Source organism: Lontra canadensis, unplaced genomic scaffold (assembly GCF_010015895.1).
Source record: "Lontra canadensis isolate GAN:19392208 unplaced genomic scaffold, GSC_riverotter_1.0 scaffold35, whole genome shotgun sequence".
NCBI classification, from domain to species: Eukaryota; Metazoa; Chordata; class Mammalia; order Carnivora; family Mustelidae; genus Lontra; species Lontra canadensis.
This window is the reverse complement of record NW_022631029.1, coordinates 10,545,142-10,827,179: the sequence shown is the minus strand read 5'-3', so window position 1 is coordinate 10,827,179 and position 282,038 is coordinate 10,545,142. Positions and strand designations below refer to the sequence as shown.

The following is a 282,038-nucleotide window of genomic DNA, read 5'->3' as shown; positions in this document are numbered from 1 at the left end:
AGAGCTTACTTTCTAGGGGGAGAAGACAGAGAGTAGTCAAGGAAGCACGAAAGGATTTCTGAGATGAGGGGCACCTGGGTGGAGTGGGTTAAGCCTCTGCCTTCGGCTGAGGGCCTGATCTCAGGGTCCTGGGATAGAGCCCCACATCGGGCTTCTTGCTCAGCGGGGAGTCTGCTTCTCCCTCTCTCCCTGCCCTTTAACCCTCCCCCTCATTGTGCTCTAATAAAATCTTAAAAAAAAAAAAAAAATCCTGAGACGAGAGGGCTAATTATGGAGAAGATGATCGAAGGGGAAAATGCGGGTGAGGGATGGAAACAGGACAGGATGTACATGGCTGGGGGTGCAGGGATCCGGAGAGGCCTCCAAGGAGGTGAGCTGAGAGCTGCGATGAGAAGAGAAAGGAGGAGCCGCCACTTGGCAGGCCGGGAGGACAGCGTCCGGACAGGAAGTGCCGGGTGAGCCAGGGCGCTAAGGCAGGATGGAGCTTGGTGTGTGCCGTGCGTAGAGAGAAGGCCCGTGTGGCGGGAGGGAAGAAGGGGATGAGGCCGGAGAAGCGGGCAGAACCCTAAGTCATGTGGTCCCTTGGCCACAGAAGGAGCCTGTATTTTATTTTGGCTGCTGTGGAAAGGTAGGGAGGCTGGGGGGAGAGTTGTGTTCATTTTGTCATTTTGAAAATTTTCGTGGAGGTATCATTTACGTGAAGTAAAATGCACACGACTCCAGTGTGAAGTTTGACTGTTGGCACATGTACGTGTCTTGGGGGCTTTAAGTGGAGCAGTGGGTGGTAGGATTTTATTGGCATTTTGAGACCTCCACCAGCAGCCATGTGGTGGATGGATGGACAGACGGACGAATAAATGGACGGATAGTTGTGCCTTACCTCATGAACAGGGTGACTCTGAGCGGGACGCTTTGCCGTGAAGAGCCGTTGCAGGTGGCCACGGAAGTGCATCCTCTGCAGGCTCGGCCGGGGAAGAGGTGGGGAGGTGGGGGGCAGGTGTCAAGCCGGAAGTCCACAGTCAGTCCCAGGCGGGCTCTCCCCGGCTCATGCCTGCGGGTTCTGCGTTCCCTAGTGGCTTCTGCTCAGACAGCCTGCTTGTTGAGGGTAGTGAGCAAACACAGCCTTCTCTCTGGCAGGGTCAGTGTCAGCCCTGTGATCAAAAGGGCAGTGGTATTGGCCCGTGGGGTGTGATTTCTGTGGGGCAACTGGAAAGGTCTCTCTCCAAAGATAGCTTTTCCATCAACCTTTTTTGGCACTGAACTTCCACCATTAAAATGTTTTGATTTTAGAAACAAGTGTTGGTGAGGATGTGGAGAGAGGGGAACCATCTTGCCCTGTTGGTGGGAATGCAGACCGGTGCAGCTGCTGCGGAAAACAGTATGGAGTTGCCTCATAAAGTTAGAAATAGAACTACCCTGTGTTCCAGCAATCCCACTTCTTGGTATTTACCCAAAGAATACAAAAATACTATCTCAGAGGGAGACATGCACCCCAGTGTTTACAACAGCGTTATCTACAGTAGCCAAATTATGCAAACAACCCAAGTGTTCCTTGACTGATGAATGGATTAAGAAGTGGTGCGCGCGCGCGTGCACACACACACACACACACACACACACTGGAATATTACTCGGCCACGGAAATGAATGAAATCTTGCCACTTGCAACAACATGAATGGAGCCAGAGAATATTACACTAAGCAAAATAAGTTAGAGAAAGACAAATACCACATGACTTTCACTCATAGGTGGGATTTAAGAAACAAGTAAAGGGAAGAAAAGAGAGAAACCAGGAAACAGACTCCTAACTACAGAGAACCAGCAGAGGGTTACCAGAGGGGAGGAGGGAGAGGTCAAACAGGTGGTGGGGATGAAGGAGGGCTTGTGATGAGCACCCGGAGCTGTATGGACGTGCTGAGTCACTATATTATACACCTGAAACTGGTATTACATTCTGTTCCCTAACTGGAATTTAAATCAAACACTTTCAAAATACACCATTTCAAAAAATAATAAGATGTCTGGATTTTGAGTGTGTGAAGCCATCAGGGGCACTGTCTTGTTAGGAAGGTGGGAAGTTAGGAAGGTGGCTTGGGGACCGAGAAAGACCCGGGGCCTGGGGCATTCTGTCCTGGTGAACAGGCCCAAGCAAGGGACTGGCACAAAGGCCGGGATGGCAGGCGTGCTGAAAGGTGCTGAATCCCGCGGTGCCTGTCAGCCTACCCACATGGGCAGCGGCCCCGACCTGCTCCCCCTTCTGGATCACCCTCTGGGGACAGGTGTCTCATCTCATGGTGTTTCTTGAATCAGTGCCACGTCGGTTCTTTTCTCTTCCTAACTCCGAGTGATTAAGGAAGAAATTCTGCATGTCCAGACTTGATTTCACAGTGGGTCTCCTCCTCTCATCCACGGAGAACAGTATGAGGCAGAGCAGGAGCCAGCTGTGTCCTGCCAGGGGTCTTCTGAGCCCTCCCAGTTGGTCGTGGGCACCCGTCCTACCGGTCCTTTGGTGTTTCTGCACTGTGCATCCTGCCCTGGGGGTGGCGAGGTGGGCGTTCGAGGCTCGCCTGCCCCCGGGCCGCTGCCGCCTAGGGCACACCCAGCCACCCAGCCTGGCTCACGCCTGTCACTGCTGCTATGCGCTCACCTCTCGGAGCCCCCGCATTTGGGGAATTCTCTGAGCCACCAGTGACCTGGCCTTATTCTGGTCCCACCTGGGAGGCGCAGGCCAGAAGGAAGGTGCTCTAGCAACCTGCGGGCTTGGTTGTTTTCCGATGGTTACGTGTTAGGTAACTGTTCTTCAGTTTCCAAACTGGTTACAGTGATTCACAACGTAAGAGGAGGGATGCACAGATTACCCTCAGCTGTGTGCTCCTGCTTTGAGCCCGAGGATCGCTTCTTCCTCCAGCCATAAGAGTCGTGGGTAAGAGTCCTGCTGAAATGTGCCCAGTCCTTGCTGAGTGCGCTCACCTGTTGTTAATCCTCGCAGGAGGGGCTGCTCGGATTCCTTCCGTTGTCGTGAGGAGCCGAGTAAGGCCCAGAGAGGTTAAACAACTTCCCTTGGACCCACAGTCTGTGTTGCCGCGAAGGCTGGGACCAGAGGTGGCACTCCATGCTCGAAGCTGTGGCCGTCTCTGACCCAAGTGTTCCTCCAGTGTGTTCTGCTCCGAAGTTAAGTGCCCGCTTCCTTCCAGGTGCAGGGCCATGAGGAAGACAAGGTCTCTTTCCACTTCCCTAACTAGCGGTCTGGTGGGAGAGACAGAGCCTCAGGATTGACGTGAAATGTTCTCCCGGAGGCATGCGGAGGAGCATGCATGGGAGACCTTAGGGACCCAGGCGGAGGGGTGTTTAGCTTCACTGCTGAGGGAGCAGTCTTGGAGCATTGTGAACTGAGTCTGCAGGGGTGCCCGAGAGTTCAGCATGGGGCCCTCCCAAGCCACAGTGACCGTGCGAGTGACAGGACCGGGACAGAAGGTGCCAGGCCATGGGGAGGGCCCAGCGGCCAGCCCAGAAAGCCCGAACTGTGTTCCCTGAGGAAGGGGAAGACGGGTACGCATGGAAAGGCCTGACCAGGGGGCGTCATGCTCAGTTCCTTCCAGCTCGGGAGTGCGAGGGCTTACGGGGAAGAACACTGGAGTCAGGAGGCCCTGATCTTCTGCCCTTCTGGAACCTTTGTCGCCTTTGGGCTAGGCTTCCTCAGGACAGTGGGGAAAACGTGGGCTTTGCAGTCAGACATCGATGCGGCTCTTCTGACCTTTGGGGCCTCAAGGCAGACCCTTTGGCCTTACCTGTAAAATGAGAATGGTCCCTTTCGAGGTTGTCATAAAGGTTAGAATCCTTGAAGTACCTGTAATAAGTTCCCAGTGACAGTGGCCACAGCTGCAGCTGCTTTTCTCCCCATAGTGACCCTCCAAAGTAGACAGTTCAGAAAAGTTACACCCAGAAAAGTGACTTGCTTAAAATAATATTTTTGATAAAGCAGAGACTAGATTTCAAGCTGACACCAGCTCGACTGCCTTTAGTTCCTTGCCCTAAGAATCACTGGCCCTTCATGTCTCCTTGGAAAAGGGGCTTCACATACTGCCCAGCTGGAAGTTACCCGTGGCCACCTCCAGCTGCAAGGGCGTCTGGGGCTGTGGTCTGTCAGCTGTACAGCTAAGTCCTTAGGAAGGAAGAAGGGGGTACGTGAGCTTCGGGGAGGCAACCAGCAGTCTACCTCCGTGGTTTTCTGGGACCTTTCCCTGCCCTAAAACCTTCTAGGTTTTTCCTACTACTATCGAGCACTGAGGAGGTCAGGGGAGGTGCGGAAACATTTTCCTTGATTGCTGGTTCTATCAGAGGGTGGATTTGCTCATCGCCCCCTTCCCCTAGACTGTTTCGGTCCTTTTTGACACCGGGGCCCTGGGCTTATAGAACCGGTAGGGCATGGCTTAGGGTCACTGCCAGGGCCAGCTGGAGGAAGAGGCTGGCTCAGGTGGCTTGATTTCATCCCAGGCCCACGTCACAACCTGGTGACCCTGCACAGATCACCCCCTCACCACCATTGTCTCCACTCTACACTGAGGGGGTTAGACTCCCTTCTCTCGCACTGCACCTGGCATGGACCAGATAGCTCTCTGAAAGTGTGTGGTTTCATCTCAAAACAGTTGTGCTTTTTTATGACTTGTTTCCAAGTAGGACTGCATGGTAATTGTTCCCCTTCCAACCCCGGTGGGGTTTTTTGTTTTGTTTTTAAGATCTTATTTTTAAGCAATCTCTAATACCCAAGACGGGGCTTGGCTCAAACTCACAGCCCCAAGATCAAGAGTCTCCTTCTCCACCGACTAAGCCAGCCAGGCGCCCCCATTGACCACCACCCCTGTGATTAACACCACCTCTTATGTCTTCCTCCTTGTGACATGACAGGAAATGCCTGTATGTAAAACTCAGCTGTCTTCTGTCGTGCAGCAAGCCTGTGGGAGCGCCAGCAGGCCAGGCTCTGAAAGGGAGAATGAAGTTGGGGGTGCCTGGCCCCCACCCTGTAGATGCGGGCTTGGAGAGGTGTGCAAAACCAAGCGACAGCTTCATGTGGGCCATCAGTGACATGGCTGCTGGTGTGGGACCGACAGGTAGAATCAGATAAGCCATCACTGCCTTCCTGTGGTGTGGCGCAAATAGTGCAGAACTTCCAGAAGTTCTAGAAGAGTGAGAGCTGTGCTTTGTACTGTCTGGGGAAGCTGTGAGCCAAAAGCACGTGTGACAAAGGTGGTAGGTGGTGGCGAGCCCCGCGGGCGCCTGGGCACCCATGTGCCCCAGTTAGTACACTCTGCTGGGTTTGCTCCTGCTCCATGCTGACAAGGGTGGGGGGAAGTAGGCAACCACGTGCATTGTGACAACCCCCAGAGAGTGGTGTGGTGAAGTCAGCTGCATGTGTGTAACCTTTATCCTCCACTAGAAGTTCACCCACACCGGCACAGATGCCACATGGCAGAGACAGTGCGTGGTGCATGGCCACGCCGTGGGAGACCACAGAGCCTCTAACAACAGAGGTGGGGGCACGTGTACAGTAGGTGAGTCAGGAAAGGGGGGTGTTCAGTGAGAGCAGCAAGGGTCCTGCAGAGTGTGCGACCGTCTGTCTCTCTTGAAAGGGATCTCTATCCCTCTTTGGATTCACCTGGTGTGTCCCTGGAAGGCCACACAAGATCTGGGTGACTGGCTGGCTCTGAGCAGGGAAGCAAGGCCTGGGATTCCAGATGGAAGGGAGACTCCACTGAGTATGCGTGTACTGTTCAAAAGAAATTTTTTTTAAATAAGAAAAAGAAAAGAAATGCTTTATTAGTTTACGAGGGATGCCATACAAATGGTCACAGACTTCTTGGCTTAACACAGCAGAAATTCTCTCTGTTCTGGAAGCCCGAAGTCCAGAATCCAGCTGTTGGCTGGGCCACACTCCCTCCAGCGGGGCTGGGGGTGAATCCTTCCCCATCTCTTCCTCTTCAGGGGTTCCCTGGCTTGGGGCTGCAAGACTCCTCCGTCTGCCTCTGGCTTTACAAGGCCTTCTCCTTCCCCTGTGCCTTCTACTCTCTTCGAGGACACTTGCAATTAGATTTAGGGCCCACCTCATTAATCCAGGATGATCTTGTCTCAAGTTCTTTAACTTAATCGCACCTGCAAAGACTTTTTTTCCAGATAAGATCACATCCATGGGGTTGGGGGAGGGTCAGGATTTGGACGTATCTTTTTGGAGACCACCATTCAACCCACTACAATTGTGAGCCAGATTTAGGGGAAACACTCCACTGTGTGCTGCTTTCAGTAGGCCCATCTTAAGTATAATGTTGAAAAAAAAAAAAGGGATTAAAAAGAATATACCATCCAAACACTAACCAAAAGAATGCACTCTGAATTTTATATACTCTCCATATGTTCATCTCTTCTAAAAGATGTATTTTAATTCAAAAATGCCTAAGATTAGGATAGAAGAGAGCAGTGTTTTAAGACAAGTGAAATGATGCGCAGAGTAATGGATGGAAAGTTCGCCAAGGGTGAAGACTGGGCTGTAGCAGCGTCTGATGCTGTGTCCCCAGCACTGCTGGTGCTTGGGGTGGGTGGAAGGAAGCACAGGTCGGTGGCCACGGCCATTGGAGAGCCTGTGGCTGGGAGGCCTGTTAGGAGGCAGTCACCATAGTGCAGGAAGGCAACCCTGAGGCCCGAACTGGTTTGGTGGTAGAAGTGGGACCCAACTGCAGAGTTGGCAGGGGAGAGCCTCAGTTGAGTGGGGGAGGAGAGTAAGGAGCCCCAGAAGGGAGGAAGGACGCTTCCATTCTACCAACCAAGCAGTGGTGAGGCCGGGCAGGACTAGGGCTGAAGGCTGGGATGGGAGGAGGCTGGAGAGCCCACAGCAGAGAAGCTGGGAAGAAGGGGAGCCTGTGGAGAGAGGACAGAACCATGGGGAGGCAGAAGAGAGACACAGAGGAGCACTCAGAGCGTGGGGGAGTCAGCCTGGGGAGGACAGCAGGGTCAGGGAATCCTGGGCCCCTGTGGAGAGGTGAGGTTGCAGATGGAAGACCCAAGGTCACACACTTCTCAGAGACCCAGACACCCGTGCCAGGCCTCGGGAGAGCAGACACTGAGAGGAGGAACGGGAAGGCAGGGTCCAGGTCAGGGACTGCTGAGTGCAGGTCGTGATCCCGAGCACGAGTTCTGTGCTAGCCCCTTCCACTTGTTTCTTCTCATTTAATCCTGATGCCCTCCAAAGCCCATCGGCTAGACAGTAGCAGAGACAGGACTCAAAGCCTCACCTGTCTGGCTCTTGACCTCGCCTCCTTTTCAGGAATGATGGGACCCTGTGCTTGTCTTAGGACACATGCATACACAGAGTACCTGCTTCAGAGCCCACCATAGCCTGGAGGTGGTGGTGCAGTGTCACTTAGGGACTGGAAGAGGGTCTGGGGGTCAGGTGTCAGGGCCCACTGAGTGCCACACACCCTGACAGCCCCTACCCCGGCCCCACTCTCCATCCTCCACTCGGCTCTTGTTCTTCCTTTTCCTACCTCGAGCCTGGGATTCTGGGTCTGGTGTCCTGCCTTCAGAGACCTGACCTACACTTTGAGTTGTGCCCTCTGCCCCAGCCTTCTGCCTCAGGCTGCGCGGTGGCTCTGTGGGAAGGGGTGGGTTGCACTGCTTTGGCCTCTGGCTCCCTCTGAGTTCTCTGCGTCCTGCAGAAGCAGAGATGAGCTGTCCTCGAGCTGCGCCTGAGCCCCTCTCTGCATCGCTTCCAGGCTCCTGTGGGGAGCAGACTTGCTTCCGGGGCCTGGGTGCCTTGGCTCACCATCCGTGAGGGACCCGGGGGCAGCTCTTATTTCTCGTGCACAAATGTCTTGAGTCTTTCAGTTTACCACCCCGCTCCCCCCAGGACCACCCCAAAACCAAACAGATGCACAGAACTGTGTCAGTCCCCACCTCCGGAGCCTTTCCGGACGCACAGCCACCTCCACTGTGTCAGCAAGTCCTGTCGGCTCACAGCCGAAGGTACAGGCTCCTGCCTCCGCTCACTCACCCCCTCTTGCCACCACCTGGGCTGGGCACCCACTCACCCATGGTTACTGTGGTGGCCTGATCTGCCTCCCACCGTGGTGCCCTCAGGCCACTCTCCACCAGCAGCTGTGGGTCACAGCGCCCTGTCCCGTGGCTGCCTCCAGGTCACCCTGGCCATGAGGCCTAGGCGATCAGACCTCAGGCCCACATTCCTGCTGCTCACAGGCCCAGCCCTCTGCTTGAGGGCGCTTCCACAGCCGCCTGTGACTCTCGCCCCTCTCCTTCTGGTTTGGCTCACCTTCCAGACCTCCTGATCAGCAAACCCGCTTCCCAGACCTCTCTCCTTTCCTGTTCTAGTGTCACTGTTGCCCCATCCCAAGAATGCAAGGAAGGCAAGGATTTTTTCTCTTTCGTCCCCTGAACGCAGCCTGTCACAGCACAGGCCCCTTGGTACAGCACAACTGCGTGGGTGAACAAAGTTTCCCGAGTTTTCCTGACATGTTAGATCTTGAGGAGCTCTTTAAATGTTTCTTCTGTGTTTAATTAAAAAATAAAAAGATTTTAGATGCTGAAATATTCTGAGGAGAGGGGATGGCAGATGGAGAGGAAGAAGGCAGGAGTCACACTCCTCTGTTTAAGGAGAATCTGAATGCGTCCTGAATCCCATCTGAGGCGCTCCTGTGTGAGGCCACACCCCAAGCACGGACCAGCACCCACACACAGCCTTCCCCCTTCTTATCCCAGAACCGTGACCCACCCTGCATCCCCCATGTCCCACTTTGCCATCTTAGCACAGGTCTCTGACACAGGTTGTCTTTTGTTTGTAACTCTGAAGTAAAAGCCATGTGAAAATAGAAGAATGTTTAAAACCATTCAGAATGATACAGAAGGTCTACTCCCCTGAACCCTAATTCCTTTCATCAAAGGCAGTCCTTAGTAATAGCCACGTATCCTTTTAGGGAAGAAACACATGCATAACACCAACATAAATATTTATTTATCCTTTAAAAATGGATATGAACCCAAAAAATGGGTATGAGCGGAATCATGGGAGGCATATTATTAATGTAACAGTCCATGTGGATGACCTGTTGTTTCCAGTGACAGCCTAATGTTGCATCATACCGTGGTGTGTGTCCCCAACCCCACAACGACAGACACTCGTTTCCCTCTGGGTTGTTCGGGCAATCTTATAGTGCAGAGCCCTGTACGTCTTGGCACGTGTTTCAGTAATGCCTGTAGAACACATCCCTGGCAGTGCCTTGCAGGTTAGAGGGACCTGGGCACTGAGAACTTTGACTGACATTGCCAGATGGACCTCCAAATGGCTATACTCATGCGTGCGTTTTACGGTATGTTTTCCTCCCAACTTTTTATTTCAAAAAAATGTTAAATCTGCAGGAAAGTCCAACTAGTCATTTAACGAATACTCAAATATCCTTCATCCAGGTTTTCCCATTATTACATTGCCGCCTGTGCCCGTGTGCTAGGGCTGACATAAAGTACCATGCACTGGGTGGCTGGAAGTCCCAGGTCAAGGTGTGGGCAGGGTTGGATTCTTCTGGGTCCTTTCTCCCTCGGCTTGCAGATGGCCCCTTCTCAGGGGGTCCTCACATGGTGGCCCATGCCTCTCTGTGGGTCCTAATCTCTGCTTATAAGGACATGAGCCCTACTGGATTAGGACCCACCCGTGTGACCTCATTTTACCTTAATTACCTCTTTTAAGACTGTCTCCAACTACAGCCACATTCTGAGGTCCTGGGGGTTAGGACCTCAACATGTGAATTGGGGGAGTGGGGACATGATTTGGCCCACATTTGCTTCTCCTTATATGTTTTGGGTCGTATTAGTATAAGTAACAGGTGTATTATATAATAGCTGATACTGTGTTTATTACTTCTAACGTATTACACGACCTGTCATGCAGTTACTTCATATAACTGTAATGCATGTCATGTCATTTTTTTCTGTAAACCGGTTGCAGGGGAGCTACAGCCATTCTGGTACTTCAGCATGTGTCTCCTCAGAAGGAGGACGTTCTCCTCGGGTTGTGTTGATCTCATATTGATGGGGACAGAGTCCCCTGAGGCAGAAGCACAAATGTGCATGACGTGGCTCTGGTCCTAACTGGGGGCTTTCCCTCCAGAGGGTTTAGTCCAGGTGCATTCTGCTCTGTGTCTCCTTCCCGACAGCCCGGGGAGACGTGCGTACTCGTGGGGCAGCGGCCCCTGCCTCTCAGAACCATCTGGGTGAGCAGAACCTCTTGGCCCCACCCCCAGGTCCTTCCACGTGGTTGGTATTTCGGTTCTATGATGAATCAACAGAGTCCCAGTGCTCCTTACAGCTCCTCCTGTTTTTTTGGTCGCTCAAAATGACTGAACCCAAGACCTGTTCGGTTTCTGTGAGCAAACAGCCCTCGCTTTGCAAACTGCAGGAGGCTTATGTTCATTTAGAGAAGTAGGCTGGATCGATCTGGGCACCACCGGGGTCTCCCTCCCTGTCTCCTCCTCCTCCTCCTCCTGCACCCTCATGGGCAGCTCGGGGCTCTGCCAGAAGTCGGTTCTCGCCTCCTGCCCATAGGAAGGCGACATCCTCTGTGGGCTTGCATCTGTGCGTCCCTTCCTTGGTACTTGTGTGAGGGGCCGGTTTTCGTGGGTAGACTTGTGGAGACAGTCTGCTGGGGTCGTGTCTACGCACCCGAGGTGAAGGTGTGCGTCTCGGCAGCCCTCTGCCATATGAGGTTGGCCTGTGGCTGAAGGAGCACCCCACCCCTACTGGTTGTTCTGTAGTGGGGTGCACCCCTGCCTGGTGCCGGGGCTCAGCCGGCATTTTCTCCAGCCCCAGGAACCCACCTTCTACACGATTCAGAGCCATTTGTCTAAAACACACTTCCAGCCGTGTCTTTGATTCTGCCTACCACTCTGTCCCAGCTTTCCCTTCCCTACACAGTTCATTCCACACTCCTTAGCCTGGTATTCAAGACCTTCCGTCACGTGGCTCCTGCTCGGTTTGTCTGCCATGTTATGTCCCTGTCCCTGTGAGCTCGCGGTGTGTGCTCTGTCCCCTCCCCCCGGGGCCGCCTCTCCTGGCCAGTGTCCTTCCAGGCAGCCAGGGGTGGTCCTCCTTCCCTTGTGCCCTCACCCCGCCTCAGACATACCTGTCCTCTGGCACTTGCCTCACTAGATGGTTACGCGCCTGCCCTCCTGCCAGACACCTGCCTTTGTGTCCTCAGTGCCCGGCTTGGAGTGGGCACCCAGTGACTGTTTGGGCGGGGTGGGTGGGGGGCTGAATGGATTTGTCACTGGGTGTGGAGCATATCCTGAAGCTGGAAGTAGCTGCCTTCCACTTTGTGGTCTCCAGGCCCTCTCTGAGAGAACCTCGTGACAGAGGAGAAGAAAACACAGCTCTCCACATCCTGTGAGGCGTCGTTCTTCCTCAATGTCCAGTTCTGACAAGGCTGTGCTGGTCTCCCGCAGCGCAGGGCCTCTGTGACCTTCACGGCTTAGTGTCCATTGTCACATGTCAAAAGAGCAAGGACCTTGACTTAGAGTGTCAGCCCCGAGTGTGCTGGTAACCCTCCTTGTATGCATTTTGCTTTGTTGTCGCTGTGGCAAGCCGCTGAATGTGTGTGTTTTTTTCCAGTCAAGCGCTTCAGAGAACCAAAGCACGAGAGACGGCCGTGGAGGATATGGTGCGTATGTACATATGAACACCTTCCTAGAATGCCATTGACTCTTTGGGGTTTGCAGGGGGAGGGGGGTGGGCAATGGGAGCAATTCTGCATCACATAAAGTCTTGGAATCCCTTAGCTGGAGTAATCATCTCAGGAACTACGTCTAATACAAAAGACTTCTAGAAGTTCCTCTAGGTAACGTCAGGCTCTGCCTTTATTCTGTCATCACACAGCTGCCCAATTTTAGGAAAGAGAGGTTGGGACAGATAGGTCAGTATATGCAGCGAGCTCCTTTAATTATGTCTCCGTGTTGTTAGGTCATGAGAAATCCTTGGGTTCTGTAGTCTGTATGTGTGAGCAGAACATTCTCTGAATCTGGAGACAGTCAGATACACCATGGAAATGCTCCTCTCCCCAAAACTTGTCTTTCCTGGTCCTAGGATGACCCCGTGGTAGCAATTTGTCCTTCATTAAAGGGTGGTAGAACTTCGGATACCGCCTTCAAAGACAGAACTCCAGAAAGAAGGGCACAGCCAGCTCTTCAGAGCAACGTGACGTCCGCTAGAAGCAGACTCTCTTGGGCTGCCTTAGGTTTGCAGCTGTGCTAACAGAACAGTCATTTTGCCCTGCAGAGAAGACTCCAGATAAGTCAGTGTGTGAAAGGGCCTTGACAGCAGCGGGAGCATACGCTTGATTGATCCTCAGAGCCTTACTTGTGAATGTTGATCAGTCTTGTTTTTATTTTCCCCCATTGGTTTCTCTCAAATCTGGGTATCTAGCTTAGGCCGGGGGACCTGGGGAGGGTCTGGAATTGGGGTACTCTGTGGGGCACACATTGCCTTTGGGGGACTTCTGCTTTGCCAGTATTTTAGGAAATGATTTTCAAGCTTCAGTCATAGGGTTGCTTTGGATAATCGTTAAGGTCCGTTCAGTCCTAAGACCCCATGGCTGCTGTCCAGTGCCTGTGTGCCCCTTCATGACCCCCTTCAGTGGCCCGGCCCAGCCCTCGGTGCCTAGCCCAGGAGGCCAGGAGACTTGGCCCCAGTCTAGAGGTTCCTCGGCCACAGACTGCCGCGGTCTCCAGGTGTTCGTGGCAGAGGAGAAACCAAAGGCCCCGTCTGGACGGGTCAGTGGGTGCCCCCAGAGCACCCTTGTTTTCTTCTCTTTTGAAACTCCGGCCATCTGGTCCAAGGGTTGGCAGACTACGGCCCACGGGCCCAGTGTGGCCCACTGTCCATTTTCCTAATGAAGTGTTACGGGAACAGCGGGCTCTGCGGCCGCTTTCACATGGGGTGGCAGGAGGACCAGCGGCCGACCTCTTCAAGAGAGTCTTTAAAGACTCTCCAACCCTTTACAGAGGGAGGTTGCCCGCCCCACGTAGCACAGTGCATACACCGCAGCAGCCGGAATCTCTGGGGCTTCATCTGCGGGGCTGGACCTGCGCGTCCTGTTGGCCTTGCGCAGATGGACTTCCGCTCAGAGGGACGTCGAGCGGGACCTCTTTAAAACAGAGGCGCCCTGGACCTCATCAAAAGCCGGGATCCAGCATTTCATTTTGAAGTGACCAAAAAGTGAAAAAATAAACACACCTATTTTAAGTATGTGTTTAACGTATTTAAGTATGTGTTCTAAATCTGCGGCCTCTTAGGGAGTTCAGATGCGGTTTTCCTGAAGGTTTTGAAAGGCCGCCGAGTTCGTGCTGACGCCTCAGAAAGAGGCCCCTAATGAAGGGAAGGTTGGGAGCTCCCCGGTGGCTTTCTTCTTGTTTCAGACTTCTCATTTTCCCCAGATTGGGTATAACCCTCCTGTCAGGATGGTAACAAGTGCTGGTCCTGTTTTGTACAGGTTTTTAGACACTTCTAAACAAGCCATAGGAATGCTGTTCATCCACTTTGCCAATGTGTACCTAGCAGATCTCACTGAAGAGGACCCTTGCTCACTGTAAGTGGCCCGTATCCGAGGAGAAACGTCACCCACCTGCCCGCCGAAAATGCAGACTGGCCTTGCTTTCAGCCACCAGCCGTGTTCCCTCTAGCTTGGGTAGGGGGCAGCCCCCACTTTGTTTTCTGTGCTCCCCTGAGAGACACCCCCCGCCCCGTCTGTGCTGCCTGTGGGTTCACACACACAGCTGCCAGCTGGCTGTCCTCACTGCGTTGACTCCCTGCTTACCTGAGTTCTGGCCCTTGGCGTTCTAGTAATCCTTACGTCTCCCGGTAGGGAGTGGCCCCTGGTGGGGCAGCGTAGTGCCCTGAAGGAGTATCTCTGCTAGAATAAGACCCACGGGGGGCTTCTCTGTGGTGCCAGCTGCTTGGGGTCAGAGCCACCGTGGATCATCATTGACCTCTTGGACCTGAACACCAAGGGTGGTTCTGGCTCATAACGGTGCCTCTCTTAGCCGAGGGAGTGGGAAAAGAGACTCCCCTACCCTGTCCCAGCTCCGTCTCCTTCCTTCCAAGGCTCAGACTTGTTCCTCCCGTCATGCTGTGCTGGAGGCCTTCCACCCCACCAGCTGTCTCCTGCCTCCATGCCTTTGCTCACGCTGCCCTCTGCCTGGAGACCCCCACTGCTGTCCTGCCCCGCCTTCGAGAGACCAGGGCGGAGAGCTGGGGAGTCCCTTGCCAAGAGGCTTCGTGTATGTTTAAGATCATTTGGACTGGAAGATTCTTTTCAAGCCTCCTTTTTTGGTGACTGCAGATTTAGTCCAGGGTGAGATTCCAGCAGGAAGCTATGAAGTCTCCCTGCCTAGAGTCTCTCTGAGACCTGGAAAGGCTATGATCTGTTTGGACGTTTGGGTGCATTCCCAAAGTAGGTGACTGGAAAGGTAATCCTCCCGCAGGGGGTTGGTTAGGAGATGGTTGTCCTTCCAGCTCCTGAGCCCCCAGCAGGCTGGAGTCATCCTCTGGTGAATGGTCTTGATGTTGCTGTCCGGGAGAGCCCACGAGGCAGCGGCTGACACTGGAGGCACTAAGGTTACTCCTCGTGCAGTGTCGACTGCGTGCCTCTCCCCTGCAGCACCTCCACTGGCCGTCTGCAAAATGAAGACGATACGGCTGTAAGAAGGACATTGACAAACTGAATCACAGCCAGGAGGGAGAAGGGGCTGTTGACAACTCTCAAGTGCTCCGCCTGGAGGAGGAAGGGCCCAAGGTGGAGCTTGGTATGGTGAAGGCACTTGACTAAGAGGCCAGACCGAGCCCCACTTGGCTCTCCTGGCCTGTGTCCCACCAGATCCCCAGGATTCCTGGGCAGGTTTCAGGACTTGTTGAGTGTAAGCGCCACAGGGGACCACAGGGTCGCTGCTCAGTGAGGGAGTTAACAGTTCAGTTGGAGGATGTTGTTGTAAGTTAGGAAAGGTGTGAGAGCCCAGCAGCAGGCAGTGTTTGGGCAGTGGAAGGCGCCCAGGTCCTGGGATCTGTTCCAGGTCCTGCCATCCTGGCTCTGCCCTGTGACTTTTCACAAATTGGGGACAGGTTGGGCCGGGCGGGCCTTGAGGCATCTTGGGAAGCTGCAGACCGGAAGGGAGGCCAGCTTCAGCTCCGGGAGACCAGAAACGTACAGAGGGGGACGAGCTGCCCCTGTGGGTGCAGGGGTCCCGTGGGCTGGGCGCTCTGCTCCTTGCTCCGTCCAGATACTTTGGAAGGAAGTTAAGCATTTGTGACATCCAGGGTTCTGGGACTCTGAGGGGCCAGGATTCAAACCACACATTGGTCTAGCACCTACTACATGGGAGGCATTGTTCACGCTTACTGACTCATTCGATCCGATAACAGCCCTACAGTTTAGATACTTTGGTTATCCTCGTTTTACAGCCTGAGGAACTGAGGCACAGAGAAAGCACGGAACTTAAATTCACATGGACGAGTAGTGATGGAGCTGGGATCTGAAGCCAGCCTGTCCCCCGGCCTCATATGTGTTGGGTAGACTGTAGGGAGCATTCCGTCTTTCGTCACAGGGCCTGGCGTCCAATAGGCGTAAATGTTTGGGGAGGGAATGAATGAACCAACACATGTCTGTCACGAGTTCTTGTGACTTTCAGGGCGAGCCTCAGATGTGAGAACCATTTGAAACCAGTTAGGTGTAAGCATCTGAGAGCAGTTTAGTCTGGGGCCAGCTGGGAGCCTGGAGAAGTCGCCTTTGACTCAGCTGCTCTGCCTTGGTCTCTGGTCTGAGAGTGACCCCTTGTGATGTTAACTAGGAAGGGCAGGCGGAGACATGCGGTCCGCCCTTCTGGTTTTCTGGCCACGCTTGGGCCCCCGTGGTGAGCCCCCTCCAGAGTCAGCGTGTGCCCAGCCCCAGAGCCTCGGTCTCTAGGTGGGGGCTCAGAGTCTGCATGAAATATCTCCGGCCTCGGCAATGGGAAAGCACCACAGTTGGTCTGTGGCATCTGGAACTACTTGGAGAGCTTTCCGAGCCACTTGGCATCCCAGGGGGCCGGTACCTGACCCAGTGGTTGCCTGTCTCCTGCTTTGTCTGGAGCGCTGGCACCTGTGGTCAGGGTGCCTGGCAAGATCCGGGTACAGGGCCCTTGAGGAGGGCCTCTACTTAGTGAGGGAGGAAGTGTGTGTCGGGCACATGGAAACAGACCGTACAAGAACACAGGATCATGGTGGGAGAGCTCTTCTGACCCTACTCTCCTGTCAGCCTGCCTTTTCCATGGGAGTGAAGCTCTCAATAGAAATACACTTGCTTCCGTGGCAGGCTCTGAAACATGGGGATGAGAGAGGGGCCTGTGGCCTTGCCCTCTTTGGTCTAAAAAACCCCAGAAGCCACGTCCTGAACCGCCGTGGAGCAGTAGCACTAGCTCAGGGTCGTGCATGTGAACAGCGTCAAGGTGCAGATTTCTTTTAATGAATTAAGTTCTGTTTCCCTATTGACGTCCTTGCTGTTTCTAGGCACTCTGTCCTGGGTCAAGTCTTTCCTTGGTGGGAGTGTTAGGGGTCTTTCAAGTTTCTCTTTCCCTTATCTACTCCTCCCTCGAGTTCTTTGACCCCGATGAGTGTCGGATGCTATCATGGGGAGGCTTCACTGGGGCTCCTGGAAGTGAACCCCGGAGACTTGCATGGGCCCCCCCCAGAACAGGCCAAAGTGCTGGGACTTCAGGCTTGAAGTCGGTCTTGGTAAGCACCCAGGGCTGGGCTCAGGGGCCCTTGCTGCCTGGGTGGTGCTTCCTGATGGCGCTACTGTGTGCTGTCCTCCCAGGTACCTCATCAACTTCCTCCTGGACGCCACCGTGGGCATGCTGCTCATCTACGTGGGGGTGCGCGCCGTCAGCGTCTTGGTGGAGTGGCAGCAGTGGGAGTCCTTGCGATTTGGCGAATATGGTAATGTGGCATGGACACTGGATGGGGGTGTGGAGGGGGCCTTCGGGGGGGCAGGGGTGGCACTCTCCTCCTCGCCCCAGTCAGCTCTCCAGGCTGGTGGATTGGAAGCTTCCGGAGCTGGTGGCTGTATCCTCTGGTCGGGGGGCTGGTTCTGGGGCCTGAACACCATCGCCCTGCTAGTGTGAGTGCACTTCACTGCCACTCCGTGGCAGGAGCCAGGAGACCCTAGACACGGGGAGGGGCCCAGCTCTGGCCTCTTCCACCAGAGGGCACCGGTGGCCCCACCTGCAGGCCGTGAGGCCACCTCACCCTGCTGGGCTTCTCACCCAGCGCACAGGACCCGCCCACCTCGTTAGAGAAATGGGAGGTGGCCCTCTTCTGCGGCGGCGGCGTGTCTTTGCCTGTCCTGTCATTGGGCCATCTCGCTACAGGGCTATCCATCCCCCACCCCACGGCCAAGTCACCTTACTGTCTCCTAACTGGAGGCTGGCCTCCCACCAGCATTGGGTGTGTGCTGTCACCAGGAACCCCAGGTCCGTCCTCACTCACAGGTGAGCCTTAAAACAGGTGACCTGTGGCTGCTGGCTCATCTTTGAGCCCCTCCCCTCTCCTCAGACCCCCAGGACAAGGGCCTGCTTAGGAAGCTGCCCTCACACTCTCTGAGGACAGATACATTTCCCAGAGAAGCGTGGCGGTAGCCTCCACGGGGCTGTGGTGAGATGCCTTCCTCAGGCCTTGCCACACCCTGGGCACTCAGGCCCCGGAGTTAAGGGGCAATGACAGGTCTCTCACACCTTCACGCCTGGCCCCTGATGTCTGGGAGCAAGAGCTCCTGGTCTCAGTGAGAACAGCATCAGTGGGGCCTCAGCCACCTAGGGACACACAGGACAAGAAGGAAGGAATTCTGGATCTCCACTCTCCTTTCATAGTTACCCCTTCTGCGGAGTTCCTGGCGCAGCTTCAGGGCCACTCACTCCTAGATGACTGAAGCCTCATAAGGCACTAACGAGTAGAAGGGGAGCCGATCCGTGGGGCCGACTATATGAGAGCCTTGGATATTTCTAGAAATCTTAAGTCATTGTTTTTCTCTATTGAGGGGAGATGAACTCAGGGGAGGGCTTTTCTTAGCCCTGTTACTTGATGCCTGATGAGTCACGGACTTAAGATAGTGTGTGACACACGGCGTACGCTCCTGTGGCTCGATGGAAGTCTTCTGAGAAGCCCCGAGTCATGATCCCTCTGCTTGGAGGACACCTGTGGACCACAGCGTCATCCTCACTTATAGGCTAGGTACCCAGAGGAGTTAAGTGACTCCGGAAGCCAGCGCACAGCTGGGGGTGGGCATGGTCTCATCTGCCACTGCCTCCAAGATCAGAGCTGCTCACTGCTTGCTGTTGAGATCTATCCTGGAAGGCTGCTCTCAACTCAGCTGTAGTGACCAGCACTGCGGAGAGCCACCACAGCCAGTCACGTGCCACTCAATGACACCCCCCCACACACACAACCCTGACTACCCGCCAGAGGGAGAGCAGGTCCGGTCTTAGAGCACCACCCATTCCCACCCTCGTCTTCCCAGAGCCTTCAAACCAGGGTGTCTCCAGATGACCATCCTGAGTCCTCCCTCCCCGGGCTGAGGGAGGACGGTGCACGTCCTCTTAACCTGATTTCTATTTCTACCTGTATTCTTGTGTCCTGTCACTGCTACAAGAAGTTTCCACAAAACTAGTGGCTTCCGACAGCAGGTGTCTCACAGCAGGTGTCTCACGTTACAACTGTGTAGTAAGGCATCCCACCTGGCTCACCCTGGCTAAAGTCAAGGTGTGGGCCGGACTGCTTCCTTCTGGAGCCTCTAGAGGGGGCATCCATGTCCTGGCAGTCTGCCGCTCCTAAGAGGCTGGACCGCCCTCCCTGCTTGTGGCCCCCTGTCCCCTGAGGCAGCGGGTAAGGCTCCTCTCCGATGGCATCCTGCTCTCCTTCCAGATCTTGTTCCAGTGCCCGTGTGAGTGCGCCGGGCCCCCCAGATACTGCAGGATGCTGTCCCATCTTAAGAGGCAGCTGGTTAGCAGCCGTACTTGCCCTGGGCCATGAGACTTACCATAGTCCCAGGTCCCTGGGACTCAAGTGTGGATGTGTCTGTGGGGCCACATTTCACCTGCCACACCTGTTAACTGGCCCGTCTTCTTGAGGCAATATTTCCATGTCGGCCCCATAGTTCTCTTCTCAGCTAAGTGAAGAAGAGGGCTTTGTTTTTTAGGTGCTTCCTTTGTCTTTAGAGGAGAGGCTGAACTTGCCGACAAGCACATGGGACTTGGGGAATAAGTCACACAGCCCTGAGGGGGAAGACAAAATCCATGTGATAGGTGTGCTTGCGGTTTTATGACCAGGTAGCATTTCCCACAGCAGACACTCGGAAGGCAGGTCTGTGTCCCATGGGCACCAGTGGTCTGTGGGCTTTGCTGTCTGGCCCTGTCCTGATGCTCCCTTCCTGAAGCCTTGGGAGACAGACGGGTTCTGTCCATTTGTGCCCTATCCCTGCGATTTCTCCTGAGGAATTTGTTCAACAAACACAACACCCGTCTACCTGAGATTGTCCAGGACATGTCAATAATGCCTGGCATGTCTGTCCGTGAACAGTGAGACAGTGGGGAGCGTCTGGGAGGCTCTCCAAGGAGCAAAGCAGACCAGCACATGTGCTCATTCCAGCCGGGGCTCCTGGTGGTCTGGACGTGGAGGAGGAGGAGAGTGTGGGAACGCATTTACAGAGGACTTTCCCTTTTCTTACCATGTTTTTTAGCTGTCCTTTTAAAGCATGTAAATGAAGACGCAACCGTGGCCGAGCTATGGCGCTGACACTTAACAGTGTGGGGGCAATGCGGGGTTCGGGGCGTCTGTCCCTCTCTGTCAGTCACTGCAAGCTTATGGGCACAAGGAACGAGCACATTTTCTTTGACATGAAGTGTGGCCCCTTAGTCTGCTGACTTGAAACGCACTGGTCCCTGTTCAGAGATGTTTCCTACTAGTGCTTTCTGTTGGTCTCTGATCTTAATGATTTTTGACAAATATTTTGATTTGTTACTTCTGAGAACTTTTCTCAGTAAGGCCACGTAGTTGACTGAAGGGATTCTAGCACTGCATTAAAAATCTAGCTGGAGGGATTGTGCTTCTGAAGTGGTTTTTTGGCTCAGATGTGTCTAATACCAGAAGTGAAAGTAGGGCAAGCTTAGCAGCAGCCCCGGTGGCTCTCTGCATGCTTTCAGCACCCTTCTCCTGAGGTTTTCCAGAAAAGGGAATGGCCTGGTGTGGTGTCCATTACAGCTGTGCGAAGGCATTCATGTGTGCTCCCACAGCGTCCCGATGGCAGGCTCTGGCCAGGCTGGGCCTGCTCCGGCACCCGTGCCTGGATGGGGATGGCTGCAGAAACCTTCCATTGCACGGTGGAACCAGAGCCCTCTCTCTGGGGGCAAGTTCTCGCCTCACAGCCTAGACAGGGGCCTTTGCCTCCCCTGAAGTGCTGCCCTCCACCCCTCTTCTGGCCAGTGGTGCTCAGGCAACCCCAGCAGAGCGTCCAGAGCCGGCTCCGGCTGCCTCCCACCATCCCCTGGCTCTTCCCTAGGTCTCCCACTTAAGCATGTGTGGCTCCCTAGGGGCCCATCCCATGAGTTCTGCCTGTCCCCAAGGATATAGATCTGTCCCTGGGGCTGGTCCTCCACGCTTCCTCTAGTCTTTTCTGAAACATTCTGGAGGCCCTCCAGGACCTGCGTGTACCCCAGCGTGGACTGTTGCCTTTCTCCATTTCTCAAGTACAGTGACGGATGGGTCACAGATGGACCTTTGTCACAGCCCCACGCACAGCCCCTTCCTCCTGCCTCTCTGCCTCCACTTTCCTTCCCTGTCCCCAGTGCAGCTGTTTTGGGCTACCTCATAGAGAGAGAATCAGGATTCCTCCAGTCCAAGTTCTGCTTTCAGGGCTGAGGGCAGCAGGAGCAGCCGGGGCGACAGGCTCAGGGCAGCAGACCAGCAAAAGGGAGGTTTGCTGCCTCTGTAGTCACAAACATCAGGCAGTCCACGGGTGGAGGAAAGGATGGATAACACCACAGTCACTGGAAAAATCAACAACAGATAATAATAGCAGTCTTCCTTCACACAGCTCTGCCCGTGGACAAAAAGAGCCAGCTCTCTGAGCCCTGACAGTGAGCACTTACTAACTTTGGTCTCCTTAATTATATCCTAGAATCTCTTAAAAGAAACCCCACTCTGGTATCTCCAAATTAGGAATTCTGTGATTTTGTCTAAAACACCTGCATGTGTCTGGTGGGGCTGAAGTGATTCCTGGTGCTTTGGGGGCTCGTGAAGTGGCTTTAGAGCCAGGGTCTGGGGTGGGCTGGGGAGCCCGAGGGCTCCTAGGAGCTGTGGGCATGGGGCGGGGACATGGGCTTGGGTCCTGGCGTCCGGGCCCCGCGTGACTGCGCACCTGCTGTCCCTGCAGGAGACCCTCTGCAGTGCGGAGCCTGGGTTGGGCAGTGTGCTCTTTACATCGTGATCATGATTTTTGAAAAGTCTGTCGTCTTCATCGTTCTCCTCATACTTCAGTGGAAAAAGGTTTGCTTCTTGTCCATTCTTTAGCAGCTCCTTGGGCCGCCAAGCAAGACAGTACTTGTTCCCCTACCACCCACACGCCCCAACCTTATTGGAAAACCAAGTCTTTTCTTTCTTTTCCTTCTCCCTCACCCCCACCTCCACTAACTCGGTCTGGCTTGCCTGTCGGGAGCAGGAACTTGTTTTTTCACTTAGCATCCATCTGCTTGAATAGTGCAAGTGCCTGCCCTCGATTAAGCTTTGCGATACATGGGCGCCCGGGTGGCTCAGTGGGTTAAAGCCTCTACCTTCGGCTCAGGTCATGATCCCAGGGTCCTGGGTTCGAGCTCTGCATTGGGCTCTCTGCTCAGCAGGAAACCTGCTTCCCTTCCTCTCTCTGCCTCCTCTCTGCCTACCTGTGATCTCTGTCAAATAAATAAATAAGATCTTAAAAAAAAAAAAAAAAAAACCAACTTTGCGATATAGAAGACCAGTGGGGACGAGCATCCCTGCCCTCGGGCTGCTTCCTGGCTGAGACAGTCTACAAGCCTCACTACTGTAACTATCGGGAAGGTGTCTCTCCACTTGCACATGTCCTCCACACTTTTCTTGGCCAGTGGTTTAATCAAGACTCTGGGGGCTGAAGAAAACGGCTGCTCACAGGCTGTTCCCAGGGTTCCCTCAGCCCTGCCCTCTGGCCCTGGTGCTGGGCCCTGCACTGCCCAAGTCCCCCACATGGCCGCATGGAACCGGCTGAAGAGTCTTCGAGTAGCTCAGAACTTGGCCTTCCTTTGTTTTTGTTGTTGTCGTGTGTGTGTGTTTTTTGTTTTGTTTTTTTTTTTTAAAGATTTTACTGATTTATTTGAGAGAAAGCAGGAGCACAAGAGGGAGAGGGACAAGCAGGCTCCCTGCTGCCCTGAGATCATGACCTGAGCTGAAGGCTGACGCATAACTGACTAAGCCACCCAGGTGCCCCTCCTTTGGTTTTATTTGTGTCTGAATTTTATTTTTCAAGAAAATAAACCAAGGCTTTTCAGAGCTTTTATCCTTCAGGAGGTGGTTGGGGTGTAGGATTTCTGCTAGAAAATGGTCTGGTCCCTCACTGCTAGTGTCTGTAATGGGCATCCACCGACCTCATTCTCTCCAACACCCCGAAGCCCCACCACCGCTACCCTCTGCGCTGCCTGGTGGGTGGGCCCTGCCCTGCTTGGTGGTTGTAAGCCTATTACGCTTCCCAGGTCCGTGGCACTAGGAAGGCGGCTAAAACCCTAACTGCTGCAGGTGTTCTCCCCTCCCGGGGATCTGCCCCTTGTCAGCATTCCCACCTGGGGACTGACCATGCAGCCCTAACCATGAGGCACTGTTCCCATCAGGGATCCAGGGGAGTGTCATCTGAGCCAAGCCACCCTTCTCAGGGCCTCATGGATGATGTGTGCTGCTGCCCCGCTACCCCTAGGCCCCTTCTATGTGGTCTCTCCCTACCTCACGGAGTCTGCTTCTCTTTACAGGTGGCCCTGTTGAACCCCATTGAAAACCCAGACCTGAAACTGGCCATCGTCATGCTGATCGTCCCCTTCTTTGTCAATGTCAGTGCCATGTTGCATTTTATCCCCACGTACTCCCTGCCCTCCAGTGTCCTGTTCACAGTTCTGAGTCTGACAGAGAAAGCCCCTTACAGCCCTCAGGCCTCTCCCCACCCCAGACCTGGAAATGGCAGGATTGCTTCCTCAGCAGGCAGATCCCTCCTCTAGGCTCCCCGTGCAAGGGGGAGGGTCCTGAGAACTTTGTCTTGCCCTCCCTGCCGGGGACTTCCCGCCGAGGAGGCCCTCCGCATGCACAGCGAGCAGCTTGTAGATCGGGATGTTCGGAATCCAGCCCATCTCATCCCTGACCCCAGAGCTCCAAGAGAGACTCATAAGCATGCTGGCTAGAAGTTAGAAAATGGAAGGAACAAGAAAGTCACGTGGGGCTGACAGTCGTGGCAGAGTGCGCAGGCCAGCCTCTCAGCCCACAGTAGGAACCTGCAAACCTCTCCAGTGGCTAGTCCCCAGCGGTTACCAGCACTCAGGGTGAAGAGGACTAGGTTTTTCTTGCTGGTTCTCCGATAAGAAAGCAGAAGCAAAGGATGTGGAGGGTGGGAATCTCTTTGTAAGCTTGTGAGAGAGCTGGGGGACTGGAAGAGGCTTTTCTTCGCCTTGTTCTGGACATCGTAATCAGGAGCAGGCGGGGAGGTTGGCAATGGGGATCTGCTGTACTTTGACAAATGCCTTATCCCAGAGTAAAATGCACGTTTCCTCCCCACAGGCTTTGATGTTTTGGGTAGTGGACAATTTCCTCATGAGGAAGGGGAGGACGAAAGCTAAACTAGAAGAAAGGGGAGCCAACCAGGACTCGAGGAACGGGAGCAAGGTCCGCTATCGAAGGGCCGCGTCCCACGAAGAGTCAGAGTCTGAGGTAGGGCCATGCCCTCATGCCACAGCCCATCCCAGTGGGGTCTCTGGCCTCTGCTGCATCTGGTCTTCCCAGCCCTGGCCAGGGGGAGGAAGAAGAGGCTGACTGCTCCATCCAGCAGGGAGGCATCCATTCCTGCATCCCCTGGCCTTCCCACGGCAGGGAGGTGGAGTGCCCGATGGGGTGGCGGGAGCTCATCCCCGACAGTCGGGACCTCCGCCAGTGGAGGAAGACAGGGAAGAGGGGGGCTGCCTTGTTCCAGGGAAGCTGGCAAGGACTCTCATGGGCCTGATAGTTGACCTTCAAGCCTTAAGGTGTTTCAGTCCCTGCCTACCACTACAGACCAGCAGAAGTGTTGGCTAAGCCCACTAGAAACTTCTAAAACATAGGGGTAGCTAGACCTTCCCAGGAACCTCCCCTGCCCTTATTGTCAGGTTTCCTAAGTTCAAAGGTTGGACTTTCGGGGAGACTGGTGGTCATCAACAGAAGCACGGAGGCAGAGTGATGCTCCTGGGTGGCCTGCCCACTGCGTGCTGCGGGGTGAGGCCAGGGCCGTCTCCTGAGAGGCCTCGTCAGCTTTCTCGGTGTGTGCAGCTCTGCAGTGAGGGTGGGGCGGCAGAAATGGCTGAGGCAGAAATGGCTGAGGTACTGTCTTCCCTGAGAGACCTTCAGACTGGATGAGGTGAAGGTGAGTGTCTGAATAGGTCCTTCTCACACGGTGTGATCCTTCTGATACTGAGGCGCTCACAAAGCCCTGTGAGGACCTTGGAATGGTCTGTTTGATTCCCGGGGGCCTCCTGGGGGGAGTTTGGAAAGCTGACTGGAGGAGCAGGACAGAGGGTAAGCCCATATCTTCTCTAGCTGTCCCCAGGATCTGGCACGGGGTCCATCCTGTCGTAATGAACATTAGATGAGTGGCAACACTACAGGCAGAAGCAATCACTCAGGAGAGGTTGTGGGGTCACGTGGCGTGGCCTCTGGGTCACGTGGAAGCCCTCATGGCCAGAGCAGTGTGTTTCCCGTAGGAAAGGACGGAGTGACACGGAATGAGGTACAGGCAAAGGGCTCAGCCAGACGGGCAAGGTGCCTCGTGATGCGGCCATGCCTGGACGGGTGGCAGGAAGCCAGAGAGGTTTAACCAGGGACCCCCCAGGGGAGTGGTCCGGGGAGAGGTGACAACAGCCGTCCCCTCCCTGGGAGAGAAGGAGCTCATGGTGCACTGTCCCTGGGCTTCCCAGTGCTCAGAGGCTTGAGGAGCCCGCAAGCAGCATGGCAGATGGGCAGGAAGGGTCTGTGTTGGCCCCGGGTGCCCTTGCCCCACGGCCAAGTCCTTCCCGACACTGAGAAAAGCGCAGGGCTCCCGTTCGTCTGCACAAGTTGCAGAGTTGGTTCAAAGCAGCTGATCTGAACGTGGCCTGGCTTGTGTGTGCTCCACAGAGGTTCTCTTCTCCTCTGGAAAGGGACTTTTCAGTTTGCTTTTGCTGTCTGTAGGGTACCTTCCAGGACCTGGGACGCCCTGTGTCCAGATTGGGCTTGTTTACCAGGATGACCTCAGAGTGGGGGTCCTTGCTGAGTTTGCTCTGACTGGGGTTCCATCCCAGCTGGAGGTTGGCTGGAGAAGCTAGGGGTGGGCACGTCCACTCAGCGCTGGCTTCAGGAGCCCATGACTACACTAAGAGTAAGCGACATCTGGGGTGGTCCCACTCTGTAAAGGAGCCTCCCTGTCACCCTCCCCTAAAGAAACCTGAGACCCCAGGCCTTCTAGATGGGTGAGACCCCAGTGCCAGGGTGCAGGGAGGGCAGAGGAAGAAGGCCCCGCCGGTGGTGACTCAGGTCGTGTCTGTCCCCCACCCCAGATCCTGATCTCCGCCGACGACGAGATGGAGGAGTCTGATGCGGAGGAGGACCTGCGCCGACTGACCCCCCTGAAGCCTGCGAAGAAAAAGAAGCACCGCTTCGGGCTGCCGGTCTGACACGCTCCTGTGCTGGGGTCAGGCGTGGGGCCCCCCCCTCGGGTCAGCAGGTGGTCACTGCGCAGTGTCTTTCCTTCCCTCCTCTCTGCCCCTCCTCTTCTACCTCCACTCCTCTCGCTGTCTCCGCCCGCTCCCAGACTGCTGTGACTTGCCAAAGGGAGGCCGGGCCAGCGCTGAGGGGCTCCAGGCAGCCGGAGGTCCCCACTCAGTTGCACTACAAACACTGACCAAATATGCAAGTGAGGCGTTCTGTGTGTCTGTCATTGTCCCAGACGGTGTTGCGAGGGACCCAGAAGCCCCGTCCTGTGTCTGGCTGGGTGGCATTGAAGAGGAAAACTGACGCACACATAGACTGGGTAGAGCCTTTCCCCAAGGCTCGGGGAGCGTGAGGATGTAACACATTTTGGGCTAAAAGTCACTCATTGACCAAGCTGGAACCGCAATGCTTTCTTACTCCAAATGGCTTTGTAACTACTGATTTCTAAAGCCGGTTTTATGAGCTGTCACAGTGTTAATGTTTTTTGAGTATGTGTTTATTTCCTACGGGACTAATGGGCAAAAACATAGATTTTTAAGTCTTCCGTATGCTGTTGACTTTTATATTTTTAAGTTATATTTTCATACTATTGTATTTAAAAACTCTTTTTAATCCCCCAAAGAAATGGGTTTGTCTGCCTTTCATGGGATGTGAACTAGTGGGAAGAAAAAGTTGGGAGTTTTTTTATTTGGGATATTTTTAGGTAATCTGAGATGAGGTGAGGTCAGTGGTCCCAGCAGGAAGGGAGAGGAGCCCTTGTCTGAAAGGAATGAAACCAGTGGGTCTGTAAAGGCCTCTCCGGGGACAAGTGGGTCCAGCCGCTTGGCCTTCTGCTGGCAGGTTAGAGGTCTGAGTTAAACGTGACCAAGAGAAGAGCCTAGAGGTCTGTGTCCAGAGAACTGAAACCATAGAGGCCACCCCTGTGAGTTCCCTGCCTCTCTTCAGTCTCCACAGCTGAAGTTTAAAATTCAGTCTGAGCCTCCTTGCCTCCCAGTGCGAGGTGGAGCCTTTGCAACCAGCTGCTGGACCAGCCCTAGTAACCTCCTCTCAGGCTGCCCTATGTCTGTCATTCTTGGTGTTGTCCCCCTGTTGAGCACAACGGTCTGAGGAACGCCTGCCTGAGCCAGTGATCTTGTTTCTCATGGCCTCGGAGCAGCAGGGCAGCTGGAGAGGGGGCGGGTCGATGTGTGGGAGCTCACTGTCCGCGTCCGCAGGCAGGGTGGATGCTTTGAGGCCCAGGTCCCCTCCCTGGGGAGTGGCCCTCACTCCTCAGCATGGCCACAGGCCTCCACAGCTCTGGAAGGGTGCTGACCACAGTGGTCCAGGTCGGCCTGAGTACTCGCCCTGCTGTGGGAGCAGCACGGTGGGGCAGCCAGTGTTCCATCGTGGCCCTGAGGCAGCCACAGAAGTTGAGGAATGGAAAACTGCACCACTAAGGTGCAAGCTAGAAGGGAGGCAAGTACAGGGAGGCCACCTGGCCCAGAACCTTCCTTTTAGACCTACGCACAAATGTGCCGCCCTTAAGTAGATTGGGTCTGAATTGTGGTGTGGGAGCCAGGCCACTGTGCTCTGGGCCTGCCTTCCCCCAGGAACCAGAGACCTGAAAGGGATTGGGCCCTGTCGTGGCCCTGGGTGGCCGCTCTGTGAGTGTAGGTGTCTGCAGCGGGAGACAAGGCGGCGTGTCAGACGAGAGGCCATGACTGCTTATGCCCTCACTTAGGCTCTTCACCCCGCCCACCCCCAGCCATAGTGGACTGTCCCTCCTGGAGAATAGGTGCTGGGGAAGGCCAGAACGGACACTGTGCCTGCTACGTGTCAGCCCCTCGTGGCGTTGCTGGCTCTCCCTACCTTTTCCCCCGTCTCATTTTGTATGAACAGCCTGTGCCCGCCGCTGTCCCCGTACCTTCCTGAGCTCCGAGTCAGCAGTGCTTTCAGTCTTGAGCTCCAGGCACAGTGGTGGGGGAACCCACAGCCTCTGGAAGGTGGAAAGTAGGCTTTGTACAGGCCTCAGACAATCTGCTCATCTCAAGGCCTGTCCCAGTGCCTGCAGGGCAGGGGTTTGGGGAGCAAAGTGGTGGCTAGTGAGGGCTGGTTTTCCCTTGGATCCTGAATTTCAGTAAGGGCTTTAGTCTCTGAGCCACTGTCATAGAGCTGACCAGGGGATGGGTCTCTAATCATAGAAAGCCATGTGGTGTGTGGGACCGGACAGCGTGGCCTCGCTGGTTTAGCTGTCCCTTCTCTTGTGCTGTGTGTGTGTGTGTGTGTGTGTGTGTGTGTGTGTATGCGCAGGCACACGCATATACACACAGAGTTTGTATTCCCTGGAGTGTTTCCTGCAATCACTGGGAGTTTTTCTGTGTTGCATTGTCGCAAGAGACCAGATGCAGAGGGCCATGGTCAGAACGTTCTCCTGAGCTGTCCTTCTCTGGGATGAGCCTCCTTACCACCTGCCCCGAGGTGCCTTACTCAGTACAGCTCTTTACCCAGCCACAGGGCAAGTGTCAGTGCTTGAGAAACCACGGGACGCCAACCGGATACTGTGTGCCATCTGTCTGATCAGTGCAGATGTGGACCTTGGCCAAGGCACCCCTGATGGAAGCTTGTAAGTCAGGGTCATGAACGAGTTTCTCGTACCTAATGGAAATAACCTGGTGAGATAGAAACTATCACGTCTGAATGGAAGGAATCGTTGTTGGCCTTATTTCCTTTCGCTGTCAGTGGGATGTTGACAGTGGCAAGGGGGGGATGTTGGTGAGATCTTGGGCGGCAGTGGCTTCTAGGTCTGCTCAGAAGACCTTCAAGGTAGAGGCCTGTGGCCCATCAGTTAGCGCTCAGGCACACTGGTGGCCTCCTGCCTAAGCTCTAACTCATGCCCCTTCCTAGCAACTGCAAGTCCTAGGCGAATGTTGACCACTCATGCCTTTAAAGGGAAACCTAGAAGGGCTCAGATTCTAGGCAGTCTAGTCCTGTAGGCTGCAGCCCAGAGTCCCCATCGGAAGGCTGCCCAGGAGCCCACTCTGCCCTCCAGAGAGCAACATGCTGGTCTTTTTGCAGCAGGCCAACATAGACGCTCTGGAACTTCTCATTGGCCAAAGCAGCCACCTTGTAGAGTTGGCTTTTAGAAGTCGCACACACTTCTGACCGGGAGAGGAGACCTCTCTGTTCTCCCCTGTGAAGCACTGGCAGCTCTGAAGGACTTTGCTCTCTGCGAGGGACTTCCGGTCCGATGGCCGTCAGTACCTTGAGCTCCTGGCTGGGGGGGTGAGCTGTCTCATTTGGTCTCTCTTTCTCATGATGTTTATTAGAACTCAGAACTGTGTGAGCAAACCATGGCCTATTTCCACTGCCCTTCCGGTGGGGGTGTTTCAGCAGTGGTGTTAAGATTCACAGAAACACATTTTTGAAATGAAAGGGAAGATGATGTACTTACATTGTAAAATGGTTTACAATAAAGTTTCACATCTTAATACAGTTTTTTTGTTTTTGTTTTTGTTTTTAAAGAAACCATCACTTGTGGTTGTTGGTTGTATGGTCTTTGGAGTTGAAACAGCTTAGTGGGGTCAAGAAAATTTCCCCAGTGAGTTAAAAGACTGTCCCCAGGGGTGCCCGGGTGGCTCAGTTGGTTAAGCTTCTGCCTTCGGCTCAGGTTGTGATTTTGGGGTCTTGGAATTGGGATCAAGCCCTGCGTTGGGCTCCGTGCTAAGGAGGGAGTCTCGTTCCCCCCTCTGCCTCCTCCCACTCGTGCTTTCTCTCTCCCGGTCTCAAATAAGTAAAATAAAATAATCTTTAAAAAGAAGACAAGGACAACGACAACTCGCCCCAGGAAACCAAGTGTGAATGAACTACATCACCTGGTGACAGACACAGGAGCCAGAATCTGCCATAGGACAAAGCCAAACATACTCTAGCCTTTCCCAAGTCCCCACTAATGCCAGTAAAAGGAACTTAACCTCCCCCTGAGGAGCAAGTGGTGCTGTGGGGATGAGCTGTGAGCAGTGAACAGCCCACATCCTTGTCCCTGGAGCTGCAGGGCTGGAAGGCAGGTGCCTCCCTGTACAGAGCCCACCGTGGGGGCGGTGCCAAAGCCCTCCCAGGCCAGGCTTGCCCTCGGCTCCGCGTGGCCTTGTTCGCAGGCCTGGGTCCGTGGCCCTGGCTGGCAGAAGGCATTCCTCGTGTCAGCACTTGTCTCAGATGGAGCTGGCAGTCCTCACACTGGCCTGCTGGAGCTTAGAGTGGGATTGGAGATATTACCGCAGTGGAGTGGCATTCAGGATAACCAAATGTCAGTGCCCGGTGGGGTTCCGTCTGCTTGAAGCCTCCAAAGACAAAAATAATCTCCCATCACAAACTGACAAGGAGCTCAGGGGTGGCTGGCACCCCCCACCCCCTCTACTCCACGCTCACCCCAGGTGGAGAGTCCTGTCCTGCACCACGAGGGTCTCCCCTCCAAGGATGGGCAATGAGGAACTGGCAGCCAAGTGACCATCAGGGGACACCTTGGACTCATCCCTCTCTCCACAGCTCAGAGCCTGGAATGGGCTCGGATGTCACCCACCCTCTTTCAGCAACCTGAATGTCCTCAGGCCAGGCACCTTTGGGTGACCTCATACGGTCAGAGGCTCTGTGTCTTTTTTGCCTGCGCTCACCAGTGCCCTGACCAAAAAACGGATTTGTTCCTGGTCCTTCCAGGGCGCTTGCCCCCTGCTCAGTCCCTTTGCGGAACCTACCCTGGGAGCCAGACAGAGGACAGGAACTACAGCAAACAGACGGAGCAGCTCCCCAGGCTCTCCTCAGCCACAGCTGCTCCCCCGTGAACCATGGGGGGCTGTGCGTGCCAAGAGCACACGCTCCCGGGTGTCAGACACGGGACGCTTCTGCCCTGCTGGCCAGGGATGGCAAGTCTCCCTCCTCTGGAATCCAGGGAGGGGTGGAATTGAAGGAAAAACAAGCTCAGAGCGGCCCAGCCTGGCGCAGGGCCCTCACTTCCCTTGGGGACGCCCAGTGCATGGGGATGGATGGTCCCAGGCGGACGGCTTACACGTTCCAAGATCTGGGTTCATCGATACCCCTGTTGCTCACTGCCAGGCCCGGCCCCTCCTGCCGGCGTAGAGCAGCTGTTCCCAAGGGCACAGGGTCTCCCCAGCCACCTGCTCTCACCAGGGCCGCAGCCCCCAGGCAGCAGTGCCCAGCCAGCCCCTCTCATCTCCAAGAATAAACTCTGAAGCTAGAGGCTGCGTGGACCTGAATCATCGGGAAGCCCATTGAGGAGGGGAGTGGCTTTCCTGGACAGGCCCGGGAACTATATATAAGCCCCAGAGGGCTGGTGCAGCTCCCATCTTCCAGTGGTTTCTGCCTCTGCCGGACGAGCACCTTTGCAGCAGCTCTCACACAGGACGCACCATGTCCCAGGTAGGAGGGCCCGGCACAGGCTGTGCTGGTGTCCAGGCAGGGGCAGGGCTGGGAACCTGGACGCTGTCCTCTCTGACAGATGTGTCCTGAGCTGAATCCAGGTGTAAACAGGAATCTCCGCAGCCCCTGAAAGGCCAAGGCCCAGCGAGGGCAACCCCGGACCCCAGCTTGCCGACAAACCCCTATTTATCTCGGGTTCGGTGATACTGCCTGGTTGGCCCAGAGGGTAGAGACGACACGTAGGATACTTCAGGTCTCTGTGTATGCTTTTGTGTGTGAAGAAGCTGACTGCATGACTCGTCCGTAGCCGTGTGTGTGTGTGTGTGTGTGTGTGTGTGTGTGCATACACGTGACGCTGGATCCGTAGGCACACAATTCTGTCCGGGCATCTCCCCAGTAGGACTGATCTCTGCATGGGGGGGTAAGGGGGGCAGCGTGTTGCCCCAGGAGCCCAGCCCAGACTCAGGGACCAGGGATTCCCTGCACCTGTCCCCGGGGCTTAGAAAGGAGTGAGGTGTCAGACTTGTGGGCGCCTGGGGTTGACAGGATAAGCACAGTCTTAATATCCCTAGTACTGGAGGGACGGAGTGGCAGGCTAAGTGGAGGGTCCTCCTTGCTGCTTGCTCCATGGGTAGGGACTCACTTCAGACTGCCCTCATGGGCATCTGATTCTCTATTCGCACCCTCAGAACTCTCAAGGTAAAGGCAGGTAGTTAGGGGGAGAGGAAGGCAATCCCTAAGAGAGCCCTTGCACCCAGTGAGCAGGTCTTAGAATTCACCCCTTGAAACTCCACCTGGAAACCAGTGCCTTTCCCATTGGCCCTTTGTGTCCAGGCCTGAGCACCTGTCCAGGCAGGCGGACAGTGTGAGGCCACAGCACCCACAGTCCTCAAGCTCCCAGTCTGTGGGAGAAGGACACACTTGGGGTGGGGGTGGAGTACAGCTGGAAAGGCTGCCCGCAAGAGGACTGGAGCCTTCAACTGGCTTGAGCTCGGTGACCAGGTGACCAGTGAAGAGGCATCTCAGGGCCAAGGCACAGAGGTGGGAAGGGGCTTTCAGCCTCAAGGCCTGGGGGTGTAAGACTCTGGCTTCTCCAAGGCTGGTGCACAGGAGACCCCCATCAAGAAGAAGCGCCCCCCGGTGAAGGAGGAAGATCTGAAGGGGGCCCGTGGGAACCTAGCCAAGAACCAGGAGATCAAGTCCAAGACCTACCAGGTCATGCGGGAGTGTGGTGAGTGTCCTCCCGGGCCATGGGGGTGGGGGGCATGGATGGCTGTCAGTGGAGGGGAGGGATGGGGTGAGGGGTCCCAGGGTCGTTTCCTGAACTCGGGGGGGCACCCCCCCCCCCCATGTCCCCCCCCCCCCCCCCCCTCCCCCCCCCCCCCCCCCCCACAGAACTAGCCGGCTCCACCGCCCCGTCCGTATTCAGTGGCAGCCGAACCGGCACCGAGACCGTCTTCGAGAAGCCCAAAGCCGGACCTGCCAAGAGTGTCTTCGGCTAAGACGTGTGCACCATTCCTCTCACTGCTGCCAACTCCCCACACAGGAGAATTTTCCCAAAACCTTTTTATGCCAGAATGCACCTTCTCACCTGCTGCCTGTGGGATGGCCACCTGCCCCTCACAGCGCTGACCCCGCGGCCCAGGGAGCCAGCCACTCTGCACCAGTGCCCAGGGAGCACCAATAAAGCGCATGCCCACGTGGCCCCAGCATTTGGAGGCTGATAGTTGGTCACTGGCCACGGCCACCAAGTGTAGGGGAGGGGCAGGCGGGTTAGGGTGGGGGCATGTTCTGTACCCTTCATGGGCTTTTGGGAGGTTCCAGAGGATAAGGCAGGTGCTACTATGGCTACTGCCACACACTAGAAAAAGCCTTGGAGTGGAGACCTGGTGCTGAGCTCCCGTGTGACTTCAAACCAGCCTCTCCCTTTCTGAGCCTCGGTTTCCCCTCCTGTCTGACAAGGACCACAGGAGCACTGCTTGGAGTGAATGAAGCAGGCGGGGGCCCAAGGCTTACCCCTTCCCCTTGCCTTCCACAGAAACCATTGAGATACTTCCAAGGACTCCAAGGCTCTGCTGGACCAGGGACCTCAAAGCCCCTTCCCCCGGCACCCCTGTTTGCACTGCCCCCTTGCCAGCTCATACCTCTCAAAGGCAAAGCCAGATCGAGGCCCCTCTCTGGCCAGTGGTCGTCCACCTCCTGAGCTATTCTCCCACACTCGGGGTGAGCCTCCACATTGCCACTCCCACAGCTCTGCCTACAACATGGGAATTCCAGGCCCTTGGCTCACAGGGCCTCAGTGTCCCCTGTGTGCACAGAGCTGTCAGATCCGGGGACTGCTGAGGCCCATCCTCCGTGACGGCAAAACCACGGGCAGCCCCGGGCTGGACCGGCAGAGCCGGGCCTTGAGGCACCTGACTCCAGGCTGCTGCCTGCAGGGAAGCCAGCCGGTCCCCTGGGCAGGTCCGGCTGGCTGCTCAGAGCCTTTCCCACGTTCCCAGCCAGCCCAGCCTCCTTAAATAGCTGTTTCTAGGCTGGGCCTGTGCTGTGTGCCCCAAGGAGCAGACCTCCTGGGAGACAGGGCCTGGGCCTGCCCACTGTGCTCCTTGGGGAGGCTCCTTTCAGATTGCCAGAGGGGTGTGAAGCCCCATATGACCCCAGCCATATTCAGAGCCGAAGGGCCAGCAGCACAGATGTGCACAGAGAGGCTGCAGGTGTGCTAAGGAAGGGGAAGCAGCCCAAGACACAGCGCTGGAGTCCCTACTGCCCTTTCTCCAGGGCTGGATGCTGCCGGCCCTGGTCGAGGGGACCCCCTGGAAGCCGGTCACCACCTCAGAACCTTGTGTGGGCCCCAGCATGGCTGCTCCACTCCACCCCACCCCCGCACCCCAACCAGTGTCACCAAGCCGTCCTCCTCCCCCAACCCAGGGTTTGGCACCTGGCCGTACTGCTGAAGCAACCAGCCTGACCCGTGGCCAGACTCAGGAGCTGGGCTTTCCCAGAACCACCAGGGACACCAGCACCAGCTGTATCCCGACACTCAATATTTATTCACTTCATTGCTATTCGTTACAAAAGCATTTCAAGTTTATTAAAGGATAATTGAAAAAGTTACCGGTAATCCTACCCCAGGCCCTCCGGTACACTCCCACGGGTCTGGGCTCAGGACAGCGGCACCGCCTGGGTGTGCGGATGGCTCGGCATTCTCACGCAAGCTGTGACCTGTGGGCTCCCTCGGCATGACTGACCCCCTACGGCTGCCCCGCAAGGGGTCTGTTCCTTGCTTTCCTCTCAATAAATTCCCTGGAGGGAGACCTCTGGGCCACAAAGTGCAGGAGTATTTATGGCTCTCAATTTGTATTGGCAAAGTGTGGATCTCATTCTGAGGGCCTTGCTGGAGTTGAACCAAGAGCCCTAGGTAGATTAATGGGGCCCGACAGCAGCCTGGGACCTAAGGGCAGAGAAGGGGACTCCTGGGCTCAGCCCCTCTCACCCCAGAAACGAGAGGTCTCCGTCCTGCCCTGGCCCCAGCAGATCTTGCCCCCGGTCAGACACCCCAGTGCCTTCTCAGTACCTTAAGGGCCCCCGCACTGCCCAGTCACATGGAGCTGACCTCCAGGCTGCCTTCCTCTGGGGAGCCATTCCCTAGCCCCCCCCATTCTGGCCCATCCGTTTCTCCCAGGCTGGGCATATGGAGAGCAGGCTGGTTCATTGTTTTATCTCCCAGATCTAGGAAGCCTGCTGGTGAAAGGGTTGGTGCGAGGGTTTGGTAGTGGCCTGGGATGATTCTGTATCTTTCAGAAGGAGTGCCATACCCAGTTCCCACCTGAGCCTACCTCTCCTTGGTACGTGTTCCTGTCCCCAGCCAAGGTCCACGGGACATTCAGTTTGCTTAGCCGAGGCTACTGCCGTTTTTGGCTTGGAGATCCCAACTTCCCAGAAGCCGCCCCCAGAGGGGCGGGACAGCGAGCATATTACTAATTCACTCCCCACATCCTCTCAAGTTCAGAAGCCACCTGCCAGGCACCAGAGCCAAAATGAAGACTTCGGGCCCCGGCTGCACCCGTGGCATCGCACTGGTGCTGCTCTCGCTGCTGGCTGCCCTCTGCACGACCACCGCTCAAAAGGTAATGGGTGTCTGGGTGCCAGAGCACGAGTGCTGTGGGCTGATGAACAAGGAGAGCCTCCGCGTGTGCAAGCATGTGTGGACAAGGGAGCGTGGATCGAGTGTGTGCAAAGATGTGGTGCCGACCATCCCCAGGCACTAACCTAGGGCTGTATGGCTGCTCTCCCGTTGAACAGCAGGGAGACCCTATTTCCATTTTGCAAGGAGGCGCTGTAGCCCAGCCAGCTACTGCTGGGGCAGTGCGCGCGGTGGGTGAGAACGGGCTTCATGAGCCCCGCTCTCCCTCTACCTGGCTGAGTGGCCGCGAAGGAGTTATTTATGCTCTCTGTGTCTGTTTCCTCATCTGTAAAATGGTAAAAAGAAAAGCTATTCAGAGCTTTGTTGTGAAGATCAGACCTGTAATATCCAGAAAGAACTCTGTACAGGGCCTGCCACCGAGCGGACACCCTACAAGCTACCCAGCCAGTCACGTGCCTCGGTGCTAAGCCACGCGTGCACCTGAACACTCCATGTGCAGAGAGCAGGTGTGCAAGGCCGCAGGTGTGCCCAGGTCCTTCCTGGGGAACTGCAGACCTGGAGGGGAAGAGTGTGGGCCCAGGGAGGGTCCAGGGCTGCAGGGTGAAGGGAGCAAAGAGGAAGGCTCCTAGGGGTTAGAGACTGGGTCCTCGTCTCCTCCAAGCCCTCCCAGCTTCTATAAGCACCTGGTGGGAGACAGGCAAGAGCTGCGTTTCCCAGTTTCCATGGAGGCTGAGGTCACCAGATATCACAGAACTTGTTCATTACTCTTTCATGGGCAGAGCTAAGATCAAATGTGAAGCTGCCTGACCCCGCTAGGGTCCCCTCCCCGAGGAGGAAGTGAGAGTCACCTCCCAGACACACTGGGGCTCAGGCTCCAGCAACACAGCCCTGAAGGGTGAGGGACAGGGCACACAGCTCCCTCTGCCATGAGGCCGGTGTTCACATGTGCAATGCCTCCTGGGGTTTGGCCAGAGGCGTGGCCAGTGGTTCAGTCGGGGTTGGGGACCAAGGGCAGGGCCCCCTCCACGAGTGTTGTCTCAAGCTGGAGTGGCATAGAAAGCATCCCACCCCTCCCCTTCGCTGGTGCAGAATGACATCGATGTCTACAGCCTCACCGTGGACTCCAAGGTCTCATCCAGATTTGCCCACACAGTCATCACCAGCAGGGTGGTCAACAGGGCCGATATCATGCAGGAGGCTACATTCCAGGTGGAGCTGCCCAAGAGAGCCTTCATCACCAACTTCTCCATGTAGGTGCCCCCCTGCCCTCCTCCCTGCCACCCTCCCCAACCCAGCGCCATGTCGCCATCTTTCCTGGTGACACCCTGTCAGGAAGAGTGACCCTCTTCCTGATGTGAGATGAGCCAGAATGGACGCCTCAGGCGTGTGTGCTCTGCCTGTAGGCAATACGAGGAACCAGAGGCTTAACCCAGGAACTCCATGCGTTCTCAGAGATGTTCCATCCCTCCGTCCTCCAACCGTCCCTCCTGCCATCAGTCCCACCTCCCTTGCTCTCTCCCTGCATCCCTCTCTCCCTCCCTCCCTGCCTCCCGTCATCCATCCCATCATCCATCTTTCCATTTATGCTTCCCACCCACCTGCCCAGTTGACGGATGGAGCACCACAGCTTCTTGGTGTGTTCGCCTCTGAAGAGTACAGAGTTGGAGCATCCTGAGGCCAGGCCCAGGCAGGAGGGAGTCACAAAAGACAGAGTCCAGCTCAGAATACAACTTCCTAACTCCTGAGCTGCCCCACAGTGGGGCAATGCCTCGAGGAGGGGGATCTCTGTCACAGGAAGTTCTAAGAAAGGCTCATCCCCTCCCTCCCACCGGGGACACTGCAGAGGGTGTGTCTCCTCTGGACCAGAGGCTGAAATAGGGAGCCCATGGAGTTTCTGTGGACTCTGTGGCTCAGGGCTGACCCTCACCTTGTCCTCTACCATCTTCCCTCACCCTTCCTGACTCTTTTGCAATGTTTGCTGAGTGCAGGAGAACCCTCCCTGTCTGTCCCTGGCCTCACAGGAGAGGCAGGGATTGAAGGCCGGCTAGAGAGACGCTGATCCCAGAAACTCAGGGAGGGCGCTGAATGGTGCTGAGAGCAAGCTTCTCCCAGCCAGGGTTCCCAAACTACCCTGAGACCTCTGAAAAGCTGCAGTGGGGCCTGGGTCACTGTGGTCGGCTTCTCCCTCACTCCCTGCCACCCTGTCAGCAGCCCTTGCTTCTCCCGACCCTGGAGCCAGGCCTACAGTGGGAGCGCAGCTGGGTACTCCCAGCTTCCCACTGGAGGGCCAAGGCCAGCAGGTGACCAGCTTCCGGGCACATGGCCTATGCTGAGAGCCCTGGGCCGGCAACCCCCTCTGGGTCCAGATGGTGTTGCTGCAGCAGATGGGGAAGCAGGGGGCAAGATGTCCTGTGCTCTGACCTGGTGGGGAGTCCCAGCTGGGCATCTGGGAGGAGGAGCCCTGTGGCCCACTCAGCAGCCCTGGCCCAGAGTTAAATTATGACCAGGAAGGTCAGGAAGGTGGGGAGGAGGGACACTGGGTCTTAATGCCCTGGTGACAGGCGCCCTGCCCGTCCCTGCATGCTCTTACCCTTTCACACGACCCCAGGTGGGGCAGGCAAAGGTTTGTGGACACACCCCAGCTCACCTCACCAGGACAGTCTGGAGCCATTCTCCTTCCAGAGGAAAAGTCCTGGCAGGTCTTTCTAGTCCCTAAGAACAGCCATTAGGATTGTGTCCACACCCCTGGGGGTCTCATCCACCAATTGTCAAAAACCTACTTCCCCAGAGGCCATCCTCTGTGCAGGGGGCCCTGCGCTGTGCCAGCAGGAAACGGGGACAGCTGCAAGGGAGAGGGAGCAGAGCCTTTCCGACCGGCATTTCCCACTGGGCTGGGAGCCCGGCACCCCCCCCGTCTCCTCCGTCTGCCCCACACAGCCACACACAAGGCTGGGCACACGTCCGCCCCATAAAGTGCTTGCTGGTGACCGACCAGTTCCTCTGGGAGCAGGCTGTGAGGTAGACCAGGCAAGCCAGAACGTGGGGCCAGACTGCAAGGGTGGAGGCCAGGATTTATTTACCTCCATCCCGCCTCCTCTACAACCTCCTCCGAGGTCTGTTCAGTAAATGTAAGTATACCAATATGGCAAGCCTGATAGCTTGCAGAGGCCCGCTGCCCTCATCCGGGGCCCTAACAGACCCTTGTATACAGTAAGTACATAATGAATGGGTGGCTGGGCGCCTGGGTGGCTCAGTCGGTTAAACGCCTACCTTCGGCCCAGGTCATATGCCCGGGGTCCTGGGATCGAGTCCTGCGGCTGGCTCCCTGCTCAGGGGGGGCCTCCTTCTCCCTTTGCCTCTGCTGTGCTCTCTCTCTTTCTCTGTGCCAAATAAATAAATCTTTGAAAGGAAGAAAGAAAAACAGGTAGGCTCAGGCAAAGACAGGAGTCAATCTGTTAAGAGGCATGCCAAGTCCAGAGAGGCTCCCTGGAAGAGGTGGGATTGGAGTGGGCATCTCCTGTCAGGCCCTCCATGACTCCCATTGTCCTGCCCCAGGATCATCGAAGGTGTGACCTACCCAGGGAATATCAAGGAGAAGGCTGCAGCCCAGGAGCAGTACAGCGAGGCTGTGGCCAGAGGAGAGAGTGCTGGCCTCGTCAAGTGAGCCAAAGATGGAGGCGGGAGGGACCCCAGGGGTTTGGCACAAAGGCTGCCCTTACCTTCAGCCCTGTACACCCTCTCCAGCCCCCTGCCTGGCCTGGAGGGGCAGACCTGATGCTCTCCTCCCGCAGGGCCACCGGAAGAAAGACAGAGCAGTTCCAGGTGTCAGTCAGTGTGGCTCCGTCTGCCAAGGTCACCTTCGAGCTGGTGTATGAGGAGCTGCTCAAGCGGCATCTGGGAGCGTATGAGCTGCTGCTGAAAGTCCAGCCTCAGCAGCTGGTCAAGCACCTGCAGGTACTGGCACTGCCTGCTCCCGAGGGACCTCTAGGAAGACACGTGCTCTGCTGAGGGCAGCCATCCTTCCCCTCTGCGTCCTGTGAGGCCCAGCCCCAACTCCCCACTGACCCAGTGATCCCCACTTCTTGCCTCCAGATGGACATTCATATCTTCGAGCCTCAAGGTATCAGCTTTCTGGAGACAGAGAGCACCTTCATGACCAACGAACTGGTAGACGCCCTCACCGTCTCACAGAACAAGACCAAGGTGGGCCTGCCACGATTGTCAGGCAAGGGTCCCAGGGGCCTGTTGTCAGGCCAGCCTTATGGGTGTGTCCAAAGAGCAGGACAAGTGGGCAGACTCTGAGCTGGAGGGACTTTGGAGGTCTGTGTCCATACTGGTATTTGGCAGAGGTGGAGGACAAGGCCTAAAGAAGGCTGCTGGGTGCTGGTGTGAAGTCCAAGATGGAGGAGAAGGCCATGAGGAGGAGCCAGAGTGAGGCCCCCACAGCAGGGAGGGGCCAACAGCTGGATCCTGCACAACCTGAGCCCAGCCTCTGCTCACACGGCTCCCACTTCTCTGTATGGAGGCAGTCTCTCAAACAGCTTGGCCTCAGAGAATGTTCCCTGGACTGTGGCCCAAGACAGCATCCTAGAATTCTTGCTTCAGAGGGGTTGTGGGTGACCATGAGGATCCTCCCAACTCCAGCCTCTCCCTCCCCAGGCTCACATCCAATTCAAGCCCACGCTCTCCCAGCAAAAGTCATCAGGGCAGCAGGACACAGTCCTGAATGGCAACTTCATCGTCCGCTACGATGTGAACAGGACCGTCTCTGGCGGCTCCATTCAGGTGTGTGGTGAGCTTTAAGGTGAGAGTAGGACAACCAGAAAAGGGCCTGAGCTTGCATTCTCTAGAAAGAAAGGCAGAATAACCGCCCCTACTTATCAGGGTGAACCAGTGGCAGGACAGACTGAAAACAAGTAATTTTATTATGCTGTCTCTGAAATAGTTTTCTTTTGGAGGCACAAAAGTTTCACCTCTGCTAGAGAGATGCCTGCAGGATTTCCCTTATTGCCTTGTCTACCAGGAGGCTCACAGTTCAGTTTTATACTCAATGGCAGTAGCTTCTTTCACACAAGTCTCTGGCATCATTGTGCTTTCCCTTTTCATCTTTATTGGACCTTGTTTTAAAGTCTTTACTCTTTTGATGGATTTCAGGGTAATTATGTCTAAACTTTTTAAGGTAAGTTGCCTCAAATACTAAAACAGATAGGTGATGAGGTGGGAGTACAGTTGTAGTGGGCCATGTGTGAGCAGGGGAGGTAGGGGAGGGGCTAGACTGAGCCGTCGAAGATGGTGAAGACTTGGGGAGGACAGCAGTGGGACACAGAAAGAGGGGGCTGCATGTAGAGAGGAGCCCAAGGATTAGGATGAGAAGGCTGCTTCCGGGGCAGGGCAGGCTGCATGCAGCTCTTTTTACCTGGGTTTGTTTCACTGTGATCACAGATCGAGGGTGGCTACTTTGTGCACTACTTTGCCCCCGAGGGCCTACCCACGATACCCAAGAATGTGATCTTCGTCATTGACAAAAGCGGCTCCATGAGGGGCAGGAAGATCCAGCAGGTGGGTCCCCCTGGCTCAGGGCATGGCCCTGGAAACTCACACAGGCCTCACACCATTAGCTCTGGTCCAGGAGGCACTCTCCTTCCTCCATCTTCCTGGATAGGGGGCACCCAGGGGTTGAGATTGGCCAGAGTGTAGGCAGGGTCTGTCCCTAGAGCATTGACCATGGGAGCCCAGGGATGCTCCCCAAGTCCACTTGAGCCCCAGAGAGGCCCTACTCAGACACCCTCCTGAGTCTCCCACCCCCCTGCCCAGACCCGGGAAGCCTTAATCAAGATCCTGGATGACCTCAGCCCCAACGACCAGTTCAATCTTGTCAGCTTCAGCGGGGATGCAACCCAGTGGAAGCCCTCACTGTTGCCGGCCTCAGCTGAGAACGTGAACCAGGCCAGGAGCTACGCGACCGGAATCCAAGCCCGAGGAGGTGAGCACCTCTGGGCCCCTGCCACGTAGGGGGCTTCCAGAGCAGCAAGCCCAGCCTGGGGAGCTGGGCTGGAAGCTGCCACCCTGAGAGTACGTGCCCCCCAGGGACCAACATCAAGGACGCGATGCTGATGGCCGTGCAGCTGTTGGACAGTGCCAACCAGCAGGAACTGCTGCTGGAGGGGAGTGTGTCCCTCATCATCCTGCTCACCGATGGCGACCCCACCGTGGGTGAGGGCACCGCCAGCAACTCCAGGGCACACAACCCTGGGGGCGCGGACAGCTGTGCCGTGGGACCCCAGGCAGGGGTGTGGGGGGGCGTATCTGAGACCCCTCTGGCTCTGTGATTCCAGAAAGATCTTTGAACAAATCACTGTTTCCTCACTCCCCCTTCTCAACCCTCTGGGTCCAGGGGAGACCAACCCTGCAAGGATCCAGAAGAATGTGAAGGAAGCTGTAGGTGGCCAGTACAGCATCTTCTCCCTGGGCTTTGGCTTTGACGTCAGCTATGCCTTCCTGGAGAAGCTGGCTCTAGACAATGGCGGCCTGGCTCGGCGCATCTATGAGGACTCGGACTCTGCCCTGCAGCTCCAGGTGCCAGAGGGCCCCGGCGGGCTGCATGGGTGAGGCAGGCAGAGCCCAGTCCAGCACTCGTGACACTGCCCCCCGCCGCCTTGCAGGACTTCTACCAAGAAGTGGCCAACCCATTGCTGACAGCGGTGACCTTCGAGTACCCCAGCAACGCCGTGGAGGACGTCTCGCAGGACAACTTCCGACTGCTCTTCAAAGGCTCTGAGATTGTCGTGGCCGGGAAGATCCGGGACCAGAGCCCTGATGTGCTCTCAGCCAAAGTCAAGGGGAAGATGGTGAGTGTGGCCAGCCACTCTGCAGGGGAGGGCCGCCGGGGCAGGCAGTCAGAGGGGCTGGCTTCCAACCCTAGCCCAGCTGGGCTCCAGCCACCGGCCTTGCACAAGTCCCACGGTGCTCTCGGCTGCTTAGAGGGGACACCCAGCCGTCCGTCTGCGTTGCTGCTGGTCCTGAGAGCACCAGGGGCTTGGCACGCCCTCCTGCCCTCGCACCGGCGCTCGGAGGTTGCATTCGGGCAGGGGCAACTGCTCCCATTTTGCAGACGAGCAGGCTGAGATCCAGACAGGGCAGGCAACTTGCCTAGGGCCCCAATGTAGCCAGGTCAAGAGCCCGGGTCCCCACGCGGTGCCCCAACTCTGCCCACCTTTCCTGCCTCTGCCACGGGAAACCTTCTCATTCCACGGGGAGAAACAGCATCTGCTCCGTGCTAAGTCCTCCAGGCCCTACAGATCCTGTCGTCCCAGGAAAGGCAGTGCAGGGAAATCATCACACAAACAGGGAGCTACAGGTGGGGAGGTTGCCAACAGGAGAAACTCAAGGACTCAGGGGAGCAGCCCTGGGAACCCAAACCTGATCTGGGAATCAGGGGGAGCTACCTACCTCAGCTCAGGAGGCCCAGCTGAGGCTGAAGGACGAGTGGGAGACAATAGAGATGTGGAATGGTAGAGGAACATTCTGGGCTTGCATGGCAAGCAGGCAGCCTGTGTGGGAAGAACAGCAGGTGGGTGAGTCAGGGGACACAGAGGGGGTGGCGGGGAGCGGGGTGGGGGAGGCAGGGCGGGGGGGCAAGGCCTTGCCTTGGAGGAAGTAGCCAAGTATTGTGATGGGTGTCGCCTGCCCTGTGGCCCACCTGTCTGGGTTCAAACCCAGCTCTGCCACCTCCCAGAGGTGAGGCCAGGGGCAGATCATTTAACCTTCCTATGCCTCAGTTTCCTTAGGTGTGAAAATCAGAATAGATCAGTCACCCTACCCACCTTGTAAGGCTGCTGTGGGGATTAATGTCTGGCCCCAGTTTAAACACTCCATTCACGTTAGCTGCTAAAATAACCTGAAGGGCAGGGGTTCCCAAAGTGCAGAACTCAGGGTAACTCAGGGGAGTTTATAAACATGTCTTTTTTTCAGTAGTTGTGTATTTATTTTTTTTTTAAAGATTTTATTTATTTATTTGATAGAAGACACAGCAAGAGAGGGAACACAAGCAGGGGGAGTGGGAAAGGGAGAAGCAGGCTTCCTGCTGAGCAGGGAGCCCTATGCGGGGTTCCATCCCAGGACCCTGGGATCATGACCTGAGCCGAAGGCAGCGGCTTAATGACTGAGCCACCCAGACATCCTTGTGTATGTATTTTAATGTGTCCCCTGCAAAATAGAACTTGAACGCCAGGCCTAAGATTTTTGCAGGTGTGATTTTTTGGGACAAAGCCAGATAAATAGTATTCATCTATTTAAAGTTCATTTAAGGAAAACGATCAAACAAATTGCTGTGTGTGTGGACAGGGCGAAATTCATGTAGGTGGCCTATGTGACACGGTTTTGGGAAACGAGGCTGTGGGTGAGATGGAGAAGGTGGTCCCAGCAGGGGTAGTGGGATTTGATCCATGATAAGGTCTTCAGCTGTTGTTTGGAGCAGTGGTGAGAGAGAGCAGGTTTCCTCTGTCCCTGGACCCCACTTCCCAGACTGCGGGCAGGGCAGCCCAACAGCAGGAGGCCCGGCCCTGAGGAAGGAAGCAGCAGTCTCCCAGAGCTTGGCACCCGCTGTATTGCCACATCCCATCACACCCAGCTCCAGCAGAGGGCCCCAGCTTGGGCAGGGGACAGCTGGTTGGGGGGCCCCGAGGCCTATCAGGGCCGTGACACCTGAGTTCTCTTCTCAACTCTGCCTCTAACTGTCAGAGAAGGCTCTTCTCTCTTGGTCCCGAGTCTCCATCTTTGGGGTGAGTGTGGAGTGCCTGTGGGGCCCCTTTCTGTCCCCCACACTGCAGTTGCACGTCCTTCCTGCTGCTGTTTCTACCCTGGCCTGGGGTTTGGATCCCATTCTCATTTCCCTTTCTCTGGAAGGGTCGGTCTGACCTGAGCTCCTGGCTCTGGGCCTACCATGTCGGCCTTGGCAAGGCCCTCACTGCTCCTGCCTGGGCTGGGCCTCTCTTTCCAGCACATGCAGAACATCACCTTCCAAACGGAGTCCAGTGTGGTGGAGCAGGAGAAGGAGTTCCAGAGCCCCAAGTACATCTTCCACAGCTTCATGGAGAGACTCTGGGCATACCTGACCATCCAGCAACTGCTGGAGAAAATGTGGGTGGCCTGTACCCTTGAGGGCCCGCTGGGGCCACCACACACAGCCCCAGCACCTTCCCAAGCTTTCCCCTGGGGTGGGGGACAGCTGCGACTGGCACGGGGTATCTCCCGGGCATAGAGAGAGGCAGTGGTGGCATTGTGGGTGAGCTCTAGGCTCTCCCAGGTGGAACCTCCCAGAAGGGTCTGGAAGGGAGGGAGACTCTAACCCGGCATCTGGAGAGGATGCGCTGAGCCTCTGATGTCCCCCGCCTGCAGGGTTTCAGCGTCCAATGCTGAGAAGCAGGCCCTCGAGACCCAAGCTCTGAACTTGTCACTCCACTACTGCTTTGTCACTCCTCTCACATCCATGGTGGTCACCAAACCTGAAGGCAAAGGACAGTCTGAAGTTGCTGAGAAGCCTATGGAAATCGGTAGGTGTGAGAGTAGGACCCCAGCCTTCTCGGCAACACAGGTCTGACTCGGCATTCTCCAGAGCCTTTCCCCGCTCGTCCCCACCAAGTCCCTGACCTAGCCACCCCTAATCGCCCAGGAGCCTCAGGACACTGCTCCCATTTCACAGATGAGAAAGCTGAGGCCAGGTCTGCTGACCCCGGAGTTCCCTGCACCTATTCAGTGCTGGGGTTGGGAAACAGGGTTAAACAGAAGCACTTCAAACTTGTCGAAAGCATCCTAACAGCGTTATTTCCTTTTCTGTCTCTTTTTGTTTTCTCCAGAAAACAAACACAAGAACTTCCACTCTGGTAAGGGCCTAATTCCCTCAAAGGCTGGGCTGGGGGGCAGTCGGCTGACACAGAGCTCAGCCATGCTGCCAGGAGAGGGTGTTGTCTGCCACTCACACCCTGTCCTGGGCACTTAGGGACACAATCCCTGGTCAGCGAGGGACCCCGGAAAGGTATAACCAAGAAGCAAACCCAGGTCCCTCTGATTTCCAGGTTATCCACTCCCTAGATTTCCTACTGCAGGAAACAGAAGGTCCAGAATAACAGGTGGCAAAGGAGGAAAGGGGAAGGGGTGGGGGAGATTAACAGGACCTTGACCCCAGGCCACAGACTGGGTTCTGCCCTGGTTGTTGGGGGCGTGACTTGCCTGGCTCCCTTGGCTGGCTGGTGGGGCTGGGACTCAGGTCATGATATCTGATCAGGAGGCATCTATGCAGACTCTGTCCTCACGGAAACAAGAGGCTATAGAGGACAAGGTGGTTTGAGTCGGGGGCGGGGGATGGGGGCTCATATCCCAGGGGCAGGGTGGGGGTTGCTCAAGAAGGGTCCATCATTCCCATGCTGAATTACTCATGGCCATGGGGAGTTAGCTCCCAGAGTGATTAATGTGGTGAGGGGAGGACCATCTGCCCTTTCCTCATCCCTCTCCTGGCCTGAGTCCCTGAGCCCTGGCTGCGGGGAGCCATGATACTGCTTGAGAGAAGGCTGCATGTGTCAACTTTTCCAAAGCTGGAACTACCAGGAAGAGACCTAGTGACCTAGGGAGAGCCGGACCACCAGGACCTCCTGACGTGCCTCATTATTATCCACTCTACCAGATTGCTGGAGAATCACTGCTACCGGACACGTTGTTAGGTTAGCCACTTTCTGACCTTCTGAGGGTCTAATTTCTTCAAGATGATCATTGAACATGGCCATAGAGTTGGAGAGGTAAAGCACACAGGACAGGGCGGGGCACAAGCCAGGGAGAGCTGCTGTGGGGCATGACATGATGTAATGTGTCCTTTATTTTCACGGAATTGGATTCATTACACTCTGGAGTCTGGCTCAGGATGGAACCTTCTAGAAAGGGAAGTCTTCCTCCCTTTCAAAGCCAGCAGTGGACCCTTGAGCTGTTTCTGATCTCCAGGTCTGGACTCAAAAACAGCACTGAGCCAGGCTAGACCTCCTCTCCATTTTCCCTGAGAGCATGCTCTCCTATTTGCAAATCCCATGGCAAAGGCTCTTCTAAGTACTGCATAGGTGTGGCAGGGGTTGCGGGGCTGGGTAGGGGGCGGGCAGCCGAGATGATGGCTGGGGGTTGCGTGCTGATTGCTCTCAGTCCTGACTGCCCTCTTCCTTTCTGTTTCCGGCTGGCCCTGCCCTGATGCCTGCTTTGGCACCGTCAGCCCCCTCCATTCCTGATGGAGCATTCCGGAGTGTGGATTTAAGAGCCAGAGATACCTTCCTGTCCAGAGTCCCTGCAGTAGCTTCTGGCCCTGTGACAGGGAGACTCTGGGAGAGGAAAGCCTCGGGTCGCTCTACAGACTTGCCACGTGGGTTCCCCAGTGTTGAGGTTGAGAGAGTGCCCTGGCTACATATACCCATGTCTCTGTCCCTCCCCCTCCCCCATTCTCTGGGAAGGGGCTCCCTAAACCTAGACTTTTCCTTCTTTCAGAGCCACCCAAGACAACCTCACTCCCAGGTAAGTTGCCAGCCTCCCTCAGGCCTGGGCCCCCCTTGTCCTTGTCTCCCAGCCTTCTCTACCTACTCTAGAACAATAGCTGCTGTCCCAGCCCCCATCCAGGCACCACCCGTCATCTTGACGCTGCCCGGACAGAGCGTGGACCGTCTCTGTGTGGACATCAAGCACTCTCAGGGGCCGATGAACCTGCTCTCAGACCCTGAGCAAGGTGAGAGAGGCACATCCCGTCATCCACCCAGAGAGGCCCAAACACCTCTCACTCCCGACTTACTACCCCAGACACACAGATGGGAAACCCACTTGTGGAGACACACACCCTGCCCCATGCAGGCCTGTCCCAGATCCCGGCACTGCCACACCCCTGAGCACCACCTACACAGGTCTGGGTGGCCTGGGCACTCCAGGATGATGAGATGTGGACTTGCCCCTCAGGCCATGCCATACTTTGGGGGTGGGGAGACAGACTCGGGCACAGATGAGCTCCATGGCCTTGAGTCAGTGCCCAGAGCGACATGGAAGCAAACCCAGAGGAGGGGACCAGAGCTATTGGGAATGCGGGGGTGGAGGGGCAGGGGTGGCTACACAGGGTCATAGAGGAGTGACTGGGCCTTGGCAGACAAGTAGGGGTCCACTAGGCAGAGGAAGGGGAGGCAGAAGCAGAGCGCTAGAGGGTGCTGGTGGGACTGTGGAGGGTGTGGAGGTGGTAAACTGAGTGTTGGGTCGGATACCAGGAGGCCCAGTGCTCGGGGATGCCCTACGCTCACCTGCAGAGCCGGCCAGAGTCCATTAGCACAGACAGATCCCTTGTTCCTCCCACGCCCACACAGTCTGCCCCTCCTGCCGCCTGGCCTGTAGTCTGTTTGCTCACAGAGGAGGCGAGGGCACCACCCCTTTCCATCTTGCCCTTGGCCATGGTGCCTCTTCAGGCCAAGCACGCCCCAGGGGCGTTAGGAACATTTGTGGATTTCCGACACCATTTCTTTTCTCAAAGGCCCGTCTGAAGCTGGCCATCACTGAGGATTCAGGGGTCCTTGCACAGCCATCTGAAATCAAGGGATGAGGGGAGAGACTGTGGGAACTAGCCCTCGGTGGGAGGGAGTGTGGGAGAGAGGGAGGCAGGGAGGTCAGCTGGTGAGAAGGGGTCTGGCTGTACCTCCCGCTCAGGCCAGTGCCCAGCTGGGGTCATGGTCTTGACCTCTCTGCCCCCGGCTCTCTCAGGGATTGAGGTGACTGCCCAGTACAAGACAGAAAAGGCCCAGTTCTTGTGGATCAAGGTGACCTTCAAGAACCCCGAGCTGCAGGTTTGCGCCTTCTCTGAGCACGTGGTGGTGACCCGGAATCGAAGAAACTCTGCCTACAAGTGGAAGGAGACGCTGTTCTCAGTGATACCTGGGTACGTCCGGCCTGGGTACGTCTGGCCACATGAGTAAGCTGGGGACAGTGTCAACAGGTGACCTGAGCCCACCAGCCTGCGGACGGGGTTGGCTGGGCATGAGTCTTCTGCAGCGAGCTGTGCCCGCAGGTAGAGCAGAGATGCCGAGCGCTCCAGGGGGCATTGAGCGGCTAGGCTGGGGCCTGGCTGGCCTCATACCAACCCAGGCCACCGTCCTAGGCGAGGCATGGTGTGGTTTGGAGCTAGCTCTGCTGCTAATCCTGTGTGACCCTGGGCAGGCTGCTCACCCGCTCTGAGCCTGTTTCCTCACCCATCACCAGAGATAATCACCCAGCCCTGAGTCAGAAGATCCAGTGAGAGGACGTGGTCCCAGAGCACTTTGCCCCTTAGACAGCGCGGTGCCCACGGGGTGCTGTGGAAGGCAGTGCTGTCAGTGTGGCGAGGTAATGACAATAATGAGGAGCTGGAGAGCACTGTCCCCCAGGGGAGCTTAGGAACGTCATCCTGAGCATGCTCCTGGCTCACCATCAAACCCTGGGCTGCTGGTGGGTAATACAAGTGGATGGCGACCTCTTCTGGGTGAAGCTGTCCCACCGCAAAGCCTTCCAGAGGCAGCTCTCCAGCTCTGGGGGTGCTGGGAGTGGGGCAGAGAAGCCTGACCCTCTTTGAGCCGTGCCCTGCCATCCCCCAGCCTGAACCAGGCACAGAGAGCCTTGCCCGCTGCCCTCTCCCTGCCCCACAGCAGACACTGGTTTCCACTTGACAAATGAGCGTGTGCCTAGAAAATCCAAGGGCTTCACCTGAAAACCGCCCCGTTTCGTAAGAGATCTTAGTTTCTGTTTATCTGATAAACGCACAGAGAATGACAGCATTTCTGTGCCTCGGACATACATGCTAGAAGATAGAATAAAGAATTCCTATCACCGGCAGTGAGGAAAAGTACAAATATTTTCACGAGGTACAAAAGATACACATAGGGAAAACAGACCACATTATGTACGTTGCCTCGAGGACAGTGTCAGTTTAGGGCAATTCCATTTAAAATAAACTCAGAGTAAAAAAAAATAATAATAATGATAAAATAAAATAAAATAAACTCAGAGTAACAGCAGGACCCTATTCAACATGCTTAAAAGAATCTAACATTCCTAAGGAAACAAAAAAGTAAGAATTTCAAAGTTTATCGTAAGTAAAAAAAAGGACAGGCTGGAACAAAAAGGGTCTTGCTCTTCTAGACCCAAATGTCACTGATCCTCCGAAGAAAGTGGCAGTGGCCATAAGAGCAAAAGGTACTGAGTAAATATACCAACACCCAGCGAAATCCCATTAGACTAACTTATGAGAAACCAAATCTAAGAGAACCAGGGAGGGAAAGGAGCTGTTGTTTTATCTGATAAAGTTAACATCGGTCCCAGTTTACCACCAGGAGAGGGAAGCCCGCGAGACTGAAGGATCTTGGCCCCGGAGGCCACAGTAGGAATTCCTGAGGACAAGAGGGGAACCTCTGCCAGCTCCCAGCCCGACTGCTCAGGACCCCGGGTTTCCCCACAGCCTCAAGATGACCATGGACAAGGCGGGGCTCCTGCTTCTCAGCAGCCCAGACAGAGTGACCATCGGCCTGCTACCCTGGGACGGCCCTGGGGAGGGGCTCCGGCTTCTTCTGCGGGATACAGACCGCTTCTCCAGCGGTGTTGGCGGGGTCCTCGGTATGCTGCCCATGGCTCTACTGCCCTCAGGAGCCACTTCTGCTGTGAACAGGCAGTGTCCTCCCCCTCTGTGTGTCTCCCAGCCTCTCTCTCTCTGTCCTTATTCCTTTCTGACCCGCCCTTTGTATCCCAGGCCAGTTTTACCAGGACGTGGTCTGGGGGCCGCCAACAGCGGCCAATGACAGCCAGCGAACACTGACAGTTGGCGACCTTGAGTACACTGCCACCAGGTGACTCTGTGCAAGCAGGCTGCTGAGCCTGGCCAGGGGTGGGGGCCAGGAGGCTGGGAGCTGGGCCCCTATTCCTCTGTCCTTGCCTGGCCAATAGAGACAGGGCAAAGGCTGATGCTTTAAAAAAGTCTGACCCAGCTCTCAGCGACCCCAAAAATGACAGAGAACACCCCAGTCCAGAGATCACTCGGGTGAGGGTGGGGGGGGGCAGTAGGAAACTCCTCCCAAAGTGTCAGAGCCCCGGACCCCAAGGACCACACACAGCTGCGTCCACTTGGGTGACCGGCCTTGCCAGCGGGTACTGGCGGAAATCTTAAGGGCCCTGAGAATCTTCACCCTCGCCGTTCCTAACCCTAGTTATCTCTGTCTCTTCCCATCACACCTGAGATTTGCTGACCATCTGTCTTTCTGTCTGTCCGTTTTTCCATCCCAGGTTGCTCAAACTGGATTACCAAGAGGGGTCCCCAGGAACAGAGATTTCCTGCTGGTCTGTGGAGCTGTAGTTATGGAGGGGTCAAGCGTACCCCCCAATCCCCCCGGAGGTGTACAGAGGACAGCCACCCTGTGACCGGAGGGTGGCCTGTGGGGCCTGGGCTGCGATGGGGAGGATATTTTTGACTCATTACAAATAAAGACCGGTGCCATAAGCCCAGGCGATGAGCATCTCTGTTTGCCTCTGGCTAAATCCCACATTTGAATTAGAATCTTAGAATCTTCTACCATGAGCCCCTCAAAGGCCTGTGACCAGTAAGCCCCACGGCAAACTTTCAGCGCAGTCTCTTCATTTTACAAGCAGAGGAGCTACGATTTTGAGATTCAGCCACTCGTTTAAAATCTTGCCCTGCGCTGTGCGTTATACACAGCTAAGGAGTTATGAAACACCACATCGAACACTAACGAGGCACTCTGTGTTGGCTAGTTGAATTTAAATAAGTATAAATAAAGTAAAATAAAGTATTGCTCCAGCACCCAGCTGGGGATCTAGGAGAGGAGAACATACTCTGGGAACAAAGGTTTAGTCTTAAGCCTTATGGTCACTCAATCTGTGGAAACCGGTTTTGACCAGAAAAAAAAAAAAAGAAGTGTGTAAGAAGTTCTGGTTAGAAACGTATGTCCCCAGGTGGGCACAGACTGGGCAGAAATTCTTTAGAGGCCAACTCCCTGAGGTTCTCAGCAAGCTCCGGGGCCCCTTGGTGACAGGGTTTGTGTGACACAGTCTGATTTCCACCCCTGTGCTCAGGCTCAGGCCTGTCTGCTCACTGCCCTGTTGAGAGGCCGGTCCCGGCAGAGATGATACAGAGGGGAGGCCCCGGCCCCAGGAAGGAAGCCAGGGTCTGCCCCCAGGAGCCTCTAGTCTCATGGGGGTGCTCCCGGATCCCAGGCTGCCCGGGGTCTGCTCTGCCATCCATGCCCCGGGGTTAGGCACCCCAGAGAGGGCTCCAACCCCTGCATAGGCAAAGCATACTTAAACAACCATTGACATGACTCTCCCCACTTCTTCAAAAATGACACACGTCTTTGGCTTACAGATAAAAAGCATCAAGAGAACAACAACAACAACAAAAAAACCCAGGAGGCTGAAATCAAAGAGGAGAGGCAGGCAGGGGAGAGAGTTGGATCAGAGGCACCAGGGCCGGGCAGGGAGCCACAGAACCCCGCGTGCACTCTGGGCGCCCTGGCAGCCGGGGTGAAGCAGGAAACGAGCTCGGCAGCTCACTGGGAGGAAGCAAACTAGATCACCAGGGAAAACGTTCTTTTCTCAGCTGTAGGGCTTCACAGAATGTTTGCAGAGTGACTCTTGCTAGAAGGGTCAGCGGAGAGGCCAGTGGGAGGGGTCTCCAGCAGCAGGGGACCCTCCACCACCCTGCTCTCTCCCCATCCAGCCTGGTCGGCGGGCCAGGGTCACGGGTTGAATCACCTTGTGAAGGGGCTCAGGCCAGCGCCCTGAGAGAAGGGAGCAGCTTCAGGGGTTCTGCTCGACTTGCTGTGGCGCTAGTGCTAACATCCCGCAATGAGACGTGTGCCCGCCCCAAGCTCCCCACTCTGGGACCCTTCCGCCTGGGCTGGGCTGTGGAACTGGCACACGAGCAGAGGGGTCATGGGTGACTTTCTGGCCCAGTGTTCTCTGTGAGCAGTTGAAGGGAGCTCCGTGCCCTTCGCTGTTTTGTTCCCTGAGTGCTTTCCAGCTCCTCACTTAGGCCAGCCCCTGGGCCAGGAGCGGCAGGTACACTGGGTACCACAGGAGACACGGTGTCTATTGATAGAGATGCCGCCCAGAGACCAAAGAGCCCACGGGGAGACATTTTCTCCAACCTGGGGAATATCAGGGAAGGCTTCCTGGAAGTGGCATGGTTGGGGTTGCATTTTGAAGAATAAAGAGAGATTAGCCCAGTGGAAATGGAGGGCACGGACACTAGGCCTAGAGCCAGAACGCTGTGCATTGAATTCAGGGAAGGTGGAGGAGAGCAGTGCCACGGGGTCAGGTGGAAGTGGATGCTGGAGAGGTGGAGAAGCTGGACCCGCCCAGCCCTGGCTGTGTGCACCTCGCCATGGAGTATGGCTTCTCTCCTGAAAGCTGGGGGAGGCATCAGAAGCTATAAGCAGGGACAGGCATAGCCAGGGTGATGTGGGACTGGGAAGAGGACACAGTCCACCAGATTTTTGCCTGCATGGAGGGCCTCCCAGACTGTGTATTGGGGGAAAGGGGCAGAATTGTGCCTGGGGACCTCCTCCTGCCTTTCTCCCCACTCACTGGGGCTGGGGGGCTCGCTGGGGTATGGGACAAAGAGAGGCGCCTCAAGAGGATCAGAAACATCATGATCCTGATGTCTTCCCACCCTCTGGCAAGCTCTTTCTCCCCATTTTACAGGTGTGAAAACTGACTGGTTTAAAGTTACGTGTTCCTCAGTCCACCTGAGACCAAATGGGTGGCAGGGCCTGGCCGCATATGTATTCTCCTGGACCGGCCTTCCCAGGACCCTCCTCCTGGCCCCCAGGTCCTGGGGAACCCTGTTCTGGCTCAGGCAGATGAGCTCCTGGAGTGGGAGGTAGGGGAACGTCCTGGTGACCTATTGTCAGATCCCACCCCCACCCCCGTTGGCATTTGTGGCAATTCCCAGCCTAAGCCCGCCTTTTCCAGGAGGTTGTGGCTGTGCTCTGCTGTCGAGCAAAGCTGCCCGCAGCTTCCTACCCTGGGTGCCCTCCGCACACTGTGCCCAGAGCCCCTCGGGCAGAGAGAACAGCAAAGCCAAAGGATCCGGGGCAGGAGGGGTTAGGTTTGCAGAACTGGAAGCCATCTGTGTGACTGGAACCCCAAAAGTGAGGGAACCACCTGGTGTGTGTGGTTGGTGATGGGAGAGAGACCATAGGTAGGACTTTGGCCTTTGTCCCAAGATCAGTGGGTGGGAAGTATTATTTAGAGGGTTTTAGGCAGAGACTGACAGTCAGTTCTGCTCTACAAAATCAATTTGTGGAAGAAGGGAGACCCAGGAAGGGGTGTTGCAGTTGTCCTGGTGGGAGGGGGTTGTCCTGACTGAGAGCCCTCAGAGCCCCACCTCTGGGACTCTCTGTCTGACTCCTGGCACCCCCAGGACTCACTGTGGGGGTGGAGCAGGTGGTGACCATGAGTGGTGATTGAAGATCGAAGGGATTCCCAGCCTAGCTGCCAGTGAACGTGGGGCACCCATGCAAAGAGGAACCGGGTTACTGGGGGCTGTGTGCCCCCAGATTCTGGCCCAGAATCAGAATGCTGGGTTTATCTGCTGGCTGGTTGGCTGGATGGTTAGCTAGTGGGTGGGGGTTGGCTGGTGGATGCATGAGGGCGGGTGAGTAGCTAGTATGCGGGGTGGCTAATGGATGGTGGGGGACTGGCCGGCTAGTGGATGGGTGAGGGGTGTGGATAGCTAGTGGATGGGGGCTAGCTGGTGGATGGTGGGGGTGGCTGGCTAGATAGTGGGAAGATGGAGGGATAAATGACATCCGTCATGAGCTGTTGGCTCTGTCTGCTCCAGAGCACTCTGCTTCCTCATCATAGAAAGATCTTCGGACCTGGGGGGCCTGATAGGAGCCACTGAGCCATGACCCCCGACTTTCCTTATTACCCTCCTGCACTCTGGGAAGCACTCAACCCTTCTCGACTTCTCAGAGCTCTTTTTGCACCAGAGTCAGTTCTTGGTTTTTTCCTTCCCAAACCGTCAGACATTTGGCTCCCCAAAGCACCATCCCAACCCACCCCATCTTTCACCGGCATCAGAGGAGAGGCCCAGAGATTTACTTTTCTAGCCCCCCAGCCCCTCCTTGGAGCCACCTCGGGGCCTAATGGTCTGTTTCTGGAGCAGGGACTCACAGAGGCATGCAGAGGCTGGTGGCAGCGTCCCCTTGGGCTTTATTGTCACAGCCCTCCCTCGGGCCCTGCTCTGGGCTGGTTCCCAATGCCAGGCGAACTGGGCCAGCCGTCTCAGCGGGACGGGAGCTGGCACGTCTGCTCAGAACAGCTTGGGGATGATGTAGTCACTGTGGACACCATCAATCAGCCCTTCCCCGTTGTTGTGGACAAACCAGCAGGCGACCTTGGTGCCGACGCTGACATCCTTCCTGTAGTCTTTCTGGGATCCCCTGGGAAAAAGGAAAGAGACACTGTGATGCAGTGTGGACCAGACAGCTGCTAGGCTCGTGGACTTCAAGCAGGAAAAGGGTGTGAATTTGCTCATTCTAAGACTCTAGAACTCTTTGGACAAGAAGGAAATCAAATGATTAGCTCCTTCTAGGGAGCTGAGTTTGGCCTTTTCCTGATTAGGAGGGGCCTAGAGGGGGGTCAGGATCCTGGAGAGAAACGAGGGTAGGTGCCCCACAGGAGACAAGAGCCTGCCAGACCCGCGGGTGTGGGCAGAGAAGGCTCTCCAGAGGAGTCCCGTCACCTGGTGACCGTCAGCTGATGGTTCTTCACCACCATGGTGGCGTCTGGCTTTGTGGGGTCAGAGCCTGGGTGGATGTCAGACACTTCAAAGTCAAAGGGATGGAAGAATTGTCCTGGGAACAAAAAACATTCATACTGTCGGCCCCTGCACACTGTGAGCCCCTGCCAGCACCAGAGGGAACATGGCCCCAGCCTTCCGGGGTTGACGCAAAGGCTGACAGGGTGTCGGATGCTGGGTCTGGAGTGACTGGGACAATCTTTCCTGGGGCGTCTCCCCTCTGCCATGTGTCCTGAACAATCTGAAGCTCGAACATTCCATACCCAGAAGTCCATGCGTCTGTGCCGACATCCGGTGACTGTCCACCACGTAGAAACCCAGAAAGTCCTGGTGTACAGGATGCTTCTTCCACACCTGGTGCAGGATGACCACAAAAGTAACCCCATCTCCGAAGGAGACCACCATGTTCTTCTTCCTGTTGATTGTCACGGACAGCCTAGGAGAGAAGAGGAGCTCAGCAGGTGGGACCGGTGGTGGCCATGACACTGGGCATCTGCGTCCAGGGTGTCTCGGGAGGGCCTTTTCTGCACACGGCACCCAAGGGCACACAAACTCTGGAAACTATCTCAGAGGCACTGGAGAGCAGGTGCCTCATGTGTGTTGACTCTGCGCTGTACTAGGAGATGGCTCATCCTTTTTCCCCCATAAGTAGGAACAGGGCTGTCCAGGGAGTCTGGAGACCAGGGATTGAGCCTCAGCTCAGCCACTGGCTTCCTGTGTGACCTGGGGTAGCTTCCGCCCCTCTCAGAGCTTCGCCGGGAGTGACAGCCCTGTCCCGCCCACTAGGCTCTGGGTGACTTGAGGAGAGAGGCTGAGCAGTCTGAGAAGGTTCCGGTTAACGAGCTCAGCGAGAGAAGGAGAAAATGGGGATTAGTGTGTATTCGGTGTGTAGGTCCAACTAATGCTTACATCCGCACAGCCCTTCCCTCGAGATCTGTCCTGTGAACCGGCCAGCTACCGTACCTGGCTGAGGCCATGCGGTCACCCTTCCCTGGGCAGGGGCTGAGCTCTGAGGCCACTGGTCTCACCTGTGACCCCTGCGGATCTTCTGGGATCCCTCAAAGGCTCCTCAGGCCCTTGGCCTGAAGTGCTCCTCAGAGACCCGATGGGAGGCCTTACCCATCCTGTGAGATTGTGACCGTGTCCAGCCAGCTGAAGGTGCTCTGTGCAGCTCCATTCCATAGGGTGACCTTCTCTGGTGTCACCTCCATCCGGAAGTCCATGTGAGCGCTGGCAATGCCCAGTTTGCCAAAGTAAGTCTTTCTGGTCTTGGGGTCAGAGTTGCCTCCCTTATCGCCAATGATCTGCCCGTTAACTGTGAGGCCTGCCGGAGGGACGGGGCAGTGAGGGACCAGTGAGACCTTCTGAGTCCTCCAGACAGCATTGCTGAGGGGGAACGGCATGGGGTCCCCAAAGTGAGACCAGGCCTTCAGAGCCAGCCCTCTCTGGTCTGGACACTCCTGGGTTACACTGGTGGCCGAGGGCCCACGCTGCAGACTTGACCCATCTGGACCAGGAGTGGAGTTCAGAGAAAAACTATCTCCCAGACACGGGCTGCCCCCGAGCACCCTCAACCCTGACCATCTCTCCAACACAGTGAGGTCCTTGGTGAGACTGTGGCTCCGGACAGCCCCCTCACGGTGTAAGCTACACATAAAGAGGACGCCTTATGGGCAGAGTGAGGCACTGGCCACAGCCGCAGCCCCAGCCCCCACCTGTGACAGGGTCCTGAATGAGACGCAGCACCGTGCCTGGGTCTTCATCGATGTTGAAGCAGATGGCGTCGTCTTTCTGCGGGACTTGGATGATGAAGTGGGGGTCCCCGTCCACTGAAGGCGCATCAGAGAAAGGACTGGATCACAGTTCCAGGAGGAACCTCCCCTCCCATCTTGGCCCCAGTGGGTAGACTCCTAACAGGTAGGAGTTGCTGGGCCCTAGGGCCTGGGTCTCACCCCAGGAGGAGCAGGGAGCACTCACCGTAGTAGTAAGGTGTCTGAGGAGGTTGGTAGCTGGCTGTGGATGCAGAGGGAGAGAGGCTGAGCTAAACAAACAGGCCGGGGAGAGGCGCCAGGACCCCCAACCAGGGTTTGGTTCGGCCCCTCCCCTTCCTGCTTCCCTAGGCTCTCAAACCACCCCCATCTCCTCAGGCCCCCAACCATCTGCCTGTTCCAGAGAGCTGACTCACAAAGACTCCAGAAGGAAATATGACACAGGGCCAGTCTCTGGGCAGTGCCCTCTGGGCGGGATGGGGGGTTCAGGAGGGGCAGGGGCTGTGGCCACGGGCCTGTACTCACTCAGGTAAGCCATGGAGCGCGCCACTGAGGAAGGAGACCAAAGGGCAGTTGTGAGTGGGGTCAGAGGGTGCCCTCTCCCCTAGCCCCATGCCTCTGCCTGTCCTAGGGCCACAAGTCTCCAGTGGAACCCCAACCCTGATAGGTGGAGGATTGGGATGTGATTCCTAAGGTAGGCTTTAGAAATGGGAGCATGCCCAGGGAACTCCTTTCGAGGACCGGTGGAAATACGGCTGTAATTTCTAGGTTGAGGCAGAATGTGACATGGCTAAAATGTAAGCCATGAGATCGTCTGCTTCTCTGTCATGAACAATGTTCACAGCAGAAGCCATCCCGCACCCCTGAAGTCCCTCTCCCCAGAAGCTCACAGCTGTCTGTTGTCCTTCATACTGAACCCCTCCCCGTCTATGCACATTCTTGTGTCCATGTCTGCCCACCAGTGACTGCCTCTGACAGCCCCGTGCTAAAGGCAGAGCAGGTAGCCAGGCCAGAGGCACTGCTCGGATGACAATGTCTGTCAATGGCAGTGGAGCTGGCAGGTGGGGGCTGGGAGGCCCTGCCTGGTGGGGGAGGGTGGCTTGCTGGGGTCGAGGATGCGATTTGATAAAGAGAGAATGCTGTGAATCCCGGTGAGGGGCCTGGGCTGAAGTCCCAGCTTGGCCACCTGCTTACTAAGTCCTCTAACTAATAGACTTAGGCTCTCCATGCCTCGGTTTCCTCGCTATAAAATGGGAACCACGAGAGGACTCCTTTAGAGGATCGCTGTGGAATCAATGGAATGTCAGTGCCTGACGTGAGAATTGGCTCATTTCTGCAGCTCACGGAAAGCGCTCGTGCTGATTGTCCCTCACTAGTCGGGGAAAGCCACCTCCAAACTGCCCACGAGGACCTGCTGAGGCTCAGAGAGGGCAGAGCCCAGACTGCAGTGACTCTTGGGTTGGCAACAGCACTGGGACCTGGGTGCAGGTGTCCTAAGGGCCCCTCCCTGGCCTCGGCGCTTGGAAAGGCCTCCTTGGTTCTCTCTTGTCCCCATCCTGGGATACCCACCCAGCCGCTGGTAGAAGCTCACCTTCTGTGTCCACAGGTCCTGTGAGGGAGAAAGGGGAGAAATGTGTTAAGATCCACAGACTCCTGGTGTCAACCCCAGTGCTACCAACTTGCTGCCCGTCCACCCCGCCCCAGGCTGTGGGCCTCCCAGCAGACAACTCCTCCCCACCCCCAAGGGCATATCGCCTGGAGCCAGGAGCTCCTGGAGTCCAGGGGCCTGGCCTGGACCAGATCTTTGCTTCCTGTGTCTCCCCCGGCCAAACCCCCATCCCCACTCCCAGGTACAGGGTGCTTAGGAGTCCCCTCTTGGAGTCTGCTTGAGCAGGCCTGTCAAGCCTCCAGCACTCAAGGCCTTTTCCTTTCACAATCCCCAGGCACGTGCTCTGGGCCCAACTTTCAAGCTGGAAGTTGTTCCTGCCTAACTGAGCACCTCCATGCTGCAGCCAAAGCCTCTTTCTTTGAAATCACCCTGGGCAAGGTGTCCCTTGACTCATATCCCTTTAGAGATGCAGAGGCCTCTCTGTTCACCCCCCACGCACTGTCCATGCTGATGGCTTCACTCCCTCCACAACACCCTCCCCAAACCTCAGCCATGTTTCCTTCTACGCCCCTGGACCTGCCCTTCTGGAGCAAGGCTGGGTCTCGCCAGCCTGGCTTGTTCCTCTTCTAGGCACCCAAGGCCCCGGGTCTGGAAGGCCTGCGAGTTCTGGCCTGTACTCTCCATGCCCACCTTCTCCAGGCTTGTCAGCGATGGCAGTCTGGTCTTCATTGTCCTCGGGCTTGGTCACCACCATGGAGGTCAGTGGAGTCACAAAGTGGTACTTGAGGGACAGGTCCAGGGCCTGGGCAGTGAGGTTCTCCTTCTCCTCGCCATGGGCATTCTTGCTGTGGGGAGGGACAGGAGTGTCAGCCGGAGAAGAGTTCCCTGCCTGACCTCCTCTGCTCTGGCTCCCAGAACCAGGCCAAGAGCCCCAGAGACAGCCCAGGAGTGCCTTTTCCCAGGGTAGAACCCTCGAGTGCTCAGAAAAGACTGGTTCACCAGCTCCTTGGGACAGACGGACAGCCTGTGTCTGAGGCCAGGCCTCAGTTTCTCCACTATAAGATAGAAGAGGCTTGACATGGCATTACAATAATCACTCATGACAGTGGCCCTGTGCTGAGTGCTCAGCCCATCCCAGCCCCTGCTCCAGGGACTTTATAGGCCCATACCCCCCAAAAGGAAGGCTGACAGTGCTCTCCTATGGGCCCAAGCTCCGCCTTCTGGGGGCTGAGGGCAAGGTCCCAGCCTTCAGTTGTGTTCAGCCTCCCTATCCTTGTGGGCCCACACTGGCTGTGGGCTACAGGGTGCTGAGGCCAGATGTCAGGCTGGGCTCTGTCCTGGGGAAACCATCCCGTGAGGCTGGGCTGAGAAGAGGGGAAGGCAGCTGGGACAGCACGTGGAGGGGCACATCCCGGGGAGTGGCTGCGGCTTCTTCCTCTTGGGCTCCCCCAGAGCACAGCCAGCACAGGGGCAAGCACAGGTAGGGTGTGGGGTAGTGTCAAGGACGCAGGGGTGGGGTCTGGCTATCGAGGGGTTATTGAAATCACCGCTTCTCCAGCAGCTGCTCAATGGTGAGGTAGGCCCAGAGCCGCTCGATGTAGTTCCCAAAAATGTAGTCCTGCTCCTTCAGAGCCTTTTCCATTTCCTTCATGTCCACCTCCTCTGTGAAGGTCAGATCATTGATGGCCTGAGGTGGGAGTGAGAGGAGGCCAGAGGCTTGAGGGCTGGAGGCCTGGACTATGTGGCCCCATTTCGAGGGCTACCACTGCTGGACCATCAGCCGGGAGGCCAGAGCCCCTTCGGTGCTGATCCCCCGTCCACAGCACACATTCTGGCCCTGGCCCAGCTCACCCCATGGCCCTTAACGTCTGCCTTAAAGTTGTTCATGTCCTTGTCCAGCAGGCGCCCAGCCACCACAATCTCAGAGCCGTCGTAGAAGTGCTGGTAAGCATTCTGGGTGAGGTCCTGGATGGCGTTCTCAGGGTACTCTACCTCCACGCCTGTCAGCAGCGGGTTGGCCACCTCCTCATAGAAACCCTGGAGTCCAGAAGGGGGACCTGGTCATCTCAGGTCAAAGGGTGGGCATGGAGAGGACAGGCTGGGCAGGTGCCCCCTGCTGCCTCCCCAGGTGTCGATCCCCCAGGCTGAGCCAGTTCCGGGTCCTGATCTCCACTTCCTTGTGGCCCTGACTGTGCCCTTCAGTTTGTGGGAGACTCCCCAAACCCCTCCAGTCCCCCCTCCCCTCAACTAGGAAGAGCCTGGGAAGAACAGAGGGTAAGCACAGAGTTCTTGGCACATAGAAAGTACTTGAGAAATTTTTGCTGGAAAGAAAGTAAGAAAGAGAAAGCTAAGGAGGAGAAGCTGAGAAGAGAAGGTGACATGGGCGTGTGCACAAGGGTTAAGAGAGATGAGGCGAAGGCATGAGGGGTTGGTCTACTGCAGAGGTGTAGACACGGGGGAGGATAGGGTCGGCAGACTTAGCAAATGAAAATACAGGACGGGCCATTGAATTTGAATGTCAGGTAGACAGCAAATTCAGTTTAGGTGGAAGTATGTCTGTCAGGGGATGAATTGCATATCCCCAAAGTCCGTATGTTAAGATCCTTCGCCGCAGGATCTCAAGATGTAACCTTTTTTGGGATTAGGGAGGTTACAGAGGTAATCGAGTTAAAATGAGACCTTTGAGGGGTGCCTGGGTGGCTCAGTGGGTTGAGGCCTCTGCCTTCGGCTCAGGTCATGATCTCAGGGTCCTGGGATGGAGCCCCACATCAGGCTCTCTGCTCAGGAGCCTGCTTCCCTTCCTCTCTCTCTGCCTGCCTCTCTGCCTTCTTGTGATCTCTCTCTGTCAAATAAGTAAATAAAATATTTTAAAAAATAAAATAAAAGTTTAAAAAAATGCCTTTGGAGCAGGTCCCAGTCAATATATCTGGTGTCCTTCTGAACAGGGAGCAATTCGGATCCAGAGACAGACACCCACGCAGGGCCGATGATGTGGAGGGACAGGGAGAAGGTGGCCATCCATGAGCCAAGGAGAGACGCCTGGAGCAGACCCTGCTTCACAACCCCCGGAGGGGAGCAGCCCTGCTCACACCTGGATCTCGGACTTGTAGCCTCTAGAACATCGACGCAGTCCCTTTCTGTGGTGGGAGCCCTCCCAGTCTCTGGTACCTTGTTGTAGCAGCCGAGCAAATATACAGCACGCCAGGCCGCCCTGAGGGCATGCTTACACTACAGAATTGTTCAGTTTATAGGACATTCATATTCGACCCCTTATTTCGTTTGACCATCCCACGGAGGAAGCAAGTCTATTCTGTGTAGCCCGAGGACAAAATCAACCACCACTGATGGCTAAGAGGTAGCGAGAGGTCCATGTGAGCCCAAGAGGAGACACATTCTAACAAGTAAATGTGTCACTCGGTGGAACAGCTGCCTGAAGAGGTAATGAGCTCCCCGACCCTGGAGGTGTGCAAGACAAGGCATACCTGCAACTGCAGGTTGGCATCGGAATCCTCATAAATGCGCCGGGCCAGCCCATGGTTCTCCAGAGCCATGCTCTCCAGGAAGTTGTAATTCAGATTGTTGCCAAAGCCCAGGTTATACAAAGGGAACTTGCCCCTAATGGCATTGCGTACATTCTCTTGGATTTTTTCAGGTCTGCTTTCCCCTGCAGGAGAAAGGGGTGTTCTCACTCCAGCCATAGCCCAGCAGCGAGCTGGCTCAGCTCTGTCTGGAGGTATCAGACTCCTGTCCACGCAGAGCTGGTGGGGTCACGGCCACGAGCCCGTGTCGGGGCAAGGGGGTAGTCCTCAGCAGGGGGAGACAGGACACCACCTTTGAAGGGCTCCCGGGCCACTGGGAGAGCCACCCAAGATCTCGCCACACGCCGGCTCCGGAGCCGCCTGCCTCACCAATGTTGGCGTCCCCATCCGTCAGCATGATGACAATGGAGGTGCTCCTCTCTGGGACTCTGTGCTCCTCCCGGGCCTTGTTCAGCATGCTGATGGCCCGCAGTAGCGCATCGTTGATGTTAGTCACTGGCACACAGACACAGACAGCGCCGTGAGAGAGTGTCCTCGGGGAACCAAGGTGGAGGAAGTCGGGACAGCAGACCCCACTCTTGGACCCCAAGGTGCCGTTGGCCAGTGCATGGCGGTGTTCAGTAGGTATTGACTGAGTGACCCAGTGAGTGGTGGCTGAATGACTCACTCTTTCAATGGGGATGAAAGGACCAGCCTCATGGGGCTGCCGGAAAGTAGGTGTGAAAGCAGTTTGGGAAACTGTCAGATGGACTCCCAGACCCGCTCCCTGGGAGGAGAGGGGAGCCGTAGTGACGTCACTTGTCATTCTCCCTAAGACAGCCCAGGATGAAGGCTGTCCGTGGTGTCATCTTGCTGGGACTAGCAGGGTGCCAGCATCACAGGTTAGAGAAAGGAAGAGGGGGCTCCCCAAGCCCACAGAGAAGACACCCCACTATCAAGCCTGAGACCCACCCCTGCTCCAGCTAGTCTCTGCAGGGCTTAGCCCAGTGGAGTCTCCGGCCCAAGGCACGAAGGAGGCGGATGGCTGAGGCCAAGGGGCGCGGCAGGATGCATCCGCTCTTCCCTCCCATCTTACTTCCTCGATCGTGAATATTCTTCACAAATGTCCTAGCCTCCTCGATGTTCTCGGGAGTGGCTTGAACTAAGTTGTCTTTCCAGGTGGTCACATCCCCACTGAACAGAATGAAGTTCAGGTAGTCCTCCTGCTTCATATCTTCCAGGATCTTGAGGAGGGCATCCTTGGTCTGGGAAGGAGAGAGAGCGGCAGACAAGAGGCTGGGAGGGAGCGGCCGGTGGCCAGCCAGCTGTCTGTCCTCCCAGCCCGGCTGGCGCGGGGGCCTGGGCTCTTTGCCACGCTCTGTGCCCTTTCTTTAAATCCTGTCTGTCCCCTCCTTCCTCTTAAGACGGGAAACATCAGCTCTGTTCCCTCACAGACAACTCTGTCCCCCGCCGACCCACAGTGAAGCAAATACCTGTTCCATTTTTCGACCGTGCATGGAGCCGCTGACGTCGATGACGAAGACCACGCTCTTGGGCACCACCGGCAGGCCTTGAGGTGCAAAGAAGTGCACGAAGTAGCCGTTGACTATCTGGGAAGGGGAGAGAGAGACAGGAGGCCACGTGCCCTTGGCGACCCTTGCGAACAGAGCCCAGTCATTTACCAGCTCCAGAAAACAACGGTCCTTGCACATATCCACCATGGGGTGCCGCACGAAGGCTCCGGACCGTCTGTCATCCCCAGGCCGTGCAGGAAACTTGGCCTTGGGCTGAGGACTGCGGATCTGGGCACGAGATGCCACTACAGCCCCTCCTGTGACGGCCCCCACCGCCTCGGGGGGACAGAGGACCAGCCAGCCCAGCGGGTCTGCCAGGCAGCTACCTGCACGTTGGCTGGGGACTCCCTGTTCACGTCGTAGGTGATGATAAAATCCCCGTTGATCAGGGAGTCTGAGCAGGTTGGGCACGAACGCTGCTGGTCCATGCTGGGCTTGAAGGACACGTGGCCCTGGGGGAGGCAACAGAGGGCCTCGCTCAGCTTGGCCAGGGCCTGTGGACCTTGTGCTTCCCTGGGGAGAGAGACAGAGCCCCCACAGGAGGAGCCCAAAGGCGGCGGCTGGGGAGGGGGGCGGCGCCTGGGCGGTCCAGCTGCCATCCAGAATGCTTTGGCCTTCCTGAGCACGTCGCGGGGAGATGGGGGGCCCAGGGCGAACTCACTGCCCTGCAGAAACCACCAGCCCTCCCAGCACATGCTCCTCAGGCATTGACCAGGAATTCCTGAATTCCTGAATAAGGTTTGTTATTCAGGTGACATTTATTTATCCACTGCCCATGATGAAAAAGGCCCCTGGAATGGCTGAGGTTCTTGGGAACCGGAGCCAACCATCAGCACCAAGAGATTCCCTTTCATCTGTCACCCCTCAGGGCAGTCAGCAGATCTAAATGACGCCCTCTGGCCTCAGTGTCCTTATCTGTAACATAGACAATAAATTGCACCGCCTACTTCCCAAGGTAAAATGAGACTGGGCCTTATGAATGATTCCCCCGTCCCCCATCCTCAAGGCAGCTGGGACCCCAGATCACAGCAGCACTAGCGCTGGCCTCCAGCACCCTCACCCCCGACCTGGGGCCAGGGAGAAGTGATGGCAGTGAGTATTCCCCCCTCCCCTTCTCAGCCAAGCCCTGGGCTTCACGCTTATCCCTTAAGTGTCAGGGTTCTTGCCCCTGCCCTCCCCCCAGGCCTGAGAACACCACCTTTTTCCCAGAGAAGGACTTGGTGAGGGCGCTGCCCAGGAGGTCATTGGTGATGAACGAGGCCTCAGCATCCAGCGAGCTGATGCCCTGGGGCTCGTAGATGTCTGCCTTGATCTGGAACGTGCAAGAGTAGGAGGGGTCACTCGGCGACAGCGCAGAGAGAGGCCAGCCTCCAGGACAAGGCCAAGGGGATGGAGAGGGTCAGTGAGGGAGCAGGGACAGCCTCCCAATAACTCCTAATGGCTAAGCCTCGTGTCTCCCACCAAGAAAAGGACCTCGAAGGCTTGTAGACAGCTCGGTGACCCCAAGTCTCTTGCACCACCTGCCATTTAGTGCCCTGCACTCTAGCACTAAGGCATCTCCTTTGGCTTTCAGCTCGGACGCTTCTCAGCCTTGGTGGGACTGGACCTCTGCGTTCTCGACCCTGCTCAGTGCTCTGTCCCAGCGCCCTTCCCTGCAGCCCACCCCCATCCCCGCACACCTGCACGTTTACCCTTGTCCTTTCAGCACCGTCTGCAGGGTGGTTGATTACCTCAAAGTGCTTGACCAGCTGCTTGGGCTGGACCTTAAGGAACATCTCATATTTGCCCTTGTGCCTCTTCAGCAGCTCCTCGTAGGTTAGCTCGAAGGTGACCTTGCTGCCCGCCGCCACGTTGACGGAGACTGTGAATTTCTCCAGCTTCCTCCCAGAGGCCCTGAATGGGGTGTAAAAATCACCCTGCAGACTGCACCAGCCCGCCTGCCTGGGCCCTTGGCTCAAGTCCAGCCCCATGGGGAGACCCTCCCCTCTCTGAGACTTGCTTGCCCCCACTTCCAAGTAGGATAATGTCGTAAGCATCACGGGCACATTTTGCTATGATCATGAAAGAGTAACAATACCAAGAACCTGGGCCACTGTTGTCTGCATCTCTGAGAGCCCCTGCAGCCCACACACTCTTTCCAAGGCCGGGGTGCGGGGGGACCCTCTTACTTGACCAAGCCGGCTGTCTTGCCCTGGGACACAGCCTTTTCATACTGCTTCTTGGCAACTTCCTTCTCCTTGACATTCCCGGGGTAGGTAACACCGTCGATGGTCCTACAAGGAAGGAGAGTTGGGGGTTCAGGCTGAGCCAGACTCCCCACCCCCCCAACCCCCAGCCTGGAGCCAGCAGCCATGGCGACACCCACAAGGTGAAGTTGGTGATGAAGGCCGTCTTGGGCAGCTCCACGTCAAAGGACACCTCCTTGGCCGTGTCTGCACGGTTGACTGCTCTGGTGGTGACAACATTGTGAGCAAATCGGGAGGTCACCTTGCAGCTGATCTTGGTGCTGTAGACCTCGATGCCATTGACGACCTGCAGGAGGGGACAGTGATCGGCCTCTGGGAAATCAGGCCTTCAGCCTGGCTGGTCCTCCCAGGCTCCCCCTGCAGAACCCAGAGCCCCTGTCTGGTAAGTAGCTCCTCCAGTTTCCCAGGCACTGTGACTGAAACCCGGGCGGCCTCCTCCATCTTTGCATTCAATCGGCCACCTTGGTTCTGGAATGTTCTGTCCTTTCTAACACCTCTCTCCCCCTCGGAGACCAGGGGCTCCTTGGCCGGCAGGGGCCTTGTCTGATTCAGCCTTTGTCTCTCCTTGTTCCCTGGCCCCACAGGCTCCTTAACTCAGTCTGCCTTGGAGCTCAGCACCAAGAAGCCACTCAGGGAAGGGTTTTGCACCATGAGAAGGAACTTGAGGATGGTATTGCATGTGTTGGTGCCCAGAAGAAGAGGAGGGGGAGGGGGAAGAATAGGGCAAGGGGGAGGGGGAGGAGGAGTGGGGGAGGGAGAGTCAAGTCTGACCCTGTCCCTGTCGATCTCCCACTTAAAGAGAGGAGGGAGAGGGGGAGGAGGGGGAAGGGGGACAGGGAGAGGGAGGGCACTTGCTCTGCCTCCTTAATTCTGGATCTGTGTACATGCAGCTAGTTGTAGCCAGGGAGGTCTTATAAAAATCCAAGCCTGACCCTGTCTCCCACTTAAACCCTCTTATGCTCCCCATCACCCTCAAGACAGTTGTCCCCATGGCTCCAAGGTCCTCCAGGCAGGTCCTGTCTCTGATTGTCTGTGCTCCAGCCACCCCGTGTCTCTGGCCCTGGCGCACCTGTACCAGCTCTTCCTGCCCACCTCCACTTGGAAAGAAATCGCGTTCACATGCACCCCAGCCCTCCTCCTCTCCTTTGGTAATTGCTTGATTCTGTCCCCAGACGGGCACTAATTTCCCATGCCAAGGGGACTGTGTGGGGAGGGCCTTCGTGTCTCAACACCTTCTCTCCAGTGGGGCTGGTGGACTGAGGGAAAGTCTAGGGAGACGTCTGTCTCGAGCAGGATGTGAAGATGCTTCATGAGGCTGTGCGTCCCCTCATGAGGCTGTGTGTCCCCTGCATACAGGGCCTGGTACCATCAAGTGCTGGGTAAGTGTTTACAGGAGGCAGGGCCGGCGGAAGAGCAGTCCTGGGTTGTTTCCAGGAGGTCCACGAGCATGCTTTTGTGGCACTGTTTCCCAGGGATCTTGAGTCGCATGGGGTCTGCCAGGGCAGGGGGCTGGGAGCTGTCTGCCGACTGGGAGGGACCTTTTATTACGGCCCACCCCTTCTGCTATTGGGCAACCAGCTCCATTCTGCCCCGCCACACCCCACCCCATGCCTGGTGAAAGTTCTCACCCCTTCCGGGAGGCTCCGTTTCTGCAACAACAAAGACAAACACGGGAATCAGTCCAAGGCCAAGGCCACTATGACCTGGGAGCAGGCTCTGCATTGAGGCCAGGGTTCAGCAGTCATCTCCCACACACATACCTCTTGAGGGGCCTCTGGACATAGGACCCTCCCAGAGCCACTTCAGAGTAGGAAGGGCTCTGAGTAGATGGGGAAACCGAGGCCCAGGTAGGGCAGGTCTCCAGGTTTTCCAGGGGAACAGGGCTGGGAGAACCAAACCAGCTATCTCCCTACCCCACATATTCTGACTCACCCTGCCTTTCTCTGGATCTTGAGGCCCTGAGGCCTCCTCTCTGAGGACCCCCACCACCACTGCATCTCCACGAGGCTCAGCTCAGCCCTTCCTGGAGTCCTCTGTGCTTGTCTCAGGTGTGGACCAGCACAGCCCCTCAGTGAGGTGAGCCCTTTCTGCTGCTTGCCCATTTGATAGGTGGGGAAACGGAGGCCAAGGGAGATTTAAGAGCCCAATACCCAGCCTTGTCCCCTACAGCTCACTGCCTAGCCTCCTGCCTCCTCCTCTCCCCGCATAGAGGACGGTCCATCCTGTTGCTTCTGCCCATGTGACAGGCTCAGATGGCAAAGATGGGACAGACTTACCCCCAGGGGCCGGGAGGGGATTCTTGGGAAGCCAGAGGCCGCCAGGCCAGAGAGCAGGGCCAAGATGAGGCAGGGCCTCCATGCAGACGCCATCACTGAGCACGCAGGCCCAGCCTGCACTCCTTATATGGTGAGCCTGGTGTTTTCCGAGTGGGGTCAGTGACCTGCAGTGTCAGGCGGGAAGAGCGGGAGGTGGGGGGCTCCCTGGGGAACTGGGGCGTGGGCGGAGTAACAGGCCTTGGATCCGCCTGTGCCAAGGGGGCCCACAGGGATTGTCAACAGTCAACAGCGTTGGGACATGGAGGCACCAGGGGGAAAGAGACCACTGCGTGTTGGCTTGTGGGTCCGGGGCTCCCTGGGTGTGGGCTCACAGGGTGTGGAGTCACACTGAAAGTCAATGGCGTCTCAGTACTGTTGCCTGTTACCTGCACCGCTGACATGGCCTTAGGGCTGGCCTCCTGGAAACAAGCCCCCAGCCTTCTCCAGGCCCATAGCCCTGAGGCTCCGACCACCGTGGCCACACCCCTTGCTCATTACACTTCTTGGGTTCTTGCGCTCGAGGGACAGGACAAAGCCCAGGTCCTGGGCTCCAGCCCTCCCTGTGATCTGGCTCCAGCCTGCTTTTCCGAACGCATTCTTCCCCCACTGATGAGCCTACCCCTTCTCGGCACCTCACACCTCCCTTCCTGCCAGCTCTATGTCCTGCCTCCAGAAGCCTTCATGCTTTCTAGCTGAAACGTCATCCAGCTGACCCTAGACGGCCCTGCTTCAGGCTCCCGGTCCCCAAGGACCTGCTCCATCACTACCTTTCGTGGAGGCTTGCATGTTTGGATCTGATCGTCCCCCTGGACTCTGAGCTCCTGGAGGGCCAGGCCATGTCACACATTCATCCCTGTGTTCCAAGGGCCTGGCCAGGGACGCAGTGGCCCTCACCTCCTGGAGAGCCCTTCCCCGAAGGGTCTCCAGGGAGGCTGGAGCTCTGGCTTCCGGGACAATGGGAGCTTCAGAGGCAGAGCCCAGGCCTCTCCTGGGCTACCCGAGGGCCCTGCCTGCCCCCAGACCTTCCAGAGTGGTGGCCATGGGCTGGACATACACAGGCTCTTCTGAGCAAAGTGGCCCAGGGACCCTCCCACGGGGCGACCACTGAATGGTGTTGAGGAGGCTGCCTGAGCTACGTGATGGTATCCTGTGGGCTCAGCCAAAAGCTCCACACTCAACTATGACTTGTACAGAGAGAGTTGACTACTGGGAGCAGAGAGAGAGTGAGAAGGTGGAAAGACGACTCCATGAGGGAGCAGAAGCCATGAGGAAGAAGGGGACCTGTGGTTGGCAGTGACAGGAGCCACAGAAGCAATGACAGAGAGTTGCTGACTCGACAGGAGGATGTGGGACCAAATGAAGCAAGCTGGAGGGGCCACCACCCATGTGGCACGCCAGCTGGGGTGCCCATGCTCCCCAGGCCTCCAGAATCCTTACATGGCCCTGTGGCCAGCTGGAGCCCCGCTCAGGGCCTGGCGGGGACCCGTGCCCCACTGCTGACCCCCGGGAGCAGAGAGAAGACCCCTCTCAGAGCTGCGCCACCCAGCCCTGCAGCCCGGCCACCAGGTTCCTGGTTCCCACGACAGCTCATTCATGTGGTCCTTTTCAGTGCCCATGGTCACCAACCACGGGGTGATGGGGGATTGTGGCAGAATAGTTGTCCGACCAGCATTGTCCAGTGGTTGCTTGGGTCCCCGTGGCCACCTACGGAGCTTCCCCAGCCCTCAGAGGACTTCCGAGGCAGCTCAGTAGGCACTGGAGGGGACAGCTGGGCACTTGGAGAGACCCAGAGTCACACGCAGAGCTGAGAATTAGATGGAGTCCAAGAGCTCTTCAGGCTCACTGCTTTTCCACTCTTCAGGAAGGCTTTCTTCAGGCTGGTGACCAGCCGTCTGGCTGCTTCTGCCTTGAGAAGCCCTGGAGGCTCCCGAAGGCACTTGGTCTCTGAAACACCGTTGGCCACCGCCCGCCCCCAAGGGCTCTGTGTTCCCTGGACCTGGGGCAGCCCTGGAGCTCAGCATTTGTGGGATTGATGTGGGGCTTCGTGGACTTCCATTGCCGTGGGAACTGGATGGAAAGCCAGCAGAGAAAAAGTAGATACCTTCGGAAAGGAGAGGCCCACCAACCTCCACCCGAGGGCCAGCGGCTCCCCGAGGTACAGACAGCTTCATCTCCCTGCATCCTGTGTCACTGCACTTTAACGGGGCCCGGAGGGGGAGCCCAGGGAAGGAGCCCTGCAGGGATCATTCCAGGCCTCAGCATGAGGATCCGGTGGGCCACCGTTGCTAGCTCCCTGAAATCAGCGCTTCTAGGGGGTGGTCATCTCTGCATTTGGGAAATATCCCGGCTCCCCCAGCTGGAATTGCAAACCCACAGCTGGAAATGGGGCTGAGGGGGAAGGCCTGCGGAGACCCTATGCCCACTGGCTGTAGCATCCAGCTCCCAGCAGGGCTTCTCTGGGACTCGAGATCCCCATCGATCTCATATGCTCCTCTCATATGCTCATTTTAAGTGATGCTTTGGAATACCCAGAACCAAATCCCAGCAGGCTGGGATCTGCTGCCCAGACTGACAAGAGGATCCACATGGGGGGTTAGGCACACAGAGGCTGACACCAGACAGCATGGGTTCAAATCCCAGCTCTGGCATTTATGAGTGATTTTGGACAAATCACTGAACCTCTGCTTTTTCAGCTGTAAATCGGCCTGAAACAAGTATCAGTGGGAACGTACACTTAGTTAATTCCATGAATACACAGAACAGTGCCCGTAGAAGCTGCCAGTGTCCTGGGAGGGGAGCTGGGTGCAGGGGGCACTCCAGGCACTCCGCTGGCTCGGGGTTGGGCAGCTGCTGTGAACAGGGTGGGGTGGGGCCGAGTTGGTGGAGGCCCCCTCGTGGCCTCCAGGTCTGCCGTGACCCGAGGCCCCTGAGAGGCAGTATCTCGGGTGGCCTCCCGGCCACCCTCCTTCCCAAAAAACAGCCAGCCCGGGTTAGACATAGCCTCTCTTTAATGAAAATCATGGGGACTTTGTCACAGTGGGTCAGCTTGACCAGGGAGGTGTGACACGGGAAGCAAGTCAGATGCTGTCCTCCGCTGCCATGGTCCTAAGAAAGGACAGGTGTTCTGGCGGGGGGGTCAGAAGATGTCAGGGACGATATAGTCTGTGTAAATGCCGTCGATCAGCCCTGCCCCGTTGTTGTGGACGAACCAGCAGGTCACCTCAGCCCCATGCCGGGGGTCCTTGCTGTAGTCTTTTTGCAAGCCCCTGAGGAGATATTAAAAGCTGGCGTTGCCTTTTGGAGGCAGCAGGGCTGCACCCCCACCCCCAGAAGCCCATCCACCTGTGACACCTGGAGCCCCAACCGATGATGAGGATGCCAAGGGCAGAGGTACTGGGAGAGCAGTCCGCTTACCTGGTGACCGTCAGTTGGTGGCTTTTTACCACCATGGTGGCATCTGTCTTTGTGGGGTCGGAGCCTGGGTGGGGGTCAGACACTTTATAATCCAAGGGGTGGAAGAATTGTCCTGGAAAGGCACATTGGAGCAGCAGTTACCACAGAGGCCCTCGTATGCAGCAGGTGCGCACTGGAGGGTCAGAGAGCTGCCGAAATGTTTTTCCTTGAGGGCGTGACTATGTCTCATATATTTTGGCATTGAAAGCCACCTTTTGTTCACCTGTTCTGCGAATCAGACCTCTCCCTGTTCGCCCCCAGGCCCACTGAAGCTTTGGTTTCCCCTTGTGTTTGATCACAGGCTTTCTGAGGGACAAGACCTTTGCCGGGACGAGCCCTCTTTGGAGCTCTGAGCCTCGACGGCCAAGGTGCAGGAGGACCTTCCCTGGTGCTCAGCCGCAAGTCTGACCCATGGCAAGCCCACAGGCTGCCGCCGCGCACCCCCAGCTCTGCCTGCTGGGCCGGTCATACCCAGCAGCCCATGGGTCCGTGCTGACATCCGGTGACTATCCAGCACATAGAAGCCCAGGAAGTCCTGGTGGACGGCACTCCCCTTCCACACCCGGTGCAGGACGACCTCAAAAGTGCCTCCATCTTCCACAGACACCACGAGGTTCCTCCTCCTGTTGATGGTCACTACTACCCTGCAGGGCCGGGCGACCATGAGGGAAGGTGCAGCTAGATGGCACCCCTCTCCATTCAGCTGCCCTCATCCTCCTGGATCCAGCTTTCGAGAGCTCCCTTATCCCCTTATCCCTTATCCCCGATGGAGGGGTGTTACCTGCTACAATCTCTTTCTCACATGCTGCTATGGGGGGGTGGGGGAGGCAGGGCTTATAGTGTGCTAGGCCCTGTGCCAAGCCCTCCACACAAGCTGCATCATTCATTTCTCACTCAGATCCTGTGAGGCTCAGAGAGGGTAAGGAATTTGCCCAGGGTCACACAGCTGGTAAGCAGTAAAGCCGGGACTTGGACTCCAGCCTGTCTAATATCAAAGTCTGTGTTCTTTGCCTGCCACTCATCGTCTGTGTCCTCCACACTGGACTCTGCCCACTTCCTCCTATAGCTCTGCTGCTGAGCGTCAGCTCTGGCACTTGGCAGAGTTTGGTGGATGAATGAGTGGAAGAAAGAACAAGCACGACCCAAGGCACATTAAGACAGGTGCTGAAAGAGAAGCCCAGTGAACTCTGGAGTTTAGCAGAGAAGAGACAGGTGGGTTTCAGGGAATAGGTGGCCTTTGTGCTGGGCCCAGCAGGTGAGTTGGCTTGGTTTGGTGGCAATGGGAACGGACTGCAGGACAAGAGCGCCATGGAAGCCTAGGCATGCAGGCAGCTGGGCCTGGAGCACAGGTCTGGAAATGGAGGGAAATGGACGGGATCGTCCATAGAATCCCACATGTCTGCCCAGCCCACACCGGAGGTCAGGTGGTTGTCATTCACTGACTTGACTCAGGGGACAAGGGCCTGGCAAGCTCAGGCACCTGAGCTGGCTCTGGGCCTTCCTGCCTTATCCCTCCCCACCCCTACTCTGGCCCCCCTACCCAGGCCCTGGCCCCAGCTTGGTTACTCGTGTTGCCGCAGGGAAGCCTGGTCCCTCCAGGAGAACACAGGCCCACCCGAGCCAGGATTCAGCGTAATGTTGTGAGGAGTCACTTCCAGCTGAAAGCCAGTCGCGGGGTTCGCAATCCCCAGCCGTCCGAAGTAGGTGCCCTCTTGCTGCCCCGGGCTGCTGGCCTTGTTGCCAATGAGCTGCCCATTCACTGAGAAGCCTGCAGTGGGGTGAGGAGCCATCCAGGTCAGGGAGGGCCCAGCTCTCGATAGACACCTGCCACCCTGCCTTTGCTCATGCCATGCCTCCCTCCTGGGAGATACCCGCACTCCACCTGTGCCACACTGGCTTCGAGGGTCTCACCTCCCAAGGGGTTAGCGGAGGCCACACAGCACCTCTCCCCGCCCCTCTCCTCCCACCACACTAACTACCTGATACTTGGTCCTTGCTTCTGGGACATGCTGGAGATCCTGCCTCCCTGAGGACAGAACTTGTGTCTGTCCTTCCTCTATGGCCCTAATCCCTGACTCAGGAGCAGGTCCCAGAGGCCTCCTATGACCTGAGCAGTCCCAAAGCTCCCTCCTTGTCCTCACAACCCCAACACAGCATGTTCTGAAACTGTCATCTGAGAATTTGTTCACCTGTCTCTCTTCACTAAGCTGCACAACAGCAAGGACTTTGGCTGAGCCCCTCCTGCACCTGTAGGCCATAGGAAGTGCTCAGCAAACCCTTGCAGATGGCCTGACCAGAGGGAGGGAGAGAGAGTGGCCCCACAGATGGACAGGGAGTCATTCCCACCGCCTGAGCTCTGCTAGGGGATGCGCTCTGAGGCTCCAGCCGGGAGGCAGGACAGGATCACTATGTAACTTGCAGAACTAGGTACAAAATGCGAGGGGCTCCTTGTTCAAAAAAATATTAAGAATTTCAAGACAGCTAGAGCAGAGTATTAAACTGTGTGTGGGCCCTCCTAAGCATAGGGTCCTATGTGCCTGCGTGGGTTACACGTCCATGAAGCAGGTGTCATCGAGGGCTCAGGCAGGCAGATGCGAGAGAAGGAGGCAGATTGGATTGAGCCCAGCCAGGGGACTGTGGGACACAGTCTGTGGGATGTGGAGGCCACAGCCTGTCTTGTTCGCGGCTGCACACTGAGGGTGGAGGTGTCCGGGTGCCACCCTGTCTGACAGAGGGAGTGATGTCCCCCATACCTGTGTCTGGGTCCTGCACCAGGCTGAGGACCACACCGGGCTCCTCATTGATATTGAAGCACAGAGTATCCTCTTTCTGAGGCACGTGGATGAGGAAGTGAGGATCAGTGTCCACTGGGGGCATAGCATGGAGTCCATTAGATTGGGCATTGGGCAGGTGGGCTGGGGCCCGCTGGGAGAGCAAGACAGGGGTGTCCCTCAGACCCTCCCCAGGACTCACCTCCAGTCACTTGATCTGGCAACTGCTGAAAGTTGGAACTGGATCGAGTCGGAGAAGGCTGCAAAGCCGACAGCACGAACGCTGGGGAGTGAATGGCATTTAGGAGGACGGTACCCTGCTTTCCTGGGGCTGCTGGCTCCTCTTCCCAGGGCCCGCCACCCAGGCAGCAGGCCTGAAGCCACACAGCAGGAGTAGCCCCTGAGTCCCTGATGCCTCCAGGTGTGCTGACCCCCAGTCTGTCTCCTTCCATGGGGACCTAGTGGGGCCGGTGGCACAAGAGGTCACCAGGCCCAGTCAGGGGGCCATTCTGAGGGACCCAGTGAAAGGCAGTGAGGAAACCTTCGGCTGTCTGTCATTTCCTCCTCAGGCAAGTAGGGGCACACAGCCTGAGGGACTGCACGTGGGGAGGAGAGAGGTAGAGACGTATGTCGGCGGGATGCGGTCACTTACTCTTTCTGTGTCCCAGCATCTCTGTAGAGGGCAATGACAGAGGACGGCATCACCCTCACCACCCCACCTGAGAGGCACACACCTCGTTCACCAAGGTCAGTCTGGGCCCAGAGGCCAATCAGTCCTCAGCCAACCCTCCTCCCCTGGGCACCCTGCCCCCCATCCGGGCCCCCTCGGCAGACACAGGCTCACGGAGGCCCGGATGGAAGCTGCGCAAGGGCTCCCCAGGCACAAAGGGCAGCAGCTAGTTTGTGGTGAAGGGGAGAGGGGATGCGGGGCAGGGAGCCCGCGCCTGGGGGCTGGAGCACGAGCTGCTTGGCCGGCCACCGGAAACCCCTTCTGAAAACCAACATGTTTTGAAACTCACCCAACGGCAGAGAATCTGGAAGGAAGAGAAGGGGAAGAGAATTAAAGCCCAGGAGGTTTTCGACCCTCAGAAGCCTCAGCGCTCCCCATGGCAGAGCACATACCCTCTGGGGGCTTGTCAATGATGGGCTCCAGGCCGTCCTCGTCGGTCATGCCCCTGATGGTCATGGAGGTCAGCGGGGTCACGAACTGGTAAGCCAGCGACATCTGCAGGGCCTTGGCTGTCACGTCGGCCTTCTCCTTCCCCTCTAACTTCATCCTGAGAGACACACAGACCCGCTCCAAGCCCCGCAGCCTGGACAACAGCAGATTTGCGCTGCCTGGCCCTTTTTTGCTCATTTGCTCACTCATTCACTCATTCAGCAAACATGTGTGGGGCACCTGCAGGGCACCTGTCCCGTGGCTGCCTCCAAGAGCCTCATGATTTAAAGCCCTCACACCAGGAAAACCTGGAGATGTGGCAGGGCTGGGGGACGTGCCTCAGAAAGACACAGGGAATGGAACTGCTGTGTGATTCTGGGCAAGTGGTCTAGCTCCTCTGGACCTCAGCGTGCTCATCTGTGAAATGGAGACAACGAGGAAACTGGCCTGCAGGTTGTGGGGATGACCCGAGCGTGTGTGGACACCATGGCCCCACGGAGAGGGCAGCTTCCCTCCTGCCCGGCCGTGCGGCTGGGGCAAACCGTGTCCCACCCACACTGTTGACTAACCGGTTGGTGTTAACCTGGTGAGCAAAGCCAAAGGCCGGTCCGTCTGACCTGCTCCCAGCCTCAGAGGCCCAGGAGCGTGCCTTCTCTGTTCACCCCACTGGTCCAGAGGCCCTGGTGTCCACCCTGCACCGCATGGGTCCTACCGCTTGGCCAGCAGCTCCTGGATGGTCAGGTAGGCCCAGAGGCGTTCGACGTGGTTCTCCAGCATGTGGCCACGCTCCTGGAGCAGTCTCTTCATCTCCTCCTCATCCACCAGGCAGGTCGTCTTGAACTCTTGGCCCTCCTGAGGGTCGCGATGGGGTGGGGGGGCTGAGCACCGTGGAGGAGCACAGCCACTGGCCGGCACCGCTCCGGGCTTCCAGGGGCCCCACTGTGCCCGGTCTCTGTGCTCTGTACCCCGCACCCGCCCGGCCTGAGACTGCTCTCTTCCCCCTCACTCGGCCCTTGATCCCACAAACGTTTGCTGAGCACTCTCAGAGCCGGGAGAGCTGGCCTCGGCTCTGGGGATCCCAGGGAAGGGAGGGGCAGGCCCTGCCCTCCTCAAGTCACTCTCTCTGGGGCTGCCAGCAAGCAGCTAGCTATTTCCACCACATTCCACTCCTCCTAAGGCCCACCACGCCCCCGCACACAAATGCTCCTCTCTTCCAAGCCGCGGTAGCTGGGATTCCCTCACTGAGGGTATCCCGTGCACCGGGCCCCACGCAAACAGTGCAGGGATTCTTTCATTCTTTCCACCCAGCTCTCCAGGACAGTATTCCCCTGCACTACAGAGAGGGAAACTGAGGCCTGGAGAGCTGGACCTGTTCGCTCAAGGTCACCCAGCTGGTGAGAGTGGAGCCAGGATGCAGCTCAGCTTTTCTGACTCAGAGTCCTGATTCTGAACCCTCGACCACACAGCGAGGTGTCAATCCACACCCTGCGGTCAGGGTCTGGGCCTCACGCATCTGTAAGACAACCTCCGCCCCCCCACCGGTGGTGTGTGTGCGCACACACGTGCACACACACACACACACACACACACACAGGCACACAAGGCACTGTGGCACAAAGCTGGGTGCACAGGAAGTGTTCAGGAAAAGGCTGGCCTCTTGTTCTCTCATGCCTGGGGGGAAATGATGTAAGGAGTAACAGGTGATGATTAGGTCAAGGCACTATACCTAATCAAGGCCATTTTGGTTCCATTGCAGCCCATCCCCGGGCTGCTTGCATGTGGGAATGTTCAGGCCTTGGGGAGAAGGGGGCGGTGTGGTGCCTGGGGTAAGGGGAATGGGGTGGAGAACAGGTGTGGATTTGGAACCTCTGGGTGCTGCCTGACCTCTCCCCAGTCCGCAGCCCACCATTTACCCCATGGGCCAGCACATCAGCCTTGAAACTGCCCAGTTTGTTGTCAGCAATGCGTCCCGCCACCATGATCTCCGAGCCTTCGTAGTATTGTTTATGGCGGTGCTGGGTCACGGCTGAGACAGTGTCCTGGGGGTAAAGCAGCTCCACGTCCACCAGGAGGGGGTTGGCTACCTGGTCATAGAAACCCTGCAGGCAGAGGTGGGGCACAACCTCAGAGCTGATGGGCCACCCTGGGCACCCCATGGGGAAACCCGCTCACCAGGTGGGGTGTTGGGATCCCTGTTCTGCAGACAGAATTGCAGGCTCATAGGAGTTAAGGAACCAGTTTCAGGTCCTACAGCTGACTCAAACCGCATTCTAGAGCTTTATCTGCTCCTCTGGGTGGTTGGGCAAAAGGCTACCAAGGCCGGGCTCCCCATAGCCCGCCGTTGGTGCTACGTTGTGGGGTGAAGGGGGAGGGAGGAGACCTGCAGTTGCTGGGTGGCGTCATGGTCCTCATGAATTCTCTGGGCCCGTCCATTGTTTTCCATGGACATGACCTCCAGGAAGTTGAAGTCCAAGTTGTGGCCAAAGCCCAAGTTGTAGAGCGGGAACTTGCCCCGGATGGCGTTGCGGACGTTCTTGAGGATTTGGGAACGGTCCGTCACCCCTGCAGCCACACACCCAGGCAGGGCCAGGATACGGACTCACAAGCACGTAGGGCACAAGGGGCCTTTGGGGCACACTCAAACCTATCTCAGACCCCCACCTCTCTCCTGTCCCCACCAGCATCTTGAGGCAATGTCTTCCACAGGCTCAGTGGGTGATTACGATAGCTCCTGATGGCCCCTCGGGAACATGCCCATCTATATGGATCCATCCTAAGCAGACAGGATTCTGTTCTAACCCCCCCCAGAAGGCCCTGCCACCCTTCCCACCCTTGTTCTACCTACTCTGCACGTGCCTGATGTTCTCAGGCAGACTCTGCCATTGTACATACTTGTATTTTGTTTTTGTTTTTGTTTTGCTCAAGCTGCTCGCTCTGCCAGACCTTCCCTCCTGCTTCCCTTCTCCTCCTTCCAGCCTGAGCTCACAGGTTACCTCCTCCAGGCAGTCTCACTGGGACCCTGCCTGGGCCACATGTCCCTGATCCTATAGCCTCCTGACACCGTGTTCTTTCAAGACCCTCAGCAGAACAGCTGCTCCTGGGTCTGCCACCCCAGTGGATCCTGTGCTCCTTGAGGACAGAGGAGAATCCTGTTCTCTCAGTATCTCTTCTTGGTCCCTAGTCCCATGCTTGGCACACCATCGGTGCTGAATACATAGTTCGTTAAACTCAACCTGGGAATCCTGCCTGTTGTCCTGGGATCTGCTTAACCTTGTGTCATACAGGTACTTCCCCCAATTGCCAGCTCAGCAGAGTAATATGCCTTGTAAGTCCTGCAGACTTTATGGGCTGAACTCTGTCTTAAGATCAGGGCTTGGCTTCTCCTGGAGCCATTCTTCACCCCCTACAACATCTCCAGTAGCGGGATTTTCAAGCACAGCTTGAATGTCTTCGGTAACAAAGAGATCACCACCTCCCAACACGGGCCTTGAGGTGCTTACCCTCTGTGGGCTCGCCATCTGTCAGCATGATGAGGACTGAGGCATGGTTGTTGAGTTCGGGGAGGCTCCTGTGAGCTTGGTTCAAGATCTCGATTCCCTGAAGCAAACCTCCATTCAGGTTTGTGGCTGCAAAGGAAGGAAAGCAGGCCAGTGTATGCCCTCATTCCAAGGGGACAGAGGGGACGCCAGAGTGACTCAAGACCCCTGCACTTACCCCCAGCCAGGTAGAAGCTCCGCACGAATTCTTGAGCTGCTCGCAGATTGGCGGGGGAAGCTGGCACCAGTGAGCCCTTCCATGATTGCACTTCAGACCCAAAGAGAACCAGGTCGAAATAGTCCCCTGGCCGCATGTCCCCCAGGATTTTAAGGAGCGCTTCCTTGGTCTGTAATGACAGGACGGTCGGTGGAGGGACATGGCTCCATGAGAGTGTCCCCTGTCAATTCCAGGTATGCATTTGAGAGATCCACAGGGCAGAGGGACACAGTGGACAAATGGGAAGGGACGGGCAGGACAGCCAGGTGGTGCCAGGGGAGGTCTGTCCTCCGGGGGTGGATGAGCGGACAGAGAAGACAAGGGGATTCCGTGTGGGGAGAAGAAACGACCGGGAGCTCGAAGGGGGCAGAATCAAGGAAGAATTTCTAAAACTCTGCCAGTGGAGCTGCGGCTCTCAGAGCACTGTGGGCAGTGGGCTGTCCCTGCTGCCAGACACCTCCCTGGGGACAGCCATGATTGCCCTGGCACGTTAAGTGTACCCTCCCATCACTAGACCCATGAGCCCATGGGCATCCCACTGTACTACTGAGGAGCAGGGGCTCCTCCCGTCATGGTGGTACAATGAGGACATGGCTGATGCCTGAGCCCCTGACTGCTGGGATTTCCTGTCAAATCACCCCGTCTCTGACCAGGAGCAGAAATCCCCAGCCCAGGCTCTGGCGACAGCACCATCATGGGCTGAGTGCTGGGGCTGGAGAAGCTGCTGCTCGGGGAACTGCTTCAAGTCACCGTTTACCTGTTTCAGTTTCTGGCCTTCCATGGAGGTGCTGATGTCAATCACAAAAACCACGTTCTTCTTCAGGTTCGTCAGGTTTTGGGGAGCAAAGAAGTGGGCAAAATGGTTGTTGGCAACCTGGAACACGAGGAGACAAGTGAAGCTCTTGTCACAAACACCCCCGCCTGGTCTCTGAGTCTCGGGCCGGAAGCTTCAGGCTCACCAGGAGGTCACACAGTTGGTCTCGATTGACATCGTAGGTCACCTTGAAGTCCCCATTCAGCATGGACGTGGAGCACGTCGGGCAGGACTGCTGCTGACCCACAGTAGGGCGGAAGAGAACGTGACCCTGGAATGGTGGAGGGCGTGCGGCATTACTAATTCCTGATTCGTGGGGCTGCCATCTGGATGCTCGCAGAGACACCATAAAGGGCGTGCATGCGCACGTGAGTGTGTGTGCGTGTGTGTGTGTGTTGCGTGGGCATAGAAATGAGTCTGGCGGGCCCTTCCCCCTGCTGAGAGCACACGCCTATAAGGTAGTAGGAGAGAAGACCTGTTTCTTTGCGTATATGCTTCTGAATCATTGGGCTTTTCTACAAGTGTCGCCACTTTGGGCACAAAATAATAGCAGTATGAGAACAAGAGACATCCGTCAACCCAAAACTGTGGAGTGAAAAAGCAAGGCTATGACACTGTGCTGGAAAACAGAGCCCCCATCCCCCACCACCTCCTTCTGGTGGACAAAGAGCAGAGGCTGGGAGGAAGGACCCAGGGAGAAAGCTGGAAGCTAAGGTCTGGTTTGACTTGGTGTCAGTGCTCAGGGAATGGTTTTTACTCAATAATTTTTTTTTCTTCTCTCTCTTTTTTAAAAAAGATTTTATTTATTTATTTAACAGAGAGAGAGAGAGAAAGAGAGAGAGCACAAGCATGGGGAGCAGCAGGCAGAGGGAGGGGAAGAAGCAGGCTCCCGCTGAACAAGGAGGCCAAAGCAAGGCTTGACCCCAGGACACTGGGATCATGTCCTGAGCCAAAGGCAGACATTTAACTGACTGAGCCACTCAATACTTTTCTAGACTTGTAACTTTCTACTTTTTCTTTAAATGCTTTTTAATTTTTACTTTTCATTTATTTGCTTGTTATAAAACTAAGATATACTCATCAAAAACCCCCTCCAAAACTTGAAAAGGATGGTTAGGAAGACACCGACCTACCCCTTGGTCCCCTACTAAAAGCAAGCATGTTTGCTAACACTCTAGGTGTCCTACTTTGTTTAAAAAAGAACCCCTCCAAAACTGCAAGAAACATTTCCTTCATATAAGTTATGATGGAGTCACTACCAAAGGGAGGTGGGAACTGGAGGGTTTGTTCCTGGCTCCATTTGAGGGCAAATTAGGAAGCAGGGCACCAGCTGGGTATCACCCACCCATAAGCCACACTCTGCCAGGACCTGGGAAAGGGGCAAGCAGGGGACTTCAGGAGTTTCTGCAAATGGGAGGTTTGTGACAAGTGGTTAAGTGGCGAGGTAGACCAAAGGCCTTCCCAAGCTGAGGTCTGTTTCCTAGAGCCCTGGAGCTTGCGATCCTAACTGTGACAGCATCTGAGATTCCTTCGTGTGCCCTATATTTCCCTGAATGCTTTCGCATGGGTGTGACACAGCAAAGAGGAAACTGAGGTTCAAGCAAGTCAGCGGCTCACCCCAGACCATGCAAACCAGCGTGGGCGTGTCCCCAGCCTCGGCACGCAGGCTTTTGTTAAGTTGCTCTGAGAACAAGAGCTATGAGTTCCCTGGTACACCAACCACAAAACGCCTACGTCCCTCACTAGGGACAGGGCAGCCTGCGGCCCCTGCCTGGTTCCCAGGCTAAGCCTGGCTGAGAAGTCCCAAGGGCCCACCACCACTCCCAGCCATCCCACACACCTGTTTCCCTGAGAAGGATTTCTTGATGAGTTGGCTTTCTAGGTCCTTGGGGAGGAAGGAGGCCTGGGCATCCAGCTTGCTGATCCCCTGAGGCTCAAAGAGGTCCACGTCGATCTGCGTCATTGAAGTCCTCAGGCTCCATTGAGGCCACCATCAAGACTCAGTCAAGAGCCAACCTGTGTCCTGGCTACCCACTGTGTGTGGTACCCACTTAGCCCTTAGCACAGGGCCTGGCATGTCATAGGCACTCCAAAAATAGAGGCCAAATGAAGGTCCTGGGTCCCTCAACTCGGCCACTACTGAGCTGCCAGGAACAATCACGGCCCCTTCGGCTGCCCAGGGCTTTCTGGTCTACCAACTCCCGGGATGTTCAATATGTCTCATGATCCTTGTGGCACCTCTGGGACATGCAGAAAGCCCCATTTAACAGATGAGCGAACCAAGACTCAGGAAGAGGAGGTTGAGAGCTCCCTGCCCACAAAGAGCCCACTAGAACCTACCCAAGGAAGTCAGTCCCCTTCCTGCATGCTCAGTCCTGGGATGGCACATGGTGTGCCCTGAGCCAGGACTCGGAGCCATGGTGAGAGAGAGGAAGGAGCCCTGCTCCCAAGACGGCTCCCCTGTAAATGGTCACCTGTAGTCTACCTCGAAATGATGCACCAGCTGCTTGGGTTTGACTTTGATGACAATTTCATACTGCTTGAGTTTCCTCTTCAGCACCTCCTCGTAGGTCAGCCGAAACGTGGCCTTGCTCCGGGGCCCAATGTTGAGGTGGATGGTGAATTGCTCCATTGTTCTCCCTGAGGCCCTGGACATATGGCCATCGGCCACAACAGAGAGACAAATCGTGAGTGACACGTGGGTCCTTGTCACCTAAAGCTTGGCCCTCAGAATCAACTTCTCTTACACTCATGCTACTCCCGGTTTTCCTAGCCCTTCACCCTTGTCTTAGCTGGGTGGTCAGGGTCAAGGTCAGGGCCCAAGGACAGGGACCCCTTCTCCCAGAGGCTGGTCTGGGAGGTAGCCAGGTCAGCACCAGCCCTGTCTGGTACACCCGTACTGGCATTTGAGTTCAGGCAGTTTGCTCACTTCCGATCAGCCTGGGGCTGTTCCCCAGCCAAGGCCACATTACAGCTCTCAGGTCCATCCTTGCTGGGGAGGGTGGCACCAGAACTCACCTGACAAGGCCGGCATTCTCTCCGGAGACAGCAGCTTTCCGGTACTGCTTCCATGCGGACACTTTGTCCTTTATGTCCCCGATGAATGCGTTTCCATTTGATGTGCTACAGGGAGGAAGAAGCCCTCAGGGGAAGTGCCCCTGGCCCCAACCACTCAGGTCCTTCATACTGGAGGTGTTCCCAACCCAGCCCTGGAGAAGGCCCTGTCCTGGTGAGCACTGGTGGGAGGAACCCCCTGCCACCTCTCGAGGTTTCCATGGCAGTGAGGATCCAACAGGAGATCTTGGGTGCAGGCCTTTGCTGCTTGGGCCCTATGTTGAAAACATATTGTCAGAGGCCCCACTTTGTTCTCCAAGATGGGAGCCCAGAACAGACACAAGTGGCTTGCCCATCCTCTCTGCGCTGGAGCTGGACTATGGTCTTTCCGGAAAGAAGGAGGAGGTCAGCACTGTCCAGCCACCGGAGCCATGGCTTGGGGCTGGGGCTGGTGAATGGACAGCTCTGGGTGTGGGAGTCAGGCAGGGCACGCACATGGCAAAGTCACTGATGAAGGCTGTCTTGGGGATTTCCACTTCGAAGGCCACTTCCTTGGCTTCATCGGCATTGTTGACCACTTGGCTGGTGATGACATAGTGGGCGAAGCGAGAGGTGACTTTGCAGTTGACTTTCAAACTCCGGATGGTCACGCCATCGACGGCCTAGAGTGGAAGTGAGGGGGCTGTGGCTGGGAACGGGGAGGGGGGGCCTCTGAACCATGGGGGACTCCCGTTGTATGGGGGCTCAGCACCCAGCTCAGAGGCCAGGCACCCAAAGAACAGACCGGACCTCCCAGAAAGACCCACTCTATCCTCTGCCGGAGACCCTGCAGTGAGGCGTGCAAGCCCCCATTTCTGGGAAATGGAGTCCCTCTGCCCAGAGCGCTGATAGGAGGGCACCCCCTGCAGGATGGGGGGCAAACAGGCTGCAATATGCACCCCCCCACACACCCCTTTGCAGAGAATCTCACTCACTGTGTCCACAGTCTGTCGCTTCTGTAAAACAAAACCGGGACAAAGGTAAGTGGGAACGTGTAGGGGACCACAGCTTATCTGCTAAGGAGTGGGAATGGGACACAGTCTGGGTCCTCTACCCCTCGGCCTCACCTCCCCCTCACTGCTTGGACATTACCTCTCTAGGCAGTGGTGGTCAAGGTGGCTGCGGGTGGCTGCGGGTGGCCCCGGGCCCTGGGGTGAGGGTCTTGTGTCGCTCCTGGGCCCATTCTGGCCTGTTTCTGGCCTTGAGGGATTTACCCACATACCTTGCTGACTTTGGGCCTGCCTGTGGGTGAACCCTGAGTGGGCATGGCCTGCAGGACGAGGAGGGAGGCCAGGTACACGCACAGTAGCGCCCGCAGCCCCATGGTGCCGTCCATGGTCTCGAGGCTCCTGCTGCCTCGTCCCTTTGCTCAGACCGTTAATCAATAAAGTGCTGGATAAACATGGATTAAACATTAGACAAGGTGAAGGCAAATATCACAATCAGGGGGATCAAAATTTAGCAGTAAAATCGTTCTCCTTGTGGGGGATTCCCGGCTGCGTAAACTCCTGACCAGCCTCAGATGGAGCCCCTTTGGACGGAGCCGCTCTCTGCTGGCAGGAATGGCAAAGCCCCAGATGGCCCATCTAAAGCCTGGGTCTGGCACAGGCAACACCAGGGACATGGTGACATGCGTCAAGAAGCCACAGTTCAAAGTGGACTTCCGAAGTTCATTAGGTGTTACTTTCAAAGTTCTTCAAGCATCAGCAACCTTTTCACAGTCACAGTCTGGCCGGGGTGGCAGATGGTGGAGTTTACCAAGTGTCCGCCCACGCCCATTGCTCTAGCCGTGCCAGCCCTTGGGCTGGTTCTGCCAGAGGCCGTCTGGCCAGTCCCGGAGATGCGTAATGGGCAACCCGTGCTTTAGGACAGTTTCTTCATCCCTCTGCACCTTCGCATCTGGATTTGGAAAGAATAGAAATGAGCCTCATTGCTCCTCCTCCTGGGCAGGGACAGGGAGGCAAAGAGGAATACTGTGTTTTCGTAATGGAGGGCTAAGTATGTGCTACGCATTGATCTAAGCCCTTTGCTGTCTCATTTTATCCTCGTGGTGTCCCTGGGATATTGGTCTCACAGCAGGTGACAGGATAGGTCTTCAAACCCAGATCTTTCAGACTCCAAAGCCCAAGCCTAACATGTAATGACAGAAAAGCCCTCTGCATTATTAGCAAGAAAGGAGACACAGAGTTGAAAACCCCAGGGACCTCTTTTGGACTTTCAGTTTCTTAAGTTTTCTGCCCGAGCCCTCTTTGTCTGCCATGAGCCACAGTACACAGGGCAGATATGGCCCTGGTCAATCACCTCCGTGGCCCTGGTTGGGATGTGCTGGCTGCCATGACCCTGATGGGGCGAGGGGGCCCCAGAGGCCACTTTGATCTCTGTTTGCTTGTCTCGGACTTTGTCTCTCAGAACAGCTTCTGGGAAAAAGTTTATCATTCCCAGGCCGGAATGACCTTCTGGTCTGTTTTCTGGCCTTCATGGAAGATGAGATGGATCAACATGGAATTGCCTTTGAGGTTTGGTTGATTTCCTGCACGGGTATCAACGGAGTCCTTGGGGGGCTGGGCATGGTGCCAGGCGCCAGGACACAGTGATGAGCGCAAGTACCTTGTTGTGTTCAGTGAGCTGGTGCATTGGGAAAAAGAGCCAGAGGACTCAAAGGAAGCTCAGTGAGGGTCAGGGGTGTCAGAAACTAAGAGCAGCACGAAGGAGCTGTAGTAATCTAGAAGAGGCAGAGCTCACTCCCACTGGGCTTAGGGGAAGGTTCCTAGAGGAGGAGCCTGGGAGATGGAGCAGCCCTTGGACAGGGAGAGGAAGAAGGACAGGGAGAGAAAATGGGTGGGTAGGTGTGGAGCATCCTTGGGGAAAGTGCGGTTGTCTGCATCCTGGAAGCTGGACCTGATGAAGAGAGTGGCGAAGGAGGCTCGGAATTGGTTTGGGGTCAGCCTGGCACAGAGGTCTGAAAGGGGCCCATCTTTGGTGGAAAACGTTAAAGATCTTTTGAGCAGGGGTGTGGGAAGATCGAGATTGGACTGTTGGGAGATGGGTAGCACCAAACTTGGTCCATAGAAGGTTCAAGAACTACATTTGTGTGGCTTGTGGGGAGGAGAGAGGGTATGGGGAGAGCTGGTAGTGACTAGCGCCTGACCAGCTTCTCGACGTCTTCTGTGTCCTACCTCAGATACTGCTCCCAACTGCCCCCATGAGATGGATACCATTACTGCTCCCATGTCACAGAAGACGAGGAGAGGCTGCTCCCCCTGTGGATGAGGAAGGTGGTAGATGGGTGGATAGAAAGCTGGTGCAGTTTGGAAGATCGCACCGGAGGGCCTGAGAGGGGGGCTGTGCTGCTGGTGCAAACGAATGGCACTCAGGACAGAGGACAGCTCAGACGGCTCGGAGCTCCGCCCATACAGAGAAATGCTGGCGTGATTTGCTCAGAGCCTCTCCATCTGATACGGCCAAACTGAACTCATGACTTTCTCTCCCCAACTTGCACTCCACCACCAAGCCTGGTCTTCTCCTCTTGTTGTCCACCCCAGTGAAGACCACCACCGTCCATCCAGGCATCCACGCCAGAAAGGTGGGTGGCATTCTACGTGGCTTATGCCCCTAGATTCCCTGCCCCTCACCCCTCTCTAAATATCTTCCTAATCCATTCACTTCTTTCCAAATCCCTAGTCGCCACCGAGTCTAAGCCATCCTCATCTCTCATCTACATGGCTGCTCCCCCTACCTCCACCCTCCTCCTACATCGTGCTCTCCAGCGGCAGCCAGAGCCATCATTTAAAAAAGGTTGATCCGCTTGAGACCTGTCCCTGTCTTACACATTTCCAGGTCCTGAGTGGTCTGGCTCCTGCTGACCCCTCCATCTCACTCAGCCATGCCTGCCCCCCTTGGGTCTCAACTTCAGCCACACAGACTTTTTTCCGATCTGTATAGGTAGGTGCTCTTTCATTCATTCATTTGTCAGCCCCCCTTCGTCATCCATTCACACCTGCTGTGTGCCACGCCCATGTCAGCTGCTGGGGTTGGGGTCTTGAAGTAGACAGGGCTGGCCCAGTGCTGAGTTCACCCTGAACCGCAGAGATGAAGTCACAAAATAAGTCCATTGAGCCTTACCATATGGTGCTCCCTTCACCTGAAAAAAGTTTTCCTGCAAACTTCAGTTCAAGGAATGGTTGCTCGGGACAACCTCCCCTGGATGCCCAGGCTGGGGCTGGTGATCTTTCAGCATGACACTGATCTCAGTTGGCAAGGTTAACACATTAGCATTCTTCATTGATTAATGATCACCTCTCTCTTCAACTGTAAGCCCTACGGGGGAAGGACTTTGTCTTATTCATTCATTCATTCCCCTAGTGCCTCTAGGGGAGGGCACTAGCCTTGTACTATGCAGGCTCACACTAAATGATAGGTTTAAAGAAGAGTAAGTTGCAGGAGGTAAAAAGCAGGGAGCAAAGTACCAAACCTTGGAGAAACTCAAACCTGAGGGAATCATGAGAAGTCAAAAGAAGAGGAGTAGACAGGAGGAGCAGGAGAACCAGAATTAAGTTGTAGAAACCAAGAAAGGAGAGGACTCACCAGAGGGGCAGGGCTACCGAGGGGAAGAGGGATGGATGGAGACTAAAAATGCATCTAGGGAATCTGAGTCATTTTCCAGGAAGCTCTCTTGATGGCATGTGGGGCCAAGTAACTACAGGGGTTTTAGAAGTAGCGAGCCATAAGCGTTCTAGAATGTTGTTTTGAGTGTTGACCAATGAAAGACAAAATTGCAACCTGCAAAACAAAATATGTGTGTTTATTTGGGGTGTTAGGGATTGCAATCTGGGAGACACAGGTTCCACCAAAACAAAAAACAAGCTCTGGAGAGACAAAGGAATTGAGAGTTTTTAATGAAGAAAGAGGCCATTTACATCAGTTGTTTTGAACAGAATGTGATCATTGCTGGTATAGCTTTAGTTGTACTAATCTATATGTGATTGATTGTCAGGGCTAGTGTTAGGCAGAAAGTCCATTTATGTCCCTTTTGCCATGTAGCTGATGCCTTGGCTTTTAGCTGAGTTCAGCAAAACTTCTGAGAATTTGAGACAGAAAACATGAATAAGCTCCATTTCCTCAACCACCTCAATGTCCTCCTGGCTCCATTTTAAAGAACCCTGTTAGCAATGCTGACTGCAATTTATTCTCTCTGTTAGCATGAGTTTCTTAACCTCCCAGAGACTCAGTTTCCTTAACTGTAAAATGAGGATGACAATAGTACCAGCTTCACAGGGTTGATGTAAGGATTAAAGAAACTAATGTAGGGGCACCTGGGTGGCTCAGTGGGTTAAAACTTTGGCTCAGGTCATGATCCCAGGGTCCTGGGATCAAGCCCCACATCGGGCTCTCTGCTCGGCAGGGAGCCTGCTTCCCCCTCTTTCTCTCTACCTGCCTTTCTGCCGACTTGTGATCTCTGTCAAATAAGTAAATAAAATCTTTTTTTTTAAAAAAGAAAGAAACTAATGTACTTGTCTCTAAGAGGGGAATGGGGATTAACTGGGAAAAAACATGTATTAACTTTCTGGGGGCAATAGTATTATTAAAAAAGAAACAACAAGCCCCAGATAGAGACATATCCCTCCTCACCCAGCCCCCCAACAGCAAACCAAGACTTAATTACAGTTTCAAACAACCCAAGAATGTGACCTTCTAACAGTCAATCTGAAATTTCCTGATCAGCACTAGTGAGAAAATCTGTACAATTAAAAATGCTGCCATTCTCTTCCCCACAAAAAAAGATGCCCAAGCCTGAAACTTTCAGTAATAACTAAAAGTTATTTCTTCTCTCTCTCTTTTTTCAGTAATAATTTCCTTGCCTTGCTTTCCTTCCAGTAAAAACTTTCCATTTTGAACAACTCCTTAGAGTATCTCTCTACTTGCTAGCCAGGATGCTGCCGGATTCATGAATCACTTAATAAAGTCGATTAGATCTTCAAATTTACTTGGTTGAATTTCTGTTCTTTAACATTTCCATTCTCAACAGGGGCGATATTGCCCCCAACTGGGCAAAAATTGGTTCTTGGATGTAGACAAATCTTGTATTTCAAAGGGATGGATTTCAGATCCTTGAGAAAGACGCACCTGGGTCCTGGAGATACACACCTATCTATCTAGTAGGGACATTGGAAGGATTTACAATTGTGAGGTCTTTTAGGTAAATGCTCTAGGAGAGGGAAGGGAAATGTCATTTGGATCAAACGATGAACTCTTTTGGGAACTTTGAGCTTTCACACATGGGTCTTTTAAGGAGAGACCTCCTATGGACACTGCCTTAATACCTTAAGCTGTTAAAAATCAAGCAAGAATTCAGTCAAGTCATAGTGCAGGGGGTTGGACGGTTAGGAGAGTACTCTGTATTTCTTAATGCACAAGCTGAAGCTTTTAGGGGTGAAGTGTAGTGGTATGCGGATTGCTAGATGCATACGTTAACCATTGTGTGATAAAGCCAATATAACACATGCTACTTGTAGACGCTAGTCGGTCATCCCTCGATTAGAATGGGAGCCTCAGGAGGAGAGGGACTTTGTCGGTCTGGCACATGGTAGGAGGTTAATAAAGTTATTTGTAAAATGTAAAATTTGTAAAATGACGAATATTACCAAAGCGCTGAGATCAAGTACGTGCTCAATACATGGAAGCTTCCACTATTTCATTGTTCCCGGCAACCCGGAAGTTCTCGACGGTGGAACTGAGGCAGAAGGTGCGCGCCCTAAATCCAGCGGAGTCGCTCTGGCCCCCCTGAGCCCGAGCTCTATGGCGGGTCCTCCTGGATGGCGGAACCACTCTGGCCGCGCAGCGCTTCGGCTCTGTGGTGGATGCTTCCGGTCCGTGGGAGCATGCGCGGGACTACGCTAGCCGGGATCGCTATGGCAGCGGCGTCGCTGTGGGCCCAGCCTCCGAGCTCGCGTCTGGGCCAGACAGTCTCAGCAGCCGCCAGCACCGCGGCCTCTTGGGCATGAGCGGGGTCTCCCGCCGCGGCCCGCGACCCTGGCCGCCGCTGCCGCCGCATCCCAGCTTTGGGCGGGCGCCGGGAACATGCCCCTGGCCGCCTACTGCTACCTTCGGGTCGTGGGCAGGGGCAGCTACGGGGAGGTGACGCTCGTGAGGCACCGGCGGGACGGCAGGCAGGTCGGCGGGGTTGGGGCCCGGCAGGGGGTGGAGGGCAGGTAGCGATATGCTGAGGCCGCCGTCCAAAGGCTGGGCTGCGGGTGGTCTGAAGGGGACTCACCTCGGATGTCACTTCAGGGAAACCGTCCCATGCCACCAAGACTAGGCCAGGCCTTACCGTAATACGCGTCCCTAACTCCCTGTAGTTCTCCTTGGTATTGTTACCCTTGATCTACATACCTTCTCGGCTCTTGACAACTCTGTCAGGTCATCCATTTCCACAATCTAACGCAGCGCCTGGCAGGTATTACTCTTTGGATGAAGGGCCGCGTACATCCGACCCGGAGACTATGGGACCCACTTAAAACCCATCACCTTCCCGCCAGACCTTTCACGGTCCCCATTTCTGCGAGTAGCACCACCAGCCGTCCAGTTGCCCAAACCGGACACACCCAAGGGTCATTCTTGACACACACCACTGCCCCCATTCATCTGTCCACTAAGCCAGCAGGCCTCCTCTCTCTCCACTGGTATCACTGCAGTCCAGGACATCATCATCGTCAGCTGAGCTGGGGCGATGGCCTCCACGGATCCTCCCGGCCGCCTGGCTCGCTCTTCAATCCATCACTTTCATTGCCACCTCAGTGATCCTTCTAAAACTTACAGCTAATGTTGTCACTCCTGTGTTTAAAGCCCTTTATCCCATGACCCTCAGGATGACGAGCCAGTTCTTTAAAATGGTTTTTGAGTAGGGTGACCATATAATGTATCGCACCAACTGGGACAGTTTCGAAACTGAAAGGAGGTGCTATTAATAATTACACCAGGACAGTGGCAGTGCCCCACGTAAGCTGAAAAGAGATGTCCCAAGTATAAGGCCCGCTATCCTATTCTGCCTGATGTCAGGTGCTGGTAGCTCTGCCTAGAGCACAAGCTCAGGCATAAGAGATTTATTCAACAGCAGTAAGGGGATGAGATGGGAGTGTCAATGAATTTTTGAGTGGAGGATGGAATATTGATGGTAGTAAGAGTCCCTCACACTTGAGCAGTAGTTTATATTTTACAAAACACATTTATATATATATGCTTTTGATTAACAGGATTGCATAGACTGTTCATTGGTCATGAGCAATGTAATTAGGTGTTAAGGGATATTGATTTTTTTTAAGTGGGAATAATTTTGTTTTAGATTTTATTTATTATTTATTTGACACAGAGAGTTGTATGTTAACATGGACTCATTTTTTAGCCATTAATGAAATGGTAAAATGCAGGTGGAAAGTATAATAAATTCTTTGTGATCCTCTAGCCTGTTGTAAGTCTAATCTGTTGAAAATATCAGTAAATTATAATTTACAAATCTTTACAAATTCCAAGTCTTACAAAAGACTTACACACCTTTTCCCCAGTTTTGTGCTTTGTGAATAACAAAATGAATAGGCTATCTGACAGGCTCCAGGAGGGTGGTTTTGAGGACAGTCAGGAGAACCCTTAAATATTCTGAACGTATAAAACTGTATGCTTATTTGCACATTGTAAAATCACGTGTTTTCACTGTAGTATGTCATCAAAAAGCTGAACCTCCGAAATGCCTCCAGCCGAGAGCGACGAGCTGCTGAACAGGAAGCTCAGCTCTTGTCTCAGTTGAAGCACCCTAATATTGTCACCTACAAGGAGTCGTGGGAGGGAGGTGACGGTCTGCTGTACATCGTCATGGGCTTTTGCGAAGGAGGTGATCTGTACCGAAAGCTCAAAGAACAGAAGGGGCAGCTTCTGCCTGAGAGTCAGGTGGTGGAATGGTTTGTTCAGATTGCCATGGCTCTGCAGGTACTGTCCAGACACAGCATTCCACTTGCTCCAGGGTGACGGGGATGGCAAGTGGATTTTAGGAAAATCCTTCCCCAAAGCTTACATGAAAAAAATGTATTTTTAAAAAAAACCCATTTATGAAGTGGATCTAGGCCCTCTCGCTATAGCATTAGAGTGTTTCTGAATGAATGATGTCTATATTGAAGTAGATGTGGATTTCAGTTTGCAAGGGATGCCAGTTCTCTGTTCATTTATTTATACCAAAATCAATTCTAAGGGTCCTGAGTTGACAAAGCAAAAAATGACCATGTCTGTTATCAACTGGTCAGCTGTGTCTTACTGGAAGGTGGTTGGGCTAATTAACATGCTTGAACTGTGGGGATATGGGCTTTAACTCCACTGTGGCAGAGTGAGTGGAAATACAAAACATGTCTGTGTTTGAATATACACATATTCAAATGTGAGACTGTTTGTGGAATACCACTCTGGAACTGGGCAGACTTGTCCAGAATGGATTGACCTTGTGCAAATTTTAAGATATGCTGTCTGACTGTTGGTGGGAATGCAAGCTGGTGCAGCCACTCTGGAAAACAGGGTGGAGGTTCCTCAAAAAGTTGAAAACAGAGCTACCCTATGACCCAGCAATTGCACTATTGAGTATTTACTCTAAAGATACAAATGTAGTGATCTGAAGGGGCATGTGCACCCGAATGTTTATAGCAATGTTTATAGCAGCCATGTCTGCAATAGCCAAACTATGGAAGGAACCTAGATGTCCATCAACAGATGAATGGATAAAGAAGATGTGATGTATATATATACAATGGAATACTATGCAGCCATCAAAAGAAACGAAATCTTGCCATTTGCAACGATGTGGATGGAACTAGAGGGTATTATGCTGAGCGAAATAAGTCAATCAGAAAGAATTATCATATGATCTCTCTGATATGAGGAATTTGAGAGTCAGGGTGGGGGTTGTGGGGGTAGGGAAGGAAAAAAGGAAACAAGATGGGATTGGAAGGGAGACAAACCATAAGAGAGTATTAATCTCACAAAACAAACTGGGGATTGCTGGGGATGGGGGGTATAGGGATAGGGTGGCTGGGTTATGGACACTGGGGAGGGTATGTGCTGTGGTGAGTGCTGTGAACTGTAAGCTTGACAATTCACAGACCTGTACTCCTGGGGCAAATAATACATTATATGTTAATAAAAATAATTTCAAAAAATATATGCTGACTAAATAAAAGTGATCTTGTTATAGTTGGAAATATTATTAAGCTCCAGACTTCATGAATCTGAGGGGACTGTGCATGTGACTCTGTACAAGTTGTCTTCCTCCCTTCAGGGGGAGTTTGTAAGTGTATTTTTAACTGGATCCATTTAATGCTAAATGGTGAAATTGTCAAGGTACCAAGCAACAGTTGTGAAGGATACTGGTGCAAATTAATGCATGGAACTAAATTTCTTGCTTTGGAAAGTTGTAAATCCCACTTTTTATTTAGAGATGATAGAACAGTAGTGTTTTGATATTTAGATGACTGAGATGCTTTCACTTGTGCAATTGTTGATGTTGTGTAAGAAGTCAAGAATAAGTAAGTAGAGAAGTGTTTTTATGTTTAATGAAGTTTTATTTCTCTCCTCAGTATTTACATGAAAAACACATCCTTCACCGAGATCTGAAAACTCAAAATGTCTTCCTAACAAGAACAAACATCATCAAAGTGGGTGACCTAGGAATTGCTCGAGTGTTAGAGAACCACTGTGACATGGCTAGCACCCTCATTGGCACACCCTACTACATGAGCCCCGAATTGTTTTCAAACAAACCTTACAACTATAAGGTAGGGTTGAATTGCATATGCCAGCTCACCCTGTCTCTAGGACAGTATAACTTCAGAACCCATCAGATAGAAAGTCAGAGGGATTCTCTGTGAATTGGCTTAAGAGAAATGTTTTCTGTTTCTTGTTTTTTCTTGAGATTATTTATTTATTTATTTGAGAGAGAGTGCGCGCGTGAGAGCGAGAACCAGCATGGGGAGAGGGAGAAGCAGGCTCCAGCTGAGCAGGGGGCCCGATGTGGGGCTCAATCCCAGGACTCTGGGATCGTGACCTGAGCTGAAGGCAGATGTTAACTGCCTGGGCCACCCAGGTGCCCTGAAAATGTTTTTTGTTTTGTTTTCAGAGGAAAAATGGCATAGGCATTCTGACATTTGATTATTTCCTATTTTTCTTTTCTAGTCTGATGTTTGGGCACTGGGATGCTGTGTTTATGAAATGGCCACCCTGAAGCATGCTTTCAATGCAAAAGACATGAATTCTTTAGTTTATCGGATTATTGAAGGAAAGGTAAAGACTATTCTGAAATTAATTGTTTTTAATATTTTAAGCAAGATTAATTTAATGCAGCTTTGTAAGTAGCTCTTGGCAAAAATGATTCATCCTTGATGTCAGGTAGATAGGTAAGAATGTAAGCTCCTTCCATGGGGAAGGTTGAACTAGAAAGAGAAGGGATTGATCGTATTTCAATATTAATTTGTAAAGGTGGCTTAATGGTTCTGAAAAATTGGCTTTTTGAAAACCATCGCCTTTTAACCACAGGATGTTCAGGTGCCCTGAGAGGATATTGGTAGCTTCCCCTGAGCCACTATGGTTAAATGAGCCCCATCTAAAAGGAGTCCGCTTTGGGCAAAGTACCCATTCCATTCCCAGCTTGTTCAGTACCTGGTGATTGGAAGACACTTTGCAATGATGTAAAATAATAATAATGATGATGATGATGATAAGTCTACTCTTTGAGGGTGATGCTCCTTTGATAATCACAATTACAAGTAGCCCGTTAAGAGCTACACAAAGCAATGTGCATGGTAGAGACACCAGAGCAACCACGTGTATATGTTACTTCCATGAGGCTAGCTGTCCTCTGCAGTGTTAGGCATCCACACGCCATTAAATTTCAAAGCTGTAAACTACGTACTGATTTTAATATGCCAAGACTCATTTTCTTAATTTCAAAATATTGAAAAACACAAAAAAAGTTAAATGTACCCATAATTCTACTACTTAAGACTCAAACAAGAAAGGAGTAAATTCCCCTCTTTTTAAAATTCTTTTCTCCCCTCTGGAGATCGCCATTGCTAGGAATTTCGTGCGTATCCTTCCTAGTGTTTTCCTGTCTGTATATATATATATCAGTCTGGGTGTATATATGCACATATACACACAGGTGCTTTTAAAGAGTAACTGAGATGGAATCAGGCAGTACGTATTAGTATACAGCTTGATTTTTTTGCTTAATATACATGGGACATCTTTGTAGTTTGCTAGCTGTCATATTTTTTAAGAAGCTGCCTAGCATTTTATTAGAAGGCTGTACCGTGGGCTATGCTATAGGTAGACATTTAAGTTGTTCCCAGTCATTTACTACTGCAAGAACAAGGCTGCAGTGAATATCCTGGTACATAAGTCTTTAGGAACTCGTGGTCTTATTTCTGAAGGAGACAGTCCTCAAATGGAACTGCTGGTTTGAAGGATCTGCTTTTACAGTCTCACAACTTGCTGCTACAACCAGGACATTAGCAAGATTGCTGTGTGCTGGCTCTTTTCTGGTTCTGTGTATAATGACTTTAAAGAGATATTGGGAAATGTCTACTTTTTCCTTATACTTTGCTTCACAAGACCAGAGTCGTAATTGTGATATTATTTCTCTTTGTAGCTGCCACCAATGCCAAAAGATTGTAGCCCAGAGCTGGCAGAACTGATAAGAACAATGCTGAGCAAAAGGCCTGAAGAAAGACCCTCCGTGAGGAGCATCCTGAGGCAGCCTTACGTAAAGCGCCAGATCTCTCTGTTTCTGGAGGCCACAAAGGCGTAAGATGCTTCCTTGCAAATAGATGGCTAAATAGTTGAATAAAAGAAGGTAGCTTCTAATTATACATTTATAAAAAAATTTTTAAACATTATAAAAAGTAAAAAAAAAAAAAGGTAGCTTCTGTAATTCTCATATGAGAATTAATGGTAAAGTTTTATTTATTTATTTATTCTGAGAGAGAGAGAAGGGAGGAGGGGAGAGGAAGAGGGAGAGAAAACCTGAAGCAGGCTCCATACCCAGTGCAGAACCCGACATGGGGCTCGATCTCATGACCCTGAAGTCATGACCTGAGCTGGAATCAAGAGTCAGATGCTTAACCGATTGAGCCACCCAGGCTCCCCCATGGTGAGTTTTTTTAAAACATGGAGGAAAGGGGCACCTGGGTGGCTCAGTGGGTTAAAGCCTCTGCCTTCAGCTAAGGTCATGATCTCAGGGTCCTGGGATCGAGCCCCACATCGGGCTCTCTGCTCAGCAGGGAGCTTGCTTCCCCTCCTTCTCTCTTTGCCTGCCTCTCTGCCTGTTTGTAATCTCTGTCAAATAAACAAATAAAAATCTTAAAAAAAAAAAACACATGAAGGAAAATTGCACGATTAGGGCATGTTTGAAGTTTATGTAATTGGTAAAATCAGGAATCTAGAAAACCAGCTAGAGAATCACTTTAACATTCCTCAGAGGGTTCCAAGACACATTAAGTATGATTGTTTCAAAAGGATATATGTTTTAGAAAGCACATGAAAATGAATTATCTAGGAAGCCTGTTATATGTTATGTACTATGTGAGAGTCACATTTAAAAATCAAGTGCTCAAATTTCTGAGAGCTTCCCTAAGTTTCCCTCTTCACTCATAGTTCTCAAAAGTTTATTTCTTTGACTTGCAGGGGTTACCTTCACTAAACAGCTCTTCCATGATCTAAGAGTGACGCAGTCTCTGCCTTGTGACATGTTAGATTTAAGAGTAATACTAGACAGGCCGCAGGGGATAAAGATAAATCATCTTTTTATTTACACCATCTGTAGTTTGCACCAAGCAGACCTTTGGCCTCCTACAGCCTCGGTCTCATGCTTCTCTTAAATTCTCCAGAGGGTAAGTTAGCTCAGTTGTAGAAACGTCACACTAAAGGAGTTGGGAATATTAATCCTGTACTCTTTTATTCTGTAAGTTCAGGCTGAGCACACCCATCATTCTTGCTGTCAAACTTGGCAAAGCAGTTGTGATATAATTACAAACATGCGAAACTTGAAAATTATGCTGGTTCTTCTGTACATGAGGTAATTTCTCATTGGTTTTTCATGGTGGAATAATCTTGTATTTACAGACAAGTTGCAGAGATTGTACGGAGAGTTTCTGTACACCCCTCCCCCAGCTGCTCCTATCATAGACATCTTACATTACCATGGTGCGTTTGTCAGAACCAAGAAAACAACATCAGTACCTGACTGTTGACTAAACTCCAGACTTTACTTGGCTCTCACCGGTATTTCTACTAATGGCCTTTTTCTCTTCTAGGGTCCAATCCAGGATACCACATTGCATTTAGTCCTCCTTAATAAACCAAGTCTCTCACTTTCTTGGTTTTTCATGACCTTGATTGGTTTTGAGGAGTACTAGTCAAGTGTTTTACAGAACGCCCCCTGGTTTTTAGAAAACTATTTTCTCTTAAGTGGAACAGTTTTTATAATACACACATGCATTTCCCAGATATGTAAAAACTTCTCATCTTCACTATACTGATAATAATTTTTTTCTTTTCTTCCTCATAAAGAAAAACCTCCAAAAGTAATATTAAAAATGGTGACTCTAAATCAAAGCTTACTGCTGCAGTGGTCTCTGGAAATGCTGAATCGAGTCATAAAGCCGTTTCCCTCCAGCCACACTCTTCTGAGGGCTCCAAGACATATGGAATGGTATGTATTTTAAAAACCGTTAAAGCGATAGGTTATTTAAGCAGGTTGTATGACATGATGTTAGCCATTTTGTAGTGAACCATTCGTTGTGTTTAGTGCCTTCCCAGTGTTGTGCAGCCATCACCTCTATCTTGTTCCAAAACATTCCACGTCACCGCGAAAGGAAACCCCAGACCCGTTAAGTAATCATACTCATTGTCTCCTCCACCCGACCTCTGGAAACCACCAAAGTGTATTCTGTCTCTGGGGGTTTGCCTGTTCTGAGTATTTCATGTAAAAAGAATCATAGTATGTGACCTTTCATGTCTGGCTGCTTTCACTGAGCAGGACATTTTGGAGGTAGCATGTGTCAGTTCTCTATCTGTTTTTATTTCTGAGTAATACTCCACTGTATGTATGCACCACAGTTTGCTTTTCCATTTGTTCTTTGGTGGATATTGAGTTATTTCCACCTTCTGGCTGTTGGTATGAAAATTTGGGTACAAGTCTTTGGGTCCCTGTTTTCAGTTCTTTTGGGATATATACCTAGGAGTGGAATTGCTGGGTCATGTGGTAGTTCTCTGTTTACTTTCTGAGGAACCAAAATACTGCTTTCCAGAGTGGTTGCATTTTACTTTCCCACCAGCTAATGCACAAGAGCTCTGGTTTCTCTATAATCTCACCAATTTTGTCATTTTCTACTTTTCTGATTCTAGGCATCCTGCTGGATATAAAGCGGTATCTCGTGTAGTTTTGACTTGCGTTTCCCCAATGACTAACGACATAGCATCTTCCCACAAACTTCTTGGCCATTTGTATTCCTTCTCTGGAGAAATGTCTTTTAAGCACTTTGGCCATTTTTTAGTTGGGTTTTTTATATTTTTTGTCATTTAGTTCTAAGAGTTCTTTCTATAATCTGGAGAGTAGATCCTTATCAGATACATGATTTACAAATATTTCTTCTCATGCTGTAGGTTGACTTGTCACTTTCTTGATAACGTCCTTTTATGCACAAAAGCTTTTAATTTTGATGAAGCCCAAATTATCTGTTTTTTCTTACGTTGCTTATGCTTTTGGTGTCATATCTAAGAATTCCTTGCCAATTCCAAGTTCATGATGATGTATGCCTGTGTTTTTTTCTAGGCGTTTTATAATTTCAGCTCATACTTACGTAGTTGATTCATTTTTAAATTTTAAAATTGATTCATTTTAAAAATTAAAAATGAATTTAAAAATTCATTTTAAAAATTAATCTTTTTTAATTTTTAAGAATTTGCTTAAAAATATTTATTTATTTTGGAGAGAGAGAGAGCATGAGCAGTAGGGACAGAGGGAGAGAGAATCTCAAGCAGGCTCCACACTGAGTGCAGAGCCTTATGCATGGCTCAGCCCCACAACCCTGAGATCACAACCTAAGCTAAAACCATGAGTCAGATGCTTAACCAACTGTACCACCGAGGTGCCCCAGAGCTTGCCATTTTGAGCCACCTCTAAGCCTACAATTTAGTGGCCTTAAATACACTCACAATATTGTGCAACCATCACCAGTATCTCCCAAAACCCTTTCATCATTCCAAGTAAACTCTGTACTCATTAAGCAATAGTTCCCCATTCCTCCTGTTCCCAGGCCCTGGTAACCTCTAATCTACTTTCTGTCTCTATAAGTTTGCCGGTTCTAGATGAGTGGAATCATGCAGTATGTCCTTTTGTGTCTGGCTTATTTTATTTAGCATGTTTTTAAGGTTCATCCATGTTGTAACATGTATCAGTACTCCATTCCTTTATATGGCTGAGTAATATTTCATTGTTATGTGTATATCATATTTTGTGTATCCCTTCATCTGCTAATGGACATTTAGGTCATTTCCACCTTTTACCCAGTGTGAATAATGTTGCTGTAAATCATTGGTGAGCAATTACCTGTTTGAGTCCCTACTTTCAGTTCTTAGGGATATTTACCTAGGAGTGAGATTGCCAGATCATATGGTGATTCTGTGTTTAACTTTCTGAGGAACCTGCTGTACCTTTTTTGAGTTGATTTTGTATGATGTGAGGAGTGCTATAATAAGTTGGAAGCATATTTTCACTCAGGGTGAAGACAAATGTTTGTCCCAGGAGAAACCCATAGTCATTGCCCCCTTGAAGACACCAGCAAGTCTGAAAGGCCACACCTGCACACCAGATGTGAGCAATACCTCAGAATCATTAGCCACAATCAGTAAAGTGAATATTGACATCTTACCTGCAGAAAGAAGGGATTCCCTGAGCGCCGGCTTAGTTCGGGAGAATCAGCCAAGACACTTAGATGCTGTTCATGAGCTAGAAGGTAACCGCAGTATTTCTCAAGTGAAGGAGAAGCTGCAGGATGGCACTAAGCCCAGTCCTCAACCCGGAAACCTGACTCCCGCATGGTCCTCTGACGATGTCACTGGGGAAAGGAATGACCCAGTGAGACCTCTGCAGCCCCTCAACAAAGACCAGAAGCCGAAAGACCAGGTGAGTGATATGCATGAGGTGCCGGTTTCAGAAAGAAAATGGAAAGTGCAGTTACAAAGATATGAGTTATGTTGTTCCTCGGGTTCTATTTGGCATTTTAGGAAAATCAGTTAGTCTGTGTGCCATTTTAAACATTATAGAAACCAAAGGATAGGACCCGCAGGATTCTTAGACACCTTGTGTCCCCCCATAGGGTATCTGGTAGAAGCATGCTATTTTTATGTTTTCTCCCATTTCTTTGTCACTCTTCCTTAGGCTTCCACATGGAAGGGTAGTTCCACCAAGTAGGTAACATCACATTTCTTCTTGCACTTGGAAAGTTAGTGCTTGATCTTACTTCTTAAGGAATAAAAAAAAAGTATTTTATGTGTTGGAACCAAAGGGGAAGGAAGAAAAGAAAAGGAAAGGAGCAAAGGGATTTTGATACTAAGAGATTATTCTGAGTAAATTTAAAGGTTAACTTTTTTACTTGAACTTAGAAAGAAGCATAAGTTAGACGAAATATGGCAGTAGCTGAGGATTAGAGAGAAAGCCAGAACATTTAGTGACCTTTTCATTTTTATATGTAAAATATTCTAAAAATATATTTAAGATGTATATTTTAACTATTTTTATAATCTATGCTAAAATATTTAAATTTGATATATTAAACATAACTTTATATTTGATATCTCTATATAAGACATATAAAAACTATTTTATACAAATATATTCAAAAAATTTTTTAAGGTTTTATTTATTTGAGAGAGAGCACACACAAGCAGGGGGAGCAGCAGGCAGAGGGAGAAGCAGCAGCAGGCTCCCCGCTGAGTAGGGAGCCAGACATGGGGCTCGGTCCTAGGACCCTGGTATCATGGCCTGAGCCAAAGTCAGGCGCTTAACCAGCTGAGCCACCTATATTCAAATGTTTTAAATGTTTTAAATAAGTTTTTGTTCTATATTCAAATGTTTCAATGTTTTAAATAAGTTTTTGTTCTTATGGAAAAGTCAAAGTAAAGCCATTGGATTGAAGTCTTAAACTTTCTTTGGACACTGGAATTCTTAGTACTTTGTGGATAAAACTATGTGTGTGCTGCTTGTTCTGCTTGGCTCTCAAATTACATTCAGATTCACTTCTTTCCTTTTTTTCTGTTTATTTTTCTATTTTTTAAAATACCGATTCAGTGGTTTTCGGTGTATTTGTAGGGTTGTACAGTCATCACGTCTAATTCCAGAACATTTCCATAACTTAAAGAGAAACCCCATACCCACTAACAATAGCCCATTGCTCCTTGCCCCCAGCCCCTGGCAACCATTGTCTGTATGGATTTGCCTGTTCCACACGTCATGTACAGGCTTACCTCAGAGAAACTGCAGTTTCAAATCCAGGTCACCACTCTAGAGCGGATATTGCAATAAAGGTTATCAAATTTAATTTTTGGTTTCCCAGTGCACGTAAAAGTTACGTTAAGGCTATAGCCTAACCACTGTCTGAGCTTTCAGCACATCAGGATCTGTGTGCTGCTGGAGGGTCTTGCCCTGAGGTCGATTGTTGCCGATTGATCAGGGTGGTGGTTGCTGAAGGCTGTGGGGGCTGAGGCAATTTCTTTCAACAGGACGACAGTGAAGTTTGCTGCATCTGTTGACGCTTCCTTTTACTTAAACACTTAGAAGCCATTGTAGCATTATTAGTTGGCCTAATTTTAATATTGTGTCTCAAGGAATGAGAAGGCCTGAGGAGACGTGGAGAGATGGGGAACAGCCAGTCAGTAGAGCGTCAGAACACACGCGTTTGTCAATTAAGTTCTCCATCTTTTATGGACAATTTGTGGTTCTCCCAAACAATTACAATAGTAACATCAGCCATCACTGGTTACAGATCACCATGACAAATGCAGTACTACCGAAAATGTTTGAAACATTGTGAGAAGTACTAAAATGTGACACTGAGACGTAAAGTCAGCAGATGCTGTTGGAAAAATGGCACTGATAGACTTGCTCGTTGCAGGGTTGCCACAAACTTTTCCATTTGTAAAAAACAAACAAACAAACAAACAAACACACAATTGTCTGTGAAGCATAATAAAGTGGAGCACAGTAAAATGAGGTATGCCTGTGAAGAGAATCATGAAATTTGTGGCCTTTTGTGGCAGCTTCTTTTACTTAGCATGATGTTTTCAGGGTTTACTCATGTTGTAGCATCTACCAGTATTGCATTCCTTTTACATTTTTTTTTACTTTTTTTAAGGAATTTTTTTTTTTTTTTGAAGATTTTATTTATTAGAGAGCAAGAGAGAACATGAACGGAGGGAGGGGTAGAGGGCAAAGCAGACTTTCCGCTGAATAGGGAGCCTGATGCAGGACTCGATCCCAGGACCCTGGGATCCTGACTTGAGCTGAAGGCAGACGCTAAACTGTCTGAGCTCCCCAGGCACCCCTGCATTCCTTCTTAAATTGCCAAATAAATTCACTGTATGTGTACACCATATTTTATTTACCCATTCTTCAGTTAGTGAACATTTGGGTTGTTTTCACTTTTTAGTCACTATGGATAATGCTGTTACGAACATTCTTTTTGTTGTTGTTGTTCCTGTTATGAACATTCTTATACTAGCTTGTGTGTGGACATGTTTTCAGTTCTCTTGGATATATACTCTATGATTGGAATTGCTGGGTCATATGGTAACTCTATGTTTAACTTTTTGAGGAACTCTAGGACTGTTTTCCAAAGCAACTACATCATTTTACTTCCCAACGATATGTGAGAGTTGCAATTTCTCCACATCCTCACCAGTACTTCCTATTTTCTGGTTTTTTGATTCTAGCTATCCTAATGAGTGTGAAATGTATCTTACTTTGGTTTGGATTTGCGTTCCCTGATGACTAATGATGTTGAGCACCTTTTCATGTGCTTATTGGCCATTTGTATACCTGCTTTGAAGAAATATCTATTCAGATCCTTTTTCCCCCCTAAGATTTTATGTATGTATTTATTTGAAAGGGAGAGTGTGTAGGCTGGGGGAGGAGCAGAAGGAGAGAGAGAGAGAATCTCAAGCTGACTCCATGTGGAGCATGGGACTCCATCTCATGACCCTGCGATCATGACCTGAGCCAAAATCAAGAGTTGGCTGCCTAATCGACTGAGCTACCCAGGTACCCCAGAAAATAAGTTTTTTTTTTTTTTAAATGTAAATCGATGGGGTGTCTCAGTGGCTCAGTGGATTAAGCCTCTGCCTTCAGCTCAGGTCATGATCTCAGGGTCCTGGGATCGAGCCCCACATCAGGCTCTCTGCTGAGCAGGGAGCCTGCTTCCCCTCTTTCTCTGTCAGCCTCTCTGCCTACTTGTGATCTCTCTCTGTGTCAAATAAATAAATAAAATCTTTTAAAAAAATGTAAATAAAAAAAGTAAAAAATATCAGTAGTCTCAGGTTAATAACAATCTGAGTAATTTAATTAAACTAATTATTTAGTTGGGGGGGGCGCCTGGGTGGCTCAGATGGTTAGGTGTCTGCCTTTGGTTTGGGTCATGATCTCCAGGTCCTGGGGTTGGGCTCCTGGCTCAGTAGGGGTCTGCTTCTCCCTCTCCCTTTGCCTCTCCCTCTGTTCATGCTGTCTTTGTCTGTATCTCTTTGTCTCAAATGAATAAAGGTCTTTATTTAATCTTCATTAAATATCTTTTTAAAATCTTTGAAAATATATGTAATTATTTATTTGGAGTCACCTGTGTGGTGCAGTTTGTTAAGTGTCCAGCTCTTGGTTTTGGCTCAGGTTGAGATGTCAGTTGTAAGTTGGAGCCCTGCCTCAGGCTCTACACTGAGCCTGGAGCCTGCTTGGGATTCTCTGCCCCTCCTGTTCATTCCCCACACCCCCCATTCTGTCTGTCTCTCTAAAATAAATTTAAAAATCTTTTTAAAAAAGTAAGTACTTATTTTTATTTGGGAGAAGAGAAAAAAAGCCAGAATATGTGGGTAACTGACGTCAGCACTTTGTTTTTGCCCGTCAGCCCTGCAAATGAGCACGCATTTTGAGAAAGACATTCCTCCTTCTCATTTCCAGTTATAATTTTATAATAGTTTGGCCATTTGGAAGTTCAAAAGACTATTTCATTATTCTGGGTTTTTTTGTTTGTTTGTTTCATTTTATTATTTTTAAGGATCAAGTTCCTGATGAATGTGTTACAGAAAAACCAGACAGAACCCAACCGGGTTTAAAGCCACAGAGCTCCGGCTCTGAGCCTTCCCTTTCTCGACAGCGACGACAGAAGAAAAGAGAACAGCCTGAGCACAGTGGGGAAGAGAGACAGGCCAGCAGAGAGCTCTGTGGAGTAAGTCATTGTTCTGCGGCTTGGGAAATAGACTTCATTTAGAAGGAAAGAAATGCAGGGAGCATGTGGAGGGGGTGGCAATGGGGAGATGCAAACTATTAGTTTTCAAATCTCAGTGAGTTAGAAACAGAGTAAAGATTTTATCTTCCCCAGCAAAAATGGACAGGTCCTCTTGAGGGTTAAGGGAACAAGCTAACAAGAGTAGATCTCTGATCCCTCCTGTGTTACACCGATGAAAAGTTTCTCCCTCTACATAAAATCCTGTCGACACCTCCTTTTTTGAAGTGACTTTCACGAGCACCCTCTCTGAAAGCTTCTTAGATGGTCATTCACTTTTGGCAGAGTTTCTTTTCAATAAACCTCAATGTTTTGAAGTTTTTGAGAACAAACCATTAACAAATACAGAGGAGGCTTAATGGTGGGGGAACTTTGGAGGTGGCTGTATAGGAAATTGATAATTTCCCACTTCCTCCTTTTTTAATTATTTAAATTCCAGGAGTCTGCTCCTCAACTTTTGCCTTCTCTTCCCATTGTTGGAAAAATGGATGTCACATTAACACAAAAAGATGCTGAAAACCAAAGAGGAGTGGCCATTGGGTCTGCTGCAAGCTGTTTGAGGAGCAGGGAGGTGTCTTCATCAAAGGTTTGCGGGAGTGTATATTGGATTTTTTCCCAACCTTATAAAACTTTTTGGTTGTAAAAATCCTGCATATGTTGTGAAGTTTTATATTAAAACATCTTAGCCGGGGCACCTGGGTGGCTCAGTCGGTTGGGTATCTGCCTTCAGGTCAGGTTGTGTTCCCAGGGTCCTGGGATTGAGCCCTGAGTTGGGCTTCCTGCTCAGTGGGGAGCCTGCTTCTTTTCTCCCTCTGCGTGCTGCTCCCCCTGCTTATGCGAACTCTCTCTCTGTCAAATAAATAAAATCCTCAAAACAAAACAAAACACCTTAACCCCACTTTTTGCCCAACAGCTTAGAGGACAAATTTGTGATTCTCAGCAGAAGCTTTTATTGAAATGGATGGAATCTATAGTTCCAGGGATGGTCACTTCCACTTAATTAAGGAAACTAAGTACATTCTGAATGTGAGAAATGCAAAATTTTCCATTTGCCCTTCCGAAAATGAGTACTTCCCAGAAATGGGGCTTGTGATCATTCCTAGCTAGTAGTTGTGACCGTGATATGAATTGGTTTCAAGCAGATACTCCTTTAAAGACCTGTGCAGGGCCTGTCCTGTAGTGCTAGATGAGACATCAGACATTGCAGCTGTTATAAAAATAGTGAGTAGGAGTGAAAGTAACTTACTCTCTTTAAAAGGATCGACCATTATCAGCAAGAGAGAGGAGACGACTAAAGCAGTCACAGGAAGGGGTGTTTCCCTCAGGTAAAGCTTTCTCTTTCCTTCATCTATCGGAGGTTGTTGGTTTGGCTTATGGATATAACATTGGTTTTGACTGTGAGGTGTGAGGAATTTTTAGCATCAGTGATCCATGGGGGAAATTTTTGAAGATTTTTTGGAAAATCTTGGAAGATTTTTTGGAAGAATTTTTGAAATTTCTTGGGCCTTTGAAAAGAATCAGCATAGGTTGTTGGGTCTGGAACTTGTGTATCAGAGGAAGAGGATAGTAAAAAGAGATCAAGAGAGCTTTGAGTGGCATGAACTCCTGAGAGATTTCAGACAGGAAATGGAGTGAGTGTTTAATGTGTTTCTGTGTTCAGATTCTGCTGGTCAGGAAGCGCTGTCTTCTCAGGAACAGAGGAACAAAGCTGGGAGAATGGTGTTGCCCTGGGTCAAAGGCCGTGATCATTCTTACTACTATAAAGACAGTACTAGCAGACTCTATTTATTAAATGCTGACTCTGTCTCAAGCATTATGGGAAGCACTTTAAGAGCATTATCTCATTTCCTGTTTATGGTAACTCTCAAAGGTAGGCAGCATTGTCTGCATTTTGCAGCTGAGGAAGCTGAGGCTTGGAGAGGTTACATAACTTGACCAGGGTCACAGTGCTGGTGGACCTAGAACTATGGTTTAAATTGAGGTGTCAGACACTGGAGTAATGATGCATATGCTGAGTTACCTCTAGGCTGGCACTTGCTGTAAAGCCCTCTTCTGAGGCCAGCCCACCACAAACAACTGCTGGGGGTGCCCGCTTTTTCAGGCCCTTCAGTGAAGAGAGCTTCTCTGAGTGCATCAGGGCCAGGGAAACCACAAGAAGAAGGCCAGCATGCCCCTGCCCGATGGTTGTCTCCTGACTGCACTGTGGCTCAGGTATGTTACACAGTCCCCTGGAAAAGGGGGAGGGGTCTGCATCTGGCAAGCCTAATACAGTAAACCTCATAAATGCCAGCTCCATTGATTTCTGGGACAGCACTGCCTGAAGTTACACTTTTTCACTCCTGATAAGGAAAAGAACTGGTGAATAATAACTAAAAAGGTTATTTTTGCTCCATTAAAGGAATGAGTTTTTAGGTGCTCTTATAAGCAGTTGGTAGCTTAGTTATTATCTTTTTTAGGCAGTCTTTACAGCAGGACTTCCCAAGGGTTCCACTAGGTAACATTTTGCTTATAATGCTGTGCAATGAATATACCCGCCTGCCTGGCCAAATTTAAGTCTCATTTGCTTATCTTTGCCCAGTTTCCTGTTTGTGTGAGTTCCTCGCCTAGGGAGGATGCAGGGGCAGCATCTAGTGGCTGAATGGGTAGTTGCAAGGTTTCCAACCCATGTTCATTTGCTGTCTAATGATACCCAGGGAATAACTATCCATTTTTCTGTATTGCAGTTTCTGACATTATTTCTAGGAACATATAATTATTTTAAAAAGATAGAAACTTCCTGCTCTTGCAAATAAGGAAGATTTGTTGCTTTAACAGTATTCTCTGAGTGAGTTGCTTCACTAATCAAGATACTCCTCTCTATTTTCCAGAGTTGTAAGGTTTGCATGTAATTAAATCAAGCAATCCTTTAAGGTATTTTAACAAAGAGTATCAGTTATAAGCAAACTGAGGCTGCTTTTATTGAGGTGGCATTTTATCTAGCCTAAAATTCCTTAGGTTACTAGCCCTCTGCCTAGGAGTGGAGTACCAGAACTCTTCATGTGCTGTCTTCTGGAAAGGACATTTTTTCATAGCTGAGACTTCCCAGAGCCTTGTAAAACTTTACCTTCATGTTCTTCAGGGTTCACTTGTGAACTTTATGGGTGAATTGGGACATTGTTTAGGTAAAGTAACTTCAACTTTTAGATCATTAGTTTCTTCGGTTAAATTGGACCCAGGTGCACATGGTATCTAGACATTGCATGTAAGAATGTTGTGTATATTATGTTCTGGTTGTGTTGTCATGTGGAATTCTGTTTTTCCAAACATTAAAGGAAAGGAAACTCATCCACTGTCTGTCTGAGGATGAATTAAGTTCTTCTACAAGTTCAACTGATAAGTCAGATGGGGATTCCAAGGAACGGTAAGGTTCTTATTTTCTATCTCTTTTCATAAACAATTTCTGCTTTGATTAGTCTTAAACGTGTATTCAGACCTGTAGTGCTCTCATTAATAACATTATAAATGGGTTTTGGTACATGTTAGAGCTAAAACTAATGAACACATCTCTTCTAATGAAAACATCTGATTTCATTCAGAATTCTTACGGAATATCTTCTTAGATCTATGGTTTATAGTTTCATCAGATTTGCAAAAATTTTCACTATTACTTTTTGGAATTTTTTTGGACTCCCTCTTGCCTTCTAGAGGATTTTAAGTACATATATATTAGATTGTTTAAAGTTGTCCTATAGCTCACTGATGGCGTTCATGTTTTTTAGACTTCTTTTCTGTTTCATTTTTCATAGATTCTACTGCCATTTCTTTGGGTTCACTAATATTTTCTTTTACAGCATCTAGTGTGCTTATCCTATCTCATGTATTCAACACAGTGTATTTTTTAATTTCCAGGAGTTCTATTTGGGCCTTTTTGTAACTTCCGTGCCTCTCCTTAATATGTTAATGCATTCTTCTACCTTGGAAATGTGGAATATATTTATAATAACCACTTTAATGCCCTTATCTACAAATTCTATCACTAGTATCACTCTTGGGTCTGTTTCTATTACCTGATTTTTTTTCCTCTTCATAAATGTGTTTTATTTTCCTGCTTCCTTTCATGTCTGATATTTTTGAATGGATGCCAGACATTGTCAATTTTATCTCATTGGGGGCTGAGATATTTTTTGTATTGCTTTAAATATTCTTTTTTTTTTTAAGATTTTATTTTTATTTATTTGACAGAGATCACAAGTAGGCAGAGAGGCAGGCAGAGAGAGAGGAGGAAGCAGGCTCCTCGCTGAGCAGAGAGCCCGATGTGGGGCTTAATCCCAGGACCCTGGGATCGTGACCTGAGCTGAAGGCAGAGGCTTTAACCCACTGAGCCACCCTGGCGCCCCATGCTTTAAATATTCTTAAACTTTGTACTTAAAAATAGTTGGGGGGGCACCTGGGTGGCTCAGTGGGTTAAAGCCTCTGCTTTCGGCTCAGGTCCTGGGATCGAGCCCCACATCAGGCTCTCTGCTCAGCAGGGAGCCTGCTTCCCTCTCTCTATGCCTGCCTCTCTGCCTGCTTGTGATCTCTGTCTGTCAAATAAATTTAAAAAAAAATAGTTGGCAGAATTTATACATAGAACCTGGGGCTACTTTCTGGTCTCTCTTTTCTAAGATTTCACTCTCACTTTCTAATGGCTATGGTTGTCTTGAACTCTGTCCTTCGGTTTTGCAGGCCAGAAAGATTGGGTTTTCTGTTATATTTTAGCGGCCTATGGCCTGCCCTTGGGCTCTAAGATGTTGATGCCCCTCCAGAACCTGCCTACAGGTTTTGTACATTCTCCATTGTCTTCACATCCTAGATTTTTGTATTTTGTTGAGTTTATACTTATTAATGGAAGTGTCTCTGTAATAGCTTACTTAGTTATTTAGAAGAAGAGCTTCCTAAATGTCTTTTATCTAATTTTTTAATGAAAAATTCTCATAAAGCCAATGAAATCACAGGGGAGTGGGGAATTATTATTTTTTCCCCCAGGAAAGGTCATACAAATGAAATGAGTGACTTGGTGCAGTTGATGACTCAAACCCTAAAATTGGAGTCTAAAGAGAGCTATGAAGATCTCCTGGTTCCAGAACCAGTGTCAGAATTTAAACTTCATCGGAAGTACCGGGATACGCTGATACTTCATGGGAAAGTTGCAGAAGAAGCTGAGGATCTTCATTTTAAAGAGCTACCTTCTGGTGATCAGTTTATTCTTTTACAACAAACTGGAGAGCATGCTTTTTGGAGAAATGTGTCACACCAAGAATATAATGCTCCCAAAATTTTTTTCTTTTTTATTATTTTATTGTTTGGATAGCTTGATAAAAGGCATATCTTGTTTTATGCAGCAAGTTGTGTTCCTGAAAAGCTGCATTCTTTAAATAAATATAAATGCATATTTGGATTTTTCATGTGGCTCTTCCTGAAATTAGATAATTGTGAATTTTAGATTTAGGAGGTGGTAATGAAGCATGAGGCATAAGTTCATATATACATTTGCCATCATTAAAAATACATGAAGTTATTAAATCCAACTCTTGTCAAAGTGAAAAGAATCTTAAAATGACAACATTTAAAAAAAAAAAACTTCATGCTGCAGTGGTGAAAGTATTTATTTTTTCCTGTTTTTGTTAATTGCTTTTTAGCTGTCATGCCAGGTTCTGAAAAAATCAGAAGAATAGTTGAAGTTTTGAGAGCTGATGTAATCCAGGGCCTGGGGATTCAGCTTTTAGAACAGGTGTATGATCTTTTGGAAGAAGAGGATGAATTGGAGAGAGAGGTGAGTGTCCCATTAGCTGTATCAGCTGCTTAAGCTATGGAATTCTTTTTTTTTTTTTTTAAAGATTTTTATTTATTTTTTTATTTGACAGAGATCATAAGTAGGCAGAGAGGCAGGCAGAGAGAGAGAGAAGCAGGCTCCCCACTGAGCAGAGAGCCTGATACAGGGCTCAATCCCAGGACCCTGAGATCATGACCTGAGCCAAAGGCAGAGGCTTAACCCACTGAGCCACCCAGGCACCCCACTATGGAATTCTTTTTAACAGACTTTTGAAATATAATTAACATACTGTACATTTCACCCATTTAAAGTATGTTGACAGAGTTGTACAGCCATTACCCCAACCAATGATAGAACATTTAATACTCCCAGAAGAGACTCTGTACTCATCGCTCTCCGTTGTCCACCAAGTCCTCTACCCTTAAGCAACCACGGATATTTTGATGTCTGTAGATCTGCCTGTTCTGGACATTTCATTTAAATGAACTCATACAAAACCTGTGGTCTTTTGTGATTGACTTCTTGCAGTTAGCATAATGTTTTCAAGATTCATCCGTGTTGTAGCATACATCACATTCTTCATTGTTTTATATGGTCAGATAATATTCCATCATATGGCCGTACCACATCTTGTTTATCTGTTCTCTTGATTGTACCTGTGCTTCTGAGACCACTGCTCTTCCTGTTCTCCCAGGGTTAGTTCCTAATTGGGTCATTTGCATTACATCGCACCTGCCTTATGGAAACTTTCAGAGTAGTGCCTGAACAAACATTTTTTGACTAGGGTTATACTTCAGAAATATTTTATTTCTAGTTTTTTGGTGATAATAATAGCAACAACAGTAAAGCCTTAAATTCCTGGAAATACAGTTGGTTCTCCACCAGTTTGTTTTTTTTTTTTTAAGAAGATTTTATTTACTTGACAGAGATACAGAGGGAACACAAGCAGGGGGAGTGGGAGAGGGAGAAGCAGGCTTTCTGCTGGGCAGGGAGCCCAGTGCAGGGCTCGATCCCAGAACCCTGGGATCATGACCTGAGCAGAAGGTAGATGCTTAATGACTGAGCCACTCAGGTGCCCTATTTTTATTGTTTTTGTTACGTTGTCTTATTTTATTCAGATACCAGTCTAAAAACACATGGTCCAAGAACGCTCAAACCAAGTATAGATAGATGTTAAAGACTGGTCTTTAAACATCATAGCCAGTGATGTCACACTTGCCTATGATCTCACCAACATAAAACTACATCCACACCTCAGTGGCCTCCAAACCATTCAGCGGATCTTCCTTAACTGTGAGTTGTTGGAAGCTAATAGTTTGAACACTCTTGGTTATTTTTTTCCAGCTCTGAATAGCTGTAAGACTCTCAGCAGTGATTGGTTGAAAGAACCAGCTCACCCTTGGCATACTGCCAAAATGTGGCCAAAGCTTTGAGTAAGTTGCTGTGGTGCTGGGGCCTTCCTGCAAGGTTATGGACAAACTGAGCCATGTTCCAGGTTGGAAAGTCTGTTATCCTGGATGGCTGCTGAATATCACTTCTCTAGCGTTTTAATAATAAATGGTATCTAAGTGTTGTTTTAATTTTTTATTTTAAAATGATTTTAGGGGCGCCTGGGTGGCTCGGTGGGTTAAGCCTCTGCCTTCGGTTCAGATCATGGTCTTAGGGTCCTGGGATCGAGACCTGCATTGGGCTCTCTGCTCAGCGGGGAGCCTGCTTCCCTCTCTCTCTCTGCCTACTTGTGATCTCTCTCTCTCTGTCAAATAAATAAAATCTTTTAAAATAAAATAAAATAATTTTAGACTAATACAAAGCTGCAGAAAGAGTATAAAGAAGTCCTCAATGTTCCTCATCTGTATTTCCTGATATTACTATTCTGCCACTTTTGCTTCATTATTCTCTTCTCCATATGTATAATTATTTTTCTATCCATTTGTGAGAATGTCCACCCCCAGAATTCTTCAGTGTATTTCCTAAAAACAAGAATATATCCTTATGTGGGTGCCTGGGTGGCTCCGTTGGCTGGGTGTCTTGATTTTGGCTCAGGTCATGATCTCAGGGTTTTGGGATCAAGCCCTGCATCGGGCTCTACACTGAGTGCAGAGTCTGCTTGGGATTCTCTCTCGAAAATAAGTAAGTAAGTAAGTAAGTAAATAAATAAATAAATAGAGTGTGTCCTTATATAACTACAGCTCAGTGATCAAATTCAGAAAATTAACATAAACACAATACCATTATCAGGGTGCCTGGGTGGCTCAGTCAGTTAAGCATCTGCCTTTGGCTCAAGTCGTGATCCCGGGGTCCTGGGATTGAGCCCCACTTCAGGCTTTCTGCTCAGCTGGGAGTCTGCTCCTCTCTCTGTCCCTATCCTCCACTTGTGCTTTCTTTCTGTCTAAAATAAATATATAAAATCTAAAAAAAATTTTTTTAAAGTATTATACCATTATCTAATTTACAGACCTTACTTAAATTTCACTAATTGTCATGCTGATATCCTTTATAGCAAAAGAAAAAAATCTTTCTGTTCTAGGATTCAGTAGATTCAATTCAATCAGGTTGAATGAAATAAGGATTACTGTTTTTAATAGGTTTATTAAGATATTCATATACCATGCAATTCACCCATTTTAAGTGTACAGTTCAGTGGTTTTTTAATATATTCACGAATATATATTTGCTATCACCACAGTCAGTATTAAATATGTTCGTCTCCTTAAAAAGAAACCTTGTACTTCTAGCTATTGGCCCTCTATCTTCTCCTTTCAGTTCTAAAGAACCAGTAATCTGCCTTTTCTATATAAATTTACCTATTCTGGACCTTTCATTTAATAGAATGGTATAAAATATGTAGTCTTTTGTGACTAGCTTCTTTCACTTAGCATAATGTCTTCAAGGTTCATCTGTATGGGAGCGTGTATCAGTATTTCATTCCTTTTTATGGGTGAACAGTATTCTGTTGTGTGGCTATGCCACACACTATGTTGTTCAATCTCTTCGTCCGTTGATGGACATTTGGGTTGTTTCCACCTTTTGCCTGTTGTGACTAAGTTTGGTATAAACATTGGTATACAAGCTCCTGTGTGGATTCAGTTCCCTTGGGTGTATAAGAGTGGAATTGTTGGGTCGTATGGTAATTCTACATTTAAATGTTGGAGGAACTCCCAGATGGCTCTCCAAAGCAGCTGCACCATTTTACATTTCTACCAGCAGCGTAAGAGGGTTCCGATTTCTCCACATCCTAGTCAACAATTACTATTATCTTTTTGTTTATAGCCATCCTACCAGGTATGAAGTATTCATTGTGATTTTGATTTGCATTTCGCAGATGACTAATGATGTTGAGTATCTTTTCATGTACTACTTTCCATTTGTATATTTTCTTGGGAGATATGTCTACTCAAGATTTTTGCCGATTTTTAAATCGAGTTATTTATATTTTAATGAGTTATGGAATTCTCTGTATATTCTAGATAGAAGTCTTATTAGCAAATATATGATTTGTAAATATTTTTCCCATTCTGTGGGAGTGGTAGAATGTCTTTTTACCCCCCCGCCCCACCAACCTTTTTTTTAAAAGGCCTGAAATCCTCACCTTTATTTCTTGGCTGGCCTCAATGGGAGTGGGTGGTTGGGGTGAATCCTGTTGGTCTGCGAGCAGGTCCAGGTTCTCCCTGTGGGTGCTGGGGTGCTTGGGGCCAGCTTCTCCTTTGTAGGCCCCCACCTTTGGGATGCAATGGGTTTAGGCAGGGCCTTGCCCCCTGAATTTCTCCAGCTCTACCTTCAGCAGTTCGTTCACCTCAGGTGGAAAGTGCAGCCACTGTTCCACTTCCTCTTCTTTTTACTTCCTTGATAGTGTTCTTTGAAGCATAAAAATTTTCAGTTTTGATGAACTCCAGTTTATTTTTCTTTTGCTACTTGTGTTTTTGGTGTCATCGAAGAATCCCTTGCTGAATCCAAGATCATTTAGGTATACCTGTAGATTTTTCTCTATAAAACTATAAAAGTTTATAGCTTTAGTCTGTACATTTAGGTCTTTGATGTATTTGAGTTAATTTTTGTATATGGTTTAGAGTAAAGGTCCACCTTCATTCTTACGTATGTGGCTATCCCGTTGTCTGACTCATTTGTTGGAAAGACTATTCTGTCACTTTGTAAAAAAAAAAAAAGTTGACCATATACACATCTGTTAATTTTTAGACTCTCAGTACTGTTTCTTTAATCCGTGTTTGTCCTTATGCTAGTCCTATACTGTTTTGTTAACTGTTGCTTTGTAGTAAGTTTTGAAATCAAGGTAGATGAGTCCTCCAACATGGTTATTTTTCAGAATTGTTTGGCTATTCTGGGTCCCTTACAGTTCTCTGAATTTTAGATTTGCTTGTCAATTTCTTCAAAGAAGCCAGCTGGGCTTCTTATAGAGATTGCATGGAATCTGCTGATTAATTTGTGTATTACCTTCTTAATAAAATTAAGTCTTTTGATTCATGAACGTGAGGCAATTTTCCATTTATTTAGATCTTAAGTTTCTTTAAACAATGTTTTGCAGTTTTCAGAGTCTAAGTTTCGTACCCCTCTTATCAAATTTATTCCTGAGTATTTTATTCTTTTTGATGCTATTGGAATTTTTTTTTGATTCTGTTGGAATTTTATATATTCATTTGGGATTGTTTCCTGAAAATGCATAGAAATAAATTTGATTTTGAAAATCTTGACCTTGTGTCCTGCAACCTTGCTAAGCTTATTTACTGGGTTTAATATCCTTTTTTTTTTTTTTTGGTGGTGATGGACTCCTTGGAATTTTCTCTGTATAATATCAAGTCATCTATGAAGAGAGTTAGTTTTACTTTCTAGTCTGGATACCTTTTACTTCTTTTCTTGCGTATTGCCCTGGCTAGAAGCTCCAGTACAGTGTTGAGTGGACTGGTGCAAGTGGACATCCTTGACTTGTTTCTGATCTAAGAGGGAAAGCATCCAGTCTTTCACTATTAGTTGACTGTGGGTTTTTATAGACACCCTTTATCAGCTTGAAGAAGTTTCCTTCTTTTTCTGGTTTGTTGAGTGTTTTTTTAAATCACAGAAAGCTGTTGGGTTTGTCAGATGCTTTCTATTTTGATGATTATATGGCTTTTGTATTTAATTCTGTTGACAGGGTGTGTTACCTTAATTGATTTTGGGATGTTAAACCATCCTTGCATTCCTGTAATAAACCTCCCTTGGTTATGTTGTATACTACTACTTGTATGACTTTGGAGTCATGTTTCTTATATTTTGTTGTAGATTCTTTTGTCCATATTCTTACAAGATAATCTAGTTTTCTGTGATGTCTTTGGTTGTGTTATTGGGGTATAATGGGTTCATAGAATGAGTTGGGGAGTGTTCCCTAATCTTCTATTTTTTTGGACGAGTTAGTGAATAATTGGTATTAAGTCTTTAAATGTTTGATATAATTCACCAATGAAGGTATCTGGGCCTGGGCTTCTCTTTGTGGATAGTTTCTTGATTATGAATTTAGTGTCTTGTTATACTCAGATTGTCTAATCTTCTGTTTCTAATTTTGTGTCTTACTAAGAATTTGTCCGTTTCTTAGCGTGTAATTATAATAGCAATCCCTTTAAATCTTTTTTATTTCTGTTAAGGTTGGTTATTTAGGAGTGTGCTGTTTAACTTCCACATATTTTTGTTTCCCCAATTTCATTCTGTTATTTATTTCTAATGCATTTTATTGTGGTTGGAGAACATACTAATTATTTTTATCCTTTTAAATTTAAGGAGCTTTGTTTTATGGTCTAGCATATGGTCTAACCTGGAAAATTTCCATATGTGCTTGAGAAGAATATTTATATTCAACTCTTGTTGTGGGGAGTATATTTTAGATGTCTGTTAGTTCTTGTTTGTTTATAGTATTGACCAAATGGCTTATTTCCTTGTTGATGTTCTGCCTGGTTGTTTTTCCCATTACTGACAGTGGAGTCCTTTGTCTCCATCGATGTCATTGATGTCTCCAACTACTGTTGAATTTCCTCCTCCATTTCTATCAATTTTTGCTTTCGTATTTTGGTGCTTTGATTAGGTATATATATGTATTTTTTGATTAGGTATTATATATTTATACTTGTTATATCTTTCTGATGAATTGACTTTTATCATAAGATTTTCCTCTTTATCTCTAGTAACATGTTTTTGTTTGAAAGTCTGTTTTAGCTGATATTAGTATAGCCACTTAAGCTTTCTTTTTTTTTTCTACTTAAGCTTTCTTATGGTTGCTGATTGCATGGTATATCTTTTTCTGTCCTTTTACTTTCAGTCTGTTTGTACCTTTGATCTATTATGTGTTTCATGTAAATACTATATATGGTTGGATCTTGTTTTCTTATACACCCTAACATTCTGTCTTTTGATTAGATTGTTTAATTCATTCACATTTAATGTTAGTACTGATACAGTTGGATTTATGTCTGCATTTTACTTTTTGTTTTGTATATGTCTCATTTTTTTTTGTTCCTGTATTTCTACTTTACTGCTTTCTTTTGCATTAAGTGAAAATTTTCTAATATAGCATTTTAACTTCCTAAATAATTTTTTTCCTGTATATTTTCCTTTCCTTTCCTTTTTTTAGTGGTTGCTCTAAGGCTTATCATATACATCTTAAATTATCAGAATCAACTTCAGCTTTATACTCACTTAATTCCAGTAAGACATAGAAGTGTTATTTCTATTCCCTTTTTCCCTTTATTCTGACATCATTTTATATATCATACATGCCATATTAATGTTACAAAACCAACACTATCTTTCTATAATTATTTCTTTATATGATTTTATGTCTCTTGAAGTTGAAAGAGAGGAGAGGAAAGTATATGTTTGTAATTTTTTCTATAGTAACCTTGTTATTTATTAATTTTTGTGTCTCTTCATTTATTCCTGTGGATTCAAGTTACCATCTGGAGTCATTTCCTTAGCCTAATACAGCTTTGCTGCAACTCACCTCTTTTGTGGTGTTATTGGCAAATAGATTACATTTCTATATGTTAAAGGCTCAACAATAAATGATACACTCTTTTTAAAAATTGTTTTAAAAAATTAATCATTTTAAAACGTTAAGTTGTTTAATTTGTGTTATAAACTTGTTGCTTATTTAATTGTAGTAAAATGCACATACTTTCAGATTTACCGCTTTAACCATTTTTAAGTGGTTCAATGGCATTAAGTATTTACCATTGTAACAACATCACTATCTCTAATCTGAATTTATACCAGTTTATGTTCAGTTATGTTCAATAAGATAAAAAACTCTGCTGCTTTAAAGCTCTGTATCCAGCCTTTTCGGTTACTGATGTTACAAAATTACATCTTTATATATTGTGTGAATCCAAAAACATAAACTAGGGGTGCCTGGGTGGGTCAGTTGTTAAGCGTCTGCCTTTGGCTCAGATCATGATCCCAGCGTCCTGGGATCAAGGCCCATATCAGGCTCCCTGCTCAGCGGGGAGCCTACTTCTCCCTCTCCAGCTCCCCCATACTTGTGTTCCCTCTCTTGCTTTGTCATAAATAAAATCTTAAAAAACAAAAACAACATAAACTAGTAATTGGCCTTTTTAGTGCATTGGTCTCTTTAATTTTGTAGGAAACAAAGTTACAATAGTGCTAACTTTGAGACATAATTTTTTGAATGTATCTCTCAATACATGTAGAAAACAAAAGTGGAATTACACACTGCTGCTACATAATACTAGCTTTGATAACTGCTCACATATCACCTTTACTGAGATCCTCATTTCTTCATACAGCTTTGTGGTACTGTCTGGTATCCTTTCATTTCAACTTAACAGGACTCCCTGTAGTAGTTTTGTAGACTGGGTCTGGTGGTAACATTCTTCATCTTTTATTTATCTAGTAATATCTCAAGTTTTCGCTCACCTTTTCCCCTCGGTTTTATTGAGATATAACTGATATATAACATTGTTTAAGGTGTACAACCTAATGATTTTTGTGTTTATTGTGAAATGGTTACCACAGTAAGTTTGGTTAACATCCATCACCTCTCATAGTTATAACATTTTTTTCCTTGTAATGAGAACTTTTAAGATCTACTCTTAGCAACTTTCAAATGTATCATGAGGTATTGTTAACTGTAGTCAGCATGCTATACAGTTAGTTACATTCCCCAGAATTTATTTACCTCATAACTAAAGTCTGTACCTTTTGACACCTTTACCCATTTCCCTCACCACCCCCACCCCACCTCTGGCAGCCACCAGTCTGTTCTCTGTTCAGTCTTTTCAGATTCTGCATAAGTGAGACCATGCAGTACTTGTCTTTCTCTGTTTGACTTATTTCACTTAGAATAATGCCTTCAAGATCCATCTGTTTTTGGAAATGCCAGTATTTCTTTTTCTTGCTCACTTTTGAAGGACATTTTTGCCAGATAAAGGATTCTTGGTTGACATTTTTTCTTTCTTCCTGCCTTCCTTCTTTTCCTTCTTTCACTTTGAAAATACTACCCAGTCGCCTTCTGGCCTCCAAAATTTCTGAGAGAAATCTGCTGATAATCATATTGGAGATCCCTTATAGGTGAGGAGTTACCTCTTTCTTGCTGCTTTCAAGATTTTCCCTTTCTCTTCAGCTTTCAACAGCTTGATTATAATGTGTCTGGGTAGGAACTGTTAGTTTCAGCCTACTTAAGAATTCATTGAGCTTCTTGGATGTTTATATTCATGTCTTTCTTCAAACTTGGTGCATTTTGCCTATTTCCTCAAATCTCTCTTTCTCTTTCTTCCCCTTTGGGACTCCCACTGGGCATATATAGTGGTCTCTTTAAATCCCCCGTTAACTTGCTGAAGGGGGAGGGGTTTGTAACTGTGTCAGTGAGGACTGCAACAATGGTTGGTGGCTTCTGTGTGTACGCCTCTCTGATCAGAAGCAGCAGTCATCTGTCAGTACACAGAGCCCCAGTATTTGGAGGCAAGGTTCTCATTGCCTTCTCTGGCCCCACAAGCTGTGTGCTGCCTGCTCCAGGAACATCTGCACAGCTGCCTGCCCCCCGGGCTCCCCCACCCTCAGGACCTGAAATTAACCACAGTTTAACCTCCAAGCCTTCCCCCAGAAACTGCAAGCCTTGAGTAGACTGCAGAGTTCCAAAATAGTTACATTAGGCATTCTGCAGCACAGTTTTTGTCCATGTGAGATGTAGTCCTGGTCCTCCTCTGTCATCTTTCATATATATTGTCTTATATATTTACTTTTAAAATCAGTTCAGAGAAGGGGCACCTGGCTGGTTCATCAGAAGAGTATGTGACTCTTGATCTCAGGGTCGTGAGTTCAAGCCCCACATTGGGTATAGAGATTACTTAAGTATTTTTTAAAAAATAATTTCAGTGAATGGGGCGCCTGGGTGGCTCAATGGGTTAAAGCCTCTGCCTTCGGCTCAGGTCATGATCCCAGGGTTCTGGGATCAAGCCCCACAGCGGGCTCTCTGCTCAGCAGGGAGCCTGCTTCCCTCTCTCTCTCTCTCTCTGCCTGCCTCTCTGCCTACTTGTGATTTCTGTCAAATAAATAAATAAAATCTTTAAAAAAAATCATTTCAGTGAAGAAAGGAGAAACAATATGCATTTATATTGGGTTTTATTTGTATTTATTATCAGACTTCCCACTGAGCATAATTACTCTCAGGTATAATCTGAAACTGGCCCCTGAAGGAGGAGGGCAGGGAGAGAGGGAAGGAAGAGGCAAACACTCCAGATTGGTAGGTGGTAGTTCTAATAAGCAAGGGAACTCACATATGAGGATTGGTGTAGGCAGCCACAAGATGAGTAGATCTCCACACCCACCTGCCAAATCTCAAAAGTTCCTATATTATATATGTAGTATATATACATATGTTATATTAACTGGGTTCAATCACATATGCTGTCCAGATGGTCTCAACACCACATCATAATCTGAAGGCTTTGTCCTTGGAGCATCCTTTGGGAGTGGGGAAGGCAAATGGAATGCCAAGGACAGGAGGGGACAGGGAACCTCCAGCTGCCAGAGTCAGGCTCACAGGTGAACCAGAGGTAACATCCTCTTCATAACCTCCTCCGAAAGCAGTGCTTTTTGTGTTTCCAAGTAAATTGAAATTGTTGCCTGGGGTCTCTTACTTTCAGCTTGCTGAACTTCCTTTAGTAGTTTTATAAAGTTGTCTGCTAGCCACAAATTATGTTTTTGTTTGTCTGGGAATGTCTTTACTTCACCTTTATTTTTGAAAGGTAGTTTTACTTACAATGGGATTCTTGTTTGACAGTTTTTTTCCTCCAGTACTTTGAATATATTATTCCACTGCCCCTTACTCTCTGTTTATGTTAGCTGTTAATGTTATTACTTATCCCATATAAGTGGTGTCATTTTTCTCTTGCTTTCATGATTGTCTCTTTGTCTTTTGACACTTTCTTTTTTTTTTTTTTTTTTTGAGCTATTATTTATTTATTTGACAGACAGAGGTCACACGTAGGCAGAGTGGCAGGCAGAGAGAGGAGGAAGCAGGCTCCCCGGCTGAGCAGAGAGCCTGATGCGGGGCAGGACCCTGGGATCTCAACCTGAGCTGAAGGCAGAGGCTTTAACCCCCTGAGCCACCCAGGCGCCCCTTGACACTTACTTTCACGTGTCTGTGTGTGGATCTCTTGTGTAGATTAATGTTTTTCAGCACATTCGGAAGTTGTCAGCTATTATTTCTCTAAATGATTTTTCTGCTCTTTTCTCTCTCATCCTTCTAATGGTCCCTTTACATTTGTAGTTGGTGTGTTTAATGATGTCCCACATTTTTTTTTAAACATTTATTTTAGAGAGAGAGCGTGAGCTGGGGTAGGAGCAGAGGGAGAGGGAGAGAGAGAGAGAAGCAGACTTCCCACTGAGCATGGAGCCCAACATGGGCCTTGATCTCACAATCCAGAGATCATGACTTGAGCCGAAATCAAGAGTCCAACGCTTAACCTACTGAGCCAGCCGGGTGCCCCAATGATGTTCCACATTTCTAAGACAATGTTCACTTTTCTTCATTTTCTTTTCTCTCTGTTCCTTGGCTTACATAATCTTTATTGATCTATCCCCAGCCCACTTACTTTTCTTTCTGCCAGATTAAATATACTGCTGAGCCCCTCGGGTGAATTTTTCATTTGTTGTTGTGCTTTTCCTCTCCAGAATTTCCATTTAGTCTTCTTATAATTTCTCTATATCACTATTCTCAGTTTGATGTGACATTCCCCTCATACCTTCCTTTATTTCTTTAATTATGGTTTTCTTTAGTTCTCTGAATGGGTTTATAATGATGTCTTTGCCTATTAACTCCAGCATCTTGTTACTCTGACAGGTAGTGCCTCTCTTGCCTGCCTTCTTTCCCAGTGTATGTGTCAGACTCCTGAAAACTGGACATTTCAGAAAATATATTGTTACAAGTCTCGCTACTGGCCTCCCCAGGGAGGGGGGTTGCTATTATTATTTGCTTCTTTAATGATTGGCTGGATTTTTTAGTGATGTCTATTTTATCCCTTCTTCCTGTCCCCACAGTGTAAGTCTGATGTTGCTCCTTAGTTGGCGAGGCCTTGGTTGTGTCCATAGCCACCTTAGAATGACAGTGGGTTTGGCAGAGCTCTTTCGCCTCTCCTTTGCCCTTACTTCACTCAGCTGTTAAGGTTTCTTAGTTGCCAGTTGATGGCTCTCGTTTCCAACAGGGCCTTGGGTCATATATTGCTCCATAGACTGATCCAGCAAAATCTGGGCTCCTTTGAAGGGATGGTTCCCAGGGTCAGTGTTTGAAATATGTTTTGACTCCAGGGGGCTTCTCCCAGCTTCCTAGTTGTCTCCATCAAAGTAGGTGGCCCACAGTTTAGCCTATGTAGCCGTGAATCTGTCAGTCTCTTCCTAGTTGCCATTCACCACTACTTCCCGTTTTTGGGAGCACTTGTAGGCTTGAATTTCTCCACTCTGTTCTAAATGAGGTCAGTTCATTAAGGAAACGATTCGGTGCTGTTTTAGGTCTTCTCACCCCAGGCAAGATCCTGAGCATAGCTGGGAGTAAATACAGTAGCATCCTTGTATCTGAGTGATACCCCTCCTTTAGAAGCTCAGTGCGGGTGAGGGCCCTCTCATCTTCTTGGCATGCTTCACCCAGCATGGAGTCTTCACATTATGGTCTGGGGCAAAGGTGACTGGGGCCCCAGTATTTTTATCGGCCCTGCTCTCAAGGTACAGCCTCCATCTTTTAAGTCCAACCTGGTATACAAATTTCTACCTCTTGGCTGCACTTTATCAAAACTTATCCTTAACAACAGATACTGGGGGCAGGATAAGATATGCTGCTGTTCTGCCCCTCCCAGGAAGATTGCCTTTGGACTAGGAGCTGCTGGAAAGGGAGCCCTGTGTTGTTGGCTTCGGCCTGGTGTGGAGTTTAAGTCTCACTGAGCTGGGACCGGGGAGGGAGGCAGTTGGTCTTAGTTCAGATACCACCCACTCTCACTGCTCTTAGTAGCTTTTAGTAGATCTTTTTTGGGGGGGAAAGTGTCTTTATTTGGTATGTACGCTATCAGGACGACTTCAAGAGACTTTAAATGGTAAGTTTTAAAAATGATTTTCACCTGGGGCACCTGACTCTTGGTTTTGGCTCAGGTCATGATCTCAGGGTTGTGAGATTGAGCCCTGTTGTCAAACTCGGCACACAGAGGGGAGTCTGCTTGAGATTCTCTCTCTCCCTCTCCCACATGCTATCTCTCTCTCTCTCTCAAAAAAAAAATAAATAAATAAATAAATAATAATAAAAGTAACAATAATTTTCACCAGTTTCACTGAAGAGGGGTCTTCAGAACTCCCCAGGCTATCATGCTAGATAGATCCAATTGGGATTACATTTTATGTTTGTTAGATCTCATTTAACTTGGGACAGTTAGGACATTTTTGACGACTATAGGCCATGTGTTTTATAAAATGACCCTCGGTTTGGACTTGTTTGATGTTTTCTCATGAATAGAGTCAGATTACGCATTTTCAGCAGGAATACCACAAAAGTGATATTGTGTCCTTCTCTGTGCACTGACTGGATCAGGAGATGTGTGACATCTGTTTAACACATTATCAGGTGTTATTTTAGTTCAGGCATATACTGAGTATCACATAGTATATTTTTTTGGTTATTAGATTGAAATTTCTGTTGTTTGTATTTTTGTGAATGCCTTTGCTGAATTATCTGTGGGATTTTGTTGTTTTATCAATTCTAATATTCTAATATTGTTGTGTTTTACTAAGAGCTCTTTGTATTAATGATATTAATTTGGGGGGATGTATGTTGCAAATTTTCCCCAGTGTAGTGTTTGCTCTTAATTTCTTATGACTGTAGTTTTTGATAACTTGAAGCTTAAAATTTTTTAAGAAATTATAGTTATTTTCCCATATGATTTCTACCTCTGGGGTCATACTTAGAAAAGCCCCCCCCCCCCGCCTTTTTAAAGCTGTTCTTCTAAGATTACAGATCTTTTCTTCTACTACATACTGATTTTCTTTTTATGTTTCCCAAATAGGTACGTTTGCAGGAGCACATGGGTGAAAAATATACAACCTACGGTGTGAAAGCTCGCCAGTTGAAATTTTTTGAAGAAAATGTGAATTTTTGAAAATTTAATCTGCCAGAACTAAAGACCTATTTTTAAAGGTTTTTGGCTTAAACAGAAACCTGTAATAATGGCTGGAGGCCATTCTCTTTTGGAATGAAGCAATGTCACAAAGAAAGAGAAAACCTTTGGCTATTTTACTCTCTTGATGAGGAAAATCTATTACAAGATGTCTGGTTACTGTTTACTGAGCCTTAAACCACCAACTTTATACTTAGAACTTATTTTTTTAAGGTACTAATTAGCTTGATTACAGGGCCATAAAATTAGATTGGAAGTTTTGTATTGTACTATTGTGATAAATGCATAGAAGTAAATATGTCATAGTGATACTAATTGTCAATGTTAATAATTTCAGGTAGTAGTTGATAAATTATTTTTTTAAGTCAATTCATGATTCTGGGAGTAGATTTTGAATATGAATATGAAGTTGTACCTACTGTTTGAGCAACGGAATTCCTTTTTTATATATTGATGGATGTTTAGCCTTTTATTTTCATTTAATATGAACTTCATTTACGGTATATAAGAACTGAAACTAAGAAATATTTTGGCTTTGTCAATCAATGTTTTTGTATACTGGTCTTTTTTTAAGAGTAATATTTTCATTGGTGAAAACATTTGCTAAAACACTAATTCCCTTTCCAGTTAAGCAATTTGTAAGTGAGGTCCAGCTCCTTTTAGTTATGTTGGGACATATTTATCTCCTGAAGTTTTGTCTTCTTGTACATCAAATTATTTGTTGTCTTTAAATGTATGACTATATATCACATATTTTATTAGTTGTTTAATAAGGGGTAATTCCCATGTGGGAAATAAATTGTTTTTATAAAAGTCTTGATTAGTAAATTTTCACTTCTATATTCAAGGGTCTTTAAAAATGAATACTATTCCAGAAATGTTTTCACTTTTTATAATTAAAAATGTTACCTGACCTTTTTTGAAAATTACACATAAAATACTCTAATGAAATGTTCCCTTTCCAGTCACTGAACAAGACTTTTAGTTTTACTGTATGCCAGGAGCTGTGGATATAGTGGTGAGTGAGTAAAACACAATACTCCCACTCTCACAGTGCTCATGGTCTGGTTTCTGAGACCTCTTAGCTTGACTTTGAAGGGTTTGTTAGAACTCAATGGTAAAGCCACCTAGTCTTAGTCCCATTTTGGAGGTAAATCTTTGGCAAACTGGATCTTCCCTGAACTATTCACCTTTTCTTGAATGTTTTATGAATCTACATCTTTCTGGAGAGACATCAGTTTTACTTAAGTTTTCTCACTTGTGGCCATAATGTACATATTATTTTCTTAGAATTGAAAAATTCTCCCCCCATGTTATTATTCCCATTCTGTATATTTTTATTTTGCTTAAACATTCATTCAGTTTTCATCCTAATATCTTTGGATATTCTGTGGTTTTTCTGTCTTGAGTGCTTAATCATTTTTAATCTTCTATCATTATAAAACACCTTTAACAGCATGCATTTTCTTCTCAATATAACTTTGGCCACATTTCAGACTTTGTTATTATTTTGATATTAATTTTTAAATAGTCAGTAATTCTTGTTTTGATTTTCTCTTTAAGAAGTGTTCCTGAGGGATGCCTGGGTGGCTCAGTCAGTTAACCGTCTGCTTTAGTTCAGGTTTATGATCCCGGGGTCCCCGACAGTGTCCCGCATTGGGCTCCTTGCTCAGTGGGAGCCTGCTTCACCCTCTGCCTGCTGCTCCCCATTCTTATGTGTGCTAACAAATAAATCTTAAAGAAAAAAAAAGTAGTGTTCCTTAACTTCCATATACAAACGTTCCCTGGCTATCTAAAAGTAGAGCATTCCTGTGAAACCTTTGGTAAGCTGAAACAGTGAAAAGCAAAGAGTATCCCCCATTTTCTGAAAGTTCGTGACATGCCACTTTGCTTTTATGCAAGACCTACAGTAATACCTGTTTTTGCTAACTGAAAGAAATTTGAAGAGGATTTTCACTTTTATGAAAAAAGCCATCACTATAGAAATGTAAGATTTTTGTAAAAGTGAAGTGGCATGAAACGAGCTTTCAGAAAGCAGGGGATACCTATGTTTTGAAAGCCAAGAAAATGTTATCTCCTTGCTTCAACTGCATTGCAGTGTTACCGAATATGATCTGCCCAACTTTAATTTCTTGGAATTGTTTTCCCTGTCACTCAGTAGATGATCCATTATTGTAATAACCCTATGGGCATTTAATACAGGTGAATTCTGTTACACACAGACAGAATCACTTGCCTTTATATATTATTCAAATCTATTTATAAGACCTGATCAATAGAGTATTGTAATGATGGAAATGTTCTCTATCTGCATCGTGATAAGGTAGCCAGTGGTCATATATGGCTTTTAAGCTCTCAAAATGTGGCTAGTTGGAGGAGCTCAATCTTTTAGTTTTAATTTAAACAGACACATAGGACTAATGGCACCATATTGGATAGGGCAGCTCTGAATGATTCACTCAGTTAAGTATTTACTGAGCACCTACAAAGTGTCACAAACTCTTATTATAGGTACTACACAAACAGCAAAGAGAGTAATGAGATCCCTGTTCCCCTGAAGCTTACATTCTGGGTGGGGCCAAGGAAAAAATATATAATGTGGGGTATGTTAGTGCATATAGAATAATGAGGCATACCACTTTTTTTTTTTTCCATACCACTTTGGTTTGATAGGTCAGCAGATGCTTCCTTATAGTCACATTTGAATAGAGACCTGAATGAAAGGAAAGAACAAGTCCTGTGTATCTGAGGGAACGTGTTTCAAGTATAGAGAACAAGTGCCGAAGTCTTCGTTTGATCGCTGGTCCACCTGATATACCCAAATCTGAAAGGTAGTGTTGTTCTGCCAAGAGTGTAGCTTTGCCAAACTCTTATGTATGTAACGTTCTTTCTTTATAAGATTTCACATCATATTTAATACCTAATGGTTTCTTTTTAAGGTTTTATTTACTTATTTGACAGAAAAATCACAAGTAGGCAGAGAGGCAGGCAGAGAGAGAGGAGGAAGCAGGCTCCCTGCTAAGCAGAGAGCCGGATGCGGGACTCAATCCCAGGACCCTGAGATCATGACCTGAGCTGAAGGCAGAGGCTTAACCCACTGAGCCACCCAGGCGCCCCAATACCTAATGATTCTTAACAGTGACATCTTCACAGCTATGAAGTGTTCTTTTTCCCCATTTAATGCCTTCTGATGTTAAGTATATGACTTTCTCACTATTACCTCTCCTTTCTGCCTGCATCTGCCTAATATATCCTTGTTCCTGTTTTCAACCTTTGGGTGTCATCATGAAAACGTAAGGTAACTTGATGTTTAATGCTTTTTGGCAGTCCCCCCCCCCTTTTTTTTAAGATTTTATTTCTTTATTTGATAGAGATCACAAGTAGGCAGAGAGGCAGGCAGAGAGAGAGGAAAGGAAGCAAGCTCCCTGCTGAGCAGACAGCCCGATGTGGGGCTCAATCCCAGGACCCTGGGATCATGACCTGAGCCAAACACAGAGGCTTTAACCCACTGAGCCACCCAGGCACACCTGGCAGTTCCTTTTTAATCACATTTATTACTCTTAATAATATGCTCAGTCTTATTTCTGCTGTCTTTTTTTTTTTAAACTTCCTGACTTTTGCCATATATTAAGGTCTTTGCTCGTTTTTTAAACTTACATTTTATTAAGTCTTCTTTACTCCTATGGAGAAATAGAATATTATCTATAAAAATCCTCCCACTCCCTTCCCACACACAAAACCTTTAAGAATGTTTTTCTCTTCAGGCCTCTGGAAAATTAAAAAAGAATAGGTTTCTACTTTGGTCCACCTCAAGTAAAGCATGGATTGAATTTTTTCTGCTTAACAAAAGCCTAATTTTAGTGGTACCCAAATATTACCTTCCCACAAATTTACATTAAATTTTTTCATAGGTGCTTACTGTCAAGAAAGACATCTTTTAGGAACTTTCAGCTACAGGAAATAGAAATGATGCTCTGAGAACCACAAACTTCTAACTTTGGCTTTTACTCATAGGTTTGCTTACAGAGCAATGAACAAAAGACTCTTTAGACACAGACTTGCACTGAGTTTTAATTGCAAACATTAAAACAATTTAACCACTCATAGTGAACTATAAAACTTTGACAGTTAAATTGTACTTTCATTTAAGAGGCATTTATTCATCATTTTGGTAGACCTGAAAGAAACTTTGCATACTTGTGTTTCCTGTTCTCATTTCAGAAGAATATTATGAAGAGGAGGTCTGAAGTATTTATAAATCAAAAGCCAGCTGAGCTGGAAGTGAACTATAAGGAAAACAAAATCTACACACAGCTATGCCAAAAGAGCAGCAGTGGGTTTTAGCTCATGTTTTGAGTATGAAAACTGAGCTGCTCTCAAGCAAAAGGAAAGCCGGTGCAAGAGTAAAGCTAAATCATGAAAAGCCTAATTAGTTATTTTTAGCATGCCTCTTAATTTTCCTTTCCCCTGGTTTCTTGTCTTCTGAGCCTGAGTCTTGAACAGGTAACCACTTGAGGGGGTGCCGGCGGTAAATGGGCCATGGAGGAAGTGTCAACTGAGCCAGAACAGAGAAAATCCATCAATATTAAGCATTAAAAGTTTGAAAGAGCATTAGGTATAATGCCTGGTCCCCAAATACCTCCTATGCAAAGGGTAAAAACAGCAGCAGCAAGACGGACATTCCAATGAAAACGAGGTACCTCTGCCCAGACAACGTAATTTTAAGAATTGGGTACAACCCTCTCCATTTACACATAAGGCTTTAAGAGGTAAAAGGTGAGGCGGGAGCATTGTGAAGACTATAGGGAATCCCTGCTAGCTCTGACTTTAAGATTACTAATTGGAGCAGCTGCCATTAGAAAGGAGCTGTGTCCTTTTATATGCAGCTTTATCTCACACTTTTTGGCATTCTACTTTTCCAGTGACAGCAAGGTGAAACACTGATGGCAAAAGTAGGTTTCGGAACGTTGGTGCCGGTTCCCACTGCTAGGTCCAACCAAACCGGGTAACCAAGTTCAGAACGCTTCACACGCCACTAACATCCCAACACCCACAAACTTCTTACCAAACACGAAAAAGCAAATCCGGCCATAACTATATAGACAGTCCACCCGAACTGTTCAGCCACGTACCCGTAGATAAATCCAACTATCTGAAACAAACGAAGTGTATTAATTGCAATCAAGCTGGTTAGGGGAGAAGGAGGAAAAGGATACTGCGCAAAACCAATACTTACTGCAGAAAAAATAATAATTCCCTGAAACATCTGTTCGGCTAGCTTCTGGCCCTTGTAATCCTAGGGGTGAAGAAGAGCAAAGCGGGAATTGGTTCCACCACGGAAAGAGGCACGGTTCCTGGCCTGGCCTCCCAGCTTTGGCACCGGCCAACCCCAACGTCAGGGGCCTCCCCACAAACTGGGCAAGGAATGAAATTCTGGGTTTCCTGGGGGAAACGGAAGCATCCTAGCAGAGCACGGACAGGGGGCTCCTCCTGGAGGTAGAGAGATGGGGACCCGGGAAGCACAATTCAGGAAAGAGATGGCAAGGCAGCCATCCGAGCCAGGAACCGCGCCACACACGGTTGGTGCAGCGGCGGAGCTGCGTGCGGGGGTCTTGGGGCCAAGCCCTCACCATTTGTGTGGGCAGCGAGCTCAGATGCTCCAACATGACTGGCTCAGAAGGCTGGCAGCCGGGCGAGGGCAGCCGGGACTCGGGGATCGCACACGCCGTATCCGATACCACGGGCAGCTCCGGGGGCCCACGGAGCCGAGCAGTGGGATGGCCGCGGCCCCGGAAGCGGATGTTTCCCACAGACCCGAACGGCCCGAGGCCCCGCCCCGCGCCATCACCAGGCCACCTGCGCTTTCGGAGCCCGCGGTAGCCCGGCGCCCTATCCTCGAGGGCTGAGGTGGTGACGGCCGAGAGGAGGCATCGCGCGCCCGGAAAGGTTCGCTGTCAGTGCTGTCGGGTGCCCGGAGCCGCGGCCCCAGCCCGACAAACTGCTCTCCCTGGCACCACCTCGGCGCAACGGCTGCCGGCGCGCCCCTTGTCTCCATGGCGACCGGCCTTTCCCGGCGAGGACCCCAGCGGCGGGGCTGCCCGGCGGCGCCTGTTCGGCGCCACGCTCCCGCGGTCGGAGTGGCGCGCCGGCTGCGGGTGGGCGGAGTGCGCTGCGGCCGCGGAGCTAGCGGGCGGGTGGGCTCAGTCGCGAGTGCGGGGAGGCCGGCGGCCCGGCGGCGAACTGGGCCCCCGGGCCTGCGGCGCGGGCGCTGAGCTGGCGGGGCGGGCCGCGGCGCGCACGGTGGCTCCTCCTCCTCCGGCTGCAGGTAAGGGCGGCCGCGGGGAGCGTCCGAAGAGAACGGCTTGGCTGCACCCTAACAGAGCTGGGTGGGGTGTCTCTGGGCCTGGGGGGAGCTTCCGGAGCGTCTCACCACTCCCGTCGTCCCTAAGCGTAAGGGGGCCCTAATGACTCTTAGAATTTAGAGGGGACTACCTCGGACCACATCCTCGAGAGAAAGGGTATCCCCTTGAAAAGGGGATCCGCCCTCGGCCTTCCCTGCAGGAGAATGGAGAGATACTCCCACCCGGAGAGTCTCTAAGTTGGCGGTGCGGCGTGCTCGCCGGCTGCATCGGGCCCTCCCAGTAGAGACCCATCAAGGGTTCGCTCTGCCTCTCTCTCAGGGCTGGTGTTTACCTCCCAAACTTAGGCTCTCCCTTGTCGCTGTGAGCGAGGTGGGGTGCCTAGGTTTCGGAGAGAAACCGCCCTGCGAATCCCGGGCCTCTGGCCTCTCTGCTGTGTTGCGTGTCGGGAGTCACAGACGGTGGGATTCTCAGCACTCCTGGGACTGCCGCCCTTATCCACACATTCGGCACATTCACGGTACCTTTTTCTGGGCCACGCAGTGGGCCTAGGATATTGCCGTGACCAACACCAGGCCCTAGCCTTCCTAGAGCCCAGAGTGTGTCAGGGGAGACAATGGCATCACCCCAGGAATAAGTGACAGCAGGATTTATTCTGGGATAGGGAGGCCTGGGGGGTGTGGGAGCTCAGGGCACGTGCAGCCGAATGTGGGGTTTGGGAGAGTCTCCTGTGAGTCCTGAAAACCAAGTAGCAGCTAGCCAGATGAAGAGGTAGGAGAAAGTGGATATATCCTTAGTGCCTTTCCAGATCTTTCAGCCTGACAGAGACTTAATAGACTTTCTATTGTATGTAGAAATAGACCTATCCCTCCCCCGCCTCTTAAAGTTTTATTTATTTAAGCAGGGTTTACACCTAACATAGGCCTTGAACTCACAACCTGGAGATAGTCACTGGCTTCTGAAACTGAAGCCAGCCGGTCACCCTGTGTTATCCCTTTTTAAACGCACTTCACAGTGTGGCATTTGCTGTAAAGGCTTTACGTTGTTGGAGCTATAAGATATGATGGGAAAAGGAAATTACCTGTCAGGTTCCATTGGAGAGAGCTCTTTTGTTGGAATCCATGCTGGTCCTTATATTGAAATGTATTTTCATGACTTATCAAAGGTGGTGTTCCCTTTCTGCACTGAGAACCCCCATAGCTCCTAATTACAAGACTGTTCAACAAATACCACATGCCGAATACCAGTCATGGTTTTCCGGTGGTGAGGCTTCATCAGTAAACACTTTCAGTGCTGTTTCTGTTCTCATAGAGCTCACCTTCTAGTCTGGGCGCACAGAAATAAAAAAGCAAACGAGATAATGGAGGGGCTGTGGTGAACTTTACTGATGGCCTCTGAGGGGATGGATAAGGTGACAGAAAGATGGCCTTGGTCTTTGGTGACCTCAACGAGATCAGTTTGAATGGAACCCTAGGACAGAAGTCTGGCTGGAGAGGAGAGGGAGTGGAGGGAGAGATGAAATTTTTCCAAGCTTTTAGAGGAAGGGAGCAGAGAAATGGGTCTGTGGATCAACTGGCGTGTGGGGAATGGTGTCTTTTGCTTTTTTTTTTTTTTAAATTAACTGGAAGATTGAAGAGCATGATAGGCTGATGGGTTTGGTCCAGCAGAGAGGGAGGGTTTGCTGAAGCTGCACCAAGGACACAGAAGTTAAGTTACAGAGAGTCCGTGGAACGGTCTCTCATAGGGCTACATATTAACAAGAGGGAAAGTGGAAACGTATGCACAGCTGCTGAGAACGTGGGGACTAATGCAGGGACGAGCCAATTTAAAAAAAAATGGTGTTCTTTCTCCTTAAGCTTTCTTCACCCGTATTTCTGGATATGCCTGTCCTGGCTGTATGCGTGTGTGCATGTTTTGTGAGTGATTTGGGAATGTGGAGGTTTTATTTGTAATTTCTAAACAAACAAACAGAAAAAGAATTTCCATAGGGAAAATTGAATATGGCTGATCACGTTCACAGCTGTGTCCTTCTAGAAAAATACAGCCACTGTTAGACATGCCAGGGTCCGTCTGTGAAGTTTTGAAAAATCTTTCTAACGGTGTCAGTGAATTTCACTACAAAGAATTGCACCGGGAAAGGAAGTGCGGATCAGACGTGCTCATAATAATTGGCATTTTGCATATAGATAACTGTAGAAGAGTTTTCAAGGCAAGTGGTTTCTGCGCTGCTGATCTCCTTAACTACATCAAGTACCTGCTAGGATTGTGGGTTTTTTGTGTCTTGCTAACTGGAATAGCACAGATACATACATCTCTCAGTCCACATACTATCTGTTAAGTAACAGTTACTTGACATTGTTGAGCTAAAACACTGTCTCTTGTACCATTAAATAAATGACGTTTATACAAGTGAGGTCGTTTTTTCCAGTCTTGGTGGAAATTGGCTCCAAGCAGCAGATGCTACAGTTTTGTCTAAGCAGCTCCTGGTCAGCCAGTTTCTGGAGGAAAGGCTCAGCTTACAGTGTGATAGAGGCGCACTGCTCAGGGTATATAATGATGTGTGTTCTTTAGAGAAGTTCATTGGTATAATGTACGTTATATGTAGCGCTCCGAAAGAAATGAGAGAGGGAAAGAGTGTGTGTGTATTTTTTATTATTCTTTGGGAGTCTGAATTATTTTCTCCCAAATTTGTAGTGTGATTGATAATCCCCAGTTTTTAAAACAATCCTTCAATATATTTCTCTTTTTTTCAAAGGCCTTGAGAAATCAACGTCTGATAGGCACAAACTTCTACAGTGAAATTAATTCAGACTTACTTTGATTTTAGAAATATGCTATAATTCAAAGTGCTTTTTGAAGTTAATAGCCTTATGTAAATGTTAGGTACTCCCATGGGGGAGAATGAAGTAGCAAAGGGTAAAGGTCTTAGGGGTAAGATCATAGTATCCTGGATGCATAAAATCTTTTAAGGAAACATTATCCATAGATGATGTAGAAATCTGATAATTTAATTTAGTTGCACACATATTTTCATTTCCACTGAATTATGATTGTGATTATTTTACAATTCACCTTTTTTTTTTAAGATTTTATTTATTTATTTGACAGAGAGAGATCCCAAGTAGACAGAGGCAGGCAGAGAGAGAGGTAGAAGCAAGACCCCTGATGAGCAGGGATCCTGATGCGGGGCTCGATCCCAGGACCCCAGGATCATGACCTGAGGCATGGCTTCAGGTTAAGGCAGAGGCTTAACCCACTGAGCCACCCAGGTGCCCCATTTTTGTTTATGTTGTTTGAGCTGTGGGGCTCAAACTCACAAACCCTAGATCAAGAGTCCCATGCTCTACTGACTGAGACAGCCAGGTGCCCCTATTATTATTTTAAGATTTTATTTATTTATTTGACAGAGCACAAGCAGGGGGAGCAGCAGGCAGAGGACGAGGGAGAAGCAGGCTTCCCACCAAGCAGGGTGCCCGATGCAGGGCTCCATTCCAGAGTCCTGGGATCATGACCTGAGCTGGAGGCAGATGCTTAATTGACTGAGCCACCCAGGTGCCTCTCTCTGTTATAGTTTTAAATGATTTTGGAAAATGTTTTTCTCTTTAATTCCAATTAAAACTGGGTGGGATACAACTCAGAACAAGGACGTTTTGTACCTTTGAGGCTGACCTCAGGTTAATTGATTATAGATAACTCAGTCCATCTCTTATTTAACTAGGAATTTTGAGTAGAAATTCATTTGGAAAACATTTTCATCGTGGTTAGACACCCAAGTATTCCTTTTGGTAGAATTTATTTTGGTTTTCATCTGCTGACATTTACATACATACATACATACATACATTTACATACATACATACAAGGGTATCTGTTTCTCCCAAGTTATTTGCAAGTATTTTATTATCATGACTACTATATAAAATTCAGATCTCAATTTGGGTTCTTGGAAACTGTTAATTCAAAATGAGTTTCTGGCAGAAAATACTGTATGTTTCTACCTGAATAAAAGTGTTGAGGCATTTTGATGGTAATTCTCATGTACCTGCTGACTTTGGGGGCTTGTTTTTGTCTTATAGGGTTAAGAACTAATATTTATATAAGACAGAAGAAAAAGATGTCCTTCCGTAAAGGTATGCTCTTTGTACAAATTACGTTGTTTTTATAGCTGCTCAAAAGGTAAAGAGATTAATGCAGGCTTTTCCTGTGTTTCAGTAAACATCATCATCCTGGTCCTGGCTGTTGCTCTCTTCTTACTGGTTTTGCATCATAACTTCCTTGGCCTGAGCAGTTTGCTAAGGAACGAGGCTTCAGGTATGGGAGCCCTTACTAGTGCTGTGGCATCTGTTGAGGGCCCGGAGTTCCCTGTATCCCGGCATCCCAAGTTACGTCACTAGGCTAAAGGGAAAGAAAGTTTTCTTGTCCTTACAGAAGCTGTTAGGCTCTGGGAAAGGGAGTGGAGGTACTCATTGTGCTCCTGCAGCCTCGCCCTGACCCCTTCTACCAGTCATGTGGAGGTTTGTTACGGGTTTGATAAGGGTAGATCCTTTTCACCACATCAGAGGCCTTAGGGCATGTCACAGGGGGCTTCAGAGGTGGGGACAGGTGAGTGACGCTCCTCTTTGATGCCTGCCCTGTTTACTAGTGTCAGTGTGGTCACTTGCCTTCATCTGTTACTTTTCTTTAACCTGTGGAAGAGTGTCACTGGGACTAAGCACAAAACCATCAAGCCTCCCAACTGATTGAAAAACCACTTTACTGTATAATTCTGTTGTCAGTTCTTTTAAATTAGTCGTTCACACTGCTCCTGCTTTGGTACTGAGGGATGTTTGAGGCTTCAGGATGTTTGTCAAAAATCACTTTGGGGTTGCCGCACCCTGTAGTTGACCACAACAAGAAAAGACTGATAGCTTTCCCTGACCTTCACTGAGTGCTCCGATAGCGTGTTTTGTAACATGGTATGTTTACATATATACATATTATATGTACATAAAGGAATGTATGTTCTGGTGGGAACATTTATAAAAATGAAAAAAGCAGTCAGGCTCCATGAGAATAATTTGTTCACTCCTTTATCTCACGTGCATATAGATGATGGTGGTACACAGGAGGTGCTCAGTAAATTTTCATTGAATACATGATTTCATTACCTAGGGAGAACTGTCTTTAAAAGTTTGGCATAGTACCTTCCTGGGTTTTTCTTCCTGTTTATATATTTTTTCTATTATGAGATTATGCACTCTATAAACTGCACATGACAGGTTTTCCATGTGATTGTATCTGAAGCAAGTCACCATGGTGGTAGGTACCTTTTTTTTTTTTTTTAAGATTTTATTTATTTATTTATTTATTTGTCAGAGCGAGCAAGAGTTTGCGCACAAGTAGGCAGAGAGGCAGGCAGAGAGAGAAGCAGGCTCCTTGCTGAGCAGAGAGCCCGAATGGGACTTGATCCCAGGACCTCCGGATCACGACCTGAGCTGAAGGCGGTGGCTTAACTGACTGAACCACCCAGGCATCCCCAGATACTCCTCATATATAATTTTAATGCCATGTAGTTTGTCTCCACAGGAAAAAGTCTTGGTATATTGACTCAGACTTTTTCTGATGGCACCTTCACAAAAACTTGTTACATAGAGCACACAAGTGAATCATGAGTACTTGCTTATTGTCTGCCCTTTATCTTGGCGGAGATTCGTCTGCTTTATTCATGGCTACAACCCCAGTGCCTAGGTACTGCCTTCCATATATTAGGTGTTCAGCGAATGTAAATGAATGTATATTACAAAAGGCTAAAAAGAACCCTTACAGAACAGTACTTAGAGTTGCTGTGTGTGATGCAGTCTGATACGTTCCTAATTCTGTGTCAATTCAGGAACTGTTTTCCTACTCAAATTCTGATTGTGACACACTAAACTGATTTCATGCCTATTTATGGGACATAATTCATAGTTTGAAAAACAACTGTTTAGTCTGTTTCTAGGCTTTCACAATTATAAACAAACTTGTGACTTCTGATTAACTTCTCAGATTTTATCCTTAAGAGACGACAAGGGGAATTACTGGCTCAGAGGCCATGTACCTGTTTGAGGTTTGCTTATTTATACAAGTAATCTCAGCCCCTGATGTGGAGATAGAATTCACGACCATGAGATCAAGAGTCATACAGTTTCCCCGACTGAGCCAGCCAGGCACCCCCCATTTAAGTTTCTTTATTTTTTTTTAATATTTTTATTATTTATTTGACAGAGATTACAAGTAGGCAGAGAAGCAGGCAGAGAGAGAGAGAGGAGGAAGCAGGCTTCCCACCGAGCAGAGAGCCCGATGCGGGGCTCAATCCCAGGACCCTGAGATCATGACCTGAGGCGAAGGCAGAGGCTTTAACCCACTGAGCCACCCAGGCACCCCCCCATTTAAGGTTCTTGATACAAATTGCTAAAATACATTCTAGGAAGATTCTGTTGTATTCCCACCAGTAGTGTATCAGAATTCAGTCCACCAATTTTTTTTTTTTTTTTTTTTAATGCTTCTGCTTTTCCAAAAGCCTTGTTACACATAGGAAAAAGTTTCTGGGCCATCTGCCTCACATTGCAATGAGGGGAGAATGAGGTAAGTATAGTCCTCATCTTACCTCTTTTCATGTCTTGGGCTCTCTATTCAAAATCTCATGAGACTGTTTGTATCACAATACCTTCCTTGTGTGTGTTCTTTGCAGATTCAGGAATTGTGGGGTTTCAGCCCATAGACTTTGTCCCAAGTGTTCCCCGACAAGCTGTAGACGGGAGACAAGAGGAGATTCCTGTGGTCATTGCTGCATCTGAAGATAGGCTTGGGGGGGCCATTGCAGCTATAAACAGCATTCAGCACAACACTCGCTCCAATGTGATGTTCTACCTCGTTACACTCAATGGTACAGCAGACCATCTCCGGTGAGCTCTGCTTGCCTGATGATTCTGCTTCTGGAGGATGCTCTAGGACAGGCCAGCTGCCAATCCAGGAAGTTTTTTTTCTATATGTATATACTTTTTCTATACAGCTGGGATTATGCCACATCAGAACTGCACATGACATGTTTTTCCATGTGATTGTATCATAAACATTTCCGCATTGTAGGAGAAACAATACAAGGAATTTGTGCCAAGATGTAAATCAGCTGTGCCATATACATTGTTGACTCAGGCTGATACCATTTGGTAATGAGTTTCTTGGTGAAAGATGCAATATGTTAATTTACATCCTGTTACAATTTCCTTATTTCATGGACATACCCTGAGTAGTCTAGAGTGGGATGGGACGGGGGAGCAATGGCAAGGTGGTGTGGTGAAGTGAGCGGACACAGAATCTGGATCCTGGCCCAGAGTGATCGGGGAACATTTATTTAACCCCTTAGAGCCCATTTCCACATCTCTAAGTGTGGGGTGAAAATACCCAACTTAATGAGAAAATATATAAAAAACACAATATTTTTATAAAAAAATATATAAAATAACAATCATTCAGTAAATGTTCCTTACTACAATTGCTGTAACTAATCATAGAATCCTAAGCTGATTAACAAAAACTCACCTAGGTCTTAAAAATGCTCTGAATTCAGATTTATGAAATTTAGTCAAAGAAACATCTTGTCTAACAGGTTAACAGTTGTCAAAGTTCTTTTTTTTTTTTTTCTTTCTTTCTTTTTAAGATTTTATTTGACAGAGAGCACAGGTAGGTAGAGTGGCAGGCAGAGAGGGAGGGAGGAGCAGACTCCCCACTGAGTGGGGAGCCGGAAGCAGAGATCAATCCCAGGACCCTGGGATCATAACCTCAGCTGAAGGCAGCTGCTTAACAACTGAGCCACTCAGGTGCCCCAGTTGCCGAAGTTCTGAAACATTCCTGTCCTTGTGGCTTTCTACATGGTTCATGTTTAGTTGAGAAAATTGTGATGACTTTTTTCCCCTATATTTTAAAAACTCCAAACCCATCTAAAATGTAGAAACAAACACTACATTAGAATAGCTACAGAAAGAATGTGCAGTACCTACCTTAGAGAATATAGACTTTTCTTAGAGACAATACCTTAGACTTGGAAGAATTAGTCATTACAGTGAATTAATGAGTCTATAAAAATGGGGTGATTCCCACTTTGTTGATAATTAGCTTTCACTGCCATCATATTCTGACTTTTTTTCATGTATGTGGGGAGACAAGAGTTGGACCACATGTGGTAATGGGGTGTTCTCAACTCCACAGGGAGTTTAGTGATCGAAAGTGTCAGCCCATTGGGGGCTCTACCCATCACCACAGAATCTTGGTTCAGGCAGGGACGTGGGTGGGCATCCCCTCACTGCTGGTGAAGAAACCAAGGTTTGCATAAGTGAAGGGGCTATAAGACACCTATCTGGTCACCAGGGTTCCTCTTACGTTGTGCCCTTGGAAGGCACAGAGAAGGCTGTAGTCTTGGGGACATGGTTATATAAAACTGAAATTTGGTGCTTTATTTTCATCAGGTCCTGGCTCAGAAGCAGTACCTTGAAAAGCATCAGGTACAAAATTGTGACTTTTGACACTAAACTTTTGGAAGGGAAAGTAAAGGAGGATCCTGACCAGGGGGAATCCGTAAAACCAGTGAGTTCTCTGCATCCTTGTTTGTACTTGGGAGTTTAGTTGACTCTAAAACAACACAGGTTTGAAGTACAGGAGTCCACTTACATGCAGATTTTTTCAATATGGATTTTTTGGATACAGTACTGTAAATGTTTTTTCTGATTTTAACATTTTTTCTAGCTTACATTATTGCAATGCAGTATATAATTCATGTAACACAAAATATGTTGACTGTTTATATTCTAGGTAAATTTCTAGTCCATAGTAGGTTATCAGGTTTTGGGGGAGTGACGTTTTATGTGGATTTTTGACTGTCCAGGGTGCCATTATCCCTAAACCCTGCATTGTTCAAGGGTCAGCTATATTAGAAAAGGACTGGAATGCCCGAGTAACTGGGTGCACTGCAAGTTGCTCCCTGGGGGGCCCAGGTGGGGTGGTTCATGAGCCCTTCTGCTGTCTCTTGCATGGGCACAAGCAGCATTCTGGGAATTTCTAATAAACGCACAGCCACTGACAAATCTTATGCCAATGCCTCTTTCCTTTTTATTTCCCAGTTAACCTTTGCTAGGTTCTACTTGCCAATTCTGGTTCCCAGTGCAAAGAAGGCCATTTATATGGATGATGATGTAATTGTGCAAGGTACCAAAGATTGTCACCATTGGTGCTTTTCTTGTCCAGAGTGTGGGCGGTTGTGGTTGTTTTAGTATCCTCTAAAAGGTCATCCTAATTGGGAGGAGCGGGCATCTTTTTTTTTTTTTTCCTCAAGATTGTATTTATTTATTTGACAGAGATCACAAGTAGGAGAGAGGCAGGCAGAGACAGAGAAAGGGGGAAGCAGGCTAGATCCCAGGACCCTGAGATCATGACCTGAGCTGAAGGCATAGACTCAACCCACTGAGCCACCCAGGCGCCCCGAGGAGTGGGCATCTTGAGGCAACTTAAAGCGTAAATCTTAACAACAAAGAAGTGTAAACCTTAAATTCTGTCTATTTCAGGGGACATTCTTGCCCTTTTTAATACACCACTGAAGCCAGGACACGCAGCTGCATTTTCAGAAGATTGTGACTCCGCCTCTACCAAAGTTATCGTCCGCGGAGCAGGGAACCAAGTGAGTTACTTATTGGGGATCTTGTTCAGACACTTCCACGCTCTCTAATGCGGGGTTATGGGGGGGAAGCGGCAAAGCCAGGGAGCTTTCCTTTTTGCTGTTTTACATTCCTCAGTTCATCCCAGAACTCAAGGCTGCTTTCCTATGGCTTGATCAGTGAACATGACAACCTAATTCTCCTTCAATATCTGGCTTAGTATGTTTATTCTGGGTTCCTACGCTAACTTGGAATCTGAGATGTCAACTTGCTTTCCTTTACATGGAACCCTCTGCTGATAATACAAGTAGTTAAATAAGCGGGTTTTTTCTTTACTATTAGTTATATATCTGTTCTGTTTGAAGCAGTAAACATACTATATATCCCATCTGTGTTTTAGTACAATTACATCGGCTATCTGGACTATAAAAAGGAAAGAATTCGTAAACTTTCCATGAAAGCCAGCACCTGCTCATTTAATCCTGGAGTTTTTGTTGCAAACCTGACAGAATGGAGAAAACAGAATATAACTAACCAGCTGGAAAAATGGATGAAACTCAATGTAGAGTAAGTAGATAGCTGACCACCCTGTGAAGACCCTTATTTCAACTCTGGGGGAGTCTTAACGACTAATTTGTCGGGATTCTCCACTAACACCTTCCATTTGTTCTCTTTCCCAAGAGAGGGGCTGTACAGCAGAACGCTGGCTGGCAGCATCACCACACCCCCTCTGCTGATCGTATTTTATCAACAGCACTCTACCATCGACCCCATGTGGAACGTCCGCCACCTTGGTAAGTCGAAAAAATCCACCAAAAGTCCTAAGCTAATAAGGAATTAATTGAAGGACTATTCTCAGGGACGGGATATATCTAGTTTCCTTTAAGTTTTCTCCAGTTTGATGTAGCATTCTTATTTCTGACTAATACTAGTACCATCATTTGGCTCTTTTTCTCTCAATGTAAGGTTCCAGTGCTGGAAAACGATATTCACCCCAATTTGTAAAGGCTGCCAAGTTACTCCATTGGAATGGTCACTTTAAGCCATGGGGAAGAACTGCTTCCTATTCTGATGTCTGGGAAAAATGGTATATTCCAGACCCAACAGGCAAATTCAGCCTGATCCGAAGACATATGGAGATCTCAAATATAAAATAAAATGTAATTTATGCTATAAACATTTCTCAGGAAATCCTAGAAGACAGTATGTGTGGGAAGTAACAGTTCCAAGGCTTCCAAGCCAATCTGCGGCAACCCATGGAAAAAAGGACATTTCAGCTGGGTAAAGAGAACAGACTACCCTGGCTAACAGACCATAAATGTTTCCCATCTGCCTTACCAAGTGTTTGCTTACTACCATGCTGAATGACCAGAGGTGAATGGATGACAGGGATGGTACAGCTAATTCAACACTGCTGCTTGGTTTTAATTTTGTAACCTTAACCTGTGGTCTGAGCTGTTAATAAAGTGAAACCTACATTTTTCAATAGGTATCTTGATTTTTTGCTTCCAGATAATTAATTATGCTTCTATTCACTCACTATATAAGAGGGAAGTTCTTTTTTTTTTTTTTTTAAAGATTTTATTTATTTATTTGACAGACAGAGATCACAAGTAGGCAGAGAGGCAGGCAGAGAGAGAAAGGAGGAAGCAGGCTCCCTGCTGAGCAGAGAGCCCGATGCGGGGCTCGATCCCAGGACCCTGGGATCATGACCTGAGCCGAAGGCAGAGGCTTTAACCCACTGAGCCACCCAGGCGCCCTGAGGGAAGTTCTCTTCTTATAGAACTTAGACACTTTTTTAATTGCCATATTTTAAAGAATGTATGATACATATTTACAAAATTTATAGTTTACATCATACTGTAAAACAAACTGGTCCATCACACACAATATAACAGCTTAGCAGTCTGTTCAAAACGCTAAGAAGCCACCTTATGAAAAGACTCTTATACGTAGTCTGTACTGAAGTCGTAAGCATCATCTTCCTCTTCAGTCATTTTATCTGAGATGTAAGATAGTGCTGACTCATCTATATTAGAGAAAAGATATTTTAAGAAAATAGGCAAGTTGATACCATGCTGCTTTGCTAGTAAACCCCTCCACCCAAGCTGCCCCACCTGCTTGAGACTCTTCAGGCAGTGCCTCCCAGGCCTCTTCTGCCCCACACACGTCTGAGCTCTTTTCCTGTGGGACAAAGAGAAATAGTAGGAGATTAGTAACCCTTGTCTGCCATTAATCCAAGGGATTGCGTATCTGGAAAAAACCCAGAAGGTAACACATCATGGGATGCACAAAATTGAGACTAATGATTACAAGCCTTAAACACCTAAATCTTAAGGAGTTGGGTTTTTTTTGTTGTTGTTTTTTGTTTTTTTTGTAATCTATTACGTACTGTTTAATTTCTCCCTTCAGCCCCTTCCCATTTGTTAGACATTATAATGCTAGAAAACTTCCTTCAGTTTAAGCAACTCAGGCAACATACTTACAGCAGCTTCTTCAACACTGTCCTGGTCACTGTAGTCCTCCCCCTCCTCCTGCTGCTGCTTCTCTTTCTGTTTTGGCAGTTCTTCGGGTATGTCCTTTTCCTCAATTATTCCATTTGTCAGACCCGAAGACTGGAAAAGGATGCTACTGGCTAAACGAGGGCCCCTGATAGCTAGGGAAGGAACACAGTGCTCACGTAAATAGAGGAGACCTTTACTGGCCTGTCAGCCAGTGAAGACTGTAAACACAAAACTTACTATGTATGCTGTGTGCATTGTTCTTTTCCAGTTCTTCCAGATTAAGGCCCTGTATCATGCTGGTTGCAACGCCCTCATTAATATGTGGAGAAGGAGTCCAGGATGTAGGGGGATGGCAATAGTAAGCCAAGGAGGCACTGGTATTAAACACAAGGTTTGTCAAAAATCAGTTACTTCATTCCATGTGATCCTCAAAATGCCAAAAGAAAGAAGTCTTACCCTGTCCACTCGGACCACATCAGTTTGGCAGCACCCTCTAAATGTGGGCTTCCACCTTTTCGGTGCAGTCCTCTTCTCTGAGCAAGTGATGTAAAAAATTCCAGAGGATTCTTAAAATCTGGAACAGTAAATTTCAGTATCACCTTTAAAAAAGGAAGAAAAACTGAAAATGTCATTCATCTGATAGAGTGTAAAAAAAAAATCTTGAAAATCCTCTACTTAAAATGCTTATGATGAAAAAGAGCGCAACGGAAAGGGGGGGGGGTTCTTCTACCTGTCGAGCATCGGCCTGGGACAAGATGGCGCTAGCAGCCTCCACCGGTTTCACCACTTCAATACTTGCTGGACTTCGCAGAGCAAGTGCGCTGGCAGAGTTCAGTGGAGACACAATGAAACTTGGACTGTCTAGGACGGTGATTTGTTTGTCCAGGCTGACAACCTGCATGCACCTGGAACAAGAGGGATAGTAACTGACGGGAGCACTGGTTTCCCTGGAGGATGAGAGACAACACGAAGCTCAGGGTTGGATTGAACAAACTCAGCACAGTCTGTCAGATCCGGTTCCTCATCATCTGCTTCATGTTTATCGGAAACTTTAACAGTGCTCCTCCCCTACCGATGACAAACACAATGGTACAGCTTACATGCTGACCTCACACACTGTCTGCTCTGCCATGAAAATTTCCCCTCCACCTGGCTGACTGCAATTCAGAGTTGGGGTCAAGCATCCCTTCTTCTGAGGCAGTTTCCCCTTCTCTCAATCTACTTGTTTGTCTTTCAAACTAGATGGGAGCTATTCCACGCTAATCAGTTCTTCCCTAAGTCTAGCACTGACTTATCCCTGCTCCTTTCACTGACATCTCTAAAGAAAAAAATAGAAAATGGTCTTCCTTGAGCTATCTAAAACAAAATAATATTTACTCATCTATAATGAAATATCACAATTCTGGAAGAACTCACTTTACCTTGTAAGCCCCATGGATACACCAACATTACATATCCGTTCTTGTTTTAAGCTATTGATGATGCTGCTTTTCCCCACGTTTGGGAAACCTACAAATGGGAAATCCACAGGAAAAGAGGGATTATGTATTGGTAATTATAACATTTCCATTGCCTTAGTTTGGGTTTGCCTGATGTTTGCAGCAAGATCAGAGTTGGATCTGAGTGTCTTCACTTAAACACTAAGACCAATCTTAGCATCTTCATTTCTTGCACATGTAATCAGAGCAGGAAAAGATGATTAATTCAAACAAACCAGCTTTCAGAAGCCAAACTCCTACAGTGCATAGCACTGAAATATGCAGCAATTAAAATTTTTTTGTGTTCGGTGATGTGGGCAAGAAGCTAATGTTTGAACAAGCCCTTTACTGAGCACCAACCCAATACACTGTTAACATGAGTAAAACCTTGGCAAGTAAGAGATAAGAACTGAAACTCACCAATTACTCCGACCTGAATGGCTTTGCCATAAGCTTCCTGAAAACCTCTGAGAAGCTTCCAAAGGCCATCTTTTCCAACACAGACTTCGCTTTTGAATGGAGCTCTCTTCCTTACCTTCAAATGCTAAAATTCCATGTAATTAACTTAACTACTTCTGATACCCCACCAAATAAAACCCAAGCAATCTGGCTCCAGAGCCCAGCTATTAAAATCACTACACTATTATCTTTCAGATTATCTCTGGATGAAATCAGAGTTGGATCTTATGAGTTCTCATTTTTTAATCAAGATTTTGTATACTCATCATATTTCAGCCATCCAAAATCTGAAAGAACCATACTTCCCACCACAGACCGAAAAGAGTACCTTGATTATCTTGCCCTTGTCCTTCAGATTTGTTGAGGCTCTGAACACCACTGTTGGTAATTCCTTCTTCAAATAATTTAGCCAGTTCTCCAAATTCTCCTTTGGTACCAAATCTAATAGGGATTAGAAATAAAACACACCCCCCAATTTGGTCATTCTGTTGACATGAATACGCACTATCTGATAAACTTTGGATTTTACTCTTGTCTCTTCACAGTTTTTTTCAGAAGGATTTAAGTGGAAGATGGGAAGAGGGTAAACTCCCTACCATGCTGTCCTTACCTTAACCGAGTTCAGTATCTACACCTCAGTACTTCTTCGATTCCCTTCTGCATCACTCACCCTTCAGAATTAAGTCAACCTATAGATTATGACCCTACTAACTTAACTCTAGAATTATGTTTCCAGAATGTACTCTCAGGTAATTACCTGAGCGTTTACAGTTAATTACCCGAAAGTGACCAACCGTAACTATGGATGGCATTCTGGGTTTTCCTGGCCCAGATGCTCAAACCAGTACTTCCTAAGTGCACTTCATATCGTCATATATGGACATTACGCAGATGTGGGGAATATAGCAAACTACCATCACTTCCTATGTCCAGTACATCGCACAGTAAGCTAAGTAGAGAAACTCAGACTCTTAAATAAGACAAGATGGTAAGTACTAAATGGCCAAAAAAACAAAACCAGTAGAAACCTATTATCGCTTATAGAAAATACCTCCATCCCACTGCCCAGCACTGTCTTTAGCAACAAGACCATATGCACTGGCTTTATTGAGGTCAGAGTTGGATCTTATCAGTCTTCAGTGAAAGTAAGACTGGTCACATGTTTTCCTCATACCTCACTAGTGCACTGGTACATAAAAGGCATCCCCTTTTGCTCACCTGATTTATTTAATACAAGTACCAGCTTCTTCTGTCCACCCTGGATAATGGCCTCTTCTACCTGGGGACACCTGCAACCAAGAGGATCTCTGGCATCCAACACCTCCAGCACAACATCTGAGGCTTCAATCACCTGGCAAGGCAGAAACTATCAGAGGAGGATTCCTTGCTCTGGCAACACCCTCCATACAAGTATACGGGCATCTTCCACTTCGCACCAGGGTGAGCTCAGAGTTGGGTCTTACATTTTCACTTTGGCATGAAGAATGTTAGCATGTTCATCCTTTCTCACAGCAAAGTAAAATACAGGTTTGCTTGGCAGCCTCTGGTCTCCCATGAAAGTGGATTTGAAAAGTGGAAAATATAACCCTCTAATACTGAATTATGTAGTTTGACAGGCCCCACTGGCCTGCCAGGAGCTGCTGAGCAGCAATCATGGTCTAGTCACAGGGAAGTAACCTTGGGAAAATGGGTATTGGGAATGGGAGTTCTAACCCCTGACTTCCTTCACTTGGGTTTCAACAGAGTATTTTTTCCACACTGCTTGCTGGAACGTATTTTCCTCTATTTTAAAAACCACACTATCAACATGTTACTTTAACACAAAATAACATTTTTGTAAATCATGCTTATAGGGAACTGTTCCTGTGCAAAAATTTTTAACCTTAAGAATGTTTCCTTTAGCTAAACAAAAAAGGCCCTAATCAGAATAAACCACAATAAATAAACAAACAAACTAAAAAGCAGGAGAACTCGGGTGCCTGAGTGGCTCGGTCAGTTAAACATCTGCCTTTGGCTCAGGTCATGATCTCAGGGTCTTGGGATCGAGCCCCCGATGCACCCTACTACTAGGGCTCCCTGCTCAGCAGGGAACCTGCTTCTCCTTCTCCCTCTGTCCCTTGCTTGCCTCCCCATTCTCTCTCTCAACCTTTACAAAAACAAAACAAAACAAAACAAAACAGGATAAGTCAACTTGCTGAAGGATTCATCTAGCTCAAGTGAACTCCACTTCCACACTTATAGGGCTGGTGTCAGAAAAAGAACGACTCTAGTATTCTCAACCTCACTACCATTTTTAGACACTAACCTAGACTAAAATACCTTTTTAAGTTCCTGACAATACAACTTCTTCGGATTTTGTTTGCCGGACTTGGGTTTGTCCTTAGCTTTGCCCTGCCCGAATTCCTGCAAGATAAAGACAAGGGAAAAAGTACACAAAATTAGCACTTCAGGTACAACCTGATTCTCTATCTTCCATGGCTAATTAGGGGCGCTGCAAGTGGTATTTCTTTTAGTAAGAGTTGGAACTGTCTTTCTGTTCAAGAGGCACAGCCGCCCCTGCCCTAGGTATGTGTTTTTACTTCTACGTCAGAACTCTCATTCACAAAGACACTTAATCGTACCTCTTTCACAGGTTCCAAGTTAGATGGCTTAACACCAGGGTTAGTTTCAAGTTTTCTTTTCTTTTCCTGTTCCTTCTGCCTGTCAAGTCTCTGCTGCTGTTTTAGTTCTTCAAGCTGTGTCCAAGCCGTAAGAGAAATGGGTGAGTCCAAGCAACCTGGTGTTATTTTATTTTGAAAAGCTACACATACCCACACATCACTTGGTCAAAGTTTGAATTAACATCTTACTCGTTGTTTCCTTAGCTCAGCTTCCCGAAGAAGAGACTCTTTAAAGGGAGCACTGTTTGGAATTCCTGGGTCTTTTCTAGGCTTTTTGCGACCCCGTTTTTTAGCCTCCTTCCTCAATTTTCGATGGTGCTCTCGAACCTATTATAAAAATTCTTATCAGTATCTGGCTAAACTTGGTTATACCTATAAGATAACCTAGAAAAGTTAAACTGTAACAACACAAAGAACATACGTACTTATGTATAAAGCAGCAAAAACATGTCATCAGGAGACTCTCTGCAGACATTAACATCTTGATCAGAGTTTACAGACTTATCACCAAGTTACTGCACTTTCCTACAGCTATACTCCTGATGTCTAAGATTGTGCCCACACACAGTCTATTTAACTTCAAATTCATGAGGTGAAATCTTATTAATCCAAACCTCCTAGTGGAGAAGAGGTGGGACAAAAATGAGTTTAGCATTATATTTAATGTAGCTCTTTCAAGCACAAGGCTTACCTTTTTTTGGATTTTATACCGCTTATGGCAGGTCATGCGTTTACTTGCTTTCTTTAACTCTACAAAGAAACCCATCACAAAACGATTAGACACAAGTGATCTGTTTTCGTTTTTAGTGACAGTGCTGGGGTGGGGGTGGGGTCGTCACATCACTTTTCCTATTTAGCAATTAATCAACTCTCAAACCTAATTTAAGAATCATATGTGGTGGATAGTAAATATAGGCCATTCTAAAACCTCCAACAATTTGACTCAGTATATCTGGCACAGAGCCCAGCTTCCTTACTCCCTCTCTTCTTCCCACAGTAGACTAAAATCACACTCAGGACCATGTGACCCCAAAGGGCAGGCACTTTTTTTTTTTTAAGATTATTTATTTATTTATTTAACAGAGATCACAAGTAGGCAGAGAGGCAGGCAGAGAGAAAGGGGAAAGCAGGCTCCCTGCTGAGCAGAGAGCCCAATGTGGGGCTGGATCCCAGGACCCCGAGATCATGACCTCAGCAGAAAGCAGAGGCTTAACCCACTGAGCCACCCGGGCACCCCTAGCACACACCATGAATCACAAGTTAGGACAGAACAGTGGATTTCAGAAGTGGCTCTCAGACCTGGCCAGTGCCAGACTGAACATGGCCCAAGAGAGGAAAATCCTGGGCTGCAACTGGCTCAGACACTGTTTAGGCAGGAGACCCAGGCCTCATCTTCACTTTGTTTTCTTTAAGGGTTTTATTTATCTGGGCGCCTTGGGTGGCTCAGTCGGTTAAGCGTCCGCCTTCGGCTCAGGTCATGACCCCAGGATGCTGGGATGAGTTCCCCATCCGGCTCCTTGCTCACCGCGGAGCCTGCTTCTCCCTGTCCCAGCTTGTACTCTCTCTGTCTTCGTCAAAAACTCCCTCCCTTTATTTTATTTATTTGACAGAGAACAAGAGGCGGAAGGTAAGGGGCAGAGGGAGAAGCAGACTCCGCGCTGAGCAGGGAGTCCACACAAGGCTGGATCTCAGGACTCCGGATCATGACCCGAGCCAAAGGAAGACGCTTAACAGGCTAAACAACCCAGGCGCCTCAGTGATCCTCACTTTTGTCTACCTTTCGTAAAACAGGCCGGCGGTCAGCGTGGGACCTTCCGACCCTCGCTTCTACTGGCGACCAGCACTACGGCCTATACGGAGGCTCCCCCATTCCCACAGAAGAACGCCCCGGTGGTTCGTTGACCATCAGAGACAGAGGCCCCTCAACACCCGTTCCCCGACCCGACTCACTCGGTCGCTTCATTCTGGTAGCGATAAGGACAGTGCCGGCAGTGACTGTAGAGGCAGCAGCAGCAACCTGCGTCCCACACAGCCACGTGTAAATTGCGGCCAAGCTCGAGCGCCACGCACTGACGCTATTGCCGTAAAGAGCGCCGCCGCCCGCTCGCGTGCGCGCGCACGCAGTGTCGTGCGGATCCGGGTTCGCTTGGCGGCCGCGGGACTGGTTTTGCGGCGGCACCGGGAGGGGTGAGGGCGGTGAGGGCGGCGGGTGCTGGAGCGACGGCAGCGGCCGCAGCCGGAGGAGCAATAGCAGCAGCCGTGGCGGCCACGGGGCGGGGCGCGGCGGTCGGTGACCGCGGCCGGGGCTGCAGGCGGCGGAGCGGCTGGGTAAGGCCGGGCCCGGGGCGGGCGGGGCCGCTCCTTCTCGGCCGGCTGCCGGGCCTTTGTGTGGGCCCGGGCGGGCGGGAGCAGCGGCGGAGGCCCCGCCCCGGCCGTGGGGACGCGCCGGTCGGGCCGGGCGCACGGGGCGGGGCACGGCGGCGGGCGGTGGGCGTCGGGACGGCCAGGCAGCCTGCCGCACCTGCCGGCCGGGACAAAGGCGCGCTACGGCCCGGAAACTCCCCGCTCCCTCTTTCCCGCCCCTGCGGCTGGCCGAGCACTCGTCGCGGGCAGCTTCAAAGCTGTCAACGTTTCCCTTAGTCCCGAACCAGTGACAGGTCCGGGAAGTCTTTCATTTCTTCCGCAGGTCAGGGCCTCCTTTATTTTGTTGTTTCTTGACGGTTCGGACTCAAACTCAACTAGTTAAGAAATTTGTTTTAATTTTTTATTTTTTTACATTTTCTAGATGACTGTGTTCAGACGGAATGTTTTTATCAATGGGACTTGTATTTATAGTAGAAGCTAGATATTTAAGCATCTTCTCTTTTTGCACACCACAAAAAAAATCGATGTTTTAAAACTGTACGTTTCCTAGTTTTTAATAATTTCTCACCTCTTAAGATTTTTTTCTGAAAGAAGCGTAGTTTTGTTGTGATAGAGCTGATATTGATGATTTAAATAAGATTGGCAAAATGTAGAAGAAATACTGAAAAACAATTGGCAAATACACAGTGTAGCAGATACAGAAATTATTGCTATGGCTGTAGAACATATGTTGGAATAAAACATTCTTACTAACTTATATTCCAAAAAACTAGGACTCCTCTAAAAATGATTTTGAAGTGATGTTTATCCATTAAGAGGAGTATGATTTTGCTTTTTTGTTTATTAACAGATCGCCGGTATTTTAAGATTCGAAGGAAGATAGGAAAGTATCTTTTGAAAAAGTCTTTCCAATTTAAATCAGTAACAAAAATGTGCATGGATAAATGGAAAGGCCTTGATCACTTTCTTTGGCTTTGGGTGTACAAAGTACTTCAAATATTAATATTCTACCCCAAACCTCAAGATTAGTAAATTGTGGTATATATACGATAGGCTATTATCAAGCCATTAAACATCATGGGGAGGAATGTTGATTTGGAAGAATCCTAAGTTAAAACACAACTTGTGAAATAATACATATGGCTTAACACTTTTGCTTAAAAAATAGGCAACTAAGGCATAGAATAAATACAAAAAGCTGTGGATGCCAATGTTAAGGTTTTTTTCTTTTTCTAGAAAGAAGAATTATGTTTTTTTTCCCCTTCAAATCCTGTTTTTCAAGATTTTTGTTCTAAGCATGTCTTACAGTATTGAGTATCACAAGAAATACAGGAGAGTATGATAAGTTTTTATACTGTCAAAATATACCATGTGGGTATAATGAGTCAATATTTTCCCAGTTGCACATTTTAAAATTATTCATTAGTGTCCACTGTAATTTATTGGTTGTCAGACTTTTGGACATGTGACTGTAATCATTGCCATTTTAAAACTTGTATTTTAGCTCCAGAATCTATTTCCTCTTGATGGGAAAAGACTTGCTAAAGGGATGCTCACAGTCCTTTTAAACCACACAAACTTTTTTTAATGCCCCACTTATGTGTTTATTAAAAAGGTAAATTGACCATTCATACTGTACCAGATACAATTCTATAAGCCAGAGCTACAAAAATGAATAAAGTGCTATTCCTTTTCCCAGGGAGTAGTTAATCCTAGAGTTGAAATTTCTTTGTTGTGCTTTGAAGTTTCAAAGTGATTTCATGTACATTTCACAACCCCAATAATCTAAGGCAGATATGCACACCTGACTGTTCTCATTTTAGAAGTGAAGAAACAGCTCTGAGAGGTTGTGACTCAAGCAACATCAAACAGATCATTCGAAGTGGAGGACTTGGGACTCACATTCTGGTCTTCGGAGCTCAAGTCCTATTGCTTCTCCCACCTACCTGGCCACATCGCCTTTATTGCCAGACTTTCAAAATGCATTTAAAAACATGTCCTTCGGATAAGAAAATAATTGAAAATTATCCTTAAGTTGCATCTTTTTCTTGTTTTACCAAAGAAAGTTAATGATTTCAGGAGTTTGGGTTATTGTGTGCTCTAAACTGGTATATATACAGCAACAATTTACAGTTTTTTGTCGTTTGCTTTTCAGTGGATTATTTCTGAAAATAATTTTTGTTCACCTGCCAAAATGACTGAAGACTTTGTTTTTAATTTCTTTAAATTTGTGTGTGGTGTCTTTCCAACGCCAATAGGACTTTTGGAAAGAAATGTCTTTCTCTGAATTTTTTTTAGAGAGGGTGGAGTTTTCCAGACTCTGTTCACATGAGCCATTCTTGGTTTGTTCCAGCTTGCCAACACTCGGTGTCACATGTGAGCCTTCCACATGTGTTCACTCTCCATTCCAGCTCTGTGATTGAACTCTGCTCTTACTGACTAGGGGGCATTTGGGCAGGCATGCTTCATTCCTGGAATTGACAGTCATTCCATGTGAGTAAAGGGGAATCCCAGTGAGCCATCTTTAAGCATATGAAAAGCATTTGGTTTTAAAATGGAAAGAAATGTCAGGTACTGTTAGTGCCTGAGCCTTTCAGCAGTTTGGCACAAGAGAACCGATACAGCTGTTTTCTCCAGTTCTCTTGTCTTTCTGTAGCAGTTCTACTTGAATGTTTTCTATCTACTCGTACTCATTTTTACTCCTTCTGACCTTTCTTTTTTATTTTCCCTTTCTCTGCCTTGTTCTTCTCTTTCAGTTTTGAATATATTAACACTGCATCAGCACTTCTAAAGCCCTGCCTTCTCCCACTGGCTTCACTTGGCCTTCAGACATAATGAGGAGACTGGCTTTTCGAGGAGCTGGTTGTGCTCTGGTAAAGCTGGTAAATTACTGATCATCTACACCTTTTCTCTTTTCTGTCCTTCCTTGCCTCTTCCCTTCCACTTTTCTTAAGTTTTGTTATCCTTTCCATAAAGTTTCCCTTGTCATGTTCATCAGATTCACTTGTGTCCTTGTCATAGCTTGTTTACCAAGGTCCTTCGTTTCTTCATCTTAATGAACTGAGACCAGTTTATCAGCCTTTTATGAAACAAAATAGAATCAACAACACTTGGCTGTCCTTGGCTTAAGCCCTTTGAACCTTTTAGCTGTAGCTAATTGCAAACTAACGTACTGTATAACCAAAGCGAGAGGAAGGAGTACTGTCATGGTAGGCGGTTTTTAAATACCATGTGGACCATAGTTCAGAGGAAGAGATAGGAGACTCCTCTTGTTTCTTAGTTGGTTACCAGAATGTTCTATTTGTTGGTTTGTTTTGCTCCTCCTTTGTGTTCCCTGGAGATCCCTAGTTTTTCTCTCCATGCCCACCAACAATCCATTCTTTCAGCTGCTGGTGTCTTAGTTTACCGACATTGAACGTTAATGAGCGAAACTGGAATCAGTTTTTTCTTTTAGTTTTGGAGACAGACCTTTGAAATCACAGTATACTATTTGATACTGTTGTTAAATTGTATGAGCATTATAGGACCTTCTCAGGTATATACCCTTGCCCTCTAGCTGTGGCAGATCATTTCAATTGTTGCGTTTTTTGTGTTACAGTCAAATGTTTACATTTGTAAAGTTGTGTTAACATTAGATACTAGACATCCTCCCTGACAGCAAATATTGATGTGTTTCTGGAAGGCCAACTAGGATCTAAAAGTTCCCCTCTGAGGTACTATTCCAGATCATCTGCTGAAACTTAAAGCTATGATTTCAGAATTCATGGGGATAGAATACCTCATATAACTGAAAAGGAGGTCAGTCTGATTGACAGAAAAGTTTCAAAATGGCTTTACTACTTTGACATAGGTATGGTAAGTCACATTAAGTATTTTCCAGGGATATATTTTGTGGCCTTCTTTAATGAATGGAGTGTGTTAATTTTAGAATTCATCTAAAATGCTAGAAGGTTAATTGTCCTCTGTCCCCTACACTTTGGCACTACTCCTTTGCCTCAGGCACTGATTACTATTTTTTTCCACATCATGACCCATCTGGAAAATGATCAGAGTTGTTAGACACACTGGGGATAAGAGATGAAGCTGTTGACCCCAGAGGGGACTGCCTTGGGGCTTCTGTCCCTGGCTGCCTCAGGGGCTGAGGGATCAGTACCTCCACGCTGGTGTACCCTTACATGTAGATTGTCAAAGTCCAGTGAGGAGTAAATTTGGGACCAGACGCGATTGGGTCATTCAAATGTGGTGACATACGATGGGTATACTTTTATTGAATTTGCCCCATCTGAGTTAAAAGTGTAGCATTCTGGTAAGTGAAGGGGCTGAAGCAACAAGGTCCAGAACTTCCACTGAAAAAACTGACAGTTAAGTTTCCTTACAACAGTTAAAATATCCTCCTAAGTGAGCCAGAATCTGGGTGGCAAGTGCCTAGCTGAGGGCTTGGTGGCAGTGTCTAAATTTAAGTATAAGAACATGGCCAATTATTCTTATAGAAGAAATTGGATTCCATGGGTTCCAAGAGAAGACGAGCTACTTCCCCATCCAGTAGTGTCAGCGGGGACTTTGATGACGGGCACCATTCTGTATCCACACCAGGTCCAAGCAGGAAAAGGAGGAGACTTTCCAATCTTCCAACTGTAGATCCTGTGAGTAACTCGCATCACACAGTTTCTTCCTGCTTTTCCTACTATTTCTTTAATGATAAGCAGTTAAGATGCAAGGCCTCACCACTTCTTTTTCCTCTGGCTTAATAGTCTTAATCTTTCTTTTATGGACTATTTAGCCAATAGTCTTAATAGTTATAATTTAATATTAAGAAATAATGGTGGGTGGAGGGTGGGTGAAATAGTTGAAGGGGATAAAGAGGTACAAACTTGCAGTTATAAAATAAATAAGTCAGGAGCGTCTGGGTGGCTCAGTGGGTTAAAGCCTCTGCCTTCAGCTCAGGTCATGATCCCAGGGTCCTGGGATCGAGCCCCACATGGTGCTCTCTGCTCAGCAGAGAGCCTGCTTCCCTTCCTCTCTCTCTGCCTGCCTCTCTGCCTACTTGTGATCTCTATCAAATAAATAAATAAAATCTTCTAAAAAAATAAATAAAAATAAATAAATAAATAAATAAGTCACAGATAAAAAGTACAGCATAAATAATATAGTCAACAATGTTGTAATAACATTATATGGTGACAGATAGGGATTATACTTACTGTGGTGGGCATTGAACAATGTATAGTATTCTTGAATCACTGTTGTACACCTGAAACTAATATAATATTGTATGTCAGTTATACATTAATAATACTTTTTTATTTAAAATTTTCATTTATTTTAGACTGAGAGTGAGCGAGTTCGGGCAGGGGAGCACGAGGGGGAGGGAGAGGGACAAGGAGACTCCACACTGAGCATGTGGATTCTGACTTAGGGCTCAGTCCCACAACCATGAGATCGTGACTTGAGCCGAAACCAAGCATTGGACACCCAAGCGACTGAGCCACCCTGGCGCCCCCCAGTAATGCATTTTAAAAATAAAATAAATATTTAAGAACTCTCAGAAAAAGTAATTACTCAGAATGTATTTAGAATAAGAAATTTGCATAAAGTTATTTCTATTTTGATGAAAAGGTGTTTCTGTTTGATGAAAAAGTGTAATCTGCTGAAGCACGTAATTCTAGTTAAAAATAACCAAAGGACTTAGAATTCTACAGATTGGAGAATGGTAGACAGTGTAATAGAAATATGAATAAAAAGTTTTTTCTAGGGGCGCCTGGTGGCTCAGTGGGTTGCGCCTCTGCCTTTGGCTCAGGTCATGATCTCAGGGTCCTGGGATCGAGCCCTGAATCAGGCTCTCTGCTCAGCGGGGAGCCTGCTTCCTCACCCCCCCAACTTGTGCGTGCGCGCGCTTTCTCTCTCTCTCTGTCGAATAAATAAATCTTCTAAAAAAATTTTTTTTCTAGTTTTACTGAGATGTAGTTGACATCTAAAACCGTGTAAGTTCAAGGTGTACACTATAATGATTTGATCTATATATATTATGACATGAAGCCACAATTAGTTTCATATCCATCTTCACCTATAGAGGATCCCCCCAAAAAATGTTTTCTTTATAATGAGAACTTTTTTTTTTAAGATTTTATTTATTTATTTAACAGAGAGAGAGAGATCACAAGTAGGCAGAGAGGCAGGCGGGGGGACAAGCCAATTTTTCACATGGAGCCTAGATTTAGTGTGGCAGAAGCAGAATGTAAACAGATGGACAAATAGATAATAAAGTACCCTCAGCTAATGATAAATGCTAAGAAAAAAAAAAGTTTGGGTGAATCAGGCTGCTCGGGCCCAAACCTTGAGGGGTTTCTCTGTAATGGGAAGGCACTGGCCCTACACAGAACTGGAAAAGGGTGTTCCAGGCAGAGGGACCCAGTGCAGAGGTGCTGGGTCAGGAATGGGTTTATTGTGTGATTAGAGAAAGGTGGTCAAGAGGAAGAAGGAGACTGGCAAAGTCTGCCCAGTTGCAATTTTATGTTTCAGCTTGACTGGGCTAAGGGATGCCCAGATGTAGTTACTCTGCATTCTTCATGGTCAATGTTAGGAGTTTAGATTTTATTCTCTCAGTAGTAAGAAGCTCCTCTTTTGAATGACTTTAACCAAGAGAGTGATATGAACTGATTTAGATTAAGAGAACAAAACAATCACAAGTAGTATAAATCTGATGAGATACCAAGATGTTTAATCACTTAAATTGTTTTTTAAGTTTTATTTATTTAAGTAATCTGTATCCAGTGTGGGGCTTGAACTCATGACCCTGAGATCTAGAGTCAGATGCTCTTCTGACTGAGCTAGCCAGGCACCCCTAAGCAGTTAAATTATTCAAATAAGGAAGTATTGTCAGCATATTTCAGACTTGGGTTCCTGTGGGAAACTGGGGGATTTGTCCATTTTCTTCTCTACTTGCCTTTTATGGATATGTTTTTATTAAGGATGATCCTTATACCTACACTGGCTTTCTGTTCATTTCTGATGATTTTTTTTTTCTGGTGATTGTTTTTTTTTGTTTTGTTTTTTGTTTTTTGTTTTTTCACTTTTCCCATGTATAGATTGCTGTATGCCATGAGCTGTACAATACCATCCGAGACTATAAGGATGAGCAGGGCAGGCTCCTCTGTGAGCTCTTCATTAGGGCACCAAAACGAAGGTGAGTTGGAAGGTGAGTGGGAGGGATTTGGTCCTGGGTCCATGTGTACAGCATTTTGTAATAGAGTTCTCTGCTGGAAGGAATGGCTTAAAGGATACTGGGGTCTATATTTTAGTTTTGTCAAGATGTAGTGAAGCTTTTTTTTTTTAATTTTTTTATTGTGAAATATGGCATAAAATTGATACATTTTATATTTTTAAGTGTACAGATCATTAAGGGTTTATTCATATTGTTATATAACAGATCTCCAAAACTTTTTAAAATTGCAGAATTGAAATTCTGTACCCATTATAGTACTCTATATTCCTTTCCTCCTGCCGCCAACCCCTGGCAGTCACCATTACACCTCCTGTTACTCTAAATTTTACTACATCCAGGGTCTTATGTAAATGGAATCATACTGTGGTTGTCTTTTGTGACTACTTCTTTCACTTAGCGTAATGGTTTCAGTGGTCTCCATGTTGTAGCATATGACAGGATTTCCTTCCTTTTTAAGGCTGAATGATATTCCATTGTATGGATATACTATCTTTATTTATTTACGCATCCATTGATAAAACACTTGAGTTGCTTTTACCTCTTGGCTCTTGTGAGGAATACTGCGGTAAACACAGGCATATAAATACCTCTTTGATGCTGCTTTCAGTTCTTTTGGATATATACCCAGAAGTGGCATTGCTGGATCTGATAGTAATTCAATTTTTAATTTTTTGAGGAACGACCATACTGTTTTCCATTTCACTGCACCATTTTACATTCCCACCAGCGGTGTACAAGGGTTCCAGTTTCTCCACATCCTTGCCAAACTTGTAGTTTTGTAGTAAGTTTTGAAATCAGAAAATATGAGTCCTCGTGATAGTTAATTTTATTAAGCCCAGCTTGACTGGGCTAAGGGATGCCCAGATATCTGTGTTTATAAGGCTGTCTCTGAAAGAGATGAGCATCTGGATAGGAGACTAAGTAAAGAAGATGGCATTAACCAGTGCAGTTGGGTACCATCCAATCCCCCGAGACCTTGAGAAGAATGAAAGTGGGGAGGAAGGATGAGTTGGTGCTCTCTGAGCTGAGACATCATCTGCTTCTGCCTTTGGATCTCAGAGCTCCTTGTTCTTGAGCCTTCAAACTCATACTGAATTATACCACTGGCTTTTCTGGTTCCCTGGCAGATGACAGGTCTTGGAATTCTTGGCCTCCATAATCACACGAGCCAGTTCCTGTAATAAATCTCATCCGTGTGTCTGTGCGTGTATATACATATATGTGTGTTTGTGTATATTTCCTATTGGTTATGTTTCTCTGAAGAACCCTAGTACAGGCTTCAACTTTGTTCTTTCTCAGGATAAATTTGGCTATTTGGGGCTCTTTGAAATTCCATATGAATTTCAGGATGGATTTTTCTGTTCCTGCAAAACGTGCTGTTGAGATTTTGATAGGTGTTGCACTGAATCTGTAGATAGCTTTGGGAGTATTGGTGTCTTAACAATATGTAACTTTTCTAATCCATGAACATGAGCTCTCTTTCCATTTATTTGTGTCTTTAATTTCTTACAGAAGTGTGTAATTTTCGGTGTACAAGTTTTTCACCTTTTGTTTAATTTATTTGTAAGTTTTTATTCTTTTTGATGCTATTGTAAGTTGTTTTCTTCCTTTTTGGATTGTTCACTGTTAGTGTATTGAAATGCAACTGATTTTTGTGTGTGTTAATTCTGTATACTGCAACTTGGCTGAATTCACTTATTCTGCTGTTAATTTTTTTGAACCTTTAAAGTTTTCTGCATATGAGATCATGTCATCTGTGAGCAGAGATAATTTTACTTCTTTCTTTTCAGTTGGGAGGCCTTTTCTTTTTGTTGCCTAATTATTCTGTCTAGGACTTCCAGTAATATGTTGAAAAGAAGTGGTGCAAGGAGGCATCCTTGTTTTATTTCTAAACTTGGAGGAAAAGCTTTCAGTCTTTCACCAAGTTGAGTATGATGGTAGCTGTTGGCTTTTCATGTATGGCCTTTATTATGTTGAGGTACTTTCCATTTATACCTAATTTGTTGAGTTTTATCATGAAAGGCTATTATTAAATTTTGTCAGATTCTTTTTTTGTAGCAGTTGAGATGATCACTCGGTTATTTTCCATCATTTGTTACTGCGATCTATTACTTTATCAGTTTTCATAGGTTGAATCATCCTTGAATTCCAGGAATAAACCCCTCTTGTTTATAGTGTATAATCCTTTTAATATGCTGCTAAATTCATTTTGCTAGTATTTTGTTGAGGATTTTTATATCCGCATTCATAAAAGATGTTGGTCTGTAGTTTTCTTGTAGTGTCTGCTGGCTTTGGTATCAGGGTATTGGTGGCTTCACAAAATAAGTAACTTTTTCCTCCAGTTTTTCAGGAAAAGTTTGAGAAGGATTAATGTTAGTTCTTCAAGTGTTCAGTAGAATTTGCTGGTGAAGCCAAAAGTCCAGGACTTTTCTTTGCTGGGAGATTTTTTTTTTTTTTAATTCTGGTATTGTTAACATAGTGTTAAATTAGTTTTAGGTGTACAATATACTGATTCAACAATTATCTATATTACTCTGTGCTCATCACAATAAGTATACTCTTTAATCCCTATCACCTTCTTCACCATTCCCCTTACCATCTCCACTCAGGTAACCTTTAGTTCTTTTGATTACCGATTTAGTCTCTGTACTAGTTAGAGGTCTATTTGGGTTTTCTGTTTCCTCATACTCAGTTTTGATAGGTTGTGTGTTTCTAGGAATTTATCTATTTCTTCTCGATTGTCCATTTTATTGGCATACGGTTGTTCATAGTATTCTTTTATAATCCTTTTTATTTCTGTGGCATTAGTTGTAATGTCCCCTCTTTCATTTCTGATTTTATATGAATCTTCTTTTTTTTTAGTTCATCCAGATAAGGGTTTGTCAATTATGTTGATCTTTTAAAAAAACCAACTCTTAGCTTTATTGATTTTTTTTTTTTTTGGGTTTTCTATTGTCCTTGTGATTTTTTTTTTTTTAATCTCTGCTTTGTATATTATTTCATTCCTCTTGCTTATTTTGGGTTTATTATGTTCTTCTTTAGGTCCTTAAGAATGAAGCATCTTTTTAAAAATTACTTAGTCTTTAAGATAGCAGTGAAGTTGTAGCTATCATTGTTAAAAGGAATCCGTTTTTGAAATATACAGAGGCCACAATCGTTATTTTTATTTTGCTTTTTTTCTTTGTCCCCATACTTTTGGGCTTGAATTCCATGGTCCAGTGAAGCAAAACAAATTATTGGCCAAATATGCACATTGCACATACCTCCCTATAGAGGCTGTGTCCTCCCTGACTAGATCTTCTTTCCTCTCTTGCTATCAAAATAACATCACTATTCCCCACTACTCTGTCAGTTGAAGTTATTCTGAAAACATACTGAAGTGTGGTAGACAGAACAATGGCCCCCAAGTATGTCCATGTTCCAACCCCTAGAATCTATGAATATGTTGGATTACATGCTAAAGAAAAATTAAATTTATCAACTAAACTTTGACTTGAGAGATTATCCTGAATTATTCAGATGGGCTCAGTGTAAGGGTCTTTAAACAGGGAGGAGAGAGGCAGAAGAGTCAGAGTTAGAGAGGGACTTGAAGATGCTACATTCCTGACTTTGAAGATGGAGGAAGGGGGCTACACGCAAATGAATGCAGGCAGCCTTTAGAAGCTGGAAAGGATGAGGGAGTAGATTCTTCCCTAAAACCTCCAGAAGGGACACCAACACCTTGCTTTTTACCCCAGCAAGACTCATTTGGGACTTCTGTAAGATAATAAAATTTGGTTGTGTTAAGCCATTAAGTCTGTGGTGATTTGTGACAGCAGCTTTAGGAAACGAGTACAATGAGTTAACTAAAGATTTAGATCCATTCGTGATTGTTGATGCCGCAGTGGATAATGAGCAAGCTGAAGGCTGAGCTCAAGTCAGACTTTTCACCCCACAGAGCAGAGCCATTAAGAATGCAGTATCAGGGGGCGCCTGGGTGGCTCAGTGGGTTAAGCCGCTGCCTTCGGCTCAGGTCATGATCTCAGGGTCCTGGGATCGAGTCCCACATCGGGCTCTCTGCTCAGCCGGGAGCCTGCTTCCCTCTCACTCTCTCTGCCTGCCTCTCTGCCTGCTTGTGATCGCTCTCTGTCAAATAAATAAATAAAATCTTTAAAAAAAAGAAAACCTTTAAAAAAAAAAAAAAAAGAATGCAGTATCAGCATCCTGAATTAAAGGATGTGAATTAGTCATGGCCAGAAAAGAAAGGTTCTTTTTAAAATGAGGTAACTGTCTCCAGATTTCAGTTGGTGTATCATAACGGTCTTTTAAAAGTTGTCATTTAATTAGCATATGATAATAAAATATTTATTGTTTACCACATGGCTAGACACAATGCCAAGCACTTCCTTATATTGTTTAAACCTGAGAAGTATTAAAGTATTATTATTGTGGTTTGTCAATGAGAACTTTTACACAAGTTCTCAGAACTACTAAAGGATAACCAGGATGCATACTCAAGGCTTTCTGATTCTAGAACCTGTGCTCTTAACCAGTATGCTGGAGAGAGGAGCAGCATCATACTGGACTACACAAACTCCTCGTAGAAAAGTACTGCCCTCTGCTGCCTCTTTCCCACCAGCAGGCTTTGGGGGGCTAGTGCACTGTCTTCTAGCCTCCAAACTGCGATACCCTGTGAGCACTGCTTGCCCTCCCCCAGTGCCGTGCCTGAGGGCACCTGTACCCCTCTGTGGAAAGTGTATGTTTTCTTAAGAGTTTGTGGGAAGCTGTAATGCTCAGAGGTACACCATTGTGAATCTTTGAGCATTTGAGACTTTGTTTTGATTAGTCTATTAAGCTATTTATGCTAAGACATCCAAATTAACAGTGGTTGAAACAAGAAAAATTGTTCTCAAATAAAAATGTTGTTCTATAAAGTCCTCAGGGCCTAGGTACTGTCTCTTTCCTCTGCTGTCCTTGGGGTGTCACTACTGTCTGCATGGTCTGAGACAGCTCACCATCATAGCTGTCTTCCAGCCCAGTGGGTGAAGAAGGCATGTTAAGGATATGACCTGGATATGGTACACTTCAGCTCTTGTATTGGTCAGGACTTAGCTGCAGCAAGGCTGAGAAGATGCTCGTTAGTAGTCACACAGCAGCTCAGAATGCTGCCATCCTGGAGATAAAGGAAAATGCATTTGGGGGTAGCCAGCAGGTTCCGCATATCAGGCCCAGTATTTCTCACTTATCTGGTTCAGAGTGTCGGTTATGATTTGGCTGTTCAGCGGCCATATCATGGCAGGGTGCCCTCGCCTGTTGTTGAAGGAGAAAAGCTGTTATGCAAGAATGTGTACCTGCACAATTCTGTTTGTGTATACGTAGGCTTGGAGGTTGGGAAGAATACTAATAGTGCTTGTATCTCTGGATGCGTAGGGACAACTTTTATTATCTTATGCTTTCTGCATGTTGATTTAATTGGGAAAAATTCGTAGAACTCTTTCACTTTGAAAAGCGGAGGCCCTTGCATTGACCTTATCATGTAGAGTGGAATGTTGGGATCCTGATCTCCTTTTGTTGGTGTGGTAAGTCTGAAAATGTTTGCGAGGAGCCCTCTCACAGAGCTTCTGGGAGAGAGTGTTCTTCTGAGGGTCATGTCCTCATTGGGTTCTCAGTTGTCTACAGATAATCCCCCAAGCCTGAGAGGCTGCTGAGGTCCAGCCTCAGCAAGGAGCAGAGTGGACTGTGGCCCATCGGGCCCAGGTGGAGAGAGCCATGTGGATATCAGGTTAACAAAGCCCTAAAGCTCACCCTGAGAAGGTCCCTTGGCACCACTGACGACAGCAGCATTAGGCCTGGATGGTCCTTTGTTATTACTCACCAAGACCTTTATGTTCCTGCACTTTCTCCAAATAGCAGAATGAGTACTCCTTTTACTCCTCATACTTAATTTCATAGTTCACTAAAATCATAAATAATTGATAAGAGCTTTTTTAAAAAAAACTCAATCTATTTTTCCTCCTCTTTTCCCTTCCTGAAGAATTTAATCCAAAAGCCATTAGGTGAGACTGAGCAAACTTGGCATCTGTTGGGAAGACAGGTGGTGTGGTGTGGTGGGGAGGGTTGTGGGTAGTAACAATATCACACATCACGGATTGTCAGAACCTGGGCATGGTAAACGGGTTTTATGCTAAAGGACTTCCTGGCACAGCATGCTGAGGCCTAAGTGGAGGGAGGATGATGTAGTGGTGGCAGTGGTCTGTCATGGGTAGGGTAAGGAGGACATCCACATGGGGGGTGGCCTAGCCCAGGGCAGGGGGTCATAGCCTTAGTGAGGAGAGGAGAAGCATTATGGGGTGGAGGTAGATAGCAGCAAGAGGAGATGGGTTATATACAGAAGACCAATTGCACGTAAATACATTGTCAGTAATAGGACCCAGGCTTCTCATTATCTGAGAGAGGGAGTACAAGCAGGAAAAGGAAAGTAGATCGAACTCTGTGGTTTAGGATTGGAATTGGAAATGTTGGTGTGAATTCATGTTTCTCAGCATATGTAGATACTAGAAATGTAGCTATAGATGAGTATGTCCCCAGCTTTGTCCATTGAGACAGCCTGAGAGCAGTAACACAACAGTATATGTGAGCACATCCAGCATCTCAGACTTCATTTTTAAATACCATTTACCATTGCAAGGAACTAGAGTTCTTTGGGGAAATCGCTGATTTTAAGGGCAAGGAAAGTATAAGATGAACCTTACCATCTTAGGCTGCCAAAAAGTAAGCAACTGTTCAGAGGGTGATGGGAGCATGTCAGAAGCACGTAGAGAGTACAAACCATCTTGTGAGGATGCCTCCTGGCCCAACTTTGAGCACTTGGAGCATCAGAATAATTAATGTCATGGGTTTTAATGACTTCCAAGTAGGAATCTGGGGATCCATATTGATATAAATAAATGAGCAAATTGATTAGGAATGGACTCATAGTCTGGAGGTAACACTCCATAAAGTACAGGGAGAAAAACAGTAACTTGGTCAGTTGAGAAGCTTGGCAGACACCACTGTAATCAGCAATCAGCATGAGCCTCGCCCAAGTACTGGGACAAGTGTGAAATCGTGTGCCACCTGATAGGAGACAGTGTGATGAGCACAGCATCATTTCTGTCACAGTCCTGCTGAAGCGCATCCTGCATTCATTTGTCAGGAAAATAGACAAACTCAAATTGAGGGACACCCTATAAAATAACTGGCCCATAGTTACTCGAAAGTATCAAGACCCTAAAAGTTTGAGGAAAGACTGAGGACCTGTTTCAGAACAAAAGAAACTAAAGAGATATAACTAAGTGCAGCACACGATTCTGGGCTTGATACTTTAGTTATAAAGGATACTTTCAGAACAGTTACAGAACTTTTGGAACAGTTACCAGTTTCCTGATTTTAGTGGTTGAGCTGTGGACCTCGTTTATAGGAAATACTTAATTATTCAGGGGCGATAGGACCTCGTGTCAGCAGCTGACCTTCAAATGGTTCAGAAAACATGCTTTATCTCTTTCTTGCAGATTCTATGTCAGAATAACAAAGGTTTTAAAAATTAACTATATCCTACATATATGGCTATAACATGTCAGCCAAGGTCCCAAGAGAGTTTAAAGCCTTAATGACATGACATTCTTTGTAATAATTTATTTCTTATACCTCTGGAAGGGAGTTAACTACCCACCCCTGAGGGAGAATTGAGAGAAATAGTCACTGAAATAATTTTTCAGGAGGTTTACTTGTCTCATGAAATTCCATTTGAAAAAAGCCCCAGGTGGTAATGGGCATTAAGGAGGACAAGTGACGTAATGAGCACTGGCTGTTACATACAACTGATGAATCACTGAGCTCCACCTGCCTCTGAAACTAAAAATATACTATGTGTTAATTAATTGAATTTAAATAAAAATTTTTTATAAGAAAAACAGAGAGCTTTTTCGCAACGGGTTTGCCGCCAGAACACAGGTGTCGTGAAAACCACCGCCCAACCTAAGCCAGAACGGGGAAGGAAAAGACTCACATCAACACTGTTGTCATCGGACGCGTAGATTCGGGCAAGTCTACCCCTACTGGTCATCTGATCTACAAATGTGGTGGGATCGACAAAAGAACTATCGAAAAATTCGAGAGGGAGGCTGCTGAGATGGGAAAAGGCTCCTTCAAGTATGCCTGGATCTTGGATAAACTGAAAGCTGAACGTGAACGTGGTATCACCATTGATATCTCCCTGTGGAAATTCGAGACCAGCAAGTATTATGTGACCATCACTGATGCTCCAGGACACAGAGACTTTATCAAAAACATGATTACAGGCACACCTCAGGCTGACCGTGCTGTCCTGATTGTTGCTGCTGGTGTTGGTGAATTTGAAGCCGGTATCTCCAAGAATGGGCAGACCCGTGAGCATGCCCTTCTGGCTTACACACTGGGTGTAAAACAACTAATTGTTGGTGTTAACAAAATGGATTCCACTGAGCCACCCTACAGCCAGAAGAGATACGAGGAAATCGTTAAGGAAGTTAGCAACTACATTAAGAAAAATGGCTACAACCCTCACACAGTAGCATTTGTGCCAATTCCTGGTTGGAATGGTGACAACATGCTGGAGCCAAGTGCTAACATGCCTTGGTTCAAGGGATGGAAAGTCACCCGTAAAGATGGGAATGCCAGTGGAACCACACTGCTTGAAGCTCTGGATTGCATTCTGCCACCAACTCGTCCAACTGACAAGCCCTTGCGTCTGCCTCTCCAGGACGTCTACAAAATTGGTGGTATTGGTACTGTCCCTGTGGGCCGAGTGGAGACTGGTGTTCTTAAACCGGGCATGGTGGTCACCTTTGCTCTAGTCAATGTTACAACTGAAGTCAAGTCTGTTGAAATGCACCATGAAGCTTTGAGTGAGGCTCTTCCTGGGGACAATGTGGGCTTCAATGTCAAGAACATATCTGTCAAAGATGTTCGTCGTGGCAATGTGGCTGGTGACAGCAAAAATGACCCACCAATGGAAGCAGCTGGCTTCACAGCTCAGGTGATTATCCTGAACCATCCAGGCCAAATTAGTGCTGGATATGCACCTGTGCTGGATTGTCACACAGCTCACATTGCTTGCAAGTTTGCTGAGCTGAAGGAGAAGATAGATCGTCGTTCTGGAAAAAAGCTGGAAGATGGTCCCAAGTTCTTGAAATCTGGTGACGCTGCCATTGTTGATATGGTTCCTGGCAAGCCTATGTGTGTTGAGAGCTTCTCTGACTATCCTCCTCTGGGCCGTTTTGCTGTTCGTGACATGAGACAGACGGTTGCTGTGGGTGTCATCAAAGCAGTGGACAAGAAGGCAGCTGGAGCTGGCAAGGTCACCAAGTCTGCCCAGAAAGCTCAGAAGGCTAAATGAATATTATCCCCAATACCTGCCACCCCAGTCTTAATCAGTGGTGGAATAACGGTCTCAGAACTGTTTGTGTCAATTGGCCATTTAAGTTTAATAGTAAAAGACTGGTTAATGATAACAATGCATCGTAAAACCTTCAGAAGGAAAGGAGAATGTTTTGTGGACCATTTGTTTTTTGTGTGTGTGTGTGGCAGTTTTAAGTTATTAGTTTTTAAAATCAGTACTTTTTAATGGAAACAACTTGACCAAAAATCTGTCACAGAATTTTGACACCCATTAAAACAAAAGTTTAATGAGAAAAAAAAAAAAAAGAAAAATACAGAGAGATTAATAATAATAAACATCCATGAACCCAAAACCCAACTTAAGAAGTTATCACTTATGGGGCACCTGGGTGGCTCAGTTGGTTAGGTGACTGCCTTCAGCTCAGGTCATGATCCTGGAGTCCTGGGATCAAGTCCCACATCAGGCTCTCTACTCAGCAGGGAGTCTGCTTCTCCCTCTGACCTTCTCCCCTCTCATGCTCTCTCTCTCTCTCTCATTCTCTCTCTCACATAAATAAAGTAAAATCCTTAAAAAAAAAAAAAGAAAAAGAAATTCTCATTTATAACCACCTTTAAAGTTTCTTGTGTTACCCTAACTATCCCTCCCCTCAAGAGATAATCAACGTCCTGATTTTTTATTTATCATACCTGTGTTTAGGGTTTTTTTTTTTTTAATAGTTTGGTCATGTTTATGCCTTACACCCTGTTATCTTCGGTAAGCCCCTTGTGCCAATGACCTGATCTTTCTCCTCTGTAAGTTTAGTAGTTGATATTAGAGCAATATATATAATAGACACTTGATAGTACTTGGCAGGGAAAGTTGTGTGGTTACTAAGTGAAGAGACAATCCATATTATAAGTTTGTAAAGAGCTTTGAAATGTGAATCTCTTTCAGCCACTGTTGAACTCTACAAAAGGTAAGTTATTTTCATTTGCAGAAGATGCTGGGTGACATTGTTTTAGTTCTGGTGCCCTAAATCTTAAATATTTAGCATATAAATATCCATCACAGATGTTATGTTTGGTTTTCATGTTGCTAATATATACTTAGAGCTTGCGGATGCACCTGGCTTTTGTTGCTCTCTTTTAGTTCTAATAATGGGAGTAAGTCTAGTATGTTCTATAGCTTGGAATGTTGGGCATGACCACAAGTGGTCTTGAAATATAACTTTATATTGGCTTTGGACTAATACCCTTTTAAAAAAATTACAACAGAAATCAACCAGACTATTACGAAGTGGTTTCTCAGCCCATTGATTTGATGAAAATCCAGCAAAAGCTAAAAATGGAAGAGTATGATGATGTTAATCTGCTGACGGCTGACTTCCAGCTGCTTTTTAACAATGCAAAGGCCTATTACAAGGTAAGAAAGCATCCTGTTTGGACAGTATCTAGTTTGATAATAGTTAGGCTGTTCACTGTTTATTATTCTAGGAGGTGAGTAGTGTTTTCTCATTTGGTGGTTTGAGTTTGTTTCTTTGAGAAAGAGACTGAAAGGGGCGCCTGGGTGGCTCAGTGGGTTGAGCCTCTGCCTTCAGCTCAGGTCATGATCTTAGGGTCCTGGGATCGAGTCCCGTGTCGGGCTCTGTGCTCGGCAGGGAGCTGCTTCCCCCTCTCTCTCTCTGCCTGCCTCTCTGCCTCCTTGTGATCTCTGTCTGTCAAATAAATGAATAAAAATCTTAAAAAAAAAAAAAAGAGAGAGAGACTGAAGGCTCATATTACATGATGCCGTTTTTACTTCTTTTGTGTCTGTTCAAATCTTTTGCCCATTTTTCTCTTGAGTTTTTGTCATTTTCATATCTATCTCAGAAGTTTTTTTTTTTTTTAAGATTTTATTTATTTATTTGACAGACAAAGATTATAAGTAAGCAGAGAGGCAGGCAGAGAGAGAGGAAGAAGCAGGCTCCCTGCTGAGCAGAGAGCCCGATGCAGGGCTCGATCCCAGGACCCTGAGATTATAACCTGAGTCGAAAGCAGAGGCTTTAACCCACTGAGCCACCCAGGTGCCCCTAGAAGTTTTTTTATATATTCTAGATACTAATACTCTCTGGTTATATTGGTTAAACGTATCTTTTCCCACTATGAGGCTTTCATTCTTCATGATGTCTTGATGAACAAAAGATTATTTTAATATAATCAGATTTATTACTCTTTAACTTTGTGGTTTGTCATTTGTGTCTTGTTGCAGAAATCCCTTTTATCCAAAGATTATAAGACACTCTTGTATTTTCTTCTAAAAGCTTAATAGTTTTGTTTTTCACATACAAGCCTTTAAGTCACCTCAGATTGGTTTTTACATCTTCTGTGAGGTAGGGTTCTGTTTTGTTTCCTAATAGGAATAAGCAGCACCTTGAACTGGCCATCCTCTCCACATTTGTCTGCACCATCAGTGCTCCCATCATTTCCATGTACTCACGGGGGGTCCCTTTCTGGCCCTTTAGTCTGTTCCTTTTGTTTTGGCAAGTTTATCTGTTACTCGACTACTTTATTCTTGCCTTAGTTATTATGCCTTTAAAATTCTTTATCAGGTAAGAATGCACTGGTTATTGATCATTCTCGGCCCTTTTCTTATCTATTTATCTGTTAAGTCAAGCATAAAAAAATTGGAGGTTTATTGGAATTGCGTAGATTTTGTGGATCAGTCATATTTTGGAGAATTAACATAATGGTGATATTGATTATTCCAGTCTTTAAATTTGATGTGTCATCATTTATGTAAGGCTTCTTTAAATTATTTTAGCAAAGTTTTAGATTTTTTTTGTTAAGATTCTGCAAAGTGTCATTAGATTTGTTCTTAATACTGTGTAATATTATATGTATTTCTTAATTTAATTGAGAATAAATTCACAGTCTTTTATTTATTTATTTATTTATTTATTTGGCAAATGCTAATTTTTTAAATTTTCAGTTAGCCAGCATATAGTACATCATAAGTTTTTGATATAGTGTTCAACGATTTCATTAGTTGCATACAACGCTCAGTACTCATCACAACACATGCCCTCTTCAGTACCCATCATCTCGTTACCCCATCCCTCTACCCGCTTCCCTTCTTCCCCCCCCCCTTCCCTTCTGTCACGCAGTCTTTTAAAGCATAGAATTCAGGGGTGCCTGAGTGGCTTAGTTGGTTAAGCGTCCAACTCTTGACATCATCTCTGGGTCTTGATGTCAGGGTTGTGAATTCAAGCCTGCATTGGGCTCTACACTGGGCATGGAGCCTACTTTAAAAATAATTAATTAATTAATTAATTAGAAAGTATAGAATTCAGCAAGTTTTGGCATATTCACAAAGTCGTGCAGCCATCACTAATACCTAATACCTAACTCCAGAATATTTTCATTTCCTCAAAAAAGAAAACCATACCCATTATCAGGTGTTCTCCATTTCACCTCCTCCCTGCCTCTGACAACCACCTTTTCTTTCCTTGTGGATTTGTCCTTCAGCACATTGCATATAAATGGAATCAAATACTATCCTGCCTTAGGTGACTGGCTCCTTTCACTGCACATGTCTTCGAGGTTCATCCAAATTGTAACACATATTAGTACTTCATTCCTTTCTATGACTGGATAATATGCTATCATATGGCTGTACCACACTTCGTTTATCCACTTCCCAGCTGATGGGCATTTGGGTGGTTTCTCCTTTTAGCTATCATGAATAAAGGTGCTGTAAATTCTGTCACTAGAGTAAGGGTGGCTGGTCATTGGATACAAGATTATGCATGTGTCCATCACACTTAGCTTGTTAATTATGTTGTTAAAATCATTTATATCCTTACTGATTTATCTGTACAAACTATTTACCAAATGAGGTGTTTTAAAATCTCTCACTCTGGTGCGCCTGGGTGGCTCAGTGGGTTAATAAGCCTCTGCCTTTGGCTCGGGTCATGATCCCAGGACCCTGGGATCGAGCCCTGCATTGGACTCTCTACTCAGCCAGGAGCCTGCTTCCCTCTCTTTCTGCCTGCTTCTCTGCCTACTTGTGACCTCTGTCTGCCAAATAAATAAATAAAATCTTAAAAAAATAAAATAAAATCTCTCGCCCTGATGATGAATTTATCTGTTTCTCCTTATAACTCTGTTGATCTTTCACTTTATGTATTTTAAAACTCCAACTGGGAGCATACAAGTTTAAAATTGTCGTATTGACCTAGTGAATTGTACTTTTTTTGCATTATGTAGTATCAGTAATGTCTTTTGTTTGAAGTCTGTTTTCTCGGATATTAATATAGTTCTAACGGATTTTATTTTTGTGTTTACCTAGTTTATTTTTCTTCCATTCTTTTCCTTCAGCGTTTTGGTGCCAATGCATCTCTTGTAAACAGCATATGCATGAATTTCTATTAATATGGTTGTTAATCTTTTTAACTGGAATTTCATCTGTTTACAGTTTTAGTAATAACATTATGTTTGGATGTATTCCTATCATCTACATTTCTACTTTCTCTTTATCTCATCTTGTAATATATTTTCTTGTTTTTCCTTCTGCCTTCTTTTGGTTTCATTTTGTTATTCCCTCTTATTTTCTCTTTTTTGTGGGGGTTGTAAAAATCTGTTGATAATCTTTTAATCTTATTTAGGAAGTTTTAATGTACATAATTAATTTACCAAAGTCAAAAGCTAATAATCAGCATCTTTTAAAGATTGTTATTTATTTGACAGACAGAGACCACAAGTAGACAGAGAGAGAGGAGGAAGCAGGCTCCCCACTGAGTAGAGAGCCTGATGTGGGGCTCAATCCCAGGACCCTGAGATCATGACCTGAGCCGAAGGCAGAAGCTTTAACCCACTGAGCAACCCAGGCGCCCCTAATAATCAGCATCTTAAACCTCCTTCTAAGCAACACAAAAAAGACCTTAGAATAATTCAACTCTGATCTATTTATGCAACTGATATTTTGTATTTTAGTTCTGTTGTGGCAGATTTTTTAAAAAAGGATTTTATTTTGGGGTGCCTGGGTGGTACAGTTGGTTGAGCATCCGGCTCTTGATTTTGGCTCGGATTATGATCTCAGGGTCCTGGGATCAAGGCCCACATGAGCTCTGTGCTCAGTGGGGAGTCTTTTTGAGGATTCTCTTTCCCCTTCTCCCTCTGCTCTTCCCCCTGCCTGCATTCTCTCTCTCCCTTTTTCTCTCTCTTAAATAAGTGAACCTTTTTTAAAAAAAGGTTTTATTAAAAAAAAGGATTTTATTTTTAAGTAATCTTTGCACCCAACGTGGGACTGGAACTCACAACCCTGAGGTGAAGAGTCATACACTCCAATGACTGAGACAGCGAGGCACCCCTTTTGTGGCAGATTTTTAATCTACTCTTTATTCTTTTTTTTTTTTTTAACTTTATTTATTTATTTATTTGACAGAGAGACAGGGAGAGCAGGAACACAAGCAGGGGGAGTGGGAGAGGGAAAGCAGGCTTCCCACTGAGCAGGGAGCCCAGTGCAGGGCTCAATCCTAGGACACCAGGATTATGACCTGAGCTGAAGTCAGATGCTTAACTGACCAAGCCACTCAGACGCCCCAGTTGATTTATTTATTTTAAGTAATCTTTATACCCAACCTGGGACTCGAATTCCTAGCCCCTGAGATCAGAAGCCTTTAAAACATATTTAGAATGCCTTTAAAACATATGCTTTATTTCTCAGAAGAGGAATTGAGGCTCATGTATCTTTCAGTCATAAAGATTTCTAAATTTGTTGTAAGAGTTTCAGCATCGATGTCTTAGAATGCTAGTCTCTGCTGGAACCAGAATGCTTTAAAAGTAGTTGTTGATTTACAATAAAATGCTGAAGTGATATTTTTTTCTTTTGTCTTTGTTCATTTGTACAGCCAGATTCTCCTGAATATAAAGCTGCTTGCAAACTCTGGGATTTGTACCTTAGAACAAGAAATGAGTTTGTTCAAAAAGGAGAAGCAGATGACGAAGATGATGATGAAGATGGGCAAGACAATCAAGGCACCGTGACCGAAGGAGTAAGTGTGCGGCTGGAATGAGTAAGATGGACCATTGTGAGAGTGGATGAGGCCTCCCTACCTGTGATTTCTTCTGCGCTGCTGTGGGCAACTGGGTTTCCTGTGGTGTGGTGTTGGTGACTAGGAGGGTAAGGGGGCATTGACCAGAGATCCCCACTCTGATTACAAGAGATCCTAGGACATCCTAGACATTGAGTGCCATGAGTGGTGGTTTTCATGAGTTGCTCTTACATTAATGCATATTTCCTATTCAGTTTTAAGGAGAACCTTCATATTATCAAGGACTGTTCCAGTTTTGCTGGATTGAGATACAACAGTAGGCAGTATTGTGATTAAATGTTGGGGAGTCATTGGAATCACCTTAGAAATATTTTTTGTAGCTTGTACTGCTGCTGTTCCCAGAACATGCCAAATGTGCTCTTGCCCCTAGAATTTTGCAGTTGCTCTTCTGCTCGGAACATACGCTTCCTTTCCGTGACTGGCTTTTTCATGATTCTAACATCACTTAAAATTAAGACAGCTAGGAGTGGACTTTCCTGACGACCTGTCTAAATTGTTTGCCCTGTACCCATCTTTTCCCATCATCACATCACTCTGTTCTGTGATCCTCAGTTTTTTGTTACTCTATGTGAAATAACTTGTTTATCTGTTTGCATGTTTACTTTCTTTCTTCTTCCAAAGAGAATGATAGCTGCACAGAAAATAACCACCTTATTCACCTGTTGCTGGCATCTAGACTGTGAGGGATGTGTAGGTACTGGTAAACACTTGATGAATGAGCACGTGTGTTTAATTAGAGGAAGAAGGATAATAAAAGTAAGGACATCGCTCTTCTGTAGCTAAATACAAAGCTGAGCGTTCTCCTTTCTTCCCTAAGTTAACCTCAATAGGCCTTCTCCTGAAACTTCAACACAGAGAAAAGAAATGCTAGGTGAATTTCTCAAAAATGTAAATACTTCGGGGCACCTGGGTGGCTCAGTCAGTTAAGCGTCCAACTCTTGGATTTGGCTCAGGTCATGATAATGGAGCCCCACATTGGGCTCTCTGCTCAGCACAGAGTCCACTTAAGATTTCCCCTCTCCCTGTGCCTCTCTGCCACTCACATACCCACATACTCTCAGTTTCTCTCTTCCTATTAAAAAAAGAAAGTAACTACTTCTTGGACTCTCAAAATGTAGCTCTTGGGTACCTTGTCAATTTATTTCTTTCTAAATGATTAGAATTAGGTAGAAGGCAGTTAACTAGGGATTCCCTGGAATTTTACTCTCCGGTATTAATATAGGAACAGTGATTTACCCCATGCTTTCTTGGGCAGAACATTATCTACAGAGGGCTCAGTCGTCTTATAGGCCTCCAGGGTTCTAGTAAAAAAATGAAACCACCTGCATTTAGGACTTGCCTGTGTTTCTTTGGTAACAAATTGGGAGGATCTTGCACATTCATGTTTATACCTCCCAGGCTTCTTCTTGGCCCTAAGTTCTTGTGAATGGAGAGGGTATTTTCAAGCTTCTCTCTCTTTTTTTTTTTTTTTTTTAAGATTTTATTTATTTATTTGACAGAGAGAGAGCACAAGTAGGCAGAGAGGCAGGCAGAGAGAGAGAGAGAGGGAAGCAGGCTCCCTGCCGAGCAGAGATCCCGACGCGGGGCTTGAGCCCAGGACCCCAAGATCACAACCCCAGCCAAAGGCAGAGGCTTTAACCCCCTGAGCCACCCAGGCACCCCGCTTCTCATTTTTAAATTCAAAATGATTTCCTTGGAGCTTTCCCAGTTGTGGAAATAGGTAGGTTCTGGGAGCGCATTCACACCCTGCAGCACACATTGCATGTCATCTGCAGCACGTGTTTCCAGAGTAGCTGTTTGGGTTGGGAGGAAAGGAATCTTGGCTGCAGAGTATAACTCTGCTCTTTTTGAAACTAACTCTGTGGTACTGTGTTTTAGCCAGGAAGTAAATGACTTAAGCATGGGTATTTTTAGTCTGATTTCATCAGTGTTTTGTTGGTTCTCTAAGCTTATGTAGTTGGAAACTCTCAGAGAATCACATGTTTTATTTGTTAAATATTTGTTATGTGTTTGTTATTGCCAGGCACTGTGCTAGGCTCAAGAGATGTTAATGTTTTCTCTGTGGAGTTAATATTGGACCTTAAAGTTGAGACTGTACTAAATAAAAAAGACCTGTTAGATGAGGACACAAAGATCAATGCTTTTGTGGTTTAAGCCAGAAATACCATTACCTTTTCTTTTGTAGGCACAGAACATGGTTCTATAACTCTTTTGTTTAAGATTTATTTATCTATTTTAGAGAGAGACTGAATGTGTCAGGGAGGAGCAGAGGGAGAGAATCTCAAGCAGACTCCTGCTGACTGCAGAGTCCTACATGGGGTTTGATCTCACAACCCCAAGATCGTGACCGGAGTCAAAAGAGTCGCGTGTTTAAACAGTTGAGCCATCCGGCGCACCCATTTTCTGTAACTCTTGATGCAAACATGCCATTGCTGACTGTAAAAACCAGCTTCACACTCAGATCCTGCCTGGCCAAGTGCTGTTTGGGGCATATACTTTCCCATGTGGAAACAGTAAATAAGGTAGGAGTAAGTCAGCCAGTCTGCAGGGCAGAAGTAATGTGCATTATTTGATATGATCTCTATTTGCTTTTGAGATAGCTAGAATTCTGTCATTAGATCTGATAGAGCCACCCCATGGGTAGAAGTATATATTTCCAGCTTTACATGCATCCTTGTTCTACCAGAATATTCAGACTTCAGAGGTTAGGAAGAGCAGATGTAGAGAGACTCGGGTATCATGGGACATGTTTTCCCTGTCTCAGTTGCTCAGACCCTAAGAAGGTTTGCATTTCCATCATTTCATACATATGGCACTTGAATTTCACTGTTACAGTGTTTACTGTGGAATAGACTTCAGTAAAAGGACCTGGTCCAAGGGATTTAGTTGCTGAGGTAACATAAGGAGCCTCCTTAGTTTCACGTATGCCATTCCAGGGGTGCAAGCCCCATGTCCGCATCAGAGCGTTTCTGTGGTATTCTTGAAACTTACACTAAATAAGTACTGTTTATAAGTTGCTTTTTGAATTCATTTTAACATTTTAGCGTTGATGTTTGGATTTCTCTCACAGTCATTCTCTGTCTTTTCTCTCCTTCCTGCTAACCTCCTCCTCCCAGTCTTCTCCAAGTTACTTGAAGGAGATCCTGGAGCAGCTTCTTGAAGCCATAGTTGTAGCCACAAATCCATCAGGACGTCTCATCAGTGAACTTTTTCAGAAACTGCCTTCTAAAGTGGTAAGTGATGCAATTAAAAACAGATGAGTTAAAGTGTGTTTTTGTTTCATTTGGTTTTCATTTTTCAGTACTTCAGAAAATTTATTAGTTCTTAGTAAATAAAGGCATTGGAGGCTGTCAGGTGACCCTCCTTGAGGCCACAGCAGCAAGCACGTAGGACATGTTCTACCATTTTAACTCTCCTGAAGGTTGTGAATTTAAAACAAAATTGTTTTTGATTGGTTATTCTTATTGTTTGGTTTTTGTTTTTTATTGTAAAATATATATAAGATTTACCTTTTAACCATTTTAAGTGTACGGTTCAGTGAGGTAAGTATATTCGTATTGTATGTCTGTTTGCTTAATTAAAACTCTGTATCCATTAAACAATAACTCCCCATAAAATAAAATAAAGTAAAAAAATAAAATACAAACAAAAAAACCCAATAACTCCCCATTCCTTCTCAGCCCCCAGCTTCTGACAACTACCGTTCTGTGTTCTCTATGAATTTGACTTCTCTAAGTACCTGATCATAAGAGAACTCATACAATATCCTTTTGTATCTGGCTTATCTCATTTAGCGTCGTGTATTCAGCGTTCATCCAGGTTGGAGCATGTGTGAGAATTTCCTTCCTTTTTAAAACTAAGTAAATACTCTCATTTGTGCATATACCACATTTTATTTGTCCATTCATCTGCCCGTGGACATTGGGTTGTTTCCAATCTTGGTGACTCTTAAAATAACAAAATAAGTACATAAACTAAACCTTTTATTTGTAAAAGAGAAGAAACATTCTCTTTGCTCAGAAGATAGAATGAGAAGATAAATGAGTTCTTCCTCTTTTAGTGCTGATCTCCTGGTGATGGAGAAGAGAGAGATCTAGTAGTACTCATCTACCGCAAAGAGGAAGAGGTTTTCTAGACAAGTGAGACCCTTTGAAAGTGGCAGGGCCTCTTGTGGCTTCATAACCGAAAGGCAGTGAGCATTGCTAAAGTCCCACTGTAGCCCATGGAACTACAAACATTTCGATGGCCTCCGCATTCTTGTATTTCTAGACAAGGATATACTTTTAGAAGTACTTCACTGTCTCATGTAACTCCATTGTGATCGTTTACTTTTTATCTACCTCCTTCCCACATCCCTGAATTTAAGAACAATTATGTCCTATTTTCTTTTGTATCCTTGCCATATAGTTGGAATCCAGCATGTCACTGGTGTGCAAGAAATGCTTATTGACTGATGAGCGGCGTGCAGTTTTCCCCATCAGTCATCGACATGACTGGTTATTTAGAGATGTGTCTTGACTAGTTGTAGGACAGTTACCACATTAGAAGTAAAGCAGAGGGGCACCTGGCTGGCTAAGAGGGTAGAACATGCAAGTCTTGATCTTGGTGTCATGAGTTCAAGCCCCATGTTGGGTGTAGACTTTACTTTAAAAAGTTAAAAAGAAAAAAAAGTTAAAAAAAAGTTGAAAGAAAGAAAGCATGTATGACCACTGCTCTTCTAAGTGTGGGTCTGATTAGAAAAATACAGTGATTATATTGGTCGTATGTTTTAAATTTTAAGAGAAAAGGAAAACTGTATGATGAATCCTCAAAAAATTAAATACAGATTTACCCTATGATCCAGCAGTTCCGCTTTGGGTACATACCCAAAGGAATTGGAAGCAGGATCTCAAAGAGATGTGTACACCCATGTTCACGGCGGTATTATTCAAAATAGCTAAAACATGGGAGCAACCCGATGGCCCTTAGTAGATGACTAGATAAATGAGATGTGGTATATACATACAATAGAGTATTTTTCAGCCTTTAGAAAAAGAATGAGGGGAGCCTGGGTGGCTCGCTCAGTTAAGAGTCTGCCTTTGGCTCAGGTGATGATCCCAGGGTCCTTAGGTCAAGCCCTGCATCCCACTCCCTATTCAGCAGGAAACTTGCTTCTCCCCCTCCCTCTGCCCCTACCCCTGCTTATTCTCTCATTCTCTCTCTCAAATACATAAATGAAATATTTAAAATAAATTAAAAAGAATGAAATTCTGACACATGCTAAAATGAACCCTGAACACATTATAGTAAATGAAATCAGCCAGTCACAGGAGGACCAATACTGCATGTTTCCTCTTACAGAAGGTACTCGGAGTATTCAGGCTCATTAGAGAAAGTCGAATTGTGGTTTCCAGGGACTGGCAGGAAGGGGGGCAGTTACTGTCCAGTGTGTCTGGAGATTTAGTTTGGGAGGATGAAACGTTTAGAAGATGGTTGATGACCGTGGTTGCACAATAGTGTGAATCTACTTAATGTCACTGAACCACACACTTATGGTGATTAAACGGTAAAGTTTTTGTATATTTGACCACAGTTTTAAAAAAATGTAAGAAAGGAGTATAGTCTTTTTTTTTTTTTAATTTTTTTAATTTCTTTTCAGCGTAACAGTATTCCTTGTTTTTGCACCACACCCAGTGCTCCATGCAATCCATGCCCTCCCCAATACCCCCCACCTGGCTCCCCCAACCTCCCACCCCCCGCCCCTTCAAAACCCTCAGGTTGTTTTTCAGAGTCCATAGTCTCTCACGGTTCACCTCCCCTTCCAATTTCCCTCAACTCCCTTCTCCTCTCCATCTCCCCTTGTCCTCCATGCTATTTGTTATGTGGAGTATAGTCTTTATTCAAGACCTACTCTTATTTTGCAGGAGATCATCACCAGTGGTCAAGCCACCAAGGGTGACTTAGAGCAATAATGCATTAATATCCTGGGGCACCTAGGTGGCTCAGTCAGTTAAGCGTCCCAACTCTTCATCTCAGCTCAGGGCTTGATCTCAGGATCATGAGTTTAAGCCCCTTATTGGGCTCCATGCTGGGTGTGGAGCTTATTTTTAAAACAAACAAACAAACAAACAAACATGTTTAATATCCTGTTCCTCCATTCCAGGAGGGCTTTTGGGAATACCATGTAGCAAAAGTTGGTTAGAAAAAGCAGGTTCCCATTGGTCCCTCGGGATGTGACAGTTTCAAAGTCAGCAAGGACTGAGATTGGGAGGGGAGGGCAGTTTTTACCTTTCCTTTATGAGCCCTTCCCAAGCTGAATTGGCTGAAGGTGGGGGGGGATTGTGAATATATAGACCCAGCCAGGGTGGCCTTGCTATAATTTGTCTTCTGAAGTAGAATTGATAGAGAGGGGGCAGAAAACGGGTTTGATCCAAGCAAAGAAAAGAGTAGGGTTAAGAAAGTAAGGGTAAGCTGAGGAATGAGATGAGAGGAAGCATCCCTGAGATCATGCCTTCAGCCCAGTAACTAGGTGAAGGCTGTAGTCTCCTGCTTTTTGTTGTAGTTTGGGCTTCAAGGACTTGAACCGGTTGGAAGAACTTGGAGAGCCCACATAGTAGACCAACTTTTTTTTATTAACATATAATGTATTATTTGCTTCAGGGGTAAAGGTCTGTGAATCATCAGGCTTACACAGTTCACGGTGCTCAACAAAGCATATGCCTTCCCCAGTGTCCATCACCCACCCACCGTATCCCTCCCCTGCTAGCCCCCAGCAACCCTCTGTTTGTTCCCTGAGATTAAGAGTCTCTTATGGTTTGTCTCCCTCCCTGGTCCCATCTTGTTTCATTTTTTTGCTCCCTATCCCCCATGTCCCCCTGCCCTGCCTCTCAAATTCCTCATATCAGAGAGATCACATGATAATTGTCTTTTTCTGATTGACTTATTTCACTCAGCATAATACCCTCTAGTTCCATCCATGTAGTTGCAAATGGCAAGATTTCATTTTTTTAATTTTTGGTCAGCTTCAGTTGTTTCTTCCAAGAAACCAAACCTGTAGAAGAGACTTGGGGCAGTGAATACAGCGTGGGCATTGTTTTGTTTTTGTTTTTGTTTTTTTAAAGATTTTATTTATTTATTTGACAGAGATCACAAGTAGGCAGAGAGGCAGGCAGAAAGAGAGAGGAGGAAGCAGGCTTCCCGCTGAGCAGAGAACCCGATGCGGGGCTCGATCCCAGGACCCTGAGATCATAACCTGAGCCGAAGGCAGAGTCTTAACCCACTGAACCACCCGGGCGCCCCTGTTTTGTTTTGTTTTTAAAGATTTTATTTATTTGAAAGAGGGCACGCATTCAGGGGAGGGGCAGAGGGTGAAGGAGAATCTCAAGCTAACTCCCGCTGAGCACAGAGCCTGACACGGGGCGCCATCTCACGATCCTGAGATGGAGACCTGAACTGAACTGAAGAGTCAGACACTTAACCAGCCGAGCCCTCCAGGCGTCCCTGCACTGTGGACTTTGTGAAACTCTTCAAGAACATTCCTCTAGCATACTTCACTTATTTTCTTGTGATAAGCTAATATTTGATAAGAAATCAGAGAGTGCTTATAATTTTACCTTTTGTGTTTTTTTGAAGATTTTATTTATTTATTTTATAGAGAGAATGAGAGACAGAGACAGGGCACGAGCTAGGAGGAGGAGGCCGAGGCAGAGGCAGAGGGAGAAGCAGACTTCCCACTGAGCAGGAAGCCCGGGCTTGATCCCAGGACACTGGCCTGAACCAAAGGCAGATGCTTAACTGACTGAGCCATCCAGGCACCCCTTTTACTTTGATTCTTTAATGTGGTTTCATTTAATGTGTTTTAGTTTGAAAAAAAATTAATTTGACCAAAATAAGTAGAAGCATTAAGTTAAACATGAAGCTAACAAACTTGCAACCTTATGTAGTTTAAGATTCATAAGAATTTTATATGAGGGGCGCCTGAGTGGCTCAATTGGTTTAAGCATCCAGCTCTTTTTTGGCTCAGGTCATAATCTCATGGTTGTGAGATTGAGCCCTGTGTCGGGCTACAAGGTCGGCGTGGTGTCAGCCTGAGATTTTTTTCCCCCTTCCTCTCCCCAACCTAACTCCTTCCTCCCAGCCCCCTGTCTACTCGCAGGTGTGTGTTCTTTCTCTTTAAAGTAAATAAAATCTTTTAAAAAGTGATTTTATATGAAATAGGATATTATTGTGTGATTTAAGTTGAAAAATTAAAAGAGCTTATAAGAACATTCAAAAACATTCTTTTATTTCATTTTCAGGGATAAATATGTTGGAACCTTAAATTTTAAGTTGTGTGATTCTATGAATTTAGAATTTTTTTAAATATTAAGTTATAGTGTTGGATAATGGCAGTTACCAAATACTACCTGTAAACTTGTACAACGTGCTCTTGTGTATTTCATAAATCTTGTTAAAATCAAATTCTTTCTGCTTCACCTGTTACAAACCATATGCTTTACAGCTGTGTCTGTAGCCTTGCATCTGACAGAGCTGTTCAGTTGATTAACAGATTGTCAGTGTGCTTGCTTGTTTCTCATTTCCTGGATACTTTCTCTTATTTATTATGCCCGGGTCTTTGTCTTCCAGCAATATCCAGACTATTATGCAATAATTAAGGAGCCTATAGATCTCAAGACCATTGCTCAGAGGATACAGGTACGAAGATAATCACATGTAACCATATGTGTTTTAGGGCAGTTCAGCCTGAGATCTTTTGTAGAGGCTTTTAGGAAACAGAAGCGATGTCTTTGTAAGGGGTTATTAACAATATAATAAACAAGTAGAGTGGTAAAACTGATTATAGCTTTGGAGGAGGTAGCATAGTGTCCCTTTTGCGTTTTATCTGTAGGGAGGAAAGCAGAATTTTCACTGGCGTTGTAAATCTCGCTCTTAGGACAAAAATTTAAAAGCCCTGGCCATAGACGTTTTTAGTTGTGAAAGTCCCATTAGCAATAAAGCTTTGTTGTTTATTCTTATCTGCTTCCAAAGAGTTTTAGGATGTCTCAGAGTAAGTTACCTTCAGTATATGTTAGAGGGTAAGGTCAGTGAAAACAGAGGCTTTGTTCTCTTTGAGTGCCTTCCTTCCTGTGTCCCCAGCAGTAGCAGCAGCCAACACTCACTTGGCATTGCCAGGTGCCTGCTCTGTTCTCAGTGCTTTGTATGTATTAACTATTAATTCTGATAGCCACTCCCTGAGGTAGATACCATTATTATTCCTGTTTTACAGATGAGAAAAACCGAAGCTCCGAGCTGGTAAGTCACTGGCCCAAGTCAGCAGCTAGTAAGGAGAAGAGTTGGGATTTGAATCCAGACATTCTGACTCCCGAGTCTGTGCTCTTAACCTCTGCACTGTTACTGCCTCTCCACAGAGTAGGTGCTCAATAGATGTTTATTGAGTTGAATGAATGACGAAATTTAAAACTTGGCGATTAGAGGTTAAGGAAGGTATAGGGAGAAAGAGCTATATTTTACCAGAAATCCAGTTTTTAGAGTTGGACCGACATGGGTTGTCTTCCTAGCTCTGCTCCTTACTAGCTGTATTGCTTCGGTCAGGGGACTTGCCTGCTTCCTCTGCTGTATGCTGAGTGGAGTGTGACCAGGTTGCAGATCGGAGGGGGCAGGGGTGATGGATGAAGCATCTTAACAGAGCACCTATGGGATGTGGCCTTGGTTAGTGCGAGTTATGGTTCCTCCCAGAGTAAGGAGGGTTTGGGGCTCCCAGTAGATAAAGCAAAGAGGAAAATTTAATGTGTCACATTGTCTCATTGAGAAATGAGACTGAAGTCAAGTGGTTTGCCAGGAGGGAGAAATTTCCTTGGCTTTAAAATTGTAGGAGAGCAGTGAACAGTGACCGTGTAGTAATTACTGGTACCATAATACACTTTCACAGAATGTTAAAATACAGATTCTCTAATGTATCGCCTGGTTTTTAAGGTAGATCCCTAGCTGCTATTGCTAATGACTTAGTCTCCTAGAACCTAAATCCCTGGGGTTTCTAACATCTACCTTGGGGGAAGATGTTTTTGTGATACTGCAGTTCAGATCAGATCTGTATATACACCCCTACCCCAGCCCCAGCCTTCTTTCTGAGACCTCTTTCCTTGTCTTGTCTGTTCTTCCTTCCACAAGCTCCGTAGAAGCACCTCCTTTTGCCATCACCCTAAGCAAGATCTTGTCCTCTTCTGTCCAAATTATTGTAGTAGTCTCTCCTGCTTCTCTGATGAAAGGCTCTCTGGTCCTTTCTGCATGTTGCTTCCTGACCCTAGCGTTCTTCCTATTTCATTCTTCCTTTCTGTTCCACAGCCCAGAGCCTTGTCACTTGTTTTCTAGTGCCTCCGCTAGCAAATCACAGTTTCTTATAACAGTGCAACAGAAACCAGCTCTGAATAACTCCAGCAGAAGGGGAATCCGTGGAAAGAGTACCAGATAGCTCATGCACTTGTTCGGAAGGCTGGCAGGAGAACTAGCTGTAGGGAAGTAGGCAGAACTCAGGGACATCATGGCACAGCTGAGGTCATGCATAGTCTTTTTGTGGTGCCATTGCTGTTCCCAGTGCCATTTGCCATTGTGGATCCTGGATGTCCACTGCTCCCCTCTGCTTTATTGCCCTTTGCGGGAGTTAGGAATGCATTTTCTCTATTCTCTTGCCCTCACTTTAGTCTCTCAAGACTCCCTCGAGCATGAATTACCTCCCCTTTCCCTGGCTGCCAGGCCGCTAGCCGTGCTGTTACCCACTTACTTGTACCCTCTGTTGTGGAAAGTAGGTTCTTCCCTACTACCTGTACTAGGACCTTTTCCAAATACAGAGGGTCCTCAGTGTGGCTGGCTGGATTAGTCAGCGGAACATGCAACTCTTGATCTTGGGGTTGTGAGTTCGAGCCCCCCCTTGGGTGTAGAGATTATTTAAAAATAAAATGTTTAAGAAAAAAAAAAGATAAACAGAGTGCTCAGATGTTGGGTATCCTCACTTGGCAAATCACCAGCTACTCTCCTTTCCCTGGCTGTCTGGATTTTGCCTCATTTGTCCTTACTATACAGCCTTTGCTTATGGTTCTGCCTTCCCCCACCCTCCACTCCACTTAATTTGGTTTTCTCAGTCTCTTTAGAATGTGTCTGTTCGTTTCTGTGTCCTTCTCGTTAACCCTGTGTAACTTCTGCTTAGAGTGTCTTCCTCCTTCCTTTTCTTTGAAAACTGAAGGCAGTTCTCAGTCTCCCTGGATTATTTGGGATCGAGTGAGCTTTAAGATATGACAGCTCTAACATAGAGCCTAGTACATAGTAGGTACTCAAAGAGTTTAACCTCTGTGCTGGACTATTTTATCTAAAGTGGTCTGTAAAACTAGAGGAGTTTTACTTCACACCCTTAATTCACCTTTACTTCACAGTCCTTAATGGATTAGTATTCGTGAAGCACTTAGAACAGTGCTTGGCACTGTGTGTTTGCTGAATTAAACAACTTTTACATTATTTGATCTTTTAAAAATTGTAAGTTTTTGTGAAACTAACATAGCTCTGATTGTTACGTATCTCAAAAACTTGTATGTAAATGGACAATTGTAGTAGTTTATAGAAGAGAAAATGACTTTATATATTGTTCATATGTGTATTTTCCAATAAAGTCTTTGAATATGGTGAGAATTTAAAAATATGTGGAGTTCTTTTCTTTTTAAAGGTCTTGCTGATTAACTTTCAGTTAAGAGGAACTGCTATATTTTGTTGTTTACTCTAGAATGGAAGCTACAAGAGTATTCATGCAATGGCCAAAGATATAGATCTCCTAGCAAAAAATGCCAAAACATACAATGAGCCTGGTTCTCAAGTGTTCAAGGTTAGTTTTTCGCTGTTGTTGTTTTCATTGGTAAGAGTAGACACCTTAATTTAGAGCCAGCAGTTTTTATGTAACAACTTTATTGAGGTGAAATTCACATCATACCATACATTTCACTCAAAGTGTATGATTTAATGGTTTTTACTGTATTCTGAGTTGTGCAGCCGTGACCACATTCAGTTAACAGTCACTCCATTTGCCCCTAGTCTCCCCATTTTAGGAGCACTGGCCTACTTTCTGTCTCTGTGAATTTGCCTATTCTGAACGATTCATGTAAATGGAATCACATAGATGTGGTCCTTTATGACTGGCATCTTGCACTGAGCATGATGCTCTTACTACATTGATGTTGCAGCATGTATCACTTCTTCTTCCATTGCTAAGTAATGCTCCGTTACATTTATATACTATGTTTTAGTTACCCACTTACCAATTGCTAGACATTTGGGTTGTTTCCACTTTACAGCTATCATAAAGAATGTTGCTGTGAACACTCATGTTTAAGTTTTTATGTGGACATAGTATTTTCATTTTGGGGGTATGTACCTAGGAATGAAATTGCTGGTCCACATGGTAACTATATATTTAACTTCTTGAGGAACCACCAAATTGTTTTCCAAACCAGCTATACCATTTCACATTTGCACTGGAAATCTGCAAGTGTAATTTTTCCACATTCTCATTAACATTCGTTTTCCGTTTTTGTTTTTATGATAGCCATCCTTGTGGGTGTGAAGTAGCATCTCATTGTGTTTTGAATATTATTTCCCTGATGATTAGTGATGTTGAACATCTTTTTGTGTGTATATCAGCCATTCACAAAACTTCTTTGAAAAACTTTTTAATCAGATCCTTACCCCACTTTTTAATTGGGTTACCTGTTTTTTTATTCTTGAATTGTTAGATTTTTTTACATAATCTTGGATATTAAAGTAGGTGTATGATTTACAAATATTTTCTCCCATTCTGTGGATTGTTTTCACTTTCATGATAATGTCCTTTGACAAAGTTTTTAATTTGGTTAAGTCCAGTTTGCCTTTTTTTTTTTAATTAACATATAATGTATTATTAGCCCCAGGGATACAGGTCTGTGAATCGCCAGGTTTACACACTTCACAGCACTCACCATAGCACATACCCTCCGCAATGTCCATAACCCAACCACCCTCACCCTACCCCCTTCGCCCCCCCACCCCGCAACCCTCAGTTTGTTTTGTGAGATTAACAGTCTCTTATGGTTTGTCTCCCTCCCAATCCCATCTTGTCTGCTTTTTTTTTTTTTTTGGTTGCTTGTATTTCTAGTGTCTTATGTAAGAAAGCATTAATCCAAGGCCATAATGGTTGACACCTGTGTTTTCATCTAAGAATTTTATACTTTCATCCCTTAAATCAAATGTATCCATTTTGGATTTATTTTTGTATACTTGAATTAGGTGTGAGGTAGGGATCTACATTCATTCTTCCACACGGGATGCTCATTTGTCCCAGCACCTTATATTCAAAAGACTGTTCTTTCCCCCACTGAATTGCATTGGCACCCTATTGAAAATCAGTTGACTTAAGGTGTATGGGTTTGTTTCTGTAATCTCAGTTCTGTTCCATTCATTTATATGTCTATCTTAATGTGAGATAGAAGGTTTGGTTTTGATCTACTTTTTAGTGAAATATTGATTTAGTCTCTCCTTTAAACTTCATAAATATAAAAAGCAATTTCTGCAGTGCAACACACATTGTGAAATGTCTCTTTCATTGCTTTGCAGTTCTCTCCTAGAAATTTTACAGTCCTGTAACACAGTTGCTTATAGACATTTTTTGTATTAAGTCATTGGGAATTTAGCAGAGGATTTTCAGAAAACCTTTTGGGAGTAAAATCATTTAGACTTTTGGGCACCTGGGTGGCTCAGTGGGTTAGGCCTCTGCCTTCAGCTCAGGTCATGATCTCTCTGCTAGGTGGGGAGCCTGCTTCCCCCCTCTCTCTATCAGCCTCTCTGCCTACTTGTGATCTCTGTCTGTCAAATAAATAAATAAAGTCTTTTAAAAAATCATTTAGACTTTCAGAATGCTGCCTCAAATAGAGTTGCTTTTGGTAGTTAACCTATCTTTCAGCTTTTAATCAATATTCATCTTTTAAGAAACTTTGAATGAAAATCAGAAATGAGCTATGAAGTTCCTGTATTCTTAGTCCTTGATAGGACATTAATAGTAGAATACTAATAGTTTGTTGATGCAGTTAAGATTGTACATTTTGGTCTGATTATTTTCCCTAAAATAAATTTTAGAGAGAGGTGAAACTAGATTTGATATAGTAATATGCTATTGATTTAAGCAAGTACATTCATCCTAAATTTGTGTGCATAGTCTTTAATCTTAGAAGTGTATCTTTGTATCAGTTTTTAAGTCAGTGGACACAGAGTTCATTGAATTTTCACCCATTTTTCCTTGTTCACTGTTAGGTCTTTGTGCGTTACTTGACTAATTATGAAAGAGCTGGGAGGCTTTTTAACTGATGTATAATTGTGATGATGTTCTCAAAGATGGAAGGGGTAGAGGATGCAGCTTTATGGACGGTAAATGGACGCCTACTCCAAATGGAAGAGGGCCATAGAGAGTGTCCAGTGCATGACTGACGGCATTTTAAACTGTCCCTTTTTTCCTAAAGCAAGTAATTTTATCTTGACAGGATGCAAATTCTATTAAAAAAATATTTTATATGAAAAAAGCAGAAATTGAACATCATGAAATGGCTAAGTCAAGCCTTCGAATGAGGTATGTTTTTAAAATGTCTATACTCGGGGCACCTGGGTGGCTCAGTCAGTTAAGTATCTACCTTTGGCTTGGGTCTTGATCCTGGGGTCCTGGGATCAACCGCCACATCAGGCCCCTTGCTCAGCACGGAGCCTGCTTCTCCCTCTGCCCCTCTCCTGCTCGTGCTTTCTCTCTCTCTCTCTCTCAAATAAATCTTAAAAAATAATAATAATGGAATAAAATGTCTAAATCCTTGTGCCTTTTTTATTTACCAAATTTTCTAGCTAGTGGAATCAATGCAGTGGAAAACAAGAAGTATATTGCATTTGAAAAGTATATTTACAGTTGATAATGTGATTCTGAAGAGAATAGATATAACTCTTCCTCAGCCCTTCCATTGCAGCTGAAAGGCTTTATTTAAAAACAAACAATTTGAGGGCACCTGGGTGGCTCAGTAGGTGAAGCATCTGCCTTCAGCTCAGGTCATGATCCCAGGGTCCTGGGAGCGAGTCCCATGTTGGGCTCCCTGGTCAGCGGGAAGTCTGCTTCTCCCTCCGCCTGCAGCTCTGCTCTGCTCTCTCTCTGACAAATAAATAAAGTCTTTAAAAAAAATTTTTTTAAACAATTTTTGAGGTTAAACACTATTATCTACTCTTATTGCTATATACGTACATAGTCATATTTATATGTGACATATACATATTAATGTATATTATATATGGCAAACATCTATATAATATCATGGTATTTTTGTGTTATATTTAATCGTATATATTTATATCGGCCCCAAGAGCATTTAGCCAGATGTCAGGAGATCAGAGTCTCATCCTGGCTCTTTCTTGTGCAAGGACTAGGACTTTGAACAAGTCTTACTTCTGGGATTCCATTGCTTCTTTCAAGAAATGGAAGCTGAGGTGGCTGCCTTCAAAGCTTTCTTCTGACCCTGACATTTCATTTATTACCAGATCCTTGGTCACTGCAGGGACCATAAGCACTCCAGGACCAGCCCTCGTCTATTCTCTTTGGCAGAGTCCTGCGGTTTTGGAGCAAAGTGTTCTGTACAGTAATGGCTCAAATATTTGAGCATTTCTACTTAGAAACAAAAACAACAAAAAAATGCTTCCTTTTAATTTACCTAGCATTCTGATTCCAGCTGTCAATTTTCTGAGTTTTTTTTTGTTTGTTTGTTTGTTTTTTTTTTTTTAATCTTATCTCTGGATAGGACTCCATCAAATTTGGCTACAGCCAGGCTGACAGGTCCTTCTCACAGTAAAGGCAGCCTTGGTGAAGAGAGAAATCCCACTAGCAAGTATTACCGGTGAGAGAGTGAGTGTGTTTAGTCTGAGAACTGACCTTGTTTATGAGGCTAGGCTTACTAGTGTTTGCCTGATGGCTATCAGGAAGTAATTCTTTGGGGTATAATTGGGTTATTATGACAATTGTTATCAAATAACCTTATTTAAAAGGTTGAGGTGCCATAGTCGGCCTGACCTGCCTGACTTCTGGAAAATGCTTAAGCAGAAGTTATTTGTCAGAGAGTGTTTAATATTTCCAGTAAAATTAATTGTGGTAAAATACTGAAAGATTTTGTATTCGAAATAGAATTTGTGTTCATTGTAGGATATGAACATCTTAGAAGAGAATTAACCAGTAAAGATGAATGAATCTTTATTTTTTGTAAAATAAGGAGTAGTGCTGCATTTAAGTAACACAATTGCAAGTAGCCTACTTTAGGCTTTCTACACCACTCCCTCTCTTTTCAGAGAAAAAATTGGTCTTGGCTAAGATTGCTTATGGGGACTGTTAAAAGTACAAAGATAAATTGAGCACACAGTTGAATAGAAATTGTTTTTCTTGATGTGAATGCTTTCTTAACAGTTTCTGTTTCCTGTAAAGTAACCAAATTATTATAACCTCTTTCCCTGTCTTCTGATTACTTATTTTTCTTTGTAGAAATAAAAGAACAGTCCAAGGGGGTCGTTTGTCAGCAATTACTATGGCACTTCAGTATGGCTCAGAAAGTGAAGAGGATGCTGCTTTAGCTGGTGGGTATTAGGTCATGACTAGTTAATGCCTTCTCAGTGGATCTTCTAGTGAAGGAAAGTTACAGTAACTTTGGTCTGGCTGGGAGTTTGTCAGTTTTTGGAGTACATGTTTTGTTGTGTTTTGACTGCACTCTTTCAAAACCTTATTTTGTGTTATATCTTGTATCTAAGTAAATAAATACTTCTATAAGAACAATTGGTTTTCTAGCCTTAGCAGATCCTGGTTTCAAGCGTGTAATGATAAATAGTGAGTGAGTACTAGTGACACCATCGAGAAACCCGAGGGAGACATTCATACCATCTTAGATTTCCAGGTCACTGGCTTATATTTTCAGTAGGCTATAATTTCTTCCTGGCTAGAGCTTCTGATTTAAAGATAATGTTAAAAAAAAGATAGATGTAAATTATAATCAGAGCACCATAGTCAGTTGTCATTTAAACAAGTTCAACACAGGACATTGGGCAATAAAATCCATGTAAAAGTACACTGTCTGTTAAATAGCAAAGAATAGCTGTAGAGATATGTTTGATTTCATTGTCTCTGTCTGGAGTGTGCTGTAATGTTCTTTATTTTACTACAGACAATTTTTATATGTACAGATAAAATTTATTTCATGAAATTACTCTGGCCTATTGTCAGATTTCATCATCAAGTATGAGAACAGATTTTTCCACCTGTGTGTCTTATTTTCTACTAAATCTTGCATAGAAGGTTCAAAATTACTGTAGATTACTTATTAGAGTATAGATGTGATTTTTTGACACTCATCTACAGAATTTCTTTTTAACTTAAATCAAGTCGTGTTATCAGAAATTGAAGAAAAATTTGTTTTTATTAGCTTTGTTTTTCACTGGTTATAAAAGTGACACACATGTTTAGGTTTCCTTCTAACATTTGGTTACTTCATTAACCTTATAAGTAGCATGACAAATTGAAGGAAAACCCACCTAAAAAGCATTTATTGTTTTTGTTTGTTTGTTTGTTTGTTTTTTTCTAAAAAATAGAACTAGCGTTCTTCTTTAGTAACCTTAGCTATTAGAGTACCTGCCAGTCACCTTTGTATGTAGATCTTTCAGGCTGCTCTGCACAGCTGTTTACCCTTGATTTAGCCAAGATTCTAATCTATTTGGTTTCTACTTCCTGCTGCTGGAAACAACTTAGGGGTAAGATACAGTTAAAATAGCAAAGAAGGGATAACTGATGATCTTGGAGGGACAAGTAAGAGCCCATGGAGAGAAGACATAGAATTCAGAACCCCCTCCCCCAAAATTCAGAAAGCGTGGCCTGTGTTCTTGGGGTGATTTGTTTTAGAGACCAACTACTTTATGTAGCCTGGGGCAGGGCCGCAGGGCGGGTAGAGAAGCACGCCCACTTGTAGTCACTCTAAGAACAGAAATGGGGTGAGGGATAGAATCAGAAAAACAGACCAACCTTTCAGTCCTCCTCTGCAAAAACAAAATAAGTAAAGAAGACAAAAAGAAACAGAGAAAATGGGACAAGTGGAAAGTATAAAGTTGAGAGAGACAACTCCAAAAATTGTATCAGAAATCACATCAGTGTTAATGACCCAAATTTGCCAATATAACAGTTTTAGATTAGATTTTTTTTTTTAATCAGGTTGTATGCTGATTGCAAGAGACACATCTGAAATGTCAAAATACAGGAAAGTTTAATGTAAAAGGACGGAAAAAGATACACAGGGCAAATAATAACCAAAGGATAGTTACATTGACTTCTGATAGAATGAACTTTTAAACAGAAAGCATTACCAAGGATAAAAAGGATCCACCTCATAATGATAAAAAGTTTATTTCAGCAGGAAGATAAATTACAAAACTCAAAATACATAAAACAACCAGATAGAAGGTGGCAGAGAAAGTGAAAACATTGCCATAGAGTGGGAGTTCACTGCTCTCCATTGCTAGATAAGCAGCCAGAAAACCAGTGAAGACGACGATTTGAATACACTGCGCTTATTTCTCACCAGTGTGTTTATTTCCTGTTGCTGCAAAAACTAATTACTATAAACTTGGTTTGGTGGCTTAGGTGATAAACCATTCCCTCTCCTTTTCTAATTTCTAGAAGCTACCTGTATGCCTTGGCTAATGACTCCCTCTCTATTCAAAATGTAGCATTCCCAGTCTCTATCTGTCATCTTGTCTCCTTTCCCCTTTGACCTTGCCTGCCTCTTATAAGGACCCTTGCAATTACATTTAGTGCTCAGAGTTTAATCCAGGATAATCTCCCAAGTTCAGGATCCTTAACTTAATCATATCTGCAAAGTCTCTTTTGCCGTAGAAGGTAATAGTCACAGTTTTGTGGATTGATACTTGGGTATATTGGGGGGTACTATTTAGCTAACACAAGATGTATATAAACAGGCAAGTATCCCTCTGATTCTTGTGGAACAATCACAGATATTAATCATGTACTTAGCCATGAAACAAATTTCAACCAATTTAAAAGTTGGGTATTTTACAGATATATTTCTCACCATAATATAGCTGTGGTAAACACCTAATCTTTAAAAGATAAAAGTTATCCAGAGTGGCTGCATCAGCTTGCATTCCCACCAACAGTGTAGGAGGGTTCCCCTTTCTCCGCATCCTCGCCAGCATCTTTCATTTCCTGACTTGTTAATTTGAGCCATTCTGACTGGTGTGAGGTGGTATCTCGTGGTTTTGATTTGTATTTCCCTGATGCCGAGTGATATGGAGCACTTTTTCATGTGTCTGTTGGCCATCTGGATGTCTTCTTTGCAGAAATGTCTGTTCATGTCTTCTGCCCATTTCTTGATTGGATGATTTGTTCTTTGGGTGTTGAGTTTGCTAAGCTCTTTATAGATTTTGGACACTAGCCCTTTATCTAGATGTCCATCAACAGATGAATAGATAAAGAAGATGTGGTATATATACACATTGGAATACTCTGCAGCCATCAAAAGAAATGAAATCTTGCCATTTGCGACAATGTGGATGGAACTAGAGGGTATCATGTAGCGAAATAAGTTAATCGGAGAAAGACAACTATCATATGATCTCCCTGATATGAGGAAGTGGAGATGCAACATGGGGGGTTAAGGGGGTAGCGAAGAATAAATGAAACAAGATGGGAGTGGGAGGGAGACAAACCATAAGTGACTCTTAATCTCACAAAACAAACTGAGGGTTGCTGGGGGGAGGGGGGTTGGGAGAGGCGGGTGGGGTAATGGACATTGGGGAGGGTATGTGCTATGGTGAGTGCTGTGAAGTGTGTAAACCTGGCGATTCACAGACCTGTACCCCTGGGGATAAAAATATATGTTTATTAAAAATAAAAATTAAAAAATCATTAAAAAAAAAAGTAAAAGTTAAAAACCCAAACACTCAGGAAATACAAAAGTCTCCAAATGCTTGGGTTTTTCTTTTTAAAAAGGAAAAATTATAATAGGAATTTAATTACCTGAGATTGAACAATAGCAATAATGAGAACAGAATATATCAAAACAGAATATATCAAAACAGAATATATCAAAACAGAATATATCAAAACAAAGCTGGGGCGCCTGGGTGGCTCAGTGGGTTAGGCCGCTGCCTTCGGCTCGGGTCGTGATCTCAGGGTCCTGGGATCGAGTCCCGCATCGGGCTCTCTGCTCGGCAGGGAGCCTGCTTCCCTCTCTCTCTGCCTGCCTCTCTGCCTACTTGTGATCTCTCTCTGTCAAATCAATAAATAAAAAAAGTCTTAAAAAAAAAAAAAAAACAAAGCTAAAGCTGTACTTTGGAGAGAAGGTTAGGTCTGAATGTGTCTATTTAGAAAAGCAGCTGAAAGTCAATGAACTAGGGACTCCCAGGTGGCTCAGTGGGCTAAGCATCTGCCGTCAGCTCAGGTCCTGGGATTGAGCCCCACATCAGCCTCTCTGCTCTTCAGCGACTCTGCTTCTCCCTCTCCCTCTGATCTCTCTCACTCTCACTCTCAAAAAAACAAAAACAAAAACAAAACTAATAAACATCTAACATAAGTAAGAGGATAAAAGCAGAGACATTAGAAGAAAAGGTAAGAAAGCTAAGAGCAGAAACGAATTTGTTAGAAAGGAAACCTATGGTAGAAAAGAACAATAAAGTCCGAGTTTTTCTGTTAAAACTATTAATAAAATAGGCAAATCTGTGGTGAGACTGTCAAGAAAGAAACAGAAAGGGGTGCCTGGGTGGCTCTGTTGTTAAGCATCTACCTTCAGCTCAGGTCATGATCCCAGGGTCATGGGATCGAGCCCCATGTCAGGCTCTCTGCTCAGCCGGAAGCCTGCTTCTCCCTCTCCCACTCCCCCTGCTTGTGTTCCCTCTCTCGCTGTCTCTCTCTGTCAAATAGTAAGTAAAATCTTTAAAAAAAAAAAAAAGAAAAAGAAACAGAAGGCACAAATCATATGAGGAGAAAAAGGGAGCATACAGATTAAAAAGAATGTATGAACAGCTTTACACAAACAAATTTGAACATTTAGATGAAATGGGCAAATTCCTAGAAAGTGATAAATGCCTAAAACTGATTCAAGAATAAAAAGACTGATTAGTTTTATCATTACTAAAGAAATTAAATTATTAGTTATAAATCTTTCCCCATGGAAAACACCAGGCCAGGGGTGCCTGGGTGACTCAGTGGGTTAAAGCCTCTGCCTTTGGCTCGGTTCATCATCCCAGGGTCCTGGGATCAAGCCCCACATCGCGCTCTCTGCTCAGTGGGGAGCCTGTTTCCTCCTCTCCCTCTGCCTGCCTCTTTGCCTACTCGTGATCTCTGTCTGTCAAGTAAATAAATAAAATCTTAAAAAAAACAACAAAACAAAACACACACACACACCAGGCCAAACATTCGAGGAACAGAATATATACAAAGTCCTGCAGAGAATAGAAAAAAGCTCCCTATTTCATTCTATAAAAATGATAGAACCTAGATACCGAAACTCAACAAAAATAAGCATACTGTATCTAGCAGTGTATATAAAAAATAATGCATGATAACACAGTTGGCTTATTCCAGGAATACTAGGTCATTTCAGCATTAGATAAAGTAAACGTATCATTCACTGTGTTAATACTTTAAGAGAGTAAGCTGTATTATTGGCTCAGCAGATGCATTTGATAAATTCTTCATTCCTAGTTATGATGAAAACTTAAGAAATTAGTAATAGAAGGGGATCTTTCCTAACTTGGTAAAAAACACCTGTTTTTAGTGGAGAAATACTTGTGGCATTCCCTTTACCATAAGTAAAAATGTTACCACTTTTGGTCAAAGTACTAGCCAGCTGACCGTGACAACAATGAAGGAGTAAGAATCAGAAAAGAAGGTTTATAAAGATTGCAGTTGAAAGATTGTTGTGTGTTTTCTTTGTTTTTTAGTTTTTTCCTCAGAAGACTGTAAGGCAAATTATTGGAATTAATAAGAATAATAAGGTGCTAGATATAAGATCATTATACAAAAATCTGTTTCATTTCTGGAATCAGCCACAAAAAAGATATACTTTTTAAAAAGATACAGTTTACAGTAGCAACAAAACATCTAGGTATAAATCCAACTAAATATGTGGAAGCTCTTTATGGAGAAGATCGGCAGTAGTAGGGACAGAGAAAACTACTTACAGATCCTCTCTCTGCTTCTGGCTCCATGACTAGATCCAAATCCTCTATCAACTCTCCTGAGTTTGGTGCCTGTCTGTCTCTTACACTATAGCTAAGTACTTACCAAATGATTGTCATTCTTACCCAGGAGCAGTAGTGACTTTGATTATGCAGATCCATCAAGAAAAACTTAAACTATGGTCCTTATACACTGTTGAAAAATTTAGGGAAATAAAGAATGTATTTTGTTTTTCTATAAAAATGATTACATTTCATTGTGGTGTTTTTGTGATTAGCTTCAACTTAAAATTCTCTTGATAAGAGAAGAAATCATTCTTAAAGGATGCTATGGATCAGTGGGGCAAAATCACAGAGACTTAAAGCAAAACCAGATCTACCAATATCAACCGGATATCAGTATATATTTATATTACTCTGAACTACATGCTACTGCGTTAGTTCTGAGATCTGTATGTATATGGCTCCTTGATCCTTTTCTTGGCCAAACAATGCAGCAGGGAGTCTCTAAAGAAGGCACATTTAGGGAGGGGTGCCTGGGTGGCTCTGTTGTTGGGCGTCTGCCTTCGGCTCAGGTCATGATCCCGAGTCTCGATCCGGTCTTGGGATCGAGCGATCCGGTCTTGGGATCGAGCGTCGAGTTGGGCTCCCTGCTCGGCGGGAGGTCTGCTTCTCCCTCTCCTGCTCCCCCTGCTTGTGTTCCCTCTCTAGCTGTGTCTCTCTCTGTCAAATAAATACATAAAATGTTTTTTTTTTTAAAAGGCACATTTAAAGAGAGAAACTATTTTGTAACTTTTAAAAAACAGTATAATGTTTTCTGTGTAACACTTTATTCTGTTTCTGTGTAACATTTCTCTAAGTAAATATACAATTATATTAAGCACTACTAACAGCATCTTTAATGACAGCTGGAAACTCTTCTTTTAAAATAAGTATTCTCAAACATATAAATCTTACTTTGGAAGGTCGTTAAAAGAGCTTTATTTTAAAGTATGGCTCTTTCTTCCCCTTTTTTGTCTTTTTTTTAGCTGCACGTTACGAAGAAGGAGAATCGGAAGCAGAGAGCATTACTTCATTTATGGATGTTTCAAATCCTTTTTATCAGCTTTATGACACAGTTAGGAGTTGTCGGAATAACCAAGGGCAGCTAATAGCTGAACCTTTTTTCCATTTGCCTTCAAAGAAAAAATACCCTGATTATTATCAGCAAATTAAAATGCCTATATCCCTACAACAGATCAGGTAAGATGCCTTCTACATTACTCGATAGAAATCCATTTTCTTGTGGTTGAGCCTGCACGTGTATCTCCTTACTAGAATGGATAAAGATATTAAAGGTAAAAATATTTTCACATGTCTAGAGTATATTTTGAATAGCACTTCTATATGAAAACTGAGAAATAAATTTGGTTAAATACGAATATTATTTATACCGTAATAGAGTCAAGGCAAATAAACAAAAACATGATAGGGATTTATTTGTGTGTCAGATTATAGACTATAGAGTCATGCAGCTCAGAACTTAACTGTTCATTTTCTTACAACTGAGCAAAGCACAAATCTTTCTGCTTATACTTTTTACTGATTTTTTTTTATTATTGGTATTTTAAATATAACACTTAAACTCTATTTAAATTTTTATCTAAAGTTGAATCCAGAATAAGCACAGGCAGCTCTTAGAGAATTCAGTAGCTGAAACAGTACCTGAAAGATGGCTCATCTTGGTTTCCCTTTTCTGTTTAAAACAATCATTGGGGGTTGCCTGGCTGGCTCAGTCAGTAGAGCATGCGACTTTGGATCTCAGGGTCGTGAGTTCAAGCCCCACACTGGACATGCAGCCTATAATCATCAATCAATAAAACAAATGTTGGGAATTCAGATAGAATACTGAAACCCCACCACCTCATCATTAAAATAATAGTAAATAAGTAATATCATAACTCTCACAGTGCGAGTTAGGTTCTACAGTATACTCAGAGGTGACAAGGTAAAAATATATCTTAACTAGGCAAAATTAGAGTAGGCTGGTATTTATTAGGACAGATAACTAACCTTTCAAATAATAGCAATTAAAATTCTTATACTCGCTGGATTCTAGAAAATGAGATTGCTAACAACATAATGTTTCATGGTTTTGCATTTATAACTTCTGTTTTCATCAGTTGGTCAGTAAAATTTATGGTGTTTTTACTTAATGCAAACTTAGGAGGTTTTGTACCCAAATAGGATACATAAAGTCAGTTTATTTGATCCTCTTAAAATAACATGGAAATTAAAGCTGCCATTCATTTAAAAAATAGCTTGGAAATTTGTCTTTTATACTCTTTGCCTTGGAAAAGATAGTGACAGTCTTATAGGTGTTGAGAGATTCCCTTTTAACTCAACAATTTTTTTTAAAAGATTTCATTTATTTATTTGACAGATACAGATAGCAAGAGAGAGAACACAAGCAGAGGGAGTGGGAGGGGGAGAAGCAGGCTTCCCACTGAATGGGGATCCTGGTGGCGGACCTCGATCCCAGGAGCCTGGAATCATGACCTGAGCTGAAGGCAGATGCCTGACTACTGAGCCACCCAGGCACCCCATTAACTCAACAGTTTTTGTCTTTTGTTTCTTTTCTCCCTCAGCCTTTTTTTTTTAGTCTAAATAATGAGTTTAGTGTAAAGGAAGACATATTCTCAGCCAACCCAAACACCTGCCTACAACCTTCTTCTAAGTTAGAATTTTCTTTGTTTTTTTCTTTTTTTAAAGATTTTATTTATTTATTTGACAGAGAGACTGAGATCACAAGTAGGCAGAGAGGCAGGCTCAGAGAGAGAGAGAGAGAGGGAAGCAGGCTCCCTGCTGAGCAGAGAGCCCGATGCAGGACTCCATCCCAAGACCTTGAGATCATGACCTGAGCCAAAGTTAGAGGCTTAACCCACTGAGCCACCCAGGCGCCCTAAGTTAGAATTTTCTAATAGAAACCTTGCTTGGTTAAGTCAGTAATTCTGCACCTTTCCCCCTTTTTAAACTTATTTCTTGACAGTTGTCTGGCACACAGGTAGAGGAGTGTGAGGAACAGAAATGACTGAGGCTAAGCTGGTAGCACACTAGAGTTTTGAAGGGTCAGCTCTTAGCGTGACTAATATACCTCATTTCCAAGAACACATGGCCAGTGGTGCCTGACAGGACGTGGCCTATCTTCCATTGTCTCTGCATCAGAGCAACGTGGAAATCTACAGCAGTGCTGCCCAGTAGAACTTTCTATGATGGTGGAAATGTTTTCTGTGCCCTGTCCAATATGTTAGCCACTAGTCACATTGTGACTATTGAGCACTTGAGATGTGGCTGGTTCAACTAAGGAACTAGATTTTAAATTTTACTTCAATTTAGAAAGCCACATGTGGCTAGTGGCTAATGTTATATGGCACAGTCCTAGGAAGATATTTTGGCAAAAGGATGATAGTTGAGTATCATCAAAAGCAACAAAAATAGGGGCGCCTGGGTGGCACAGTCATTTAAGCATCCAGCTCTTTATTTCAGCTCAGGTCATGATCTCCGGGTCCTGGGATCGAGCCCCACCTCAGGCACCATGCCCAGCAAGGAGTCTGCTTAGGACTCTCTTGTCTCTCTGCCCCTTGCCCCCCAAGCACACATGCTCTCTCGCTCTCTTTCTCTCTCTAAAATACATAAATCATTTTAAAAAGGGCAACAGAAATGAAAGACTGGGCAGGAGCTAGACAATGTGGCCCAAATGCTACCTTCCACTGTGCTGGGGCTTGTCATCCCCATCTTTTATTTCCCTTTGTGCCTATCCTGTCCCCCTCTAATTTTGGTGGACATCAGTCTGATAAATATCTGCACATTTATTATAGATTGTCATTTACAAATTTGACTTCCACGTCTGTTCTTTGTGGGGATTGAGAATAGTCAGCACATTACTCTCGGAGTAATTACTATCAGAGTTGGCAGGAGTAAGTCTGAGGCTGTAATTTAAATGCTGAGTGCTAGCCACGTAGGCTGGTACTGAGAGCTGAGTTTGTGTGTGGTTGTTTGCTCTACCCCCAAGGTATTCTCTGACATTCGTGTCTTTCTAAGCAGTGTACAAGTACTTCAGTCAAAAGATTTAAAAGTCTATCCTGTGTGCATACAGAGTTAGGGCAAACTGACTCTTCACTTCATGTAAATGTATAAGGGACATGGGGCACTTGGGTGGCTCAGGTGGTTAGGCATCCGACTCTTGATTTCAGCTCAGGTCATGATCTCGGGGTTGTGGGATCAAGCCCTGCATGGCCTCCCCACTCAGCAGGGAGTCTGCATGAGAGTCTCTTTCTCCCCCACCCCTGCTCTTTTCCCCTGTGTGCATTGCCATGCACATTCTCTCTCAAATGAATAAATAAATCTTTTTAAACAAAATGTAGGGATGCCTGAGTGGCACAGTCACTTCAGCATCTGACTCTTGGTTTCGGCTCAGGTCATGATCGCAGGATCTTGGGATCATGTCCCAGGTCAGGCTCCGTGCTCAGTGCAAAGTTTGCTTGAGAATCTCTCTTGCTCTCTCCCTCCTGTTCATGCTTTCTCTCTCTGAAATAATAAATACATAAATCTTTAAAGTAAAATTTATAAAGGACTTTATGAGTTTGGTATTAACAACAGCCATATGTCTGAAAGATATCAGAATTCTTAAGACTTACATAAAATAAGTAATGTCAATTTTAAGCCATCATAATTAGTTGCAGATGTTTGTATTAGAAGAAAAGTAGTCAGTGGGCCCTAATGTATCTGCCTCTCATTTGCCATCTTAAGACCTCTTCGTTGTACGTATATATACATATCCCCTTTGATAGTGTTGAGAGTACCGTCTCTTTTCATTAACCTTCATGAACTGGAATGGCCTCTTACCAGAAGTAGCTAGATCACCATGGTTCTTCATTAAGATATCTTAAACCTCCATGATTTTTCTTTTTTCTTCCTGGGGTTTGCATGTTAACCACTAACAGAGGTTTTCCATTAGGATTTTTACTAATATATGTGCTTTGTAATTGACCACGTTGGCACATAGGTCCTCTTATTATTTATGTTTCTGGATTTCCAGGTAGACTGTCATACTGCCCAAATACAATGGTGCTTTTGTCTCCTTTCTGTCTTGAAGGTAGATGGGCCTCTCATCAGTATCACAAGTAAAGAGGTCAGCTAGTGCGTGTTAGGATTTTTGTACTAAACTTTCAGTAAGGGTATTTCATCATTTTCTTAATGGTAAATTGTAGCCCTGTGTTTGTCTTTCACAGAACAAAGCTAAAGAACCAAGAATATGAAACTTTAGATCATTTGGAGTGTGATCTGAATTTAATGTTTGAAAATGCCAAACGCTACAATGTTCCCAATTCAGCCATCTACAAGCGGGTTCTGAAATTGCAGCAGGTCATGCAGGTATGATCCCCGGATTTGCTTAGCTGTGGTACGGACAGCTGGAATAATTCCACAGACTGGGAGTGTGTGCTTTTAAGATGTGTGATTTCTCCCAGCAGTATCACATCATTTGTTTCAACCACAAGTACTGCTGAGTATGTTTTTTTAGAGTTGTCAGGAACATGTAGAGTAGGAATAATAATTTAGACTGGGCTAGCCTTGTGAGTGGAAGAAGCAGGGATTTGTGCGTGGGAGGTAATTTTAGGGCCTCAGGAAGTTTCCCTCCAGTCACAGATGGTCCTTTATCATGTAGATTTTATTTCTTTGGTTCTAGACTTGCATCTGTTACGGTAGCAAAATTGGTCCTAGGAGAAGGTAACTAATCACTGTACAGTGTTCAGGAATTTATCAGATACTTTCTGAGAGCACGTCTTAGTGGGCACGGGAAGTCATGGGTGATCTAGGCGTTTTTGAAGAAAGGCAGAGGTACGAAATACAAATTGTGTCTGTCAGTTTTGAGTAGAATCTTTCTGGAAAAAGAATCCCAGAGCAAGGAAGCAACAAAAGAATTTTGGATCCCCTGGAGAATCTTCATTCTGTGTAATTGATCCTGGCCTCGGTGCTGCACATTTCATGTATTTCCTTACGGCACTGCGCGCGCATTCCCTAAGTCTGCAGCGGTCGGACTTTCAGCCCTTTGGCAGAAGGTCTTTAAAAATGCATGTGTTGAAAGTAGATCTTCTTTCACCTCTCGCATTAAACCTTCTTCTTAGCCACAGCATCGCTGAAGAAGTCCAAGGCACCAAAAACTGTCTTTAGTTGGCTTCACCTAAAAATGGCGGGGCACTCCTACAACTTGCCTCAGCGCTTTGAACAAGCCAGTGCCCTTGTAGTCTGGTACTTGAGCTAGTGTTGCGTCCTCAATCTGCCAGATCCAGTTTTTAACCTACTTTTCTACAGGTCGTGCAGGCTTTTGTCAGACCGGGTTATTGAAAATGTTTACTGACTCTTTAATTCTGTGCATCTTACATGTGGTTGTATTTCTCTAAGAGAATCTGGTATGTCTAGCTGTTTAATATTCATATATTCTGAGAGCTTTCAGCAGGAGAGCTTGACTCCCAGGGTCTGCTCTGTTTCAGGCAAAGAAGAAGGAGCTTGCTAGGAGGGACGACATTGAGGATGGAGACAGCATGATTTCTTCAGCCACCTCTGATGCTGGTAGTGCCAAAAGAAAAAGGTACATATTCTTCTCATAGATAGAGACATCTATTTTTCTATCATTTTGTTTTTGATAAGTGCAGAAAAATGTGTCTTTAAGCTGTCAGGTATGAATTTGCCTACAAGCTCTAATTATTTGCTAACAGATCTTCTGTTAGAATTCATTTGTGAATCGTACGATCAGCACTGCTATTGGTGCAAGTGCCGGAATGGCTGTAGATCGCAAGGACGAAAGTGACAGCTCCTTACAGGGCTTGGCAAAGCATGTTACTCTGTTGGCTGTCTGGGCCATTTTGCTTTAATGTGGCATTTCAGGAGAGCCACTTGAATCTCATTTAGGTAATTTCTACGTGGTGAATTGCAAAAAAATTCAGTACTATCACTACAGTGAAGTAAGTCGCTGATACTCTCACGTCTTTGGTTTTACTTATTAATCTGATCTTTATTTGCCATTTTAAGGATGTCAGATTGTAAACTACCAAGTCACAACTTCTTGTAGTTGATAAAATGCTAAGCTAGTTGTTTGGTTTTTCTTTCTCATGTTTCTCCGAACTGCTGTCACCCGTCCTTTCTCTCATGGGTTCTGTGGAAGGGCTCTTCACTGTCAGATTCTGAAGCTGAACTCTATAAAGAATCCTGCAAGAGTGACTCTTTTGTCTACTCCTCCCACACAGAGTTTCTCTGGCTCGATCTTTGTCGAACACCATATTCTCCCTCAGCCTTAACTGTCTCACCATCTTTGTAGCAGCATTCACTCCAGGGAGGACACCACAAACAAGAAATAAGCTAATCACTAATAGTGGGGGCAGATCCAGAGTTGAATGAAGAAGTCACTAGTAACATTAAGAGATCCACTGAGAGCAGAGGCTTTTAAAAAGTGGTTTACAAAAGAGAAGCTATCCCATCTTTACCTCTTACAAATAGCATTTGGGAAAACTTTTTTAGCTTTGGGAGTAACTGCTGTGCTATGCCATGGTAACGAAATTGATTGGTGTACCCTGAGATGTGAGTCTCCTCCATTACTGGCCTATGAATTTCATCCTTCCAAGTTCTTAATTCCTTGTTATACCAGGGACAACGGAGGAAAAATGTGAAACCAGATCAGAAACATCAAGTCAAGGACATCTTTGAGTGTAATTATATAACTACTACAGCATCACCTGTGTTTTCCAGATCAGTCACCCATCAAAGATAAAAACTTCTAAGGCAAAAGAAGGTAATGGAGGCAAAGTGATGGTACAGTTAGTGCCAACACCGAATGGAAAGAGATCTGAAACTAGTTGAGCGTTACAACTGTTCTGAGGAAGCGTTAGCCCAGGCCAGATCCTTAATGACCTCTCTGTCTCTGTGGCTTATAGTTGGTGGGACAACCCAAGTAAATCACAGGAAAGTTATTGCTCTAAAACCTCCCACAAAAAGAAAACTGAAGCATTACGTTGTTGAATTCATAAAATCCTCCTTCAGATAAAATGTCTCTGTAAACAGGTTTCCTAGGAAGTGAAAAACACAAATAAGAGAAGAACAAATTTAAATCATAGCTAAAGCAATAAAAGAACATACCTGGTTTTGAAATACAGGCATGAGTAGACAGTAAGAGGTTGAGAGAAGCGAGTCCTACGCTTAGAACTGTGTCAAAGAAAGAAATGTTAACGAGCCTTTTAGGAGGTAGCTCGTTATGTTACGAGGTTTTGCTAATGAGAAATAGACTTTTCGGGAATTCAGGCAAACACAGCTGCCTAGTCAGCTTGTCCAGTGAAGTCAGGGCCAGGTTTTCTAAGTACCACTTAACTTCTCAATACTGCGTATGATTCTATCTTTGCCTTATTTTTTTTAATATCAAAAAGTGTGAAAAAAAAATGTATGTTCTCTTCATTCTGGGAGTACAGTCTTCTCCCCCACCCCTTTGCCCAAAAGTCTACCTGCTGTTTTCCTGTTAAAATGTTCCAAAGTATTCTTAATATCTTTTATCCTTTGGATTGGATAAGCCTCTTTTTTCTCAACCGTATTTGGTTTATACATGACCCTCCGATGTTGCTTGTTTTGTTTCTCTTTACATGTAATGTCTGTTTCTGCTTTCCCAGGAACACTCTTGACAGTGAGGTGTTGGGTCTCAGGAGGCTCTCCAGGTGTGCAGTCCTTTTTTATGCATAAACGTATTTTTAAAAGTATAACTTCCGTGGCATGGTCTGTACTGATTAGGTGAAAAGTGAAGTCTTAAGCATGTGAAATAAGTTTTTATTTGGGTGCCAGTCTGTTTTATGAGTAAAGAAAGCAGAATAGTTGAGAAGTACAGTTGGTAGAATAAATTCGGGATTAGTTTGCCTCGATATGTTCTGAAGCGTCGATGTGTTGCTAGCTCTGTCAGCAGCTGCAAGCCCTGTCACCAGTCATTGTGGTTGTGCTTGTGCAACAGAAGGTGGAGGCTGAGAATATGACAGTGTCGCCAGAGTCCAGAGGCTGGCAGATGCTGGTGCCCTTTCAGGGATGTCTCTTACACATGGGGGTGGGAGTAGAAGGATCAAAACCAATGCTGACAGTCCAAGTGAAGTCAGCCTGGGTTGGCACCTGTGCATTGGGTTAGGGCTTCTCAAGCATGAATACATTCATCAGTCTCTGATCTTGCCCATGTTTTATTTCTTTGAAAGCATCCATTCTTTTGCATGTCACTTTTGATTTTTAAATTATGAGTTGCCTTATTACAGTCCTGGTCATCATTGTGTGGTGCTTTTATCTTCACCTTAGTCTTCTGGCGTTCATGGAGTGTCAATTGCTGACAGAACACCAGACTCCACTGTTACAGGCCATAAAGGAAAATGTTCAGGTGTCACCTCTGTGTGCCAGGAACTTACTTGCCAGGAAGCAAGGCAGGTTGAAAACAAATGAAATTGTGTGGGAGCAATGTCTTAGAATAATTGCACAAGGTACACAGTTATGTAGTTTTATAGAACTACATGCATGACTGCCCAAAGAGCTCTAGGAATTAGGATTTCCCTATCATGCTTTTCTTTGCAGTTTAGATGTTCTAAAGTTATCTGCATCTTGCTCCCATAGGCAGTCTGCTCTACAAAATTACTGTGTTATCATTATCTTCTTCCTGATATTTTCCTTAAGAAAAATGTCCTTAAATCACAAATTTAAGAAAAAGACCATGGGTTATATTTCTCTTACGTCATTCATACTGTGTATGGCGCTAACTCTGGGTAGTAGTAGAAATAGAAATCTGGGGCATTTGGAGGAGTAGTATAACCCCAAGCTCTAGAATCTAACTGCCCAGGTTCAAATCCTAGTTATTCTAATTAGCTCTGTGATCTGAGCCTTACTTCAGTTTCTTCATCTGAAAAAAGAGTTGGTAACTGTACCTACTTAAGGTCATCATGAGGACCTGGGTGTTTGATGTGTTTAAAGCCCTTAGAACTGGGCCTAGATGCAGTTAGGACTCAATAAATGCAACTCTGATTATTTTCTGGAAGTAGTTCCTATCGATGTTAAGGCTCTGGAGATTTCTTTTTTTTTGTAGTCCATTATTACTAGCCTGGGAAACTAATTAGAAAATATTTGTTATTTATTAAAAGATTTTTCTTATTAAAAGGTTTTATTCCTTGTAGACATGAAGATGCAGTGAATGTAGCAAACCTTGTAAAGGAGAGAACCTTTGGGTTTATTTAGCTTAACAGCAGACCCCACTGAAACTCTAGGACCAGGGTGTTAAATGCTGGGAGACCTGGGAGCCTATGAACAGGGTAGAGAGGCCCATGGTAAGTGCTGACTTTTGGGAAAGGGAAGGACATCATAAAAGCAGCCTGGTGATTATCAGCTCATTCAAGTCTTAGTTCTGATTGCTCACTTTGTGACCTTAGGTATTCGCTTGACCCCTGTAATCCTCCAGTTTTCCAACTGCAAAGTTGGGATAGTAAGTGGACCTGGTTCTTAGAGCTTGAGGATTAAATGAGGTCACACATGCAGTGCTTTACTAGCACAGCCCCTGGCACGTGGAAGAAGTGTTAGCTATAACCATAAATGGGAATTTTGTGTGTATATATGCAAATGTGAATATATATAATTATAAGTGATAGCTTCAGAGGAAATATAATGTTAAGAACGTTTGAGAATATAGTCAGCCACAAAGTATGAGGTTAAAGACTAACACTATGGCATAAAAAATTTAAAGATTAGATCCAGAAGGGCTGTGGAGGTTCCTCTAAAACTTGGTGAAAAACTAAGAGAAGCAAAAAGTGACAGTGATTGCAGTGGTTCAAGCTGGGTTGGGAGTCAGGAGGATGGTGGTAGTGCTGGCCCTGGAAAATCTGATTCAGAACACAGCCTCTTCCAGCTTCTAATCTTTGTGCAATTTAGAAGAAGCACCCATTTCTCAAGACACTTCTATTTGTTGGAATCGCTGTAGTATAATGATTTTGTTAGCACAGAACCCATCATGGCCTATCTTCTGTAAAATTCTAGAACTGCATACTTCTTATAACAAAGTCTATTTTTGAATTGGTGTCCCCTTTTAAATGTGGCCCGCATAAGTACACAATGATAAACAGCCCTGGTTTTGAACTCCCTTAAGATACATTTTACTGCAGTATGTTTAAGGGTTCTGATTAAAAAAAGAGAAGAATGAGTATGCCAGTTACAAGGTCTGAGATTAATGCACTTTTCCCAAAATGGGAAGGAGTAAACAAACAACTTACAGTTAGTGATCTGAGAGAGGAGGACAGGTAAGATACATAGAGGGGTTCTAAGAAGAATCCGAAAAACGAAGTGACATTGAAAACAGTAAACATAAAGTACAAATTAGGGGAATATGGTTTCTGTCTTTTTGTAATTTTTTTCTCATTTCAGAAAGTATTTGAAGTTGCTTTCAAAAGTCACAGATATAATAAAGTTCAGCATCCATATTGGAAAAAGATAAAGCAAATACACTAACCACCCATGCTAATATAGTTATTATAGAAGAGCATGAAATTTAACTCAGTTTTTTCTGATAGATTAAAACTAATGGGCCAGTAGTTCTCAGTGTCAAAAGCAATATAAGGATCAGGAAAGATGTCAACAAAATAACAAAACTGGGTTTGTTCAGAGAAGGTTGTAAGTCACCCCGACAACAAAAGTTTTGCTTGCCTTTGAGGATGGAAACCAGTTACACATGACTGGTAAAGAGTGAATGATACAAATGGGGAGAGGATACTATTGGTAATGAAAATCCTAAAACAGTACATTTCAGTTATTAGAGTAGTCTCTTAAATAAATTCAGAGTAGTCTCTTAAATAAATTCAGTCTCTTAAATAAATTCAGATTTCACTTTTTTTTTAAAGATTTTATTTATTTATTCATGAGAGACAGAGAGAGGGGGGCAGAAGCAAAGGGAGAAGCAGGCTCCCCAAGGAGCAAGGAGCCCAATGTGGGATTTGATCCCAGGACCCTGGGATCATGACCTGAGCTGAAGGCAGACATAACCATCTGAGCTACCCAGGCATCTGGAGTTCATTTTTTTTTTTTTTTAAGATTATATTTATTTGAGAGAGAGAGCACAAGCAGGGGGAGGGCCAGGGGGTGAAGCAGACACTCTGTTTAGTAGGGAGCCCAATGGAGTAGGTAGTAGGGAATAGGGAGCCCAGGTGCCCCAAGATTTCACATTTTGGATATGTCCCATTCAAAGCTGCTTGGTCTCAGAGCTATCCCACTCTCCTTTTACTTTATTGGCATTCTCCCTAAAATTCAGTAAAAAAGCTTTCCCTCCTCTTTAAGAAACTCATAAAAATCTGCCCTAGAGGGGCGCCTGGGTGGCTCTGTTGAGTGTCTGCTTTCAGCTCAGGTCATGATCCCAGGGTCCTCAGATCGAGCCCCGCGTCAGGCTTCCTGCTCAATGGGAAGCCTGCTTCTCCTTCTCCCATTCCCTCTGTTTGTGTTGCCTCTCTCACTTTGTCTCTCTCTGTCAAATAAATAAAATCTTAAAAAAAAAAAAAAATACTGCCCTAGACCCACTCTCAGATTTGTATATGTAGAGTGTTTGTAGCTTCATCTAGAAAAGTCCAGTGATGATTGCGGGTGATATACTGGAACTAGGAAAGGAAGAGAGCTTACCTGGACCAAGAAAGAAACCTTTAATTGTTCTCCACGATATTCCTGGATTGAGGAGCAATTTCATTTTGAGTTGATTATTGGAGAGAGTTTTTTAAGCTCACAGGTTCAGAATGGGATTTCTGAGTCTTCATTTTGAAGTTTGACCGACACAAGTGAGATCTAACGAAACCATAACCATCTTTTAGGTTTTTTTTTTTAAGATTTTATGTATTTACTTGGCAAGAGAGAGAGAGCACAAGGAGAGCAGCAGGCAGAGGGAGAGGGAGAAGCAGGTTCCCACTGAGCAGGGAGCCTCGTGTGGGGCTCAATCTCAGGATCCTGGGATCACGACCTGAGCCGAAGGCAGACGCTTAACCGACTGAGCCACCCAGGCGCCCCTTTAGTAGTTTTCGATTTCTGTGATATCAAATTCAGGTTCTGAAATTTTTCTTTAGAGGCTCCCTGAAGGTTAATGTCATCTGTATTCTAATCTCTGCCCACATGTGCAGCTCTGTCCCAAGTTCCCCTTCCATTATCCCTTTACTGAGTCCTGGACTGAGAGGGCTCTTGCTCTCATACCATTGCGCCCAGATGCCTCTTTGGGGAAATAGTTTGCACTGAATGAAACTTCTCCTAATATATCTAACCATTACTTACTTGACATTGAGACACAAAAATATTAAGAGGGGAAAATGGCAGAAATGATCCCAGAGCCACTTCCTGTGAAGGCACAGGAAACAGAGGTCTTTATTTTCTTTTTCTTTTCTTTTTTTTAAAGATTTTATTTATCTATTTAACAGACAAGGGATCACAAGTAGGCAGAGAGGCAGGCAGAGAGAGAGGAAGAGGAAGCAGGCTCCCCACTGAGCAGAGAGCCCAATGTGGGGCTTGATCCCAGGACCCCGAGATCATGGCCCAAGCCGAAGGCAGAGGCTTAACCCACTGTGCCATCCAGGTGCCCCCAGAGGTCCTTTTTCCCTCCTAACTGACCACTTTCAGGCTTTCTTAGCTCCATGATGCTTGGAAGATAGGCATCTGACACATTTTAAAAGCTTGACCTAAAGATAGATATTTCTTTTCTCATCTGTTAATTATTCTTTATTGGGGTTTTGTTTCTTTTTTTAAAAAAAGCATATTTTGAACTTCGGAGAGAAAATATCTGGCCTTTGGCCTCTTTATGATCCAGCAGTAGAGTGAGTCACTAGACTAGGAGACCCATTTCGTAGGAGACCCATTCAGCCACATTATTTGCTTCCGAAATGAACTTCCTTCTATTTATAAGATAGGAAACAGATAAAAAATATTTATCTCTAAGTACTACATTATATGACCTTATAAATGTTTGTTGAATAGACATTAAGTCATAAATCATTTCTTTTTATTACCTGAGTATTCATCTGGAGACTGCAGGCTTGAGTCTGGCTAGAATTTATCATTGTTCTGAAAGCATACCGATAGTGCCAGAAATCAGGAAAGATCATCTCTTCTAATAATTCACTGGAAAACTCACCTTGGGCAAGTCACTTATCCTCTCTGAGCCAGCTTCCTCAACAAATAGGAGACAGCCTATCTGTTCTCTTGGGCTCCTCTTTATCTCGGGTTCTAATCTGTGGTCCCTTGACTTTGGTCCTCACCACGCACATCTGTCGCTTAGCATCACAGCTCACTAGGAGAATCTGGAGAATAAGACAGGACTCACATTCAAGGATAAAAATTATTCAGGAGCTCAGGTGAACCACATTGTTCATTCCTTCAGCTAGGTTGGGATGTTGGCGTCGTGCCCATGGAGCTGGAGGAAGCAGGGACTGACGTAGACCACATAAATGCAGCAGAGACTTGTACCCACTAAGACTAGAAACTCTAGCCTTGCAGATAGCCTCCCTTTATTTCCTGGTCACCAGGGTATGCAGGTGTCAGAATGGTTGTCTTAAGAGATGGCACATTCTCTTTGTGTGTGTTTGGTTTTAGTTTTCTGAAGTGAGGACTGTTAGTAACAGCAGGGAATCAGTAATTTTATTCCATTTTTGCTGTGTTCTTAAAATCAACAACAACAAAAAAACATATTTCAACTGAAAACAGAATTTCATTTTCATTGGGTGTTAGAGAACGTTTTGGTTTTTTCTTTAGCATTGCATTTCATAAATATTCTAAACAGGTTTGTCTGGTGTTCATTGGCTGCTCCTGCCAGAGTCACTGTGTTTTAACTATTTGGAAATTCTCCTATATTTGCTTATAGCTGTCAGCATGTTTACTGTGTTTGTTGCATACATAATCAGTAAATTGTAATCATTACGAAGCACCTTCCCATAAGATTAATTTTTCATTTCATGTTCATCCCTACATGAAGAAAACTGAACCTCTTCTCATTTCTCCCCTTTTCTACCTCCTTCCTCAACAGTAAAAAGAACATAAGAAAACAGCGAATGAAAATCTTATTCAATGTTGTTCTTGAAGCTCGTGAGCCAGGTTCAGGCAGAAGACTTTGTGATCTGTTTATGGTTAAACCATCCAAAAAGGACTATCCTGACTATTATAAAATCATATTGGAGCCAATGGACTTGAAAATAATTGAACATAACATCCGCAACGACAAGTATGCGGGGGAAGAGGGAATGATAGAAGACATGAAGCTGATGTTCCGGAATGCCAGGCACTACAATGAGGAGGGCTCCCAGGTAAGGTTATGGGGGAATCCTGGGGTGGGCACGTTTTCTTTTCGGTGTTGGTAGTATAATGCATTTTGAGAGACCGGATCTAGAGGCCTCACTTAGGTTGCTTTTCTCAGTGGTTAGCTTAATGCTTTGTCTTTTCTTAATTGTTAAAATGGCAGTTCATTGCAAAGGTTAGAAGTTCATACTCTCTGTAAGCTGACATCCTAAATTTGAATCCTGCTCTTCCAGTCCCCGTGTGAGTTTCTTATCTTCTTCCAAGCCTCATTCTCCCCGTCTGCGCTTGTGATACTAATAGTACTTACGTCAGGGCCATTGTAGGATTTAAACAAGAGAGTATACACAGAGCACATAGCACCCAAATGAAAGCCAGCAACAGTAAAGTCTTTGCTCATTTTTACTACCAGCAATAGCTACACTTCTCTAGGGATAGTCCACAAAATGGTATGATTATATAAGAATCAGGATGTCCTCAGAAAGGCACCTCTAAGTAAACGATTTTCAGTTCTTTATCGGTGTGGCTACAATACATTCTCCCTTCTTTGATATTTTTCTGTTTCATATTCTATATCTGTGTTTTTTATTGAAGTATAATTGACATGTAACTAATAGTTTCAAGTGTACAACATAATGATTTGATATTTACACATATTGCACTGTCATCACAATAAGTCTAGTTAACATCTGTCACCTTGCATAGTTATAAAATTTTTTTCTTGTGATGACAACTTTTAAGATCTACTCTCTTAGCAACTTACAAATATGCAGTACAGTATTAATAACTATAGTTACCAGGCTATACACTATATCCTTGTAACTTATTTTATAATTAGTTTGTGCTTTTTGACCCCCTTCATCCATTTCACACATTCCCTAACCTCTGGGTTTGACAACCACTGATCTGCTCTCTATCTGTGAACTTGGGTTTTCTGTTTTTGGTTTTTGTTTTTTCAGAATATAGATGTACGTGAGATGATACAGATTTGTCTTTCTCTGTCTGACTTATTTCAGCTAGCATAATGCCCTCACGATCCATCCGTTTTGTCACAAATGGCAAGATTTCATTCTTTTTTTATGGCTAAATAATACTCTTCTGTGTGTGTGTGTGTGTGTGTGTGTGTTTATCCATTCATCTATGAATGGACACTTAGGTTGCTTCCATGTCTTGTTCATGGTAATAATGCTGCAGTGAACATGGATGAGGGTACATATATCTTTTAGAGTTTCCTTTATCTACTTTAAAATCTCCCAGAAATAAAGTAACTTTAAAATCATGTGTTTCCTTTCCTCTTGCTATTACAAAATAAAGTAGGCACTGAGGGTACTTGTGATCAAATTTTCTGTCATGGGGGATGCAGCTGTAGGGGCCATTAGGTGAGTAACTTTATTTTTGGCTACGTATTACCACCCTTTTTCAGTCTTCAGAGAGAACCTAACCAGGGATTGTTGCTTTTCACAGATCAGAGGCCAGATTGTGAATTCATACTGGTACTAAATCCCATTTAACAGTATTTGAAGTATTGCTGTCCAACTCTCATCCACTTTTTCATGTTTATTTCCCATTGAGCGGAGTCTGCTCCTTTGAATGAAGGTCCAGTGCAGGAGAGGCTTGTGAAGAAAGCAACACGCGTGATTACGTTTCAGAACTTCTGTAAAAACTTGCAGTGATTCTGCCGCAGTAGTTCTAAGCTTTAGCATTCATGTCTGCACGTTAGAATCACCTAGAAAGCTTAAACAACCATTTGAGGCTAAGGCCCACCCCGCAGAGAGGTGATCTGATGGCTGTCTAGTGGTCTCAAGCTTTCTGTCTAGTTCCCAACTAGGCTAACCTGTGTCTTGAAAACTTCTTTATAGATGAGTGTTCTACTTCAATAGGACATTTTTTAGAAAATAATTTTAAATATATTTATGGAATACAGGTGTACAACGACGCGCACATCCTGGAGAAGTTACTCAAGGATAAAAGGAAAGAGCTGGGCCCACTGCCCGATGACGACGATGTGGCTTCTCCCAAACTCAAGCTGAGTAAGGCAGCCTCACACTTGTTACTTAGTTCAGTCCATCAAGGGTAGATTCCTGACTCACGGAAATCATGTCTCATTAAGTGGTGAACGTGAACTCACTCTGGCAGGGAGTTTCCTTTCCTCCTCTGAAACGCTCTCTGTATTTTAAGTAGTTCAATTGTGGAACATATGTGGGGAACAGATTATAAAGTCAGAGGTTTTGTTTACTCTCTAAATGCTGTGGCCATTTTGTGAATATTCAGTAGTAAGACTAGGTCTTTTTTTCTATCTCTTACGCCTGCAAGAGTGTAGTGGCAGATTTGGTTTTTTGTATGCTCATTTGCTGAGTACTGGAATTAAAAATGAATCCCAGCAGCAGATCTTAGACAGACTTGAGAAATTAGAGATGCTCAGCCACTGTGCTGGAAGTTAACTCCCTTGTCTTTGGAGTGTGGTCCGTGGATGGTGATGTTATTAGAACTATGAGGGGAGAAAAGACAACAAAAGCAGTTAATAGCATTGAGCTAAACAAGAGGTTTCTACCTTATTTAAAATATGTAAATAAAATAAATACTGAGCAAGTTATAATGGTGTTGTCATATATTCTTTGGAACTACATTTGCTGAAAGGGAGAAAACAAACAGACCCTGCTTTTTTTTTTTTTTTTAATATGAATTGACTCTAAACTGAATACTGTAATAGTTTTGGGTATGGTTTATTGCTAAATGATGATTCCTTCTTCTTAAGGCATTTATCCTTTCTTGGAATTGTGAAAGCATGCAGGTTTGCAGAAATGTAAACCTTTTATTCTACTCTTTAGGGACACAGTGCCTTTTAAAAATAGAATTAATTCTAGGAGGCGCCTGACTGCCTCAGTCAGTGGAGCATGCAACTCTTGATCTTGGGGTTGTGAGTTCAAGCCCCTCATGGGATATAGATACTACTTTAAAAATTAAGGGACGCCTGGGTGGTTCAGTCGGTTGAGCATCTGAATTGGTTGCAGCTCAGGTCATGATCTTAAGGTCCTGGGATCAAACTTTATTGGGCTCTGTGCTCAGCCGGGGGTGTGGGGGGGTATCTTCTTGAGATTCTAAAGTTCAGAAAAAGGAGATTTTAAGGTGTAATGTTGATCTCCTTTTCATTTCTCTACTTTGTATTATGAAAAGTTTCAAATGTATATGAAGAATGGTACAACAAAGCCTTGTATGTACCAGTTACTCAGAATCTCTCAAGATCGTGCCGTACTTCCTATATCCAGTTTTTTCTCTCCTTTTTTGTTCTGAATTATTTTAAAGAAAATTCGATGTCATTTCATTTCTACATAGTTCAGTGTGCATTTCTATATTTGCAGGCATTTTCTTAAATAACCATGGAATCATTATTACACCTAGTAAAATTAGCAGTTTCTTAGTTTCATCTAATACCTGACACATTTTCAAATTTTACTGATTATCTCATGAATGTATTTTTACAGTTGGTTTCTTCACATCAGGACCTAATTAAGTTCTGTATATTACATTTGATTGTCACGCCCTCTGTTCATAGTCTAGAGCAGGCCCCTCCCTTTTATATCCTTATGCCACTGACTCTTCAGAAACCAGATCACCTTCTTGTACAGTTTCAAATTTTGGATTAATCAGTTCACTTTCTTACGATATCAGCTAACTTTTCCCTGTATTCTTCTCATTTCTTAAAAAATGGAAGTTTACCTGAGAGGCTTGATTAGATTCCTTACCAGCCCAGCAAGGATGCTTGCTTCATAACACAATAGGTTTTCTGCACTTACATTGCATCACATCTTGGAGCAATGTCCACTTGAGGTAGAAGCTAAATAAGGTCCATATAACCACAGTTGATGGACACTACTTTTAATCTGTAAATCCCCCTCTCAACTTTTTTTTTTCCTTTGCAGTTTATTTGTTGAAGAAATTGGGGCTGTACTGCAGCTTCCCACAGTCTGGGCTTTGCTAATTGCATTCCTTTGCTGTGGTTTATGTGTTCTCGTCTCCTTGGCATTTCCTCTAAATTGGTAGTTGGAGGAAGAGGCTTGATTTAAATTAGATTTGATCCTCATCCCCTCCTTTTGGCACAAAAACCAACTTCAGAGGTGGCGGATGGTCTTCCACTGGGTAGCCCTGTAACAGCTGTTTGTTCTCCCACATGTTAACAGCTGTTGATGCTGACTCCGTTAATTCATTGAAGAGGTTTAAAATAACAATAGTCTGATTTTGTCCTACCTTGCTCATTTAGCAACTGGAGTACTTCTGTATGGAGAGACTTTGCCTGGTCCAATATTTGGTTACCCAGTAGTACAGTTTTTGCTTGTTTGTCTTATTTTGTCTTGGGTTTTTTGAAAGGATAAAAGATAGATTCCTACCCCCTTTTGTTTACCAGTTTCCAAAGCAATGCCTTGGTTTACCAGTATCTGCCGACATTTACCCAGTTTGTCGTTCATTTTTATATATCATTAAGAACTACTAAATTTAAACATGTTGCTGAGTTTTAACTCATTGCAGTTGTTGCCCTTATTGATGCTCCTCTTGTCCCAGGCTGGCCACTGTGTTCTACTGACATGACCACATTGACAGATTCTTTACTGCCTTGTGTTTCAAGATGCACGAGGCTTATCCTGTGCCACCTGTGAGTCAACCATTTACTAAGGAGCTACTGGTGTTAGTATTTGAAATCTGTATTTCAGATTTATGGCCAATGTAGTCAAACTACATGGGGTTGTACCGCTACTATCATTGTTGCCAGGATTTTCAGTGGACAGAACTAGGAAATCTTGTGTGTGTTTATATTACATTTAAAGATAAAATACATTGTGAGTTCATACTGATGCTCTTAACTGAGATTATAGCTACAAGATTTTTATTCGTCACGTTCTAATATCTGGATCTCCTTTTCTCCTGTGATAAAAATCTCAGTTCTTGGGGCACTTGGGTGCCTCAGTCCAATAAGCATCTGCCTTCGGCTCAGGTCATGATCTCAGGGTCCTGGGATTGAGCCCCTTGTTGGGCTCCCTCCTCAGCGGGGAGTCTCCTTCTTCCTCTCCCTTTCCCCCTCCCTGCACTCGTGCTTGCTCTCTCTAATCAATAAATAAAATATTTTTTAAAAGAATCCTAGTTCTCAAGGATGCTGCAGGTGATGGAATTTGAATGTCACATAGCTAGTCATTTGCTTTATTCCACGTTTCACAGCTATCTTAACATGATAGTGCTTATTACTCTCACTAAAAATATGATTACTAAAAACAGTTTAAATTTGTTTCCGTTTTTTTTTGTCCATAAGATAGACCTCACTAGAGACGTGCTAATTAAATTCTTTTACAAATCACTTGGAACACTCCCTTATGATTATGTTTTACCAACTGTATACAGACTTGGGTTCATTTATTTTATTTTATTCATTTAACATTAACTCTCTTCTTTTAGGTAGGAAGAGTGGAATTTCTCCTAAAAAATCAAAATACATGACTCCAATGCAGCAGAAACTAAATGAAGTCTATGAAGCTGTAAAGAACTATACTGATAAGAGGGGTCGCCGCCTCAGTGCCATATTTCTGAGGCTTCCCTCTAGATCCGAGCTGCCTGACTACTATCTGACCATTAAAAAGCCCATGGACATGGAAAAAATTCGAAGTCACATGATGGCCAACAAATACCAAGATATAGACTCCATGGTTGAGGACTTCGTCATGATGTTTAACAATGCCTGTACCTACAATGAGCCTGAGTCTTTGATCTACAAAGATGCCCTTGTCCTGCACAAGGTCCTGCTTGAAACTCGGAGAGACCTGGAGGGAGATGAGGATTCTCATGTCCCAAATGTGACCTTGCTGATTCAAGAACTTATTCACAATCTTTTTGTGTCAGTCATGAGTCATCAGGATGATGAAGGAAGATGCTACAGTGATTCCTTAGCAGAAATTCCTGCGGTGGATCCCAACTTCCCAAACAAACCTCCTCTTACTTTTGACATAATTAGAAAGAATGTTGAAAATAATCGCTACCGACGGCTCGATTTATTTCAAGAGCATATGTTTGAAGTCTTGGAAAGGGCACGAAGAATGAATCGGTAGGTTTTCCAAGCTATTTCTTTTTGAGAAGTTGTGATTCAATGCAAAACAAAAGAAAATTCTGCTTTGATATACTGTTTCAGCTTAGGTACATGGTTATATTTGGTGGGGTGCTGTTTTGAGTTCTTACTTGGCCACAGCATCTAGAGCACAAGTATATGCTATGGGGGAGAGCAGGCACTGCCACATCATCTGGATCCGGGCCCGTGGGAAGGAATACGGGACAAATTTGAAGATCTGTTGGAAAGCATAAACTCTTAAAATACAGCCTTTTACAGAACGTGTTTTTTTAAAGGATAAAATGCTTATAATTAGAAATAGTAGTGTGATTTTTTTTTGAAGTTTGAGTTCAATCCAAGCATGCTTTGAATAAATTAAAATAGCTCTTATGTTGTTGATCTGAGGTTAGCCAATCTAAATTTGATCACCATTTCTAGTTCCTAAAAAGGCTTCTTTTTTTTTTTTATCTCAGATTTCTCACTTTTAAGTGCCTTTTGCAGATATTGAATGTACTAAAAGAAGCCATCAAATTTAAATTTCCACCAAACTTGAATTCCCTTTTAATTTTGATGTGTGTTATGGCTTTGCCACGCAAGAATGGTATTACTGGCTATTTAAACAATTTCAGTTCAGCAGTTACAGTATGTCTTCTGTGTGCTTTGAGACTGTCTTGAGGGAATATAAAAAGCTAAAAATACAGACCCTACCTACCTGGAGCTTACAGTCTACCATGTTGAAAGGAGACTTTTAGGCAGTGGGTGTAGAGTAATTCCAGCTGGGGAATCTGGTGAATCCTTCATTTGCTCTGGATCTTGAAAGAAAAATTAGTAACGTTTGCTGTTCCTATTAAGCACCTGCTCTTTGTAAAGCATCATGCAAAACGCTTTATCTAGATCATCTCTAACCCTTATAATAGCCGTTCTAGGTGATAATCTTCCCACTTCGCATTTGAAGAAGTGCACAGACAGAAGTAAGTTGCCTCAAGTCACACAACTAGTAAGTGGGGTGGCTCCTCTTGTTCCCTACTGCAGAGCTGGTCACCAAGACACCAGTCAGTGGAGCCCAGCCGTAGATGATCAGGTTGTGCTCTTTGCTCTAAGTCCAACAATTGGGTTAGGACCTGTGCTTAGGGAAACATAATTCCAAGCATGAGACAACATATAACAACTTGCTATGTAGTAAAGATGGTGGAGTAGGAGCTCTGTGCTAGAGTTCTGAAAAGACCTGAGACATCGGGGGAAAGGAGAATGGGTGGGATATAGATAACACGAGTGGTTTGACTGAAGGCACAGGGTTAGAGAATGAATATGGTCTGTTCAAGAGATAGGGGAGTTGGGGTCGTATTGGAGAGGCGCTTGAGTGAGACATTTAGGAAACGGTCCTTAATGTTCAGCAGTGGAGATAGAAATGAATGAAAGAAAGGTGGGGAGACATCTTGCAGTCAAAATTTGCATTCTTTATTTTCACTTATTCAGCAAATGTTAATTGAGTGGCCAGCAGTTCTAACCATGTTCTAGATACTTGGGGTACATGAGTGCACAAGACACAAATTCTCTTTCATGGAGCTTAGACTTCATTTTTGTTCTCAGTTTTCTTAAATAGTCCTTAAGTCTAAAGTCGCTCCTCTCCTCCACTTCTGCCCCGCCCCCGTTCCATCTTGGGGTTAGGTCTGTGGGTCTTCCAAAACTGCATTTGACTCTTACAACATTAGCAACTTTGTTTATCTTTAATAGATGATGTGTCTGTTTTAAGAAATGAGCAGATTTGTATCTCTAGGAAATGAACTCTTTTCATTCTCCCATTGTTGACATGATTTGCTTTGGAAGGTAAGCCTTGAAGGTAGAGTCTTGGGTGCATTTATTTACATGAGGCAGTGAGGAGTTTCACCCTTGTCCCCAGAGTCTTTCAGAACTGAGGGAAGCTGTTCTTTATCTTTGTGAATGAGGGTCGTATTATGGCTGCTTATGGTACTTAAGCATAGCCCCGTGCTGCTCAGGCAGAGATGCATCATTTCAGTGAGTGATAAACCGTCGTTCTAGCTCTTTCACCAGTAATGAAGATGGATATCTCAAAAATACTAAGTTCATTAATTTAATGAAGCTCGTGGGCACTAGATTTCTATGTTGATCTCCAGCAGTGTTCATGCTTCTTTACACTCACCCCTCTTTACCACTGGCACTCAATATCACTTAGGATCTTACACCCTGAAATAGAAGGAGTCTGAAAGTTCCCTCAGGGGACAGCAGTCTCTCTGTCAGCAGTATTCAGTAACAGCACGGCACCGACTCATGCCAATCAGCCACTGGCTTCCCTCGTCTGCTGGCAGCATTCCTGAATTCAGTTCTCTGACCACCTTACAGAAAGGGGGACCCTTGGGAAGACAAGGACAAGGGAGGCACTAAGAGCTTCCTGTACTCTTAATTATTTCATTTTGCTGGATGTCTGCCTTTTAAAGATTACCCACCAGCTAAGGGGAAAAAGTTATTTTCTTTTTCCATCTTTAGTTTTTGTTCTTTTGCATGCAGGCAACACTGATCCTCTTAGATTAATACATTCTTCATATTCCTTTGTTGAAACAAAACAGGAAAGATAAGTCAGATGTTTAATGGCCGTGTACAGAACCTCGTTACTGAACAGCCTGACCTGATGGAATTGCACATCTGCCCTTTCAGTGTAACAGGGGTTACCAAAAGTGCATTTTCATTTTTAACTTTATACTTAAAATTGTAAGCTCTTATAAAATGAACTTTAACGTCAAGTGAACAATCTTAAGACATTTCTGTTCAGAAAACAGGCATCAAAATAATATCAGAGGAGTTTCTTCCCTTGACCAGTTTTATTTTTATTGCTTTCTACAAGTATTAGCATTTCTATAACCTAAAAAGATTTTTTAAACCTTTCCAGAAACATTCATTTAGGTTGTTATTGGCAGTGTGTTTAGAGTGTTTGCCAGTTCACCTTTGCCGATGGGTAGAAGCATTCCGGAGTCTTCACTAACATTTGATGCTCTAGTGGTGGGTATCAGCAGGCAGCTGGCTGGGCTTGCTATGCCTACCCGTGTCCCCCAACCAGAATGTGTTCATAACTGCTGCTAGACTTTGTGGTTACTTTGTGAATCATTTTTCAGACCCTCGTATTCCTAGTTAATAGAATTACATTTAAGCCATCCTCAGACCACCGTGGATTAGAGATAGTAAAAAAAATTTCTAGTCTAAATTCTGAAGCTGATTTTACCCAGTCCTCTCCTCTCATTCTGTAAATGAGGAAAGCGTCTTTAAAAAGGTTTCAGTGTGGCAGATCATTTTTTCCCCATCTTTCACTATGTTGCCTCTGCTGGTTCCCCAACATTTTGTAGTCATTTCTGGGAAACTGACATGACCACTGACTCTGAGGTTTGTAACCATTATAGGATGGATGCCCTCATGACTTTGCAGTTTAGGGTCAAATATTTGCTGGGGCCTATCAGCCTAGGCAAGCATGATAGAGATTCAAAGAGAAGAAAATGGACGTTGCCTAGATCTTTTGTCAATACTTTATATAATGTGTGGGTCCCTCAATTAAGAGAAAGTAAAAATTAATCCAAGGAATAGAGACAAGTAAGTGTCGTAAGGGGTGTGGAACTCAGAGTAGTCCTTGATCATGGCAGCCCCCTTCTGTGGCAAGAATCAACAGATGCGTGCGCCTTGTTTTTCCCCAGAAAACTGTGTGAGGCCTTTTCTTTTACGTGAGCTGTATAAGAAGTGAGCCTTAAGAAAGAGAAAACTGGTGGGTACGAGGCTTGCTGAGGTAAAATGGCACTTCACATTGTTCTAAAACTTTCAAGGAGATACCCTCTGTATAGAAGTACCATTATATCCATTAGCGTGTTACAGAAGCATTAGGTAGGGTCCTCCATGTAGCCAAGGTGTGGGAAGGAAGCAGCTTGTGTGTCAACAGGTACTCTTGATGTCCTTGTAGGACAGACTCCGAAATCTATGAGGATGCGGTAGAGCTACAGCAGTTTTTTATTAAAATCCGTGACGAACTCTGCAAAAACGGAGAGATCCTGCTTTCACCAGCACTCAGCTATACCACAAAGCATTTGCATAATGATGTGGAGAAAGAGAAGAAGGAAAAATTGCCAAAAGAACTAGAGGAGGATAAACTAAAACGAGAAGAAGAAAAAAGAGGTTGGTTTCTTTTCATTTTATTAAATATGAAGAAATATTTTACTCTGTTCTAGTTCTGGCTCTCCGAGCCAGCTGTGCGGATGAATCCTGTCTATGTGAATGTTGACTCTTTCAGAATGGACATGTTGAAATAGAAATGCTTTTGTCGTCCTCGGTTTGATCAGACTATTAACAATTGAAGTGCTGTGTGACACAGCTGTGGGTCCTAGTATTTCAGGAACGGTCAGTTAGCTCACAGGAGTGGAGCTCACCAGGTCAAAATACTATTGGCAGAAGAAGCCTGGGGACCTGCTTGGAGCTGGGGAGCATTCTCAGCAGTGAGTGCGTCAAGATTCTGCCCTGTCATGAAGCAGGACGGCTTTCCTCCTGCAGATTTGGGCCAGGGGAGATGATATTTTGGTTGAACCACAATACTAGGAGGAAATTTTTATTTTCATTGTATCAGCCCCAAAATGTTACTTTGAGTTACTTGCTAGAATTTAGAAATATTTTGACAGTGGCAGCTTTTATTAGAAATTTGATCATTTCTGGACTTGCTAGAGTCACTGTCATGGCCAGCCTGCTGGCCCTGCAGCCAGTGGTGCTGCTGGTGGCACCAGCATGGGGCTGGGGCAGCCAGGACCACCGGGACTGGAACACGACTGCACCACTGCCCCCAGGATGCAGAGCACTAGGCTCACTTCGTTGATATACATCTGTGACTGGGACGTACTGGCCGCACTCTCCACGGAGGAGGCGGTGCACGTCTAGGCCTTGGTTGATGTCTTCTCGCTCAGCACTGGACCCCCAGGCATGGGCAGCAGCGTGCCCTACTTCTGCCTGAGCCCACTGCAGCAGTCGGTGGGCGGCCGGCAGGAGAATCCACATGCTACAATGACCATGTCTTTGGCATAGACTAACTTCTGCAGGAAGCATGTATTTGATCCCCAAAGTCCCCTCTCTGCTCACATAATACTGTCAGGAACTGTTACTAGTGTGAATGAGATGGAAATGGACTTCGCCAGGCATTCACTGTTCATCCAGTACCCTGAGATGAAAACCTGGCCTTCCAGCCATAATTGGTTATTTGCTAAGGTGAGTTTAACCAGTGTCTGGATCCTGGACCACTTTGGTGGACCAAAAGTAGTGACACCCAAAAATACTAGAGTGTCACATTTTAGTGAAATAGAATGCAGCAGATTTAACAGCACCAATGAGCTTGCTTAGGATGGTTTATACAGACTTTAATTAAGGGCTTAATGTTTGTCTGTGGAACACTTCCTACGTTAACCAGTTTTCTTTCACATGCTGGTTTATTTGCTTGCTTGCTTACTTGTTTACAAAGTGGAGTTGGACTGTTACTGGATTTCTTGGAAGATGTGGTTGTTAGGTTTTTTTCATATTTTGAAGCCATTTTCATAGAGGTATATCTTTCATTATAAGTATTTTTCCTTATAGTTTTCCAGTGGTGCTCCTTTGAAGAGGAGCCAGTGCCAGATTCAGATTGCCGCTTGGCATTTGAAGGTACTCGAAGATGTGTCCTTAATTTCCGGAAGCCACTATGCTAGAGAGAGGGCCTACCTCATCCACGGCCGCACCTGCACTGCCCAAGCCCATGCACCTGCGTATGTGTGGCCGAGACACACATAGAACTTTATCCTCGTGGTCCATCTGTGTCTAACAGGCCTGTGTGGTATTGATCCAACATGGGACAAAACCATTTCTTACAAAGAACTTCTCTTTTCTCTTTTCAAATCTAGAGTATAAATGACCTAGAGGAAAAGAAGCTCAAAAAACGTTTCCTGAATTCGATTTCCCCACCTAAATGGACACAGTATAATCAGTGTCCTCACTCAAAGCATATATATACACACATGTACACTTTATACTATTTTCTATTTTGCCTCCAAATGGGCTTGCAAAAGAAATAAGAAGGATGCAGGGAATTTTGTGTAAGTCATTTCTGGGGTTCTTTTGTAAGTAAAGTTTACTGGACATGGACCAGAGTAAAAACCCCCTGCTCCCAAGTGCACTCAGTAGCTTTTTAAGCAGTGCTGCCCTCAGCAGTGGCCTAAGGCTTCCTCAACTGCTGTAAATCTTTAAATAGCTCCCGTGCTGTTACTGCCTAAATGAGGTCATCAGGAAGAAGATAACATGATTTAAAAAAAAAGCACATTTCTTTGGAAAAGAAGAAACCATTTAGTTTTATTACCTGTATACATGATTTCAGGAAATGTTACAAGGTCATGAAGAGATGTATCAGGAACCAAGCTGCTGAATCCTTAAATGGATAAGAGGAAGGATGTGGAGTACTAGTCGTTATGTTTTGAAAACTACTAAGTGAACTAATGTTTTTTGGGTTGTTTTTTTTTTTTTTTAAGATTTTATTTATTTATTTGACAGAGTGAGCAAGTACAAGCGGGGGAGTGGCAGGCAGAGGGAGAAACAGGCTCCCAGCTGGGCAGAGAGCCGGTGTGGGACTCAGTCCCAGGACCCTGGGATCATGACCTGAGCTGAAGGCAGATGCTCAACTGAATGAGCCACCCAGGCATCCTAAAGTGAACTTCCTTAAAATCCAGCAAACAGCTTCCCTTTAAGAAAAATGATTTAGGGGTGCCTGGATGGCTCCATTGGTTAAGACTTTTGACCTTGGCTCAGGTCATGATCTCAGGGTTGTGGAATCGAGCCCTAGTTCAGGTTTAGTGAGGAGTCTGCTTGAGATTCTCCCTCTTCCTCTGCCCCTCCCCCTGCTTGCTCTCACTCTCTTAAAAAAAAAAAAAAAAAGAAAAAGAAAAAAGATTTCTATTAAACTTGGTAAAATTGGTTTTTTACTCAAAATAATTAAAATCATTATTTTACTGAGGAAAGAAGAAATTTGATCATTTCTTACAAGGCTTTTATCATTATTCATTCTTTTCATGAGACAGGTAGCTACCTTTTCTGAGCATTATTGACACACAATGTTACATTAATTTCAGGTGTGTTTCTTATAGAGTTGAGTTCACATACATACCTAGGATTGTGATTTTCCAAGAGTTATGTTAGTCTTTCGCATCACATTTGCTTAGGGCTTTTCTTTCTGTAGGTAAGAAAACAAAATAAAATTGACTTAAAGCAAATTCTCATGCACAATGACATATGCAAAGAAGAGAAGGGAACCTGATTGGCAAGAATATTTACCACCATAAGGCTAGCCTCACAGAACCCAGCCACTTTGCCACCAGAGGGGATGTACTCATTTAGGATGGCGATAGTGTATGTGGTTGAGGGGTGTCTTTGCCAGCTAAAAGTGATCAGTACAGAGGTGAATGGGGTAAACCTGCAGCTTTGCTAGTCAAGATTACAGCTGAGGTTGAGGGATATCCTGGAAAGTAGCCATAGAAGGTCTGACACAGCTCTCACATACTCTTGGCTGACTGGAAAACTGTGCCCACGCACGCAAGATGAAAGAATCTAACGAAAAGCAAAATACAAGGGATACTTGAAAATTAATTACAACTTTGAATGTGTCCCCCAAGCCACATGCACATCAGTTAGCAGAAGGTGAGTCCTTACAAATTTGAGGTGTTTGAGGACAGTCTTCACCTAAATCATTGGCTGACCCTTGGCTAAGCAGACTTCGGTGCACACCTTCATTCCATGTGTCTTCGTATGCTTATGTTGAGAGTCTCAGAGGACAGAAGAGAAAGAAGGGAGGAGAAAAATACTTGCAATGGCTGTAAACTTCAAATTTGTTGGAAAACAGTAGCCCATGACTCTAAAAACACTAAGTAGACACGAGGAGAACCACCTCTAGTTACATCTGCTGAAAGAAAAATCTTGAGAACAATAGTATGATAATGGCTCCGAAGAAATAATGGAGGTCAGAAAGCAGTGACATGATACTCAAAGTGCTAAAAGGGACAAGAACTGAATAAACCAGTATAGCCAGTGAAACTATCCTTCAAAAATGAAGCTGAAATGAGACATTCCTAGATAAACAAAAACAGAATTCACTGCTGGCAGATCTTCTCTGTAAGAAATACCGAAGGAAGAGCTTCAGGCCAAAAGAAAACAGCACCAGATGGTTGGCTCGAATCCACAGGAAGGACTGAAGAGTAGTGGAAATGGTAAATTTGTGGGTAAATATAAAAGTCTGCCTATATTTTTTCACTTTTCTTCTCTCAGTTTCTTCCAAAAACATTAGGATTGTTTAAAGAAAAAGGTACAACCTCATTGTTAGGTTTACAGCATTTATAGAAGTGTTATATATGACAATAGTAGCACAAAGGAATGGAGCTCTTGGAGCAAAGCCGCACTAGTTAACAAAATCAAGTTAGGATCAACCTGAAGTAGATGGTGGTAAGTTACAGATGCATATTGTAATGCTACGAAAAACAAATAGCAGTAAAAACCCAACAGAGGAATTAAAGTGCTACCCTAGAAATACTTGCTTGGCACAAAAGAAGGCAGTAAAGAAGGAAAAAAGAAACAAAAAACATAAGACATGTAAAAAACAAATAACAAAGGGCAGACATGAATTCAGTCACATCAATAAGTAACTTATAGAGACGCCTGGGTCGCTCAGTCGTTAAGCGGCAGCCTTCAGCTCAGGTCATGATCCCGGGGTCCTGGGATCCAGCGCCCACATCAGGGTCCCTGCTCAGTGGGGAACCTGCTTCTCCTTCTCCCTCTGCAGCTCTCCCTGCTTGTACTCTCTTGCTCTCTCTGTCAAACAAATAAATAAAATCTTAAAAAAAAAAAAAGTAAGTTACATATTATGAGTAGACTAAACACTTGGATCAAATTGCAGACTGAATTTTATTTTATTTTATTTTTTTAAGACTTTATTTATTTATTTGACAGAGATCACAAGTAGGCAGAGAGAGAGAGGAGGAAGCAGGCTCCCCGCTGAGCAGAGAGCCCGATGCGGGGCTCGATCCCAGGATGCTGGGATCATGACCTGAGCCGAAGGCAGAGGCTTTAACCCACTGAGCCACCCAGGCACCCCTGCAGACTGAATTTTAAAATACCTAACTTTATGCTGGTCTGTAAAGGACTTGTTTTAGAGCCAAAGGCAAAAATAAGCTGAAAGGAAAAGAAGCGGGAATGATGTACTAGTGAGTTGGAGTGGCACCATCAATACCAAATGGACTTTTAAGAGAAGAACTATGACTGGAGACAAAGAGGGATACCTCATAGCGTTAAAAGGGTCAGGACATTGGAACATGTAGTATTTATAAATGTCTATACATCTAATAGTGGAGCCTCAAAATACATGAAGTAAAAACTGACAGAATTGAAAAGAGAAATAGTTTAATAATTATAGTCTCAGTACTCCTTCCTAAGCAATTAATGGACCAACTAGACTAAAAATCAGTATCTTTTCTCACCAGTTGATAGACCAACTAGCAAAAAGTACAAAAGACTGGAATAGCATTGCTGTGGACTGGAAATTTACGTTCCCCCAAAACTGATGTGTTGTAGCCTCCTCTCCAATGTGATGGTAATTGGAAGTAGGGCCTTTAGGAGGTAATTAGGTTTGGGTGTCGTTGTAGGGGTCGAGCCACCACGAGAGGACCGTTATAAGGGGATGAAGAACAAGTAGACGACTATTTGTGAACCAGAAAGTGAGCTTTCACCAGACACCAGATCTGCTGGCATCTTGATCTTGGATTTTCCGCCCTCCAGAACTAAGAAATGAATGTTGTTTAAGCTACCCTGGCTATGGTGGGTTTTTTACAGCAAGCTAAGACATGGACTGTCAACTGGCTTGATGGTTGACGTGTGAAACACTGCGCCCAGGGACTGTAGAATACACATTCTTGTCAAGCACACAGGCAACATTATCTCGGACCATACGTTAGGTCATGCAGCAAGTTTCAGAAGATTTAAAAGGATTGAAATCATACGAAGGTTTGCTCTCTGAACACAATGGGATTTAGACTAGAAATTAGCAACAAAGAAATCTGGAGAATCCCCAAATATTTGGAAATGAAGTGGTTCACCTCTAACCCATGGATCAAAGATGTTACAAGAACAATTAGAAAAATCTTGAATGGAATGCAATGTATGAAATGTATTTAATTATTAATTAAATGTATTAAATTAATGAAAATGATATGTTAAAATTTATGGGATATATCTAAAGCAGTTCATAGGAAGAAACTTATAACTTTAAATACATATGTTGAAAGGAGTAAAGATCTAAAATAGGTATGTTTCCACCTCAAGAAGTTAGGGGAAAAAAGCCAATCAAACCTGAAGTAAGTAGAGAAAATAATAAAAATCAGGATGGAAATCAGTTAAAGAGGAAACAGAAAATGCCAGTGCCATAATGGGTATGACATTTGGGACAATCCATGTTGTTTCTACTGACAAGATTTTGTATACTTAGGCTTTTTTTTTTTTTTTTAAGTTTTATCGACACTTCTTGGCAATGCAAAATTAGTAACAGCTGCTTCTTGAATTACTGTAAGACTGTTCTGAAAATGTGGCCTAGGCAAACAGCATCAGCATCACCTGAGAACTGATGAGGAATGCAAATTCTCAGGCTTTTGATCTCAGTTCAAGTCTTGATCTCAGCTCAGGTCTTGATTTCAGGGTTGTGAGCTTTCAGGCCCCACTTTGGGCTCCGTGCTGGGCGTGGTGCCTACTTAAAAAAAAGAAAGGAAAATTCTCTAGTCCCACTCCAGACCTATCAGTTCAGAAACTCGGAGGGTGGGACCCAACAGTCTATGTTTTAACAAGTCGTGTAGGTGGTTCTGATGCACACTCAGTTGTGGGAATCGCTGCTCTAAGGCTTTAGCTCTAGTGGAGGAGCAGGAGCTTATGACAGTACCTGCTGTCTTGCTTCTTGGTGGATTAGCAATGATACGTGAACCCACTAGGCAGCCTTGGTACTGACATTTTAAAAACTGTTGGTCACTGCCCTTGACTGATCCTTTGTCACGAGGAAATATTTCCAGCGACTTAATCTGTGAAAAAGGCTTGTGATAGAAAAACAGAGCCGCATAAAGAAAAAACACAGTAGGAGATGTTCATTCCTTTCCCATTGCTGTGCCTGTCTCAGGAGCCTACAGGCCTTTGCTGACAAGAGGAAAGGGAGCCCTGCTGCACAGAGCTGCTTTCTAAGGCTGCCAAGAGCAGCCCTGTTAACACTGGGTTTTTTTTGTCTTTTTTTTTAAGATTTTATTTATTTATTTGACAGAGATCACAAGTAGGCAAGAGAGGCAGGCAGAGAGAGAGGAAGGAAGCAGGCTCCCTGCTGAGCAGAGAGCCCGACATAGGGCTCGATTCCAGGACCCTGGGATCATGACCTGAGCCGAAGGCAAAGGCTTTAACCCACTGAGCCACCCAGGTGCCCCTATGTTGATGTTTTTTAAACATCAGCTCAGGGACTATATTTCCCAGTGGTGGGACTGGAAGTAGGTAAGAAGTGGTGCTTTGCCATACAATGTGAAGTCAGCACTAGAAGGACTGATAAGGAAGGGGGACCCAGAGGCTTATTGTAACTAGCCACGAGAAGACCGTAGTCTGCTTCAGATCACCCTGTGTCAGGTAACTCAATGAATATTAAAAAGACAGCAAACCGCCAGAAAGTAGGATAGTGGTTGTATATGTCAGTCAGCCCTCTATGTCTTTAAGCCATAAGAGGAGGTGTCTTAATAATGATGGAAATTAAGGGAAACTAGAAGATCTCACACACCCTGTTTTTATATGAAATGTCAAAACTAACCACTCATACAAGGGGAAGTAAGCAAAGGTAAGAGAACATGGAGGCCTTTCACTTTAACGTGGCAGACTGTACAGATGCCTACTGCTAGTATATCCCAAAACACCTCTAAGATGATGGAAAGGGGATTTTAAAGCAAAACAAAAGACATAAATGTAAACCATTCCCCTCCTCCAAAAAAAAATAAAAAAGAGAGAGAGAAGGAAAGCAACGGAGAAGGAGATGGTGGCAATGAGAGTTTGGGTAAGTTGCCCAAACTGACACTGACTTCCCTGCCAGCATCTGATGAAGAAGAGTAGTAAGCCTGCAGGTGAAAGCCATCCGCACCAGCTACGCCCGCAGATGGAGGTGTGAAAACAGCTGAAAGTCTACATTTAAAGGAGTTGAACCTCTGTTCCCTTCCCCAACCCTTTCAGTGATTGCCCTAAAGTGTCTAGACTGAGAGACAGCAGTTGTCTGAAAGGCTAGAGGTACAGTTCTGAGAGGATGTATTCTAAGTCGTGAGACCCCTTGCCCTTTAAACTTGTTAGCTCCGGCATGCCGGCAGTCACGCTTAGGGACAGATTTTTCTTTTGAGGGATGGGTCTGGCAAGGGGGAGAAAACTGTACATAGAGAACTTATAGGCAGTTTTGGTTTTTTTTTTTTTTAGCATTTTGCTAAATATATATTAATGTATCAAAGTAACTGGTGGTATAACTTAAGTTGACACAGTTATAGGTCAAAGTCATTCAGTTTTAAAATGTTTTTAATGACGGCAGAAAGGAAACATGTAGAGAAGGATTAGCAGATGAAGAAGAAAGCTCAGAGGCAATGGAACAACAAACAGAAAAGGAGAAAGATAACAAAGAGATCAGCCCAAGAGGCTTAGTTAGAATCCAAGTGATTGCAGGGCACAGTTCTGCCAGGCTTTCTGCCAGTATGTAACAAGGATCTCCTTTCCAGCAACATTTTCTTCATTTCCACTTGTGCCTTCTACTGCCAAGTCCTTAAGGTCCATTTCTCTGCCAGTCTATTCAAGGCTGCAGAGCGTTTTTCTCTTCTCAGAATTCTTCTGGTCTCTGTTCTTGTCCAATTCCAAAGTCACTTCCCTATTTTTTAGGTGTTTGTTACAGTAACACCCCTCTCCCAGGTATCAGAATCTCATCTAAATATTATCAGCTTTTTGTGCTCAAAAGTCCAAAATCTTATTATCTAAATCATTTAAATGTATGTAGATGGGTATGATCTCTCCTGGGACACAATTCCTCTCCATCTGTGGACCTATGAAACTAAAAAACAAGTTCTTTGCTCCTATAACATAGTGACGGCACATTGCATGGGATAATGAGAGACAGTCTCATTCAGAAAGGGAGAAATGGAAGGAGTCATTAGTTCCAAGCAATCTTGAAATCCAGCTGGGCAGAGTCATTAGAAATATTCCTCTGTGGCTCAGCAGTCTGCCCTCTGCATCATCATTTTTCATGAAAGGTAGCATATGTTTGCAGGTGAGCACTTTTATCAGCCTGTTTCCTGTCTCTAGAATTTTGGGGGTTTAACTAACACTCTTTCATTTTGTACTGTCTCTGTACCTTTCAATTCAGTTCACCATGTTCCTGCTGGTATATAATCTCAAGAACCTTGTGAATCCCTTGTCTATCTTATAGGGATTCATTTGACTAATCAAATACTAGATAACATTTTCCGCCAAAATTGGCAAAACTTTTTAGAAATGATGTGGGGCCACCTAGGTGGCTCAGTCAGTTAAGTGTCTGTCTTTGTCTTAGGTCATGATCCTGGGATCTTGGGATTGAGCCCCACATCAGGCTCCCTGCTCAGCAGGGCGTCTGTTTCTCCCTCGCCCTCTGCCCCTCCCCCCACTTGTGCTCCCTCTCTCTCAAATAAAATAATTTTTAAAGAATTATAATAGGAGGGGCGCCTGGGTGGCGCAGTGGGTTAAAGCCTCTGCCTTCGGCTCAGGTCATGATCTCAGGGTCCTGGGATCGAGACCTGCATTGGGCTCTCTGCTCTGAGAGGAGCCTGCTTCCCTCTCTCTCTGCCTGCCTCTCTGCCTACTTGTGATCTCTCTCTGTCAAATAGATAAATAAAATCTTTAAAAAATAAAAAAAAGAATTATAATAGGAGTGTTGGAGCAAGAATGGAGAAACAGACGCTTGTGGCTAGACAGTGAGGCACTAAAATTGGTATAGACTTTTGGGGTTGGTTTGAATATGCATTTTAAAAAATGTTTAAGGGGCACCTGGGTGGCTCAGTCAATTAAGCATCTGCCTTTAGCTCATGTCATGATCCAGGGGTCCCGGGATTGAGTCTTTGTCAGGCTCCCTGCTCAGCTGGGAGCCTGCTTCTTCCTCTCCCTCTTCTCCTCCCCCTTGCTTGGTGCTCTCTCTCTCTCACTGTCTCTCTCTCGCAGTCAAGTAAATAAATCTTTTTAAAAAAGCATTTAAAATGCTTTTTTCCAGCTGTTGCATTTATAGGAAATTATCATAAAGAAATAAAGATGTGAGCAAAGCTTTATCCTCAAAAGCACAAAACACTGGGGTGTCTCCTGGTTGGCTCAGTCAATGGAGCGTGCCACTCTCGATCTCGGGGTTGTGAATTCAAGCCCCATGTTGACTGTAGAGATTACTCAAAAATAAAATCTAAAAAAGAAAAAAAAAAAAACCTATGGTATTTGCAAATGATGGCTTGCATAGTAGCCATCAAAAAATATTACTTAGCAAAAATAAATCTCATTGAAGAGCATTAATCTTGGGAACTGCTCAGTGTATCTTTTTATCATTGTTATTATTATTTACTTATTTATTTTAAGTACTCTATATCCCCAAAATGTGCCTCGAACTCATGACCCCAGGATCAAGAGTCACATGTTCTTCTGACTAAGCCAGGCAGGTGCCCCTGTTCAGTGTATCTTCAGTGTAGACATACATAGTTTACATTATATTGTATGATACGCATATTCCATATTTTTTTCAACTCTAAGATTCCATTTTGACATACCCACATAATAACTATTGGGGGAAAAATTTTCAGAGGCACTGATAGAAGGGAAGTACATATGAGATTTTTTCCAGGACTGCATGATTTACAGGTAAGCTGTTTTCTTCTTTATACCTTTCTTTATCATCCAGAATGACACACTGAGCATATATTATTAACATGGTTATTTTAATTGTGTAGGTCCTTTGTTTATTTGTGCATTTACTTAAATTAATGACAGTTGGTTGTAACTCAAAAAGGCAAGTTTGTGTAAAGGCTCTTGGGAATACAGATATCATGCCGTCTGTCCTGAATCCTGCCCTTGAAGGTCTAGGAAAGAATGAAACATATTGGTACATGTTGTTTGAATCCTACATCTGATCCCCACATCCCATTAATGGGAACCTTTTTGTCTTTTTCACCGAAGAAGCTGAAAAGAGTGAAGACTCCTCAGGCGCCGCAGGCCTCTCCGGCTTACACCGCACGTACAGCCAGGACTGCAGCTTTAAGAACAGCATGTACCATGTTGGAGACTACGTCTACGTGGAGCCCGCAGAGGCCGGCCTGCAGCCGCACATCGTCTGCATTGAGAGGCTTTGGGAAGATTCTGCTGGTAAGTTCGGTTTAAATCAAAGGGCAGATTGGTGAGCTGGGACTGTTTTACTTCTCCTTGGTCCTCAGGGAAGGAGATTGTAACTCAGACAGTTATGCCTTGCAACAGTAGTCGTTCTAAATTGTATCGGTAAATAGAAGTAAGCACCTGCTATGTGAAAAACGTCGGATCTAGCACTCTCCTGAGTGGCACAGTTGAGTCAAAGGAAATGCAGCTTCCTGAAGTGAGGTTGAGATTCATTCACTCAACTGCTGCTATTTCTTAAAAACACACAGTAACCCAGACTGTGGGATGGCAGAGCCTCACAAGAACTAAAGGCTCGTGTTTTACCCCTGGTAGAACCACTTCGGTACAAATCACAAATAAAAAGGAAATGATTATAGTGTGACATGTGTCTTGGCTTAGAATTTGATTTCAAAAAGGCGTCCTAGAACAGTTGCCTTTCACGTAAAACAGGGAGAACAAATAGGAGTTAATGAAGCCAGAAGCAGACGGAAACGTGATCTTAGGCAGTCCAGTTCCCTCAGCTGCTCCTCGTGAGATGCCTTTGTCTTCCTTCTCCTGAGTGCTCACTGTATCCCTTCTATGCTTTGGATGCTCTGTCCTTACCAAAGCGCAGTCTGGAGTGTGTCCTGGCCCCAGCAGACTAGGGCAGGTCTCACCGCCTTCTTCATCCTATATATTATACATCCTTTAGTATGAGGGGGAATGTAGCATTTTTTAGGCCTCGTTATGCTTCATTACTTGAGAGTATCGTTTCTTCCAAGATAACGATTTTAAGACACTGTGGCCTAAAAAGCACATTGTTCAGGCCATGGCAGAATGGATGGAGATTTTGCTCATTTTGCAAGAATGTGTGATTTCTGTTAATGGTAATTTCCTCTCTGTCTCCCTTTTTGTTTTGAGGTGAAAAATGGTTGTATGGCTGTTGGTTTTATCGGCCAAATGAAACATTCCATCTAGCTACACGGAAATTTCTAGAAAAAGAAGTTTTTAAGAGTGACTATTATAATAAAGTTCCCGTTAGTAAAATTCTAGGAAAATGTGTGGTCATGTTTGTCAAGGTAAGAAACTCCTTAGTCTCCAAAGTACAAATCATTCCATGAAAATAAAATTTACAAACACAAAAAAAGTCGTATTTATAAATCAGACCCTTTCTTTTAAAATTTGAAATTTTTTAAAGCTGTGTCTATATGCCATTGTGTAAAGATTTAGGAGGAAATTAATCTGATCATGATGATGAAATACCACCATTTGCTTGCCTACACTGTATAGCTGTATGAAGTTCGCTTAAATTTTTTTATACTGCCAGGCTAATTTTTGAGGATGACGTTTTCTGGAAGATCATTAAAAATTGTCAGTGTGCTTTTTAGGTAATAAAGTATACCTTTTGTGTATCTATCTGATACAGGCACATTGAGCCCTGCCCAAAGCTTTTAGGAACATTATAGCTGTGTGAAATGCTAATATATTTTCAAAAAGGTAGTTGGTAAGCTAAAGGGTATATATTTAATAAGGCCCTTCTGTAGCAGGGAGAGGCTTGTACATTGCTAACCATTTACTGTTTGTTGTTAACTGTCAGAAAGTCTTAACAGGTTAGTGTTTGCTTGATTGATGTGTGGTTTTGTTTTTTTTTGGTTGACTGGTTTCCAGAACATTCACCTAACTAATAATCTTATTCTTATATCTCCCAGGAATACTTCAAATTATGCCCAGAAAACTTTAGAGATGAGGATGTTTTTGTCTGCGAATCACGGTATTCTGCCAAAACCAAATCTTTTAAGAAAATTAAACTGTGGACCATGCCCATCAGTTCAGTGAGGTTTGTCCCTCGGGATGTGCCCTTGCCTGTGGTCCGAGTGGCGTCTGTATTTGCAAATGCAGATAAAGGGGATGACGAGAAGAACACAGACAACTCAGAGGACAGTCGAACTGAAGACAATTTTAACTTGGAAAAGGTATGTAGTTAAAAGCCACACAGAAAAGGATTTTGCATTTCAAAATACCTATTCCAGAAAATAAATGAATAAAGTATTCAAATGCAGAATGAAAAAGAGTAACAACATAAAACCTTAGCCAAACAGAAGGGAGCTGTAGGACAGAAATTAATGCTTAGGAAACAACAGTAGAATTGAAAAATAGAATTTAAAACTGAATCCAAGTGCTGATCCTTGGACAAGTCCAATGAGATATACTGTCAACTATCCTAATAAAAAAAGAAGGCAGTTAAGCTCAGACATACAAATGGGGAAGAAATTTAAAGACTTACACATTTCTGTTAATAAATTTGAAAGCCTGAATAAAATGAATAATTTTCTAGGACACTAAAAATTACTAAAGAATCAAGAAGAGAGGTAACACATAAGTGGACAACAAGAAGAAATTTTTCCAAAATGTTCTGAGAGCTAATCAGAGTACTCAGGTCAGATAATTCCATGGGTGAATTCTTTTAACCCTTTAAGAGACCTATAGTTATAGTACTATTAAAATTATTTCAAAGCGTGGAGAACAAAGAAGACTTCCCAGTTTATTTTACAAAACCAGAATAACCTTAATTCCAAAGCCTGACAAAATTAAAACAGAAAAGCTGCAATTGAGCCTAACGGATGAATGTTGATGCAGAAAATTCTTGGAGAAAGTGTATTTTTATTTATAAGTGAAACCAAGTTAGTTATTTAAGAACAATATGACCTAGTAGGTGGGAGTTCATTCTAGAAATGCAGGAGTTGGTCAAAATTAGGAAAATTTAGTAATACACTTCATTATATTATTAGATCAAAGGAGAAATTATTTGATAAAGTATAGTAACTGTCTTCATTTAAGTTTTAGACGGGTATTTCCTCAAAGCTATTTTTTAAAGTTATGTTTGTTTCTCATGACTGAAGCCTGCTTGCTCTACTATTATCTATATTTTTCTGAAAGTAGCCAATGAAGACAAACAAAAATAGTAAAAATACTAACAGTTAAGTGGCAAAACCTTTTTGCAGATCATGGGGGAACAATTAACTAGTTTTGAAAAACAATTCAACAAATAGAGATTTCAAAATCCATATACAAGTCAATAGCTTTCTTACATAAACAAAACAATAATCCACAAGAGTTTTGAAAGAAAGGTGAAAATGTTGAATATACTTTAGCAACTATTAGGAAAATCATGTAGAAGATAATATCTGATTCACCTTAACAAAATACATTAAGAAATAACCTTGAAAGGAATATTTGGAACTTACGGGAAGAGAAACCGTCTACTCACGGACATAAAAGACTTGGATAAATTTTTTTCAGAACTTGACGAAATGGGGTGTCTGGGTGGCTCAGTTGGTTAAGTGTCTGACTTCAGCTCAGGGTCATGATCTCAGGTCCTGGGATCGAGTGTTGGGCTTCCTGCTCAGCAGGGAATCTGCTTCTCCCTCCCTTCCTGCGCCTTCCCACCACTCATGCACACTCACTTGCTCTCTCTCTCTCTCAAATAAATAAAATCTTGGAAGAAAAAAATAGAATTTGACAGAATTATTCTGGCTTTCTCATGTAAGAATAAACATGCAGCAGTCACCAGGAAAAGAAGGAGGAAAATAGTAATCAAAGTTCTTTGCCTTGCCAGGTGTTATTCTGTTTTTATATATATATAAAACAAAACATTTTTTTGTTTTTTTTTTTTTAAGATTTTATTTATTTATTTGACAGAGAGATATCACAAGTAGGCAGAGAGGCAGGCAGGGGTTGGGGAGTAGCAGGCTCCCTGCCTTCTCTCTGCTGAGCAGAGAGCCCGATGCGGGACTCGATCCCAGGACCCTAAGATCATGACCGGAGCCAAAGGCAGAGGCTTAACCCACTGAGCCACTCAGGCGCCCATATATAAAACTTTTCTTTATTTAGCTAATCTCTGTATCCAAACATGAGGCTTGAACTCATGACCCCAAGATCAAGAATTGCATGCTCTTGCAGCTGAGCCAGCCAGGAGATCCTGTATATTTTGTATTTATAAAAAATTGAGGTATTCCAGTCAGTGGAAGGAATAGACTTTTCACAGTTAAAATCCAGTATATAAAGGTAGTATTTTAAATCAGCAGGAAAGGATGGAATCAAATAATACTGGGAAAACTGGTAGCCATTTGAAAAAGAAAAAAAGAAAAGAAGCCATCTGAACTCTCATTCACGTCATATTCCAAAAAGTAATAATACCAAAACCAAAAGCAAAATGAAAGAAACAGTACCAGTTGCTAACATAGGCAGATTTATTATTATTTACCTATATTCTTTATTTATAAGGTTGGAGTGAGTCCTTTCTATGCATGATATGAAACCCAGGAGGCATTAAAGTGGGGGAAAAGTTTTCAGGACAGCCATTTTTTAATGCAAAAAGCTTTTAGAAATCTGGGAAAGAAGTGACACTAGGAAAATGGCAAAGGACTAAATAGATCATTTTATAGAGGGGAGACAGCCCCAAAAAAGTAAGAAAATATGTTAATCTAATACTTTTTAAAAGCCTTGACAGGTTGGCAAGAGTTCTGAAGATAGCTAATGTTGATAACACCTGCTGTGGGTGTGAGGCAGGACACTTCTCTCCCATCCGTGGCATTCCCCTTGACCCAGCATCCATTTGATACCAGGGAATGTGGTCCAACTCAGTACTCAGGTGCACCGAAGGCTTCTCCACAAGGGGCGCCATCAGTGTTATTTGTAAAAGCAAAAACCCTTGGCCAGACCCAAATGTCTATGAATAGGAGTTGAGTAAAGTGTCAGACATCCAAAGCTTGCAAACTTTGTAGCCAGTAAGCACAGTGAGGTAGCTCTATATATGGCACTCAGAAGATTGTCCAAGTCACGTGGTAAGAACATGCTCATAACTAAAGGTGGCAGAATGGGATCTGGTTCCATTATTATTCAAAACAACTCAAACTGTATGTTTACAGGCACGACTGTAAAAGCAATGTGGAGAATTGCTGTGTGTACGACCATAAAAGCAATGTGGAGAACTGCTGTGTGCTGAACCGGGTGTTTATCTCCGGGGTTGGATCACAGAAGATTGCCTTTTAAGTTTTACATGCTCTAATGTTTGAATTGTTGCCCACAGATACATTTCTTTTATATAATCAAAAAAGATAAAGCCTTTTTTTTTTTTTTTAGATTTTTTTTTTTTTAATTTATTTATTTGTCAGAGTTCACAAGTAGGCAGAGAGGCAGGCAGAGGGGTGGGGGGAAGCAGACTCCCCACTGAGCAGAGAGCCCGATGAGGGGCTTGATCCCAGGACCCTGAGATCATGACCTGAGCCAAAGACAGAGGCTTAACCCACTGAGCCACCCAGGCTCCCCAAAAGATAAAGCTTTTAAGTTGTCAATATAAAAACTGGAAAAAACTGACATCTTTGTGTCTTAGAAAAGAAATCCATTTTAGTGTCCTAACAGTGTTACAAGAGAAAGGGAGCTTGGGAAAGAATGTGATATTTTTTACACTTTACCAATATGTTGGGAATCATAGAGACATTAATTTTGAAAGAATAAGAAATACCAATGGAAGCCAACATGGGAATTAACACAGATTTCTTACTAGAATTTGTAAGTCTCCAGGGTCCTCTCTGTGCACGTTTTTGTTTTTGTTTTTTTCTTTTGTCTCATCTTTATTTTAATACTGCCTGGCCAAAACAAGTCATTCCTGGAACTTTTTTTTTTTTTTTGATTCCTGGAACTTTTTAAAAGAATACTTTCAGCAGATAGAGCAGAGAGATTACTTTTAAAAATTTAAAAAAAAGAACTTCAGAATAGAACCCATTCCTAAAAGAAAAAGTTTTGTTTTTTTTTTTCAAGATTTTATTATTTGACACAGAGAGAGAGAGTGCACAGGTAAGGAGAGTAGAGGGAGGGGAAAAGCAGGCTCTCCACTGAGCAGGGAGCCCAATGTGAGCCTCAATCCCAGGACCCCAGGACCATGACCTGAGCTGAAGGCAGATGCTTAACTGACTGGGCCACCCAGGTGCCCAGAAAAAGTTATTCTTAATTTCAGAGCCTACTTCATAGTCCCCACTCCTGCAGGTTCCTCTCATCCATTATATGTATTATTTTCCAAGAAGACCATTTATATGTCACATTTGAAGTCATAACAAAGATTAAAACAAATCACTTGGACCTTCTGAAGGAGATTTTTTTTTCAGTTTGAAGTTTCACATATTCTCAGGAAGATGCAGTAGAAAATATTGGGGTTCTGTAGTTTCCTCAGCTTTTATATGTTTTGGAGTTAATATGTTTAAAACACCTCATGCTGTGCTGCTTTCTGCATCAGATCAGAACTTTTTCCTTTTTTTTTTTTAATATCTTTTTATTTGAGAGTGCTCTCAGGAGTGGGGGGAGGGACAGAGGCAGAGAGAGAAGCAAACTCCCCGCTGAGCACAGAGTCCAACACGGAGCTCCATCCCAGGACCCTGAATTCAATCATGACCTCAGCCAAAGTCAGATGCTTAACCAACTAAGCCACCCAGACTCTTCTTTTCTTTTCTTTTCTTTTTTTTTCTTCTTCTTTTTTTTTTTTTCCCAAAACCATAAAACAGCAATAACGAATGGGTGTTCAAGTGCTTTTCATAAGTCAGGCATTGTTCTGTGTGCTTAACTATGGAATGTGTCATTGGGGATTCCTAACAGCCCATCTGATGGTTGCACTGCCTTCATTTTACAGGTGACCTAAGAGGTCAAATAATTTGCCCAGTGTCACAGCAGCCAGGAGGTGACAGACCTTGTAATTTATTCAGAAGAAGAGTGTATGTGTTTATGTCACAGAGGCTATACTATTCCTTTCTTTCTATTCCAGAATAAATCAAAACAATGACAATTTAAAAAAATTTTTTAAATTATCATTTAGAACCATCAGTTGTTAATGCTAAGAAATTGAGAGCTCCGTAAATGTAGTGAAGGGACACCTTGCGCAGAATTTACTCCTTATCCTCCATAGCAGTGTGTGAGTGAGGCTGCTCCTGAATGCTGATATGTCCTCTTCGGTGCTCCCCGCGCCCCACCGCAAGGCTGTGGGAACGGGGTGGGGGGAGGAGGATAAAAGCATCCTAGAGTAACATTTTTTTTTTAAAGATTTTATTTATTTATTTGACAGCGAGAGAGATCACAAGCAGGCAGAGAGGCAGGCAGAGAGATAGGGGGAAGCAGGCTCCCTGCTGAGCAGGGGGCCCCATGCGGGGCTGGATCCCAGGACCCTGAGATAATGACCTGAGCCAAAGGCAGAGGCTTAACCCACTGAGCCACTCAGGCGCCCCTTGAAGTAACACTTTATAAGACTTAAGTATAAATTTAAAATAAATGCAGTATTTAATAAGACTTAGTTTGGTTTCAGTACCCCAATCTTGGTTTCTGATCTTCATCTAAACTTCTGTTTATGATTATTTTTTCTTTTAAGTTAATATGAAGGAAAGTCAGCTTTCCTTTCTTAACCTCCTCTGTCTGCTCCTTGATTGTCAGCTGCCTATCTTTAACCAGTTTCCTTTACCACAGGAGAAAGAAGATGTCCCTGTGGAAATGTCAAATGGCGAACCAGGTTGCCACTACTTTGAGCAGCTCCGTTATAATGATATGTGGCTAAAGGTTGGCGACTGTGTCTTCATCAAGTCCCATGGCCTCGTGCGCCCTCGCGTGGGCAGGTGGGTGTTACTGAAGCAGGGAGAATGCAGTTGGGTCTGAGAGATTTGGGTAGAAATTCATCACTCTTTAGAATGAAGTCAGAGTCGTTGTCATCCTCCCCTTGACAATCCTGTAACTTCCCCAGCCTCCTCACACACATTCACCTTGCTTTTGTCTCTAGCCACACTTCCTTCTCTAAATCCTTCCTGTGAATTTTTCTTTTTTTCTACCATTTTCTGAATTTTCAACCCAGGAATCCCCCTGCGTACCTCACATGATGAACTCCTTTAGCTTAACTTCGAGATAGTACTTCCTTAAGGAAGCCTATCCTGTCCCTGCAGACTGGATTAGGTCTCCCCATTACTCTCAGAGCGCATATCAGGTTATTTTACTGTTGAATTTCCGTACCAGACTGCAAATGCCCTGATGAGAATAGAGGCCCCGTACTTTGCTTACCTTTGTATTCCCTATTCCAAGCATGGTGCATGAAACATAGTAAGGGCTCAAATATTTGCTGAACAAGTAAGTGAATAAAAGTGTGGTTGGGTGGTGTAAAATGGCAACGAAGGAGTCAGGTATGTGACTGGGCAGTAGAGGATAGTGGTTAAGAGTGGTGGGTTTTGGCGTGAGTTCCAGCTCTACTAGCTGCATGTCCTTAAGTAAATGATTGACTTCTCTAAGCTCACTTCCTCATTCCATTTTTTCTTCATTCAGCAATCATTTATTACAAACCTAGTATTTGCCAGGCTGTGAGGATACATTAGTGAATAGAACAAATATCCTTAGTCCCATGGATCCCTGTTGCAGCGGGAATACAAACAGTAAATGTTGCAATAAGTAAAGGGTACAGTACATTAGGTCATGATATGTTCTGTGAAAAAAATAGATCGGTGTGTGGGAAATCAGTACATGGTCAAACTGAGGAGGTACAGAAGTTTATTTTTTATTTATTTATTTATTTATTTATTTTTAAAGATTTTATTTATCCATTTGACAGACAGAGACCACAAGTAGGCAGAGAGGCAGGCAGAGAGAGGAAGGGGAGCAGGCTCCCTGCCAAGCAGAGAGCCCGATGCAGGGCTCAATCCCAGGACCCCGGGATCACGACCTGAGCTTCATGAAGGCAGAGGCTTCAACCCACTGAGCCACCCAGGCACCCCGGTACAGAAGTTTAAATAGGGTGGTGTATATAGGCCTCACTGAGAGCTGATAGTTGAGCTAATACTTGAAGAAACTGAGGGAGTGAGTAATGTGAATATTGAGGGAAAAAGCTTTCCAGGAAGTGTGAGTAGCCAGTATTACTGTTGAATTTCTGTACCAGAGAGAAGTGTGCCTGGCCTGTCCAGATGTGGACAGTTTGTTGCTGGACAAGTGAGCTGTACGTGAAGGTAGATAGGAAGTGAGGGCCATATATATGTGGACCTGAGAGACCATTGTCGGCACTTGGGCTTTTACTGAATTAAAGAGAGTACCATTGGATTGATTGATTGATTGATTCATTTATTTATTTTAAAGATTTTATTTTTGTATTAGAGAGAGAGCCTGAGTGGGCCGAGAGGCAGAGGGAGAAGCTGACTCCCCACTGATCATGGAGCCCGATGTGTGGCTCCATCCCAATGGTGACCTGAGCTGAAGGCAGACGCTTAACTGACTGAGCCACCCAGGTGCCCCCATTGGATTCTTTTAAGCATAGGCGTGACATTAGCAGGATTGCTCTGCCTACTGGTTTTTGAGAGTAGACTCAAAGGGTCAAAGAGAAGCAAGGAGATCTGCTAGGAGGCTGTTGCAATAACCCAGGCAACCATGATTGCTGGTTCAGGCCAGTAGTTAGATCCTGTGGTGAAATGTGGAGTTAATAGGGTTCCTGATAAATGGGATATGGGGTCCGAGAAAGAGAAAGGAGTCAAGGGTGACTTCTCTGTGTTGGCCTGAGGAACTGAAAGGGTGGAGTTACCATGAACTGAGATGAGGAGGTTTCTTCATGTCAGAAACCACAGGACAATAGGGACATTAATAATCCCAGCTTGCTGGGAGCAGTTGTGAGGAATGGTATAATACCTAACACTTAGCAGTCAGATGTGCATTTTTACTTTTGTATAGGGAGATAATATCTCTCATCAGACTCTCAATGGTTGAAGGGCTGTTACACCTTGACACTCAAAAAGGTCATTAACCATTGCCTTAAATATCTGTGACTCATGTGAGCTGACCCCAAATATGGATAGTTTGTGTGTTTCGTCGGCTGATGAATCCAATGGCAGATGCTTAGTTTTGTTTTCATCATGAGCATTTCAGGGGGAAAAATCCCTGGAGGTTAGCTGAAACTATTAAATCGTATGCCTTGGTATTGTGTGTTTTTTCCCTCAGATGAATAGCCAATGGTGTCTCCCTTTCTAAGTGTCTTTTCCTGTGCTCAGAATGGGGGAAGTCAAGGAAATTGTCTTATTATCATATAATAATATATAATAATATATCCTATAATAATATAATTATCATATATAGTCTACAAAACCCCTCCAAGTAGTAACTATCATTAAGTTTTTGGTTAAGAGAATTTTTAATAGATTAATCCTTCAAGAGTGAAACCGGTCAGAATTCTATTTTAATGGAATTTCTCCATTTTCCCCCCCAAGAATTGAAAAAGTATGGGTCCGAGACGGAGCTGCATATTTTTATGGCCCCATCTTCATTCACCCAGAAGAGACGGAACATGAGCCCACAAAAATGTTCTACAAAAAAGAAGTATTTCTGAGTAATCTGGAAGAAACCTGCCCCATGACATGTATTCTGGGTATGTATTTATGCCTTTTCATTTAATCACATCCATTCTACAACAGCTGATTGAATACTTCTGTGTTAGGCACTGTTCTAGGTGCCAGGTATACAGCAATCAATAGACCAGAATCTCTACCCTCTTAGAGACTTAACAGTGGGGCAGAGGTTGGGGAATCAGTAAATAAATTAAGGCTATAGGACATCAAGTAGTAATTAGAGCTATGAATGAGAATCAGGCAGAGAAGAGGACAGAGAGTCATGTTGAGGGGAGGTCTTGTTTTAGTGGTCACCAGAAGCCTTTCTGATAGGTGACGTTAGCAGAGCCCTGAAGTCAGTGAGGAAGAAAACCATCTGAACACAGACATGCCCTCGTTTTATTGCACTTTGCTTTGGTGCAGTAAAATGCTGTTTTTCACAATTTGAAGGTTTGTGGCAACCCTGTAAAAAAGCAAGTCTGTTGGTGCCATTTCTTTTTTTCTTTTTTTTTTTTTTAATTTTTTTTTTTAAGATTTTATTTATTTATTTGACAGAGATTACAAGTAGGCAGAGAGGCAGGCAGAGAGAGAGGAGGAAGCAGGCTCCCTGCTGAGCAGAGAACCCGATGTGGGGCTCGATCCCAGGACTCTGAGATCATGACCTGAGCCAAAGGCAGAGGCTTTAACCCACTGAGCCGCCCAGGCACCCCGGTGCCATTTCTCTAACAGCATTTGCTCACTTCATATCTCTATGTCACATTTTGGTAATTCTCACAGTATTTCAGACTTTATTTTTTTTAAAGATTTTATTTATTTGACAGAGAGAGAGAGATCACAAGAAGGCAGGAGGGGGGTGAAGCAGGCTCCCCACCAAGCAGAGAGCCCAATGTGGGACTTGATCCCAGGACCCCGAGATCATGACCTGAACCGAAGGCAGAGGCTCAACCCACTGAGCCACCCAGGCACCCATCAGACTTTATTATTATTTGAGATGCCACACTCTCATGATAAAACTTTAATGGATGAGGAATTACTTTTTACTGATGAGCAAAAACAGTGGTTTCTTTTTTTTTTCCCCAAAGATTTCATTTATTTTTATATTTATTTTTATTTATTTATTTATTTATTCATTCATTCATGAGAGACACAGAGAGAGAGAGAGAGGCAGAGGGAAAAAGCAGGCTCCCCTCAGAGCAGGGAGCCTGATGCAAGACTCAGTCCCAGGACCCTGGGATCATGACCTGAGCTGAGAGCAGACACTTAACCATCTGAGCCATCTAGGCACCCAAGACGGTGGTTTCTTGATAAGGAATCTACTCATGGTAAAATTGGTTGTGAAGACTGTTAAAATGACAACAAAGGATTTTGAAGATCACGTAAATTAGTTGTTAAAGCACCAGCAAGATTTGAGAGGATTGACTCCCAAGTTTGAAAGAGGTTCAACTATGGGTAAAATGCTATCCAAACAGCATCACATGCTACAGAGAAATCATTTGTGAAAAGAAGAGTCAATCAACGTTGCAAACTTCACTCTAATCTTAAGAAATTGCTACAGCCCCTCCAACGTTCAGCAACCACCATCCTAATCAGTCAGCAGCCATTATCGGCCAGACAAGACCCTCCACCAGCAAAAAGATGGGACACCTGGTTGGCTCAGTCAGTAGAGCATATGACTAGCATATGACTCTTGATCTTAGGGTTTTGAGTTCAGGCCCCAGTTGGATGTAGAGTTCATTTAAAAAAAAAAAAAAAAATTGCAGCTTACTGAATGCTTAGATGGTTAGCATTTTTTAGCAACATAAAGTGTTTTTTAATTGTAGTATGCATATTTTTTAGACATAATGCTATTGCACACTTAATGGACTACAGTATAGTATAAACATAACTTTTATATACAGTTTTATAAAAATCATTTGACTTGCTTTATCATGATACTCCCTCTATTGAGGTGATCAGGAACTGATCCTGCAGTATCTCCAAGGTATGACCGCATCTGAGATTTTACTCCTTTTAGGCACAGCAAATGTGAAATGCAAAGCCCTTAAGGCATAGTATCTGGGCCTGTTTGAGACACAGGGAAAAGCTGGTGGCTGGGGCAGAACAGTAGGGTGTTGCTGCACACGCAGAAATGGTAGGGCTACTAGACTGTGCTGAGAGTGAGTTCGGAGCAGATAGGAAGTCCTGGTTGTGGGCGGAGAGCAGTGTGAGCCAGCACGTGCACTGGAGGAATCTCTGTGCACGGAGTATGGAGCATATGTAAGAGTGAGGTAGGAAGCAGGGGGAGGAGTTAAAAGACCTCTGCAATCTCCTTTGGACTCTTAACCCTAGCAATGTTACTGTTGCTGATGCAGAAATGTGCAGGGCTCGCGTCACGGTTTCTGTTCAGCTTTCCTTCTGAGTGCTCGTGTGCGCTCTGCTTCTCAGGTGCACGTGTGCGCTTCCGACTGCCATCGTCTTCAGTGTCATGTTCCTTCTTGCCCTGAATTAGTGCTGTAGCCTACTTGCAAACTAGCTCCTCTTCCCATCTTTTGGAATAGTTTTCCAAAAGGTTATTAGGTAAAAGCTTTATAATGATAACACATGGTTATTAAGAAGCAGCCACCATGCTTACGGCCAAGAGGAAATAAGTGTTTTACACTTAGACCTTATTTGATCACTAAGTTTACCTACATTGTTTCGGTGTTTTGAGTTTTTTCAGAATTGAGTATTTCTGATAGTTAAACACGTTTTCCTCTTCATAACCTGGTGCACCGTGGGGGGAGAGGGAGCAAAGGCTAGTGCGCTTATTAAGTCCTTCTTGAGTTTCTGTAGCAGAGTCTGTCCTCCTTTTAACTCATGATCCAGACTAAAGAAGTGCTCAAAGACCTTGCTTCCTAGGGTAAACCCAGCCAGAAGACTCAAGGCAGATTTCAAAGGTGAGACTGAAGTCTCCTTTGTTAGGGTAACCATATTGTTTTTTGCTTTTTTTCTAAGTGGTTACCCTGGGAATTACATCTTAAGTTTGAACAGTTTGAATCAATACTGCCTCAGCTTTTTTTTTTTTTTTTTAAGATTTTATTTATTTATTTGAAAGAGAAAGAATGAGAGAGAGAGCATGGGGGGGTGGGTGTCAGAGGGAGAAGCAGACTCCCTGCTGAGCAGGGAGCCCCCTACGCAGGACTCAGTCCTGGGACTCTAAGATCATGACCTGAGCCAAAGGCAATCTCTCAACCACCTGAGCCACCCAGGAGCCCTGCCTGAGCTTCTGTTGTATATTAAACCCTGCTCCTGTACAGCACCATCCCTCCTGCTTTGTCTAATTGTCAGAAATTAAGTCTTTATACTGTGTGTGCCCATTGGCAGGAATTTCTAATTACCACTTTATGCATTTGTCTTTAAAATCTTACAGGAGGGAAAAAGGAGAATTAGAAACTGGAAATACAATATTGGCTTTCATATTTACATATGTGGTTACCTTTTTTGGTGTTTTTTATTTCTTTGTATGGATTCACATCATTATCTGATATCCTTTCATTTCAGCCTAAAGGACTCCCTTAAAATTTCTTGTAGAACAGGTCAACTAACAACAAACTCCCTTGTCTTTTATTTATCTAAAAGTGTCTTAATTCCTCTACTTTTGAAAGTACTTTTGCTGTATATAGAATTCTCCATTGACAGTTTTTTCTGTCATGCCTTCCATCAAATTTGAGGAGTTTTTGTCTTTACATAGTCTTTCTTCTCCTTTCTCTTTCCTCCCTCTGAGATTCCCATTAGGCCTATGATGGTTTGCTTCATGGTGTGTCACAGGTCTCATAGACTGCTCATGTTTCTTTATTCTTTCTTCTTTCTGTTCCTCAGACTGATCATCTCAGTTGGCTTATCATCGAGTTCACAGATTCTTCTGCCGTTAAAACCTTCTAATTTTTCATTTCAGTTGTTAACACTTTTCAGCTCCCGCGAGGTTTTTTTTTTTTTTTTTTAAAGATTTTATTCATCTGTGAGAGAGAGAGTACACACAAGCATGGGGGGAGGGGCAGAGAGAAAGGGAGAAGCAGGCTCCCCACTGAGCAGGGAGCCCCATGGGGACTTCACCCCAGGACCCTGGGATCATGACCTGAGCCAAAGGCAGACACTTAACTGACTGTGCCACCCAGGCACCCTTCAGCTCCAGCGTTTCTTTTTAGGCATTCCAGTTCCTGTCTCATTCTTGATAATTTCTATTTGGTAAATCAGCATTATGATTTCCTTTGGTTCTTTGTCCATAGTTCGCTTTAGCTCTCTGAGCATATTTAAGACAGTTGCTATAATGTGTCTGCCTCTTAAGTCCAGTGTCTGGGCTTTCTCTGGGATGGTTTCTGTTCATTTCTTTTTATCTTGTGAATGGACCGTACTTTCTTATTTCTTTGCATGGCCTTGTAATTTTTTATGAAAACTGGGTATTTGAATATCATACTGTGATACCTCTGGAAACCGGATTCTCCCCTTTCCTCAGGCTTTATTGTTACAGCTTACTACGGGTCATAGTTGCTCATTTAAACTGTTTTTGCTATTGTGTGTGGTCACTGACGTCTCTGTTCTGTTAGCTTAATGGTCAGCTAATGATTTAATAGAAATTTTCTTAAATGCTTGGATTAAACAAACAAACAAAATTCCCAGTCTCTGCAGCTTGAGGCTGTGTCTGTGTTGGAAGACACTTTCATCCCTCAGCCTGAAGTTTACAATTCTGCCTTTGCCTTTGCGTCCCGCTTGCACAGGTCTTGACGGTCAGCCAGAGGTGAGAGTTTAGGGCTTTTGGGTCTTTTCTGAGCACGCATCCTGCCCATGGCACATGCGTGGCTTTCTAGATTCCCCCGGATATGTAGAAGCTTTTCAGAATGCTTATTAATTCCCCAAAGTATCTCACTGCCCAGCTTTTTCTGCCAGGCTTTTTCACATTTGTACTATTTGCCCCAACTGATAACCTTTGTTCCAACTGGCACCATCTGGTTCATTTGCCTTTAGATGTTTTCAACAGAAGTACCATAGCCACTTTTCTGCCATGAGATTCCAAGTTAAGTGAAATAAAGGCAAACCCTTTGTGTTAGTCCCTCAGGAAGCCACCCATGTTGGTCAAAACAGGCAACCAAATTCTTTGGAGAATGCTCTGCTCCTTCCAGCACCAGAAACTCACACCAGGAGTGTGGGCTGCCATCTTCCTGACTGCTGCTGAACCAGAGGAGAGTGAGGGGGATGAGGCAAGAGTAAGTTCAAATGCCACAAAGCTCTCCTGCTTACTTGCAGGCACTTTTTTTCTTGATTAAGCATTCATGTAGTTGTTTGGCTGTTTCCCAGAGTTCTGATAATGTTGATTCTGACAGTTTCTGGTGGCTTTCCTCATTGTTTCTGTGAGAGAATGGCCCTTGGATCCTCCTCCTTGACCATTTTCACTGACACCATCCTTTTTATAGGCACCTATTAAAATGTGTTGCACTCTGTAGTTTATAAACCACATATCCAGGATCATCTTTATTTCTCACCATGACCCTGTACAAAAGGGGCTGTTCTTCTCAGAAAAGTGAAGTTACTGTCTACTACATTGGCCAAGACTAAAGCCTAGGTCTTCTCGCTTCTGCTTCCGTCCTGGTGTTTGGATTCTTGGTTTACAGCCAGCTGGAACACTGTGGAGAATGAAAAGAGGTGCCAGTGTTATTAGGCAGGATACCAGCCATACAGTGAGATGCACGGTTACTTTCTCTTGAGGTAAACCCCAAACAGAAATGTATCTAGTGGTCACAAAAGGGAATTTCAGCCCAGCTTGTGCATTTCAGTACCCACACCTTAGGAAGAAAATGTGGGTTTTTTGGTTACGTTTTATATTGACTTTCACATGCAAGGAGGCAGATTTTTTTTTAAACTAATTTGTTTCTATAGAGAGCAACAATTTAAGGTATTTAAGCTTTAGAAGATTTATGATTTTATTGTGTTAACTGTACACAGTGTTGAATGTAAATCTCACCTTTGTCTCCCTGGAACAAAAGTTTTAAAGATAATTAGATGAGGTATAACATTTTTATAGACCTGATGGGGGCATATTTCACTTAGTCCTGTTTTGCTGTTATACATATGATTTTTGTTCATTGCCTTCAGTAACTTATATGGTAATTAAACAGTCACAGAGAACTTGCTTTTGGGAATGAACATGGCCACACCTGACAGAAACTGCCTCCATCCTTGGGCACTTGGATTGTAAAATTCCCAGGAACCTAGGTTCCTGAAACATGCCAATTCCTAATTTATTTGCTGGCTCTGTTTTCTTCATAATAGAATTTTTTATTAAAGAATTAATAAATGGAAATATCAAGATTATTTATATTTTTATTTATCATCAAAGAGCAGTTAGAAAGTTGAATTTTAAAAACATGCAGTTTACCTTAAATACCTGGGAATAAATCTTTAAAAAAGATGTATAAGACCCCTGTACACACACACACAGACACACCCCAAAAAACCATGTGAGTCAGGGTGCCTGAATGGCTCAGTCAATAAAATGTCTGACTTTTGATCTCAGCTCAGGTCTTGATCTCAGGGTCATGAGTTCAAGCCCCGCTTTGGGCTCCACACTGGGTGTGGCGCCTACTTAAGGGAAAAAAATAACACCCTATGAGAAAATGATTGAAAGGAATTAAAGAATGCCTAAATAAATGAAGTGATTCATTGTGTTTATATAGCTGGAAAACTCAGTATTTTAAAGAAGTCACTTCTCCCCATACTTGGTATATCAATTCATTATAGTTCCAGTCAGAGTCCAGCAGGTTTTTGTAAGTTTTGTATGCTTTATTAAGTGAAGCTTCCTGGGCTTAAAAGCCAGGATGTCTTTCCATGTTTTGTCGGGGCCTGGTAGGAACCCCAGGTCAGGACACAGACCACATCCATTCCAGGGCTATTAGTCAGTTTTACTCTTTAGCTGTGAGCATAATTTTTACCTTTTCCAAATCTCTATTTTTCCTTCTGTGAATTATGGAAAATGGTAACTATGCCTTCTCTGAATTGAAAAGCCTTCAGATTGTGTAAGTCAAGTTCTTGTGTGTAAATCTAAGGCAGTGATAGTAAACACAGCTGTTTTAAGCTTCTGAAATGTTTCTGACCTGTTTTTACATGTTTTAGGTGTTTTGCATGTTAATGTTTAATAAGTTATTAACTATGAACACTCCTGTTAAGGTTGAGAGCAAAATGAGGGGTGCCCATATCCCTCTTATTTAATCGTGTTGTGGAAGTACTAGTCAGCATGGGTAGAAGTAAGAAAGTCTACAATGAGGAAGTTAAGAATGTGATAATTCAGGAAGATCAGCTTGGAATTACTTCACACAATAAGAGAAGTGAGATGGCTGAGTACAACATGGATAATACAGCAACTGCCTGAAGAGATTCAATAATGGGGCGCCTGGCTGGCTCAGTAGAACATCTGCCTCTTGATCTTGGGGTCGTGAGTTTGAGCTCCACATTGTGTGTGAAGATCACTTAAATAAAAAGCACTTAAAAATTTTTTTAATAATTATTAATAAGAAGATAAAATACCTTGGGATAAATTTAACAAGGTATGTGCCTCACCTGTATAATGAAAGTTTTTAACTGCTCCTCTTAATGCATTTTTTTAAAGATTTTTATTTATTCATTTGTCAGAGGGAAAGAGAGCATAAGGAAAGGGAGGGGCAGGCAGAGGAAGAGGGAAAAGCAGGCTCTCCACTGAGCAAAGAGCCGGATGTGGGACTTGATCCCAGAACTCTGGGATCATGACTGGAGCCCAAGGCAGATGCTTAATGGACTTCGCCACCCGGGTGTGCCACTCTTGATGCATTTAAAAAGGAATGCTTGAACAAACTGAAAAGCATACTATGTACTTGAATAAGAAGTCACAACATCATAGAGATTTCATTCTCCCTAAGTTACTTTTTAATGGGATCCTACAAGATGTACCAATAGGAATTTTCTCATGAAGAAGTTGGGACTTAAACTGATTTTTAAAATAGTGTCAGGGACAGACAACAGAAAGAAATCAAAGGCATCCAAATCGGCAAAGAAGAAGTCAAACTATCACTCTTCGCAGATGATATGATACTGTATGTGGAAAACCCAAATGTTCCTAGGAATATCGCCAAGGGCAAAAATGAACTACTGGGACTTCATCAAGATCAAAAGCTTTTGCACAGCAAAGGAAACCGTCAACAAAACCAAAAGACAACTGACAGAATGGGAGAAGATACTTGCAAATGACATATCAGATAAAGGGCTAGTATCCAAATCTATAAAGAGCTTAGCAAACTCAACACCCAAAGAACAAATAATCCAGTCAAGAAATGGGCAGAGGACATGAACAGACATTTCTGCAAAGAAGACATCCAGATGGCCAACAGACACATGAAAAAATGCTCCACATCACTCGGCATCAGGGAAATACAAATCAAAACCACAATGAGACACCACCTCACACCAGTCAGAATGGCTAAAATTAGCAAGTCAGGAAATGACAGATACTGGTGAGGATGTGGAGAAAGGGGAACCCTCCTACACTGTTGGTGGGGATGCAAGCTGGTGAAACCACTCTGGAAAACAGGATGGAGGTTCCTCAGAAAGTTGAAAATAGAGCTACCCTATGACCCAGCAATAGCTCCACTGAGTATTTACCCCAAAGATAACAAATATAGTGATCTGAAGAGGCACATGCACCCGAATGTTTATAGCAGCAATGTCCACAATAGCCAAACTATGGAAAGAACCTAGATGTCGTCCATCAACAGATGAATGGATAAAGAAGATGTGGATATATATACAATGGAATACTATGCAGCCATCAAAAGAAATGAAATCTTGCCATTTGCGACGATGTGGATGGAACTAGAGGGTATTATGCTTAGCGAAATAAGTCAATCGGAGGAAGACAACTGTCATATGATCTCCCTGATATGAGGAAGTAGAGATGCAACATGGGGAGTTTGGGGGGTAGGAAAAGAATAAATGAAACAAGATGGGGTCAGGAGGGAGACAAACCATAAGAGACTATTAATCTCACAGAACAAACTGAGGGTGGCTGGGGGGAAGGGGGTCGGGAAAGGGTGGTGGGGTTATGGACATTGGGGGGGGTGTGCTGTGGTGAGTTCAGTGAAGTGTGTAAACCTGGCGATTCACAGACCTGTACCCCTGGGGCTAAAAATACATTATATGTTTATTAAAAAATTAAAAATTCTTTTAAAAATAGTATCAGAAACAAAGATTAGGAAAATTCTGAAAAGCATGGTAGGGGTAAGGGTCTGTCCTTACCAGATATTAAAACATTATAACTTAATAATAACTAAAGTTATTTGGGGTGCCTAGCTGGCTCAGTCGGTAGAGTGTAGGATTCTTGACCTTAGGGTCATGAGTTTAGGCCTCACATTGGGCATGGAGCTTACTTTAAATAAAGTAATTTTTTAAATAATTAAATTATTTATATAATATATCAGTAAACAGATTATTTGAATAGAATAGAAAGTTTAGCTGTAGACCCAAGGATAAACTAACATGATAAAAGTGGCATCGTAGATAAGTGGGAAAAGATGGATTTTTCTCTAAGTGATATTTGGAAACAGCATAGACATTTGGAAAGAAATAAGATTGTATTCCTGCCTCACATCAATTTCAGAATAAATTCCCAGATAAATTATAGATTTAAACAAACAAAATGAATTTGCAAAGATACCAAAAGAAATGATGGGAAGGAAGTTTTGATAACCTTTGACATAAAACCTAGAATCCATACAGGAAAAGACAGATACATTCAGCTGTAGAAGTTGAAAATGTGTGCATAACCAAAACTGGCGGAAACAAAGATAAATGATAACTTTGGGAAAATATTTGAAATGTATATCATAGATCACATTTCATATATGAGGAGCCTCTATAAAGCAGTTAGAAAAGCTCAATATCGAACAAAAATAGGCAAAGGATAAGCAGACAGTAGTTACTAGTGGTTCTTTTTTTTTTTTAAGATTTTATTTATGTATTTGACAGACAGAGATCACAAGTAGGCAGAGAGGCAGGCGTAGAGAGAGAGGAGGAAGCAGGCTCCCTGCTGAGCAGAGGGCCCAATGCGGGGCTCGATTCCAGGACCCTAGGATCATGACCTGAGCTGAAGGCAGAGCTTTCACTGAGCCACCCAGGCGCCCCTACTAGTGGTTCTTAAATGAAAATATGCCTGACCTCAACCATTAGAGAGATACAAGTTAAAAGTACCCACATGTTCTGTTCTTTTTTTTAATTACCTATAAAATTGTCAAAGATTCCAATGTTACTGGCTGACAAGAACATAGGGAAGTGGCATTTGTCTACTTTGTTGTGGATTCATGAATGAACACAATCTCTATGGAAGATAATTTGATGATACCTATAATAAAAATTAAAGTGTACATACCCTTGACCCAGCTTTTATACTTCTAGAAATTTATACCTCAAATAGACTCACACATATACAAATTGATAGATGTCTTAAATTGCTTATATCAGCATTGTTCTGTTTTAGTGGGAGAGCAAAAAATTGGAAACAACCTAAATATCCATCAAAAGGGAACTAGTTTCAATAAACACAATGTGTTAAGACCATCAGTGATCCTCAAGATACGTTATTTTACAACAATATTTAGGTGTAAAACTGTAAACAACATGCTACTGTTTTTTATTGTTAAATACATAATATAAGATACAACATTTTAACCATTTGCTTTTTTTATTTTTTATTAACATATAATGTATTATTATACATTATATTATGGCTGCATAGTATTCCTCTGTGTGTGTGTGTGTGTGTGTGTGTGTGTATCTCATCTTCTTTATCCATTCATCTATCAGTGGACATCTAGGCTCTTTCCATAGTTCGGTTATTGTGCACATTGCTACTATAAACACTGGGGTGCACATGCCCCTTCAGATCACTATATTTGTTATCTTTGGGGTAAATACTCAGTAGCGCAATTGCTGGGTCATAGGGTTGCTCTATTTTCAACTTTTTGAAGTTGCACCAGCTTGCATTCCCACCAACAGTGTAGGAGGGTTCCCCTTTCTCCACGTCCTCGCCAGCACCTGTCGTTTCCTGACTTGTTAATTTTAGCCATTCTGGCTGGTGTGAGGTGGTATCTCATTGTGGTTTTGATTTGTATTTCCCTGATGTCGAGTGATGTAGAGCATTTATTCATGTGTCTGTTGGCCATCTGGATGTCTTCTTTGCAGAAATGTCTGTTCATGTCTTCTGCCCATTTCCTGACTAGATTATTTGTTGTTGTTGTTGTTGTTTGTTTGTTTGTTTTATTGGGTGTTGAATTTGTTAAGTTCTTTATAGACTTTTGGATACTAGCCCTTTATCTGATAGGTCATTTGCAAATATCTTCTCCCGTTCTGTCAGTTGTCTTTTGGTTTTGTTGACTGTTTCCTTTGCTGTGCAAAAGCTTTTTCTCTTAATGAGGCCCCAATAGTTTATTTTTGCCCTTGTTTCCTTTGTCTTTGGTGATGTATCCAGGAAGAAGTTGCTGTGGCTGAGGTCAAAGAGGTTGCTGCTTGTGTTCTCAAGGATGTTGATGGATTCCTGCCTCACATTTAGGTCTTTCATCCATTTTGAGTCTATTTTTGTGTGTGGTGAAAGGAAATGCTCCAGTTTCATTCTTCTGAAGTGGTTGTCCAATTTTCACAACACCATTTGTTGAAGAGACCGTCTTTTTTCCATTGGACATTCTTTCCTGCTTTATTGAAGATTAGTTGACTATGGAGTTGAAGGTCCATTTCTGGGCTCTCTGTTCTGTTCCATTGATCTATGTGTCCGTTTTTGTGCGAGGACCATACTGTCTTGATGATGACAGCTTTGTAGTAGAGCTTGAAGTCTGGAATTGTGATGCCACCAGCTTGGTTTTTCTTTTTCAACATTCCTCTGGCTATTTGGGCTCTCTTCTGGTTCCATACAAATTTTAGGATTATTTCTTCCATTTCTGTGAAAAAAGTTGATGGTATTTTGATAGGAATCGCATTAAATGTGTAGATTGCTCTAGGTCGCGTACACATTTTCACAATATTTATTCTTTCAATCCATGAGCATGGAATGTTTTTCCATTTCTTTGTGTCTTCCTCAATTTCTTTCATGAGTATTCTGTGGTTTTCTGAGTACAGATTCTTTGCCTCTTCCGTTAGATTTATTCCTAGGTATCTTACAGTTTTGGGTGCAGTTGTAAATGGATCAACTTCTTAATTTCTCTTTCTTCTGTCTTGTTGCTGGTGTATAGAAATGCAACTAATTTCTGTGCATCGATTTTGCATCCTGACACTACTGAATTCCTGATTCCTAGCAGTTTTGGAATGGAGTCTTTTGGGTTTTCCATGTAAAGTATCCTATCGTTTGCAGAGAGAGAGAGTTTGACGTGTTCTTTGCTGATTCAGATGCCTTTTATTTCTTTTTGTTGTCTGATTGCTGAGGCTAGGACTTCTAGTACTCTGTTGAATAGCAGTGGTGGTAGTGGACATCCCTGCGGTGTTCCTGACCTTAGGGGTAAAGCTCTCAGGTTTTTCCCATTGAGAATGATATTCGGTGTGGGTTTTTCATAGGTGGCTTTTATGATATTGAGGTATGTTCCCCTATCCGTACACTGTGAAGAGTTTTGATCAAGAAAGGATGCTGTACTTTGTCAGATGCTTTTTCTGCATCTGTTGAGAGTATCACGTAGTTCTTATTCTTTCTTTGATTAACGTACTGTATCACATTGATTGATATGCGGATGTTAAACCAACCTTGCAGCCCTGGAATAAATCCCACTTGGTCATGGTGAATAATCCTTTTAATGTACTGTTGGAGCCTATTGGCTAGTATTTTGGTGAGAATTTTTGCATCCATGCTCATCCAGGATATTGGTCTGTAATTTTCCTTTTTGATAGGGTTTTTGTCTGGTTTTGGGATCAAGGTAATGCTGGCCTCATAGAATGAGTTTGGATGTTTTCCTTCCTTTTCTATTTTTTGGAACAGTTTCAGGAGAATAGGTGTTAATTCTTTAAATGTTTAGTAGAATTCCTCTGGGAAGCCATCTGGCCCTGGGCTCTTGTTTGTTGGGAGATTTTTGATTACTGTTTCAATTTCCTTGCTGGTTATGGGTCTGTTCAGGTTTTCTATTTCTTCCTGATTCAGTTTTGGTAGTTTATAGTCTCTAGGAATGCATCCTTTTCTTCCAGATTGTCTAATTTATTGGCATATAGTTTCTCATAATATGTTGTTATAATTGTATTTCTTTGGTATTGGTTGTGATATCTCCTCTTTCTTTTTCTTTTTTGTTTTTTTTAATTTTTCCTTTTTTTTTAAGATTTTATTTATTTGACAGAGAGAGAGATCACAAGTAAGCAGAGAGGCAGGCAGGCAGAGAGAAGGGGAAGCAGGTTCCCCGCTGAGCAGAGAGCCCCACGATCCCAGGACCTTGAGATCATGACCTGAGTGGAAGGCAGAGGCTTAACCCACTGAGCCACCCAGGCACCCCAGTTTTTTCCTTTTTTAAAAAAGATTATGTTCATTTATTTGAGAGAGCACGAGTGAGAGCGCAAAAGCAGAAGGAGCCAGCAGAGGGAGAGGGAGAAGCAGACTCCCCATTGAGTAGGGAGTTCGATGTGGGACTCCATCCCAGAACCCCTGGGATTATGACCTGAACCCAAAGCAGACACTTAACCAACTGAGCCACCCAGGTGCTCTTGTGATTTCTCCTCTTTCATTCATGATTTTATTTATTTGGGTCCTTTCTTTCTTTTCTTTTTGATAAGTCTGACTAGGAGTTTATTAGTCTTAATTCTTTCAGAGAACCAGCTCCTAGTTTCATTGATCTGTTCTACTGTTCTTTTGGTTTCTATGTGACTGATTTCTTCTCTGATCTGTATTATTTCTCTTCTCCTGCTGGGTTTAGGCTTTATTTGCCATTCTTTCTCCGGCTCTTTTAAGTGTAAGGTTAGGCTATGTAAGGCTTTCTTGTTTCTTGGAAAAGGCTTGTACTGCTATATACTTTCTTCTAAGGACCACTTTTGCTGTGTTCCAAAGATTTTGAAGAGTTGTGTTTTCGTTTTCATTTGTTTCCAGGAGTTTTTTAAATTCTTCTTTAATTTCCTGGTTGACCCATTCCTTCTTTAGTAGGATGCTCTTTAGCCTCCATGTATTTGAGTTCTTACCAATTTTCCTCTTGTGATTGTGTTCAAGTTTCAAAGCATTGTGGTTGGAAAATATTCAGGGAGGGATCCCAGTCTTTTGGCACTGGTTGAGACCTGATTCATGACCCAGGATGTGATCTATTCCGGAGAATGTTCTGTGTACACTGGAGAAGAATATGTATTCTGTTGCTTTAGGATGGAATGTTCTGAATATGTCTGTGAAGTCCATCTGGTCAAGTGTGTCATTTAAAGCCCTTATTTCCTTGTTGATTCTTTGCTTAGATGATCTGTCCATTTCAGTGAGAGGGTTGTTAAAGTCCTCTACTATTATTGTGTTATTGTCAATCTGTTTCTTTGATTTTGTTATTAATTGGCTTATATAATTGGCTGCTCCCATGTTGGGGGCATAAATATTTACAATTGTTAGATCTTCTTGTTGGATAGACCCTTTAAGTATGATATAGTGTCCTTTCCCATCTCTTATTATAGTCTTTGGTTTAACATCTAATTTGTCTGATCTAAGGATTGCCACCCCAGCTTTCTTTTGATGTCTGTCAGCATGATAAATGGTTTTCCACTCCCCACTTTAAATCTGGAGGTGTCTGTGAGTCTAAAATGAGTCTCTTGCAGACAGCATATCAATGGGTCTAATATTTTTATCCGACCTGATACTCTTTGTCTTTTGATTGAGGCACTTAGCCCATTTATATTCAGGGTAATGAAAGATACGAATTTAGTGCCATTGTATTGCCTGAAGGTGACTGTTACAGTATATTTTTGCTCTTCCTTTCTAGTCTATGTTACTTTTAGGCTCTCTTTTTGTTTAGAGGACCCCTTTCAATATTTCTAGTAAGGCTGGTGTGGTTATTGCAAATTCTTTTAGTTTCTGTTTGTCCTGGAAGCTTTTAAACTCTCCTTCTGCTTTCAGTAACAGCTAGCTGGATGTAGTATTCTTAGCTGCATATTTTTCTCGTTTAGTGCTCTGAATATATTATGTCAACCCTTTCTGGCCTGCCAGGTCTCTTTTGGATAGGTCTGCTGCCAATATAATGTTTCTACCATTGTAGGTTATAGGCCTCTTCTCCTGAGCTGCTTTCAGGATTTTCTCTTTGTCTCTGACATTTGTAAGTGTTACTGTTAGATGTCAGGGTGTTGACCTATTTTTATTGATTTTGAGGTGGGTTCTCTGTGCCTCCTGAATATTGATGCCCATTTCCTTCCCCAAATTAGGGAAGTTCTCTGGTATAATTTACCCCGATATACCTTCTCCCCACCCTCCTCTTTTTTCTTCTTTTGGTATCCCAGTTATTCTAATACTATTTCATCTTACAGTATCACTTATCTCTTGAATTCTCCCCTTGTGATCCAGTAGTTTATCTCTCTTTTTCTCAGCTTCTTTATTCTCCATCATTTGGTCTCCTATACTATTAATTTTCTCTTATGCCTCATTTACCCTAGCAGTTAGAGCCTCCATATTTGATTGCATGTATGTCATCAGTCGCCTTTTTTACTTCGACTTGGTTAGATTTTATTTCTCCAGAAAGGGATTCTCTATCGTCTCTATCGTCTATGCTTTTTTCAAGCTCAGTTAGTATCTTTATAATTGTCATTCTGAACCCTAGTTCTGATAACTTATTAATGTCCATGTTGATAGGTCCCTGGCAGTTGGTACCACTTCTTTTTCTTTTTTTGAGGTGTGAGTTTTGTTTAGTCATTTTTTCCTGACTACCTGAATGAGATAACAAAATACTAAAATGGTAACAACAACCCCAGAAAAATATATGCTAAACAAATCAGAAGAGACCTGAAACCCTGAGGGGGAAAAAAAGAATATGATCAGGCTGGTGAATAGAACAGAGCCACACACTAGATTCTGTGTGTATTAGTCTGTTAGAAGAAACTGCCTCCCAATATTTAAAGAAAGAAAAACTGTATATAATATACATATATATGTGTGTATGTGTGTGCGTGCACGCGTGTCTATATGTATATACATGCACGCACACACACAAATAAGGGTAAATCCAATGTAGGGATGGAATATGACTGTAAAAATGAAAATTTAAAAAGATTTTTTTAAAAGGAATTGATAAGAAGTTGGTTGAGAAAAGAAAGAAAAATTTAAAAAAAAATATGATCAGGCAGGTGAGTAGAACAAAGCTATATACGAGATTTAGGGTATATTTTGGTCTGTTAGAAGAAACTGCATCCCAGACTTTTAAAGAAAGAAAAACTTGTATATTTATAAAAAATAAGGTTAAATACAATGAAGAGGTAGAATATGACTATAAAAATGAAAATTAAAGATTTTAAAAAAGGAATTGATAAGAAGTTGGTTGGAAAAGGAAAGAAGAAAATTTTTAAAAAAATACAAAAAGAGAAAAAAAATAAAGAAATTTTCAAGAAAGATTAAAGAATCATGGGAAAAAAGACCATGAATTCTATGTGTTGCATTCCCCTATCTCTGGAGTTCCACAGTTCTCTTTGATCAGTGAACTTGGTCTTGGCTGGATGTTCTTTTTGATCTCCTAGGGGAGGGGCCTATTGCAGTGATTCTCAAATGTCTTTGCCCAAGGCAGAATTGCACCACCCTTGCCAGGAGCCAGGCAAAGTAATTTGCTCAGGTTTGCTCTGGGAGCTTTTGTTCCCTGAACGCTTTCTGTACAGCTTTGGAGGACGGGAATGAAAATGGCGGCCTCCCAATCTCCAGCCTGGAGAAGCTGAGACCTCGGGGCCCCACTCCTCAGTGCGCCCTCAGAGAAAAGCAGTCAATCCCTCCCGTCTCCCTGGTCTCCGGCAGCACTCCGTGCTCACCCAGACTAAGCGTTTCTATCTCTGGCACACGGCACTGTTTGGAGTCTCCAAACCCAACAGATTCCTGCTGCGTACTCCCTCACCGCTCCTCCAGGAGGAGGAAGGAGGTGGGTCTCCCTGGATCTGCCATTTGTGGAGTCCCTGATCAAAGAGCAATGGCCCAACTGTGCCTTGGATCACAGTTTAAGGTAACCCCGAGCTGAGAGCCCACTGCTCGGCTCCATCTCTGCCACCAGCTTCCTGGCTCTGATACCTGGCAGCTCTGCCACAGACACCCCCGAACTTTCTGTGACCCCGCAGGACCTGAGACCACACTGTCCCAGCAAGGGCTCTACCCCAACTTGGCCACTGGAGTGACGTCCTTCAGCGGAGCAGACTTATGAAAGTTCTGATTTTATGCTCCGCAACTCTCTCACTTGCTGAGAGCCAGCTGACAGAGGCTCCTCCCCACCTCGCACCGTAGTCCCTCTTCCCTCAGATTCACTTGTCAAGTCCTGCCTCCCAGACAGCGGTCACTTTTCTGTTCATAGAGTTGCTGCTCTTCTATTTCCTATTGAGTTTGTAGGTTTTTGGAATGCTTTGGTAACTGTCCAGTTGAATTCCTGGGACCAGATGAAATTTAGGTCTCCTACTCCTCCACTATCTTGCTAGACCTAGAATTTTAACCATTTTTAAGTGTACAGTTCAGTGATTCAAAGTCTCTTGATGATATTATGTAACCATCACCACTGTTCAATTCTAGAATTTTTATCTTTCAGACAGAAACTTCTGTGCCCAGCAAGCAGTAACTACCCATTTCTCCCAGCTCCTGGTAATACCTGTTCCTTCTGTCTCTATGAATTTTGCCTATTCTAGGTAGCTCATGTAAGTGAAATCATGTGATAGTTGTCCTTTTGTGTCTGGCTTATTTCGCTTTAGCATTATCTTCTCAAGGTTCATCCAGGGTGTAGCATGTATCAGAATTTTATTCCCTTTTTGAGTAATATTGCATTATATGTATATATAACATTTTGTTTATTCATCTGTTGATGGCCATTTGGGTGGTTTTTGCCTTTTGACTGTGGTGAATAATGCTGCTGTGAACATTGGTATACAAGTGTCTAATTGAGTTCTTATTTTCAGTTTTTTGGATATTTACCTAGAGATAGCATTTCTAGATTATATAGCAATCTGTTTAACTTTTTTTTTTAAAGATTTTATTTATTTATTTGACAGAGATCACAAGTTGGCAGAGAGGCAGGCAGAGAGAGAGAGGAGGAAGCAGGCTCCCTGCTGAGCAGAGAGCCCAATGCAGGGCTCGATCCCAGGACCCTGGGATCATGACCTGAGCCAAAGGCAGAGGCTTTAACGCACTGAGCACCCAGGCGCCCCTCTTTTTAACTTTCTGAGAAACTGCCAAGCTGTTTTCCATAGCAATTACACTATTTTACATTCCCATCAGCAATGTACAAAGGTTCCAATTTCTCCACATCCTTGTCCACACTTATTATTTTTCTGGTTTTGTTTTGTTGTTGTTGTTGTTGTTTTAAAGATTTATTTATTCATTTATTTATTTGACACAGAGAGAGAGAGACAGTGAGAGGGAATACAAGCAGGGAGAGTGAGAGAGGGAGAGGGAGAAGTAGGCCTCTAGGAGCAGGGAGCCCAATGCAGGGCTCGATCCCAGGACCCTGGGATCATGACCTGAGCCAAAGGCAGACACCTAGCAACTGAGCCACCCAGGTGCCTCATTTCTGGTTTTTTTTTTAAATGTAATAGCCATTCTAATGGGTATCAACTGGTATCTCATTGTAGTTTCAATTTGCATTTCCCTAATGATTAATGATGTTGAGCTTTTTTTGATGTGCATATTGTCCGTTTGTATATCTTCTTTGGGGAAATGTCTATTCAGATCCTTTGCCTGTTTTATAATTGGGTTGTTTGGTTATTGTTGAGCTATAGGAGTTCTTTGTATGTTCTGGATGCCAGACTTTTTTACCAGAAATATGATTTACACATACTTCTTCTGTGGGTTGCCATTTCACATTCTTGAGAGTGGGCTTTGAAGCACAAAAGTTTTTCATTTTGATGAAGTCCAGTTTATTTGAGTGCTTATGATTCTGATGTCACATCTGTGAAACGATTGCTTAATAGAAGGTCATAAACATTCATACCTATGTTTTCTTGTAAGGGTTTTATAGTTACAGCTCTTACATTTGGGTCTTTGATCCATTTTGAGTTACATTTTTGTATATGGTGTGAGGTAGGAGTCCAACTCCATTCTTTTGCATATGGAAATTCACTTGTCCCAGAACTGTCTGTTAAAGAGACTCTTTCTCCCCCCCCCCTCAGATTGTCTTGGCACCCTTGTCAATAACCCATTGCTCGTAAAAATCCAGTTGTGTGGATTCATATCTAGACTTTTAATCTGTTGATTTGCACACTTATCCTTATACCTGTGTATACCTTTTATATCTGACTTTTGAATCATGTGAATGTATTCATTCAAAAATAATAAAAATTTTAAAATAATTGTTAGCTATAGCCACGGTTCACTCCTTTAATTTCCCTCAAATCTGTCTTTCAGGAAAATGTGCTGTGTTGTCATTCAAGGACTTCCTCTCCTGCAGACCAACTGAAATACCAGAAAATGACATTCTGCTTTGTGAGAGTCGCTACAACGAGAGTGACAAACAGATGAAGAAATTCAAAGGACTGAAGAGGTTTTCACTCTCTGCTAAAGTGGTAGATGATGAGATTTATTACTTCAGGTAAAGTTTGAAAAACAAAAGAGAAAAGAGCACTTTAGCTCTTAATAGGAAAACTGATATCAAAATTGTGTAGACCATAGTGGTTTTTTGTTTTTCTTAGGTCTAAAACTAGAACAGTATACATTTCAAATAGAAAATATTAATTCAGCTAAAAATTAAAGGAAAATCTTCCTAATCTGCTGAGATGTGGTAACTGCCCTTGACATGGACTCCAGTAATTGTAATATGGAGGCAGATTCCTTGAATCTAGTTTATAGACTGTTAAAAGATTGCCTAGTTCCACAGTATGAAAATTCTTTTTACTATATTATATGGGCAACTAGATCCCAACTTTGGACCCAGTACTTTTGTGGGTATTCAGCACTATCCTTTAAAATACAAACATCCATGAGTACATGTGACTTTTATAAATACACATTTAAGTTCTTTCATTTGCTGATTTAGAGTATACATTGCAGATTGCAAAAATCTTTTTTTTTTTTTTTTTTTTTTTTGTTATTTACCTATGAGAGAGAGCGAGCGTGGGGAGGAGCAGAAGGAGAGGGACAAGCAGACTGCACTGAGTGCAAAGCCCTGTTGCACCGAGTGCAAAGCCCAACTCAGGGCTCAATCCCATGACTCCCAAGACCATGAACTGAGCTGAAACCAAGAGTCAGACGCTTAACCACCTAAGCCTCCCAGATGCCCCAGGAAGTCTTCTAAATCTTAAACCAAATTGTTGCTTTCTGATGAATCCTGGAGTGGTATTTAGGGATTTTATTTATTTATTTATTATTTTTTATTTCACTTCTTTTAGAAAACCAATTGTTCCTCAGAAAGAGCCCTCACCTTTGTTGGAAAAGAAGATCCAGTTGCTAGAAGCTAAATTTGCTGAGTTAGAAGGTGGAGATGATGATATTGAAGAGATGGGAGAAGAGGATAGTGAAGTCATTGAGCCTCCTTCTCTACCTCAACTTCAGACCCCCCTGGCCAGTGAACTGGATCTCATGCCCTACACACCCCCACAGGTGATGGTGACAAGTTCCTGTTACTTGTCTTAGTCTCAGCTTTGGTCCATAGCACGCTCAAGCCAAAGGAAGGAGACATCTAGCCCCCACATATGTGAGCTTCAGCCTGCAATTCTGCAGGAAGGAACTGATTTTTTTTCTTTCTTGATGCCACTATGAAAAATGTTTAATTTCTTATCTTTTTAAAATGTGCATAGATAACTGTTTTTAATGGCACATTAAGTTAGAATGCTTTCCCTGCCCTGTGTTAAAGGAGAGCAATGAAGAGTGGCATCGCCCTGTTACTCTAGCTTTTACTGCTCATATCTTTCCATTCTCTTCTCCTATAGACCCTCATCTGGGTGGAGGTTATCCCTATTCGTATTTTTTCCTCATTCAGAATTTTCCCAAGACGTAATTGTGAGGTCATCATTACAAATTATAGTCATGGAATTCAGTGAAACTTTCATTTATTTCTTATATGGTAAGCGGCAAGGAAGAACTCTTTAGACCAAGGAAATGGCCAGCTCTAAGTTAAACATGTCTGCAGAACAGTAACTATTGAATCACATGTTCCTGGCTTCCAGAAACCTTGAGCAGTTAACCAGATGCGATGTTCTGATGCGCTATAAGAGCTTTCTGTCTTACAGTCTACCCCAAAGTCTGCCAAAGGCAGTGCAAAGAAGGAAGGCTCCAAACGGAAAATCAACATGAGTGGCTACATCCTCTTCAGCAGTGAGATGAGAGCTGTGATTAAGGCCCAGCACCCAGACTACTCTTTTGGGGAGCTCAGCCGACTGGTGGGGACAGAATGGAGAAACCTTGAGACAGCCAAGAAAGCAGAATATGAAGGTAAATAGAAACTAGGCGCAACTATCTCAGTTTTCTAAGCAAGGGGGTGTTTTCAGGAATGCACGTGCGTAGACAGGTTTTACTCTCTTGTTCTTACCACTTGCACATGAACTTTGTGTTGGGGACTGTCTGAAATGGCTCCCATCCAGCAGTTTAAATGCCAGCCTTGTCCTGACCGAACAAGCACTGACCCTGACTTGGCCTTTGATCCTGGTGGGGTGTTTTTGTTTTGTTTTGTTTTGTTTCTTTTTCCCAAAAAATTTCTCAAACAAATATTTTGCTATTAAAATTTGCATGGTTTTCTTCTTTCATTGAGTCCTGTAAGCACACATGTGTTGAGCTGGGGAATGATTGTACAAGTATGTTAAATTAGAATTTTGGTTAAAATTCATCTGAAAGGGGGCTTTCAAAATTAGCATCTGTTGTGGCTCTTGATAAGCCACACGTTTAAGCTCCAGGCTGAGGCTTGGCTGAAAGCGCTTGGTTTCCTCGGCCAGTCCTGGCCTGTGCTATGTCTGCATTCGTGGCTACTTTTAAGGCACTTGAAGTCTCTGATAAAGCTCAATCGCCTTCATTTTCCTTTTACTCTATAATTAAGTCATTTTGGGCCATGAGCTTTCCTTTAAGGATTTGGTGGTTCTTAGTCTTTAGGGACAAGTACTTGAGAGAGATTTTGGGTTTGTTTTTTGTTTTTGTTTTTTAATGTCAGGCATACCTTTAATAAATGAGTAATGAACATTAGCTTAGTCAGTACTCTTGCCTTTGGAGCTATGTTTTTCCATTTGGTATTGTATGTGATGGTTCATTTTGCCAGTTTAGGGCTATCTCTCAGTGTTTCACCACTGTGGTCAACCATAACTCTTCTTGGCTAAGTCCATTATTTTCCAGGAAACATAAAGAAATTAATTAGGGCTGCCTCCTTTATTAAAGTTTATGGTGTTTCCAAAAAATTTTTTTAAAAAGATTTTATTCCTTTCATTTATATCAATTGATAATTATAAAATTATCTGACAGGCTTCCCCGAAGATTTTCTGCAGAATCCTAATCCTACAAGATGTTAGCCAGAAAAACCTTTGTGGCAAAACCAGTTTGAGAAGTACTCCAGACACTTTAACTCTTGGAAACTTACAGTGCATATTCCCACATTAAAGTCTTTAAGACCTACAGTAAACACCTGTTTTTTTTTCACCTGGCATTTTCTGAAACTTGACCAAGTATTCATATAATACCTTTTAATATCATAACAAATAATTTGCAGAATTCTCTTTAAGAAACCCTAGTCAGTTCCATAAGAATCTCAGACTTTGGGGGCGGGGGGGGCGAGAATGTCCAAGTTTATAGAGCTTTGATATTTCTGACCTTATGATAGTTAAGACCAAAGATATCACTCCACTGGAGGAGCGTTGGAAATGAATCTCGCTTGGGTGTAAAGGCCCGTCTAAGTCAAGTGAAGCCCATACTCTGTGGCTGGTTATTTAGAATGTGAACAAGACAGACAGATGTGTCTGGATGTAGTGTAAAAGTAAAAACACTGGAGCATGGCTGAAGAGAGGGAGAAATGATGGCTTCTAGGAAAGTCTCCCATATCCAAGGGGAGTCTGAAATTCAGGGAAAACCGAGTGAGATGAGTTGGGTATGACTCAGCAGTGTCTATCTGAAACAAAATCTGAACTTTTGTTGTTGTGACCAAAACCCAATTTGGTTTTGAATTCAAAACCCAGAGTTTGGAGTTTGGCTGGCTTCATTTAACAATTCTCTTTTCCAACATAGCCCCTTGGGCACTTCCTGGAAAGAGCCAATAGGTAGCCAGTCCTGTATCTGATGCACAGATCCGAATTTTTCTTTTTTCAACTTTTTTTTTTGCTCTCCCATTTTACTGTCATTTGTGTAATAAAAATACTAGAATTTAATGTGGGGCTCTAGGTCATTCAGTGGTTTTTTTCACTGCTAGCACAAGGAAATGGGTTGTTCAGATGGCCTTTGTGCCCTCACGCTCATTGTACAGAGGATCTGTAAACTGGGACAGTGTTAGTGAGTGATGACTTGGCTATCCGGCAACTCTGTCGTAGCCTAGGAAGCTTTGACTTGCTTGACTTTCACATTCTTATACACTAACAGAGGACTGGAGCTGTTGCTTCTTGATTCTCTTTAAAGCCATGGGATCTCAAGCTATTTTCCATTCCTTCGATCAGCCAACAGTATCTTTTGAGTTCCATGTTGGAGGGTTAATGTGTGGCAGCGGAATGTGCTATCGTGAGTCAGGACCACATGTTGCTGGTTCTCTCTGTAGCCTTGGACAAGTCACTACCTGTCTCCCAGCCTCAGTTTGCCCTGTGAGGAGTAAGGAGGCTTTCCTTTATATGAGTAGTGAAGCAGTATAAGCCCTGTATTGTGGGTGTGTGGGGAATACACATTTCTAGAGTTTTCTAGAAAGGGTCCAGGCTGCTAGCTCCTAAAAAGACTGGGAATGTGATTGTTGGGGACTACTGGCGGAGGTACAGGACAGAACAGCTCAAAGGCATAAGTGACGTAGCAAGGTGTGTTCCACAGCCCAGAACTGGCACAAGCAAATGCTCCTCTTGCATTTTGGAATAAAATAAGAGTGAATTCTTGGAACTTTTGCTGATTTAGGATAATTTATGGTCACTACTGAACTGCTCAGCTTCAGGAAACCTGGTTCTGGCAGTACATGTCCATTGCTTCATATGTGTATACATATCCCCTGCTTTGAATGACTGTAGCCTGGAATATTTTCCCCTTGGGGTTTATTAAACATGACCTCTTGGCTTCATTAGGATGTAGAAAGTAGTGTTTATTTTCCCTAAAACCTTGTGGAGGAGGCAGTAAGCTACTTTTCCCTTACAGAGTTAATTTTCTTCAGCTGCTAAACCCCATGACACTTAGGACAAGAGTCCTCAAATCATAGTAAAATTGGGTGCAAGGAATCAGGAAAGTAGTGTAAGTAACAATTGTGCCAAAAATTATAATGGGCCATGGAATTGCTTCATGTTGAAATTATGAATAATTTGTAATGCTATTAATACTAGAATAATGGCAGCGCTTCTCATCTTCAGGGTGCCTTGTGAGATTAACCACGTTGGTTTCGCTGCTGACGTGTTTAAATAAAACCTGTGCTTTCTGAATGTGTGTTGCAGTCTTAACATTCTTGAAATCTTTGCAGACCAGTTCTCAAGATGGGATAGGAAAGCTGGACTCTAGGTTACCGTGAAATCGGCCCGACTCCTCCTGTGTTGAGACTAGTCGCCTACTGTTCCTTCCGTTGAGACAGAACTGTTGCCTGTGTTTTTACTAGTCCTGTTGAATGCAATGGATGGTATTTTGAATTCCTGGGTTAAAAACAGAATTGAAAATCTGAAATGCCTTTACAGAGCGGGCAGCTAAAGTTGCTGAGCAGCAGGAGAGAGAGCGAGCAGCACAGCAACAGCAGCCGAGTGCTTCTCCCCGAGCAGGCACCCCTGTGGGGGCTCTCATGGGGGTGGTGCCACCACCAACACCAATGGGGATGCTCAATCAGCAGTTGACACCTGTTGCAGGTAAAAACAGGAGCTAAGACCATTTTTTTCCACTTTTAAGAAATTCCTTCATTTTTTTTTTTCTCCAATGAGGAGTAGGCCACAGTCTTTAGGCTTTTCTCATGGCAGAGTCAAAGTTTGAAGTCTCCATATCGTCCTTATATCGCCTCTCCCATATGGGCAATGCCTCCCCTCTGCCCCAGAAATGGGCCCTGGGCCCAGCCCTGGGGATTGGTAGGGAGCAGCTCTAGCCTGGCTGTGGGCATGGTGTGGCGACATACCCCACCCTAGACTGCTCTCGATGTAGAGCGCTAGAGCAGAAAGCATAAACAGACCCTGGATTCCGCTCTGGAGGGACTCCCAAGAGAAAACACAAAACTAGCATTCAGGTGATGTCGATTCTCCCCCTCATTCCAGTATTCAGTTTGCCTTGTTCTGCTGCAGCCATCCTTAAGAGACTGGCCATTTAAAAGGATTTTTGACAATGAATTGTAAATCCTTTCTTGGTCACTAATGTGCATGACTGCTAAGTGGAATACAAAGTCCTTATTCAATTCATTGTGCCCACTCTGTAATGCTTTTCTATTTAATTACATTAAACTGCATTTTCTGTTAGTATCCCAGTCACATATTTTTAAAAAAACAAAAGGAAATGATGAATGTGGTTTGCTTGTGTGTGTTGTCTCTGGTTCTGGTGGCCATAGCAAATTTGGCTATTCTTGAATTGAATATCCTTGTCCGACCTGTCTCCAGTGCAGACCGCTTCTCGGGTCCCTCCTTTGTGATCTCCCTAAGCCTGGTGAGGTCCATTCAAACCACCTGAGTGTCTTCTTAAGCAAGCGGTCTGACCTCTCTTCGCAGGTAGTCCAGACAGTGTTGTTCAAGGCAGGCTCATTGGGATGCTGTTTTTGTTTTTGCTTTTTTGTATTTGCTTTTTAAGGAAGAGTAGCATAGGATAACTTTTCCATTGTCGCTCCTACGTTTTGTGATGGCAGGTTCTCAAATGCACTGTCGCTGAGCTCAGCAGTTGCACTCGCCAGAGCACATCTGAATCATGGCTTTTCAGTACTTGCAGTGTAACTGACGTTGATCTAACAAATCTCATGACCGCCTGCTCTATTCCATGGCCCATTTTGGTTAATGGGGTTCCAGGGGGTTTTATAAATCAGGCCTTGAACATGGGGACTTTGAAAGTTAGAATTCCCTCCTTGACATCCTGTTTTGTTCTGTCTGGTATGTGATCTTGTAGCACTGTGCCCTTGACTAAAAAGCCCGGGGACACATTACCAAAATGAAGTCAAACAGCTAAAAACATTAAAACACAGCAGCTGCAGCATTTTAGCTCCCTGTTGGGGAATAACATCACAGCGCTCTGATGGGTGAAGAGGGTGGGACCCCTTCTAGAAAGACCCTGCTCCATTATTAAGCATGTGTGGCCCAGATTCTGGGCCATGGGAGTGAAGGGTAAGCAAGCAGTCTCTACAGGCAGTAGTCTTTGGTCCATAGCAGGAACTTTGCAGTGGAGAGGGTGATTTTTCATGGGTTTACAGATTGCTTAGGGCCCAAGTCTTAGCCTTGTTGCTGTCTGAGACCAGCTTTGCTTACAAGCATTAAAGCTCATTTGAACACATGTGACTGGGATAATAAGTGCCAAAGTACAGTTTAATGAAGACAAGTGTCATGTCTTTCAGTTCTTAATAATTTCTTCAACCACAGCCTGTGAAGGCTGCGTTCAGATGGGCTTTTGTAATTGAAAGCAAAGCCTCCCAACATGCTTAAACTCCCACATACTTGTCCCTGAAAGCTGTCTCTGGTAGCGTGATTAAAAGGCCGTTTGGTAGCTTTGATCTCCTATGTTTAAGATGAGTGTCTGTACAAAAGTAGTTTTTACTCTCTGAACTCTCATTTTTAAAAAAATGAAACTCGTAATCCTGTTTCATGTATAGAAGTATTATTATTTAAAATTCGCTTTACTGGTTTGTGTAAGTTTTTCAGTCAGCTTAGATATGACTCATGAAGCAGGCTGAAGCAGTCTCAGAATTTTCAGTAATTTTACAGCTTTGAAAGACTAAATAAGCTTTTATAAACAAATACCTTTCAAACAGTCCTTGAGGGAAAGTCAAAGAGTAAAATCCTTAGAATCTGGAGTTCTCCACTGTTTCCCCGGGTCCCTCTACAAAGAGTATTTTATAAAAACGAGCTTTGGCACCAGTCCCTCAAGCCTCCCTTTGTGCAAGAAGCTGTGACCAAAGGTGATTGCATTTTGGGGGGAGTCTTATGTTCTGTTTATTGTGATCATTTCAAATCCTAGAAGAGTCAAGTTGTTTTTCTTGCTTAAAAAAATGTCGTGTGGCTTTAAAGGTCTTTTGCTAGGTGAGTTTTTTACATTTTGAAATTATTTTCTTCCTTTCACTCCTTTTGCCAAAAATACTTGTTTCTTGAAACTCTTCCCTAGCCAGGAGAAACTATTTTGTGTTGTAGGATGCACTTTGAAAACAAAGGAATAAAAACCTCTGTTCACATAAGTTCTGTACCTCATTTAAAATATTCCCTGTTAACTGAAGGTTTATGTGAGGGCTTTATGTGAATTCAGAGACAGAAGTAACAATTGCATTTTCTCATGCCAACAGAGCCTGATTCTCCAGCCATTCCTTCTGAGGTCTGCGTGCCCGCTATCAAGTGACCTGGGCTTAGTTTGGCTTGGGAGGGTATAGGTTTTATCTTTATTTTACCTGTTTTGAGATTTAAAGATGAAACATCATCCATTGTAAGGGCTCTTCTCTGTTTCCCAGCTCAAGGCTGAGCATGATCCGTTTTTACCAGTAGTGGTGGGGCTAGAAGGGAGGAGGAAACCTTAAAAAACTTTGGACCCCACCCACCCCGCCCCCAGCTGGAGAACCATGCTTTGTGATCAGGGCTGTGCGCCTCATCTCCCTCCATTCCAGTTTCCCCTCATGTGTACCCATGATAGGCATATGAGTGTGGGCAGAGTGGAATGATGGGGTTTCTACTGATCAGTTAGAATCGCAGTCGCAGAACTGGTCACTCTCTTTGAACAGCTTGCAATAATCATGACCTTGGGAAGGCTGTTACTGGAACTCCTCTTTATTATTATTTAACCGAAAACATGCAGCGTATTTATCCCAGGGAAGATAACTACAAATAATAATATACTAAGTACTAATTCATCCACAGATGTTGGATTTCATATTTGTAACTTTTTATTTTGTTCATTATTGCAACAAAATAATTGCACTAATTGCCGTTATATCATGCAGTACTAAGGGCGCTTTATTCATTGGTAGTGCATGTGGGGGGGGGTTGTTATTACTTAGCTCATGTTGCATGTTAATGATGCATGTCTGAAATTTGTTGTGTCCTTCAAGGCATGATGGGTGGCTATCCGCCAGGCCTTCCACCTTTGCAGGGCCCAGTTGATGGCCTTGTTAGCATGGGCAGCATGCAGCCACTTCACCCTGGGGGGCCTCCACCCCACCATCTTCCGCCAGGTGTGCCCGGCCTCCCGGGCATCCCACCACCGGGTAAGAACTTCATCCTCATTCACTCATTAATCTCATCTTCATATTCTCTTTTTGCCTCCTTCAGCCAGTTGTTCCAGGAGGTAGCTGCTGCCCACTGTGGCCAGCCCTTTCCTCACTGAGAAGCCCAGGGCTGCCAGCAGCAGGGCCTGTCCTGTGTGTTGAGCAGGCAGCTCAGCACCTGTGCCCTCAGGCACCTGACTGCCTAGCGGCAGCGCAGGACACATGGCAGAGACCAGACTAAGCAGACCACAGGGCAGAAGGCATGCTCGCACACCGCTCAGACAATTTGACATGTGCTCAGAAAGCCAAAAACAGCCTAGAAGGCCACGCCCTCATTATCAGTGAATGAAGTTTCCCAAATTGCTAGTTCCAAGTCACATATGAAAGCACTTTTGGTCCTGAGTGCACCTCTTCCTCTGAAGGAAGGTTCAGTTCTTACTGAAGGATTGTCTTCTGTAAAGAATCCTTGCTTCATCTCCTGCTTCTCAAACAGCCCTTCTAAGGGGATTGGAGAGTCACCGATGATGATGAAGAAATCCTTCAGTCAGTCATTCCAGGAACAAAAAGGAGGGAGGGAACAAATTTGCAATCAAAACATTCTCGGTCTGTGAGTCCCCTAAGAAGTATGATAAAACATTTTAAAGAGCAACACCACCCCACCCTACTGACTGCAGACACTGATTTAGTTGTCAGCAGAATCTCAGAATTTATTCCATGTGGAAATACATAAATAGAGTTCAGGAAGAACTAGAGGTTTACTTTATAATTAGTAAGTTGAAATACTGTGAAAGGAAAATCACGGGCTCCCATATTCATATTAATTGCCATCGTATGCAAAAGAGCTGGGCTTTAGCTATAATCTAGGTGGAGGGAATGTGTCCTGAGGATAACTTAGAATAACATTTGGTCATTATCCAGAATATCCACTAACGGCCTGGCCCAGATGACAAAATGTAGAATGTTAGATTTGCTTGCACCAGTAGTGGGTTATACGGAGTTCCAGACAGTCCTTTAGAGGGTCACCCAGCAGTGTGCAGGGCGAGTGAACCTGGGGTCTTGGCCTAGAACCTCCAGCCACACTCCTGTGACTGTTGTTTAGAGAATGGCCAGAACTCCACACACAGGTTTGATCCAGATGTACTGAGGAGGAAATGTTTATGGGACTGGGTGCTTACTATAGAAATGGTGGCCCGTGTGTGAGTCGCTCTTGCAGCACAAGTCAGTTATAAAATGGGTATACCCACGTGACCGGTAGACTTGGCCTTCATTCTATGCCCACTCACCTTGGCGTTGGGTATCTGACTGACTCAGACCAGGTTGGACTTGACTTCCAGGTGCATGTGTTACTCACTGGGAGCCACATCTAAGGCCAGTACCCTCTAAGTAGCAGATAACCTTTTGGTGGGTATTGGGCACACTGTGTCCCTTTTCTGTGCTTCAGGTTCTAAACTGCAATGAAGGAGGCACACATACACTTGATTTTAGTCGGAGAGACAGGAAGAACCCCTCTTAGTGCCCACACGTGCGCACGCATGCGCGCGCGCACAGGTACCCGCCAGCTTAGGCTTTAAGGAGAGGGCTCAGGGAGCTCTGGTGACTCAGACCACATTCTCACTGACTTCCCCCTTGCATGGCCTCTGTAAACAGGAAGCAGGGAAGTGTGCTCGCACAAGCACACACACACATCTGCTCAGGCTTTGAGGAGAGGAGGCCTCAAGGATCTCCTGGTGACTTAACCCACATTCTCACTGGCTACCCCCTTGCATGACATTTGTAGACAAGAAGTAGAGGGAATTGCTGAGTTGTTTGTGCCCTGCAAAACTAGAGAAAGGCAGCTCAGGGAGGCCCCCTGTGTTGTGGGATGTGAGGAGGGTGAGTGTCTGGGGGGCGGTGGTGCTCAGGGGTTGTTAGTATGTTGCTGGACTAGCAGCTTACCCACCACAACCTCTTAAACCAATCACAGATAATCATGCTGTGGTGATCCAAGTAAACTTCTGGGTACTTATAAAAATCCCTGCTTTGTAAACAGACGCTTATTTTTATGTATTACTTCCTCTCTAACAAATATCTAATTCTTCCTGGAAGTGGCCTTTAGCAATTCTGAGTCTTAGAATAGTGGACTAGTTCTGCCTGGCCAAAATAGCAACATTTTAGAATCCAAAGAAACTAGCGTATGAAGTGAGCTCCTTTTTGATCCTTCTTTGTAGCGGGCAGGACTTGTTTAAAGTTGAAACAGCAGCTCACTAGGGTTTGGGCTATAGCTTATTAGTTTTTAACGAAGCGGGACCCTTGCTTATTTCAGCGTCTGTTCAGTGAATGGACTGGACGGTCCCGAGATTGAAACAGCCCCAGACACTATATTTAGGACATCTCACCATTATCAGCTCGTACCTACGGGACAGAAATTGCTTGTGAGGAATCATCAAGGGAAGTTCACAAAATTATTAACAGGTACAGAGTACAAATACAGTAGGTCCATGAAGTGTCTTTCCCTTTGTCATTTTTGCATCTGAAGTGACAGCAGCGAGGCTGATCTGCCTCCAGATGATCCTTTTTACAGAGCCGCTCACCAGACGGAAGTGCCCTGTCCGCCAGCATTAGTGACTCCTGTTAGAAGCAGAGGTGCTGGGCCCCATGAGAGGGCAGCAGGGATGTGCCTCCAGTCTCCACAGGGCTCGCTAAACTGTGCCCTTGCACAACCTGTTCCCTTGTGTCCCTGCTCTTGAGCCCGACGGCAGGACCATTACTGCCAAAATGAAACCTGGGCTTCAGTTGCAGGAAAATGTGTCGTCAGAAGAAAATTACTTTGAAAATAGGGACCTAGTCCGACTAAGCTGACCTAGGGGAATGTTAGAATTGTATGCAAGGTTCAAAGCATTTCTAAGCCATGAATAATTAATGCACATCTGACAGGTTGTACTAGCATTATAATTAAAGTACCTAAAAAACAACAGAACATGAATTTTCTGTGAGAATGCTGCATCCCATTTTGGGTGCAGAGGGTTCCTATCGACAAAAATTCAAGGGCAGAGATCCATAGGTTTGCATTATAAATGGCATCATTTCTTATCAGTAGTTTTTCAGTAGTCCTCTCAACCCAGAGCCTCTAACTGTGCCATTGCATTCTGAATTATAGGTGTGATGAACCAAGGAGTGGCCCCTATGGTGGGGACTCCAGCACCAGGTGGAAGTCCGTACGGACAGCAGGTGAGTGCCTCAGTTGGATTTTCTAGGATTTGACAGAATTCAAGTTACCCTCTTTCTCAGAGTGTGTGCCAGGTGTTTTTTTCCTTCTCACCGTGTACTCTGTGTTCTTTCAGGTAGGAGTTTTGGGGCCTCCAGGGCAGCAGGCACCACCCCCATATCCTGGCCCACATCCAGCTGGCCCCCCTGTCATACAGCAGCCGACAACGCCCATGTTTGTGGCTCCCCCACCGAAGACACAGCGGCTTCTCCACTCAGAGGCCTACCTGAAATACATCGAAGGACTCAGTGCTGAGTCAAACAGCATTAGCAAATGGGACCAAACCCTGGCAGGTAAGGAGTCCTTCTTCAGCAAGCCTTTGTGAAGTCTCACTGCTGTTGGCATTATATTGTGGGGTAGATACCCACTTTTCTCAGAGGAGTAAAATGAATTCTGTAATAGAAGGGTTTGGAGCTTTTTTGTAGAGTGACATCACACACTGAAAATGGGGCTTTTGCTGTATTTCTGAGTTTTGTCATAAACATCACTGCTATCTTTTTAGGTATATTCTGAAATTTTTCAATCCTTTTTTAGGCATTTGGGCGTTAGTATAGATGCATTTGGGTAAATTGAAAATTCCTTTGGTTCAGGGGCACCTGGGTGGCTCAGCCGGTTAACCTGTTTCAGTTAACCTATCGAGTTACTTATTCAGTTCAGCAGAATTAATGTGTTTTCAGTACATACTAAAATAACTTTCCTGGGACTCTGGGTGGCTCAGTCAGTTTAAGTGTCTGACTCTTAATTTTGGCTCAGGTCATGATCTCCAGGTTGTGAGCTCAAACCCTAAGTGAGGCTTCACAGTGGGCAGTGAGCCTGTTTAAGTTTCTTTCTCCCTCTGCCCCTCCCCCCCCATAAAGTTAAATCAAATTAAATTAAATAACTTGGCTGGTTTCTGGAAGGAGAGGTACAAGCTCCTACTCCTCATTCTTCATTTCTTTTTTTTTTTTTTTAAACTTTATTTATTTAGTGCCAGAGGGCAGGAGCAGGGGGATGGGCAAAGGGAGAGAGTCTCGAGCAGATTCCATGCTGTGTGCAGGGCCTGATGTGCGGCTCGATCTCACATTGCTGAGATCAGTCACCCTTGAGATTGTGACCTGAGCTAAAATCAAATGTTGGATGCTTAACCGACTAAGCCATCCCGGTGCCTCTCATTCTTCATTCTAAACCAGTTTGATCATTTGATTTCTTTCAGAATAATAGGTATGTTTTCGCTTTCCTCACATTTTCCTTTTTAGGAACTTTTGTTAACACTGAAGAATTATTAATTTTTTAAAGAGCTATTTACTTGAGAAAGAGAGCAGTGAGGAGGGGCAGAGGGAGAGTGAGAGCAAGTCTCAGACTCCACACTGAGCACAGAGCCCAACATGGGGCTTGAGATCATAACCTGAGTCAAAACCAAGAGTTGGCTGCTTAAACGACTGCACCACCCAGGCGTCCCTGAAGAAATGATTAATCATCAGGACTGCCTGCAACACAATACTAGTGATTAGATCTTTTAAGTGTTTGTGCAACTCTGATGTTCCCATTCATAGAGAATTATGTTATACTGTGCAGCTCTTTTGTTAAGTCATTATTATAAATTAGAGAATTTCTAAAATACAAAGCATGAAGCAGCAAGACATCCTTAGCTAGGTAGCCTCGTACCTAAGTGCACAGTTTTTAAAAAAAAAAAAGATGCCTAATAAAATGATAGAGAAGACATTTGCTTGGAACTACCCGGCAGAGTTAAAATTCATAATACTTAATAAATAATAAGTGTTATATGCTTTAATAAATAACCAGACCTTGGGTCTGAGGGGGAAATTGTTACCTTAAAATTCCTACTTTTCTTTCTCTTGTGTGCATTTTAATTTTCAGCTCGAAGACGCGATGTCCATTTGTCAAAAGAACAGGAGAGCCGCCTCCCCTCTCACTGGCTGAAAAGTAAAGGGGCCCACACCACCATGGCAGATGCCCTCTGGCGCCTTCGGGATTTGATGCTCCGAGACACCCTCAACATTCGCCAAGCATACAATCTAGAAAACCTTTAATCACATCAATTCCATTTCTTTTATAGAAGCATAAAGAGTTTTGTGGAACAGTAGCCATTTTAGTTACTGGGGGTGGGGGGAGGAACAAAGGATAATTTTTATTGCATTTTACTGTACATCACAAGGCCATTTTTATATAAGGACACTTTTAATAAGCTATTTCAATTTGTTTTTGTTATATTAAGTTGACTTTATCAAATACACAGAGATTTTTTTGCATATGTTTCCTTCGTTTAAAACCAGTTTCATAATTGGTTGTATATGTAGACTTGGAGTTTTATCTTTTTACTTGTTGCCATGGAACTGAAACCATCAAAGGTTTTGTCTTGGCTTGGGGTTTTGGTTTTTGGTTTTTGGTTTTGTTTTTTTTATAAAAGAACAAACAAAATGAAAAAAATACACACACACACACACACACACACACGCGCGCGCACGAGAGTTTACAGATTAGTTTAAGTTGACAATGAAATGTGAAGTTGGTCCTAGTTTACATCTTACAGAGGGGAGTGCACTGGAGTCTGCTTTATGTACTTGAGTATCTTAAGCCACTTCGGCAGAAGCTGTCTTTTACAGTTGAAGTGAGAAGTTCTTTTAGGTTACAGGTGTTTGGCAGACCTGGCACATTTGCTCTGTTAACTCAGAGACCTGCTCCAGAAATCTGAAGTCAGTGCTGTGCATCCTTCTGTCCCTGGTGCATCTCCCGGACCCCCGGAGCGGGGAGCACGGTTTCTTGTGCTCTTAGTCATCTGTGGTGTCAGTTAGTTTTGCAGAACATGTGCACAACCCTGAATTATCTTTAGTCTTGGCAGGTAAGTTTAAGGGTACTTTTGATCTATTTATATTGAATTCACAATTTATGCCTATACTTGCTAGATGATTTAAAATTTTAAATCTCTTACATTGAAAACCATTAAGTTCGCCTTGAAAAGCATTGAGGTGTGCATAGAGGTGATTTATTTTTAAACCTAACACCTAACCTAACATAGGGAAGGGAGTGCATAACCAGATACGAGCATTGTCAGAAGCATAATTGCAAAAAGGGTAGATTGTCTACATAAGCACGTATGTTTTCGTATCTTTATTTCCTCACCAGATTTGGCATTTTTTTTTTCTTTCTAAGTTTCAGTGTTGTAATTCTCAACCAGAAACTTAAGGCTTTCTAAAATGTTTTTTAAATTTAACTTGTGCTTTTGAATTTCAGGAGAGAGTAATTATAATCTAAGAAAATACTCACTTAAAAAGACCAATATGGATCCCAGACATTTGGGGTTGACCCTTTCTCTTTCACATGAGCCTAGAATGAGTATCTGGAGGCAGCGTATGATGCGCTGACAGGTAGAAAAGCACCACACCTGGATTCCCCTCGAGGTTTTTGAAACCTGTTTTTTTGTGACAAGATTGTTGCCGTTTTGGTGGAGCTTCCCTTGCCGTTTGTAAATCGAGAGAGTGACTCTCACAGGACACTTTTTTCTTTTAACCTGGTAGGAATCAATACCTGGATATTTAATTGCCATTCTTACGAAATCATGGGGACAAAAATGTGTAGAATGGAAACAAGTCTCTTGTATTCTAGATACTTTAAATACAGGAGGTCCTTGTAACCTCATTGCCTATAGTCAACCACTGGGTCTCAATTTGCATCAAGTGTTTTGAATAATTCTGAATTTTTAAAAAATGTATTGCAATAGTATGTCAGTACCTTATTGTTAAACTGAATCAGAGAAAGAAATCTTCAGTTCCTAGTGATTTGGGCCATTGAGTCATCATGGACTGTATAATACAATCAGATTATTTTATTTCTAGACATTCTTGAATTACACCAAAGAACCTGAAATCTAATTTTGGTTAAGTTATTTATTTATTTCATGCACCCATCTTATTTCCCTTTTTAAGGTCTGGATGAGACTTCTTTGGGAAGCCTCTAAAAACTCTTCACTGTGGGCTAGGTGGGGCATTAGAAGCCAGGGCACTCCTCCTCCAGGCTCCTTCCCAGTGTCTAGAGGTGCTGTAGAAACCATAGATCCAGCCAGGGGCTTCCCTAAGGCAGTGCAGAGCCGGGCCAGGGGGCCAGTAGGCAGGCCCTAATTAAGTTTAAAAAAAAAAAAAATCTATGTATTTATTTTAGAATCATGTCTTTCTGTATATTAACTTGGAGAGTATCAGTGAATATATAGGATATAAGATCTGAGGTCAGCCATCTTCCAAAAAAGATAAGCCAAAAAAAATTTTTTTTAATGTCCTGACTTAAGAAAGTACAAGTGAACTATATACATCTTCCCCCAGCCCCCCCATGAATTTTAGAAACTAGTGATATGGCTTAGAAAGTTTAATGGCCTAAATGTTTTCAAAATGTAAGTTCATGTGGAAAAGAATCTTGTTTATTTGGAGGAAAACCTATAGGTTTAAAATAGTATGTCAGCCAACTGATTCAAGAGGCCTTTGAACTGCTTGGATTTTGAACCCACCCTTGTCTTCCTATGAGGAAGAACTGACAGGGGACACTTTCTTGTGTGAAATCTCAAACTGGTGTTGTTGACTTCTGAGCTTGAACATTTGCAGACCTAATTAAAAACTTGGTTTATTCTAATTTCTGTATCAGAGGAGGTTTAAGTGGTAACTAGTCCTATAACATGTATGTATCCTATGTTTGTTCATTTAAAGCTTTTTAATCCAAATAAAAATGGAGTTTGCAAAGTGAATTGGATTAACCAGGTTTGGTTGTTCTGTTAAAGCTGTGTCAGATGTTAGGCTCAAGCAGGCCTAATTCCTGCAAGTCTTGATTCTATGCTGACAGGGATCTAGCTGCCAATTTAAGGGAACAGAACTCCTCAGGTGGAGGCCAAAGTCAGTGAGTGAGCAGACCTGGTTCAGGGCTCAGGCTGCATTAGCACAGGCGGAATGCAGTCACACTGCAGCTCAACATGCCCCACACCACGCCTCTCGGGCAGTCAAGGAATTCCTAACATGTCCTCATCATGGGCAGAAATACAGGTTGAAGTTAAAATTAGAGAATTACTGGTGGTGGAAGGTAAGGAAAGCATGTCTTGTATCATAAAGCAATGTAAGCCCTTTGTCAGTCAGGTGTCTGTGGCCAGAAGAGATGGGTGGCCCATGTTATTAACATTTATAACATGCTTATAAGCTCTTAAAAACATGACCACACTTTTAATAGAAGTGTTGGTAAAATCAACCAACTGTTTTCCTCTAATATCACTTTGCAAATCCCTGTGGCTCTATACCCCTAAGTATTTAGGGCTGTACTGCCATCTGTGCTTACGAGCATATTTTGAATAATCATTGAATAGTCAAACATTCCCGCTGAAGACTGAGTGAACAAATACTGCTGTGACTCTGTTCCTTTTCAGTTTGGAAGTGTGCTAGATCAGCCGAATCAAAGTTCAGAGCTGAACACGTAATAGACTGCTTCTGTCCCCGGAATAGATGTGGCATTGATGCCTTGTGGGTTGCACATAAATGTGACAAGAAATTCCCAATTCAGTGCACATGTATAGAGTGTGAACTGATACTGTACTGCTTTTCTAGGAGAGAACTGCTTTGGAAAGCACCGTGGTCCAAATGTGCACTTTTTTTTTTAAGATTTTATTTACTTATTTATTTATTTATTTGACAGAGATCACAAGTAGGCAGAGAGAGAGGAGGAAGCAGGCTCCCAGCTGAGAAGAGAGCCAGATGCAGGGCTCGATCCCAGGACCCTGGGACCATGACCTGAGCCAAAGGCAGAGGCTTTAACCCACTGAGCCACCCAGGCGCCCCAAATGTGCACTTTTTTAAAGAGAAGTAACTTGGTGTGAAAAATTGAGACATACGAAAAGAGAAGAGAGATCAATGTGTTTAAATTATACATCTGAGATTTAGGCAAGACTTTCAGAATAGAGGGCAGTCCCCTTGGGTCCCCTCCCTTCCCAGGAGCTTTGTACTATCACTTTGCTATCGCTCAGTTAACCATGCTTTGCTGCCCTCTCACCAAAACACTTCCAGAATAGGATCATTAGAGGGATCAAGATAGCCCTCATCTATTGAGAATCTGCTGCGTACCTAAGTTAACTTTCCCTACCAGTTCATCTGGTAAAGTGAAGCGCTCCAAAGCCCACTTTCCTTAATTTTTTAAAAGATTTTATTTATTTGACAGAGATCACAAGTAGGCAGAGAGGCAGGCAGGTCGGGGGTGGGGGAGAGCAGGCTCCCCGCTGAGCAGAGAGCCCGATGTGGGGCTCAATCCCAAGACCCCAAGATCATGACCCAAGCTGAAGGCAGAGGCTTTAAGCCACTGAGCCACCCAGGCACCCTAAAAGCTCACTTTCCTTACCCAATTCCCATTTCCTTACCCAATTCCACCATAGTGGAATTAAATTTCAAGCAATAAATGCTAATTCAATTTTTGTCATTCTAGAAGTACAGTTTCTAAAACCTGGGTCATTAAATGTTTTGCCGCATAGTTTACACTAGGAGGCACTGCAGTCCTAGAATCCGCATGTAAGCATTGCTCTTACCGTTAAAGTTCCCTAAGTAGTTTCTTTGTCTAAGTCAGGCAGAGTCAGATTCTGTACTAGGAGGGTTAAAGTTTGTTTTAAGGTGAATTTTAAAAGCTTTCACCTCAGTTAACAGAGGTTAGTTTTTACCCTCTAGCATCGAAACTGATATGCTCCGAAAGTACCTTCAATTTAATGCAGTAATTTGGCTTGAAGTGACATTCTTATCTACAGAGTGTTGTTGTCCTTCAGTAAAGCAGCACACTAATACAGATTTTTTTTAAAAGAAGAAAGTACCTTCAATTTAATGCAGTAAATTGGCTTGAAGTGACATTTCTTATCTACAGAGTGTTGTTGTCCTTCAGTAAAGCAGCATGCTAATACAGATTTTTTTTAAAAAGAAGAAAACTCTTAAGGAAGGTTAAACATGAATTTGTAGCTCGTAATTTTCTCTGGGGTGCAGACAGGGAGGTGGGCCAGGGAGGGAATCCACAGCAGACATGTAAGTTAGTTGATGGTTTTATTAACATTTACAACTTTCCTTTGTAAACATTGTGTCCATTACATATTCTCTGTATATATCAGTACTAAACTAAAACTGGGATGGGGGAAGCATGGAATAAGGCCATGTTAACTGGGAGAATCAGACCACAATGTAATTCCTTACTCTGTAGTCTAACCACTAAAATGCCTGTGAGGTTAGGTTCACCAGGAACTCTAGGCACACAAGTGCACAGGAGAAACACCTCCCTCTCCCTGGTGCTGTGGGTCATCACTGGTCTTCGCATTCAAGCCATCTCTGAGCAGTGACTGAGCTGGGATGGGTCGTGCTTGAAGGGGGTCTGAGTAGTCAGTGGCTTGCTATTTATACTGAATTGGTTCTAATATCAATGGACTGAAATTAGGAAAAAAAAACCTAGAAAAGATTGGGAAGCTATGTTCATGGCAGAGATCTTTAACTTGAGATTACCCTGTGGCCTTAAGCATCTGCTTCTGTAATATTCATGAGCAATTGTTAGAAACCATTTTGAAACTTAGCCTTCTTTAATACAGAGATATGTTCTTGGGCTGCCTGGGTGGCTCAGTGGGTTAAGCCTCTGCCTTCAGCTCAGGTCATGATCTCAGGGTCCTGGGATCGAGTCCCACATCGGGCTGTCTGCTGGGTGGGGAGCCTGCTTCCTCCTCTCTCTCTGCCTGCCTCTCTGCCTACTTGTGATCTCTGTCAAATAAAATCTTTAAAAAAAAAAATAGAGATATGTTCTTGATTAAATAGATGTTGGATGTAGTTACCAAGCTTGGAGTAAAAAGAAAAAAAAATGGATAAAGCCTTTGTTTTTGCTATCAGCTGACCCAGACTTACTCTGGGTCAAATTACAAAATCTCTCTCCAGTAGACTGAGCCTCTGACTTAGCTGAAGTCTGTGGTTGTTTTATGGTTTTGCTTTTTCATTGTGGAGGTTCACTTT

General features: G+C 45.5%; 11 protein-coding genes, 3 non-coding genes and 1 pseudogene across 38 annotated transcripts in view; 8 read left to right on the top strand and 7 right to left on the bottom strand.

Annotated features, from left to right (window-relative positions):
* The window catches only part of STIMATE (STIM activating enhancer), a 50,001-nt gene extending 23,410 nt beyond the window's left edge, over positions 1-26,591 (top strand). Inside the window, exons 2-8 of one of the 3 annotated variants that reach the window (XM_032868290.1) lie at positions 11,660-11,708; positions 13,536-13,631; positions 16,890-17,011; positions 21,498-21,610; positions 23,095-23,172; positions 23,891-24,040; positions 25,894-26,591. In XM_032868290.1, the coding sequence (XP_032724181.1) occupies positions 11,660-11,708; positions 13,536-13,631; positions 16,890-17,011; positions 21,498-21,610; positions 23,095-23,172; positions 23,891-24,040; positions 25,894-26,010 (725 nt within the window). In that variant the 3' untranslated portion in view covers positions 26,011-26,591. Of the gene's footprint in view, positions 1-11,659; positions 11,709-13,535; positions 13,632-16,889; positions 17,012-21,497; positions 21,611-23,094; positions 23,173-23,890; positions 24,041-24,481; positions 24,991-25,893 lie in introns of those variants that run through there. The other 2 variants (XM_032868289.1, XM_032868291.1) reach the window with 2 other exon arrangements.
* A 4,457-nt stretch (positions 26,592-31,048) lies between these two features.
* On the top strand, positions 31,049-33,100 carry MUSTN1 (musculoskeletal, embryonic nuclear protein 1). The gene is made up of 3 exons (XM_032868292.1): positions 31,049-31,456; positions 32,555-32,687; positions 32,852-33,100. The coding sequence occupies exons 1-3, from the start codon at positions 31,448-31,450 to the stop codon at positions 32,956-32,958; spliced, it is 249 nt and encodes an 82-aa protein (XP_032724183.1). The 5' UTR covers positions 31,049-31,447; the 3' UTR covers positions 32,959-33,100.
* Positions 33,101-35,478: 2,378 nt separating this feature from the next.
* Positions 35,479-51,138, top strand: ITIH4 (inter-alpha-trypsin inhibitor heavy chain 4). Its single transcript, XM_032868288.1, has 23 exons — positions 35,479-35,583; positions 36,693-36,850; positions 39,156-39,260; positions 39,392-39,554; positions 39,693-39,803; positions 40,260-40,385; positions 41,043-41,159; positions 41,415-41,583; positions 41,688-41,813; positions 41,995-42,176; positions 42,263-42,448; positions 44,599-44,738; positions 44,997-45,151; positions 45,455-45,481; positions 45,674-45,727; positions 46,190-46,315; positions 46,849-46,995; positions 47,118-47,144; positions 47,215-47,352; positions 48,363-48,537; positions 50,089-50,243; positions 50,377-50,473; positions 50,907-51,138. The coding sequence occupies exons 1-23, from the start codon at positions 35,494-35,496 to the stop codon at positions 50,974-50,976; spliced, it is 2,844 nt and encodes a 947-aa protein (XP_032724179.1). The 5' UTR covers positions 35,479-35,493; the 3' UTR covers positions 50,977-51,138.
* A 3,806-nt stretch (positions 51,139-54,944) lies between these two features.
* Positions 54,945-68,533, bottom strand: ITIH3 (inter-alpha-trypsin inhibitor heavy chain 3). The gene is made up of 22 exons (XM_032868287.1): positions 68,439-68,533; positions 67,791-67,811; positions 66,282-66,448; positions 66,085-66,189; positions 65,647-65,809; positions 65,115-65,228; positions 64,243-64,368; positions 63,836-63,952; positions 63,439-63,607; positions 62,733-62,858; positions 62,307-62,488; positions 60,676-60,861; positions 60,372-60,511; positions 59,515-59,669; positions 58,807-58,824; positions 57,741-57,764; positions 57,424-57,459; positions 57,162-57,275; positions 56,566-56,770; positions 55,710-55,882; positions 55,390-55,501; positions 54,945-55,087 (listed from the first exon to the last, which is right to left on the bottom strand). Exons 1-22 carry the CDS (start codon positions 68,529-68,531, stop codon positions 54,958-54,960), a joined length of 2,676 nt encoding a protein of 891 aa, XP_032724178.1. The 5' UTR covers positions 68,532-68,533; the 3' UTR covers positions 54,945-54,957.
* Positions 68,534-71,467: 2,934 nt separating this feature from the next.
* ITIH1 (inter-alpha-trypsin inhibitor heavy chain 1) lies at positions 71,468-84,902 on the bottom strand. Its single transcript, XM_032868285.1, has 22 exons — positions 84,743-84,902; positions 84,456-84,476; positions 83,977-84,143; positions 83,446-83,550; positions 82,913-83,075; positions 82,268-82,381; positions 80,573-80,698; positions 80,371-80,487; positions 79,575-79,743; positions 79,361-79,486; positions 78,241-78,422; positions 77,774-77,959; positions 76,573-76,712; positions 75,824-75,978; positions 75,721-75,735; positions 75,354-75,374; positions 74,904-74,984; positions 74,684-74,797; positions 73,497-73,698; positions 72,402-72,574; positions 71,892-72,003; positions 71,468-71,743 (listed from the first exon to the last, which is right to left on the bottom strand). The coding sequence occupies exons 1-22, from the start codon at positions 84,854-84,856 to the stop codon at positions 71,614-71,616; spliced, it is 2,733 nt and encodes a 910-aa protein (XP_032724176.1). The 5' UTR covers positions 84,857-84,902; the 3' UTR covers positions 71,468-71,613.
* Positions 84,903-90,397: 5,495 nt separating this feature from the next.
* Positions 90,398-125,348, top strand: NEK4 (NIMA related kinase 4). Of its 3 annotated transcripts, none has more exons than XM_032868283.1 (15): positions 90,398-90,690; positions 92,230-92,496; positions 94,128-94,325; positions 94,723-94,830; positions 96,197-96,351; positions 98,116-98,257; positions 100,328-100,732; positions 104,865-105,014; positions 105,532-105,678; positions 106,351-106,417; positions 107,194-107,303; positions 108,404-108,492; positions 110,097-110,302; positions 110,750-110,883; positions 124,422-125,348. In XM_032868283.1, exons 1-15 carry the CDS (start codon positions 90,598-90,600, stop codon positions 124,512-124,514), a joined length of 2,364 nt encoding a protein of 787 aa, XP_032724174.1. In that variant the 5' UTR covers positions 90,398-90,597; the 3' UTR covers positions 124,515-125,348. The 3 variants fall into 3 exon arrangements, with proteins under 3 accessions (XP_032724174.1, XP_032724173.1, XP_032724175.1); XM_032868282.1 differs by having other exon boundaries at positions 104,865-105,035; XM_032868284.1 differs by having other exon boundaries at positions 90,594-90,686; positions 104,865-105,035.
* A 3,229-nt stretch (positions 125,349-128,577) lies between these two features.
* Positions 128,578-130,602, bottom strand: SPCS1 (signal peptidase complex subunit 1). Its single transcript, XM_032868281.1, is given in 5 exon segments — positions 128,578-129,087; positions 129,598-129,684; positions 129,769-129,828; positions 130,163-130,254; positions 130,257-130,602. Coding segments are annotated over 5 exon segments (696 nt in total). The 5' UTR covers positions 130,588-130,602; the 3' UTR covers positions 128,578-128,961.
* A 4,350-nt stretch (positions 130,603-134,952) lies between these two features.
* On the top strand, positions 134,953-142,048 carry GLT8D1 (glycosyltransferase 8 domain containing 1). The gene is made up of 9 exons (XM_032868280.1): positions 134,953-135,021; positions 135,104-135,202; positions 137,601-137,814; positions 139,375-139,492; positions 140,026-140,110; positions 140,467-140,579; positions 140,957-141,123; positions 141,238-141,350; positions 141,523-142,048. Exons 1-9 carry the CDS (start codon positions 135,006-135,008, stop codon positions 141,711-141,713), a joined length of 1,116 nt encoding a protein of 371 aa, XP_032724171.1. The 5' UTR covers positions 134,953-135,005; the 3' UTR covers positions 141,714-142,048.
* Positions 142,049-142,350: 302 nt separating this feature from the next.
* Positions 142,351-149,744, bottom strand: GNL3 (G protein nucleolar 3). Its single transcript, XM_032868278.1, has 15 exons — positions 149,608-149,744; positions 148,349-148,407; positions 147,847-147,984; positions 147,619-147,732; positions 147,317-147,400; positions 146,216-146,348; positions 145,326-145,438; positions 144,959-145,082; positions 144,482-144,569; positions 143,791-143,965; positions 143,517-143,659; positions 143,298-143,434; positions 143,043-143,212; positions 142,674-142,740; positions 142,351-142,585 (listed from the first exon to the last, which is right to left on the bottom strand). Exons 1-15 carry the CDS (start codon positions 149,618-149,620, stop codon positions 142,503-142,505), a joined length of 1,641 nt encoding a protein of 546 aa, XP_032724169.1. The 5' UTR covers positions 149,621-149,744; the 3' UTR covers positions 142,351-142,502.
* LOC116874130 lies at positions 144,024-144,100 on the bottom strand. The gene has a single exon (XR_004383935.1). It is a non-coding gene; the product is annotated as a small nucleolar RNA SNORD69 (small nucleolar RNA).
* LOC116874131 lies at positions 145,198-145,279 on the bottom strand. Its single transcript, XR_004383936.1, has one exon. It is a non-coding gene; the product is annotated as a small nucleolar RNA SNORD19B (small nucleolar RNA).
* Positions 146,098-146,174, bottom strand: LOC116874129. The gene has a single exon (XR_004383934.1). It is a non-coding gene; the product is annotated as a small nucleolar RNA SNORD19 (small nucleolar RNA).
* Positions 149,745-149,856: 112 nt separating the features above from the next.
* PBRM1 (polybromo 1) lies at positions 149,857-278,782 on the top strand. Of its 21 annotated transcripts, XM_032868256.1 has the most exons (34): positions 149,857-149,985; positions 152,375-152,514; positions 152,778-152,903; positions 154,512-154,664; positions 157,107-157,204; positions 167,894-168,041; positions 172,507-172,650; positions 175,827-175,943; positions 181,315-181,383; positions 184,457-184,555; positions 187,236-187,321; positions 188,523-188,618; positions 189,254-189,345; positions 195,978-196,191; positions 200,220-200,361; positions 201,480-201,577; positions 203,640-203,684; positions 210,020-210,296; positions 212,210-212,315; positions 215,728-216,370; positions 220,329-220,540; positions 231,635-231,820; positions 232,727-232,884; positions 233,515-233,778; positions 239,312-239,457; positions 242,071-242,228; positions 261,713-261,896; positions 262,693-262,903; positions 263,533-263,734; positions 267,124-267,288; positions 270,654-270,809; positions 273,946-274,016; positions 274,130-274,346; positions 275,911-278,782. In XM_032868256.1, the coding sequence occupies exons 3-34, from the start codon at positions 152,856-152,858 to the stop codon at positions 276,081-276,083; spliced, it is 5,178 nt and encodes a 1,725-aa protein (XP_032724147.1). In that variant the 5' UTR covers positions 149,857-149,985; positions 152,375-152,514; positions 152,778-152,855; the 3' UTR covers positions 276,084-278,782. The 21 variants fall into 21 exon arrangements, with proteins under 21 accessions (XP_032724147.1, XP_032724146.1, XP_032724152.1 ...); XM_032868255.1 differs by lacking the exon at positions 152,375-152,514 and having other exon boundaries at positions 149,860-149,985; XM_032868259.1 differs by lacking the exon at positions 149,857-149,985 and having other exon boundaries at positions 152,320-152,514; positions 152,778-152,894; positions 154,515-154,664.
* Positions 165,305-166,801, top strand: LOC116873959 (elongation factor 1-alpha 1-like). Its single transcript, XM_032868279.1, has one exon. It carries the CDS (start codon positions 165,393-165,395, stop codon positions 166,635-166,637), a length of 1,245 nt encoding a protein of 414 aa, XP_032724170.1. The 5' UTR covers positions 165,305-165,392; the 3' UTR covers positions 166,638-166,801.
* On the top strand, positions 220,923-221,746 carry LOC116874021 (annotated as a pseudogene).
* Positions 278,783-282,038: the final 3,256 nt, after the last annotated feature.

Bases quoted from the DNA above. Each gene is read 5' to 3' on its own strand.
- MUSTN1 (XM_032868292.1), top strand. The intron at 32,688-32,851 runs GTGAGTGTCCTC...CCCCCCCCACAG, and splicing joins CCAGGTCATGCGGGAGTGTG to AACTAGCCGGCTCCACCGCC.
- ITIH4 (XM_032868288.1), top strand. From the start codon at position 35,494: ATGAAGACTTCGGGCCCCGGCTGCACCCGTGGCATCGCACTGGTGCTG. The intron at 35,584-36,692 runs GTAATGGGTGTC...CTGGTGCAGAAT, and splicing joins GCACGACCACCGCTCAAAAG to GACATCGATGTCTACAGCCT. The intron at 45,482-45,673 runs GTAAGGGCCTAA...TCTGATTTCCAG, and splicing joins ACACAAGAACTTCCACTCTG to GTTATCCACTCCCTAGATTT.
- ITIH3 (XM_032868287.1), bottom strand. From the start codon at position 68,531: ATGGCGTCTGCATGGAGGCCCTGCCTCATCTTGGCCCTGCTCTCTGGC. The intron at 67,812-68,438 runs GTAAGTCTGTCC...TTGTTGTTGCAG, and splicing joins TCCCCTCCCGGCCCCTGGGG to AAACGGAGCCTCCCGGAAGG. The intron at 55,502-55,709 runs GTATGGAATGTT...TTTTGTTCCCAG, and splicing joins ACAGACGCATGGACTTCTGG to GACAATTCTTCCATCCCTTT.
- ITIH1 (XM_032868285.1), bottom strand. From the start codon at position 84,856: ATGGACGGCACCATGGGGCTGCGGGCGCTACTGTGCGTGTACCTGGCC. The intron at 78,423-79,360 runs GTAAGCACCTCA...GTGTGGCTGCAG, and splicing joins AGATGGCGAGCCCACAGAGG to GGGTGACGGACCGTTCCCAA. The intron at 74,985-75,353 runs GTAAGTGACCGC...TTCACTCCCCAG, and splicing joins GATGCTGGGACACAGAAAGA to CGTTCGTGCTGTCGGCTTTG.
- NEK4 (XM_032868282.1), top strand. From the start codon at position 90,598: ATGCCCCTGGCCGCCTACTGCTACCTTCGGGTCGTGGGCAGGGGCAGC. The intron at 90,691-92,229 runs GTCGGCGGGGTT...TTTTCACTGTAG, and splicing joins ACCGGCGGGACGGCAGGCAG to TATGTCATCAAAAAGCTGAA. The intron at 105,036-105,531 runs GTAAGTCATTGT...TTTAAATTCCAG, and splicing joins CCAGCAGAGAGCTCTGTGGA to GAGTCTGCTCCTCAACTTTT.
- GLT8D1 (XM_032868280.1), top strand. The intron at 139,493-140,025 runs GTGAGTTCTCTG...TTTATTTCCCAG, and splicing joins AGGGGGAATCCGTAAAACCA to TTAACCTTTGCTAGGTTCTA. The intron at 141,351-141,522 runs GTAAGTCGAAAA...TCTCAATGTAAG, and splicing joins GTGGAACGTCCGCCACCTTG to GTTCCAGTGCTGGAAAACGA.
- GNL3 (XM_032868278.1), bottom strand. The intron at 145,439-146,215 runs GTGAGCAAAAGG...AATCCCTATTAG, and splicing joins ACTTGTATTAAATAAATCAG to ATTTGGTACCAAAGGAGAAT. The intron at 143,213-143,297 runs GTAAGTTTTGTG...TTCCTTCCCTAG, and splicing joins CAATGCACACAGCATACATA to CTATCAGGGGCCCTCGTTTA.
- PBRM1 (XM_032868256.1), top strand. From the start codon at position 152,856: ATGAGGAGACTGGCTTTTCGAGGAGCTGGTTGTGCTCTGGTAAAGCTG. The intron at 212,316-215,727 runs GTAAGGCAGCCT...CTCTTCTTTTAG, and splicing joins TTCTCCCAAACTCAAGCTGA to GTAGGAAGAGTGGAATTTCT. The intron at 233,779-239,311 runs GTATGTAGTTAA...CCTTTACCACAG, and splicing joins ACAATTTTAACTTGGAAAAG to GAGAAAGAAGATGTCCCTGT.
- LOC116873959 (XM_032868279.1), top strand. From the start codon at position 165,393: ATGGGAAAAGGCTCCTTCAAGTATGCCTGGATCTTGGATAAACTGAAA.